The following is a 288,358-nucleotide window of genomic DNA, read 5'->3' as shown; positions in this document are numbered from 1 at the left end:
AAGAGTAGCTCCCACCATCTTCCTCCCAGCTAAATGGAAAGGAGTTTCCTACCCTTCCTTTTCTTGCTTTGTCTCTTTATTTCAGTATTTCCAGGCATCATATTGGCTGTGTACTGTGCAACCTAACCACCCTTCAGTTTTACAGAGGAGGAAACTGAAGAACAGGAAGATAAATCATTCATCTGAATATAGATGAAGATAGAGAGATAGACAGATAGATAGACAGACAGACAGACAGATAGATTCATATAGATGAATAGAACTGAGCTCCCTGACTTTTCTTGATCTCATTCTTTCAGCTGATAGCAGGGCCCCTGGTACAGGGTAGGCTTTTCACAGTTATTGAATGTTACATGAATCAATGTTCAGTGTCCTCTGCTATAGATTGCGGGTGACACTCTTTTCTGAAATAGATACAACCTATTATCTGCAGCTTCAAGTGTTGGAATATCACTTTGGGGTCCAGCGGTCTGTGTTTAGTTCCGCTCCTTCAGCCAGAGGACAGTTGATAAAGCACACACAATACATAAACACAATGATACAACCTCCAGCTATTTCATAAGCAAAGATAGGAAACACAAAACAGAAAGTCTGTTAGAGTCTCCCTCTACGAGAAGGCAGAGGAAGGAAAATTATCACACCATAGATCATTGCAGTAGGATTATAATTTATTATGTGCTTTTATAAACCTTGGCTTTTTGAGCCTTATGTCAACCTTATGGGAATGGCAGGGGAGATACCATCTCTGGCCTTTGAGACATTGAAAACTCTAAGAATTTAAGTGGATTTTCCCAGGTTACAAACCTAATAAGAAAACTAATACCCAGCTCTTCTTTTTCCTGGATAGAATTAGTCGTTCTTGGGCTATAAGGTATTTAACCCTTGATGCTGAATACAGCTTTTATTAAATGGGTGTGTTCTGTCTTCCCACCTAAGAACCTGAAAATCAAGGCTAACTCATTCATATTTGGTTCTCTATATCTAAGCACAGTTTCCTTCACAAGGTAGAACCTAAAAAGATATTTAATAACAATAATATTATTTTGATAGATAAAAGATAGCATTTTTAAGAAAAAGCAGCTACATTTAACAAATCTTCCAGAATATTGACTGACTCCCATTTGCATGACCCAAGCAAAATAAAATTTATTTCATTTATTTATTTATTTAAAGATTTTAATTATTTATTTGACAGACATATCACAAGTAGGCAGAGAGGCAGGCAGAGAGAGAGAAGGAAGCAGGCTCCCTGCTGAGCAGAAAGACCAATGTGGGGTTCGATTCCAGGACCCTGGGACCTGAGCCGAAGACAGAGGCTTTAACTCACTGAGCCACCCAGGCGCCCCAAGTTTATTTTTTAATACATGTCCCATCAACTTGGTCCCAGCAAAAATTTTTATGAGGAAATTTGTTCATTTTGAGAAAAACCATCATAAATCTTTCTGAATGTGCCTCCTTCCAGTGCCCCTAAAAGATCTGTGATTTGCCAAATGCTAAAAAAAAACTATTCTCTCCTGAACTCTAAGATTAGAAACATTGTTCTGTCCCTTGGTATATATATTTTTTTCCTTTATGTCCCTGTTGGAACAGGTTTCCCTGTTACAGTTCAAGGATTAGTTTTAGCCAAAAAGCTGCTTCTCGTGTTTAGAATGCAGGGCAATTTAAATAAGAATCTTCATCATTCATACAGGTAATATTTATGGAGTGTTCGTTGTGTGTCATGCTTTTTATGCATTATCTCATTTAACTTTTAAGCGATTTGACTCCTTGAAAATCTCATTAGCTCATGGGATTACCCCTCTTATCACATACGGAATATTATTATCCTTGTTATATAGTTAAAGTGACTGCATCTTAGAGTTGACACAGCTAGTAAGCAGCAGAGCTGAGATTTGATCCTAGGCTTCTCTTAATTTGGAATTTAACAACTATCCTATACAGTTTCTGTCCCTCTCAATGGCAGCAGATGGACTTCGTGGTAGTGGAAGACAGTCCAGTTTCTTTTTGCATACCTGATAGACCAAGCTGTTGACCGTGATAACGAAAAAAAAGCCCAACCCATCCCCACCCCTAATTGTTGATTACGTAAAGGCTTTTCACCTCAATATCCTCTGTAAGAGAATACAAAACTACAGTGGATTCCACCCTCCACCCATCCGCATGGCTACTATAAGAAACAAAGCAAAGCAAAGAACCAGCATCGGTGAGAACGCCGAGTAATTGGGTGCTCGAGCCTGATTGGTGGGAATGTAAATGGTACAGACGCTCTGGAAAACACTATGGTGGTTCCTCAAAAAGCTGTGAGTAGGATTACCTATGACCCAGCAATTCTACTTCTGAATACGTACCCAAAAGTATTGAAAGCAGCATCTCAAAGTAATATTTTTACACCCATGTTTACAGCCGCAGTATTCCCTATAACTAAAATGTGGAAGCAGCCCAAGTGTCTATTGACAGATGAACAAGGGATACATAAAATTGAAAATTAGTCAGCCTTAAAAAGGAAGGAAATTCTCTACAGTTAAGAGACTGTTTCTTTGGGATGCCTGCATGGGTCAGTTGGTTAAGCACCTGCCTTAAGCTCAGATCAGGATCTCAGGGTCCTGGGATCAAGTCCCACATCAGGTTCCCTGCTCAGTGGGGAACCTGTTTCTCCCTCTGCTTATGCTTGTTCTCTCTCTCTTTGACAAATAAATAAAATCTTAAAAAAAAAAAAAAAAAGAATCTGTTTCTTCTACTCCCAAAACCAATACTGCACTGTATGTTAACAAAAATTCAAATAAAAAATTTTTTGAAAAAAAGTCTTTGTTTCTTGGTTTCTCTCTCTCTTTCTTTCTTTCTTTGTTAGTTTTGTGTCTTAAATTCCACAAATGGGTAAAATCAGATGGTATTTGTCTTTCTCTGGCTGACTTTATTTCACTTAGCTCTATATTCTCTAGTTCCAACCATGTTGTTACAAATGGCAAGATTTCATTTTTTAGAGTGAATATTATTCCACTGTACATATACACTGGAATTCAAATGAAAAACTTAATTTAAAAAAAATAAAGAAAATGTGTTTTGGGTACCTGAATGCTAAGATTAAAGTTTTTTGTAGAAATATAATTTTTGTCCTCTACTGATGTACTTGATATTAAATCTGGATTCTTACAGCTTGGAAAAAAAAAAAAAGGAGGAAATTCTGACACAGGCTACAACATAGATGAACCTTGAGGACATTAGGTTAAAAGAAATAAACCAGGCACAAAAAGATAGAAACTATTTGATCCCACTTATACGAGATATCCAGAGTAGTCAAAATCCTAGAGACAGAAAGTAGAATGATGGTTGCCAGGGACTAGGGTGACAGGAAAACACAGTTATTATTTAATGGATATAGAGTTTCAGTTTTACAAAGTAAAAGCGTTCTGGAGATGGTTGGTGGTGATGGTTGCACAACACTGTAAATGTATTTAATGCCACTGAAACTTAGAAACACTTAGAAATTTTAGGTCATGCCTCGTTTGCCACAATAAAAAACACGTGAGAAAAAATTATATTAAAGTTGAGTAATTGTCAATTTATGGTCCATTTGAACAACAAGTTTAAACATGTTAGGTTAAAAAGGAGAGTCATTTTCATACCACAAAAAATAATCAAGGAGCACTTGAGTGGCTCAGTCTGTTAAGCCCTGCCTTTGGCTGAGTTCATGATCCCAGGGTCCTGGGATCGAGTCCCATGTTGGGCTCTCTGCTCAGCAGGGAGTCTGCTTCTCTATCTCCCCACTGTTTGTGCTCTCTCTCTCTCTCTCTCACTATCTCTCTCTCTCTTTCTCAAATAAATAAAATCTTAAAAAAAAAATCAGAACCACAAGAGAGTCATATTAAGAGAGGGGCAGCTTATTTCTTAGGTACGTGCATTGGACAATGTGGCTTGCGACTAAAGGGTCATCCAGATGTCCAGGACCTCTGAGAAAACAATCACTGTATTGTGAGGCAGGGGGAGGCCCCGCAGGCCGGATGGCTCATTCATCACCTTACGGAAGGCGCCCTCTCAAGAACATGTAAACTGAATGAAGAGCTCATTCAGAAGGTTACAGCAAACGTATGCCAGCCCTCTGAGTTCTCTGTCAGGGGTCATTTCACTTGGAATGATTCATCTTAATCTTATACGATTCTGGGAAGTGTAAGATATATCAGGCAGGAGGTCCCACATGTCTTAACTGCCGGCCTTTATGACAGAGAAGAAATCCTTCCTGGACAACCACCCTTGAAGGTAGAAAACAGCGGGGTGGAGTCCAGAGCTCTGCCTGGATTGTTTACTCAAAAAATCCCGAATAATCAACAGAGCAAAAACTGGATTTTGGAAGCTAAATTCAAAACTTGTTTTGGTGACCTTCAGAAAGGATACTTTAGCACAAACATTTATCATAAATGTTAACACGCTTTGCCCTTTGAAATGAAACTCTTTTACTTCAAATTGAACCCTGCTGGTTATTTTACCCACTTGTACTGCTGCATTTCTGGAACATATTCCCTGTCCTTTCTACAGACTTTGGTTTTGTTTTGTTTTGTTGAACATATTCCCAAAAAAAGACTTTTCTTTTTTCCAGTAGAAAAGGAATTTGGGGGGTCATGTGGTCCTAGAATTCTTTCTGTAGTTTGTTCTAAGTCATTCATACCCTCTCTCCTAGTCTGTCCCTCACCTCCAAACCCTTTGCCCACAGTAATGGGTGAACATGGCTAAGCTAGATGCAGCTCAATTCAAGGCAGAGAGCTGCAGATGAAAACCCAGGGACCAAGTTTATGATTTTCTTATCAATAGGCTCCCATCCTTCTTCTGCAATAAGCACTAAATCTTACAGGTAAATGAGGCATTTAATAAACACTATATCCCTGGAACAACTTTATAAGCCCATAGAAATGAAAATCCATAAAATACCTAGAAAGTGACTGCACAAAGCAGTTGGACAACAGATGAAGATTTTACTCTGAAGTTGCTTCTGCCATTCATTTATTCCCTCACACATTCATACAGTCACACACTCAGCAACTGTTTATTATATTTTTGTATTGTATTATATTTATTGTATTTACTACTCTTTATAGCCACAAGAAATAAGATGGTGAACAAGAATAGATATGGTCTCAACAATCACAGAACTTACATTCTAGTGGGAAGATACATGTAGAGAAATTGAGAGGAACCCACAATATCTTATAATAAATGCTATCATAATGGGAGAATTGTAGTGAGCTATTGGGACCACAGAGGAGGGGCAACTAGCACAAGTGTAAGTGTGTGTGTGTGTGTGTGTGTGTGTGTGTGTAGAGGCTGGTCACCAAGGATTCCTATGATTAAATCCCAGTTGATACTTCAAATATGAGTTTAAGGAGCCCCTGGGTGGCTCAGTCAGTTAAATGTCTGATTTTAGCTCAGGTCGTGATCTCAGAGTTCTGGGGTTGAGCCTCAAGTCAGGCTCCACACTCAGCAGGGTATCTGCCTCCAGCCCTCTCCCTCTCCCTCTGCCACTCCTCTTAATTATGCTCTCTCTTCCTCTCTCAAATAAATAAAATCTTTGAAAAATGAAATAAAATACAAGTTTAATTTAGATCAATAGAGGGGTAGGGTGGGAAGACAAGGGAGAACTTGTATGTACAAAGGCCCAAAGGCTAAAAAGAAGATTCCATTAATTCTGTAATATTTTGACTACTGTTCCCACATGTTACTTCTCTTCTCTGTGACAGGAGGGGTGTCATAGCCAAACACTGGGGCAAGACTGTATCTGGAGATGCAAGCTATTGCCCATAGAAATATTTTCTCTGTTTATAATGGTTAAGCTCTTTGAATATGTCATTTATTGCATTCCTCACTTAAAATGTGACCAGCTTACAGACAGCGAGCTTAGCTCAGTGCTTTTCCCAGAATCCATTTCATATGCAATGGAAGCTTAAGAAATGTTGGCACTAAACAAATAGATAAACAGCAGAGAGGGGTCAGTCACCAAGCTGGAACTCCCAGAATTTCCAAGGGAGCAGCGATGTTTATCCAAGGAGGGTTTTAAGCCAGCATGACTTGCTGAAGTCCCAACAGTAGGAGCTGAGCCACGAAGATCCCCATTATATAGTGTCTTGGCAATCCTAATAGCCACTGCCTCTCTGACTGTAGTTAGATGACTCCGTTGATAACAGAGGCCAAAATCAGGAGTTTCAAGTCCTGTGAAATGTTCATCAGCTTCAGGGAGAGAGAGAGAGAGAAGACCCGTTCCATAGACCCACATGTCAGCCACACCCAGAACTCAGGCCAGGCTGAGGGAAATCGTGTTGCATAGAGTGTGTGACCCACAGTATGAGCCAGGCGCTGTACCAGGTGCTGTGGTCATAAACGTGAAGAAGTAGCTTCTGCCGCTAAGGTACATCTGGCACATAGTAGTTGCTCGAGAAATATTTGCTCAGAAAATGGGTGAACGCAGTCCCATGTATTTCAACAGAACACTTACCACAAAATAAGTTACAGTTTCGTTTTTATAGTGGAACTTTCTCCGAGGCTGTGGAAAATTTTGTGTCCCACAGACTCTTTGTAGTCTCTACAAATTGCTTTTGAAGACAGTAAGAACCACAGCTGCAAGGGGGCCCTAGTCCCCCCTCATGGAGACTGCGGCGTACCTCTGCTCCGAGGTCACCCTTACCCTGGGCACAGCTGTTGGACCCAAAGAGCTACTCTGAGAGTCACAGCATGGGTAGTCCTAAGATCAACGGAGTCATCCTGAGAGAATGTTCTGCAAAGAACGCACATTTCTAAGCAAGCAGGACTCCCCTCCGCTCTTGGATTGCCCAATGCCAGTGCTCCTGGCCACCAAGACCACAGGGTCCTGATGGGAGGGATCAGTAACTTTATTTCCTGATGCAGAGAACAAATATATTTCCTTCCTCTGAAACCTGGAAAATCATGTTCGGTAGTGGCCTATTTATTCATAAACATCCTCAAAATGAGGATTCTGTCTGCTCAGGTAAGGATAGTCTTAAATCTCAGGGAGTCAAGTTCTTCCTTTTATCAACCCCAATAGTACTGGTCAGAAGCTCTGGTTTTGAGTTCCCTGAGTTGTATGAGCAAGACATTTTGCTTTGAGGGCACTTTCCTCAGGCCTTTTTGGCACAAATTGCAACGAGGTCTTAGCTATTTCTTCTTTGAAGTGGTGTCTTGGACTTTGGGATTAATGCAGATCATTGAGCGTGCTGAGAAAAATGAAGCAGGCAGTGTGACTCCTTGGGGAGGGTTGCCCTTTCCAGTGATGGGGGCAGGCAAACAAGGTTAGCCAAATGGCAATACTGCAACAGGCTCAAGGTGCAATTCTCATTACTGTCTATAGAACTCACACTGATATGGGGGAGGAAGGAACATAATAATGAGTGGTGCTATCCCACAACCAAGCTTCACGGACACAAAAACACTCTGCTCTTTCATTTGTTTCTTCCCTAATTCTCGTCTCCTCAAGCTGGCCGGGAATATTCTGTGCCCTGGTTTCTGTCATTGGGTCCTTTGCTCATCCATCAGTCACTCAGCAAGTATGTATTAAGTCCTTGTCGTGTATCAGGCACTGGGACTAAGTTCCAGTGTTTCTGTCTAGTCATGCAGTATTTGAGGGAGAGAGTGGCATCTACAAGGCATGGGGGCCAGGGAAGGAAGAACTCTGTTCCAGCAGTTCCTGGTCCTTCAGGACATATGGGAGTTTCTGAGCAAGTAAGTACAGGAAAAGCAGCAGGGGCTGGAGACAGAATTCCAGGGAAATAAAGATAGCTCGCAGCAGAGAATGCTTACCGATGTGCGTGTTGCTGATGAGTTTGCCATGTCCTAAGCCCTGTTCTATGTTCTTTGCCGGCATTTATCTTTTTTAACCCTTACAAAAACTACATGAGGTAGTTCCGCTGTGGCAACTGATCCACAGAGACAGAAGCAGGTTGGCCGAAATCACACAACTAGAAAGTGACGAGTCCACAGTCAGAATCCGAGCCCAAGCTATGAACCGGTAGGATAGTGTGCAGAGAGATGTGTGCACAGGTCCAGCAATGGCAAGAACAAGGCCTTCTGGGGGAAACGGGAGTCAATCAACGCAAAGCGACAGACTTGTCATGAGGGAGCATCGGAAGCGAATGAGAGTGAAGAGATAACGGCCAGATTGGAGAGGGTCTGCGTACCCTGCTGAGGTTTGCACTTAAGCCTCCAAGCACCTCGAGCCATGAGAGGGTCTATACACAAGCTCAGATCTACATTTCAGGAAGATGACGGACAGCAGAGGAGAGGATGGATATCAGAGGGGCCAGCGAGCAGACACCAGCGGAGACAGTAATGTCACTGAGCGCGTGAGAATGGGGAAGGGTCCGGGGAAGGGAATATGGACGGGGGAGGGGAAGGGAGAGCCACAGGAGCTATTCAATGATAGACTTTAGAGAAGTAGGAGGGAAGCTGACTGGAGTGGAATTTGATCAAGGAGGAAAGGAGAGAAGGATGATTTCTAGCTTCATTCTGGGGTAGAAGCAACACCATTAACCAGAACGGGGAATGCAAGAGAAGTACTTGGTTTGGGAGAGAGACAATTTGTTCAGTGGGGGAATATTATACTTAAGATGCCTGTCCCAGCTATCAATGCCATGTAACCAACCATCTTAAAACTTATTAGTTTATGTTTTTAATTTTTTAAAAGATTTTATTCATTTGAGAGAGAGACAGCGTGAGGGAGAGAGCATACACACAAGCGGGGGGTGGGGGGGAGCAGCGGAAGCAGAGGGAGAAGCAGATTCCCCGCTGAGCCTGGAGCCCAACAAGGGGCTTGATCCCAGGACCCCGGGATTGTGACCCAAGCCAAAGCAGATGCCCAACCGACTGAACCACCCAGCTGCCCCAAAACTTAATAGTTTAAAACAATAATTTATGACTGTTGCTCATGTTGATGAGTTAAGTGGGTTCAGCTGGGCAATTCTTGCTCTGAGTCTCTCAGATGATTCCTGTCAGATGTTGACTGGGTTGTAGTCTTTGCAAGGCTCATTTGGGCTGGTTGTCCAAAATGGCTCACTCGCCTGGATGGCAGATGATGCTGGTTTTTGGATAGGAGTTCGGCAGGGCTTTTCCACCTACGTGCAGCCTCTCTGGGAGACATGAGCTTCTCACAGCAGGATAGTTGGGTTACAAGAGATAGAGTCCAAGGGAAAAGCATTTCTAGAGGCTTAGGCAGAAACTGCAAGGCTTCTAATAACCTGGCCTTAGAAATCATTTAGTAGTTAGGAATGAGGTCACAGGGTTAGCTCGGATTCAAGGAGTGAGGGTTTCCTCAGACTTGAAGGGGCCCATCTTTGGAGACTCACACAGTGCCTTTGGGACATGCTATTAGAGAAGTTTAATAGGTATTTAAGTTATGAGTCTCTAGTTCAGAAAGAAATCCAGGCTGGGGAGCTAACTGAGAAGATAATCAGTATGTAGACAATGATGAAAAGCATGGATGCAGATGGGGTCTCCCAGGAGAATATGCAGAGCACCATGAAAATAACTCCAGGGGAAGAACCTTGAAATGCCAACACCTAAATGGTAAGCACCGGAACAATGAGCCCCTACTGGAAACTAAAAGCTACAGAAGCAGAGAAAACCATGAAGGAATATGCTTACACAAGCCAAACGCAACATGTCAAGAGTGTCAGATGCTGCAGAGAGGCAAAGTCAGGTATGACCTGAAAACTATTCTCACCAGCTTTGACAACAGGGTGTTCATGGGTGACTTTAGTAGGAATAGTTTCAGGGAACAGGAAAAAGCAAGGGAAAAAATTAAACAGACTGAAGTGAAATAGACAATGATTGGTGGCTGAGAGAGAGAGCAGTCAAGAAGCTATCAGGAGACATACAGTGGTAGGAGGGCCTATATTTTAGCATGGTTACAGCAAAGACTCTGGAGTCAGATTGCCTATTTGCAAGGATTTGCATATCTGTGTGATACCGAATTCTTTCCTAACTTAACCTCTCCAACCCTCACTTTTCTCCAAAGAAAGTGACACTTTGGCACTTGAAGGATGAGCTGGAATCAGCCAGGCAATGGGTTGGGAGAATAAAGGTTTTGGCTGTGGTAATAGCAAGGATGTCAGTTTGGAGCACACTTGGCTTGTATAAGAAAAAGACTGGAGTGGGACCAGCTGGCCAGAGAGGCGGGGGAGGGGGGGTTGATGTGGTCCATGGAGTAACATGAGACTAGGGGAGGAAGGAGACAGGAGTCTGATCTTTCTGGTCATTTCTACTTGGTTATTCTAAGTCCAATGGGAAGTCATTGGAAGGTTGTAAACAGAAGAATGACATTATTTGACACATTTTCAAAAGATCCTTCTGGGGCACCTGTGTGACACAGTCCGTTAAGTGTCTGCCTTCAGCTCAAGTCATGAGCCCTGGAATGGAGCCCTGCGTCAGATTGTTTGCTCAGCAGAGTCGTCTGCTTCTCCCTCTCCCTCCCTCTGCTTGAGCACAGTCTCTCTCTCAAATAAATAAATAAATCACTCTGGTTTTTGTTTTTTTTAAATTTTTTTATTTTTTATAAACATATATTTTTATCCCCAGGGGTACAGGTCTGTGAATCACCAGGTTTACACACTTCACAGCACTCACCAAAGCACATACCCTCCCCAATGTCCATAACCCCACCCCCCCTTCTCCCAACCCCCCCTCCCCCTAGCAACCCTCCATTTGTTTTGTGAGATTAAGAGTCACTTATGGTTTGTCTCCCTCCCAATCCCATCTTGTTTCATTGATTCTTCTCCTACCCACTTAAGCCCCCATGTTGCATCACCACTTCCTCATATCAGAGAGATCATACGTGGATGGAACTAGAGCGTATCATGCTTAGCGAAATAAGTAAATCACTTTGTTTTTAAAAATAAACATACACCTACCCAGGAATTCTACTCCTAGGTGTTCATCCAAAACAATGAAAACATGTACTCACAAAAAGACTCATGTACGAATATTCATAACCATTTTATTTGTAGCAACCCCAAACTGGAAAAAGTCCGCATATCCATCAATTAAAAAATTATAAACACACTGCAATATATTCATAAATTAACAATATTACTACTCAACAATAAAAGGAAGTGAATTACTGACACAGGCAACAACGTGCTATGTGATTCCATTCCTATGACAGTCTCTAACAGACAAAGTCCATCTATAATGGAAAACACTTAGAACAGTGAGTTCTTCTGAGGTAGGTGTGGGAGAAGATGACTGGGAAGGGGATTAGGGAACTTTCGGAAGGCATAGTTAATGTGCTGTACTAGATAAGAATTAGGGGGGCACCTGGGTGGCTCAGTGGGTTAAAGCCTCTGCCTTCGGCTCAGGTCATGATCCCAGGGTCCTGGGATCGAGCCCCACATCGGGCTCTCTGCTCAGCGGGAAGCCTGCTTCCTCCTCTCTCTCTCTCTGCCTGCCCCTCTGCCTACTTGTGATCTCCATCTGTTAAATAAATAAATAAATAAAATCTTAAAAAAAAAAAAAAAGATAAGAATTGGGGTTCAACAGTTGCCCAAACTCAGCAAATGTAAACTCAAGAGTTAAATCTTACATTAAAACAAACAAACAGGGGCACCTGGATGGCTCTGCCTTCGGTTCAGGTCATGATCTCGGGGTCCTGGGATCAAGCCCTGCATCGGGCTCTCTGCTCAGCGGGGAGCCTGCTTCCTCCTCTCTCTCTCTGCCTGCCTCTCTGCCTACTTGTGATCTCCATCTGTTAAATAAATAAATAAATAAATAAAATCTTAAAAAAAAAAAAAAAAGATAAGAATTGGGGTTCAACAGTTGCCCAAACTCAGCAAATGTAAACTCAAGAGTTAAATCTTACATTAAAACAAACAAACAGGGGCACCTGGATGGCTCTGCCTTCGGCTCAGGTCATGATCTCGGGGTCCTGGGATCAAGCCCTGCATCGGGCTCTCTGCTCAGCGGGGAGCCTGCTTCCTCTTCTCTCTCTGCCTGCCTCTGCTTGCTTGTGATCTCTGTCTGTCAAATAAATAAATAAAATCTTAAAAAAATAAAACAAACAAACAAAAATACCCACATAATTATTGAACTCCCATTAATTATAAGTATGCTGAAGGGCTTTTACAGGGAAGGGTAGTAATATCTGCCATTTACTTGAAATACACCCAAATGAAGTGGCTTCATGATGAACAGGGGAATAGATGGATGGCCAGAAATATAGTAAAGCAAGTATATGCATCACGGGCTGAACTGTGTCATCTCAAAATTCACATGTTGAAGTCCTGACCCCTGGTACCTTGGAATGGAATGTTATTTGGTGATAGGAGCTTGCAAAGGTAATTAAGGTAATATGAGGTCATATGGGTGGGTCCTATTCCAGTGAGCGGTATCCTCACAGAAGGAAGAGATGAGGATGCAGATAACACAGACCGAAGGTCAGCCATCTGAGGACACATGATAAAATGGCCAACTGCAAGCCAGGGACAGAGATTTCAGGAGAAAGCAATCCTGCCGACACCTTGATTTTGGGACTTCTGGCCTCCCAAATTGTTAGAAAATGAATTTTTGTTGCATAAGCCATCCAGTGTGTGATATTTTGTTCTGGTAGCCCTAACAAACTAATGTGTAGAAGTAAAATGTTAATGGCAGAAACTAGGTCGTAGGTATGAATATTCACTACCAAATTATTTCAACTCTGCTGCATAGTTCAACATTTGCATAGTAAAACATTGAAGAGGGGGAATCATGCTGATCTCTGTGTTCAACGGTTTAGGGTTTAGGGAACAACTGTGGAAGGTGATAGGAGGGGAGTACAGTGACCGAAGTGAAGAGCGGTGGGGGCTTGTTCTAGGATGATGGTGAGACTGGGTTTGGAGAGCAGTGGGCCGGTGGGAACAACGGGACAGTCTGAGAGATTGCATACAGAATACGAGTGAAATGACAAAATCAAAGATGACTGCTATGTCTTCTACAACTGGGTAGTCAGTCGTATCTACTAAGATGGAAAATATACGAGTCACTAGAACAAATCTCAAATCTTCTTTGGTCCTGTTACATTTGAAATGCCTATGGGACACCCAGCTGGCATGGTCAAGGAGTAAGTTAAATATAAAATGTAGAACTCAGACACTGGAAAGCATTTGAATGGCTTAGCACCAAGCCTGATAACCTAGTAAACATATGAATGCTTAGTATTACTGCTAATTGTTTTTGTAATTACAGGATGAGTGACTAGAGGTAAATCTATTAATGCTGAATATATATACTGGTATATTCTGGCTGGCAAAGGAGATAAGATAAAAAATATATAATTAGATCTGAGATGCTATGCAAAATGGCTAAGAGAAAGCATTTACACAAGCCCTTGCACCGAATGGCATAGAGCTGAGTGAACTCGAGCTGTCCCACTAGCTCATCCATCCCTCGGGCAACGTCACTTCCAAATCACCTCAGAGAAATGGAAACTTATTCTCCATTAAATAACTCATCCTAATGTCTAGTAACTACTACAGTCACTTGGTCCCCCCTCCCATTTGAATTTGTCTAAATATAGCGAGTGCTCAAATTATTGGCCCCACAATGCAGCTTCTTAAAATCTTAAGTATGGTATGATTTTGTTTCTGTTTACCTGTTAGGTCAGTCCCTGGATCGATTTGCAGTGTAATATCCTTGGATGCAAAAATGTAATACATTTTAGACATCTTTGTTAGAATTTTATATTCCTCCTCAGATACGGCACACAGATAGCGCCCCTAGATTAACCATGTAGGCAGGAAAATTGGGGGGGAAATGAAAACCTGTCATCCATGTCATTATTTCGGCATTAAGCCTTTCGGGAGTAGGAGAAGTGTCACTCAGAGACTCTCTGCAATTGCCTGAGCTGCACCAGTGTCACCAGCTGCCTGACACAATCCTGTCGAGCTGAGACTCTCCTCCCCCTGCCCCACATCTATGCATCTCCACCCTCCCCTCAGTGGAAACAAGACCAGTATTTGCTCCAGCTGAATGGAAAACAGTAGCATGCGCCATCTTGGTGTGGTTTCTTTTTTTTAAAAAAGAATAGCTACCAGCTGCCTTGAGTGCTTAACAACATGCTAGGCACCGTGCTTGGTGCCATTTCATTCACCCTTCATAGCAAAAGTCCTGCAAGGTGGTATCCATTGTCACCGCATTTTACAGATGAGGCAGCTTGTGTTCCAGGAGGGTAAGTAACCTGCTCAACTTGTACATGAGAGAATTGGAGATCACCGTGAAGTCAGACAGTCGACAGAGAAAAATCTCCTGACTGCTGGATGTTTCCTCAGCATCACTGCTGAACATGCCCTCAGGAGGCCAGGGGCTTAGCAGCGCCACAAAGCTCCCAGCTTTCTGTTCTGCCTCTGAGGGAACAGCTGAATGAGCAGCTCCTTTTCTCTGTGAATCTGAAGGCCTCCCCAGCAAGCCCTTCTACACAGGCCCTCAGACCCTCTCAACTCCTACCTCCTGCCTGTAGTGTTTTTCCAGGACAGAAGCCTTCCCGTCTCCCAGGAAAGACGAATCCATCTGGATAAGAGTTAGCTACTACAGACTGGGTGGGGAGGGAGAAAGAGCAGCTAGCTACAAAAGGGCACACAGAAAGACCAGCCAGGAAACTATTCAGGAGTAAGTAGTAGATTCTGAAGTCAAACTTCATCGACCAACCTGCTGAATGTCAACCGGCCTATTCCAAAAAGAGCTAAAGGGTAATGTTTGCTTGCCCCCAGTCTATTCTCTCCACTTTGGAACCCCACCCATCCAACAGACGGGACTTTACACGGCAGCAAAACTAAGCTCCCACCTTGCCTCTTGCCCCTCTTTCTGTGATTTCTATGCATTTATATAAAAAAGCTGGTTATCTGGAGAAATGACTTTGTTTCTGGACAAAAATCTATAGTCAGCATAAAGCAATGTTTCTTTAAGACTTTTGCTCCCATGCACTCTGCTGGGAGAGAGAAAGTAGCATCTGCTGGATCTGGAGAACGGTGATCACAGGTGGGCTGCTTTGCACATTGGCCTCATTCAGACTTTCTCTAAGGTGTCCCATGGGGGCGTAAGCTGTTTATTCCCTTAGAAGCTTCAGGAATGGGCTGGGCAAATAATGGTAAAGAGATTTGCCTGGGAATTGCTGGGGTAATTCTATTACTTAAGTCACAAAGTCAAGTTAATTCCAATGAAATATTCATGAGGTTTATTTACTGTCTATCTTCTACATTAGACTAGGGCTGGATTAAGAGGAAACCCAGCCAGCCAACTATCCCAAACACCAGTCTAAAAGGTGAGTCAAAACCACTTAATGCTAAAACCCGGCCAGGTTGTCATAAGAAGGAAGCAGTTTGCATTGACCTCATCACTTTTAGAGCACTAAATACGGAAGAAACAATAAATGTCTCCCAGCAAGAAGGAAAAATATCAAAGCAACAAGTTTAACTGCATTCTCAGGAGCTGGAAGGAATTAGCCCCAGGGCTTCTGCTTTGCTGGATGACACAGATTTGAGGACAGCTAAATTGCTCTAGACCGAAGAGAAGAGGCAGAACACTTCCACTAAAAACACCGGGATCCCTCTCTCACAGTTTAAGGGATGCCAAATTATTCCCCTGCCCGGGGTAGCCACCGATCTTGGTGTGGCTCTGGCTGGAGGGAGAGCTCCACGTAGATAGGGCTACAGCTGTCCTGTTCAAGACTGTTCTCTCAGCATCTAGCTCTGCGCCTGCCCAGTGGGCACCCTAAAGGCCTGCCATGGCTCTTCTCTAGGGGGCGCCATTCACAGAGCACGTGGCCACTGTATACAGCCTCCCAGGGGGGTGTACTACCCTTTGGGCTGTATACAGAAACCCTAAGATTTGTAGGTTGGCTTACTGAATGAGTAAATAACGTGCAGATGGAGAAGGATTAACTTTTTCTCACCAGCCTTTTCTCCCCACATCCACGTCATTGCCTTAATTTAGTCATATGCCTTCCCTAGTTGGCTTGAACAGGGCAGGAGGGCTCTTTCTGCCTCTAACTTCCTGTGCTAATTCATTTTCCTTATTTGGCATGAGTCAGCTCTCCACAACGAGACCAGACTTGTTAGAGAGTCACTTTTGTTCTTAAAAGCCTTCGATGGCTTCTCATTGCCTATAGAAAGGGCAAACTTTTTAGCGTGGCAGTAAGACCCTCCCTGAGTAGTCCCAAACTGACTTGTACGGAATCGTCTCTCACTACTCCCTCCTTTTTATGCTCTGTGCTCCAGCCATGCCCAGTGTCAAATTCACTACATGCTCTCTCACTTGGGGCCATTGCCCATTCTATACCCTCTCCTGAGGATACCCTTTTTGCCCTTTTTCAATATTGGCATGGGTTTTCCATATTAAATGTATATTTAAAAACAAATATTTTTGTCAAATTACATATTTTTGAAAGATTTTATTTATATCAAACACACACACACACACACATGTTTGGGAGGGAGAAGGAGAGAATCTCAAGCAGACTCCACACTGATCATGGAGCCCAACTGGGGGCTTGATCCCACAGCCCTGAGATCATAACCTGAGCCAAAACCAAGAGTCAAACATTCAACCAACTGAGTCACCCAGGGGGCTTCTGTTTAATTATATATTTTATAAATTTTTAATTTTAGAATAGTTTTAGATTTACAGGAAAGCTGCAAAGATAGTACAGAGAATTCCCATAGATCACACACCCAGTTTTTCCTATTGTTAACATCTCACAATAGCAATGATGCATTTGTTAGAACTAATCAATCAATATTGATACCTTATTAATAACTGAAGTCCATACTTTATTCAGTGTCTGAACCAAAGCTCATATTTTATTTTATTGTTTTTATTTTTTATTTTTTTTAAGATTTTATTTATTTATTTATTTGACAGACAGAGATCGCAAGTAGGCAGAGAGGTAGAGAGAGAAGGAAGCAGGCTCCCTGCTGAGCAGAGAGCCCGATGTGGGGCTCGAGCCCAGGACTCTGGGATCATGACCTGAGCTGAAGGCAGAGGCTTTATTTAACCCACTGAGCCACCCAGGTGCCCCACCAAAGCTCATATTTTATTTCTGCAGTTCTTATTTGATTTTTCTATTGCAGGATCCTATCTAGGACATCATATTACATTTAATTTTGATGTCTCCCGAGCCTTCTCTTGGTTATGGCAACCTTACAAATTTACCTTGTTTTTTGATGGCTCTATTTTGAGGACTACTGGTCAGTTATTTTGTAGGCTGCCCATTTACCAGAATTTTGCCTGGTGGGTTTTTTTTTTTTCCCTGATTACACTGGGGTTATAGGTTTTGGGGAAGAAGACCACAAAGTGCCATTCTCATCACATGATATCAAAGTTAAATGTTGTCAACATCGTTATTAATGTTAATGTTGATCACCTGGCTGGGTGGTGTTTGCCTGGTGTCTCTTTTATAAAGTTACTCCCCGTGCCCTTTTCCGTACTGTATTCTTCGGAAAGAAGTCATTATAAGCAGCTCATATTTAAGGGCTGGGAAGTTATGCTCACCTCCTTGAGGAGGGAACATCTACATAAATTATCAAATTAGGTTTCTAGAAACATTTTGTTCTCTTGAATGTCTATTTTTGCCCTCAAGTTTCTAATAACCATTGTGGCTTATCCTCAGTGGGTTGTTTTGACTTTGGGTAGTCACAGAATTAAGGTTAAAGGTAGATATATGGTTCGGTTTTTCTAATTTCCTTTTAAGGCCCAGCCTCTAAGCTAGAATTACTCGTTACATTTTAAATATATAATTTATAGTCTTTATTTAAACTTTACAAATTATAGAGAATGCCATCTATTCTCTAGAAAGAGGAGAAACAGAAAGTGAAAATTATTAATACACTAGACAACTATTGTTTTATACATATCTGCCTAGGAAGAAGTGGTAGAGGAATTCTGATCTGTTAAGGAAAAAAAAAAAAAATCAGGGGTGCCTGGGTGGCTCAGTCGTTAAGCGTCTGCCTTCGGCTCAGGTTATGATCCCAGGGTCCTGGGATTGAGTCCCACATGGAGCTCCCTGCTCCGCTGGAAGCCTGCTTCTCCCTCTCCCTCTGCTGCTCCCCTGGTTGTGTTCCCTCTCTAGCTGTGTCTCTCTCTACCAAATAAATAAATAAAATCTTTTAAAAAAATCATTTATTCTTAAGGAGCTTAAATGTTCTCTGCCTGTCTGAGGACAATTCAGCAGTTGCCTAGAATCTGTTCTTATGTTCTCCCATGTCCCACAGCAGTATATGTTATTTCTTGAGTGCCTTGATGTGGAGCAGAAAGAGATGGCCCTTCTGCATGTGTTCCAACCCTATATGTTCTTCGGGTAATATTCTTTCCCAAAAGAAAGAATCCACCTCTGCCTATTATCAGATTCAGACAGATTATCCTGTTCTGAATTGGCAAGTCTTTAGAGTAAACATCTCTCGGCAATGTGTGAGAGATCTCCAGATTGTGCTTGGAGAGCCCTTCTGTTTGAAAGACAGAAAAACCTGCCACCAAAATGAAATATTCTTGGTCTAGCTTTCAGGAAGAATCAGCTTGAGAAAAAGGCAGCAAAGTGCACCCAGCTGGCAACTAGCTCATCACTACCATGGATTCCAGTGAATTCCATGGAATTCTTGTTTTGCCTCAAGCCAGTTTATGTGTGGATAAAACCTAAACCTGGACCCTTTAAGATCGACGGTAAGGTTTTTATCTCTAAGTATTCCCAATAAATAAACAGTTAAGACATGGTTCAAATGGCCTGAATTTGATCCCTGGAATCCCCCTAAAAGTGCTTTCCCTGGAGCAGAATTTCCCTGAAGAAAAAAAAAAAAAGAACAAAAGAAATGAAATCAGACTTTATTTTGGAATATCTGCATTGGTAAGGGAAGGGAGCTATTAATCACAGAAATGTGCCTTGAGTTGAACTTCCCAAAGCAAAACTGCACAGTATTTAGTAAATGTAAAATGCATTTATTGAAATTCATAAGCAACCAGGCAAGCAAGCCATGGGCAATAGAATGTATGATTCAGGAGCTCCACATTAGTTATTTTATTTGGTTTTGAAGTGACCGACTATAGGAGGCATAGCACGTTCCCCCCAATCATCTCCCTCTATTCTGAACACATGACACTGGTCATATCTCAGTAGACACAACATGGAAGCCAAGGACATCAGAATTATATCTAACTGTTCACAGTTAGAGAGCTATACACATCTACACATGTTGCCATGAAGTGAGACCCACTGCATTTACCAAACAGAATACAAAGTAAGATCTAATTTTTGGTAGAATAGAGATCTCTAATACAAATGTCTATATATGTAAAAAAAAAAAAAAGTCTAAAAAGGTACATGCATTAACAGTACTGAATCATGAAAATACAAGTGATCTTTATTTTTCTCTTGTACTTTATTATACTTTCAGAATTTTTCTAATATCACTTCTTAGAAACTAAAAATAAAGGTATACATAAACATACTTTTTCTCTTTCCTGCCAGAATTTTCTTTCTTTTTCTCAGTTATATTGCTCTTAACACTCTTCAAATGCAAACTTACTTTCATACCCCTCACTATTTGCAACTAACTGGGAGGAATTTGGACCTTTTTGAAAAAATGTATTAACAGTATGGTAGCTGATGGTGACTTGGATCGATTGGAGGCTACATAGAAAAAAATTAAAATTCCATTTGGTTTTTTTTTTCTGCAAGTGTTTTTAAAGCTTTTCAGGGTTTATAAACAATCTGACTATACGTCAGATTTTTGTATTTACAGCATCTGTTATCATTGGTGGTCATAAACATAACTTGACTTTTTTCCAAGAAAAGAGAAGTATGCAGTTTCTCTGGTTAATTCGCATACCTAAAAGCCTCAAAATCTCCTGAAACAGATAAAGTCTATCAGAGTCCCTTTGGTAGGAATGAGGGGAAGCTTATGCATTAAACAGGACCAAGCTCTCATATTCAGATGAATTTCCAATAGTTTGTGCATTTTTTTTGAATTGTAAAATAGGAAGGCTTCTGGCAGCAAAACTAATCTGCATTGCCTTTGATAATGCATGAGCCAAGGGAAGGGTACTGGCAGCCACAAGAGAAGAATATACTCTTCAAATGCCCTTGGCCGCTTCTCTAGGCCAGGCCCTTCTCTGGGTAAGTCGCCCAGCCGTAGGAAGGGAGGGCAAACAGAGAGCAGTGGGGGAGGAAGGAGACAACCACATAACTAAACAAAGTCAATTGAGCCATGTTCCAGACACTCTGAAAAACTCACTGAATGTAGAAAACCATAATATAGGGATTGAAAACATAGCTCCTAGAACAGTGTTTATAAACTTTTAATGTACACCAGAATTACCCAAAAGATTGTTAAAACTCAGATTCTTGGGCCTCCCATCCAAAGATACGGATTCAGTCAGTCAGAGTATGACCAAGAATTTGCATTTTCACAAGTTCCCAGATATTGTTGATGCTGCTGGTCTACACATCACACTTGGAGAATAAATAGACTCTATTTGACCTTAAATACTGTCTCTACCTCTCACTGCGTTAAACTAAGTGGATGACCCAGTCCCTCCCTAGCTCAGTCAACGCTTCTGTGAAATGAAGTAATACTAGCTCCTGGCTTCCAAAGTGTTGTAGTGAGGATTACATGAGAGAAGCCATCTAAGGCTCTCAGAAAAACACCAACAAATGTCAGCTATTATTATTAATATTAACAGTATTTTGATATTGTATCGAATCTTCCTGATGTCTGTTGAGGAGACTGAGGCCCCAAGAGATTGAGTGACTATCTCATGGTCCCAAGGCTAGTGACCAGGGAAGCTGCATGTGGGTCTTGGGCATCTAGACTGTCTCAAGACACCAGATGGAGCATACCCTGGGACATCTTGCAGAGGCTGAACATTTTCAGCTTGTCTCAAACCCATGATCTTCCTGGAGGAAATAAATACCAAAACTAGCCTCCAAGGTTTGCAAGCATCTAACAAAACTGACTGACAACAACCATGTACTGCTTCTGCTTAATTGAAAGGGAACATACTGTCCTGGGTTATGAAAATGGGAAACTAAGGTCATGCTGAGTGAAGAAACTGTTACAGCCCTAATAACTGTGGGGTTCTTATTCCTCCTCTTTCTGGAGAAAACGGGGGTCTCTCAATGTGCGAAAGGAATCCATCAAAATCCTTGAGGAGAACACAGGCAGCAACCTCTTCGACCTCAGCCGCAGCAACATCTTCCTAGGAACAACGCCAAAGGCAAGGAAAGCAAGGGCAAAAATGAACTATTGGGATTTCATCAAGATCAAAAGCTTTTGCACAGCAAAGGAAACAGTTAACAAAATCAAAAGACAACTGACAGAATGGGAGAAGATATTTGTAAACGACATATCAGATAAAGGACTAGTGTCCAGAATCTATAAAGAACTTAGCAAACTCAACACCCAAAGAACAAATAATCCAATCAAGAAATGGGCAGAGGACATGAACAGACATTTCTGCAAAGAAGACATCCAGATGGCCAACAGACACATGAAAAAGTGCTCCATATCACTCGGCATCAGGGAAATACAAATTAAAACCACAATGAGATATCACCTCACACCAGTCAGAATGGCTAAAATCAACAAGTCAGGAAATGACAGATGCTGGCGAGGATATGGAGAAAGGGGAACCCTACTACACTGGTGGTGGGAATGCAAGCTGTGCAGCCACTCTGGAAAACAGCATGGAGGTTCCTCAAAATGTTGAAAATAGAACTGCCCTATGACCCAGTAATTGTACTATTGGGTATTTACCCTAAAGATACAAACGTAGTGATCCAAAGGGGCACGTGCACCCGAATGTTTATAGCAGCAATGTCCACAATAGCCAAACTATGGAAAGAACCTAGATGTCCATCAACAGATGAATGGATCAAGAAGATGTGGTATATATACACAATGGAATATTATGCAGCCATCAAAAGAAATGAAATCTTGCCATTTGCGACAACATGGATGGAACTAGAGAGTATCATGCTTAGCGAAATAAGTCAAGCAGAGAAAGACAACTATCATATGATCTCCCTGATATGAGGAAGTGGTGATGCAACATGGGGGCTTAAGTGGGTAGGAGAAGAATAAATGAAACAAGATGGGATTGGGAGGGAGACAAACCATAAGTGACTCTTAATCTCACAAAACAAACTGAAGGTTGCCGGGGGGAGGGGGTTTGGGAGAAGGGGGTGGGATTATGGACATTGGGGAGGGTATGTGCTTTGGTGAGTGCTGTGAAGTGTGTAAACCTGGTGATTCACAGACCTGTACCCCTGGGGATAAAAATATATGTTTATAAAAAATAAAAAATTAAAAATAAATAAATAAATAAATAAATAAATAAAAAAGAAAACGGGGGTCTGGTTGACAAGAAACACATCCTTCAACCCCAGGAATTTATCAGGGGGACAATTCACAGTCATAATCTAAGCTACCAGAGTACACTTGGTATAATAGAAAACTATCCCCAGACTATTACCTACCTTTGACCTGATAAAAAAGAAAGAATTCTTTAACTTTGGCTTCAATAAAATGCACAATTATGCATTTTTTAGAAGAACAGAACAAACATCTGCTCTCAGCCAGTAGAATGTTATGTGCTTTTCAATAAAGCTGCTGAGAAAAGCAATAAATCCCAGCCTTGTCCTATTAATGTGTCTTACCTAGAACTCAAGAAATGAGATGCTCTTCTCAAATCTCCAATCAGCTTTCTGCTTTGGGAAATTGGAACTCTAGGGAGAAATAGAAATCCTTGGAACATTATCTTCAAAGCAGAACTGAAAGGAATACTTTAGATTACAAGTAACTTCACAACATTCAGAAGGTTCCAGCAATCCTTACATGATATCTGAAAACTGCTTTGAATTTTTAATGAATTGATAACTTACTTCACAGAATTACGGTGAAGATTAATTTGATTAATGTGTGTAAAGAACATAATGCAGACTGTAGCACATAGTGAATCCTCTGTGTTTCCTACTACGATTATGAATTATGATGATTTGGGGCTGTGGTAAAGTCACAGGGTTTACAGGCTGGTTCAGATCTCTGTGACTTTCCTGATTCTGTGAAGTAAAGAAATTTGTTCCCTCAATGGGATTCAGTAGACAGAGTAACAGAGAGGAAGAGAACTATTTTAACAATAAAAGTTTTAGTAAACAAAGAAACAAGTCCTTTTACGAAGAGCTACATTTAGCTTTTGTTCATTTTTTAAAAATCAAATTGATTTATGTATTCTGTGAAGAAATACTCAGGACTTTTCAAAACCACAACTGATTGATTTTAACCTAAGGTCATCAGAATACACACACAGACCCATGGTAGGAAACACAATATGTCTTTCATTCTAACTTTCCCGTTACTACAATCGGGCTCTCAGAGACCTAATTAATCTCACAGGGTATTTGCCTACCATGTTTGTTTCACTAACTACAAATTTGTCACGTGTTCTGACACCCTATTAAATTCTGAATGGCCAAATTTTATTACAATTTTGGAATAGGACAGTTCCACCTACTCATAGTCCTAGGGCCCAAATGCCTGTGTTTTCATACAATGTTGGGAATATAACCTAGGCAATTATTCATGAAGACAATAAAACTACGATCCAGGGCAAGTCAAAAAGGATGCTGGTTTCAATCACTTTTGGGGCACCTGGGTGGCTCAGTGGGTTAAAGCCTCTGCCTTTGGCTCAGGTCATGATCCCAGGGTCCTGGGATCGAGCCCTGCACCGGGCTCTCTGCTCAGTGAGGAGCCTGCTTTCCCCTCTCTCTCTCTGCCTGCCTTTCTGCCTACTTGTGATCTCTGTCTGTCAAATAAATAAATAAAATCTTGGTTTCAATCACTTTTTCACCTCCTTTAGGAAGAGACTTTAGGATTCATTAAGCATGGTTTTAATTCCAGGTTTGTAAAAATTACATCAGCATGTGGCCAGGAAGGAATGGAAAACATAACATGGTTTTCACTGGTCAATCCTGTACCTTTCAGAGTCTGTACCCCTGCAGTCTTTCTTCTCTTGTCCAGTCCAGTTTCTACTCAATCCATGACCACCATAGGACTCTGGGCTCTATCTGCAACCCACTGACCCTGCCCTGTGAGCCAGGATAGCATCTGACCTGCCGAGCTCCTCCACTTCCTGCCACCCTTCAAATAGTAGTGGACAGTTAGTAGAATTCCCAACCTCTTCACGTTGTATGGTCTTGGGGAATTCCTAGCTCACCTCAGCTGCATCCTACTGACCCCAAACTAACATCTATAGTCAACGGCCCATGGAGCCCCTTGATTTCCTGCAAGAGGTGACTCTGAAATTGATGTATTAGAGAGGAGGAGGATTAAATGTTTTGTTCAGTTTTACTAACTTAGACGACAGACAATTTCATACAATAAAAAATGGGAGTCAAGAGGAAAATGGGGGGCAGGATCCAAAGTTCTCATGTAAACTGCAAAGCTTTGCAGAAGTTATTCCCTGTTCGATAAATTTGCTTTATGTTCTCCCGTGCACTTCCTCCACAGTATATTCATGTTTTAGACCAACATGTTCTATTAGTGGAGGATGTCTAGACACCTTTCCGGTTTCTCTCTGCCGCAAAGGCAAGCACCTTACTTTTTGAAGCTTGCTGACTGGCTACATCAGGTAGAAAGGGTTATTAAATTCATCTAGCTCTCAGTGCCACTTTCCCCAGAAAAGAAAACTTTGAGAAAATCAAAACAGCAGCAGGTTGTGCAGGCAAACACTCATTTAGCTGTCATTAGCCCTTGATGGGGAATCCTAATTCTTCCACGGCAAAAGAAGGCAACTTCAATTCCCATCTTCATCTTTTGAATTCTAACTAAGGAACAAAAAAAACCATTTTTTTCTTTTTTTTTTTCTTTTTAAAGTTTAGAAGGAGACTGTGATCTATTATTGATCACTTCAGTGCTTTACTTACAGAGTATAATAAAGAATTGCTCAAATAGCCAAATACAGAACCATCTCCATCTACAAACAGAATTATGTCCCACACAGGATCATTCAGGCACACCAGCTGCTAATTCTCAGCCAAATAAAGTGATTCACTACATTAAAAAACCACAAAATAACAGATTTTTCTTTCTCTAGAAGGCTTCCAGACCACTATCTCAAAGCTCTGCTAAAGAATTTTGCATTCACCAAAACGTATTCAACACTCAGCGGGCCCTAGCCTCTGAAAGATCAGTGGCTGGGCAGTAACGTGGTGCCACCTAGCTTCCCTCCTGAGGGATATTTGTCCATCCCTAGATGATCTCAAATGCCTGAGGAAATTACACTAGGTTTGACAATGGGCACGGATAGCACGGAGGCCTGGGTGTTATACACAAACAATGAATTATGGAACACTGCATCAAAAACTAAAGATGGACTATGTGATGATGAACATAACATAATAAAAATAAAAACAATGGTCTATGGCTTGATGAGACCAGAACAGACAAAGAGAAAAATGCTTCCTTTCATATTCATGCAAAGACAATTGAACACCAGAGTTAGAGCCTGGAGATCCTTGGCAATAGAAGCCCGCTAGCCCAGTCAGCCTTTCCCCTACCTCATCACCTGCGACTCTGTGGGAGGAGAAGGTGATCTGTAACACACACAGTGCTTCTGGTGGTGGCTCCGCACACCAGGCACGTCTCCTGACCACCTCAACACATGCCTTCAGTATCCCCACCTCTGTCACAAATGCTCTTCCCAGCCAAGGACTCCTCCCCCTAGGATCCTCCTCTCAGATCCTTCCAAATTCAAGTCTCACTTCCCACCACAGCCTTCCCTGACCATACCAAACTCCAATAGTTGTCTCATCTCTGAGTTACATTATGTTCTCGGTTCTTCATGGTGTCTTTCATTACTCTGCGTGCGCCTACCTGCCCGTCCCAGTCCTCAACCTGGGGTCTCTTAAATGTCCTTCAAGGTTCAACTCCTCTGTCAACAGCTCTTCTTGACCACACGCTCCCTCTAACAAACCCATACATTGCCTTCTATTAAAGAGCTCATTTTTTTCCATCACCCTAATTAGACTCTAAGCAGAGACTGTGTTTTAGCTATCTACTCTAATCTTCAGGAAATTGTTGTTGAGTAAATAAATGGTTGAAAGAATGAAGCATAGCCTTTAAATTACTTACTCTTACTTAGTGTTTCTCCAACTAGTCTATATTTCTTACGGAAGGACTCTATATTTTAATCCTTCCCTTGCCACAATCCTCAACACAATGACTGATCCCTGCTTAATCCCTTCTGACCCTATTAAATAAAACACAAACAAACAAAACAAAACCCTACATTTCCCTAGTGAATGCTCTCTAAAATAAGCAGTCTCCTTCTCCCTCCCATCCACACTCCCACTCTCATTCCTGACTGAAGACTTTGCTTCTAATTTCACTGAAAAATAGATATAACCCAGGTTCTGGCTGCTTCGTTGACCAGACACTGAGATCTTCCTTCCGCATATCAAAAAAGGCTTAATAAAATATATTTTTTTTAAGTTTTGTAAATAATTGGATGAAATGTCAAGAAAGTTGAGGTGAGATGGCATCCGAAGTGAGGCTGGGAGATGAGGGAGGCACCGAAGCATCCCACATATGCTGCGACGCATCTACCTATGGCTCTCATTGCTTCGAAGGGACTTGAGGGAGAGCCTACACTGGGTCCCAGGCACTGGAACCAGGTGGTGGTCTGCCCACACCCAAGACACACAATGTTCTCAATGATCATTTCAAACGATCATTTCAAACGATCACCCAGTGACTCCTGATTTCCACAAGGGAATCTCCATGATCGGAGTCTCCTCCCCACCTCCTTGAACTCCATCTTGCCTCTCTTCTGCTCATTCACCCTACTCCCGCCATACTGGCCTCCTTTGTCTTCTTCCCGTTGTTGCAATCCCTGCTGTAAGCAGCCACACTACTTCCCACCTAAGGTCCTCAACTTCCCATCCCCTTTTCTAGTATTCTCATCTTCATGGGGCATATCCCTCACCCTGTCCAGCTCAGTACAACATCCTCAAAAAGCCTTCCCTGATTACATTATAAAATGGACCCTCTCTCTTCATTCTCCATTCCCTCCCTGCAATTCATCTTGCTTCACAGCATTAGCATGGCCTAAAATTACACTCCAAATTTTTGTTATTTACTAGCTGTCTTCCCAACCCGAACTTTATGATGGAAAAATTTTTCTCTTTCTTATTTACATCAATAAGCCAATCCTAGTCTGAGTCTGAAGATAGGTGCTTTATTCACACTTAACTTTGTCCCAATGGTAGTGTCTTTGGAGGAAAGGGCATGAAGAGAGGTCTATTATTTGATGTGGCATAATGGCAATAACAAACAACCCATAAGCTTCGGGGACCTCACACAATACAGGTTTATTCCTTGCTCAGGACGTAGTCCTCGTGGGTGATCCTAGTCAGATGGCCCAACTGTAAACAGGCTTGCTCAATCTAGTAGCTCCACTATCCCCTAGGACCTGGGAGTCCTCCATTGAATCCTTTGCATCTGTCAGAAGATCAGAAACTAGGGAGACAACAGGATATCATCCAGGAGATTTTAGGGGTCAGGTTTCATCAGAACACAAGCTCACAATCAGAGCTTTGAGGGAGCCTGGGAAAGCATTTTAACCTACTCCAGAGGGAAGAGGAATTAGGGTGTGGTGAACCCATGGCATAGTAGGGTCTGTCATGATAGGTAACAGCAGGCCATGTACAAGCTGTTTTTCAAAGGATGAGAAACTTACCCTGGAATAGTATACCAGAGGAAAGGAATGGCAAATGCCAAGGCAGAGGAAAAAAAAAAAAAAGTAGCACATTTTAGGAACTTTAGACTGCAGATGTGGCTATATCTACTATGAATGTACAGTGTGAAACAAAAAAGGGGTAAGAATGGGGAAATAGGCAGACTCAAGACCACAAAGTACCCTGTATGCCATGACAAAGGGTTCAGACTTATTTGGAAGGTAACAGGGAGCTTCTGAAGGATATTAAGGGCAAAGGTTGGAGAATAATGTGATCAAGTGGGTGTTCTTCAAAGAGTCCCCCAATGGGATGATCTACATGGAAGATGAATTTGGGATAGAGGGAATGGAGATAAGATCATTAGATAGGAAGATATTAAAAAAGGATAACAAGAAGAAATGCTGAGGGATAGAAGTCAAGCTAAGTAGTTTCACGGTGCTTATTAAATTATTTTTTCTTCTGGAAAGTCTCATGAGCATACTTATTGTTTTTGATGAGCTAAAGACCTTAAAATTATTCCTGAAGTTTAGAAATCCATCTCACGGAGGTTAGTAAAGTCATATTTTAATTAAATCTCTAATTAGATTTGTAATGCCTATCATTTAAAATTAAAGGTCAGTCTAAATGGGTAAAGTTATTTCTCAGTCAATGGTAAGGATTATTTGGGGAAGGCAGGCAAGGAGTAGAGTTATGAGTATGAGTAAAGTCTCACTTACATTGATAGTGTGTATACAAGGAGGGAAAATTGATAAACATTTCCCCCTAATACCCAACGTGACAATATAATTCTAATCAAAAAACATATAGAAAAGTTAGATTCTTCATCATAACGCTGTTTTTATCTCCACCAGATAAATTAATATCAAATTAAATTAAATTTTTAGTGTTTCCAAAACCATGACTACCAACATGTTTACACTTTTCTCCTTATAATGATATGATTTTCTCCTTTCCATTCATAACAATTCTCTCCTTTTTTGTCATCTTTTTATTTGCAAAAACTTTTTACAACTTTACAGAGGCATAACTGACAAATAAAAATTATATCTGTAAGTGTACTGTGTAATGTGTATTCATTGTGAAGTGATTACCACAATAAGGTTAATAACACATTCATCACCTCACATTTTTATTTATTTTGATATGATGAAAACACTTAAGATCTACTCTCTTGCAAATATCAGGTATACATTACAATATTTATTATTTATTATTTATTTATTTATTTATTTTTAGAGAAAGAGTGTGGGGGAGGGCAGAAGGAGACAGGTAGAGAGAGAATCCCAAGCAGGCTCCACACCCAGCACAGGCTTCATGGGGGTCTCGATCTTCCGACCTGAGATCATGACCTGCGTAGCAACCAAGAGTTTTTTGCTTAACCCAGTGAGGCCCACATTACAATATTTTTTTTTATTTTTGAGAAACGGCTTATTTTCCATCAACCTTCTTCCCATTTTGTTTGCCTTTGTGGAAAAGCGGTTTAAGACCACTCAGTGGTTGGTCCTACCCATTCCGTGGCCTGTGCAGTGGCATCTGCAGACCAGTCTTCCGAGGTAGGGTGGACGCTCCTGTCTTCAGCAGGGAACTGCTGGCTAGGCACTGAGGGCACCTACTCAACCTCAGTATGAGTAGCAGTGAACTCGGGAGCTGGAACAGTCCATCCACCCTGAAATCCCTCTTTGGTCACAGAGTTCTCTGCAGCAAACTGCCCTTCTTTTTCAATCTCTTCAGGATCTCTTAGAAGTAGAGATCAGGCAGGACCTCCCAGGGGTGCTCACGAGAAATGGTGCTATACATGCACCGAACTTCCCAGGCCAGCATACATATTAGACTCACTAAGTGAGCTCCCTTGTGTAGCAAGGGATGGTGATGTCCACGTAGTGAAGAGGAGGGTCTGTGTTATACAGAGCAATGATAGGCAGGTTAACATAAGATTCCTCTCTAAGAGGCTGGTGGCCAGTCCTGGGATCAGTAGCCACCAGCAGTCTCGGCTCTCCAAAGACTGCCTAGATCCAGTTAGTGAAGCTTCCAGGAGTGAAGCCTCCAGCAATGGGAGCGGTTCCTGTAGCAGCAGCAAAATTCAGCACAGCTCGCTGGCCAGTATTCCTGGAGGACTGGACACTGACGTCAGCTGGGTTTTCAATGGCCACAATGGCACAAGCTGCCGGCAGAAGCTTCTCCCAGGTTCTCTTCAGATGTATGATGTAGATGCCATCACTTTCCCTTTTGTAGCTGTACCGTTCCATTTGGAAGTCAAGGTTGGTGCCACCCAAGTGAGTCCCTGCTGCAGGGAATTTGAGGACATTCTACTCCTTCATTTGCAGGACATCAAGGGCTCTGGACATTGTGAAAGTTTCCCTTTAAGTTATGATGGGAACGCAGACACCACCATATAGACCCTTTCCTGGGTAGCACAGATAATCCCACATTACAATATTTTTATCTATAGTCACCATGCTGTACTTTATACCCTCAGAATGTATTCCTCTTATAATTGAAAGTTTGTACCTTTTTTTTTTTTTTACATATTTAGGGTAATTTTATTTTATTTTTTAAAATTTTTTAAGTTTTTATTTAAATTCTAGTTAGTTAACATGTAGTGTAATATTAGTTTCAGGAGCAAAATTAAGTGATTCATCACTTACATACAACACCCAGTGCTCAACACAAGTGCCCTCCTTCATACCCATCACCCATTTAGCCCGTCCCCTTGCCCACCTCCCCTGCAGCCCTCAGTTTGTTCTCTGTGGCTAACAGTCTCTCTTATGGCTTGCCTCCCTCTCTTTTAACCCTGTCTTTACCTATGTTCATCTGTTTTGTGTCCCGAATTCTACATGAGTGAAATGATATAGTATTTGTCTTTCTCTGACTGACTGACTTTACTTAGTATAACACTCTGGCTCCACCCACTTAATTGCAAAAGGCAAGATTTCATTCCTTTTGGGGTGCCTGGGTGGCTCAGTGGGTTAAGCCTCTGCCTTCGGCTCAGGTCATGATCTCAGGGTCCTGGGATCGAGCCCCGCATCGGCTCTCTGCTCAGTGGGGAGTCTGCTTCCCTCTCCCCCTGCCTGCCTCTCTGCCTACTTGTGAGCTCTCTGTCAAATAAATAAACATAATCTTAAAAAAAAGATTTCATTCCTTTTGATGGCCAAGTAATATCTTGTTGCATATATATACCACCTCTTCTTTATCCATTTATCAGTTGATGGGCATTTCAGCTCTTTCTATAATTTGGCTATTGTTGATAATGCTGCTATAAACCTTAGGGTGCATATGCCCTTTCAAATCAGTATATACATATCCTTTGGGTAAATACCTAGTAGTGCAATTGCTGAGTCGTAGGAGAGTTCTATTTTTAACTTTTTGAGGAACATCCATACTGTTTTCCAGAGTGGCTGCACCAGTTTGCATTCCCACCAACAGCATCAGAGGGTTCCCCTTTCTCCACATCCTCACAAACATTTGTTGTTTCCCGTGTTGTTAATTTTAGCCATTCTGACAGGTGTGAGGCAATGTCTCATTGAAGTTTTGATTTGTATTTCTGATGATGAGTTATAGTAAGAATCTTTTCATGACTAACAGTAGCCATCTCTTGTCTTTTTTGGAAAAATGTCATTCATGTCTTCTCCCTATTTTTTAACTGGATGATTTGTTTATTTGGATGAAAGTTTGTACCCTTTGATCAATGTCTACCAGTTTCCCCATCCTCCAGTCCCTGGTAACCAGTATACTACTCTCTAGTTCCATGAGTTTGACTTTTTTACTCAGATAAGTGAGATCATACAATATTTTTCTTTCTCTGTCTGTTAACATAATGTCTTTGAGGTTCATCCATGTTGTCATAAATTAAAGAATTTCCTTCCTTTTTATGGTTGAATAATAGTCCATCGTGTATACATATACTACATTTTCTTATTCGTTCATGAACAGACACTTAGGTTGTAGGTTGTTTCTATATCTGGCTATTGTGAATAATATTGAAATGAACATGCCTCCATCAGAAAGGACGAATACCCAACTTTTGTAGCAACATGGACGGGACTGGAAGAAATTATGCTGAGTGAAATAAGTCAAGCAGAGAGAGTCAATTATCATATGGTTTCACTTATTTGTGGAGCATAACAAATAGCATGGAGGACATGGGAAGTTAGAGAGGAGAAGGGAGTTGGGGGAAATTGGAAGGGGAGGTGAACCATGAGAGACTATGGACTCTGAAAAACAATCTGAGGGTTTTGAAGTGGCGGGGGGGTGGGAGGTTGCGGGAACCAGGTGGTGGGTATTAGAGAGGGCACGGATTGCATGGAGCACTGGGTGTAGTGCAAAAATAATGAATACTGTTATGCTGAAAAGAAATAAATTTAATTAAAAAAAAATGAACATGGGAGTGCAGATATCTCTTTGAGACCCTGATTTCAATTTCTTTGGATATATACACCATACTAGGCTGGCTAGATTATATAGTAGTTCCACTTTGAATATTTTTAAGAATCTCCATATTGCTTTCCACAATGGCTGTGCCAATTTACATTCCCACCAACAGTGTAGAGGGGCTCCTTTTTCTCTACTCCCCCACTAACACTTGCTATCTCTTGTCTTTTGGTAATAATCATCCTAACAGGTGTGAGGCGGTAATTCATTGTGGTTCTAATTTCTATTCCTCTGATGATTAGTGATTTTGAGCATCTTTTCATATATGAGAAATCTATGGAAAAATCTCTATATTCTTTGCCCATCTTTTAATGAAATTGTTTGGATTGGGTTATTGAGAAAGATCTGTACACTAAAAACTATAAGACCAGAATGAGAGGAACCTGGGTGGCTCAGTTGGTTAAGCATCCAACTCTCAGTTTTGGCTCAGGTCAAGATCTCAGAGTCATGGGATGGAACCCCATGTCAGGCTCTACATTTAGTGGTGAATCTCCTTCTCTCCCCCTCCCTCTGCCCCTCTTCCCCTGTACCCTCTCTCTCTCTCAAATAAGTGAATGAATCTTTAAAAAAAAAAAAAAAAGCTATGAATGAGAGAAATTGAAGAAGATACAAAGAAATAGAATGACATCTCAGACTGGTGTACTGGAAGATTTAATATTGTTAAAATACCTGTACTACCGAAACTGACCTACAGATTTAATGTGATCCCTATCAAAATTCCAGTAGCATTTTTCACAAAAGCATGACAAAAATATTAAAATTTGCAAGAAATCACAAAGATTTCAAATAGCCAAAGCAATCTTTAGAAAGAAGAAGGCATTCATACATCCTCATTTCAAACTATATTATAAAAGATATAGTAATCAAAATAATGTGGTGGTGGCATAAAAAAGACTTACAGAAGGGTGCCTGGGTGGCTCAGTGAGTTAAGCATCTGCCTTCGGCTCAGGTCATGATCCCAGGGTCCTGGGGTCAAGGCCCACACTAGGGGAGGTCCCTGCTCCACAGGGAGCCTACTTCCTCTCCCTCTGCCTGACACTCCCCCTGCTTGTGGTGTACTTGCTCGCTCTCTCTCTGTCAAGTAAATAAATAAAATCTTTAAAATAAATAGACTCATAGATCAGAATAGACCACAGAAATAAACCCACACATATACAGTCAACCAATCCATGACAAGGGAACCAAGAATACACAATAGGGAAAGGATAGTCTTCTATAAATTGTGTTGGGAAATTGGATATTCACGTGCAAAAGAATACCGTTGCACCTTTATCGTACACCATACACAAAAAATCAACTTAAAATGGATTAAAGATTTAAACATAAGGCTTGAAACTGTAAACTTCTAGAAGAAAACATAGGGGGAAAGCTCCTTGACATGGATCTTGGCAATGATTGTTTTTGGACTTGACACTAAAACTCGGGCAACAAAAAGGAAAATAAACAAGTGGAACTACATCAAACTGTAAAGTTTCTGCACAGCAAAGAAAACAATCCACAAAGTGAAAAGGGAATTTATAGAATGGGAAAAATATTTGCAAACTATATATCTCATAAGGGGTTAATGTCCAAAGTAACTTTTATTTAGAATGATTAGATCTATAATCTAGATATTTTAAAGTTATATTTTAAGTTATAATCTAGATATTTTTAAGTTATAGTTCTACTCAGTAGAAGGTTCCAAAAAGGGCAAATTAAAACATCAGCAATACTTTTTAAAGCAACCTTTACAAATTTAAAATCATTTTGTGTGATAATACCTATTATATTGAAATGGTAGAATTATAGGTGAGTGACTTATTTTGCTCGATCAAATTCTCTGTGTAAGTACATTACTTGTATAATAAAAAAATGAATAAAGACAGACTCATTTTGACAAGTTAATTTGCTCACGAAATTATCAGGGATTCCTGAGTTCAAATCTCAGCACCACCACTTAAGTGACATTGAGTAAGTTGATATTGTTATTATTATCATCATCATTATTAATATTATTATTACCACTAGCATTATTAGATAGCATTCAGTGTGTATTATGTGCCAGTCATTCTGTTAGGCACTTTGTATACATTATCTTATGTTAACAAATCTTTCAGTATACACCTCTTCATCTATTAATATAAGTGATAATAACACTTTATAGGACAATTGTGAAGATTAGATGAAATTATATATGAAAACATGTATACTGTAAACCTTATGCATGTATTGATTTCAATCCCTACATGTTTTAATTATAATGAATATTCAGGTAATAAAACCAAATTCACTAATACTTTGGGGTTTTTTTTTAAACAATAATAAAATTGTCCTACTAAAGAACTTGGAGGAATTGGCTTCTTTTAATTAATTCTAACCAATTTCTGAGAAACGGACAATGCTAAGAACTGAAGCAAAAATCCAGTTATAGAATGAATAAGTCATGGGAATAAAAGGCATAGCGTAGAGAATATAGTCAATGGTATTATAACAGTGTTGTACGGTCACAGATGGAATTACCCTTGTGGTGAGCACAGCATAATATAGGTTGAATCACTACACTGTACATCTGGAACTAATGTAACATTAGGTGTTAACTATAACTGAAATTTTTTTTAAATAATGAACAAAATAAAAAAACAAAACAAAAAGACTCAGAAAGCCCTTATTTCCAGAAAAGTGCTAAGGAAAAGAGTGGGGGAAGGGGGCAATTTCTCAAAGTCCTTGAAATACAGACTAACGGGAATCATGTTTGAACTCTCCCCATTATCAGTCACTGTTGTTTCTGCTGGTTCACTTTTATGCTCTATACAGACTTATTAGAACAACTGTATTCAAAGTGAGACCAGTTTCTTTCCCTTCTCTTTGCTAGTTTAATTTAATTTACAAATATGCAAATTATTTTTCAGACTACAAGAGATGAAGGCAAGAAGAAAGGTTACTTATGTCCAGCAAAGGCTTTACCATGTGCTGCTAAAAGATTGGCTTAGCAGAATATTGGATAGTATTTCTGGTTCAAATTTTGGGCTATGTTCTGTATTGTATCCCCTCAAAATTAGAGCCTTTTGGTCATCAAATAACTCAAGCTGAAAACTAAGAACTATGCCTCAGTCTTCCTCTTCCTGATCTTCCATATCGAATCTGCCAGCAAACCCCATGTTTCTACCCAAAGGGCTCCCATATCCTCCCAACAACCTCCATTTCTACTGTGACCTCACTGCTAAATCCTCATCTTGTCTCACCTGAACTTTTACCACCACCTCTAACTCACCCTCACTCTTCTTCATTCCTGAGAGAATATTTGTATCCCTTTTGGAGCTTAATTTTTCTCTCATACTTCTTTTACTATATTCTGGGATAATGATTTCAATTCAACCTCCTTGAATTATTATTGTCCAATATGGTAGCCACTAGTCACAAGTGGCTACCGAGCACTTGCGATGTGGCTGGTCTGGACAGAGATGTGCTATAAGTATAAAATACACATCTACTTTTCAAACAATTGGAATGAAAAATTAAAGTTTTCTTACAGTAACCTGTAATTATTTCATCAATGCCTCAAGAATAATAAATATATGGGGTGCCTGGGTGGCTCAGTGGGTTAAAGCCTCTGCCTTCGGCTCAGGTCAAGATCCCAGGGTCTTGGGATTGAGCCTCCTGTCCGGCTCTCTGCTCAGCAGGGAGCCTGCTTCCTCCTCTCTCTCTGCCTGCCTCTCTGCCTACTTGTGATCTCTGTCTGTCAAGTGAATAAATACAATCTTAAAAAAAAAAAAGGAATAATAAATATGTAAATATCTCACTAATAATGGTTTATATTGATTACATGTGAAAATGATAATATTTTGTATATATTAGGTTAAATATATTGGTATATAACTATGTAAATTAATTTCACTTGTTTCTTTTTACTTTTGTAGCTACCAGACAAATTCAAATTATACATATAACTTGAGTTGTATTTCTTATTCTATCTTTTTTTAAAGTAAGCTCTGTGCTCAATGTAGGGCTTGACCTCACGACACCATGAGGGAGAGTTATACACCCGAGCAACTGAGCCAGCCAGGCACTCCTTGCGTGATATTTCTATTGAGCAGAACTGTTTTCCATTGCTAATTCTGTTGTCAGCTGTTCCATTCAACCTTTTTACTGAGGGGCATGAAATGCTTTGGAAATCAAGTTTTAAATTTCCTAAAGCTCTTTATGTTCTCTAATTGCTTCCTTTGCAACTATTTTATGGTTTAAAATCTTCTCAAATCTTTCTGGAGCCACATAGATTGAATTTTATTAAATTCCTATTTCCTGTACTAATCTGATTTCCTCAGGATTTAGTTCTCCATTTTTGTTTCCATTTTGGAGCCTCTCTTTCATCCTGTTCATTTCTCCTTCAATGGTTTTGATTCTTGGCTGCCCATAACTAAAAGGAGTATCTAGACCAAAATCAGTTATAGGTGACTGGTGTTTCTTCAGCCCAGCTGAATCCCTTTGAAATCAATAAGCATATTAATTGATATAATCCTAAATGTGAGGGATGTGCAAGAACATGTGGCCTGGCTAGCTTCTTTATGGCCCATGAAGAGCTTGCTTTTTTGGTACAGAGACTCTTTTTTTTTTTTTTTTTTAAAGAATTTATTTATTTTTTTGACAGAGATCACAAGTAGGCAGAGAGGCAGGCAGAGAGAGAGGAGGGGGGAAGCAGGCTCCCTGCTGAGCAGAGAGCCCGATGAGGGGCTTGATCCCAGGACCCTGGGATCATGATCTGAGCCGAAGGCAGAGGCTTTAACCCACTGAACCACCCAGGCGCCCCACAGAGACTCCTTTTGATAATGCTTGGGGCACTGCTCTAATTGTCTCTCTAGCCCCAATATTTATTTTGGAGTGCCTCAAAATATATCATCCATTCTATTTAAAAATTTCAGCCTCTCACAAGAGATAATTTTAGCATAAGAAGTGGAAACTTATTACAGAACTGTGTGGTAACATAGTCAATAGAAGAAAAAAAAAGAGAAAAGGAAAAGACAAAATATCATTATGGAAATAGCTTTCAGACTACTCGGGTAGTTAGAGCCAGCTGTCTTCATATCCACCCAAACCTTGCAAGGAGGCAGGATGAGGTAGGGATAAGGGGCATCAACTCTCCAACATCTGATGATCAGTGTCTAACCATTAAACTTATCCAAAATTGAACTGGGCTCTCTTGGAGTTCTCACTGCAAAAACTTTGCATTCAGTAAAGAGGAGAAGAAATTAAAGTTTTTAAAATGGTTTCAAACAGGGACGCCTGGGTGGCTCAGTTGGGTAAGCCGCTGCCTTTGGCACAGGTCATGACCCCAGGGTCCTGGGATCGAGTCCTGCATCCAGCTCCTTGTTCAGGGGGATCCTGCTTCTTCTCTCTCTGCTTCTGCCTGCCACTCTGCCTGCTTGTGCTCTCTCTAACAAATAAATAAATAAAAATTAAAATAAAAAAATTTTAAAGTTTCAAACCTATGATCTTTAAGGTCCAGTCTAGGGAATGTATCAAGAACATCCTGGGATGTAGCATAAATAACATTGAACTGGAAGTTTTGCCATAAAGTCCCACTGCCAGCAACTCAAGAAAGATTTTGCTGAAGAAGAAGAAAAGGGTAAAAAGCTGAGGGTTGAAGATGTATGTGTACATGAGTGTGTGTGTGTGTGTGTGTGTGTGCGCACACACACACACATATGTGTGCGCATGTACTCTAGAAACAAAGAAAAGGCACGAAAAAAAATTTCAGACAAGGTACAGTGAGCACAACTTCAGGGAGCATGCGGTGGTCCATAAATGATTGCTGAATGGATGAATTATTACCTATTTAAAATACCCCAAAGAGAATCTGTGCAAGCACCCCTTGGTTATTCTTTGATTCCCCTAAAATTCAGCATGTGATTTATCTCTTCCACAAAAAATGAAATGGTGTAGTGATTTTATCTTCTCTGCCCAGAAAATGTGGCGACCAAAACAGACTGTTTGTGTTTGGGGGGAAATAAAGGGTTGCTTATTCCAATTACTCTCATTCTCCGATAGGAAAGTGGGTTTCTGAAATACTTGGAAACTGTTCAAGGTTACAGAGCTGGCTGGTATCAGATCCTGGACTGAGCCCAAGGCTCCTGGTTTCTGTGCCCAGGACAACTTCTCCTTCGCTAGCTGACAACACGGCACTGTATTGCTTGTTTCATCAAACAACAAAGCAGGTCAGGTGACCAGAACCTGTTGGCATACTGTCTGATCTATCCTGCAGAACTTGGATTCAGGCTTACACTTAAATTCTACTGAAAGTCAAGGTTGGCTTAACAGTTGTTCATCCCATTTATACAGCAAACAGGGAGCTCTTACTGTATGCCATGTATTATGTTAGGTAGACACTATTGATCCAACAATGAACACAACAGTCATGGTCCTGCCTTCACAAGACTTACCTTTTGGTAGGAATTCCTACCAGGAAACAAAGACAAAAAATTATTAAATATTTTGATAAGGGATACGGAGGAAGCAAATAAGATACTTGTGGCAGAGAATAAAAAGAGAACTTACTTTATATAGGATGGCCAGAAGAGGTTGCTAAGAAGAGACTCATTTAGTTTGAGTCTGAAGCAGGCAAAAGAGTCAAGCATTGGAAGAGCTTCTTGGCAGAACGAGACGGAAAGTTTCTTGAGGCAACAAGGAGCTTAGCATGCCTGAGAAACTGAGAGAAGACCCGTGCTTCTGGATCACAATGAGGGAAGGAAAGAATGGGCTGAGATGAGGTCAGGGTGGAAAACTGGGCCAGGCCACTTGGGGCACAGAGGCCTTGGTTTGGAGCTTGGATTTTATATCAGGTACATAGGAAACCACTGAAGGATTTCAAGCATGGAATAACTACTCACTTTTTTTCAAGAGGAAAAAAACTCATTTAATTATAACTCTATAAAACAGGTGCTGTGGGTGCCTGGGCGGCTCAGATGGTTAAGCGTCTACCTTCTGCTCGGGTCATGATCTCAACGTCCTGGAATCAAAACCTGCATCAGGCTCCCTCTCCCACTCCCTCTGCTGTATTCCCTCTCTCGCTGTGTCTCTCTCTGTCAAATAAATAAATAAAATCTTAAAAAAAAAAAAAAAAGACAGGCGCTATTATGATTTATTACTGAAGCAACTACAAAACAGAAAGGGGAAATAAACTGCCAAAATTCACATCATAAGTGGCAGAGTCAGAATTCAAACCCAGGTCCTATCACTACAGAGTATGCACTCTTTTTGAAAAAAATAGATATACATTTATTTAAGAGGAAGGGAGAGAACACAAGCCCGGGAAGGGGCAAAGGGAGAGAGAAAAGCAGACTCCCCACTGAGTAGGGATACCAGGACCCTGGGATCTGAGCCGAAAGCAGACACTTAACCAACTGAGCTACCCAGGTGGCCCAGAGTATGTATTCTTAACCACTACACTTTTGCTTTTAGGCTGAGTAAGAATTTGGTGGGGTGGGAAACAGGACAAAAGAGGAGACAAGATATGACAAAGGAGTTCAGATATATTCAGGTAGTCGAATTGACAGGATTTGATGATGCCGTGGCAAGAGAAGAGAAGAATCACAGATGACTCTTAGATCTCAGGCATAAGCAATAAACCAGGCATCTGGTGGTGCCATTTACTGAAATAAAAAGACCAGTAGACAAGCAAAACAAGTTTTAGAGAGAAAAAGCAACAGCTTGATTTAGCTATCTTAAGTTGGACATGTCCACCAGACACTTGAATGAGTCTAGAACTCAGGGGGCTGGACATAAAAATTTACAGGTCATCTCCACAAAAGCCATGAAAATGAACAAGGCAAACTGGAGGGACATGATAAGAAAGAAAGAAACATTTCTGAGACTGATCTCTGAAGGGTGGTTGATGGAGATGGATCCATCAAAGGAATCTGAGATGCTTTGGATGGTGAACTGGGGGAGACGTGAAGTAGGATAACAGAAATCCAAGGTGGAAGAGGGTTTTATAGAAAGGGGAGCTGCCAGTGTGTCGGATGCTGCTGAGAAGTCCAACAACAGGGGTGATTCAGCTCGCCTATGCCTCCTGATTCCAGGCGCTCCCGGAAGCTCTCATCCCTTGAAGACCCTCCCACCCAATTCCCAGATGGATGAAAATCCGCATTCAAGTCTACATTCTTTTTTTTCTCTTTTTATTATATTCCAGGTCCCATGAGTGAAAAATCAAATTGAGCCATTTCTAGCCTCTAGAGGGAATAGGTTTGGGGTCATTTCTGGATACTGGAGATTGGACATAAAAGAGGAGAGAGAGAGAGAGATGAGGACAGGGTAGTGTGGGAAGAGAGGGGACTGTTAAAGTGGGGGAGAGAGAAAAGCAGAAATGATGGGAGACATCAAAGAGCAACTTTAGCTGCTTCACACTTATGCCTGGGGGCCTGCTCACTGCACTGAGTCACTTCTATTTCAAAATGGCATTCTGGCTGACATTTGATTTGATAAGTGAATATAAAATCTCACTTAGATCCCTTCAGGGTATAAGCAAATGCTCTCTTTATATATGATACACCGTAGATTAATGAAGTTCTTGACATACTCTCTTTACAGTCTTTATAACACCCTCCCTGAGGATGTATTAGGGACATAATTACAGAAAAATCTCTTAACGTGTAAACACTGCATGATGTTACTCTTTGAATAATGGGGATGTGGAGAATGCAAAAGACACACCGGGTGCCTTGCATCTTCAGACCCAAACTAGAGCAGCCTACAGCACTCAGGAGTGTGCATTTGCCAGAATAAGAGCTTCCTTCTTAGCCGGGTGCTGGATGGACTTGGATTCCCGTTGGCACACTCAAGCCTGAACCTGTTACTTGTCCACTGTATGCCCTCTTGATTCCTCTCTGATCTTTCACAGTTCCTGAGGGGAGAGCAAAACTGGAAAATTGAATGTTTCCAGTTAAATGGGTCCCAACCGCCTTCTGGTGGGGCGGGTAGAAGAAGGGAGAGTCAAAGTACCATTCACCGAAGTACTTAATTTTTTAAAAACCCTGCTTCCACATGTCTTTAGAGGAACCAAACAAAGGAAGTCAGCATCCTCTCCGTGAGTTGTGGTTAGAAAAACAATGATGTTATGTAACAGATGTTTCTTAACAATATAAAATTCTACTCAGATGAAGGAATGAATGAATGAACTAACAAATTAATGAATGAAAGGAGTAATGGTTCTTGATAGATTATTCCAGGCATACGTCCAATGGCTGTGATTCCTTCCAGACCCAGAACAGGGCATGAGATTGAGACAGATAGAATAAGAATGCAGGAAAAACTACAGCGGGTAAAAACAAAGAGACCTTGGTTCCTGTCACGGGGGTGACTGTGTTCTGGACATTCGTCCTTGTGGAGTCTTCTAGGTAATCACAGCCAACTATTCCTAAACCCCTTATCTGAGGATGAAATTTCCCTGACGGAGCAAAAACGAGGCAGCTGATGGCCTCTCAGAGGAGGTATTTTTGAAAAGCCAGCATTTCCCCTGCAGAGCAACCCCCTTCAGAAAAGGTTAGCATTCCTGGAGCGGCTCCAAACTGTCCAGGGACACTCTCTGCTCCTGGAGTCTAAATAAGAACAGTAAGGAGGAAAAAAGTCAATGGGTTTTCTTTAAAACAAAACAAACAAACAAAATCTACTTTCATTTGGAGCCTAAAGGATTGCGCAGAAGTGGCGGTAGAGGTCTCTGAGAACAAAAGGGGTTTCTGGGTCCATGGAGCCCCAGGAAGTCAGTGGTAGAGCCAGATTGTGATTTGGTTGTCAGGTGACTATGCCAAGCCGGAGTGTTTTCATTTTTCTTTTTCTTTTATGTTTTTTGTTTTTAAATTAACTAGTGGCATTTCCTATTAAAGCCATAGGTTGTTTCTTGATTGTCCAAACATCCAATTTGTGGGTGGGTCTGCCTCAAGAAAACAGTACCTTGACAAGATTCCCTCACCAGAAGTGAGACTAATTTGTCCTGTCCACAACGGTCTCCTTGTTCTTCTGTCACCTGTAGGAAAGGGAACCCTCTACTGTCTCTACCACGTCCATTTATGAAAATTGTCCGAAATTATCATCTGTCCCTAATACCTTAAAACAGAGCAGGGTAAAGAGAAGAGCAGAGGCGCTAAGGTTATGTGTTAGGGTTTTTCCTTTCAGATCTTATTTATTTCTCACACCAACTCATTTTTAGACCCAATTTACAGAAAGGAAACCAACTCAGAAATGTAAATCATGGCTCCCAGTTTCACAGGTTATAATAGCATTCTAATTACCCTAAATGAAACATCACCTTGCAAAGTTAAAAGTGACCGAGAAAGGGATACGATGTTAGGTCCAAAGCCCCTGGCAATCATTAGTTTTGATCAGCTCTGTTTTTCCAGATACCACCCACAGTGACGATAATAGCTGAGAATCTGCCAACAACCTGGTCAGCTTATAAAAACTGTCCATTTTTCTCCTAAAATTTTTTTTAAACTGAAGAAGCAACTCCCTGGCCCCCACAGCCTTTCCCCACTTGGTAAGTTCAAAATCCCATGGTTACCTTTTGTCTCATTCCAATATGCAAGGTCCTGTGCCCGGCCCCAGAGATCCTTGTCCAGAGAGATGTTATTTTAAAGGCTGAGTTTTGCGATTTCAGCAGTCTTGCCCTGGAACTGGGAACACTCTGTTCAACAGAAGTCCCTGGAGTTTCACCATCCAAACAAACATGGGGTTCAGAATCACCTCCCCCATCTCAGAGGAGCGTGTCCAGAGAACAGCGAAACACAGCCGTCCTCCTACTGTCTTTCTTCAACCCAAGACTTCCTCGCAACGTTTCTGCCATTCAGATCTCTGGTTCACTTAGAGAGAAATCTTATTGGGGCCCCACTTATTTTTAGCATCTTGTCCCTCCCGCTAGACAGCGGCAAACATGGGTTCAATGTGACACTGGGCAGCAGGGGTAGCCAGGGACCAGGAAGGCGTGGAAGGAAGTGAGGATGCAGGGGTGAGGTGAGAGGAGTGAAATATCAGGGAGTGAGTGTCTGAGATCATTGTGAAACACAAACCTCAAATCCACAAACCTAGGAACTGAGGTTCTCTCAGGTTACAAAGGCGTGCTGGAATCCTTACACAGAGGTCAAGACCTGTGGTTGATGGCGGAGCCACCCAGGTTTTAGAGCATGTACCTTCCATTAATTAACAAATAATAAATCCATAACAAGGTATTAAAATAGACTCAAGGACATCCAGAATTATTAAGTTCAATGACCAAGGGCAATTCCTGTGAACTGACACAAAATATCTTTTTATGATGTTAGAAAAGACCTGTATTTATACAAAAATAAATGGTTAATGGGATAAGTGTGGTATCTCTAATTTCGTGTGAGATGAAAGAGTCCAAGGAAGAGACAAATCAACTTGTCCCTACAGGAGTGACCAGGGTCACTAAGAAATATTAGGGCTTCTCGAAAGAAACAGCAAAGAGGACCCATTTTTAAATACTTTTTTTCCTCTCTTTGTAATTGATTATTTATATTTCTGACTGATGATTAGGTCCAGGAATTAAAACTGTGGAATAAACTTGGAAGAGTTGGGTTGGAGACACAAACTTGACCTTTTGAGGATAACCTTTTGAGGATGAGGGTATCGTTGATATTCAGAAGAGACAGGGGCTCTTAGGAACAGCAATGGTTAGAGTCACCTTGACACTCTGACCCTGTCCTGAGGAAGCTTCTCTGGGGTTTAAGGAAAAAACAAAACAAAACACAGGTGCCCAGTAGCTTTAAGAAGCCCAAAGCAGTTTGATACCTGTAGGAGAAGGATTCTCTCCAGACTTCTTGAAGGAAATGTCATCACTAGGGAGAGCTGGAAGATTACAGTGGCCACGGGTGGCAGCAAGAGCAGCTTCTCAGGCACAGGCGGTAGCCAGATTGCCAATTAAGGCCATAAGGTGAGAGGAGCTACAGTCAACGCTAGTTAGTCCTTAGGTGAAGCAAACGGTTTCATTTCCAAATCATCTGCCTTTGTATCTCCACAACCCCGATCCCATTTTTTAATAGACTTTATATATATTTTTAAGATTTTATTTATTTATTTGACAGAGAGATCACAGGTAGGCAGAGAGGCAGGCAGAGAGAGAGGAAGGGAAGCAGGCTCCCTGCTGAGCAGAGAGCCCGATGCGGGGCTCGATCCCAAGACCCTGGGATCAGGACCTGAGGCGAAGGCAGAGGCTTTAACCCACTGAGCCACCCAGGCACCCCAATAGACTTTATTTTTTAGAGAAGTTTTAGGTTTACAGAAAAATTAATCAGAGTGCACACAAAGTTCTCAAGTACCACGTCAATATCCCCCACTAACTACACACACACATAACCTACACACACACACACACAGGGTCCCCTTTTATTAGCTTCTTGCATGAATATATAAATTTATTACAGCTGAATGAGTATTGATACATTATTATCAACTAAAGTCCATCATTTGCATTAGGGTCCACTTGTGTGTTGTACAGATCCATAGTGTTCTCAAATGTGTAATGACATGTGTCCATCAGGACTGTACCATGCAAGAGAGTTTCAATGCCCTAAACTGTCCTATACTCCATCCACCCATTCCACCCTTCCTTCCTACAAATCCCTGGCAAACCCTGCTTTTTATTGCCTCCATAGTTTTGCTCTTTCCGGCTTGCCATATAGTTGAAATAAAAAAGTACGTAGCCTTTTCAGATAGACTTGTTTCACGTAGCAATATGCATGTAAGACCGCTCCGTGTCTTCTCATGACTTGACAGTTCATTTCTATTTAGTGCCAGATAATGTTCCATTGTGTGGATGTGCCGCACTTTATGTATCCATTCACCTACCGAAGGACGTGTTGTTTGCTTCCAGGTTTTCACAGTTATGACTAAAGCTGCTATTCACACTCATGTGCAGGTTTCTTAATGGACAAGTAATTTTCCCACTTATTTGAGTAAATACCAAGGAGCACAACTGCTGGATCATCTCATAAGAATACATCTAGCTTTGTAAGAAATAGTCGCATTGTCTTCCAAAGTGGCTGTACCCCTTGTATTCCCACCAGCAATAAATCAGAGTTCCTTTGGCTCCACATTCTCACCAGCATTTGTTATTATCAGTTTTTCAGATAATGGACAATTTAATACATGTGTAGTGGTATCTCATTATTTTAATTTGTAATTTCTTAATGACATATGCTTTCAAGTGTCTTTTCACATGCTTATTTGCCATCTGTATATTCTCTGGTGAGGTGTCTATTCATATCTGTTGTTTATTTTTAAACTGGATTGTTTGTTTTCTTATTGTTGAATTTTAAGGGTTTTTCATATATTTGGGGTACAAGTTCTTTGTCTGATATCAATTTTGCAAATATTTTCTCCCAGTCTGCGATTTTCTTCGTATTTTCTTCACAGCATCTATCACAAAACAGAAGGTTTTTCATTTTTAAGGTTTCATTTTTAAGGTTTTTCATTTTCATGCTTACCTAAAAACCCATTGCCAAACCCAGGGACTCCTAAACTTTCTCCTATGGGATCTTCTGGAAGTTTTATAGTTTTGTGTTTTACATTTAGGCATATGATCCATTTTGAGTTAAATTTTCTGAAAAGTATAAAATTATGTCTAGACTAATTTTTTTACACATACATGTCCAGTTATTTCAGCACAATTTGTTGAAAATGCTATCCAATCTTCATTGAAATGCCTTTGCTCTTTTGTCAAGATCATCTGACTCCATTTGTGTGGATCTATTTCTAGACTCTGTTTTCTGTTCTCTTGATGTATTTGCCTATTCTTTCACCAAAACCAATTTTTCATAATTACTGTAGCTGTATAGAAAGACTTGAAGTTCGACAGTGTCAATCTTCCAACTTTGTTCTTCAATGTGTTAGCCATTCTTGGTCCGTCACCTTCCCAGATGAACTTCACAACCAGTCCACCAAAGTTCACGAAATAAACTGCTGGGATTTGGGAACATGGGAAGGTTGTTTTGAATCTATAGATCAAGCTGGAAAGAACTGACATGTTGATGAGTGTGAGTCTCCTATCCATATACATGGAATATATATTTATTCAGATCTTTGATTTCCTTCAATTTTGTTGTATTTATACCTAAGTATCTCATTTTTTAGTGTTAATACAAATGGTGTTGTGTTTTTAATTTCAAATTCCAATGGTTTGTTTTTATCGTATAGGAAAGCAATCGACTTTTTGTATTTTTAAGATTTTATTTATTTATTCATTTGAAAGAGAATGCAGGGGGAGGGGCAGAGGGAGACAGAGAATCTCAAGCAGACCCATGCTCAGCATCGAGCCCAATGTGGGGCTCGATCTCAGGAGCCTCAGATCATGACCTGAGCCCAAATCAAGAGTTGGGTGCTCAACTGACTGAGCCACGCGGGTGCCCCAACTTTTTGTATTTTAACCTTGTATCCTCTAGTCTTGCTATAACCACTTGCTCGTTCCAAGAGTTTTTGTTTTTGCTTTATAAATTCTTTGGATGGGGCGCCTGGATGTCTCAGTGGGTTAAAGCCTCTGCCTTCGGCTCAGGTCATGATCCTAGGATCCTGGGATCAAGCCCTGCTTCAGGCTCTCTGCTCAACAAGGAGCCTGCTTCCCTTCCTCTCTCTCTGCCTGTTTCTCTGTCTACTTGTAATCTCTGTCAAATAAATAAATAAAATCTTTAAAAAAAATAAATTATTTGGATTTTCATTCAGATTTCTTAACACTTTTTGCTGTTAGTTTATGTAATATTTATTGAGCATCTTGACAAATATCTGTTTTTATAAGCCTATAAGATATTCTTTGAGGGACATCTTGCTGGCTCAGTTGGTTAAGCACTTGCCTTCAGCTCAGGTCATGATTTCGGGGTCCTGGAATCGAGCCCCACATCAAGCTCCCTGCTCAGCAGGGAGTCTGCTTCTCCCTGTCCCTCTGCCTTCCTCCTGTTCTCTCCCTCTGTCTCTCTCCAATAAATAAATAAAATCTTTTAAAAAATAAGTAAAAATTATTCTGTGAAAGTTTAAAGAATCTTGACCAAAAGACAATGCAAAAACACTGGTACTTGAATGTCAAATGTTACCATATGCCTGAAATTACATATTTCAGGGTAGCATGAGTTTTCAATGTTAAGTTACACCAAACTCTTTAGTCAAATTAAGCAGACCTGGCATTGGCAGTGTTGCCATAACTTTCTGATATTAGTAAAAACAAAATTGGCAATTTGGAATTAAATCATGACAAGGTTTTGATACACTTGTCTTAAGATATTACTGAAATACTTCAAAACAGTGATTTAAAATGTCCAGATTCGGGGTGCCTGGGTGGCTCAGTGGCTTAAAGCTTCTGCCTTCAGCTCAGGCCAAGATCCCAGAGTCCTGGGATCGAGCCCCTCATTGAGCTCTCTGCTCAGCAGGGGGCCTGCATTTCCCCTCTCTCTGTCTGCCTCTCTGCCTACTTGTGATCTCTGTCTGTCAAACAAATAAATAAAATCTTTTTAAAAAATAAATAAAAATAAATAAAATGTCCAGATTCTCAGATGATTGTTGTGTGGGTCTTGTTTAATTGTGTGTGTGTATGTGTGTGTGTGTCTATTTCAGTGAATGTCTGGTGACATTGCAATCCTCAAACACAGGGCTATCTTTATCATCTTGGCATAATCAGTGATTTGTACATTCAGCAATTGCATTGGAACAAATTCTATCAGTAAGCAATATTTTTAGTTAGTAAATAAGATTTCAAAAATCATGTAAGAGTGGATTTAAGCTTGCTGAATGTAATAACTGAACCTGAAGTCACTGTAGCTGTTGTAATTGCTTTTGTATGATGCTAGCATTGAATGTGCTGTACATATTCTAATTTTATTAAAATGTTGAATTGCAAAAAAAAAAAATCACGTCATCTGCAAATAAAGACAGTTTTATTTTTTTCTTTCCTAATCTGTGTGTATTTTATTTCCTTTTCTTGTCTCACTGCATGTCATGTTCATGTCATGTTCACTTCCTTCTCAACATCTTTTTAGTGGCCATATCCTTTTTCTTCTAATGGCCATATCCTTATTATTATTTATTAATTACCCACTGTGAACAATTTGACTTAATTCAATATGTTTTATTTAATGTGTTTCATTTAATTTAATGTGTTTATAAAATTACTCTTACACTTTAATTACTGAGTTCCAGGAATTGGGGTAAGCCAGCATCTCTGGGGTGAGTGATGCATCAAGGAAATTTCAAACCGAAATGCTCATATTCCTGTGGGATCTAATTGGTCTAAATAGTGGCGGGAGAGGCACATGTGTAAGAGAGGTCCAGTTCTATAAGAAACATTTTGTATTCTATCAATATAAGAAATTGCTCATTTATTTATTCTAAATGGGTAACTGATAATATTCACTTTCACTGATTTTGCAGATGAAAATTCCAAAACACAATGCCTCTGCTTTAAAAACAGTAGAAAAAAGCACTTTCACTTATATGATAAAATTTACCTAAGTTGTATTCTTATGAATGAAATGTCACATGTCCACAGGCGAGAGTCAAAAGCCAATATTTTCATAGTAGAGGAAGTGAGTGTTCTTAAGGTCAAGCAAGATGTGGTATAGGCAGTTGCTTTTTGCTTTAACCTAGGACTACCTCTGTGTGTGTGTGTGTGTGTGTGTGTGTGTATCTGTCTGTCTGTCTATCTGTATAGACATTTTATAATCTTCACTATGAGGCTCTTTCTCTACAAAGAGTATCTGACTGTCTGCATCCTTCAACACTATAAGTTAATGCCTATTTTTATACAACGGTAAAATGCACAAACTTTCTTTTCCTAAAATGTAAATATTAACGAAGTTACTTTACTGCTTAAGGTGATATGTAAGGCAAGACTTGTGATAAACAACATAGTTGAAAAAATACATGTAATTTTTTTTTTAAAGATTTTATTTATTCATCAGAGAGAGAGAGAGAGCGAGCACAGGCAGACAGAGAGGCAGGCAGAGGCAGAGGGAGAAGCAGGCTCCCTGCCGAGCAAGGAGCCCGATGTGGGACTCGATCCCAGGACGCTGGGATCATGACCTGAGCCGAAGGCAGCGGCTTAACCAACTGAGCCACCCAGGCGCCCCAAAAATACATGTAATTTTTAAGGAGAGTAGAGCTACTCTTGAAATAAGGAAAAGGGAAGTAAATTGTGGTTTTTTATTTTGTTTTTTTTGTTTGTTTTTGTTTTTTTTCTCAAGGGGACAGATCTGGAAAGTCCTACTACCATCTCACATAATCTACTTGCAAATTTCAAAACAAAAGACAGGAGGAAATTACAGGCTGTCAGTTTTATTTACAACCTTCTTACAACCAGAGCCTGCCCTTACAATGTTACATCTGAAACTAATCAGTGTGGGAAGATCTCAGAGGGCTGGCCAGCCAGCTGGCACTTTGCTGCCCCAGCTGCTGATGCCACAGTCACCAACAGATATGGTCAAGTAACCCATAGCATCTACCTTGAAAGAATTATTGTGCAGAAGATGTGCAACAATGAGGAGAGGCGGGGTGGGAGAAGGAGGACATTATGAAAAAATATTTTTACAATCCCCAATGCAATTGAAATTCCAGTCTTAATCAAAAACAGTAATAGGCTCTGCTAAATACCCACAAAAGCCTGCTAAAAATATGTGAAGTTCATCCAGAGTTCAAATCTCAGAATTATTTTTATTTCCCAGCTCAGGCCTATCAAAATTGCCTTGAAGCCTTTAGTTGTTTTAGTGAGAAGATTGTCTGTGCAAATGGACTAAAATGTTCTATCACAAAATGAAGGCAGAAGGCAGAAACTTGACAAATCTTTCCTTGCCATTTTACTAAAGGTTCAGAGCACTGAGTTTGAGGTCCAAATTGGCAATGAAGAAGTCGAACTCTCTCTCTTCGCAGATGACATGATTCTTTATATGGAAAACCCAAAAGACTCCACCCCCAAACTACTAGAACTCATACAGCAATTCAGCAACGTGGCAGGATACAAAGTCAATGTACAGAAATCAGTGGCTTTCTTATACACTAACAATGAAAATACAGAAAGGGAAATTAGAGAATCGATTCCATTTACTATAGCACCAAGAACCATAGGATACCTGGGAATAAACCTAACCAAAGAGGTAAAGGATCTGTACTCGAGGAACTACAGAACACTCATGAAAGAAATTGAAGAAGACACAAAAAGATGGAAGACCATTCTATGCTCTTGGATCGGAAGAATAAACATTGTTAAAATGTCTATACTGCCTAGAGCAATCTATACTTTTAATGCCATTCCGATCAAAATTCCACCGGTATTTTTCAAAGAGCTGGAGCAAATAATCCTAAAATTTGTATGGAATCAGAAGAGACCCCGAATCACTAAGGAAATGTTGAAAAACAAAAATAAAACAGGGGGCATCACGCTACCTGATTTCAAGCTTTACTACAAAGCTGTGATCCCCAAAACAGCATGGTACTGGCATAAAAACAGACACATAGACCAGTGGAACAGAGTAGAGAGCCCATATATGGACCCTCAATTCTATGGGCAAATAATCTTCGACAAAACGGGAAAAAATATACAGTGGAAAAAAGTCTCTTCAATAAATGGTGCTGGGAAAACTGGACAGCTATATGTAGAAGAATGAAACTCAACCATTCTCTTACACCATACACAAAGATAAACTCAAAATGGATAAAAGACCTCAATGTGAGACAGGAATCCATCAGAATCCTAGAGGAGAACATAGGCAGTAATCTCTTCGATATCAGCTACAGCAACTTCTTTCAAGATATGTCTCCAAAGGCAAAGGAAACAAAAGCGAAAATAAACTTTTGGGACTTCATCAAAATCAAAAGCTTCTGCACAGCAAAGGAAACAGTCAAGAAAACAAAGAGGCAACCCACGGAATGGGAGAAGATATTTGCAAATGACAGTACAGACAAAAGGTTGATATCCAGGATCTATAAAGAACTCCTCAAACTCAACACACACAAAACAGACAAGTATATCAAAAAATGGGCAGAAGATATGAACAGACACTTCTCCAATGAAGACATACAAATGGCTATCAGACACATGAAAAAATGTTCATCATCACTATCCCTCAGGGAGATTCAAATTAAAACCACATTGAGATATCACCTTACACCAGTTAGAATGACCAAAATTAGCAAGACAGGAAACAACATGTGTTGGAGGGGATATGGAGAAAGGGGAACCTTCTTCCACTGTTGGTGGGAATGCAAGTTGGTGCAGCCTCTTTGGAGAACAGTGTAGAGATTCCTCAAGAAATTAAAAATAGAACTTACCTATGACCCTGCAATTGCACTACTGGGTATTTACCCCAAAGATACAGATGTAGTGAAAAGAAGAGCCATCTGTACCCCAATGTTTATAGCAACAATGGCCATGGTCACCAAACTGTGGAAAGAACCAAGATGCCCTTCAACGGATGAATGGATAAGGAAGATGTGGTCCATATACACTATGGAGTATTATGCCTCCATCAGAAAGGACGAATACCCAACTTTTGTAGCAACATGGATGGGACTGGAAGAGATTATGCTGAGTGAAATAAGTCAAGCAGAGAGAGTCAATTATCATATGGTTTCACTTATTTGTGGAGCATAACAAATAGCATGGAGGACATGGGGAGTTAGAGAGGAGAAGGGATTTGGGGGAAGTTGGAAGGGGAGGTGAACCATGAGAGACTATGGACTCTGAAAAACAATCTGAGGGTTTTGAAGGGGCGGGTGGTGGGTGGTTGGGGTACCAGGTGGTTGGTATTATAGAGGGCACGGATTGCATGGAGCACTGGGTGTGGTGCAAAAATAATGAATACTGTTATGCTGAAAAAAAAAATAAAGACATGGAAGAATCTTGAATGTATATTGCTAAGTGACAGAAGCCAATATGAAAAGACTACATATTCTATGAGTCCAACCATATGACATTCTGGAAAAGGCAAAACTATGAAGAAAATAACAAAATCAGTGGTTGCCAGGGATTTGAAGATGGATTAGAAGGATGAATAGAAGGAGCACAGAGGGTTTTTAGGACAGTGAAAATACTCTGTATAATAATATAGTAATATATACATGTCATTATATATTTATCCAAACCCATAGAACAGTCAACACTAGAGTGAACCATAATATAAATGATAGACCAATGGGTGATTATGACGTGTCAATGTAGGTTCATCAACTGTAAGAAATGTACTACTCTGATGGTGTCAAGTACAGGTATACAGGAAATCCCTGTACTTTTCTCTCAGTTTCGCTGTGAACAAATGAAGTACTAGTTTTAATTCTCTCAGATAATACTTGCTAAATTTGACTAAACTGAAACTGAAAGGAATTGTCAAGCTCGAGGCTAGAATGCATTGTTGAATTATCCTTAAACATGCATGCCATTTCATTTTAATATAGTTAATGCCTAATGATATTGTTACTAGTTATAGCTATCATTTGTTTAGTGCTTATTATATGTCAGGCACTCGGCAGAATTATGATTCAGACACTACGAAAATCCTATGAATTACTGTTTTTACACATTAGACAATGAGGATCGGACATGTTGAGTAACCTGCCCAAGATCACCCAACTAATAAGTGGTGAAGCCAGTGACTACTGGACTCAAAAGCTTTTAACCACTGTCCCACCAGTCGTTTTTTGTTTTTTGTTTTTTGTTTTTTAAAGGTCTGGACTCACAGAAGGAAGAATAATGGTTTTCTCATATTTTAATTTGCGTACAATATGAAAACCATTCTGTCAATTATCGTCATTGTCAGAAACATTATCTTAATGTGCTGGGACAGTTTGTGCTAATTTGTGTCAAAAGGAATAAATAATGGCAGCTTTGCTCAATGAATATTTCCCGGTCACAAGTATTCAGAAAGAACCCTTAGCGATTAACACCCGAATAAATGTATAGGAGTCCTAAAGCTTCAGAAGATTTCGTAGACAAAGAGATTATGTCTGAAATTTAACCCACTGTCTCCGAATTAGAAAACATATAAGACTTCTTTTTTTTTAAGATTTTATTTATTTATTTGACAGAGATCACAAGTAGGCCGAGAGGCAGGCAGAGAGAGAGAGGGGGAAGCAGGCTCCCCGCTGAGCAGAGAGCCCACTGCAGGGCTCCATCCCAGGACCCCGAGATCCTGACCTGAGCCAAAGGCAGAGGCTTTAACCCACTGAGCCACCCAGGGGCACACTAAATTAGAATTTCAAATTCAATAATAAATACGAATGATAAAAAAAAAAATGAGAGTAATTATAAATAAAGAAAGCCCTCTCATTTGGACTCTGCCATGTAGTACTTACTTACTATAATCAGATGCCTCCAATCATCTCCGTCTTTAATTTTTAAGAACAATTTATGCTGCACTATAAATAAATTGACTGTAATGTTGGCTTGCTGAAGTGCGACTGGCTTAGTTACTCTTTTGGCACTTGTTTTCCTATTTCTCAGTCATTATCTTGCCGAGATGTTCTGGGAAAGGTGCAGAAGGTCAAGCATGGTCTCTGAGGATTGTAGTCCGCAGTGCCAAACACTGACTGTGGACCAATCAAGATAAAGACAGTCAAGAGTCAATTGAATTTTGTGTCAAAGAGGCCACTGGAAACTTTGACAAGAGGAATGTCACAGGAATAGTGGGGGCCTGATGGGAAAGTGTTGAGAATGGGGAAGGGCTGAGAAAGTAGATTCAGGGAGTACAGACTACTCATTTAATAATTTTGGCTGTCAGGACAAAGACTTGAGTGTGTTAAAACTCGGTGGAACAGAAGCCAGTGAAGAAAAAGAATCTATAAACAAGAAGTAAGAAAAGAAGAGCTGAAAGTTCCTGGTGGCCAATGTGATAGGAAGGACTGCAGCTCTTGGGGCTCAGATGAAAACCCATTGTAGTTGGGGAAGATTAAGGAATAACTTTCTACTCCAAGCAAAGGGAAGGAACACCTGATGGAGCTAGCACTACAACTGGGAAAGGGGTAGGAGCACTGGAAAAGTGACAATCCCAAGACCCAGGGACAGGGTACCCGCTGACAACCAAAGCTTAATCAGTGGAATGGAAAATTCCCCTCTCCTCCCACTCAAGGCTGGCAAACATCAAGTAAAAAGAACTGTGGAATATACTGGGAGAGTTGCGAGAGCATGGAGACGGGTTCCCTGTGAGTGCAATGCAAAGGGAAGACCTAAATCTAAGGAGGGAGCAAACATTATGAAAACCCACCGACAAAGCAGCCCCACCAGAAACACAAAGTATCACCAGAGGCATCTGAAGCCTGTGGAACAGAGACTAACTCCAGAACAGCAAGCCTCAAACCCAGCTTAATTCTGAAGTTAATTCAAATCCCCATGCCAAAGACCTAACAGAAGGAAAGATATGCCCCTTTCCAGGTATAAAATAGATTCTGCCTCAGAATCTCCTGTCTTACAGCTTTCAACAAAAATATAATGAAGCATAGGAAAGCCACACACTGCTAAGAGACAAAGCAATGCTGAAACCAAGAGCTCAGTGGTGAAGAGGTTAAAGTCTCTACTAGAAAAGATAGACAACCTGCAAGGTCAGATGGGTAATTTTCACTAGAGAGATAAAACCATAGGAAAGGAAACAGAGAATTGTGGGGCAAAGATAAACAAATCTGGAGAGTTTTTGTGGGAATGGGAGTAAGGACAAAGGAGAATGAGAAGTTAAATAACTGTGATGTTATTTACTGAAGCAGAAAACATACGAGGTATAGTTTTGGGGAGGACATTTCATGTTTTCAGATTTGGACAATTTGAATTTAAGGATTGGTGGAACATCCGAGTGTGTATATTCAATACTGATGGTAAATAGAAATGTAAGATTCTGGAGATACCTCTGGACAAAGATTAGCAGGATATGGATGGTTGCTTGACCCACTGGAATGGATAATATTCCTGAAAGACATTGTGGGCACTAAAGATGAAAGAGGGCCAAGACTGAATACATTGGGAGAACCAGCATCTAAGATATGGGCAGATGAAAAGGAGCCACCAAGGAGACAAAGAGAGAGCAGGAAGAACAGCAACAATGCACAATGCTTCCAAGAATGTAAGTGAGGTAAGTGTTCACTATGTTTGGCAACAAAGATGTCATTGGTAAGCAAGAGAGTCTGGTGAACTGAGAAATAGACAGTGGGTTGGATGAACAAAAGAAAATTTTCTCTTGTTAGAGAAAACACCTCTTTCAAGAAGCTTGCCTACAAAGGTAAGAAGAGAAGTAAAGCAGGAGCTAAATGGAGATAGCTGATCAAGAAAAAATTTCTTTGCTATGGTATCAGCTTGAACACATGGAAGTGCTGGTGTGAAGGATCCAGGTTGAAGACACAGGTGTGGTGGGAACTTAACTGTTGAGATGGCTTCAGTGAAGAGATCAGTGTCCCAGTGTCAACGGACTCTCTTTCATGCTTCTAGCATTTATATAGATGGCCCTTGCCTTCAAGGAATTTATGGCCTACAGAAGCATACAGAAGAGTAAACAACAAAAAATATTGCTAACTAGCAAGATAAGGGTTATAGCTTAATCCCAGGGAACTGTGAGAACATTTAGGGAGAATACCTAACTCAGTTTTGGGAGGTCAGAGATGATTTCCTAAAGTCAGAAAACGTAGAGAAGGAGGGAGCTGTTTCCTGATTTCTAAATGAATGCTATAATTTATGAAGTTCAAGAGGCTAGGAAAAGCACTGCTCATTCTAGGAAATTCCATGAGTTCCATGTGACTGAGCTGTAGTGAGCAAGATGTGTGTTGAGTTGTGAGTAGATGCTGGAGAAGGGACCAAATCATGAAGAAGTTTATACGTCATGCTAAGGTCTTTGGAATTCAGGCAGACAAGTGGATAGTGTTTTGCCTAAGAAATGCAATGACCTGGGTTAGGTTTAGAAAACTCTTTGTAGCTGCTTGAGGAGAACTGATTGGCAGAGAGCAAGAGACCTCTCAAGATGACTTAGAACAAACAGGAAGGTGATGAGGTGATGAGAGCTCTAAGTAAGGATGACATTGAAAAACTAGATAGATTACCAAGTCAGTTTGATAGTTGACTTAGACTTGAAGATCATGGATTCATAATGGCATTCATCCTTGTGATTGTGTGACACCATCCATGAACATTTTTCAGACTAAATATAGGACTATAGAAAGCCAAGATTTTGATGGCATGTTTGGGTTCATGCCATTTGAGCACAAAGGAGTACAATGGGTCAAGCAGAGATGAGGATGTTGTCAAGGGCGTTTGAAGTGAGGGACCTTGTTGTTTAAGCTGGATCAGAAAGAAATAGAAGGTAGAAGAAAGGGCTATTGGGAAAATATGGAGAGTTCCAGGAAAGGAAGGAAGTTTTAATAAAATCAAAGAACTTGTATAGACATAGTATCCAAGGAGAGATCTGGAAGGACATAAGATGGTGGTCAAAGAGGAGCTTCTTTGAATGTTGAGATTTTTTTTGCAGGTGATCGCAAGTTTCAAGACATGGCCACTGAGCTGAAGTGTAGTACAGGCTAGCTGAGCACTCACACCAAAGACTGGCTTGAAAATTAAAACAAAACAAATTTTTTTAACGTGAAATGTTTATTGAAATTGACCACTTGATCTGAAACATTAGCTCTGTACTTCTCCTCTTCTTAAAATGAAAACTATTCTTTGAAAAAATAGTGATGATGTAAGCAATTTAATAAGATGGCACAAGGGGTCACTTGCTGCTTCTTCCAGGAAGCTTTTTGTGGCGGAAAGTCTGTCTTCACCTAGAGAGACTCTTTGGAATCTTCTGGGTCTCTTGTTTCTAGAATAAGAGTGGAAGTCAAGTGAAAAGCAGAACTATGGCCCTCAGCTCGGAGTTTGCAGACTATTGCCTGGATGGCACCTGGAGCTCACTTCCCTCTCCTCCAGCTCCCCATTCAGCATCACTTGATTCACTTCTGCTCATTATTCAGGTCTTTTAAATGTCACTTCCTTGGGCTTTTATTGACATCCAAACTAATTGAGTTCCTCCTTTTATAAATGCTCATGGCACTTCCCATTCTGTTTCTTGTCGCTTATCCCAACTGTAATGAAAGAATGTGTAATTATTTGTCTTGTGTTTCTCTCCCCTCCTGGACCTAAGTCCCCTGGAGGCAGGGACTGTGACTATATAGTTTTCATGGGTATATGTAGTGTCACGATAAATGACTAGAACCAAAAATGGGATAATTATACCTCCCCCTTATGTCTGTGGGGAGAGTCTGAAGAGGAAATCACTGAAATGCATCCCGCTTGGAAGAAAAGCACACTAAAACCAACTGAATCTGATACCTGGCTGCCAGCTCTGACGTCATCTTTTTGCAGATGAAGCTGGACAGCGCTGCTAACAACCCACGTGATATAAATGCATCAAGGTGGGGTCTAATTTTAGCTACAGCAAATTACCATTCCTTTATGCTTTCAGGTTTTCATCTCTGCAAATGAGTTCTCTTGTTCTTAACATTTTTCAGAGTAAAGTAAGGCTGATTGCTTTTATGAAGAAAGAAAAACAGTCTTTAAGGCAAAGAGCATTTCTCCTTTAATCTCCACCCCAGCTCAGAGGTTCAAAGAGCCTTTACGGGGCTGCTTGATGCTATTCCTGAAAATAGGGATGGTCTTTTAGACTTTTTGTAGACACCGCAAATTCCAGCTCGCAGGGGAAACTCACCACAAGGAGAACAGAACAAAAATGTGGCTGCGGGTCTAGTCAGGGACATGATGTTCCACAATGATACAACTGGTTAATAAGAAGCTGACATCATATAAATAGAAATTTTTAACCCACTGAGCCACCCAGGTGCCCCTAAATAGAAATTTTTAAACCATATTTGTAAATATGCTTGTGTCCTAGAAACATGAGCTGTAGGCTCCCACCAGAAAATGCAGTTTATATAAGGTCCTAAAGATGAGAGTGTGTTTCATGCCAGTCAGGCCACTTCCTGCTTTAACAAGTGATATAGACAAGGTCAAAGTTGTCAGCTGAAACAGGGCTTCAGCGCAGATGAGGTGTTTCACAGAGTGAATCCTATTTCCTGGTGTTGGGGAAGACAACAGAGGGCCTGTAGATCACACAGATGAATTGTAGGGAGGGGATGTGTAGCTTTTTAAACATATTGAAAGAGTTAAAGTGTAATTTCATATTTTAAAAAATAGTAGTTTTATAATACTAACCGCAAATGTTAAAACTTGGTATACATTTTTTAGTTAACAAGGGTATGAAGAAAAAGTTTCAGAATCACTAAGGAGGCCTAAAACATTTATTTTTTGTCAAGGAAGGTATAGGGGCCGGTCGTAAAACTGGCCCCAAAGTAGGATAAGCAGAAGGAATGTGATTGGATTAGTTCTATTTTACCTCCCACCTCTTTCTCCCTATTTTAACTTCACTCTTTGCAATCAGACACACTATGTACAGTTCTGTTTCCATGTATTTCGTGGGCAGAATAATGACTTCCCCAAAGATGCCGAGTCCTAATGCCTGGGACCTGCTGACTGTGTTACTTTACAAGACAAAAGGGATTTTGTGTTAAGATTAAATAATTTGAGATGAGATTATCCTGGATTATCTGGGTGGACCCAATCTAAATCTCATGAGTCCTTAAAAAGTGCCACCAAGGCCAAAAGGTAGGTCAGAGATAGACATGAAGATTCAACTCATCATTGATGGTTCTGAAGATGGAAGAAGGAGACCAGGTGCCAGGGAAAGTGATGGTCTCTGGAAGCTGAGAATGGTCTTCCGTTTACAGCCAGCGACAAAACACAGACCTCAATCCTATAATGGCAAGGAGCTATATTCTGCCAACAACAGAGATGAGCCAGAGATGGATTCTCCTCTTACAGGCTCCAGAGAGGAATGAGACTGCCAACACTTTGATTGTAACCTGGTGAAACCGCACTGAACTTCTGAACTGCAGAACTTTAAATAATAGACTTGAGTTAATGTACACCACCAAGGTTCTGGTCGATTTTAGGGCAACAACAGAAAACTAATACAATGTCTTTGCTACCTTCCTCTGTAGTCGTGATACCTTTCCTCACCTACATTCTTTTAAATCCCACATTGTCGGTGAAGCAATCCCGACCTCATGGATCATTCCCTGCTCTGTTCTACTTTATTGGCACATATACTTCAGGGTGCTAGTTATTTGTTCATACCTATGTTCTAGCTCCATAGTGAGATTCTGAGAACCTTTAGGAACAAAAATGATGTGTTAGTAAGTAGGGTCCATCACAAGCAAAAAAAGGCCACAAATTCTCTCCCTGCTAGTATCTACACTGTTGCAATGTGACTTTGAAGACAGTCCCACTAAGAAATGGATTCTATTCCTCCACCCCTTGAATCTGGGTTGGCCCTATCACTTGCTTTGGTCAGTGTACATTAGCAAATGTAGCAGAAGCAGACACGTGACACTGAGATCACCATCAGGGGAACAAGCCTGGCCTAGCCAAGTCATCCAACCGCTAGCCCAGCCAACAGTTAACTACTCAAATGTCAGACAGGTGTGCTGACCATGGACTATCAGCTGACAGCAGACTCAAGAGTGGTTTCAGCAGACCAGAAGAAGAACTCAAATGACTCCATCCGCTTTTCTAACCCACAGAATCCTGAGCCAATCAGTGATTGTTGTTTTAAATCACAGTTTGGGGGGTAGTTTGCTAAACAGGAAAAGCTAATTTATTTGTAACTCAATGTTCTGCGTTGAGCTGTTGGTAAATATTTTTTTTTTAAAGATTTTATTTATTTGACAGAGAGAGATCACAAGTAGAGAGAGAGAGAGAGAGGAGGAAGCAGGCTCTCAGGCTAGCAGACAGCCCCATGCGGGACTCAATCCCAGGACTCCGAGATCATGACCTGAGCTGAAGGCAGAGGCTTAACCCACTGAGCCACCCAGGCAGCCCCTGTTGGTAAATAATTTTTGATGGTGCCCATGATGATGAGGATAATGATGGCCATGACAACAATGACAACAATGATGAAGATAATAAAGAAAGCCATATTTGCTTTTAGTACAACAAGAAGGTAAGTGGCATCATTTCCATATTCTCATACCAGGAAATCCCAGTGATTATAAATTGAGGAGTTTCAAAATTTTTGTTCAAGTAAATTGGAAAGCACCATTTCTAAAGATTTTAGATTATATACACTACAGTCTATTATTAGTCTTCAACAAATCCAAAATTGCTCAGTACTAAGCTTTTGTATTGGCAACTTTTAGTATTTCAGTCTTTCTCTTTCATTGTGTCAAAACATTAAAAGGAGCCAGATTGTCAGTCTGCTGTGCCAGGTCTAAACATACAAGTAGACTTTGGTTAAAATCTGTTTGGGACTCTGTCACATGAGAAACTAAACCAGGAATTTTCATCAAAGGTAGCTTTCACTTGGAACCCAACAGTAGCTCATCTCACATCCAAACAATCTCTATCTGCTCCAATCATAAAAAAAAAAAAAAAAAAAAAAAAAAAAAAGTCTTCAAGTGTCATGCTTACACAAGTTCTTAAGTGACATACATAGCCCATACGGCCTTGCTATTTAGCCCGAGTAATTTTAAGTATAATGTACTTGTTTCAGCCTAGATTCCATAAGAGTTTGAGAACGATGTGAGAACAAAGAGCAGACCAAGAGAGAACACCAGATACAGGGTAAAGTCACCAAAAATGTGGCATATTCACGTTCCAAGATGGGGTCACCCAACCTTGTTCTTCTATTCTATTGGCTGTCATGGGTAAAGTTTTTTGCCCAACACATTCCTTCTGACTATCACTGGAAAAGTGATAAGCCCAGGGCAACAAAGATTTTGTCACCTCCACGCAGAAGAAATATTATATAATCCTAGAAAGTCTATTTGAAAGGCATCTCAGAGTTGATCTGATAAAACTTCCCACATAATACAGACATCCTTTCCAGAGTTAGTCCTCCACACCCTACTTGAATTCCTCAAGTGTTAAGAAAATCACAATTTCCTAAGAAAGCCCATACTATTTCGAGCACCTATAATGGAGACCAAGTTTTTTCTCATATTAAACTGAAATCTATCTCCCACCCACTAAGCCAAATTTTACCTCTAGAACTGCACACCACACATGTTTTCTCCCTCCCCTGCAACTGTGTGCTGAGTCTCCAAGCCCAGGCTTTGGAGTCAGCCAGACTCAAGGTCAATTGTCAGCTCTTTCCTTTGCCAGTTGGGCAACCTTGAACAAGTCTACCTCTCAAAGAATCAGCATTTTCAACTCTAAAAAGGAGTTACAATGCCTGTTTCATGCCGCTATTGTGACAATCAGATAAGGTGACGCGTTCTCAAGTACATAGTCCAGTTATCAGTATGTTATCAGTAAACGGAAGCTGGCATTATTACTCTGCTTGACAACCTTTCAGATATGTAAAAAGAGCCTTATTTTTCCATAAGGTCTCCTCTTCCCAAGCTGAGCGTCTCCTCCTTCAGTCGTACTTCAGAATACGGCAGAAATTATTCTTTCCCAGATCTAGATCCTGCACTCGCTTACACCTGAAGTTTGCATTTCATGTCTCATTGAAATAGCACCTGCCTAATACTCCCTGATACAATTGGCAGTTCACCTATTGCCAGAAATGAGGGTGGATTTCCTTTAGTTGATAAACGCAGACAGAAAGCAGATCCATGGCTCATCTGGGTGACTCCACCATCATCTGCCTGCCCCTCCTGAGGGCACCCTGTTTCGATATCATAAGGTCTATACTTTTGGAGGCAAATGCCTTCTTGTCATCCATCTGGTCTCCAAGAGAAAACATATTGGCTGGTCTTGCTGCCTCTCTTTCTCTACCTCTTGGAGGTGGGCTGAATTACCTAGTGAATAGGCAATAATGTAACAATGGTGATCTGTTTGGCCTCCCCTCTCCACCCGGACCAGTGAGAGGTCATTGACCTGCTTATTTGAAGGACTACATGGGTCAGGAGGGAGTCCTGGCGCTCACATTAACTTGCATCCTCCCACGTAGCCTTTCTTATTATGGAGATGATGATGACCTTCACCCTTTGTACACTTCATGTTCTTCCTTATCACACGGTCAGCAAGTGAAGAGGGGTGCTATTTCCTGGCCACCTCCAGACCCCAGTATGTTCTGACCATGATCTGGAAACAATCCCAGTGCATCGGTCCTGCTGTCTGAGGAAGCCCCGGGAGGCTGCTCTGGCCTTCTGCCCTGCTCTGCCCACAGCAGGAGAAAACCACTGTGAGAGGGACAGAGACAGGAAGAGGCCTGGTAGACTGCAGTTTTTCACACACTCCATCTGCTCACTGTCAAGAAGCTAAGTAGTAAGGGTCACAGAAGATCCTATTTCAGCACAACAGACTTAAAATAGATGACTTCTAGACCCTGGAAATTGTTACTGATTTTAACCTGCAAGTCAGCTTTAAGTTCTGAAAAAGTGGTAAGATCCGCCAAGTAGGTAGAGAGCAGCACAGATGGCAAACTGTCCATCATGTGCATTGACAAGCACTGGATAGACTTCTCATAGTTTTTTTTTTTTTTTTTTTTTTTTTCAGACCAGATTTTCAACGCTCAGCTTCCTTTAGGGGTGGCCATGAGACCTACTTCTAGCCTTTTGAGAGAAGTCCTTTTGAGACCTTCATGAAGTTTCCTCTCTTATGAAAAAGAGAGACAAGCAAGGAAAGCCTTTTTCCCTCTCTTCTGTCCTATCCTGTGATCACCCCAGCCACTTTGGAACCATAAAGCAACAACAGTGAGGTCAACGGAGTAGGATGCAAAGAACTTTGAAGACATCAGGATACTATTGAACAAATTATAGAATCACCTACCAGCAGATTTTTCATTTGTGATGTAGAAATGTCATCATTGTATAAGCTAGTTTTAGCTAGGTAGTCTGTCACTTGAGGTAATGATCTCTCTCACCATCTCTCTTTTGAGAGAGAGAGAGAGCCTGCAAGCAGGGGAAGGGGCATAGAGAGAGAGAGAGAGAGAGAGAGAGAGAATCTCATACATGTTCCAAATCCAGCCCAGAGCCTGTCACAGGGCTCAATCTTACAACCCTGAGATCATGACCTGAACTGGGAACACGAGTCAGACACTTAACTGACTGAGCCACCCAGGTGCCTTGTAGTGAAGATATTCTAACTGTTACAGGCACAAGTGGTAAATAGTATCTGTCACTAGGTTCCTCTTTACAACATCTTTCTTTTGTTTACACTTTTTAAATATATGTCAGCATGTACTTTCTGGCTGTAATTATGTATAATTAAGTGCAAGAGGAAAATAAATTTTTAAATAGTGGATAAGTAAAGTAAAATGTTAAGAATGGTAATCTTGGAGCACTTGGGTGGCTCAGTTGGTTAAGTGTCTCCTTTCAGCTCAGGTCATGACCCCAGGGTCCTGGGATTGAGCCCTGCATCAGCCTCCCTCCCTCCCGCTGGCCCTCCCTCCCTGCTCATGCTCTCTCTCTCTCTCTCTGTCTCTCAAATAAATAAATAAATAAAATCTTCAAAAAAAAATTTTTTTAGAAAGAGTGATAATCTTTGAGAAGTGAAACTATGGTAATATACTTTCTCCTATGTTTCCATATCTTACAAATTTAAGGAAATTTATTTAAAAAATTTTAAAAACTTATTTTCAAGAAGCAAAACTTTCATAAGGGCAAGTTTTTTAATTCAACCACACTGACATTTCATAGAACTTTCATTTGGCTAAAAGAAGTATATCTGTTGGGGCACCTGGGTGGCCCAGCGGGTTAAAGCTTCTGCCTTTGGCTTGGATCATGATCCCAGAATCCTCGGTTGGAGCCCCACATTGGGCTCTCTGCTTGGTGGGGTGCCTGCTTGCCTCCCTCTATCTCTGCCTACTTGTGCTTACTGTCTGTCAAATAAATAAATAAACTCTTAAAAAAAAAAAAAGTGTATCTGTTACAGCATTACCATACAAATGATGCTACATAGTTTCCTACTACCTGAGAAGAGAAAAGATCAAAAGCTAAAGCACGTCCCGTCTAATAAAAATAGCAAGCAGCGGGAGGAGCAAGCTGGTGCAGGTGTAGGAAACCGAAATTTCATCCAGTCCCAGGAGTTCAGCTAGATAGCTATCAAACCATTCTGAACACGTACAAACTCAACAGGAGATTGAAGAGAAGAAGAGCAGCAATTCTAGGAATGCTGAAGTGACCACTTTCTGGAAGGTAGGACCTGCAGAGAAATGAATCTGAGACAATATATGGGATGATAGAGCCTGGGGGTGGGGGTGGGGCGGGGCAGGCAGGACCCTCTGTCAGCCACTTACTGGCGTGCGAGAGCAGCAGAGCACAAAATTTAGAAGTCTGTTCCACTGAGGGTCATTGCTCCAGAGGGGTGGAGTGCTCGCAGGGACAGTGTGGCCTGAGCTTCCTCGGGGTCACAGAAAGACTAGGAGTGTCTGAACATGGCAGAGCTCCCAGGCATCAGAGCAAGGAAGCCAGCTACAGAGACAGAGCGAGGAGTGAGCTTTCAGATTGGGGTTATCTTAACCCATTATCCGAGACACTGTCAGACCACTGTTCTCCGAGCAGGGACCCCACAAGTGGCAGATCCGGGGAAACTCACCTTTCTCCTCTAGGAGAAGCAGCATGGGAGCCCACGGCAGGAATCTGCTGGGTTTGGAGACTTCAAATGGGGCTGTGAGCCAGAGATAGAAATGCTCGGTCGCAGGCTGGGTAAGCACGGAGCGCAGCCAGAGACCAGGGAAACGGGAGGGATTAACTGCTTTCTCTGAGGGTGGATTGGAGAGTGTGGCTCCTCCAGGCCAGAGATTGGGAGGGCACCATTGTCATTTCTGACCTCCAGAGCTCTATGGAAAATGTTTGGGGAACAAAAGCTTCCAAGAGTGAGCCTGAACAGATAACTCAACCTGCACCCTGGCAAGGGCAGTGCAATTCTTCCTCTGGCAAAGATATTTGAGAATCACTACAACAGACCCCTCCCCAAGAAGATCCACAAGAGCATCCACCTAAGACCAAGTTCACTGATCAATGAGAACCGCAAAATGCCAGTGCTGGGGGAATGCAACACATAGAATTGATGGTTCTTTTCCCATGATTCTTTAGCCTTTCAAAGTTAAACTTTTAAAATTTTATTTCATTCTTATTCTATTCTGTTTTTTAAAATTTTCCTCTTTCCTATTTTAACTTTTTTTTCTTTAGAGATTTTATTTATTTATTTGACAGACAGAGATCACAAGTAGGCAGAGAAGCAGGCAGAGAGAGAGGAGGAAGCAGGCTCCCTGCTGAGCAGAGAGCCCGAAGCAGGGCTGGATCCCAGCACCCTGAGATCATGACCTGAGCTGAAGGCAGAGGCTTTAACCCACTGAGCCACCCAGGCGCCCCCTATTTTAACTTTTAAAAACTATTTTATCTTATAATACCTTTATAAAATCTTTTTAAATTTTCATTGTTATTGTCATATTCTAACCCTTCATTATACGTAACCTTATTTTTTGTATACATATAGGTTGTTCTTTCCTTAAAATTTCGGGATACAGTGTCTTCTAACAGATCAAAATACACCCTAAATCTAGCACATGGGTTTGTTCTAGTCTCCAGCCTAATCACATTCTTTCCTCTTTTTTTTTTTCTTTTTCTTTCTCTGTCAAATAAATAAATAAAATCTTGAAAAAAAAAATGAAAACACTTGACTTTACTTCATGGGCCTTACTCCATTTCATTCTGTATCACGTTGTAAAAAATTCTGGTTATGGGGTGCTGGGCAGTGGACCTAAGGAAGTGGTCAGTATGCAAGGGATGAATGACCTAAGGTAGACCATAGGCCTGTGCAGGAGGGTGTGGTGTTTTCACGGTCTGTCTCCTCATCTGGTTGTGGTCCTTGCCTCAGTGATCTCACTGGGCCTCGGGGAGCTGACACTGTTCCCCTCTGTGGCCACGGGCCTGCATGGACCCACCCTACCAGGAATGATGGGCCAGTGGATCCGGAGAACATGAAAGGGCCCCCTGCCACAGGAAGGCAAGACCTTTGATGGGAATGCTTGTTTGCCTGGTCCTTTGCAGGACAGGAAGAAATTGAGACAAATGGAAGGCTGTTTTCTCTGAGTCCACAAAGCAGATAACAAAAACAGATGGTCACAAATGCTAATTTTAATCAATCAATGTGATACAATACATTAATAAAAGAAAGAACAAGAACCAATGATACTCTCAATAGATGCTAAAAAAGCATTTGACAAAGTACAGCATCCTTTCTTGATCAAAACTCTTCACAGTGTAGGCACAGAGGGTATATATTTCAATATCATCAAAGCCATCTATGAAAAACCCACAGCAAATATCATTCTCAATGGAGAAAAACTGAGAGCTTTTCCCCTAAGGTTGGGAACATGACAGGGATGTCCACTATCACCACTGCTATTCAACATAGTACTAGAAGTCCTAGCCTTGGCATTCAGACAACAAAAAGAAATAAAAGGCATCCAAATCAGCAAAGAAGAATTCAAACTCTCACTCTTTGCAGATGATATGATACTTTTTGTGGAAGACCCAAAAGACTACACTCTAAAACTGCTAGAACTCATACAGGAATTCAGTAAAGTGTCAGGATATTAAATTGGTGCACAGAAATCAGTTGCATTTCTATACATCAAGAGCAAGACAGAAGAAAGAGAAATTAAGGAGTCACCGCCATTTACAATTGCACCAAAACTGTACAATGCCTAGGAATCAACCTAGCCAAAGAGGCAAAGAATCTGTAGTTAGAAAACTGTAAAGTTCTCATATGAAATAACTTGAGGAATACACAAAGAAATAGAAAAACTTTCCAGGCTCATAGATTGGAAGAACAAATATTGTGAAAATGTCTATGCTACCTAAAGCAATCTACACATTTAATGCAATCCCTATCAAAATAACATCAACATTTTTCAAAGAAATGGAACAAATAATCCTAAAATCTATATGGAACCAGAAAAGACCCCAAATAGCCAGAGGAATATTGAAAAAGAAAACCAAAGTTGGCAGCATCACAGTTCCAGATTTCAAGCTCTATTACAAAGCTGAAATTATCAAGACAGTATGGTACTGGCACAAAAATAGACACATATATCAATGGAACAGAAGAGAGAGCCCAGAAATGGACCCTGAACTCTAGGGTCAACTAATCTTCAACAAAGCAGGAAAGAATGTCCAATGGAAAAAAGTCAGTCTCTTCAACAAATGATGTTGGGAAAATTGGACAGCTGCATGCAGAAAAATGAAACTGGACCATTTCCTCACACCACACACAAAAATAGATTCAAAATGGATGAAAGACTTCAGTGTGAGACAGGAATCCATCAAAATCCTTGAGGAGAACACAGGCAGCAACCTCTTCGACCTTAGTCGCAGCAACTTCTTCTTAGAAAAAGCACCAGAGGCAAGGGAAGCAAGGGCAAAAGGAACTATTGGGACTTCATCAAGATCAAAAGCTTTTGCACAGCAAAGGAAACAGTCAATAAAACCAAAAGACACCCGACAGAATGGGAGTAATATCTTCTCCCATAAAATGACATATCAGGTAATGGGCTAGTATCCAAAATCTATAAAGAACTTATCAAACTCAACACCCAAAGAATAAATAATCCAATCAAGGAATGGGCAGAGGACATGAACAGACATTTCTGCAAAGAAGGCATCCAGATGACCAACAGACACATGAAAAAGTGCTGCACATCACTCAGCTTCAGGGAAATACAAAAAAGCACAATGAAATACCGCCTCACACCAGTCAGGCTATGTGTGACTAAAATTAGCAAGTTTAATTTGTTATGGCTAAATTTGAATGGCTAAAATTAACAAGTCAGGAAATGGCAGATGTTGGCGAGGATGCAGAGAAAGGGGAACCCTCCTACCCTGTTAGTGGGAATGCAAGCTGGTGCAGCCACTCTGGAAAACAGTATGGAGGTTCCTCAAAAAGTTGAAAATAGAGCTACCCTACGACCCAGCAATCGCGCTACTGGGTATTTACCCTAAAGATACAAATGTAGTGATCCAAAGGGGCACGTGCTCCCAGATGTTTATAGCAGCAATGTCCACAATAGCCAAACTATGGAAAGATCCTAGATGTCCATCAACAGATGAATGGATAAAGAAGAAGTGTGTGTGTGTGTGTGTGTGTGTGTATGTGTGATAGAATACTATGCAGCCATCAAAGAACCCGAATTCTTGCCATTTGCAATGATGTGGATGGAACTAGAGGGTATTATGCTAAGCAAAATAAGTCAATCAGAGAAAGACAATTATCATATGATCTCTTATATGAGGAATTTGAGAGGCAGGGTGGAGGGTTGTGGGGTATAGGGAGGGAAAAAATGAAACATGATGGACCAGGGAGGGAGACAAACCATAAGAGACTCTTAATCTCGGGAAAGAAACTGAGGCTTGTTGGGGGGTGGAAAGGAAGAATAAGGTGGCTGGGTGATGGACACTGGGACAGGTATATGCTATGCTGAATGCTCTGAATTGTGTAAGACTGATCATTCACAGACCTGTACCCTTGAAACAAATACTACATTTTATGTTAATTAAAATTTAAAAAAAAAAGGCAAGGATTGGACGTTCTCCAGGTGTACCATTCAGTGAACCGACAAGTTAGGAAAAGACCTTCCCACGGTTATTTCTCCAGAAATCCAACAAAATGGCACAGTCATTGATTAGCAATGCCTAAGGATTTTAGAAATCAAAAATACACAGCTTTTCTATGCAAGTCCCTGCAAAATCACTGTATGTATAATTACTGATATTTGTTCAGAATATGAACAGAACTTGCATAACAGGAGTATAAATCTCCCCCAGATGACAGGACCGACAGTTTGTGATTTATACACATGGCTCATAGTCCCATATTACTACTCTGGGATATCTTTTGGCAAGAAAGGAGTTAAGAAATGTGATTTATTCTTCGGTCAATTTCAGTAAAAGAAAAATACACAAGCAAGGGGGAATAACCAGATCTTTTTTCCTTTTAAAATTACTGTCCTTAACTAGAAAAATATATGAATTATCTAGTATATTTCAGGTAACCACTTAGTAAAAGATAGAAGACAGGATTTGCTCAAAAAAAAAGAAAATCAAAGGAATGAAAAAGAAACCAGTTTTGAAGACAACACACATTATGTCAGAGATGATACAAGGGAACACAGGGTGAAAATAACATAGCACAGGAATTCTGTGGAGGCAGAGCTTATGGCTGGGATGTGGGGGCAGTGGTCAGGGCAATGTGCAGGGCTTTAATGAGAAGCTAGAACCTCAGTGAACCTTCTTGGAAGGAAGGAAGGGGATTGGGTAAGTGATGAGATTCAAGGACACTCCAGGAAGGACTTTGAATGAACAAGTGTCAGACACAGAACATGGCAAAGACCACCCAGGCTATAGCAAAGGATGCAAATAAGAGAAAAAGAAGATTGGGAAAATTGGGAATAGTCACACCATGGAGGGAATCCACACCTGATTAAAAACTTCTGATTTTATCCTATAGCACAGTGGTGACTTCCCATGCTATGGAGTCAAACAAAAGACTCACACCCCCCTTTTTCTATCTAATTGTTACTTTATCTTAGGCACATTAATGACTTTTCTTTCTTTACTTTTTCACTTCCTTCTTCCTTTTCATCTTTCTTTTTTCCGAGTTTGGCTTTACTTTTTTCAAATTTCATCGTGAAAATCTGCAAAAGGACACACAAGCTAAGGCAACTGTATAATCCACCCCACGTATGCATCCAACCTTCCCACTCCCTCCTCAACGTGCTCCTTACCTGCAGCATCAGGTCTCATAGGATTCAGTCCCCGGGAGCACCTGATTAAGGAACTCCTGCCGGTGGGAGGAGCTAGGAGAGGCTACTTGAGGAGGACCTATGTGAAAGTGGTACCCACCTCAGACTTGAGATACATGGGTCCCAACCTGGATCTCATGCTTTAAAGGGCCTGTTCCCAACCTCCTCAGGTCACTTTCCTTTCCACAGGGAAAGGAGTCCCGAGGAAAGGCCCCCATCTGAGCTTGTGCTTCTTCATAAGTCCTGGTATGGTGCCTGGAGCCCAGAAATTTCCTGCCTACCTGTCTCAAGGCCACCTCCAGGACATGCTCTCCCCCTCTGTGGGCACCACGAAATCCTAGAGGTGGGTAGGGGGTAGCTTGAGGGGTAGATGCAGGCAGAGCTTTGAACCGTGGGCTGAGGCTGCTCACATATGCATGAGACCCCCTAAAGGTATGAGAAGGGAGAGTAGAGGGAGAAAGAAAGGGTCCCCCCACCCCTACCTTGTTCCTACAGACCAAGAATTCCCATCTGGAACTCCATTCTTGCCCCACAACCCACAAACTTTAAAGGCAGGCCTCTGGGGGAGCCTGGGTGGCTCAGTGATCCCAGGGTTCTGGGATTGAGCCCTGCATTGAGCCCTGAATTAGGCTCTCTGCTCAGCGGGGAGCCTGCTTCTTCCTCTCTCTCTGTCTGCCTTTCTTCCTACTTGTGATCGCTGTCAAATAAATAAATAAAATCTTTAAAAAAAAAAAAAAGCAGGCCTCTGAAAGGAAGCACCATCTATAATTTTTCTCAGTGTTCTTGAATTTAAATGTATGCCACGATGTCTTTGTCAAGTCAGCTCCTAGGACTACGAAAGAACCAGATAAGCATTGTCTGAGGCCTGGGGGAATGGAATAAAGTTTACACATGGAACAATGAATTTGACCTATATGATTGTCATCAGAAGGCCAGAGCAGACCTACATTCTCTTGGTGAGCAAATTTTTCAAGGGGTCTGGTCAGAGAGTTAAAGCCCTGTGGTGTTTAAAACAAAAACCATCTGTGGATGCCTTTGTACAATAGAATTATTTTTTATGAAAAAACACTTCATTGTAGAAGGAGAGAAGTGCTAGTGATAATCTCGGTGACATCCTAGAATTTAGCCATTCAGGTCCAAGGGGCCTGGGGTGGACAGCAGGTGCTATGTGTCTGAAGAGGCATACACCTAAAGGAAAAATAAAGTAGAAAAAGCAAAGTAGGGCAGCCCACAACAGCAATTAGTATGTTTTATTCTTGAGTGGATAATATGTGGTTTCATTTAAATAAGAACACAATCTCCATTAACTTAATTTGTAAAAGCAATAACTCCAACACTCCAGCTATTGCCCTAGTAAGGCATTTTTAGACACATCATTGCTACTTGGAAATTAAAAGTGAATCAGGCCTGCAGAGTTAATTACCAGTAAATGTGACCTAAAGTAGGTCTCCCAAATGGCAATGAGCCAGCCTAAGATGGTTCCCAGTGTTAACCAGAAACATTCAAGATACCAGGTACCTGAAAAGCTAAGTTTATATGTGTGGCAAATGCTCTGGGGATTGGCAGGAGAAATCATCGACATCATCCACAGTGAGAAACGGAAATAAAGGCCCGATTAAAAGAAGATCTCTTTGGTAGAGATTAGGAAAGTGTCCCCCCCCCAATCCTGCTCACCCAAAGGAAAATCTTCAGCTCTGTTGTTTTTGTAACCTATTCCCCAATTCAGTTATGCTTACAGAAAGGAAATAATACCTATTTCTTTTTAATGCTGGCATACAACACTATTTAATTATATAAGATAGAAATAACTTGAGAAACTAAAAATAAAATTAAATAAAGGAGGAACAAGGAAGTGACTCTCATCACTGGTGCTTTGGTGGTGTCCTCTGTTACAGTGTTCTCAAGGAGGTAGGCAAGAAAACCAGAGACAGAAGAAAAAAACTCAGAGAAATAGTTGTTTGAACTTTAATTAAACATTTGAATCATAGTTAAATATTTGAATCAAGGAAAATGGGAATAGATGAAACCTTAGTGAGAGAGAAATGATACATGCACAAAGGGGAGATATTAGTAAAATGACTGCTGACCTATTATTGGTAGTGAAGATATTTGTTTTGTTTTACTACAAACATGTCTAAGTTTCCTGCAACTCCCATAATTATTCAAATGCACACAGGTTCCCACTGTCCTAACTTAACGATGTTCAAGAGTGCGACAAAGTAAGCTGTTTTTGTTCTGAACCTCACAGTTAATTGAGGTTCAGCCCCAGCTCTGATGTAGTTAGCAGTCATAATGCTAATAGATGGTTATCTTAAATTACTTTTTTCCCATTTTAATTTTATAAAGTGATCTCACATGATTTTGTGTTTCATCCATTTCTAAATAAATTTAGTAAACCGAAGACAAGCCTCAAATCATACATTTCAAAACAGATTCCCATTTGAACTGTTTGCTGTATAGAACTGAGTTTGTTACACCTGCTTCAACAGACACAGTATTAATGTCAAGTGTCAAGGTAATATATATAAGAACTACTTAAAAAACAATGTTGCATTCTAATGTGTGGCTTGTCTAAACCCTAAGAGAACACAGACTGCCTCGCAGAGCCAAAACCACCATTATTGATCCCTCCTGACTGTGGTTCCATTTGCAAGATAAAGTCCCAACTGGGTCATAAATTGGGTCAAGATAAGAACCGTAAGCCAGGGTATCTCCGCGTCTCTTTTCAAATAATTGAAGGTCACTTCTTCTGGTGTCTGGAAGAAGTAAAATGTCCTTGTCTAATGGGTATTGCTTTAATATATACCACATGCCCAGTAAGTTCTAGCATTTAGGAGCATGCAATAGCAGCTAAGATTAGCTATGCAGTCATGGTATCATTAGTGTTTAATTATATCATGTGCATTGAGATATTTTAAATGTTAAAGAGAAAACAGAAGGACTTATTCTCCTTAGCAACCATTATAGTACAGAGTGTTCAAAGCTGCAATCACACTCATAAGGCAAGTAAACTGATTACAAAATGAAGGTAGCATCAAGTGTGCATGCTATAAAAACATGAAACTGGTACCTAAAACAGATAACCTCCTTATTTGTTTTCAAAATTCCATGGCTGGCTCAGACCATCAATCAACACAAGGGGAAATTTTCACTTTAACGCCTAATGCCAATGTTCACTCTTGGAAGTGCAAAAACAGGTGTAAAGTAATAGATCTGTTTTCTCTTTTCTCACTGGCCAAGATTCTATCTCATTCGGCAACGATTTGACTTTATAAAAACCCTTTTAAGAATAAAGGGCTTGAAGTCTTCATGGCAGCTCCTACTGGTATGCACGTCTGTGGCTTCATTCTCCGGGTTCATACAAAGGCCAAATCATAAGAGAAGCATCATCAAAGATAAGTTACTTTTTAAATACTTCTTATATCTTATTTCCTTCATCAATATTACTTCCTTTGGCTTATGCACACTCGAGGCGCTTCGTCTACATTATAAGACGATGAAAGTGGGAACGGTAATACGTTATCAAAGCTCTTTTCAAAAACAGTGCTGAAATAAATTAACCTGTTCTTTTAAAATGTCAGGGTAGCAAGTTCTTGAAGTTTCCGGTGTTTCGACTTTAGGGTTTCTCTAAAACACAGAAACAAAGGCTAAAAACCAGGTGGCTGTTCAAAGTGACTTCGGGGACCCCATTTAGGGAGAGACCTCGGTTCCCAGGTATTCCACTGGGGTCAAAGGCGAAATCTTCGCACCGATTTATCTGGCTTGGCCTGCAGGAGTCTTCGTTCAGACAGGGGGTACTTTACAAGGGCAGGAGGCAATGCCGACCAAGGACGCTGGAAGCCGGCATCCCTGTTTCCCACGGGCCCTGGCCGGGTCACCAGTGCTGGCCGGCGGCGCGGGTGCCCAGCTGCGCCTGGGACACCGCGGGCACGGCCGTGGCGGCAGCGGCGGCGGCCGCCGCGTCGCCGACGCCCGGCAGGACGGAGCGCACGGAGCGCCGGAACTCCTCGTTCCTCCACGTGTAGAGCAGCGGGTTGAGCGCGGACAGCGCGCAGCACAGGAGCCAGCTGGCCGCCTGCACGCCCCAGGGCACGGGCAGCGAGAAGCCGCTGGCCAGGCTCACCCACACCAGCGGCTGCGTGGCCAGCAGGAAGACGCAGCAGAGCAGCAGCACCGACAGGCCGCTGAGACGCCGCTGCGCCCGCCGCGGGTGCAACGAGGGGGGCAGGGGCTGGGCCTGCGCGGGGTGCGCCGCACCCCCGGGGCCCGGCGCGTGCGGGGCGCCCGGGAAGGCGGCGGCGGCGGCGGCGCAGCCGGGCAGCTGGTGCAGCAGGTGGAAGTTGAGGACGCTGACCCGCTTGACGCTGACGCGCACGCGGCGCACGATGCCCAGGTAGCAGTGCAGCAGCAGCGCCGTCTGCGCCAGCAGCGCCGCGGCGGCCAGCAGGGCCGGGTAGTGGACGCGCGGGGGCGCGGCGCCAGGTCGCGGCGCCCAGGGCGGGAGCAGCAGCACGAGGCCCAGGGCGAGAGCCCAGGAGAGCGCCAGCATACCGGCCGTGTGGCGCCGCTGGTACAGCGCCTGGTAAGTGGCAGGCGCCCGGGTGATGAGCAGGTAGCGGTTCAGGGCCACTAGGCAGTGGGACAAGAGGGACACGGTGAGCCCCAGGCCTAGCAGCCCGCCCCGCAGCAGGCGGTAGCTGCCGCCGGCGCCGTCCCAGTCCGCGGGGGGCTCCGCCGAGCCGGTGGGCAGGAGCCCGAGCACCGCCTCCTGCGGCATCCAGAGGGCGCAGACGCTGAGGTCCGCTGCGCAGCCGTTCACAATAAAGGCGTTGCTGGTGGTCTGCAGCTTTCGGAAGGACGACACGAGATAGATGACCATCCCGTTGGCCAGCGTGCCCCCGATGGCCAGGCCCGAGTACAGAAGGGACACGGGGATGCGCCGGCCCGCCCACGACTCCTCTTCCTCGCAGAGCAGCAGCAGCGATCCCCCGGTGGTGGAGGAGGTGGACGTGGAGGAGGAGTTGGTCATTCTGGCCAACTCTTCACACCTTGCGAGCTAGCATCAGCTTCTCACAGCGTGGCCCATCCTGACACCCGCCTGCGGGGAGGGCAGAGACGTCTCTTCAGCCTCTGCCACCGACACAAAAGGCTGAAGCAGAATAATGGGCTGGGGGAGGGGGAGAGAGGGAGTTCGAGGAGGACGGGGGTGGCAGATGACAGGTGCCTGCCTCGGAAATGTCTCCAGTGCCAGGGGAAAGGCCTCTTTGCATTCGGCAGGCACCAGGGAAGCCCAAGCCCGGGACAGAGCAATACCAAGAGTCTCCTCTTCTCCCCACAAACACTCATGCATGCACACACACACACACATACACACACACATGCACATGCACACGCGCACACAGTTGGGAATATTGCCAGATAGAGCCCCTAGTTTCCAGGACAAAGCAGAGATATCCCAGCAGCGGAAAATGCCAGGGGAGAGGGGTTGAGGGGCATACCTTACTTTGGGGCTGATCCTTAGCTGGCAGTGGCAGAGGCAGGGATGCCGGGAAATACCTCCTCACAGCAGCATCTGTGGTCCCCAAATCAACAGGAGAAACTCAGCTGGGATCAGTGCCAGGAGCCAGGGCTGGCTTCTCCCAAGCAGCATCCACACACATGGTCCTAGGCAGAAATCAGCAGCTGCAGGGAGACTTCTCAGCTGGCAGCAGGGCTGGGGAAAGTCAAGTGGCAGGCTGCAAGCCCAGAAGGGCAGGCAGGCAGGGAGCAGAAGCAGAGATGCTTGGCTGCAGAAGCAGAAGCTGAGCTCAAGAAGCAAGAGTGGTGCCTGATGTGGTGAACCCACACGAAGCTCTCTCGTGCTCAGTTATACATCACCCAGGGAAAAGGCAGCCTTTCCACGCTTGGCATGAATTATTCAATAGCTTCTATCTTGTGAAAGGAAAAAAATATCTTGTTCAGAAAGTCCTGTAATTAACAAGTTTCTCTGTCTTGTCTTTTCTCTCTTTCTCTCAATCACCTGATTTTTCACCCTGCTTCATTTTTCTTTCCTTTTTTTCCCCCCTCTCACCCGTGTTCAAATAAAATTTAATATGCTCCTAATATATTTCATCCTAGCCTCATGCATTCTGTGGGCAAGAATTTTCCAAGGGATGAATATACTCCCAGTACCCAGGACTGATCTCTTCCATCTCACACTTGCTGGGAGAATTACTTTGTATTCTAAATGAAATTCATGTTTTCTGTGGTAAGGTGGGACAATTATCCACAGAAAATCCCCCAAATCTCCATTTAAGTCATCATTTTGATTTTATTCTCATCATCAAACTCCTTTCCAGAGTTTGGCTTGTGTTCAGGAATGAAAGGGTTAGAGGGTAAAGATGAAATGGTCAAGTTAAAAGTAGGTGTTGGAGATAGAAAGAAACCTGAATAATGCACAGTGTCAATGACAAAGATGGCTCTTTGTTTGAGAACTTTTTATTCTGTGATCTTAGGTGGAGATTTGCAGTCAAATGTTGGAAATTAATTTGACACAGGTTCTTATTTAATCATTCTGCATGGGAAATTTTCCATAAAAGCCATCCTTCCCTCCTACCCCCCCCCCAATAAATTAATTTTCACTGTGAAAATCATTTATCTGAAAACTGAACTCAGTATGGAATATGGTAACCTGACCTAATGGAAAAAATGCTTGGTGAGGGGGCACCTGGGTGGCTCAGTGAGTTAAAGCCTCTGCCTTCAGTTGGGGTCATGGTCCCAGAGTCCTGGGATCAAGCCCCACATCAGGCTCTCTGCTCAGTGGGGAGCCTGCTTTCCCCCCTCTCTCTCTCTGCTTCCCTCTCTGTCTACTTGTGATCTCTGTCAAATAAATAAATAATCTTTTTTTTTTTTTAAGTATCTATGTTGAAAAAAAAAAAATGCTCCGTCAGGTTTCAGGACACCGAGTTCTAAGTTGAGCATCTATCAACTGGACTTGTGATGGGTCGTTTATGTCATCTTGTCAAAAAAGAAGCTTTCACTCAGTGACTTCCAAGGCCTTTCTTTTCAAACTTTCTGTGAATCCCCACACATAAATGTAACATTCTTCTAGAAACATGTGTACTCTGCCTAACGTGTGCTGTAGTCCTCTGTCCTACAGTCTGAACCCTTTCCCCGCTGTCCATAGGGCAACATTTCAGGAATGGAGTGCAAGACGTTCTCCCTCAGCTTTCCCCTCTCCCTTTCAAAGAATGGTGTTAAGTAATGACCGCTAACAACTCTAATGGGGTTTGTGCTAAGCCTGACTTGATGGGTTTAGCCCTTATAGGCAGTAATTAAGTGGAATGAATTGAGTTAGGGGATTAAAGAGAAGAACCAGATATTTGCTCTTCCGAGGACTGAGAGGTTCAGATGTCAAGTTCATTGATGTTGAAGAGAATTTGCCATTGTCCTCTGCCTGTGGTCATTTGTCTTTATTGAGCCTCTGAGTACATTAAGCACAGCACGCATGCAAGAGAGTCCTCTAATTATTTAGAGTTAAACTTTGTTGTTGAGATAAAAATTTCCTCTTGGGCCTCCTGGGTGGCTCAATCGGTTAAGCACCTGCCTTCGGCTCAGGTCATGATCCCAGAGTCCTGGGATGGAGTCCAACATCCCTGCTCAGCAAAGCCTGCTTCTTCCTCTCCTGCTCACCCTGCTTGTGGTCTCTCTCTGTCAAATAAATAAGTAAAATATTTTTTAAAAATTTTTTAAAATTTTTTTTCATTGTAACAAAATTCATTAATTTATGCACCACACCCAGTACTCCATGCAATATGTGCCCTCCATAATGCCCACCACCAGGCTCCCCCAACCTCCCACCCCCGCCCCTTCAAAACCCTCAGGTTGTTTTTCAGAGTCCACAGTCTCTCTTGGTTCATCTCCCCTCCAATTTCCCTCAACTCCCATCTCCTCTCCATCTCTCTATGTCCTCCGTGTTATTTCTTATGCTCCACAAATAAGTGAAACCGTATGATAATTGACTCTCTCTGCTTGACTTATTTCACTCCGCATCATCTCTTCCAGTCCTGTCCATGTTGATACAAAAGCTGGGTATTCATCCTTTCCGATGGAAGCATAATACTCCATAGTGTATATGGACCACATCTTCCTTATCCATTCGTCCGTTGAAGGGCATCTTGGTTCTTTCCACAGTTTGGCGATCTTGGCCATTGCTGCTATAAACATTGGGGTAGAGCCCAGATATGGACAGTCAACTCTATGGTCAAATAATTGACAAAGCAGGAAAAATTATACAGTGGAAAAAAGATACTGTCTTCAATAAATTTTTAAAATAGGGGTGCCTGAGTGGTTCAGTGGGTTAAGTCCTCTGCCTTCAGCTCAGGTCATGATCCCAGGGTCCTGGGATCGAGAGTCGGGCTCTCTGCTCTGCTCGGAGCCTGCTTTCCACCCCCCACCCCCTACCCCCATGCCTGCCTCTCTGCCTACTTGTGATCTCTGTCAGATAAATAAATAAAATCTTTAAAAAAATTTTTTTAAATGAGTAAATAAAAATTTCCTCTCACACCAAGGCAGTATTTGAATTCCAGGTTCCCGGGCCCAGCTGCTGCCTTATGAGATGCCTCTGGGAATGAGCAAAATCCTCTGCTGAGAGGCTTTCACACCTTTCATTCACTCAGGTTTCTGTAAAGACCATGACTTCTGCAGCCCTGGCGCACCAGGGGGCAAGTTTTTATCTGTATTTAGTGTGGGTTTTGTTTGACGCCATTGAACTTACATAAATTAGGGTGAGCGTGGAGGGTTTCTTGCTCATTCCCAGCGCCAGGACTATGCCTGGCATGTAGAAGGTAGTGCATAAATAATTACTTAATCAGGGAATGGGTGGCTATATAAATGATTTCAGGCTATTTCCCATGGTGAAACATTTGGTAAGTGATTTTCATGACCACCTCGTTCCTCCTACCCTCAGCAGGAACTTGTCCCCTCAGCCACCCTTCTGAGATATGTCCAGTCTCTCTACCCTGACCCATTCCTTCCCCTTGGTTTCAAAATGCCAGTTTTACCACAACCGAATGAAAAATTCCGCTGTGCTCCCTCTTCTTCTCAGGCCGCCTGCACAAGCTCACTCCGGCTCCTGGCAGAGGGGCTGGGTTTCTCCTACCCAGTCCCCACCCCACGCTTGCATCCGATCTCACCCCTGAGACAGCCGCCACCTGGCTTAACATCTACCCATATGCAAAGTTGCCTACCCAGTGTGGCTACTTAGGTGTTCTGTGACCATCTCAAAACCCCAATGTCCAGACCGGATCCGCTCCTCTGCTTTCCAAACCAATCTCTCCTTCTCCTATATTCCAGTCCAGGGGACCAGCATCACCATTATCCTGATGCCTAACTTAGAATCCCAGCTGGCATTTTTGATTCCACCCTGTATCGATCAATCACCAAGTGTCCTCATTCTAACACAGTAGTTTTTTTTTAATCTGTTCACTGAACTCTATTCATTGTGTTATTATTATCTGCTATCAGACAACGAGCACCTCTTTTCTAAATTATCCCAACAAGCACCTAATTGATATCTACTTACCATCTTACCTCCTTCCAACCAAAGCGATCTTTCTAAGACTGAAAGACATCACTTCACAGGTGTTACATTTTATTTTTATGTTTCCCCACCCTCCACTCTAATGTACATTCCTTGAAAATAGGAGCTTTGCATTGATTACTCACATTATTGGAAGCTCCCAGAACAATGCCAGACACATAATAAACCCTTAATCAATATTTGTTGGAGGAAATAATGAGCAAATGTCACTATTATGCTTCAGTTCTTTCAACTAAGACCGTATTGTGCTCAGGAGAATTGTAAGCGTCATCATTGCTAACGTTACTGAGCACATACTGCAGGTACCCAGCATTGTTCTGAGGATTTTTTTTTTCAAGATTTTACTTATTTATTTGACAAACAGAGATCACAAGCAGGCAGAGAGGCAGGCAGAGAGAGAGGAAGGGAAGCAGGCTCCCTGCTGAGCAGAGAGCTCGATGTGGGGCTCGATCCCAGGACGCTGGGATCACAACTCAGGCCGAAGGCAGAGGCTTTAACCCACTGAGCCACTCAGGTGCCGCGTTCTGAGGATTTTTTGTCTATTGTTTCATTTGGCCCTCATGTCCAACCTACAAGGTAGTTAGGCTTACCTCCAAACTTACAAGCCAGGGCGGGAGTCCAGATATAAGTCCACAGGCTATATGTCTAAGTATTCTTAAATCATAAATCAAGCCATCCAACTGTTAAACAATATTCTGTTCTCCTAACTTGACAAATATATTTTCATAACAACCGGAAAGCTGGGCTCAAATTTAGAATTCTCAGATTCATAGATTGTTCTGTGCTCCTGGAATGGGACTACTTGGCAAACTTGCCTCCGTCCCACAGTCTATCCCCTTCTCTCCCTACCCTTGGCTCTGTCATTATATACCAGAGGGACCTGTGTGATATAGGTAGGACACTCCAGCCTGTCCATCCGAGTCCCAACCACATCCCTCTCACATAGCTATCCCTTGGCACCATCTCAGACCTATGATGGAAGGCAGAAACAGCCATCAGAAGGACAAAGCCAGAGCAGAGATCCACGCAGGTCAGGAAAGTGTGTTCTTGGCCACTGGGCAGGGAATTCTGGGGTCCTTGTGGATGAACACGGGCTAGAAAGGGCATGTGAGCTCTGGGTGAACTTGTCCCCCGGGATCCATTGGGTAGATGAGAAAACTGAGTCACAAAAATGATTTGGGAAATGATTTTTTTTTTTTAACTGTTAAGTTAAACAACTTGCCCAAGATCACATAGCTGGAAAGTAGCATAACTGGGATTCAAACCCATTCACCGCATTGCACTGCCTCCCTTGGTTAAATTGAAATTCCGTAACATGGATTAGCTCCAGTATATAAAGCTGATATAACAGGGAGACCCCAAATCATGGAGGTTCAAAAAATGAATAACTGATTCGTCTCTTACAGTGCAGGTAGAAGGCAGATCTATTACACCAGGTAATAGAGAAACCCAGGGATCCCCTCAGTGCTCCCCCAACCCTTAGAACAGGAGTATCCAAAGTGTGATCCCTGACCAGCAGCATCAACATCTCTTGGAAACGTGTTAGAAATGATTCAGACTCACTGAATCAGAATTTCTGGTGGTGGTGCCCGGCGATCTGTTTTAACAAGCCCTCCGAGGGCCTCTGATGCTTGTTAAAGTTGGAGAACCACTGCCTTCGGGAGCTATCCTTGTCTGCGTGGATGACATCATGTCACCACTGCCCCATCACATGCTAGCTGGCAGAGATGAGGAAAGAAGAAAGAGGGGCAGCCAGCCTCCGGAACTGAAAAGTTCACCTAGCACTTCAGCCTACACCCCAAATAGTGAAACCCTCAGTCCCCTGGCTGCTGCTTGCGGCAGGAGGAGCTGGGGCCATGCTAGCTGAGTGATCGCATGTCCCACCAGAACCCCGGAAGGGCAGGAAAAAGAGGAGAGCAGACAGTAGGCCTTAGAGGGAAGCCGGTAACCAGGTTCACCCCGGTTTAAACCTGCAAGTTTAAAATAATGTTGTTGTCATTTGGGCCATTTAAGCATGATGCCTCGAGCATGCCAGCTTTGGAAGATTCTTTGAAAATGCTTAATAGCGGAAAAAAAGAACTCCTGGCTTTGAAATATAAGATATAAAAATATAAAAAAGAAAAGTTTGAAACAAAAATTAATAAGCTATTAAAGAGTCAACTGCAATAGCTAAACCATGGAGAGATCCCAAATGTTTATCAGCTGATAAATGGATAAAGACGATGTGGTAAATATATATAAATATAATAAATATTATATTTACCACATTTTCTTTGTCCACGTGTATATGACATTATAATATATATCTCTTCTTTATCCACATATATATGGCATTACGTAAATATATATTTGTAATAATAATATGACATTCGCCATTTGCGAGGACATGGATGGAGCTAGACAGTATTATGCTGAGCAAAATAAGGTAGTTGGAGAAAGACCATGCCATATGATTCCACTCATGTGGAATTTAAGAAACAAAATAGATGAACATATGGGAAGGAGGGGAAGGAAGGAGGGAAACAAACCACAAGAGACTCTTTTTTTTTTTTTTAAAGATTTTTTTATTGTTTATAAAAGAGTAAGAGCAAGAGAGTGGGGGCAGACAACCAGACCCTTCGAGGAGTCCGACACAGGCCCGATCTCGCAACCCTGAGATCATGACCTGAGTCAAAACCAAGAGACCCTTAACCAACTGCACCGCACAGGTGCTCCCATAAAGAGACTCTGGGAGATAGGAAACAAATGAAAATTTGATGGGGGGGGATGTGCTGTATAGTTGATGGGGACAAAGATGGGCACTTGCTATGATGAGCACTGGGTGTTGTATGTAAGTGATGAATCACTGAATTCTACTCCTAAAACCAATATTACACTGTATATTAACTAACTAAAATTTAAATAAAAATTTAAAAAATAGTCAACTGCAAATCAGTTAAGGTGGGATTGGGCTACATTTTCATATGTTCGATATGACGTGTGATCCGGGCCTCCGCCCTGCTAAGGTCTGCACAGGTCTTAAAATAGCCCTGCATACATCCCCCATAACCTCTGCCATTCTCACCTCTCCAGACCTTCTCTCCCTCCCCGGCCTTGTGGACCTGCCTTCCTTGAGTGTGCCTCAGTCTCTCCTCTTGCTCCCCGCTAGCCATGTCCATTCATTCAGGGCTGACCACTCCCCGGGCTGCCTCTTTGTAATCTGCCCCCACCTTTGCCTAGCTAAGTCCTACTCATCTTCCAAGCCTGAGCTCAGACTTTACCTCCTGCAAGGAGTCCTTCTTGTCCCTCTTGACGGTTGTCCAGCTTTTGTGCCCCCAAACCCAGGCATGTATTGCTGCCACAGCCAGGCTCCCCAGGGACTGGTTATTCCCTCTCCAAATGATAAACTAGTCAAGGGCAACACTTTCTTTTTGGTCAGAGTGCCTGACACACTATAAATACTGAAACATTTGTTGACTGAATAGGTCCCTTGGGAACCTTTGATATGTGGGCTCAAGATTTCAATTTCAATTACTTTCTCAAGAGAGACAACCAGGAGTCGGAGTCATGCAGCAAAGCATTGTTATTACTGATCTTTTAAAAATACTTTAAAAGCTTCATGTAACCGCATCCTCATGCTTTATGCCACTAAATTATTTTTAAATAGAGCTTTTGTTGATAACAACCCCCGCTCGTACAACCCCGCCCCCACCACCCCTGAGAGGATTCAGTGTGTATTTTTCCTAGTACTCAATTTCAAAACCCACCAAAACATGCTCTAGCAACTGTCTCACATAGTTTAGAAAAACCAAAGGGTGAGTGGCAACAGTGAAAAATTGGTCATTTCCTGTGCCTTTCCCAGCTGCTGTTAGCCAAGCCACAGAGCACCCTCACTAAGCATGACTCTGACACCGTCCAAAATCCCATTTCAAACCCCAGCTGTTATTTCCTCAGATCTTGGTCTCTTGGTACACACACAACTGAGAATCACGTCGGTATAAGCTTCTTTAGACGGTAAAAGAGGTTTTGCAAAGGAACGACAGCTTTAGGTTGCTTTACGTCCTGATTAAGGAGCCATTCAGCTGCGTGAGAGCATTTACCATTAGGAGAAAACTCAATGGTCGAGTTTGTAGAAATTACGCATTTATAAAATCAAGGAGCTGAAAATGATCTGGGATACCTGAGGCCTCACAACGATGGTTCCTCACTTTTCTTCCACTGTTCCTTCGGACTTGAGAGAGAGAGCACCTCACCTCGCCTCAGAAACAGCGGTTCACTCCAGGGGTAGCCTTCCCTATCAGAGAGTACCATAGAGTATGGTTCTCAGTTGCGGGCCATTTGGAAAGGTCTGGAAGCACTTTTGGTTGTCACATGTGGGGGCAGCGGGTGTCCCTCCATCTAGGGACGCTGCTAAACATTTCGCAATACACAGGACAGAATCCTACAACAAAGAATTATCCAGCTCAAAATGTCAGCGATGCGCAGACTGAGGAGCCCTGCCAGAGAGGTTAAGAGCTCGGGGTAAAAGCCAGAGCCTGGTTGTAGTTGCAGGCAAGTTATTCCACCTTTACAGATCTCAATTTTCTCATTTGTAAAATACAAATAATGTCACCTACCTGGAGCGGGGGGGGGGGGTATCTTTTAATGATTAAATTTATGCAAAGAGCTTCATGAAGTGGCCCGTGTGTAAGTGTGTCACACACACTCAAGACAGTGGTGATTCCCAAGGTGGGGGGTAGGTAAATGGAGGGTGTAAAGGGACACACTCTCCTAAAGAACAAATCTGGAGGGAGTGTGGGGTGCCATATGAAACCTAGATTTAGATAAGCCAATTTTCCAGTGCTGAGTCACTGCCACAGCAAGTCCCTCGAAGCATTTTAAGAAAACTGTGATCCTCCCCAAATTTGCGTGCAAACGTGTGTGTGTGTTTGTGCATTTTTCTGGAGAAGATTAAGTAATTACTTCAGCTTCTCAAAGGAGTCTATAAACTGAAAGGGTTAAGAATCATTGATGTCATTCACTGTCCTCACTTTATAGAAAACCAAACCTAAAAACAGTAAACGACTTACCCCAAATCAGACATATGTAGTGACCGATCTATGTCGTAAATCAGGCTGTCCCATGAGACTCGACAGGTGTCCCCACTGAAGTGGGCTAGGAGATTGAGGCAGTTTATAAACACACAAGACAACATAATAAACATGAACACAACTCCTCCTTCTAGCTCTATCAATTTATAAAGCCCTAAATTTGTCTTCTCAAAGTGAGTTGAACTGTGATCTTCAAATCTCCTATACCAAAGTCACCTGGGTCTGGATCAGAGCTACTCTCTGAGCCCAGTAATCTGATTTTAACGAGCACCCCAGGCGATTCTTTTCTACACTAGTATTTGAGAATCGCCGAAGCAGAGGCTTTGGAGACTGATCATGTTAGTTTTTGAATGTTGATTTGTAAAGTTGCCAAAGCATTTCTTTTATGAACTTCATTTTCAGCTTTTCCAGGAAAACCAATTTAAACTAAAATTGCTTTGGCTTGGTCTCTGTCCAGAAGTGGCTTTTTTTCCAGTAAGAGTTTAATATAATTTATTTTTTAAAATGTGCTTAAAAAATATTTCTGCCTAGTAGAGATAGGGACTGGATGGAGACCAACCAGTTTCTGTTTTCAAGCATTTAGGAATTATTTTAGATAATTGAAGTGAGGAGATCAAATTACTTTCAAAGAGTGCTCTGTGTGTGTGTTTTCTCTTATATCACTGATGGGAAAAAGATCATACACTCTTCCGTATTTGGCGACAATCATTATCATCCTTAATTGGAGTTAAACAGGACTGAGAAGACAACAAATGAAATATGTTGAGAAAAATCTGAGAAGCTATTCGTGTGATTTTAAAGTTTAAATTAGATTGATCAGGAAACAAGACAACAGGAGCTCCTATCCTGTTTCTACCTCATTGAGACAACCACGGGTAGTTAGAAAAACTAATATATTCTATATTCCTCATCTCAGAAATAAGGAGCCTGCTCAGGAAGCAAATTGGCACTGTTAGTTTCCAATAGCCTTTTCTCAGCATATTTCTTTATTTTATAATCCTTGAAAAACACCCCTGGATGCTAGACACAGCTTCCCGAGCCTCTGTGAAAACAGCTGCCAAATATGTGTTTGAAGCCTCTCATCATGGAATTTAAGAGTTAAGGACATCGCCACGTTTTGGGACTGTATATCCACATATCCACTTAGATGTCCTTCCAACACCATAGATAAAACCCAAACTCTCTTTGCTCGCCTTTTGTTGGGGTTAGGCGGACACTGTCTGCTCTAAGCACCCTATGAGCACTGCCTCATTTCTTCCTAACCAACCCCTCAACCCTCACATCTGGTGGGGAAACTAAATGTGTGCACGGATCCAATCTGCAAAGAGGCTGCTCCAAAAGTCCAGCTTTCTTTGAGTCAGGTACAGCAATACTCTCTGCCATCTTTTGGTTGTACTTGCTGGACCACCTTGTTCTCCAGTGCTATCGTGTAATATCTTTGTCTGGCTATACAAGTGTAGTGCACATTTGTTTTGTACAGTGCCCAGAAAACTCCTTATCCATACTTTTTTGGGGGGATTAGGACACTTACACTATCCTTTACCTGATTTCAAATAGAGTTGCCCTTTTCATCTGTGAGCCCAATTCCCTCAAACCTCTAAGTCTAGAGGTGAATGTGAGCCCCATCCCCTGGGTATGAACTTGGAACCGAAAGTCCACCAATGTCTCTCCAGGTGACTAAAGACTAAAGCCGAAACTGTGGCCTGTGGCAGCTGTCAGTAGTCATACTATCTGCCAGGTAGAGAAAGAGATAAGGGATTCCTGCTGGTTTCAAGCTCCTGGTTCCAGCTGTCCCTGAAGTCCGGACTCTTCCTAGTCCTTGGGTTCTATAAGCCCCTTGTGTCCTAAGATAATTTGGGTATCTCTCACAACCAAAAAAGACCAACCAATACATGATCATATAATTTCCTCAACTGGATTGTGAACTCCTTGCAGACATGATGAAGGCATGGAGAAGATGCCTTCTCGTACTTGTCCTACTTCTTTTTATTCCCGCACAGTTCCTAGCACAATCCCTTGAACAAGATGTTTGTTAACTGATAGATAAGAGAATACTGTTTAGTCTATCATATCTCAACCTAAGTGTCAGTTGTGAAAGCCATCCTAAAGAATTAAAATATTATTTATTTACTTATTTACTTATTTATTTAGAACTCCAGCAGGGAGGGGCAGAGGGAGAGAGAGAATCTTAAGCAGGCTCCGTGCTGAGCATGGAGCCCAACATGGGGATCTCTGGATCTCATGACCCTGAGACCATGACCTAAGCCAAAATCAAGAGTCAGACACTTAACCGGATGGAGTCATCCAGGCACCCTTAAAATCTTATTTTAAAAAGACAATGGCAAATGATTGGAAAGCTTGGCTTTCTTCTCCCAGTTTCTTTTTTTTTTTTTTTTTTTTTTTTTTTTTTTTTTTTTTTTTTTTTTTAAAGATTTTATTTATTTATTTGACAGAGATCACGAGTAGGCAGAGAGGCAGAGAGGAGGAAGCAGGCTCCTGCTGAGCAGACAGCCCGATGCGGGACTCGATCCCAGGACCCCGAGATCATGACCTGAGCCGAAGGCAGCAGCCTAACCCACTGAGCCACCCAGGCGCCCTCTTCTCCCAGTTTCTTAACCCTGCTGTTTACCAGGGATTACTGGAGAAGTTTTTTTTTAAAAGGAAGGAAGGATGGAAGGGCGAGAGGGAGGAACAGAGGGAAGAAAGAGCTTAGAAAAACAGTTTCAAGCTTAATGCTCCACTTTCTGGTTCAGCCAGTCTAGGGTAGGGCCTTGGTGCCATTATTCTAAAAACACTCACTCCCCGGGTGATTCTAATCCAGTCAGGATTAAAAATCGTAGTTTCATATGAAACTCACTCTACAATTGTTTCTGTGTTAAATTTACATACAGCCTTTAAATGCAGCCAGTTGAGGAAATGGACAGTCTGAAAAGTTATATTCCTATGGTGTTGAAAAGTTATTCATCTCTTCTTAGTCATCTGAGAAGTCATCTGAGAAGCAGTAAGGGTTTTGTCCTACAAACCATCTCTTTTCCTCTTGGTATCACCTGAAAGTTTAGAAACAGAGCATGCTGGGGTGGAGAGCTGGTGAGAGTCACGCTACCAGATGCCTCCACTGGTCTGTTTCTTCTCATTCTTTGCCAGATGAACACATCCGGGTTTTTAATTAGAAAAAGGGATACCAATATTTACTCCTACACCTCCTGCTGCCTTCAAACCCATCTCAACAGGCGCTCCTCTGACCACACCTTCTCTTCGCGTTTTATCCACACCCTGGCCCCTCCCTCGAGAACACCAGCATTTCCCAGGCAAAGGGCATCCTCAAAATGGATGGCCATTGTTCAAGTGTCTGTGTTCCTCAAAAGACTAGGAGCTTGAGCACAGAGGTTTTAGTTCTATCTGTAGTCCCCAGTAGCTGCTCACTAAATTTGGTCGGATGAATGAATGAATAAAATAGCAATCTGCAGTCAACTTTCCAGTCTCTGGGGGTCAGTATGAATTACCTTCTCTGATTCCTTTCTCACTGCCTCAATTCTCTGTAGGCCATCAAAGACACCAGAGGCAGCAGCCCATTGAACTTTCCCAAATCCTTTTTGAAAAAGCCTCTTCAAAGGGCTGCTCCTAGCAGGAAGCTATCTCAAACCAGGCTTCACTCAGATTTCTACATCTAACGGCTAAGAATCTACCCAAGAAAATGAAATCTCTGGAGCATGTATTTCTGAAGCCCTCAGAGAAAATAGGAAAAGGTAGAAGTCAAGTGAAATCAAAGGGTCTCATCTGTACCTATTATGAGTCGGGTACCTGGGATAGAGTGACAAAAAAACACGTTAATTAATGATGCCACAGCCTAGTGAGGAGGAAAAATTACACTTCACCAAACACAGCAAGGCTTCCTGAAGAAGGTGGAAAGTAAACTGACCACTTAAACAACTGACAATATGTGGTGACTAAAATATGGAAGCAGAAGCCTTAACAGGTAATTCGCAAGAGGGGACAAAGGCCTGTTTTTGTCCAGTCCATCATTTGGAACACTGGACATATTTGTGTAGAAATAAGAAAACATGTAACATTCCAGATACTGAGACAGAGTCATTCCTTGAGTGCAGAACATGCTTTTGGAAAAAAGATTGGGACATACGATATGTTAACACAATTCAGGTTAGCCCATTTGAGGGATTTAAATCTTTTATTCTTATAAACCTCTGATTTCTTTTTACAAGAATCATATTACATGGGGCGCCTGGGTGGCTCAGTGGGTTAAAGCCTCTGCCTTCGGCTCAGGTCATGATCTCAGGGTCCTGGGATCGAGCAGAGCAGAGAGCCTGCTTCCTCCTCTTTCTCTCTGCCTGCCTCTCTGCCTACTTGTGATTTCTCTCTCTGTAAAATAAATAAATAAAATCTTTTTTTTTAAATCACATTACATCTTAAAATAAAAGTAATATATTGAGTAAAAACCACAATACGTGCTTTCCATAAAATATGTTATGAAGTAGAATTCCAGTTAAAATACAGTCAGGTACATTAATGCATCGTGTTTAAGCCCATTGAAACCCAAAGAACAATACAACTTTGAAAAGAATTGCCCAGGGTTTATTATTAAGACAATGTTAAAATTCATCTAAAGAATCCCTTAACAACCTCAACCTGATTATTGGATCTTGCTCATTGTGTGGGCACAGAAAGGGCTGCTTTTTTTCTGGAGCAGACCGCAATAGCGCAGGGGCCGGTTTCTGTGGAAATCTCAAATCTGAACTTTCTGCCTTTTGGCCAACTAATCCTTTCAATGTTACATTAAAACAATTTTTTTTTAAACAATTTTAAGAATTGCATTTTCTTACATCAGGTCCCAGGGTATGAATTCTTAGACTTTTTAGATTCTGCCTGCTAGCTGAGAACAAGCAAGAGATTATTATTTTATATATGTCTCGAAGCTCCTTGCCCCAAAACATGTTCTATTTTCAAAGCCATAGCATGTTTTAACCAAACTTTTTCTGGGTTTGACAATGTGTATACCAGCCTGAAGCTTTAACATGCTGACAGCTGCCTTGCTTGAGATGTTTCTGGTTATTTTATTTTGATGTGCCCTTTCACATCCATCAGACTGGCTACATGTCAGGAACTTGGGTTTGCCATTAAGGCCATGTTGAAATCTGGGCTGGACGGCTTGTTGGCTGTATGACCTTGGGCAGGCAAGTCTTTCACTTCTCCACGTCTGCTTCCTCCACCTAAAAACTCTCAGTAATGTCTAGCAAGATAACTTATGGATTAACATAGATTTATAGCATCTAGCGCACTGTCTGGCTTATAATAACACTCAAAAAACGTATTGTTAACATTCCCCCAAGGTGGAGGGGGGGGTGCTGGGTGGCTCAGTCATTAAGTGTCTGCCTTGCTCTCAGGTCATGATCCCAGGGTCTTGGGGTGGAGCCCCGCATCGGGTTCCCTGCTCAGCAGGGAGTCTCCTTTCTCCCTCGATTTCTCGTCCTCTGCCTTCTCATGCTCTCTTTCTCTGTCTCTCAAATAAGAAAAGTCTGCAGATAGTAGCTTGGAAATATAACTGGGATCATTTGAGCTGACGAAATGTCCGGCTCATAGGTCTTTTCTCGAGAATATTCTTGGGAATTTTGACTTGCACATTGCCTGTCCAGAGTAGCTCAACCTGGGGATCAGGCGAAGTGGGAAGCATGTGGGCATTTGTAACATTCTCTGCACAAGCAGCCCTGTTGCTTTGTTGAAAATGTTATAAACTTCTTTATTTGGTGCTTTTGTTTTTTTAATTTTTGGAAAATCCAGGTCTTTTTAAAATTTATTCTTCATTTATTTTAGATTATTCCAGCTCATCCTTTTAAATTTTTAGTGCCTAAGTGCTTTATTTTTTTCAATGTCTCATTCTTTAGATTTGCTGTTTACCTCATTTAAAACAGCTTAGCAATTTGTATCAATATTTTATCATTTTAATTTCTATTTTTATAGCTTTAAGTATACCTTTTTTAAAGCCTCACTGTTGTATTTATTTATATTGAGGTCACTATTTTTTAGCTTTAATTTTTTTCAATTACTTTTTTACTTCAATATTTTTGAAGTCATGATTTGTTAAAGCTATATTAACTTTGGGGTGCCTGGGTGGCTCAGTGGGTTAAAGCCTCTGCCTTCAGCTCAGGTCATGATCCCAGGGTTTTGGGACCGAGCCCCATATCGGGCTCTCTGCTCAGCGGGGAGCCTGTTTCCTCCTCTCTTTCTGCCTGCCTCTCTGCCTACTTGTGATCTCTGTCTGTCAAATGAATAAATAAAATCTTAAAAAAAGAAAAGCTGTATTAACCTATTTTTAAAATTTCTTTCACCTATTAAATAATAGGTAAATATTAGGAGCAAAATTTCGAGACTAGTTTATTTCTTAAAGATGATTCAGGACGTTTTTCCTACTCTAGTTTTCCCTGAAAGGAAACCACTTTTGATTTTATCTGTTTAGAAAAAAACAGAGGAGCACTTGGGAGACTCAGCTGATTAAGCGATCTATCCTTGGCTTCTGCTCTGCCTGGCAAGGCACTCAAGATTCTCTCCTTTTCCCTCTGTCCCTCCCTCTGGCTCTGTCCCTAAGGAAAAAAAAAAAAAAAAACCAAAAACCAGAAAACAGAACTCTGTCCCATCTGGAGCACTGAAGACCCAAAGGACAGCATTCCTTTCTACTAGACCGCAACTCCTTCCCTCCACAAAGTAGTCTTCAGAAACAGGGACTATGGATCAACTTCATAAAGTAAAACTGTACATTCATTTAAATGGGCTTTGATTACTACAAAATTTGCTAAAACACAGTGTACAATAATGTGTTTATTTCTCAGTCAAGTAAGCCTCAGTCTTTGGCTCACTTCATGATCCTAGAGTCCTAGGATTGAGCCCCACATCAGGCTCCCTGCTCCGCAGGAAGCCTGCTTCAACCTCTGCCTGCTCTGCCTGCAACTCTCCCTGCTTTTGCATGCTCTCCCTGAAAAATAAATGAATAAAATCTTTTTTTTAAAAAGAATGTGTTTAGGGGCGCCTGGGTGGCTTGGTGGGTTAAGCCGCTGCCTTCGGCTCAGGTCATGATCTCAGGGTCCTGGGATCGAGCCCCGCATCGGGCTCTCCGCTCAGCGGGGAGCCTGCTTCCTCCTCTCTCTCTCTGCCTGCCTCTCTGCCTACTTGTGATCTCTCTGTCAAATAAATAAATAAAATCTTTAAAAAAAAAAAAAAAAGAATGTGTTTACATAGTGGGCACGAGACTGGTGTCCTTAGAAAGGCCCGTTTTCAAGGTTGGCCTTGGCTTCCATCTGGAAGCAGCTTCCTGCCCTGACATCTCCTAATGACGTGGCGGTGCGCTGTGCCCAGACTGTGCAGATGCTGAAGTTTATGCAGAATGCCTGCTTTCCTTCAGGAAGTCTGGAATTTTGGTTCGGGCTAATCAGAGGGCACTCATCTGACCAGGCCCCAATAATAAGCACCCCATTGGTGCTTAGTCTCTAATGAGCTTCCAGGGTGGACAACACTTCACTTGTGTTGTCACCACTGGTCGCTGAAGAATTAAGCACATCCCATGTAATTCCACTGGGAGAGGACCCTTGGAAGCTTGCACCTGGCGTCCTCCGGACCTTACTCTGTGCACGTCTTCCCTCTGCTGATTTTGCTGTTTTCTTTCACTGTAATAAATCTTAGCTGTGAATGCAGACATATGCTGAGTCATATGAATCCTAAAAAATCATAGAAACAGGCGGGGGTGGGGGTGGTAGGAGGGTGTGACCTTGGGGACCCTGACAAACAGGCCTTCTCCTAGCTCCAGAATGGCTGATAATTAGTTCCTGGCTTAGTCACTGACGTTCAGCTCTCTTCCAGACCAGATGGATGAACTTTTCCTCTTTCGGATTACCAAAAATCCAACCACCTGTCACTTCATTAGGAATCCTTAATTAGGGACAATTTTCCCAACGGATTTGACTTTAAAATAGATCAAACTATTGTAAAATCTCAGTCAGCTTGGTGGAGTGTCAGGGTCTCTCACTTCTCATCACGACTGGATAGTCATCTCGGAGCCAGTGTCCCTCACTCAGCTTCTGGTGGAGTGTCTGAGAAGGTGAACCCCGAGGCTGATGCTCTGTGTTGCCTGGACCCAAGACACTCTTGAGCCCGCGGTCTCCGCTCTGTTTTAGGGTTTCTGCAGAGCTGTCATTGATGCGGCCCCTGGCCATGGCTCCACGGTCATTGAAGACATGTGATCTAAGTGATAAAGTAAGGTACTAACTCGGCCTTAAGCAGCTGGAAAATCTCAGGCTGGCTATTGTACTTGTGAAGGAAATTAATGTAAAGAATGGTCAAGGGAGAGAAGTGAATATTGTATATCTTTCTCAAATCAGGAAAGACTAGGTCTATCCAAAACCCCATCGGTCATAGTCAGGAGATGCCATGTTATTTACAACCCAAGCTACGTTAGAAGCTAACTATCTTTCTAGAATTGAAAACACTGCCTGAAACCTGCTTCTTGGGTATCTCTCTCTGAATGTGCAGTGCGGTGTGAAAAGTCTCTCTGCCAGCAAGAAACCTGGATTTTTACACTTTTTAAAGATTTTATTTATTTATTTGACAGGCAGAGATCACAAGTAGGCAGAGAGGCAGGCAGAGAGAGAGGAGGAAGCAGGCTCCCTGCTGAGCAGAGAGCCCGATGTGGGGCTCCATCCCAGGACCTGGGATCATGACCTGGGCCGAAGGCAGATGCTTTAACTCACCGAGCCACCCATGCACCCGAAACCTGGATTTTTAAAAAAAAAAGAAGGGCAAAATCTCATTTCTTCCCAAGTCTTACTTTATTTTTCTAAGACAAGAACAGATTGGCTCCTTTAATCTCAAATCTCTAGGACCCCCATATCTTCCAGGTTTTACTTCTAAATACAAAAAGGCAGAGTTTACACTTCCTGCCTTCATCTCCATCAGCTCTCAGTAAAGGCCAGACGTACACTAGATAAATGATAGATAGATACTTCTATAGACTATCATTATACTATTCTGATCCCTGATTTCAATTTGTCTTTTCAACGTTCTATTCTATGTACCTGACAATCATTTTTGGAGATCTGGGTGTCGAGATTGACAATCTCACTTGGAGATCATCTCTTTTTCGAAACATTTTTAAACCACTTTATTGGGGCACGATTGACAACCAAAAAGCTGTGCAGATTTAATGTATACAACTTGATGGGTTTGGAGGTAAGTACCTGAAAGTCCATGAAACCACTACCACGATCTAGGCCATAAACTTATCCATCACCTCCAAAAGTTTCCTCCCATCTTCTTATAATAATTGTCATTATTACTATTTTGTGGCAAAGGGAGGTAAGCTAAGATCTACCCTCCTAGAAATTAGTCGAAGAAAAGAAGGTCTTAGTTATATAAGATGAGTAAGCCTTAGAGATCTACTGTCCAGGAGAGAACTTACAGTTAATAATCACATACTGTACTATTCTTAACATTTTGAGTAAAATAAATTCCCATAAGAAGTCCTAGAGGCGAATGAAGGTGAGCATTTAGTGTAAATTTGTCCAGCCTAGGACGTGAGGACCAATATCCTATGACATTTGAGTGTGCTATTCAACTCAGCTTCAAGCCCCAGCATCAGTTGCCTCAAAAACTGGGTGTCCGAAGCCCCTCTTGCTCCTCCGTAGTACACCTGGTCCATTCTTTGTAGCCAGCTGAAATCCTTTTGGGAGAGATCCATAATATAAATAAACAAAATACATTTGATAGATCATTACCCCCGAATCCCAAGTTTAATGTCAAGGTAAACATTTGCAGCTGGGGTCATTTTCACAGTTACTACCCTGAACTCATTTTTCAATTGCAGACCAACCTCTTCGGTCCACTTGATTTGAACCAAAGAAGAAACAGCGAGTGGTGACGTGAATCATCTCTGTTTCAGTCATCTGCTGGCTAAAGCGAGGTCTGGTGAGTGAAAAGGTCAGTTAACTTACGTTTGTCCATTTAAAACCGGTTCCAAAGAACTGTAGGCTGCCTTAAAAGCAGTCTTTCACTAGAAGTTTCTACTTGTCCTCACCAGAAAAGTTTAAAATTCCCGAGGAAAGCTGTTTTTCTTTCTTGATAGGATTATCATAATTCAATCCATAGAGAAGGAACTGGGTGGGAATATATTAACATTTCAATCCAGCTCAAAATAACTTAATACAATTATTTTCTACTTTCTATGCCCTGGGTGCCACTACTGTGAGACCTATGGGTAAATAAGGGAGTTTTATCTTATGCTATAAATTCGATCTTGCCATAGCTGGAAATTTCCCTAATTAACCTTCAGACGAGACAGGCAGGGACGGAATTCTCGCTCTGCTGTGTGTTACAGAGAGGACTGCATGGCTTTTGCCGGCACGGTTAACTTTACCTTCCAAGGGTTCTTTGGGAAAGAGCACAGACTCCGTCTACAACATGAAACACCAGAGTACCATTCAGCTGACAGAGAAACCATTGGTTCAAGCAGAAACTTTGCATATTGACGGTTTCAGAAATATCACAAAGGGAAGCATACGAGTGCCAACAATTTTGAAAATACATTTCCGTGGCTTATCGTTGGTAAACTCATGTTCCTGCTGTTAGCTGCACCTCAGCTGAATATATACATGGGTTAACCCCCCTGGGTGTGTCTGGAGGTTTATAAATCAATTAACATCGACAACAAAACCATGTGAACTCCATGACGGCTAGGTGAAGAAATCTGTTGGAATTAATGGATTAGTTTTACTATTTTTTTTAAATAAGATCTAAATCTGAAGAAAAAGATTCTCTGCCCTTCCACACAGGTTCATGAATTCCTAAGAACTCTTCTTCCCTCAGATGTGGTCCTATGACAACCTCCGTACCCCAACTGTCTCATGCAATGTTGTGAGAACTGCTAATTGGCAGCTTTTCAACTCAAGAAGTGAAACTACCTTCCCACTCACACCCTTTCCTATGTGCGCTGAAAAAAAATTTTGAAAGACAAAAGAGAAGGGCAAAACCTCAGAAACATCACAACCCAGAGAGATCCAGTTTAATGCATAAAATATCTTGAATTAATAGTGCAGTTTCTTATTCTCAAGCTGGCTCTTCAGGACATACATTCAAGTGGTGAGGTTTGTTCCATCTGATTTATTTCCATAATTTCTCCTTTAAGAAAAAAGGCCATTCTTCTCAAAAGGCACTGATGACCAGTGGATCACCCAATAGTCATAAATGACCAAGCAGGACCGAAACTCGGATCACAATCAGTGTTTTATTAACAGAAAAGAAAATGAGAGAGAGAAAGACAGCAAGATCCTGACGTTATCCGACTTTTGCGAAAGGCAAAGTCAAAGATTTCTTTGTGCTCATTGTCATACACTTCAAAAAATGGCCACAACCTGGAAAGTCAATGAAAGATAAACTAAAAATCCGGAATGGAGAGCCTGAGACACTTGAAAGGCACCAACCAGATTGGATCAAACATAAAATTACAAAGAGACTTCAGTACATTGATAACTCAAATTTCAAATTCTAAAAGTCAGGGAAAACATAAATTGCATAAAACGTTTATTATTTATTAGCAGTGCATTCTTCTACACTTTAAAATAGAACAAAATCTCTTTTGGAAGGTAAACTTCATAACAAAATACATGTCAACAATTTTTGTTTTGGGAGTAGAATTACTTTGCTATATACTTTCTATATTATATACATACACTTCTTGGTTTGTCTCAGTATCTACATGTGTACCGATCATTTTAAGACCTACACATGTAGATACCTATGACTAATATACACACATAATCATGGGAAATTTATAGTAGTCAATTTTACAATCATTTTAATAGCTGCACACAAATTAGTGTTCACAGAACTCAAACTGTCAACATGGTTCCCTTTTCCCCATTTCTCGAATGTCATCTGAATTACTTTCCACGGATAATTTTTTTTAAATACTACCATCTTCCTATATAATTTTTAACAACTCATAATAAAATATTTTACAATTCTGGCTTAAGAAAAGCTTTATGATTTCATTCCACTTATTTTAATTTTTGACTCCTAAAACATACAATTCATTTTTTTTTCCCATCAGCTTTAGTGCAATTATTTGGTACTGCAGTTACTGAAGTTTAAGTCACGAACCTGAGCCAAACAGTCATTCAAATGCCTTTTTAAAATGGAAAGCATGGACATGATGTTTTGCTGAAGCATGTGTAATGGCCTCCAGGTACCCCATTCCCCCCACAAATAAACAGATTATAAATAACTCAGTGGTGGCAAGGAGAGCACTTCATGTGGATCCATTTAACTGTGTGAGGTGTCTTCTGAGGCAGCATGGGAAAAAATTAGCATCGAAGGCTTCCCAGCTGCCCAGAGAAATGAAGCCTCTGGGCTTCTGAGGCCAAAACACAAGATTATACTCAATAAATGGGCCCTGAACACCTCTAAGGAGTCCCTTCATTCTCATGTCAGGCTTCTGATACGCTAGCTTGTGTGGTAGGTGTTCGTCATCTGTTTCAAACATATCTCCTTTGATACAGAGAACTACTTCGCAGCATCTTTTTTTTTTTTTTTTCCCAGTTTTCTCTCTTCATTGATTTAAAACAGGTGCCAGACCATGTGTGCTTACAGACAACAACCTCGTACCAAGCATGGAATGTCCTAACTGGGGTCAGGGCTCTTGTGAGAGGAGAGAAATAAAGGCATTTGGAATGTTGAGTCATTTCACACAGAGACAAGCTGTGTTTTCAGGAGAAACATTCAGGGAGTTCTGATCTCCAACTGGATGTTAAATTTTTTTAAAGCCCCCCAAGGATGAGAAATGAAATGGCTCGGCAACAAAAACAAAGGGAAAAGAAGTAGTCTAAATAAGTCCTATCAACCAATCAACCTCCTCTCTCCAGAGATCAGCTTGGATAAACTCATCATATTTGACTGACTCCCCAAAAGGATGAACTGATATGCCCTGTTCAGAATGGGAACATAAAAATCACTTTCTAAAAACTTTCTCCCTTACTCTTTCTTCATAAAGAGGAATTATTGTATTCGTGGTAGACAAAACCATACTAAACAAATTCAAAATACAAATTTTTGGTAGCAAACAGCAAGAAAAATCTAAGTCAAAATATAGTCTAGTTTTTCCATAATTTTATATATGTATAAATTTATCAAAATAGTCTCTTAAAGTTCACAATACATACATAATGTAACACTGTACATGTAATTGTAATAACAGATGTATTACCGAAATACATTAAAAATAACCTTTCAAGATACCAAATTCAACGTTACAACTGTCTGAGTGTTGACAGCTCTATAAACCTAGTTTCAGTGCATTTAGTGTAGTCATTAGCCAGAGTTTTTCTGGTTTCAAGTCTCTTGAAGGTCTTATGTTAGCGCTCTCCTTCATTTAAGGCGGGAAGGCAGAAAGACTCCTCCGACAAGCAGCTGCTCTCTCTCTCTCTCTCTGCATTGCTTGTCCAGATGAAGACCTGGTGTCTAAGAGCGGAGCGCTTTCACCGGAGTGGCGGGGGCTTAGTAATGAACATATTCAGATTGAAGGGACTGTGTGGGGGAGAGACAGAAACCCAGGTTAAAGTCCATCACATGCGAAACTGGTAATACACCTGCAGCTTCCTCCTTCAACAAAGAGACAGTTTGCATCTATTATATAAAAGATCAATGAAATATACTAGCAGAAAACAGAAAAGGATGAAAAAAAACCCCACAAAGCATTTGCTAAGAATAAGAAACTCAATTATGTGATGTGATTGCAAGAAAACCGTATTTTAAAAGGCTTACGATTTGTTCGTAGCAGTTAAAAACTGAGTGTTATATGCAAATTGATGGGTGGCATCAAACTCACTTCTCAGCTTTTATGCAATAATACTAAGTTTGACTCAAAGATATTAAACAACACCTGTAACTGAATTGAGGTTTATTAGAATAAACTGTAAGATTATATATACTTTATTGCATTTAATCCATATCAAATAGTGCTTCTAAGCAGTAGAATTAGCCGTAGCTTAAGTAAGTTCCTTAAGAATGCTTGAATTTAATAGATAGCTTACAAATCCTTTCCATTTAGGAGGACACAGAGCACTACTAGCTTTGAAATCTAAGCTTAAGACCCAAAAGCATTTGTGTAGAAGAATCTTGCAGTCATACTCAATAGTGGGCAGCTTTCGAGAAAAATAAATAACGCAAATCTCTCCCTCACATCATATTAGATAATCACATAGAACGAACACGATGGGGATATGTAATCAAGAATGTACTGATAAGGGGTGTTGGGGTGGCTCAGTGCGTTAAGCCTCCACCTTCTGCTCAGGCCATGATCTTAGGGTCCTGGGATCGAGCCCCACATTGGGCTTCCTGCTCAGCTGAAAGCCTGCTTCCCTCTCTCCCCCTACCCCTCTCCAGTACGCACGTGTGCTCTCTCTCTCTCTCAAATAAATAAATGAAATCTTTTTTTTTAAGAATGCACTGATAATAGATATTAACGAGGAAAAGATAAAGATAGCTCGAAAAAATTTGCCAGATACTTATTTTTGAGCAGCAAACAGCAGTTAAAGAGAGGGAACACAAACATAAAAAAAAAGGGGGGGGGGCACAAATCAGTCTGAACATGAACAAATTCTCTTGCACAATTCTTCTTATCTAGCACCTCACAACAACAAAGTTTACTTGATTTGCTGCCAAATGTCCTTTTCTCCTCCCTCAATAATCCTTTTTCAAAGTTATCTGCAGCCTGGTATTCACAGGTCTTCTCAATTCTGAGACTAGTGCATTTTGTTGACAGTAGGCATATCAGTAAAAAGAATCTGTTGGGCAAATCATCTACAAAAGGATTCATACTCTCTTTGTTCACTCTCATTGCTTCACAATCCTTGTGCATTTTATACCCTGTGGGCAGCCATTTACAGCGTCAAAAAGCGATCAGCCTGCCCTCAGACAGGCAAGAGCCCACACCATCACACAAACATAGAGTGAAAAGTGAAAAGTCAGAGGTGTCAACATTCAGTAATGGGCAGAGGGTTACGGTAACACTGTACATAAGCAAAGCAGGAGGCAAAGAGTGGGAAGGAAGGCTGGGGAGGGGAGTGGTTTCTGAGGCTGCAAGTTTCCAGGTAGAGGGGTAATGTGAAGACGGAGAACGGAAATGTTAGGAAGAATGTAAAAGGTTGACAGGTTGATTTTCTCACTACAGAATGGTTTACGCCAAGGATTCAGAACAGGGGAGACGATCAAGAAGTAGGGCACTATTGGGGCACCTGGGTGGTTCAGTGGGTTCACCCTCTGCCTCGGCTCAGGTCACAATCTCAGCGTCCTGGGATTGAGACCCGCATCAGGCTCTCTGCTCCATGCGGAGCATCTCTCTCTGCCTGCCTCTCTGCCCACTTGTGATCCCTCTCTGTCAAATAAATAAAATCTTAAAAAAAAAAAAAAAAAAAAGAAGAACAAGTAGGGCATTATCCTTTAAGTAGAATTGAACTCATGGAGAGCCCAAGAGGTAAGCCAGAAAGTCCAGTAAAACCAGTCTAATAGGGGCGCCTGGGTGGCTCAGTGGGTTAAAGCCTCTGCTTTCGGCTCAGGTCATGATCCCAGAGTCCTGGGATCGAGCCCCACGTCCGGCTCTCTGCTCGGTGGGGAGCCTGCTTCCCTTCCTCTCTCTGCCTGCTTGTGATCTCTGTCTGCCAAATAAATAAATAAAATCTTAAAAAAAAAAAACCAAAACAGTCTAATGCCTTGAAGCTCTCGTACATGTAACGTGTAGGCCCAACAGTTGCCCTCCTAACAATCAGAGCTTCAAAATGGACTCTGACTTTTCTGGCTGCTTTTTCCTAGTTTCTTCTGAAGTCTGTCAAGTAGGCAGGGAGGGCAGAGCCGTAGGATCTCCCCAGCGGCAAGACTGCAAAGTGTGCATGCTGTACGCGGACCAATGCTTCCGTAGGAATAGTTAAATGTGGCTTTTGTTCCAATTAGAAAAGTTATTCATGCTACCACTGACAGCAATTACGTAGCTCCTCAGATTGCCATAAATTTAGAACAGAGTTGTTTTTGCAAGCATCCCTAAAGTTCCATCAGTTCTCAATAGACAGAGATCTAGCAAATGAACAGACACCAGGCAAGTGGTCTTTGTTAAACTTTCTTCCAGGTAAGGTATTTTTAATATGTATCAATATATAGGGCGTAAATATGGGTGGGTACCTATCTTTCTTTCTTTTATGGAATCGTGATGCCCCTGGAAAACAAACATTCCAGAATAATTTTAGGGCTATCTATCAATCATATGAAGTAAATATTCGCATTTGCCTCCGGGCAGAAGCCTCTCCTTACACACAGCAGAGATCGTAAACTCGGCTGCTGTTTAATGCAACCTGCAGATACTGTCCCCCACAATCCCTGATGCCTTCCCTCGCCTCCCACCCCGTGTGCTCACTTCATGTTGCCTCATCGGCTCTGGATCCTCCTTAAACAAATAAAGACATAGTTTGGCTGAAGAACGGACCTTCTGTCGTGCTGGTTAATTCATTCAACAAATCATTATTAAACAGCAACAGTATACCTTTGGCCCTGGGGGATAAAAATAAGAGACCCAGATTCTTCCATAGTTTCTTTATATGGTGGAAACAAAGTTAAAGGAAATAATACATCGGGCTTAACAAATTATTCTGACATCAGCACTTCGGAACAAGTACCTTCCTTTCATTTTCAGTCTAAAACAAAAATCTTAATGGAAGTGGAGTTAGGGAAGAAAGAGAACTGTTAAAGTCTAGGAGATGTGTTCACTCGAAAAAACCGTAACTAGTATTTCACGGCCTTTTCACTGTGGAAGCAATCATGTGGGATGACAGTGGAATTTAGATTCCACACGCTTCCACGATGGGCTGTGTCGAGGGCCTCTGGCTCGTCTGTTAGCTGTATCCTAAAGTTACCAATAAATATCCCAGAAAACACAATAACCAGTTATTAGCACTGCTAATTTTTATAGCAAAGATGCCAATGTATTTTGTACTCCATAAACATTTGAAAAAACTATTGATTTTATTATTCAGGAAATAGATTAAAGTACCACTGTCTGGAATTCTTAAAAAACTAGATCTATGACTGAAGAGGTCCATTACTCTGTGATAGACACTTACTAAGTACTTCCTACATACCAGGTACAGTTCTAAACATTTTATATGTATTACATTTATATATGTAAAATGAGTCATTTTACAGATGAGGAGATTGAGGCACAGAGCGGTGAAAGGCTTTGCCCTAGGTCACACAAGGAGGAGGTGGTGGAGCTCTGCAGGCTGACTTAAAGCCCAAACCCTTGGACACCAGAGTCCAACACCTCAAGACACTTCTAGCTTTTGCCCTGTGATCACTGCATAGTCAACTGGACATCGTCTGTCACCCTAACACAGACAAATAATAACCGGAAGCAGGTTATGAGCCTGGCTGAGAAAAGAAATATTAAATTACAAAAAGAGAAAGCAGTATGTATGATACTATTAAGGAGATACAGACATTTTAAAATGAAAAATCCTTTTAGGACCGAATCCAAAGTAATTTTTAGGAATATGCTAAAAAGAAATTTTCTTTACAAAAATACCTAAGCTTAAGTACTCCGATTAAAGTTATAATTCTGCTTGGCCAATGTTTATCATAAAATTAATACTGAAATTTTTACAAAAATTCAGGAATGACAATGGATATGGTTATGAAGAAGGGGCACCTGAGGTGTAAATATTACTTTACAAGGTAGTGCTTATTGATAAACATATAATTTCTCAAACAGGATACTCAAGTTCCTGAGCTAGTAAGTTTGACCTAAGCTAAGACCAGATCAAGTCTGTCATGAATATATGGTGTTTTTTATAGTGTGAATACCATAAAACTAATAATACAGCAATATTCAGCCTTCAAAATAAGGATAAAATTACCTTACACTTGCAGCCCCCAAAATTTTTATGTCAAAATATAAGCTTCCATCAAGAAGTCTTGTTCCCTGAAAGCAGTTAGATTTGACATAAAACAAAGTGTTAGGTAAGGAGATCAAGACAATTTGTTCTGTTCTGGAAATTTGCTACTAATCTGTTTTGGCAGATGTAGGTAGTGACTTTAAAAATTTAGCTATTCTGGAGGTGTTTCTTTTTTAAACAGCCCAGTTACCTAATCATGGTAGAAAAATGTCTAATAATTACAGATATAAATACTGTAAGATGGTTAATAAATACAATAATGCGATGACTATAAAAAACAGCAAGCTGTAAAGAATAATGAAATATTTAGGTCTCTGCTACCAAATGAAATGACGTATTTATGTTCAAATAACTTAGAACAAAAGCCCTATGACCTGGAATGTGAGTTTCCTGCTGGGTCAGTATCCTAACTCACAACCACCATGGGCTCTTGCCACACTGACCTTTTGTCTTCTGCATTTCCCCATCTTGCCAAGTCCCTTAAGGAAGAGAAAGTAGTCTACTTTGCTACCCTTGGTTTCAGTTCTAACTCAGAGGCAAAGAGCACCTGAGTAGTTTGTTTTCATGGCATAGATAATTGAAAGAAAAAGAAATACATTTGACAATATGGTATCTTATTTTATATAGAACTCCAGGATTGAATTTTAATGAACAAATGGGGAAAAAAATAAACACTGAGGAATAATAAGGTTATCTATAAATGCTTCTATACTCTGGGGTCCTTTATGGCTTTGCAAGAAAGAGTTTCTGGTTTTTGTACTGCTTGTAAGTTACCAACATACAAAATGTGCTCACAGATACCCATTTCCACAAATGTGTTTTCAGAAACTGGGAGTTTTGGACCTTGCTAACATAATAATACTTCTCCAATAACACTAGTAGAGAAACATAGCTGGATAAGGCTTTATTGGCATTATATTAACACAAAGAGGCTAAGGGTTTTTTTGTAAAATCAGCCTTTTTCTATAGTGTTTCTATAGCATTTTTCTATAGTGTTCTCGAAGCATTTCGGGGACCCCAAGATTTAACAAGCCAAATTTGGTTAAATAAAATGCTATATAAAATATTCTTTCACCTTCCTACCTAACTTTTAATAGATTCTTTTTTTCTGAGTGAACTTCATCTGTGCTTTTCAACAATCACAAAAAGCTCAATTGTTAGATGACAGATTGTTGTTGACACTCTATTTGACTCAGCCAACCATTCGTGAGTGTTTCCAGTTCGTTTGAACTCCAAAATTATACTGATGCAAGCTCGATTAAAATGTATTGTCTCTTATTTTAGTAAAGCCACATTTCTAGAAGAAAAGAAAAAAAAAACCTCTCAAATAACTGTATATTAAAGCTAAAACTGAAAATCTGTTTTCTGTTTTGTTAGTGCTTCCTGTGCTTCGGGCGATAATGGGCTCCTAAGCACCTTCGCTCTTTGCTTTGCATTCACGGTCCTAGATATATTATCCAATTTTTAGTTCAATAAATATTTATGAGACACTCACTATACTTTGGAACCTGAGACAACAAAGATGCCCTCTAAGAAGCTTGAAAGCCAGCAGAGAGAAGAGAGAACCACATACAGTTTAACTAGAATATGAGAGCAGCGGTGGAGGGGATATGAACGAAGCCCCACGAGACCCACGTGGAGGGGTGGAGGGGATATGAACAAAGCCCCCCTCAACGAGAGTCGAGAAAGATGGGTCACAAATGCTACATCAAAAAGGTAACTGTAGGGGCACCTATGTGGCTCGGTCATTAACGTCTGCCTTCGGTTCAGGTCGTGATCCTGGGGTCCTGGGATTGAGCTCTGCATTGGGCTCCCTGCTCAGCAAGCCTGCTTCTCCCTCTCCCACATGCCCTGCTTGTGTTCCCTTTCTCTCTATGTCTCTCTGTGTCAAATAAATAAATAAAAATCTTAAAAAAAAAAAAAAAAAACAACTGTGGAACCAGCCCAGAAATTCTAAAACCACACAGAGATGAGGAAAAGCAGAGTACCCAGCATGCCTGGTGGGATTTGCTGGAGAGAGATGGTGGGGGGTGGGGCACAAGGTCTGTCTGGGAAGGGCCCTAGTGGCAGGCCACGGGTTCCAGACAGGACCCCACAGGCACAGCAGAGACAATGAACAATTTGGAACACAGGAACGGTTTAATCAGTGTGTCTTACAAATCTAACACCGGCAGCAGTATAGAGAAAAGATGGAAGTTGAGTGACACTTAAGGCAGGAAGAAAATTTAAAGGGCTATTCTGATAGTTCGTGAAGACCTCAATTAGGGCAACAGTGATGAGAATGGAAGAGCGAAAACCAGACATCTCAGAGGGATGGCGGATAGGACTGAGTGGCTCTATGTGCAGAGGGAAAGGCAGGAGTAGTGTCAAAGAGGATACCAGATTTCTAGCTTGGGTGACAGTTACTAAGGAAGGGAATGAAAGGGGGAGCAGGCAATTGAAGGAGCATGTATTCTGTCCCGGGTAATGCCCATAAGAAGTTAGACACGTAGATCCAATGCCCAGGAGATACGTAGGCCAAGGTCAGAGTCTTGGGAAAAATCATGAAGGGGCAGGCAGAGGAAGACAGATAATAGTTTAAAGGAGAGGGAGGGAAAGAAATGGGAAAATAGCATTCTAAAACTCAAAGGAGACAAAAAATAATAGACAAAAAGGGTGGTTGACATTGTCAAATGCTGCAGAGAGACCAAGAGGGAGATCATCTGATGTGGCCTTAAAGAAGTCAAGGGCAGCCTGTGGGAGAGACCTTTACCAGAATGGGGGGTTTCCGCTCTTGCCCCAAGTTTGGCCATAAAGAGACGTGGTGGGCTTCTGGTGGGCTTCAGTCGGTTAAGCATCTATCTTTGGCTCAGGTCATGATCCCAGGGTCCTGGGATAGAGCCCCAGGGGGGGGGCTCTCTGCTCAGTGGGAAGTCTGCTTCTCCCTCTCCCTCTGCCCCTGTCCCTGCTTGTGCTCTGTAGCTCTCTCTCCATCAAATAAATAAATGAAATCTTATCTGGAAAAAAAAGGAGACATTGCGAGAGGTGACAGGACTGAGGGAAGTGACTGGCGAGGCCACTCTGACCAATTCGGATATACCTGTTTGTAGTGAAGAATAAGAGACTGAAGACATAAAGGAGGAAGGAAGTGGATGAGGCAACTCCCTAGAATGGTTTGGGAAGAACAATACAGGGGACTAGAATTACCATGGGTAAATCGTAATGATTCCTATAATCCAAAGGGAAGAAAAAAAAAAAAAAAAAGACAAGTCAGATGCAGGCACACTTTGAGGTAAAGAGAACAGTAAAGGGAAATCACTCCTGATAAATTCTAGGTTCTCAGTGGGACTCAAGGCAAAGTCAACCAGCCCCGGGAGGCTGGAGTGGCAGTGTTGACAACGAATGTTGAGAAGTTTTGGAACAGCCGGTGTGAGGAAGAGCAAGGGAGCCAAAATGGGATAACTAATGTACTCCTGAGCACTGAAGGGCGAGGCACTAGAACTTCATTTGAAATGGAGTCAGTTGGCAGCCAGGTGATGGTATTTTCACCAATTGTGCTTAGAAAGAAAGACTCAGAACAGACAGGAAATGGTCGGATTGATCTTATTTTGGAGGCCAGCAATCAAGTGGCTACAGAAGGAAGTCCCAAGTATAACAGAATGTTGGAAAGAGAAAGCAGAAAGGACTCTGTGGGTCACAGAAGGCAGGGAACAGAGAGGGCTGGGGAGGCAGGCAGGGGTCATAGAGAGGTCATGGGGAAGGGTTAGTAGTGAGCTAACTGTCTGAGAAGAGCCTCCCAGGATTCAAGGTATCAGAAGCAATGCGCTGAGTGACGAAAAGGTCAATGAAATGGACTTCCAAGTGAATAAAAATAAAGATCACCCGAGTTAAGAAAGTTTCAAATAGAGTAGCTGTGAGACTTTAGTCACGTCACTGACTCTCTGAGTCCTGATATCCTTATCTTTAAATTGTGGACTAAATCAATAAGATAATGTATATAGGAAGCGGATACCCAATGACTGGCACAGCGGAGTGACTCACTGAGTCACCGAAGAAGAGGTCTGTCACGATCACGAAGACGTTCTGGAGAAACTTAGCAGTAGCCTGGTAGCTGCAAAGTAAAGCCAGAGTCCTCAAGGCATGAAGGTAAGTAGATGGCAGTGATGGGGACAAAAGGAGCAGGAGATCACTGGGTGGAGTTTTCAAAGGAGAGGAGAGTCTAAAGTCAGTATTTAAAACGTCAGAAGCCAGCATTTACCCCTCACCGTAAAGATTTGGGAGTCACCAGAGGGAAAGCAATTTGAACTTAAGGGGTGAATAAAGGGAATTAGGCTGGAATAAGGCAACCTTCTTTTGCTCACTTTCAAATAGACACGTTTTAATTTTCTCTTAGTTTACTGCTTGCGACGGTCTTAATGTTTGTCTTCCCGACCCCCTCCAAATTCCCGTGTTGAAACCCTAACCTGCATTAGGATGGTATTAGGAGGGAGACTTTGGGAGACCATGAGGCCTAAGAGGGGGGACTCCGTGAATGGGATGAGTTTTCCTATAACTGAGGCCCAGAGAGCTCTCTCACCCTCACAAAGCCAAGTGAGGATAATGTGTGTGGGAGAGGCACAGTCGGTTAAGCGGCTGACCCCTCAGTTTCGGCTCAGATCATGAGATCAAGCCCCGAGTCAGGCTCTGCACTCAGCGCTTCAGATTCTCTCTTCCTCTCCCTCCCGCCTAAATAAATAAAATTAAAAAAAAAAAAATTTTATTGGGAACGAATGTTCAAAAAAAAAACCGCAGGGTGCAAAAATATGGTCAGCTTTTTTACGGCCCACAAAAAAATCAAGTCACGGCGGTAGGTCACTGGCTACGGAGGAGTGGTGGCCTTGTGTTCCATTCCTGAGGATTTACAGGCCCCAGGCCCCAGGACTGAAACTGGGGCTGGAATCAGGCTCTCCCACCTGGGAAGGGGGCTGGAGAAGAGGCAACCAATTGCCCTGGGGCCAGGGTTTATGCAGAGCTGCATCCCTGCTTCAAGAAGCCTGCTGAGCTCAGCAAGGGACAGAGCCTGGGTCCTGAGCTCTGTTTCTAGACTCGAAGACGCGGGCTTGGGGGGAGAGGGGGCGGGTCAAGGGGAACCAAGAAGAAAGCCAGTGGGTGAGGAAGGGAAATCACAGAGAGAGGGGAGAGAAGCAAAAACTCCTATCCAGTGTAAACCTGCAAATGAATTCTAAAATTCTAAATTCTAAATGCATGACACAAGGAACATGAACACCAAGAGAACTAGCAGAGCCTCCAGCCAGGAGAGGAAAGCTCACATATTGCTAAAATGCAAATAAGGAAACCATCTCATGATGGCCTGGCATCTGAGATCCTCAAGGTGAAAACATGAAGCATACCCATAAAAAGGATGAGAAGTTACAAAATAAAATTAGGCAGGCCCAAAGAAAAACAGACGGCTGTCCTAAAGAATGGATAGAAATGCTGGAAATAAAAGACAGAGCCGTTGAAACCAAAAGGTCAGTAGGTTGGGGATACCTTCCAGAATGGACACAGTTAAAGGAGAATTAATGGTTTGGGAAAGCGCAGGAGGAATCCAATCAGAACACAACCAGAGCAACTGAATTTAAAAATGTAAAGCAGAAGGTAAGAAATGCTGAGGACAGACTGAACATAAGTCTAGGGGGTGTCACAAAAGGAGAAGTAGGGGAAAGGCAGACAATGTCCAAGAAGAAAATGCCTCAGGACTTTCCATTACTGAACAAGCCAGTGGCCCTGAGATTGAAAGCAGACACTGAGGCTCCAAAATAGAAACTATACTGAGTCTGTATCTAGGTATATTATGGTGAAACTGTAGAACTTCAGGGGGAAAGAGACAAATCTCAGAAAAATTGGTTTTGTTCTTCAACCAAAGAAGCTTTTTAAGCAAAGGACATTAGGAAACTGGTATTTTAAGCAGATTCTGGCAGTTCTACAAAGCCAGATAGAAGGGACCAGAAAAATGAGGGCAGACGATCAGTTAGGCCAGAAGATGCCCTCATGGAGCTTTCCACCTAGTGGGAGGCAATGGTTTATATGTCTTTCACGTTCCTCCATTAAAAAAAATACTGTACTTATGGTAAACATATATATAGTAGATAATTTTTTTAATTGGACAAGTCTTTATACATATATAAAAATCTCTCTGCTCCTGGCCAAATTAACAATTAAAGCAAGATTAGAATGACTCTTTTCTATTGACTTAGCAGTGTTTTTGGTATCGCCTAAGAAAAGTGTCAAATTAAATTGAACAACGAAGGCACTAATTCTAATGTATTTGATATTAAAGTTCTGTATTTGAAAGAGTCCTCTCAAATGGAGAGTCAAACACTGGCTTTGTACAGCAAATTAATGTAAACCACGGTTTAACCCTGGAAACTGAAAAGATCCTTAGCTGTATCTGCAAACACGGTATGTACCTAACAGTTTATATGCAGAGTTAAAGGCACCATCTGAACCATGCTGACCTCAAACAATTTGATGCTTTGTCAAGTAACAATCTCAGTCTCCTTGGAACAAAAGAATATCAATGCCGAATAAAGGACAAAGATGCAGTTCAAAGACGGAGCTCATGTTCTCGGTATTAGTAACATCCTTTCGCTGAAAATTCCATCACATTTAAGGTAATGCCACAACACAGAGAAGAGGGGAAAAACACAGCAACTTAAATGTTTATACAGCTTAGAAAGCTGGTACTGATCCTTAGTATTAAATGTAATATTTAATCTTTAAGATTTGTGATTCAAGATCATATTTAAAATCACAACTGGGGGGGCGCCTGGGTGGCAGTGGGTTAAAGCCTCTGCCTTCGGCTCAGGTCACGATCTCAGGGTCCTCAGCAGGGAGCCTGCTTCCCCTCCCCGCCAACTTGCCTGCCTCTCTCCCTACTTGTGATCTCTCTCTGTCCAATAAACAAAAAAACTTCAAAAAAAAAATTAAAATCACAACTGGATGACAGTTTGTAGAGTGGGGAACAGGCAGAGAGGAAAGACATGAAGGTTAAATCCAGAAAAGCTATTAACATCCCATTGGAAAGTAGAAGAATTTTATTGGGAACGAATGTTCAAACAATCAATAAGTAGCTCCTCACCGTCACACAAACATTAGTCCAAAGTAAAAATGAAGCAAGCTCTCATGCACATGCCAATCACTCAGATTTCCTCCAAACTGGGCGTTTTACTGGGCTGGATCTAGTATTTTGATCTTATTCCAAGTCCTACTCTAAGAATCACTAATTCCTTATATAAGTAAATATATGTGTTTATATTTATATTTATATATATTTTCTGACTCATGCCAGAACACAGAAGAACTTAACCTACTCACAGGCTACCAGCGCTGGTCTGGCCCTGGTGAAATCTGAGACAGAGAACACAGAGAACAAACTACTCCCTACCAGAGTAGACGTAGGTGAGGGACAGACAAAATGGGAGAAGGGGAGTGGGAGATGCAGGCTTCCAGTTATAGAACGAGTAAGTCACAGGGATGAAAAGTACAGCATAGGAGTATAATTGATGGCATTATCATAGCATCGTATGATGACAGATGGGAGCTACACTCGTAGTGAGCACGGCAGAATGCAGAGAGATGTCGAATCACTGTTGCACACCTGAATGTAATGTAACCCTGTGTGCCCATGTGTCCACGTCAATAAAAAAGAAGCGCGATAACCAACAAATAAATGTAAAGGGACAAAAGTAATATTGGAGGCAAAAATTCAAGTTGCCTTATGATTTCCAAAAAATAAATAAGTTTGTGATGGGGAACTCATCCACAGAGAGCAGATTAACCGGCGGAGTACAAACACGGCTGCTCCCTCTCACTCAGGGAACGGCATTCATGACAGTTTCAGCATAAGGAGAACGCCAGGGTCAAACAGTAAGTACGCACACAATAGTTCACTTCAATTGTCCTTTCAAATGCAAACCAAAGGAACTGTTTTTAATTCCTTCCCGTGTCTAGCAGTATGTTAGAAACCATACCCTATAGAAGAACTTTATGAAACTTTGTATACTGACACTCAAAGAAAGTCTAAAAGTTGGAGACAAGCCTCATATATCTGGACAACAGGTTAACTGACACAGAGGCTCAGGTATGTTATAAAAAGAGCACCTGCTGATGAAGTCCTAAATATGCATCACGGGCAGGACCTAGAGAAAGGTTAGTTAAAAAGGAAAACGTCGGGTGGGGCCGGTTTGCAGAGGAAGGCTTCAGAGAGTAGGTAGAAGGTAGCTTATCTCTTTAAGAATGAGAAACTGGTGAAGAGGGCGTGGGGGGGGGGGTTGGTTTCAAGAAAGGGTTTTCCAAAGGCCAAGAGGTGGGCAATAATGAGAACCTAGTGGGGAAAGAGGCCAAGGGATCCCACTCAGGGACAAGCAGGTAAATAAGGTACAGAGATATGAGAAGGGGACCTGAGGGAAAAAGGCCTGGAAGCTCAGCAAAGGAATTCAGGATTACTGTTCCAGCACTGGGAGTCCTGGTCACTTTAAAAAAAAAAAAAAAAAAAAAAAAGATTTATTTATTTATTTATTTATTTATTTATTTGTTTATTTATTTGACAGGCAGAGATCACAAGTAGGCAGAGAGGCAGGCAGAGAGAGAGAGGAGGAAAGAGGCTCCCTGCTGAGCAGAGATCAGGATGCGGGGCCTGAGCTGAAGGCAGAGGACCTGAGCTGAAGGCAGAGGCTTTAACCCACGGAGCCATCCAGGCACCCCTCCTGGTCACTTTTGAACAGGTGAGTATAACGATGAGATCAGTTCTTTCTTACCTGACAGTGTTTTAAAGTGGGCTTGGAGAACTATAGATTAGGGGCCGAATCCAGCCCACCCCCTATTTTTGTGAATCAAACTTCACTAAGACACAACCACACCATCTGTTTAGGTATCGAGTTGAAGAGTTGGGACACAAAGCCCAAAACACTATCGGGCCCTTGACACAAAGAGCCTGGGCCCCTACTTACAGTACGAATTAATGGAGAGACTGAGTTAGGAAGATCAGCCATGAGGCTAACCCAAAAACAACAAAGATGAGAAAGCAGCAGAATAGAGGAAAGTGGGGGAAATTCTGAGAGACAGTGAATGGCCTCATCGACATCACCTGCAACATTGCCGTGAGAACGTCTCTGGAAACGTCCGAAGACCAGTATGTACGAGTGAGTAGCAAAGCTTCGTAGAAGCTACTGCTGAGGAACAGTAGTAAAATCACAAAAAGTTTTAATAGGTGATGCCCAGAGCAGCTTTCAGAAGAACCTTATCACAGAACAGCTTATTTATACTTATATACCCTACCCATCAATACAACAAAAGCTTATTCCAAAAGGCCACTCCATACAGCAAAGCTTAATGTGACCCTGTGACACCAAAGTGATTAAAAGTTCTTCATAACCAACCTGACTCTACATATACAAACATCTGTATGTATATATATTTTATAGCAAAGCACATTATTTTACAACTCCTCAAAAAGCTCGCTGTATAAAAAAAGATCTAGAAAAAACATCTATAAAAAAGATGTTTACGAAGGACCACAATTTTCCTCTGGGTAGTTAAGTTCTCATTTACAAAGATAAATACATCATTTAAAAATTAATTATAAAATGTGGTAGATCTGTTGGTCATATACGATTATTTAATAGCATCAATACTATTGTGTATAGTAAATAAAACATGCAATAATTATTGACCAAGCACAGCATTTACCCAAGGACACCTGCTAAGCAGGGACGGAGGATAGCAGACAGGGCTCAAACCAGTCTCCCTGCCTTGAGGGTTTCCACCAAGAGCTGTCCTGCACACAACTGCCAGAATTGTCTTCATCAGATCAGATCTGATCAAGTCACTCTGCTGACAAGATTACGACACCTCATGCTTTACTTCCCGGTTTGGCTTCAGCTTAACTTTCCGGCCTCATCTACAGGTGATCTCCCCTGACTTTTTACATTGGAACACTCACTGCTCTTAAAACAATAATAGCTAGCAAGAATTGAGCACCATCTGTAAGCAACTGGGTAAACTACTGCATATGATTTACCTCCTCAGCTAATAATCAACCACCCTATTACAAAGATCTTGTGATCACTACCCTATACCCTTCAAGGCCCCACTGTCACACAAACTCCTTTCCAAGCACACAGCCTTATGTTGTGTAAATTTCACAAAAATTACTTGTCTTCTTTGTCTTACATAGGTCCCACCAAATTGTATAAACTTCAGGGCGCACAAAACCTAGATATGCCCCTGTTTATTTTCATTCCCATTATTCACTTTACTGAGGCTCAGCAAGGTTAAATAACCTGCCAAAATATTCACTATAAGACATGGCAAGAGAGAAAATTTGAACCCATGTCTACCTGTCTTCAGAAGCTTAGAGTCTAACTATAGTACAAGGCTGCAGTTCTGGTCTTATAGACTGCAATGTTGCCTGCAGTGACCATTTCTCCTCTTCCTATTTTCATCACTAGATTTCCAGCAGGCTCCTATTCATCCTCCAAAACCCAACTAAAGTGTGACCCTTTCTCCACATCTTTACTTAACCTCTCCTGAAACAATGAGATATCCTTTAGCTAACCCTGTCTTTTAAACACCTGCCACAGTATATGTGTGACATAATGTAATCAAAAAGAATGTGCTTTTTGGAGTCAAACTGACCTAGGTGCAAATTATGCCTCTGCATATTCATGGTACAGTCAGGCCTAGGACAAAATATTTTACCTCTCAAACCCTTAAGTTCTTAATCTTTAAAATGGAGGCAATAATTCTTAACACATTGACTCATGTAAACACCCAACCACTCATTCAAGAAATACTTAACGAGTGCCTACTGTATGCTAGGTACAGAGCATACAACTATGGCATAGAGAACAGAGGCACAGTCCCTGCCCGCACAGAGCTTACAGTCTTAGTGGGGGATACAGAGAAATGAACAGATGGTTAAAATGCAGAGCGAGGAGAGTATTGATTTAGACCAAGGTAGGGTATAGAAGAGCTTATGGAGAAGGGATCATGACCTAACCCAGACTCCAGGGGTCAGGTAAGGACAGCGGAGATGAATAGCAATTCAGCAGTAAGTCTCTTAAAAATAAAACAGAGCAAATATTCAAGACAGATACTGCAAGTAATTTTAATTTAATAAAATACTTCCACCCCACCCACACCATAGTCACACGTCCCTCATTCCTTAAGCATTTGAAAACTCCTCTGAATGTCAGGGAGGGAAAACTGATTTTTTTTTTTTTTTTAACAGTGAGTAGGTTAATAAATATGAAACCTTGTGCATTGCCCTGGGCAGTACAAACCTTGAGGCTCACAGAAGAGGCCAAATAAATAAAAATAAAATCAGATGGTTTCTCAGCTTTCTGTCACCACCAGAAGAATTCCTTAACATTTGCTCTTGTTTTCTGTGTTAAAGCATTTAATGACAGAACAAGGAAATCATTTTTACATTTTTCTGGGGGCTGAACTGCCGCATAAAGTGAGAGAGCAATTGCAGCTTTCAAGAGATGCTAATTGCAGCTTTTAAAATATTAGACTCCCTCTAAACACACGTCACCCTCATCCCCTAGGAGTTTCTGGGTCTTTCTTAAAGGTGCTGGGAGGATATTGCCATACAGACTTCCTTTCCTACCCAAGGATTTGAAAACATTTCTGTTGAGTGATTTATTCCTTGCTCTTCAGGGGCCACATGCCCCACAGCTTAGGAAGCCCTGGAGAGAAGGACCACCTTCTTTAGGCAAGAAACCCACAGTGAGAAAAGCTGTATTGGACCGATAAAGGGAAACAATTCACCACCTCCTGCTTTATTCCACATAACATGGGAATTTCCATCTGAATTTAGACTTTCTACCAGCAAGCTAGCAGGGTAGGACTTGGGAGCCTTCCCTCCCACAGAGGTTTTTTAGGCAAAGATAAAGGAGCAAAAAGTCAGCTCTAAGAGACCTGCTACTTCTTACTTCCCGGGAGGGTAAGAAGGAGGAAAATGTTGTCATGCTGGCAATTCTATTTATAAATGCTTCTCTTTACAATAAGATGACAAATTTAAGAGGCAGAAGAGGGGAACAGCAGCAGCTGCCCACACAGACTATTACTTTAAATTTAATTATTGGAAAATCATTCTGTTCAGGCCAGGAGAGGGATGGGGAGGAGGAGGAGAGGTGAAGACAAATAATAAAATATGGAATGACACCAAAAACTAAATTATACAAATATGGGAGGTGGGGAGATGAACATTCACCCAGAGATGTATCCCCATACTTCAAACAGCCAAGAGAAAAACTGAGATCCAAGAAAAAGTAGAACGTTATTCGTTGTCAAGCTCCTGATGCTTTCAGTATTCAGCTGCAAATGTAGATTTCCCTAACTCTTTAGCCACGAAATCAGCAAGATATGTATGTAATTACCTACATATCCGTATGTGTAACACTGTTTCTGAAAATGAACAGATCTGTACTCTGGTCTAAAAATGAGGCTGACCCACAATCAGCATACAAAAATGCTGACAATTCAACTCCAGCTGGGAAGCACATGATTTGTAAACCTTGTTGTGAAAAGGGAAATACCTATAATTTTCCATCGAACCCCCGAATTACTAAGATTAAACTTTACTGATATACCTATACCCATCATAGAGTGGGATCAGAGGCAAATTAAGGGGTAGAGTGGGCTGGCAGTTGCTTGGGGCCCTGATCTACACAGGAATCTAAAATAATGTTGAAAAATATCATGGGAAATAAAATCTTATGGGGAAAATTATACAGTTGACTCTTGAACAATGCATGGGTTGGGGTGCTGGCTCCAACCCGGTCAAAAATCTGCACCCTCGGGACGCCTGGGTGGCTCAGTTGGTTAAGCAGCTGCCTTCGGCTCAGGTCATGATTCCAGCTTCCTGGGATCGAGTCCCACATCGGGCTCCTTGCTCAGCAGGGAGCCTGCTTCTCCCTCTGCCTCTGCCTGCCATTCTGTGTGCCTGTGCTCGCTCTCTCCACCCCCCTCTCTCTGAAAAATAAATAAAATCTTAAAAAAAAAAAATCTGCACCCTCAAAACTTTTGATTCCCCTAAAACTTAATTAGCAATAGCCTACTGTTGACAAGCCTTAGCAAGAACATTAACAATTAATATATGTATTATATACTGTATTCTTACAATAAAGTAAACTAGAGAAAAGGAAATGTTATTTGGAAAATCATAAGAAAGAGAAAACATACTGTACCACATTTATTGAAAGAAATCCGTGAATAAGTTAACCCTTGCAGTACAAGCCTGTGTTGCTCAAGGGTCAATTGTACGTGCCAGGATGGACTGCGTGTGCCCAGAAGAGGGGAAAAAAACCTCTGAAGAGAGGCTGAGGTAGGGATGTGAGTTGTAATGTGTCCAACCAACACACACATGCACTGCGTCCTCGAGTTAGGAAAGGTGGTCCCTAAACCACCATCTAAGAAAAGTGGGTCTCGTTTAACTATTCCCATGGGGCTCTGTTCCCCAAGAAAGGCACACTGCCTTCCCCCCGCTCTCCTGCAGAAATCAGCCTCTTCCTGGACAATGGCTGAGGACATGTTTGAAGAACAGTGGGCATGAAGGAGTCTGGGTCCCAGCCCTCCCAGGACTCTGGAGCTGCCTTTCGCCCGGACTGGAATCATTCCGATTCACATTTCTTTGATCTCTGAGATTGATCTCTCTTTCCCATTCTGTCCTTATTCTCTCAACTCAAAGCTCACATTCTCATAGATCTCCATTCCCTTTGAGGCAATCAAAATATGTGACTGAAGTGATTCACAGCATGGGGTGAAGCAACAGATTTGACCCAAACAGGGATTTCTGGTTAAAAGGGGGGGGGGGGGGGGGCGGGGCTTGGTAACCTATATCCTGAGCTCATGGGGAGAATGTGTTTGGCGATCTTTCATCCTGTCTCTGGAAGAGTGATGGCTAATTCTAAACATCTTCCTGATACTCTGCCTTCCCCTCCCCTACATCCCAGATACCGACTTTTGATCCTTCCTTATCAACACCTTCCATTTGCCATTTTGTTAATTCTGCAGGGTCAGTCCCCTGCAGGAGGTGACTTATTCAGGGACCTAATGGTTAGTTCTGAGAAAGGTCCTATTCGCTCAGCACCTTCCACATTTAAATACTCCGAAATTCATTCATTAACATGATGGGGAAAAGCGATGATTCCTACCACCACCACAACCAAAGCTAAGACCTTCTATCGAATGAACCAGCTCCTGGCTTGGCACCAGCGACCCTGAGTGAATCGCAAACTTCACCGAAAAGTAACCTGAGTCAACAGTGTCCACGACGAAGGGAATGAAAGCTGTTTCCCTTGGAAGAGAGATCACCTAAAAAGGAGTGGGAGGAGGAGGACCAAAAGAAAGGAAGGAAGAAACCCCAGTTGAAACTTGGCATTTACTTGAAGAGGAGCCAGCAGAATGGACGTGCATAGACAGTTTCACAGCACAGAGGGAAGGCATCGCTCAGAAGGCTTCCTTGGCGCTGTTAAATTTCTTGGGTGGCAGCCTTGGCTGGGAAGGCAAGGCACAAAAGTTGCGCTCAGGGTTCTGAGGACCGAGAGGTGGTGTCTGCGAACTTACGGGGATCGAACGGCTCAGGAATCTCGCTGAGGAAGAAGAGAGGCCGGTGTAGGAGGGCCGGAGGAGAGTGGGGTGCTCCTCCGTCTTGACGCTGTGGGGGCTCGGCTGGCTGCTCAGGGTGCTCCCGCTGCTGTTGTTGCTTCTGCTGTACTGGTTGTTGTTGAGCTCAGGGTAATTTCTGGCAGGCGGCTGGGAGCTGCCGTTCAAGAGGTTGGTGAGTGGACTGGCTACGAAACCCGCCTTAGAGGACGAGGAGGCCTTTTTGTTCTCTGGCTCCTGTGTTGCGGCATTCAAGTTGCCTAGAGAACTGGCTAGCCGGGAGTTTATGGAAAAGCTGAATGGAAAACACAGGTTGGGGAGGGGGGACATAGACAGCGATGTAGACTCATGTGGAGTTCATGTTTCTAAAACACATAATTAGGACATGAGGGGAATGGGATGCAGACAGTTCTGATCAATGCACATGGTGACAAAATGGCTTCCTCATGGCTCTTGGTGATGGTATCGTATGGGGCCGTGAGTTACACAGGTTAACTTCCTGTCTAAGCAGTTAATTAAGACCCAAGAAGCTGGCGTAACCACTCTGACTGGATATGTTGAGATAGAACATCTGGGGGTTCTATGCGTCCTGAGGTAGAGAGTAAATGAAGAGGGCCATATAACAGGAGAGCAAAACGTAGACTTCAGTGTAAGATTTAACTTACACGTACTCATTCTAATGTCTCTGCCCATGGCAGGAGAAATGACAATACCACATAGCATTAGTCTGTGCCACGGAACTCCAATCTCCTGATCGCGTTAGGCAAGCTGGAGCTTCACTACAGAAAGGGAAACCACACGGTTCTCCCTCCACAGCCTTGTCCCGCCATGTGAGACAGAACAGAAGCCCCGGAGGGTCACAGAGCCGTCTGTGATTCCTCCTCTTCTCCATGATCCCCTCCTCTGACAAACTTTAGCCAAACCCGTTGTGTGCTATGGCCTCCCTCTACTTCCCGCCAGTATCTGAGAAGCAGAGAAAAATTACCTTCTTACACTGGCACCCGAGGACAAAGAACCTCTGTTTATCCTCTTGGCTGTCGCTGAAGGGGACAAAGCCACTTTCGAGGTCTTCAAAGTAGTTGCAGATCCTTGTGGGGACGAAGTCAATCTTTGTGGAGAAAAAAAAGGGCAAAATGTCACACAAAAGCTGTGTCATCTTAATATTTAGCAATCACCTAGGACAGGGTAAACTAGTAACATTAAAGAGATCGCAGCAGGTCACGATAACAGTGACGGGAGCAGCAGTCAAGGCTGACGGAGCACTTGCTCTGCGTCAGGCTCTCTTCTGAGAACCTTATAGATGGTAATCGGCTCATCCTCACAACAGCCCTGTGAGGTAGCTGAGACAGCAATTCTCACTCTGCAAGTGAGCAAACAGAGCCACAAAGGAAAAGCTCCTCATCCAAAGTCACTCAGTGAGCAAGGGACAGAGCTGGGATTCCAATCCAGGGTCCAAAGTCCTGTCCATCACCAGGATCTTGCCCTGTTGGTCATCCCTTCTTTGATGGTGGTGTTCGTTCTTTGCACGTCCTTAGATTCTACTCCTTTATATTTTAAATCTGTCTTCTTCTTTCCGCTCTGCAGCTGCCCTAGCTGAGGCCATCACTACTCTTTCTCGTGGCTACTAGCAACATCTTGTAATCTTCTTGGCTACTAGCAACATCTTGTAATCTTCTTCCTTAAAATTCAAATTCTGAAGAGCCTCCGGTAGAATCTAAAATATTTAATTATGTCGCTCTGCTGTTTAAACCATTTAATCTTTCCTCGGTGCCCAGAAAGCCTGAGTTCCTTGGCTGTACTTATGAAATCCTCCTATCTGGCCTTAGCCTTTATGAACAGGTCCCTTCTTTCCACGCTTTCCCACTAGACATCTCTCCTCCAGCGACACAAACTGTTCTGAGTTCGCTGAGTGGACAGCACTCACACCTGTGTCCAGCCTGCATATGCTGTTTTTGCTGCCAGAGCATCTCCTCCTTCCCTTACTCCCCCTCCATCTCCATCTGCCTCGTTCCATTGCTTATACTTTGCTGGTCAAAACAGCTGGTACCCTATAGAGCAAGCACTGAATTCCCAGGCAGGGTAAGCATCCTGTTTCATCATATATTCTCAAGGTAAATCATAGCCCTCATGCCATATTTCATTGGTATTTCTTTTCTTTGCTATCAGCTCCACTGAGGGCAAAGGACTGTCTCTCATTTCTATTCCCAGTGCCAGTCTCAGTCCAGTGCTAGACTCAGAGAGGATGTTCATTAATGTTTGAGGGAAAAGAGACTCAAACCTGGACAGCCAGGGTCCAGTCACGGTTTTAATACCAAACCTGTTTAAACGCACCTGGACCTTGCTTTCCTATCTGTTCTAGAAAAGCTTACTTACTTGTAGACTCTTTCCTTCATCATCCTCTCCCCCAAACAACATTTTAAGTACATGTTTTGTCTCTAAAACATGAAAGGGAAAAGTGGTACAAGGAAACAGCTCAAGTTTCTGGAGAAGTTTGAGCCCTCTCAGAAATGCCCACACAAAACCACCCTAAGACCTTGGGCTGCATAAGAGTCAGAGGTGAGAGGTGAATCAGCTTTCCACCCCTATCTTATCAACAGTCTTGGCAAACATGTCCAAGCCCTCATCAAGGCATGTACAGCACTCTGGTACCACTGGTGCCTTGAAACCACCCCAGGACTGTTTGGGGGGCATTTTTTCCAGAGACAAACACTAATGTTTCCCCTTCAGATGGAGGACGGGGAAGGAAATAAGACTAGAAAATAAAGAACAAACACATGTAAAATGAGGGGGGAAGAGGGCTAACAGAAGTGTTAAAATCTCAAGGCAAACTTGGTCACTGGATTGAAAGGCACTTTGCCACGCAAGCGTAGCTTCTTAGAGACCCCAGAACGTGCTGGAAGTACAGACTGCACTGATGTCACTACCAGTGGCCACACCTACGGATACCTCAGGAAAACCAAAATCCCCTTCTCAGTGAGCATTAAAAATAAGGTGTAGCATAAAAATCCAGAACAGAAAGGAAGGGACTTAAAAAGTGAAAAGCTGTACACAATTTATTTTCACCAGTTTTGGGGGTGGGAAATGTATCTAAAGGTGAGCACTTATTTACAAGATACTAGAAATTCACCTCAGTAACAGTACCTGATAGGCTGGGACACTGCTCTTGGGTGCCCTTTCATATCATCCAACCTACGGAAATCAAAGACAAATGCTCATGCATCACTGGGTTCACACATTGAATCAAAGACCAAAAGGCAGAGCATGTGGAGTCAGACCAGTAAAAATACTAAATTTGTAAAAGGGGGAAACCTCCCAAATGGATATCAGTACTCATCCCGTTTCTAAAACAAATCCCAGAACCAGCAGGAAACCCATTTCAGTCATTTTGATTCATCTTGAATTTAATTTACAGCAAATTGCTTTAAATCAGAAGGTAGTTAAAAAAAAAAAAAAAAAGTTCAATGATGATGAAAAAAAGTTCAACCATGATGCTGTTAGGAAAAACTCAATTCCAAAAAAATTTCAGAGAATTAGAAAAATCATATTGGAATCGCCTTCTAAAATTTGTGTAGTGGAGATTCTCTTACTTCTTTTGCCTACTTATGTGTCAAGTTATATGCCAATTTATCCCTCCCTGCCCCTTATGATTTCTTCAGAATAAAATCTACATCTGTTTGATATTAATTAAGCAATATAAAGCCATTTCTTAAGAGTTTCAAGGGAAAACAGGGCAAATAAAGAGATTAGTGGTCTTGAAAAACCTTCCACAGACGTCGATGGTACCCACAGCAAGCAGAGCACACACTGCACAGTACTGGGTATGACTAGCAGTTCCATTCCAACTCCGTCCCACAGGGGAGGGATCGAACCTCTCTAAGCTCAAGCAACCAATCCAAATGTGGGTGATGATACGTACCTTCTGTATTAACTCAGTTAATCCTCATATTGAAACTAACCAAGGCTCCTGACCGTAGTAGCTGCTCAGTGAATGATAAGTCTCTTTAGTTTTCTGTGGCAGCTGGCGGTTACTACTAAGCATCAGCCTTGCTATCCCATCTTCTCCTGTTGCTATAGAAAACGGTCACCTTGAATTTGGGCCGCATAAACCTTCTTTCCTCAGGTCAGGGAACCAGTACTCAAAGTTCAGACCTAATTCGACTTGGGTTCTAATCCTCCCAGATAACACATGAAAACTAAACTCTCTGTGAAGCTGTTTGACACGTTATCATGCTGGCAAAACACCCCTCTTGCTGTGCCTGTGTCTCACTTAAAATGTAGCCATTTCCCATTATAATCATTTGTGAACTTGTCACCACCCTGTATGTTACAGTAAGGAACCTAGAAGATATTCACAGATTTCTGCACCTACATTGATCCTGAAGACTTTCTTTTTTAACTGATCTGAACCAGGAGCACGTTCCAGATAGTGTGATCCCAAGTCAGGTTCCATCAATCGGTTCTGATTCGTAATTTTAGACTTCAAACTCAGGATGGTTATAACTTTACAGACACATGTAAGAACTGGTTATTCAATTCTCAGATACAGAACATTAAGCTAAGGAGCAAGGATATACCAAAGCTTGGCATTTAGTACTTTTCTGCCCTCTCTAGATTCAAAACGAAAGTCTCAGCACACCTGTAAGACAGGACACCCACTCGTGGGGGAAGAGTAGAATTCCAAATGGAATTTTGAGCACAGTCCCAGGGACACCCGAGGGCACCGCAGTTTAAGGTGGGATTCCAGAGGCTGAGAGTTTGCAGGAGCTGCTGTCTGTAAGCTTCTAAAGCTTAGCTGCTCCCAACAGTGACCGGATAATAAACTACCCAAAACAGTAATAAACCAGAAAACAAGAGGTAAACATGGCTCTTGCAGAATGATATTCAAAAGAGAAGAGTAAATGCTCTATCCACAAATGGAGGCACAATACAAACTTAAAAGTTTAAAATGGATCCTACCTAAATGCACAGGATGGTGAGGAGCGTGGCTGCCTCTGACTTTTTAAGGCACGTAGTTTGTCTCCCTGGGTTATACTGTTTTTCATTTCCACATCCTCATCCTCTTCTAAATTACTCTGGAAAAAAAATGCATGTTCCATAGAAAAGTTATTATGAAAAATTTTGCTTTACATAGATTTCTTAATAGACTATAAACCATGTATTTCATATAGATTATCTTAAATAGTTTTAACACACTATGAATTCAGCATTATGTCTGTGTGTGCGCACACACACACACACATATGCACACACATACTAAAGAATGTTCAACTATTCATCAATTAAATATACTGGTTAAACTTCAAATCAAAGCATGGGTATGAATGTGGTAGAATTTAAAAGGAGCTCTTTCTTACAACGGACCACAGCCAAAGAGACTCTCATGGAAACAAAATCATGCTTTGGAATATAGCTCAGATACAGGCTGACTCAATAGATACATTACAAATGTTCCCAGAGACAACTAGGATCAGTCACTGCAAATGTTATAACTTATTTACAAAAATGGAAGATAAAACAATTTAGGATATCTAGACAACAACTTACTAGGCTCGATTAACACCAGTAAAAGCACTCAAGACCTTTCCAGAAGGAGTTAAAGCTTACTAGATTGGGAAAGTGTTTCCTGCTGAAATAAGTCTTATAGGTTGAAAAATAGAAGTACCATACAAGGTCTCTTCACATGCTAGCTCACATTTCATTCTTACAACTCAGGGCAGGGAGGACACTGTTGCCCATAAAGATGAAAAAAAGGAGGTGCTCATAGAAGAATATTGCCCAAGCTCCCTAAAGCTCTTCATAACAGCTATGATTTTAAAATCAGACTTCTTGACCCCAAATACAATAGTACACTAACACTGCACCAGTAAAGATTTTATTTTGTCCACTTTCTCTCCTGAATAATTCACATGCTTTGAATTTGCTAATTCCTTGCAGCCATAAAAGTCTTCTCCCGTCTTTAAAGCTAAAACTTTTAATTGATAAAAGATATACAGAAATATACTTCCCTGTCATATTCTAGTCATTTCTGATAGCCATTCCTGACTCAAAACACTTCTTTGCTCCCCGCCACATAGGTTGGGTTGCATGGCTACATCTGGGGTCTCTAGGCATGTCCTGGGTAAAAAGACCACACCTTACTACTTTAAGTTGGAGCTTGAAAAAGCAAAACAGACATACAAAGCACACACCTGGAACGAAAGAAGAAATAATGAAGAAGAAAGCTTCCTAGAGGAGGAAATCCTTTAATTGAGTATTGAAGAATGAGTATGGAGTGAAGCAGGCCAAGGTCACAGGAAGGATCATGCTGGCAAAGAACACCTGTTCAACTGTCACAGGCTCATGGAAGCTTAAAGTCAGACAAGATTGTCTTAAAGTCATAAGTTGCCCATCTGCAAAGTCTTCAGGAATTGGTTATACTATCTCAGACCTTACAACCCCAGTGGGGAGAAATCCATTACACCCAAAGAAGTCGGCAGGAATAGAAATAAGGCAGGCCTGAAAGCTAGGCTTGCTAGCAGGATGGCACACCTGAGGAGGTGGGCTTAGCTTCACCCAGCCATTAACATGGGTGTTATTACCAGTTACTTGTAACTGACGGAAGGATCGGCACACAGTAGGAGTCTTTAGAATATGGAACTGGGTTCTTGAATGACCTGACAGGATCCTCACCCTTATTGCTCAGGTTCATTGTCCAATGGGCACCTTTGTGGGAAAGCCAGGAAAGCTCCTTTGTCCTTCCAACCAGGAGGATCTTTGTATTCCTAACTCTGAAATGCCTTCAAAATTCTTTTTTTTTTTTTTTAAAGATTTTATTTAATATTTATTAGACCGAGAGAGACCTAGTGAGAGAGGGAACACAAGCAGGAGGAGTGGGAGAGAGAGAAGCAGGCTTCCCGCTGAGCAGGTTACCCCATGCAGGGCTCGATCCCAGAACCCTGGGATCATGATGGGAGACCAAGGCAGACGCTTAGTGACTGAGCCACCCAGGCACCAGTACCTTCAGATTCTAAGGAAAAGTGAGCTTCAACCTAAAATTCCCAAATTCAACCCAATAGACAAAAAGGTAGAACAAATACACAGAAATTGACCTCCCACACAATCTCTCTGAGAAAACTATTAAAGGATGTATGTCAGGGAAAAGTTAAGAAGACAGGAGGAAATCCAGGAAAATTAGGACTCTAACTGCAGAGTATGAAAAGAAGGGCTCAGTTTGGAACTGTAGAGTAAGGCTAGAGAACAACCAATCCAGGCTGGAAAGAAGAAGCCTCTTGGGGAAAAGAATGAACTTGGTAAAGTTTTTTTTGCTGTGTCAAGATTTTGTAAAAATTAAAAATTTCTTGGCATAACTAGGGGGAGAAGGGAGTAGCCTTATTTTTTCCCCAAGGAAAAAAAATACACAGAAAACTCTGCAAATAAAAAGGCAATTAACTCACATCTGAACTCATATAACACTGTGTCAACTGTATGTAAATGAAAAATAAATAAATAAATATAAAACACCACAAAAATAGGTAATTAACTCTGGGAAAAACAAAGAGAGGTTCAACAAAGGAAACAGAGTAGACTACCAACCTCAAGAGTGAACAATTCTTACACAGTAATAATGACATATTATTGGTTTTAACCCAAAATTATGATGTAGCTGTACTGGGAAGCACAGGGGAGTGAGAGTAACATCTCAGGGGAGGGGGAAGCTAAAATCCCATCCACCACAACCAGGAGGCAATCAAAAAATGTCCAAAATCAATAAACTGTTTTAAATAGCATTATAAGCAAGACACTGATGTGCAGAAATAGGGTAGTGAAAATGCCGGTATCATTTGCTTAGAGGTTCCCCCTTCTGTGGGTGGGTTTGGGAGTTGGTCTAGGAGAATAGAAAGGTGGGATAGGGGATGGATATTTTTTATTAGAATTCAGTAATTTTTGACACTTCTAAAAGTGTGATCACATATTACTTGGAAAAAATAAATACTAATTTAACAAGATATAGAATTAAACAAAAAAAATAGTATGTTTTACATTATGGTTATGTTACAAGTTACAAGTATTTTCTCTCCCACTTCATTATGCATTTGAAAGGTAAAATCTTTTAAATATAATACATTTCCAATGTAGAAAACACTGCAACAGAGAGCCACACCCCTAACTAGCCAGATTTAATATATTGTCTACTTTAGCTCCTTCTCTCTTTTTTTTTAAGATTTATTTGACAGGCAGAGATCATAAGTAGGCAGAGAGGCAGGCAGAGAGAGAGCGGGAAGCAGACTCCCCGCTGAGCAGAGAGCCTGATGCAGGGCTCGATCCCAGGACCCTGAGATCATGACCTGAGCCGAAGGCAGAGGCTTAACCCACTGAGCCACCCAGGCACCCCTTAAGCTCCTTCTCTTAAGGAGTTTACTTAAATACCCTAGCTCTCAAAGAAAAAGAAAACATTACTTATTAAGTCCCAGCTCCTCTCAACCTCTGGAGAAGGAAACCATGTATTTTCTAAAGGGGAAAAAAAAATTAAAAAAAAAAATATATATATATATACACAAACACACAAGTATCATAGGGAAAAAATACATGTTTATTTTATATATAAAATAATATATAAATATATATATTTATTTTTTCCCTATGATACTTGTTATGTAATGACAAAATACAGATAAGAGTGTAAAAAATATTAAAACCACCAACATATTTACCATCAAAAAGCAAAGCCCATTAGCATTCTGGCATATAGTCTTCCAGATTTTCCCCATGTTATACATACCATCCCCCAACATATTTCTTCCTGACAAAGAGGCTGAGTTACATATATGCTGCCCTATAACTTACTTTTTCACCTGAAAGATATATTGTTGGAAGTATTTCAGTATAAATTAAAAAAACCAAAACCCCCCAAACCTCTCTATTATTATTCTTTGTGGCTCCATAAAATTCCATTGTCTAGATACCACCAAATTTCATTTATTTTCCTTTGGTTCAGGCTGTTCTCTGTCTTTTATCACTATAAACAGTTCCAACAAACATCTTCCTCTATACATATGGCTTTTAAAAACTGTACTATGATATTATGGCTTTTACACACTGTCTTAAGATGGATTCATAGAAGTGGAACCTCTAAACGCATTGTACGGTCTTCCGCCATGCTTCTTCAAACGATTCTCCATTTCAATCTCCAACTGGCAATCTTTAGTTTTTATTCCCCAAATCCCTGCTAATATTGCCTACATTCTTTAATCTCACACAACCTGAGAGGCAGAAACAGGATCTTGTCATTTAGATTTGTGTTTCTTTAATTTCTTGGAAAGTAGAAATAAAAGAAAGTGTTTACCAGCCATGAGGATTCCCATTTTGTTTTATTTGTGTATGTGGCATTTTCACACTGATTTTTAAGCATTCTTTACATTAAAAAAAAAAATACAATACCCTAATTTGAATATGTAGCAAACATTTTCTTCTATATGGTGACTGCAAGGAGAATGAACGGGAGAAGGATAATTCTTTGTGTGTGTGGGGGGGGGGGACACAGTTTAGTGGCTCCTGCAGAGGTCTGGTGACAGGTGACAGACTGGATTAGGTGTGAGAGATCGCTTAAATCAGGACCTGGGGATGGAAGGGGGAGGGGAAAAGATCCAGACATACAATACTGGTCTAAAGAAATCTACTAAAATATATGTCATCTTTTTTTATTATGTTATGTTTGTCACCAGAAAAAGACAATTATCATATGGTTTCCCTTATTTGTGGAACGTAAGCATAGCATGGAGGACATTAGGAGGAAGAAGGGAATAATGAAGGGGGGGAATCACGTAATTTTTTTTAATCTCAGTGTATCATCCTTTATTTCTGTGGCTTTTGTATGAAGCTTCAGGCATTTTTAGGACTAAGAGGCACAGGATATATAAGCCATAAAATTCTCAGTAGGGGATTAACAGCCTTCAAAATCTTGACAAAAAGTTTTACAATGTTATTCAAAATACATTTAAATTAAATGACAGAATTAAGAAACGAGAGAGCTGGAAGAAAAATGACACTGGCCTTCTGGAATCCTGAGTATGACATAGACATGAATAGAACTAAGCTCTGTATTTATCAGGGCACCTAGAACACAAACACCTGTGAAGGGAAAAAATATTAGGAAACACAGTTCCTTTTCTCATGAGGGCATGAATCAATCCCAAGAAACGGTAGACCTGCGACCGGCCATTTGAAGGCTTCTCAACAGATGCTGGGAGGTCTCATTCTTTCTACCAAATTTATTCCTTAAAATAACTGATAAGTAGTCACAACTGGTGAATGCAGGGAACCTAGCCTAGGCTTCCTTTGTGCTCCAGCCCCTCTCCCCCCAGAGTCTCCGTGCATATCCTCTCTGGCCCTGAGCTGCTTGAATCCCCTAAAATCTGTTGAAAAGAAACAAGTCACATGGTTGCTGGTGGTACAAACTCAGAAAGCCTAGTCCAGGGAAGACCCTCATATTTTTGCTCCCCAAAGAGGTAGGTCTGTTGTCAGACTCATCACTGCCCTCCGGAGGGTCTAAGTACCAGCTCTTTCATTCAGATACCAGCCTGCCCTACATAAAGGCAGGAAAATGAGAGCAAACTAAAATACATAAAGAAAGAACATTTCAAAAGATATGCTTATTTACAGATGATGGTCTAGCTAAAGAACAAATTATAGTTGCAAACTAGAAAGATTTATTTTATGCCATCAGTTGTTCTCTAAATATAGACAAGATGAAAAAGAAAATAAAATGTATGCATAGGTTTCAGTAGGATAAGTAATGACTGACCAACGCATTAATCCGATGGTGACAGAGTAAGTCACTGGGGAGGCAGTGGTGTGTGCCATTAAGAAAAAAATCTATTAGACAAAATATAGCACACTAGGGAAAAAAGACGGAAGAGTTATAATAGAAAAATGACATAAAAAGAGAGTTTGAAATAGAAATGAGTAAAAATAGAAGTGAAAGGATTGGAAGAGAAAGATGATAATGGATTTTTAGTAGGTTTAAGTGATTTGGCTGGGAAAGGTGGCTGGGTCATCTCCAAAATTCTTTCAGCTCTCAGATGCTGAAACTGTGAGATGTGAAAGCTGAGGAAAGGCAAAGATATCATCTCATAACAAGCTGCTTCTGATCATGTAAAGTTTGGATTGATCAGAGCCCCCAAGTCTGTCTTCTCTCCTTCCTCGGCTGCCACTGTTGAGACCTTTATCCCCTGGGACCACTCCCCCTTCACCAACTTCCTGGTCTCCCACCCCAGACCACACAGACCCCAGCAGCCCTTTCCTTCACAGCCAGGGAAGTCTGCCCAAACTCTGGCTCTCTGTTGTACTGTCACTCTCCTGTCCTAGAACCTCTTCCGAATCCCAGTGGCATTCAGAATGGAACTGGAATGCCATAGGGGTCCCAAGAGTGGAAAGAACGGTGCTTGAAAGAAGAGTCTTAGAGAGTTAATTTTTTACTTCATGGATTTTCTCTTTCTAAGATACACTCTATACACGGGCATTAGGTATAAAAGAGCAAAGGATTTTATAAATCACAGTATCTCCGTGACATGATTAAAAAGCTATATTCTTGGAGCACCTAGCTGGTTCAGTCGGTGGAGTGCAAGACTCTTGATCTCGGGGTTGTGGGTTTGAATTCCATGCTGGGTGTAGAGATTGCTTAAAAACAAGGTCTTTAAACATTAGTTAATTAAATAATTAACTAAAACATGATATTTTTATTTACCTGTCAATTTACATGATCTTGGTGGAAGGGGCAGCACTTGTACCTAATTAATATCTCTAAGTCAAGAGCATCTGATTGATTGGTGTGCTACTATTGGATTATCACCCCAGAGAAGGAAAAGTTAATAATCACAATTCCAGGAGAAATCTACTGCCACAGACTGGCTAAAGTTCTGTCCAAACTGACTGATGTAATACACTAAAGCTACACTTAGGACCGCATAGAGAGGCAGCAGGGTACAGAGAGGGGCCTCAGGTGGGTGGCTGAGAGGAGACACTGAAGCCAGAGCACCGACGTCTAACTGAGAGCTCTACTGTGTACTCTGGGATCTTGGAGAGACAGTTTGACTTTCTCTACCTCAGTCATGCCTTCTGTTAAAGGAGGCCTAGTAACAATGCCTATTTCCTATAGCTGCTATAAGAATTAAGAGTTAACCCATGTAGGGGATGCCTGGATGGCTCAGTCAGGTTAAGCGTCTGTCTTCAGCTCAGGTCATCATCTCAGGGTCCTGGGATGGAGCGCCATGTCAGGCTCCCTGGTTATCAGGAAGTCTGCGTCTCCCTTTCCCTCTGCTCCTCCTAATCCCCTTCTCCCAGCTCATCCTCTCTCTCTCTCTCAAATGAATGAATAAAATCTTAAAAGAAGAAAAAAAGAATCCGTGTGAAGTGCCTAGAACAGTGCCTGGCACATAGTAGGTACTATTTAGGTGGTTGTTACATTCTAAGCTCCTCACTTAACTCCTTAAGTACTGATCCCTTAAATAAAGTGTTTTAAATTCCATCTTCTTAAAAACATTTTTTAATAACCCCGATGCATGATGGGCCCTCGGGCCCTGGCATGTCTAAGTGAGCACTTATTGCTGGTACTATGTTGTATTTGCGCACAGACTACCTTTGGCTAGCTTGGATTATTATCAATTTCATGTCTGTTTTCTTGTTTGTTTTTGATGAAACCATAAGCCTTCTTCATTCTTTCAAGCACCATTCACGAAGGCCCTGTGGGCAGACAGAAGCCTCAATCTTCACAAAATGAGTATCACCAGGCCAGGGAGGAGATGTAAGGACCGTGGAGGAAAAATACAGAGCAAGGCAGGAGCACCGAGCAGGGAGCCTAACCTAGAGCCTAACCCATCCCCATAGGATGGGTTGGGTGTATTTCATAGTGCCTAGCCCAGCACTGAAGACCAGATTCAATCAAGATAAAGCCTCTATTTTAAAAAGATTTTTCATAACTCTAAGCAGGCAAAGAGAATTCATTACAGCTGCAGCCTCGCCCATTCCCGTGGCCTGAATCCTTCCGGTTGATCCTTTTTGTCTATTTGCCCACCTCTTGGGCACTGAAAAACTACATAGTCAAACCTTCTCAATCAGGTAATTACAGAGCTTCCTAACAACCAATCCCAGGAAAATCCCTATAGGCCTGGGAAACAGAAAAATAATTTAGTATCTCATTTTCAATTTGACATTACTTATAAAAAGAGGGGGTAGGAAGCAACCTCTAGAAGAATAGCACCTTTTTCTGCACTTTATGTACAAACTAATAAACCCAGAATTCCTATGGGCTTCTATCCTGAACATTGGTCTGGAACTTGAAAACATTAAAATCCTTGCAGTATTCTCAACTTCTTTTCCCATTTGGAATTCACAAGAATGACAAAGATGTTACTCCCTCTATTACATTCACTTTTGAGTAAACTAATTCCCCATATTCATGTACTGTTCTGGAGCCAGCACCAGATAAGAATGGCGAGAAAAGGGCTTAAAAGTGTTATTTATGCAATGCATCTCGCCTATTTATATGTATATGTCACTGTCTGAAATCTTAACCACACCATTGTTCTGTGGTATTTCTAAATTCCTGTATTTCTGTGCTCTAATTTCAAAAATCATACCACTTCTGAATGGCTAGAGCTAAAGTAATTAATCTAGGGTTGCAAGGAATAAGAAAGGGGAAGAGAAACAGCCCAATATCTGAACACATGCTCATATTTAAAACTGACTTACTTTAAATTTCATATTTCATTCTTCAGTGATAAATAAATGTTAGTCTTAAATTCAACAAATTGAGATCTAAAAAAGCATGAGAACAAAATGTTCTAACTATAAGATGTTAGTTTAATGTGATTATGATATAGAAAACATTATATTCCTATAAGATAAATATGTTTCCCAGATGGATGGATAGATTGTATGTGTATTTTTCAGAGGTCATAATTCAAAGCACTGTTTACTTGAACAAACCTAAGAAGGAAATGCTGACCAGAGCAAGGAAAGCATTCTTGCTTAGCTATACTTTCACATTAAAATGTCAGTTCAGATCCTTTTGTTTGCTTTGAATAGGCCAGACTACAACACAGAGACAAGAAAAAGTCAACAAGGGCTCTGAACATCAACATGACCTTGGCTAAGATTTACATTTTGTCAGGACAGATGATTCAACACAAGTAAACTTAGCCACTTCTTCAGTGGCTGTCCTGGATTAGAGACCACAGGGTTGAAAAATTGGTTCTTCCGGCAGTCTCCATCCTGTGTCCTTGAAGGAAGCCTACTCAACCTATTGCCAAGCACTCTGGTTATCTTTCTCGGTGAAAGAAACCTGTTTGGCATGTCACTTGTTGACCTAAAGCAGCTAAGAGGCATCCTTCCATTTTGGGTTCCCTGAGGGCCAAACTTGAACCACAGTTTTTGCTCAAGAATATTGTCCAGGCCCAACAGGTCACCGTCTAATAGAAGGCAAATCCACACTTGCTGCCTGAATATTTTTTTAAGATTTATTTACTTGAATTGGGGGGGGATGCAGAGGGAGAGGAAGAGAATCTCAAGCAGACTCCATACTGAGCAGGGAGCCTGACATGGGGCTTGATCCCATGACCCCTCGATCATGACCTGAGTTGAAACCAAGAGTTGGACACTTAATCAACTGAGCTACCCAGATGCCCCACTGTTTAAATATTTTCAACAGCTCTTTTTGCTCCCTCAGGGATATAAAAATACAACTATAAACCAAGTGCTTAGTTTCATCCTGTGGTAGAAAGAGCTAAACCAGGAGGGAGATTCACAGTCTCAAGGTGGTCTCACGACTAAAGAACTCCATGACCTTAAGCAAGTCATGGGATTCGGTGGGACCCCCGGCTTCGGATCCACACACAAGGGGAAGTAGGACAAATGATTTCCATGTTGCTTCCAGCTCCAAAAATGCCCATGATCCTACCTGTTATAAGTCACTTACATTTTTAGGTAGCACGGTATAACAGAAAAAACACAGACTCCGAATCAGACAGATGTGGATTGGAAGCAACCAAAGTTAGAACTTCTGACATTCAGTTTCCTTGCTATAGAGATCATATTGCCTCGGTAATATTGCTGATTTTACCTATTACCAGCTAGTTGTAAAGATTAAATGGGACCACAGATGTCAGCTGTTTAAAATGGTTTGTTTATAATAGAGCCACACACACACACAAAAAAAATTTGCTCCTAATGATATTTGCAACTCTGGATTTTAGAAATCAATATGAATTGGAGACTTTCAAAAAATCACTTGTGGCATAGGCTGTGTCTTCAATTGCCACATTAATTCTTTCTTCTTTATATCCACTTCCATCTTCAAATAGAAAATTTGTTATCCTGTCTCCTTTTTGTACATAGTCTCCAAACCAGAATGGCCTCCTTTATAATTGTGCTCCTTAAGTTATAGCTTTTTTATTTCTAAGGATAATTGCTTTCTTTGCTCTGGATTCTTGTTTTACAGGTAGATGACTCTACACCTAAAAATATTGGTACTCTGAGCATTTCAGGAAAGCGGTATTGCTATGTGATATATGTTCAGCTGGGAAACAAAGAAATACAGAACTTTAGTCCTAAGGAGGCACGAAAATCTTCCTGAGGAAAACTCACCTCTCCAAATCTGTCCACGTTTTGTATTTTAGATAAGTTTCCACCTATAGACATATCATCCAAGCTAGAAAGAATTTTATTAATATTTCCTTCATTGGATGGTCTATTTTTCAGCTTGGATCGGAAAATGTCTCCTTGGACCCATAACGATGCCTGTTTTCTGGAAAAAGGAGAGAAAACAAAATAATCTGTAAAATAAATTACTATCATCTCATTAGGGTAATATCTTAGAAATAAAAAGATTAGCAGATAAACCTTTACAAGTCAGACTAGAAAGTTTATGAAATCTGAGATTTTTTAAAAAAAAAAAAAAAAAAAAAAAAAAGTCATTTTCTGAAAGTCAGAATTAAGTTATATGAATTAAATTAAATAAATAAAAGTGCTATATGAAACAAATACTTATCTTCCAATATATGTCTGTACCATACATGAGTTGTCTATTGAGGTTTTTAGATGCTTACAACAAAGAAAAAAGACTGTGAGCCCATTTGCCTTTTACACATGAATCTGAAATCTGTAAGATACTCCTCAAATGGCAATTTGATATGTCTATAAAAACAGCCGAGTGAACTGGACTCAAAGATGGAAGGTGAAGAAACTGGAATCAAACAGAGAGTACCTGAAAGATTACAAAATCCTTAATTGTGTGTGGCAGCATGAAAAAACACAATTTTTGAAACCCACTTTTTTTTTTTTTAAGATTTTATTTATTTATTTGACAGAGAGAGAGATCACAAGTAGGCAGAGAGGCAGACAGAGAGAGAGGGAAGCAGGCTCCCTGCTGAGGCTCGATCCCAGGACCCTGAGATCATGACCTGAGTCAAAGGCAGAGGTTTAACCCACTGAGCCACCCAGGTGCCCCTAGAAACCCACTCTTACCACCCAAAAGCAAGGTAGAGAGCATCAATTAGATTATCCTTGAAGAATCAGAAAATGTACATCATCGGTAAGTTTTCTTATATAAAATAAGGTACAATTATAACTGTTTTCAAGGTTATAGGAAAAGAACTTAATATACGTAAACAAAAATGATAGTCTGGGTTTAAAATTTTTATTGTTAGAGTCACCCTCCTCCATTTCTTTTAAGATAAACTGCCCTTTAGATAGTTTTCATTCTATTCTACATCATACTTGACAAAAGAGAATTAAGCTAAACTTATGACTCATCATAAGGAATATCAACATCCAGGGAAATAATAGCATTATCAAGGAGATGCTACCAATTAGAACATAGATTTATTTTCTGAGGCAATAGAAAGACTAAGGAGTATTTTCTCTCAAAGTTTCCAAATAACATTCAGGCTAAAATACGAGGAGAAAAACCATGACAAAATATCCTCCCTGAACTGTACTCTCACTGGACCCTCAAGAAAGGAATCCACCGTTCCTTTTTAAAAGAGTTTACTCACAAATCAGAATTTTTGTTTATGATTAAATACTGCTGAAAGTCTTTAAGAAAAGTTTAAGTTTTAAGTTATACAGCAAAATTTTACATGTGCAATGCCTCCAACCAAGCATATCCACGCAGGTATCACCCTAGAGCTACATCCTTGTATTCAAGATACAAAAATGCTTAATGCAGTGTTATTTGTAAAAAAAAGAAAAAACTGGAAATAAAGAATGGACAAACAAGCTTATTAAGAGTTCATCCACCCTGTGAAATATTATACAGCCAGTAAAAAGCCCTGGGCTGGACCTCCACGTAGTAATAAAGAACAGAAGAGCAGATATGAAATAAAGCATTCATGAAAGAAAAATTTAAGTGACAGAATGGAAGTTATGATGTCATTTTTTGTATTAAAAAAGTATAATTTAACCAAAAGTTTAGTTATCTAGAACATACAGCAACATATTGACCAGTTAGTCCCAAGAATAAAAGGAAACTTTTACTTTCTACTGCATGTCTACGCTGTTTGGACTTTTTTAAAACAATGTGACTCATGTGCTTTTGTAAGAAAAATAAGTGATAAATAAACAGATAGATAGATGGATCAAAGCAGAACAAAGCTAGTGTTAGTATGGAAAGGAACCTTTAATGTTGCTATCATAAAAGACAGCAGACAGCACATCACTACATTGTTTTAGCAGTAGTATTTATACATACATTTATAAAGGAGTCAGTTTACTAAGTGTCCAAAGATTAACAGTGTGGGATAGGACTGGATGGTTGGGAAGCTTTCTTTTTTAAAAAATATAATATCCTATAAAGAAGATGTGGTCCATATATACAATGGAGTATTATGCCTCCATCAGAAAGGATGAATACCCAACTTTTGTAGCAACATGGAGGGGACTGGAGGAGATTATGCTGAGTGAAATAAGTCAAGCAGAGAGAGTCAATTATCATATGGTTTCGCTTATTTGTGGAGCATAAGGAATAACACGGAAGACATTGGGAGATGCAAAGAAGTGAGTTGGGGGAAATCGGAGCGGGGAGACAAACCATGAGAGACTGTGGACTCTGAAAAACAAACTGAGGCTTTTGGAGAGGAGGGGGTGGGGGGTTGGGTGACCTTGGTGGTGGATGTTAAGGAGGGCATGTATTGCATGGAGCAGCATAAACAGTGAATGCTGGAACACTGAAAAGAAATAAAATAAAATAAATATAATATCCTACTCCACTTTCAAATAAGAGGTGTTTTTTTTCTTTTAATTTTTGTTCACTTTTCAGTCTTTTCCAGACCAAGCAAAAGGAAAAGGGAACAATTTAAGTCTTATTTCTGAGACAGACAGTATAGAAGCTTTAGATATATAATATGCTGTCCACATATAAGACTAATGTAACATCCCTAGCATTGTTCTAAAATTGGAATTCATTTAAATTATCTTAAGAAATTTCTAGCATGGGGGCACCTGGGTGGCTCAGTTGTTACGTGTCTGCTTTCAGCTCAAGGTCATGCTCTCAGGGTCCTGGGACTGAGCCCTGTGTCGGGCTCCCTGTTCAGCTGGAAGCCTGCTTCTCCCTCTCCCTCTGCTGCTCCTCCTGCTGTGTTCCCTCTCTCACTGTCTCTCTCTCTCTCTGTCAAATAAATAAATAAAATATTTTTAAATAAATGAATAAATAAATTTCCAGCATGTTTTAAAATGGATTAAATTTTAAAACAAAAGCCAATGAAATTTTAAAGATATGAATAAAATAAAAACTCCAGAAATCTACACATACCAGTTCACGAAGGAGTGTGGTGGTATCTGCCTTCTATTATGGCAGAAGGTACTTTTTTGGAAGCAAACCACTGAGGAATATTTTCTCAGCTTAAGATATAGAAATTGATGGGGTTACCCCAATCACTGAGTCACTCAATTTTTCTGTACCAACTGTAAAAATCCATATTCAAAAACCATTTTAAGTTTTTGCTTCCTTTGTGAAAAACTTCATAACACCATGGTATAGCCTCCCTGCTACCTTGCATTTTCAGAAATCCTTGCTTTAATTTTTTTGTTTCCTCCAGATTTTTTCCACTTAATGTTACATCTAGTATAACTCTTTATCTGTTGGTTGATTCTTACATCCTTCCAAAATAGAAGTAAACATACAGCATAATACTTGACACACTATGAACAATTCAAAAGATAACTTAAATTCATAAATGAGTATGTTGAGCCTCTGGTCAAAAGATTCAGTAATAAAGAACTAGTGTTTCACAAGGAGAGAACACTCAGCTCTGCCACAGACAGTGAGAAATTCAGATGAATGAAACATACAGAAAAGATAGGGATATACAGATAAATGACAGAAATCCCGGCCCTCAAAAGTTCCAGTTACATATAAAGAAAGCAAACAACTGAAATCCAGTATTAACACCTATGACCAAGATTTGCCCTTAGCTTAGTCTTAAAGAAGCAGAGACAAGGTCTTAGTCTTAAAGAAGCAGAGACAAGGTCCCTGAGAATTCAAAAGTTGCTAGAAAGATTAGCAGAACTTAGCCACCAAAGAATTTTCCCAAAGCAAAGAAACAACACGGACTTGAAGAAATAGTGATATCAAAGTACACAGTATGTTTGGGAAAACGGGCCATTTGATTTGGCTGAAACAGAGATTATGACAGAAGCAAGCAGCAACATGTCCATGTGGGACCCTGCCCAGCAAAATGAAGCATGTAGATCTGGAAATTGGAAAAATTCCAATTCCAAAATGAAGATTCTGATGCTGCTGCCAACCTAAAGATGGAAATTACAAAGTGACACCTTTCGCTTGCTTGGTTTCAAAGACTCCATCTGTCCCATCACAGGAAAGACTTGATTTGAACCTGAATATTAAAGATGAATTAGGTGTCAAAGCTGATTTGTGTGTTGCTAAGTGATGCTCTATGCAGTGCTCCTTATGAAAAAGCAGCACTTCACGCAAATCCCTTTTTTATTGACAAGGGAACTGCGCTGGCTTTTATTGTGGTGTCGGTTACTCCTTAAAAGCCTCATCTCAAACACAAGAAGGAGAACATGTATTTTTAAGTATTTAGCATTTAAAAATCAAATCCTACAAAGTTAACACACCAGCACAAAATAAATCCACAGGTAACATCGTGGATTTTCTAAAACAGCATGAGATTAACAACCCTTTACCAAAGAGCATGGGCTTTGAAATAACAGGAAGAGATCTGTCTTGATTTAAACAGAGCCTTTGGAGAGAGATAGCCAGTGTTGGGGGTCAAGAGTTTTTGTCCGAGTCCTGGCCCTGGGTTAGTCAGGCCTGAGACCTGAGAAAATAATTAGCTTGGCTTCATTATAAGTGAAGTCACAGCCTTCTTTTTAAAAATCTCAAGGGGCGCCTGGGTGGCTCAGTCGGTTAAGCATCTTACTCTTGATTTTGGCTGAGGTCATGATCTTAGGGTCACAAGATGGAGCCCCATGATGGACTCTGCTCAGTGGTGGGGGCGGGGGTACGGGGGCAGTGAGGGGCAGCTTGAGATTCTCTCTCCCTCTGCCCCTCCCCTGCTCAGTTGCACTGTCACAGCTATTTCTGGATTTGCATTCAGAACACAATGATAGTCAGGTGCAGCTTCTTCTGTTTGTAGCTGATTTCTCCTTCACATTCTGGAGTCCAAACTAAGCCTATCTCCCCACCACCTTAACTCTTCGTTTTCATTTTCATCACTTCTTCCATCCTAGATGCATACCCAACCTCAGTGTCCATGCAAAGCCACCATTCAGCAATTCTATATAGAAACCCAGCCCACACTGTAGGTTGAGGTAGACCTACTCTAGCCGTGACTAGGGTACCAGTCTGCCCTGCATGCCTCCTACTCCACTGCCCCATGGCTATTATGGAAACCAAGATGGTTCCCGGTTTAAAGAACTGGACTAATGAAATGGTCTAACCTGGGGTCAAGGGAAGATAGACCAGAAAGCAGTACCACAGGTTCAGGAAGTGGAAAGGAGACAGATATTCAAGGAGTTCTACTCCTACTTTAGTACAAATGGAAGATTTACTAGGAAGCTGTTTAGACAGAATTTGAGGGTAGAAGGGAAGGTTCCTGATTCTGAAACACACGTGAAAAATGTAGCTGGAAGAGAAGAAATGAGTCAAGAGTTCCCAAAGCTAGTTCTAGTTTAGGTACAGACCTCTACAGTCAGAAGCTGGTTCGGTGGTATTACGGCAAAATACAAACTTTTCAACTAAACCGGATGCATTATTGCTTACAAGACATTCTTTTCCCACCTCTAACCCTTTTCACACAAGAAATGAAACAAAAACCACTCAATCGCCTGTCTTTAGTAATTGACATGAGTATTTCAGGGCAAATTTCTGATGTCACATTGCCCACAAATCTTATATATACCATATCCTTAATACTGGACCCACACTGATTTAATTTTTTTTTTAATTAAGATTTTATTTACTTATTTGACAGAGAGAGAGATCGCAAGTAGGGGGAGAGGCAGGCAGAGAGAGAGTGGAAAGCAGGCTCCCCGCTGAGCAGAGAGCCTGATGCAGGGCTGAATCCCAGGATCCCAGATCATGACCTGAGCCGAAGGCAGAGGCTTAACCCACTGAGACACCCAGGCGCCCCAAAGGTTTAATTTTTGCTTAGCCAACATATCCAATACAATTGGCAGTCAATAAATGAATAAATGAAGAGCAATTTAGAAGTTTATAAATGAGTGTTACTGCAAAAATGTGACTGTCAAACAGTGCAAACTCGAACCTATGCAATGTGCTTTTTATTCTTTTTTTTTTTTTAAGATTTTACTTATTTATTAGGGAGAGAGAGAGATAGAGATAGCAAGAGAGCATGAGTGGGGAGGGAATTAGCTGGCTCCCAGCTGGGCAGCGTGGGATCATGATCTGAGCTGAAGGTAGACGCTTAACAACTCAGCCACCCAGGCACCCCTGTGCTTGTTATTCTTATAAGTAAACCATGATATTGTCTATGGTTATTTTAAATTCCAGTTTATAATAGTTCAAGTTTCAATTTCTGTATTTTAGGAAAGATAAATTCTTAAAACTTTAAAATAGATTATACAAAATGTTAATACATATTCCTAAGACCACTACATGTATCTAAAAAAATGACCAAAAGAAACAGTAGGAATCAATTATAATTAAGAACTCAAGCCATTATTTTTAGACATTTTCAAGAATACTTCCATTTTTTTTCTTGAGCAGGTTTTCTCCATTTTACTTTTGGTAATTTCCTAAAATAAAAAGCAATGGTTTAACTACTAATTTCCAGAATTGCTCTTTCCAATTGTGAAACTTACCACATGTTCTAAGCACCAAAATGAACGTAGCATAAGTGATATTTACAGAGGAAGAATGACCCATGGACCCTTGTTATACAATGTGGTTGGAGGACCAGCCACATCATATCACCTGGGAGCTTATTAGAAATGCAGAATCTCAAGTCCCACCCTAGATCTGGTGAACCCAAACTGCATTTAATAGGATTCCCAAGTGATTCTTACACACTTTAATATTTAAGAAGCACTAAGACAACTTACAGCTAAATTAAAGTGTTGACAAACATCCAACTGACAGGACGTTGATGAGACTATCTTTGATAATAAAGCAGAAAGGGAGAATTTTTTATTTATAAATTTAGGAATGAAAAGAGAATCCAACCACAAAACTGTCACTCCCTTAAAGATGACTTTATTCAAAATGGAAGTTCTACTTTACAAAGACAAAACTCCCTGCAGGGTTCAGATTTAGCCTTTACGTGAGTCCTCTGTGTCAGGAAGAAACTTCAAAGTAAAAATAACTTCTACACTCATGGATTGGAAGAAGTAATATTGAAATGTTGATGCCACCCAAAGCAATCTACAGACTCCATGCAATCCCTATCAAGATTCCAATGACATCTTTCACAGAAATAAACAATCCTAAAATTTGTATAGAACCCACAAAAGGTCCCAAATAGCCAAAACAATTCTGAGAAAGAACAACAAATCTGGAGGCATCATACTTCCTGTATGATCAGGAAACTATATCACAAACTATATTACAAATCTAAAATGATCAAAACAGTATGGTAAGGGCATTAAAAACAGACATATATCAATGAAACAGAATAGAGAGCCCAGAAATAAACCCACATATATAAGATAAAATAATTTATAACAAGGGAGCCAAGAATATACAATGGGGAAAGTACAGTCTCTTCAATAAATGGTGCGGGGAAGAGGCACCTAGATGGCTCAGTGGGTTAAGCCTCTGCCTTCAGCTCAGGTCCTGATCTCAGGGTCCTGGGATTGAGCTCCGCATCAGGCTCTCTGCTCAGTGGAGAGCCTGTTTTCCCCTCTCTCTCTCTGCCTGCCTCTCTGCCTACTTGTGATCTCGGTCTGTCAAATAAATAAATAAAATCTTAAAAAAAAATTTTTTTTTAATGGTGCGGGGAACACTGGGTAGCCATATGCAAAAGAATAAAATTGGACCACTGTCTTATACCATACACAAAAGTCAACTCAAAATGAATTGAAGAACTGAACATCAGACCTACAACCATAAAACAGAAGAAAACACAGGCAATAAGCTCCTTGATATCAGCCTTGGCATTGAGTTTTTGGCTCTGACATCAAAAGCAAAGGCAAGAAATACAAAAATAAACAAGTGAGAATATATCAAACTAAAAAGCTTCTGCACAGCAAAGTAAGCTTCCAACAAAATGAAAAGGCAGCCTACCAAATGGGAAAAAATATTTGCAAATCATGTCTGAAAGGGTTTTATATCCATAATATACAAAGAACTCACACAACTCAATAGCAAAAAAAATTCCAATTAAAAAATGAGCAGAGGATTGGAATAGACATTTTCCCAAAGACATACAGATGGCCAACAAGTACATGAAAAGCCTCACCATCACTAATTATCAGAGAAATATAAATCTAAACCACAATGAGATATCACTTCACACCTGCCAGAGTAGCTATTATCAAAACAAGCAAATAAATAAACAAATAAGAAATAGCAAGTGTTGGAGAGATTGTGGAGAAAAGGAAACCTCTGTGCACTCTTGGTGGGAATGTAAATTGGTGCAGCCATTATGAAAAATAGTATGGAAGCTCCTCAAAGAATTTTAAATAGGATTACCATATGATCCAGCAATTCCACTTCTGCATGGCATGAAAACACTGATCTGAAAAGATATATACACTGCTATGTTCATTGCTGCATTATTTTCAACAACAAAGACACACTAGCAACCTGGGTGTCCATTAATAGATGAATGAATAAAGAAAGTGTGAATACACACACACACACACAAAATCAGATATATAAATCACACAAATATACATAATATATACATAAATACATGTATACATACAAAAATATACAAAATATACATAATACATACATAAAGAATATTATCCAGCCACAAAAAAGAAGGAAATCTTGCCATTAGCAGTAACATGGATGGACCTTGAGGGCATTGTGCTAAGTGAAATAAGTCAGAAAGAGAAAGACAAACACCGTGTGATCTCACGTATAAACGAATTCTAAAGGGAAAAAAAAAGAAAACGAATACATAGATAAAGAGAACAGATTGGTGGTTGCCAGAAATGGGGGATGGGAAGTGGGCAAAATGGCTGAAGAAAGTCAAAAGGTATAAACTTAGTGATGGACGTTAACTAGACTTAAGGTGGTGATTATTTCACAATATTTACAAATATCAAATATTACATACCTGAAACTAATATAATGTTATGTCAATTATATCTTAATGAAAAATTTTAAATTAAAAATAAATACATAAATAAAAAGAAAACAGTATCATTATATCACACATCATTGCAAATATCCATGCACTGAAGTCCCCGTGGGAACCCAGTACCGGCCCTTGAAGGCTTCCTTTCTTATGAATGAAATCATTAACAGATCATGATCCAGATGTCATCATACACCAAAACTGAACATTCAATAAATAGAATCAAACAAGTCATAAAAGCAGCTTGATCCCACCTCTGTATTTCCACAGGCTGTCCCTGAAAAGGATAGGTTTCGACTTCACTCAATAAGAGAGATGTGTTTGTGCCTCTTTTTAAAAATTTTGAGGATGCTTGGTAGAACACATATTTTGGGGTCAGAATGGAATTTTTAGCTTAAGAACAACAGTTTGAAGTAAAAGAAAAAAATCACTTGATGGTTTGTAAACAATTTTATTTATATCCTAGGAAAAAAATCAAATATAAGATTTCAGACTATAACAAAGAAAATGTCTCGATCTGCCAATACATAAATTCATCAACTCACAAGGATGCTAATAACACCCCTCGTGCTGCTGGTGAGATAAGGGGAAATTTTCTTCAAGACGCAGAAATCAAACACCTGGCCATATTTTAGTCTTCAAGGACTAACAGGATGTTCTACCCTAAAGTCACAGATTTAGAATTAACATTACCCAAAAGGCAATGATTGGATTTCTCACCCCTGAAAGAATACAATCCTTCTAACCTAATAGAGTCATTTTTGACAGATGAAAGCCTGTCAGATAACTTTTTAATCCTTTTACTTCTCTCCTAATGAATGTGTTACTTATTCATGCTTTTGCGTCATCGATGGTGTCACTCTCTTCATCTTTCATACCATTAGTCAGGCTTCAAAGCCCTTCGTCTCTCCTACCATTAGTCAGGCTTCCAAGCCTGAGACTGACTTCCTTGAGATGCTCTGGTCCCCACCTGTCTCTAATTCCTCAGTCGAACTTCTGGCCCCTTCAACAAGAGCTGACCTCTTTAGATGATGATAGTCTCTTTTCAATCTCCCTCCACCTGATTCATCTTACACATTGCTGTAGTTCAGTATTCCTTAAATAACATGTGCATCTGAGGACTCTCCTACTCTGAACAGCCTAAAGTAGAAATATGATGAATAAGAGAATTTCAGAATGCCCATGTTCACAGAGGATCTGTGTATCTCACTATACCTATTTCCTTACTGGTACACTATGCAGATATAGAAGTTTCCTATCTACACAAAGCTGCTGTAACAAATTACCACACACCTCATGGCTCAGAAGAAGACATATTTACTCCCACGTAGTTCTGGAGGTCAGAAGGTCAATATCACTTTCACTGAGCTAGAGTCAAGGAAGGTATTGACAGGATTGATCCTTTCTGGAGGCTCTACAGGAAGAAATCTGTTTCCTTGGTTTTTCAGCTGCCAGTGGCTGCCTTTATTCCTTGGTTTATGGCCCCTTCCTCCATGTTCAAAGTATGTCAGTTAGATCTCTGTTTCTATCATCGCATTTCTTCTAACTCCTCCTATGTCCTCCTATGATTAGAATGAACTTGCTAGATTAATCCAGGACAATCATTCCACTTTAAGATCCCTAACTTGATCACATTTGCAAGACTCTCATTTATAATATATTGAGTAGGGTTTATTCCCGGAATGCAAAGTTTATTTAATATGTTTTTTTAAATTAAGGCAATCCACCAAATTAACAGGCTAACAAAGAAAAAGATATGATCAATCAATGCAGAAAAAGCATGACAAAATTCCATACTCATTCATGATAAAACTCTCTGGAAAGGAGAGGGGAACTTCCTCTACTTGGTAAAGTACATCTATAGCAAACGTCTAATTAACATTCAATATAATGGTGAATGCTTCCCCCCAAGCCCAAGATTAGGAACAAGTGAAGAATGTCTGCTCTCACCACTCTTATTCATCATAGTGCTAAAAGTTCAGACTATGCACCAAGGGAAGGGAAGAAAAGAAAAGAAAAGAAAAGAAAAGAAAAGAAAAGAAAAGAAAAGAAAAAAGAGGAAAAGAAAAGACCAGACCAGACAAGATATGCAGATAGGAAAGGAAATAAATCTGTCCCTATTTGTAGATGACATGATTGCCTTTGTAGAAATCCCCAGGAATTCATGTGTGTGCGTGCATGCACACACACACACACACACACAAACACACACACACACACATTTCAGGATATAAAATAAACATAGATAGAAAATCAACTGTATTTATACATACTGGTGATAAACACATGGACTCTGAAATGTAAAATATATTACTATCTATAATCATGCAAATAAAGCAAATTACTTAGGTGTAGATCTAACAAAACAGGACTTGTAAAAGTTGAAAGCTACACATACTGATGAAAGAAATCAAAGGAGATCTAGATAAATGAAGAGACATACTGTGTTTAGGGACTGGAAGACTTAATAGTACTAAATATGTCAATTCTCCCAATAAAGAGGTTTTAACACATTCCTATCAAAATCACAGCATGACTTTTTGTAGACATGGACAAGATTATTCTAAAATTTACACAGAAAAGAAAAGGATCTGGCATTCCTAAGATAATTTTGTTAAAGAAAGAGAAAGTAGGGGAACCACTCTTCCAACGTTAAGGCTCACTCACTATATAGGTACAGTATCCAGACAGTGTGCTATTAGAAGGACAAATGGAACAGACAGAATAAAGAACAAAGCAATAGAGCGATACATAGGCCAATCTAATTTTTGACAAAGATGTCAAAGCAATTCAATGGAGAAAACTATTTTAACAAATAGTGCCAGAGCACCTCCATACGCAAAAAGAAACAAATGTACCGTAAGTCTCGTGCCTCATACAAAAATTAACTCAAAATGAATCACTAGGGGTGCCTGGGTGGCTCCGTGGTTAAGTGTCTGCCTTTGGCTCAGGTCATGATCCTGAGGGCTTGGGATCAAGCACCAGGTCAGGCTCCCTGCTCAGTGGAGAGTCTGCTTCTCCCTTTCTCTCTCCCTCTGCCCCTCTGCCCCTGTGCACTCTGCCCCTGCTCATGCTTGCTCGCAACTCTCAAATAAATAAATAAATAAATCTTTAAAAAAAAAAAGGAAGAATCACCAACTTAACTAAAAACACATAACTACAAACCTTTTAGAAAAAACATGAGAAATTATGGGGATCTAGAGCTAAGCAGAGAGACCTTAGATTTGATACTAAAAGCATGATCTAAAAAAGGGAAAAAATGATAAATGGGACTTCATCAAAATTTAAAATTTTCCTCTGTGAAAGAATTTATTAAGAGAATGAAAGACAAATTATAGACTGAGAGAAATTATTTTCAAAATATTTATCAGACAAAAAGTTAGTACCTTTAATGTATAAAGACCTTCTCAAGGGACATCTGGATGGCTCTGTCAGTAAGCCTCTGCCTTCAGCTCAGGTCATGATCTCAGGGTCCTGGGATGGAGCCTGACATTGGGCTTCCTGCTCTGCAGGGAGTCTGCACCTCCCTCTCCCTCTGCTCCTCCCCACCACTCGTGCGCTCGCTCTCTCTCTCTCTCTCTCTCCTGCTCTGCTCTCTGTTTTGCAAGTAAATAAATAAAATCTTTTTTAAAAAAAAGAACTCTCAAAACTCAATAATAAGAAAACAAACAACTCAATAAAGAATGGACAAAAGATTTGAACAGACACTTCGCCAAAAAGATACATGGATGGCAAATGAGTACATGAGAAGTTGCTTATTGTTATTTACTAAGGAAATGTAAATTAAAACTATAATGATATATCACTACATATCTATCAGAGTGGCTAAAACAAAAACAGCAACACCACCAAATGCTGGAAAACATAAAGAAAAACTCAATCATTCATACATTGCTAGTGAGAACGTAGAATGAAACAGCCACTCTCAAAAACAGTTTGACAGCTTCTTATAAAACTAAACATGTCCCGTACAACTCACCAACTGCAGTCTTGGGCACTTATCCCAGAGAAATGAAAACTTATGTTCACGTAAAAACCTATATACAAACATTTATAGCATCTTTACTCATAATAGCCAAAAACCATAAACAGCCCAGCGATCCTTCATGGTTAACAAACAGTACTACATTCATTCCCTGGAATACTACTCAGCCATAAAAAGGAACAAGTGAGGGGCACTGGATGGCTCAATAGCTTGAGCACCCAATTCCTGATTTCAGTTCAGGTTATGATTTCAGGGTCATGGGATCGAGCCCTGTGCCAGGCTCTGTGCTCAGTGGGGAGTGTGTTTGGGATTCCCTCTCTCCCCCTCCCTCTCCCTCTGCCCTCCTCCCACTCATGGGTGTGCACTCTCTCTCTCTCTCAACTAAGCAAATAAATAAATCCTTAAAAAAAAAAAAAAAAAAGAGAGCAAGTTACTGATACATGCAACATTCCTAATGAACCTCCAGGGAATTACAGTGAATGGAAAATGCCAACCCTAAAAGGTTGCATGCCCTATGATCCCATATTTGTAACATTCTCAAAATGAAAAATACACAAATGGAGACTGCATCAGCAGTTGTCAGAAGGTAACAAGGGGATAAGGGCAAGAAAAACATGAGTGTGGCTGTACAATGGCAATGTGAAGAACTCTTAGTGGTGTCAGGTCTCTGTGTCTTCACTCTATCAACGTCAATATCTTGATTGTGATGTTATACTGTAATTTTGCAAGATGTTCACATTTGGGGAAAGTGAGTAAATACATAGGAACCCTCTCTATTACTTCTTATAAATGTACGTTAATCTATAATTACTGCAAAATAAAAACTTGAATTAACAGTGTATGTGTTTTTATGTGCTTGTGCGTGTATGTGTGTGTGTGTATATATATATATATAGCTTAGGAGAAGGGTTGAGGTTATGTTTAGAATGGTTAGAGAAAGGCATGCAAAATGTGAAATAAACTTTCCAGACAGGATAGTTAAAAAAGAGTCAGGGGTACCTCAGTAGGTTAGGCCTCTGACTCTTGGTTTCAGCTCAAGTCATGATCTCAGGTCCTAGGATCAAGCCCTGAGATGGGTCCCACACTCAGCCCAGAGTCTGCTTGATATTCTCTCTCTTCCCTCTCCCGTCCCCCTCCCCCACAATACTTGTTCCCCCACAATACTTGTTACCTCTCTCAAATAAATAGATAAATAAAATCTTTTTTAAAAAAATAAGGAAGGAAGTGAATAGAAGTGTGTAGTCACCAAGGCACCTCAGGCTTTCAGTGACCCAGCAGTGGCCCCAATGGGCCACAGCACCACCCTGCAATGTAGCAAAGATTACATAGGTATCCCACACTCCCCTCCTAGACACCTAAGCAAGTGGTCCCAGTGGGGATCTCTGTGCTGCCCCTTGGCCACCAGATCCCCAGGAACTGTTTAATAGAAAGTCTTCTGATGGCCGATAGCCCATGGCCTCAACCGATGACCCACCTGACTCTGAAAGACTTTCAGAACCAAACCCCTCATAGTGCAGGCCCTGGTTTACCCCTGTTGGTCACAAAACCAACCTTTCCAGGTCATCCAGCATCAACTAGACCCTTATCTCCAAATAACACTTCTATCTCCTAAGTTCCCAGCCCATCCCTCAAATCCAGTAATACCATCTTATATTACTCTTTTCAGAAAATAAACAATGCATCTTATGAAGTCTGCATGACCCTGATACTGACACTTAAAAAGTATTACAAGAAAATCGCACATCATTACCTTTCATGACATGAATACAAAAATCCCTAAGAAAACATTAGCATATCAAATCCACCGTAGGAAGACATAAAAGCCCATCATGGCCATTATGACTTCACATGAGAAAAACAATGTAGTTCACATTTAGCAGTATAAAGGAGAAAAAAATTATACGATTATCTTGATAGATGTAGAAAAAACTGACAAGGGGCGCCTGGATGGCTTAGTGGGTTAAGCCGCTGCCTTCGGCTCAGGTCATGATCTCAGGGTCCTGGGATCGAGTCCCGCATCAGGCTCTCTGCTCAGCAGGGAGCCTGCTTCCCTCTCTCTCTCTCTGCCTGCCTCTCCATCTACTTGTGATTTCTCTCTGTCAAATAAATAAATAAAATCTTTAAAAAAAAAAAAAAAAAAGAAAAAACTGACAAAATTCAATACCCACTGTTAATAGAAACTCTCAATAAACTAGAACTGGGAGGAAATTTCCTCTTTCAGATAAAAGTCATCTGTGAAAGCCCCACAACTAACAGCACATTGAGTGGTGAAAGAATGAACGCTGTCTGTCTAATATCGAGAGCAAGACAAGGATGTCCATTTTCACCACCCCCAACTAACACTGTACTGGAAATCTTAGCAATAAGGAAAACTACTAGAACTAATAAGTGAAATTAGTAAGGTTGAAAGATACATGGTTAATTTTCAAAAATCAAGCTCAGCAAAATTTTAAATTCTGTTCATTAAAAGACATATAGCACAATGTATTTGACAAAAAGACTTGTATCTAAAATATATATACAAATATCAAATCATTATGTTGTATGACTGAAATTAATATAATGTTATATGTCGGTTACATTTCAATTAAAAAAAACTCACTGGGGTGCTTGGGTGGCTTAGTCAGTTAAAGTGTCTGCCTTTGGCTCAAGTCATGATCTCAGGATCCTGGCATGGAGCCCCATATTGGGCTCCCTGCTCTGCAGGGAATCTGCTTCTCCCTCTCCCTCTGCCCCTACCTCCATTCATGCTCCTTACCTCTCTCTCTTAAATTAGTAAATCTGTTTTTAAAAAAAATCTCAATGAAAAGCAAAAATACCTGTTGTAAAGCTGTGACATACAACTTTAACTGTTCTTCCTAATATTATATAGTTTGTAGAAAAACAATATATTTTCCATCAACTCTGTATATAGTACTGTGAAAAATAATTGTTTTATAGTAACTTCAACAAATATTTTTTAAAATAAAATAATACCTTGGAAATTCTGCAAAAACATTTGGGAAAGAAACAAAATCTATTTTGAAAATAAAAATAAAATAAAATAATGACATAAAATATGTAAAGAACCACTTTTTTTCAACAGAAACAAAAAAATTTTAAATAGGCAAAGACTTGGCCAAACATCTCACAAAAGATACATATATGTGTGAAAAAATATTCAACATCATTAGCCATCAGGAAAATACAAATTGAGACTATTTCATACCAAGCAGAATGGCTTCCACTCCTGCCCAAAAAACAAGTTTACAAAACAGGATGTTGGCAACAATGTGGAACAGTTAGAACTCATACTCCGATAAGTAATATATAAAATGATTTAACCTCCTTGGAAAATCATTCCTCATGAAGTTAAACTATATTTAACCCTATGATCCAGTGACCTTCATTCCTAGGTATTTAAATAAAGGAAATGAAGACATATGTCTGCAAAAAGACTTACAGAAGAACTGTCACAGCAGTTTCATTCCTAACAACCAAACCGAATCACCTAAATACCCATCAACAGTTGTATGGGTCAATACATCGTGATACATTCACAAGGTGGAATGCTAAGTAATAAAAAGAAACAAACTACTGACATACTGAACATGAATGTATCTGAAAAAACAATCTTCTGAGAAGAAAACAAAGGGCAAGAGCAAATAAAACAAATCTATGGCATTAGAAACCAGAAAGTGATTTAAAGGGAGCCCCAGTGTGCTGTGTGTGGGAACGTAAATTGGTGCAGCTACTATGGAAAACAGTATGGAGGTTCCTCAAAAAATTTAATATAGAACTACCACAGGATCCAACACTTGCACTTCTGTGCATTCATTCCAAGAAAATGAAAACACTAACTCAAAACCGTATTTGCACCCCCCGCCACGTTCGTTACAGCATTATCTACAACAGCCAAATGGAAACAATCTAAGCTTCATCCAGTGATGGATGAACGGATAGAGAAAATGCATTTATATATAACGAAATATTATTCAGCCATAAAAACAAAGGAAATCTTGCCATTTGTGACAACATGGATAGAACTTGAGGGCATTACACTAAATGAAATAAGTTACACAGGGAAAACAAATACTCTATGATTTTATTTACATGTGGCATCTAAAAAACAAAAAAACAAAAACAAAAACAAAAAACAGGCTCACAGACACAGATAACAGACTCGTGACTGCCAGAGGTAGGGGGTGGGAGAAATGGGTGGGAAGAGTCAAAAGCTACAAAGTTCCAGTTATAAGATGAATAAGTTCTGAGAATATAATAGGCAACAGGATGACTACAGTTAATAATATTGTATTTGCATATTTTAAAGTTCTAAGAGAGTAGATCATAAAAATTCTCACAAGAAATTCTATTCAAGAGACACTATGGAGTGAAATAGCAAACCCCAAGAGAAGCAGAATATATCTGCATTACATAGAATGGACAGTGTGCATTAGCCAGAAATATTAAGACTCCTACACAACGACAAGAAAAAGACAGCCGCTACCAATATGAGGTAAGAGATCTGAAAATGTGTTTCATAAAAGAGAATACATGGGGGCGCCTGGGTGGCTCAGATGGTTAAGCGTCTGCCTTTAGCTGAGGTCAAAATCCCAGGTTCTGGGATCAAGTCCCACATCGGGCTCCTTGCTCAGTGGAGAACCTGCTTCTCCCTCTCCCTCTGACACTCCCCCTGATTCATGCTCTCTCTCTCTCTCTCTCTCTCTCCCTCCCACCCTCCCTCCCTCTCCCTGTCTCAAATGAATAAATAAAATCTTTTAAAAAAAGAGAGGGCAAACACAAGTGGCCAACAAATACATGAACAGTTCAACCACATTAGTTAACAGAGAACAGCAAATTAAAACTACAAAGCGAATTGCCACTACAAGCAGAGTATAATGACTTAAACTTAAAAAGACTGCCATATCAAGTCTTAGTAATCACGTGAAGAAAGTGGAACTCCCACCTGCTATTGATAGGAATCCACAGTGGCGATCTGCTTTGGAAAAGTCTTTAGTGATACCCACTATAACTGAATGAACGGCTCACAGGTATTCATCTAAAAGACAGATGGACCAAAGATAGGAAAGAGCCCCAAACTGGACACAACTTAAATATCCATCAAAAGAAGAACTAAAATATTACATATTCAAACAATGGAATTTTATCCAGCAACGAAAATGAACACATTAGTTTTACATGTAACAATAAATTAATGTTGACTAGAAACCGCCAGACAGACATACTGATTCTATTTGTGCAAGGTTACAACAAGGCAAAACTCGTCTCCGGTGTTAGAAGCGTAATGGCTAGATGAGCCAAAGAACTGGGGGAGTGGATGGAAGGCGCACAAAGAGGAGCTTCTGGATGCTGCTAATTGTTCCATTTCCTGATCTGAAGCGTGGTTACATGGGTGTGTTCACTTGGCAGAAATTGGGCGAGCCCACCTCTCAAACCACCCCCTCCCAGCTCACTATATTCTCCCCACACCAGCCTTGTTTCTGGGCTTCAGAAATGCTGCACATGTTCCCGTCTCAGGACCTCTGCGTGTCTGCTACCCAGGACACAACTCAGACTGCCAGCTCTGGCTCCTTCTCACCCTCAACGTTCTGGCTCTCTTTCAAGAAACCTTGACCAAAGGGCTCTCCCATCCTCTGTAATCACCCCTCTCCCCCACCACTAGTCTCCATTGTTCATAGCACTGTCAGAAATTATCCTGTATATAAACTTACATGCTTGTTTATGGTCTGCTCCTTCCATTAGAAATATTACACCGGGGAGCAAAGGACCTCGTCTGGCAAGTTCCCTGCTACAACCCCAGGCCCAAGAGTACAGCCTGACAGAGAGTGTGCATGGAACAAGTGTCAGAAGAATGAACATCACGTATGCACTAAGCAATGTCTTCTGCTATGGGGACATCAAGACATAGGCTTGGGAAGACAAAAATGAGAGGAAAAGAGAAGTATACACAGTCCAGTTAGCACAATAGTTCCTCTGGTACCACTCAGAGCACAAAGCAGATTAGACCCTCACCTTGTTGGAGGTGATCTGATAAAGCCCGGGAAAGCCTGGGAATTAAGCAGGCATTTTCCCCACACTGGCTCTGTAAGAACTACTGCAACGCACGGAAGCTCCAGTGCCTCAGACAGAGAACCTGCCTTCAGGAAGGTTCTGATCTAAGCATTAATGATTTATTTTAGGCCTGATTTTAATTTAATAACTGTAATTAATGACTGATTTTAATGTTTCAGTTATGCAAGGAAGTCATTCCTGTAACTCAGGTCTTACAGAACAATACTTAGAAAACTGTAATATGCACTCACACCAAAGGAAATACCTTGAGTTTTCTAACTTAAGTACTAGAAATGGGAAAAAAAAGAAAAAAAAACTAATTTCTTCTGTTGGTATTTTCAGATGTGGCAGAGAGAAGGCATGGTGGGGAGTGCACAGGCACACAGCAGGAGGGTTGTGGTATCCCACACCCCTGGGGGAAAACAAGGTACAATTCTCAGCTACATCTCCTCACCCTGGGAGCCATACCTGGAGCAAGATGAGTATTCAGTAGGTAACTAATGAAGGAACAATCTTCCCAACAATGGTTTTAACAGTGGAACAACTTAAAAGAACCAGGCTTAGTAGTGTCTCAGTTTCTGTTTCCTAATCCTAAAGCCATTTATTTAACTTCGGCGAGCAAGCAGTACAACAAGTGGCTGGTAGGTACACGGCACCGGGCTCCATGCTCTAGGCGCACAGAAAGCAAAATAGCAGAAACCCTGACTGAGAAGCTGATAAAGAATAAATCTCTAAAATACTGGAAGTACTTTATTTGTATCTCATAGGCTAACCCTAGGAACCTCTATCTTCTTAATGATCCTGCTTCTTGGTATTTTTTGTGTATTCACTACACTTCCATTTCATTCTTCGAGGTAAAGATATAAATTCACATTTCCAGCACTGTTTTCTTATCTACACCCCCCACACACACACACAACTAATGTAATCCCTCAGCAGGATTCCTCAAATCCTGTTAATCATTTCAGATGCTTATGGCTCACTTCTAGCATCCTCCTGTCAAAGTCACAAATCATTTGTTTCTCACCAACAGAAAATGACTTAAACAAGAAAAGAATTAATTATATAGAAAAGAATGTTATTCAAGATATAGCCATACAGCATAAAGAGGGAAAAAAAATGAAATTTCTGTATAAGAAATAATTGGTAACATTTTAGAGCTGGACCTAAATCAGCTAATGCTAACTTCATCTCCTCCCTTTATTAGTGGATAAATCAGTCGTAATTTCTAAAATTTTACAGGGAAACCAGAAAGGATCGTTCCCTTACGAGTTAAATCTCTCCACTTTAGGAGATGGGGTTTGACAAAGAGTTCATGAGGGTGAATGAATGAACGGATAGATGGATTTGTAAGTATTCTTCCAAATAACGGTCTTAAAGCCATTTAGTGGCAGGGCCAGGACTAAAACTCAGTTCTCTTTTTCTCTTCCTTGGTAACTCATAACCTGCAGCTACTCTAGTAGTTTAGTTCGTTGTCAGGAAAGCAGCAATGTCACCGGCATCACTGATGGACCTTAGTTGTGTTTTTTTTTCATTCTGCTTTTAGACACGCAAACAAAAGAAAAGAATGAAAAGTGTCAAGTAGGATGACATAAGAAAATTGCACCGTAGCCAGATCACACATAGAAAATGACAGAAAAAAGGTAGGCAGAGATGGCTCTGTGATTTTCTTCTCTCACCTGATCTGAGAGATAAAAAAGGTACAAAGTTAGAATGCATTAGCTGTCAAATCAACAATATTCCATTAGAGGCACAGACATCTCACACAGTGCAGTCATTTTATAAGCACAGGCTTGACCTAGTCCACAACCAGGACGACACAAGGTAGAAATGATCAGAACAAGGACATAATATGATAATGGAGGCCATATACTTACTCTTCAAGGAAGTGCTGCTGGGGTCCTATAATGGAGCCTGGCCGGCAAATTCTGATCCAAGCAATTATTTCAGCATGTGTAAACCTGTAATGTTTCATGACATAACAGGCTATCAACGTCCCTGTTCTTCCAAGACCAGCTGCAAAAAAAAAAAAAAAAAAAAAAAGGAAACAGATCAAGAAAGACAAAATATAGCAAAGGCACTCATAAAAACACCAAAATCAAACCCTGCCCCAAAACTGCAATGATTTTGTCTAACACAAGTGTTTTAAACCCAAACAATAATTCAATGCTTTTTTTACATGATGTGGAGTTAAGAGATAATTCTAACACAAAAAATCTTCTAAAAATAGATCATACAATTCAAATAAGACTATATAAGAACATATCAGAGCAAGGGTCTTGAAAAAACGATCAAGTTCGACCCCTGGGGGCCTTTGGGAATGCCTGTCATTGTGGATGTTCTTAAGACAATGCGGGCCCCATAACAAGCATTTGCAGAATATCACTTGTCAGGTGTCTCCACCCTCCCCATCCCAAACCCCAGCCCAAGCTGAGATGAATCTACAGTTCACAGTTTGTATGATCTGAGTCAGCCATGTAACTGATCGTATTATCATGACCCATGTTAGAGCTTGTTTAAATGGTTAGTTTCTTTTTAACTCATCATAGAATAAGGAATCACAGGATCAAAGTTGGAAGATGCCACAGATGTCATCAAGCCTCACCGACTCCCTAGTCCACAGCTATTTCAATACTACCTCTAGCAGATGGTCGTCTGACTTCCCTGTCACTCCATCAGAGCCCAGGATTTCATGATTGCCTCAGTCGGTAGATATGGATGGAGCACTTGAGACCTGCCAGGAAACATGCTAGGAGCTAGAGGGCACAGTGACAAATAAAAGAGAGAGGGTCACTGCCCTCGGGAGAGCGCACAGACCGCTGAGGAAGAACAAAGAGAACAGAAGTGCTCAAATCTTACTTCCCCGGGGTTCCTGCATTTTCTAAGAACTTTGGTGTTAGCTTATGTTCTTTACGTTGAATGTACTCTCTGTTACATAAGATTATGTAATACGGCTAGAAATGACTTTCCAAAAATGACTTTCAATGAAATACTGGTTATTGTGAACTCTGATTTATTTCTTCAAAGTATTTTTACCAATTGATGTATGTCCTTCCCTCTCTCCAAAGAAATAAAAGTGATAGGACCTGATTTGCATTTTAGCCGAACTTAAAAAAAAAAAAAAATACACACTGGCTTCCTCCTTTTGCAAAAATACTCAAAAACTTTATCAAGCCACAGGTTCTTGATAGTGGTGGTTGTTCCTATACCAGAACAATGAAGGCCCAAAGACAGCAACCAACTGACTCATAGAACAAGGGAGTACAGAATCCAGGACTAACATGCCCCCACAGTCCTGATTCTCCTCCCAGAATTCCTTCCACTCTTGTCTCACATCCTGTCATTCATTTTACAGGTACTGACTGAGACCCACTGTGTATAAGGTATCATAAAAGATCTGGAAACAGAACTATGAAGATAAGCAGGATGCCTGCCCTCAGGCATTTACAAACAGCTCATTTACAAACATTTTCTAAATCTTTCCATACCTGGCTTCTTGGAGTTAAATTCAGTACTGTAAGTTCTACAGTACACAGTTATTTTTCCACTACGTAAAATCTGTTTGTATCATATATACCTTTCCTCTTTTTTTTTTTTTTTAGTTTTTATTTATTTATTTGTCAGAGAGAGGGGGAGTGCAAGTACAAGCAGGGGAGCAGCAGGCAGGGGGAGAAGCAGGCTCCCCCTTGAGCAAGGAGCCTGATGCAGGCCTCAATCCCAGGACTCTGGGATCATGATCTGAGCCAAAAGCAAACACTTAACCAACTGAGCCACCCAAGCGTCTCTGCACTTTTTCTTATAGAAGAATAAAGTAGCTCTGGGTTGCCTGGGTGGCTCTGACAGTTGAGCATCTGGCTTTTGGCTTCAGCTCCGGTCACCATCTCATGGGTCATGAGATTGAGCCCCACGTCGGGCTCTGCGCTCAAGGGGGAGTCTGCTTGAAGATTATCTCCTTCTGCCCCTCTGCTCATTCATACTTGCTCTCTCTCTCTCTCTCTCTCTCAAATAAATAAATTTTTGAAGAAGAAAAGAAAAAGAGAGTAGCTCTTTCTTTATTTTTAAACATTAACTTCAGCCGTTCAAATTCTTATTCAAGATGCCCAGGATAGGGTTCTGCTCCAAGGACACGGATATAAGCAAGTACTGGATATAGTTTTTTACTACAATGAGTATCCCACCAGTTGCAGAATATTAAGCAAGAAAAAATAACAAAGAAAAGAAGTTTGAACTGAAACTGGGCTCTCAGAGAAAGGAGGGAGGTATTGGGGGAGCTGCTGGTGTCTTCAAAGAAGGTGTCATTGCTGACATGGGCTTTAGCAGACTAAAGAATAGGAAGGTCACAGAATATTTTCAGCAAAGGGTGTGATAAATGAAAGCCTGGCTGAAGAACGTGTCAGTGTGTGTCAGAGGGCAGAATAAGATCGGATGTGTGGAGAAGACCAGGAAAAAGAGCACCTTTGAGTCAAATGGAAGAGCCCAGGTTTAGGTGAATAGGTCCCTAGTCATAGGCCAAAGGACCACTGAGTTATCATTAGGAGTCTCCAACGCCAGGTCCACTGTGCTCTGAGCACTGATTAAGTCCCATCTCCTGGGTATGTGCATTATTACTCCTTAGATATACACAGATGATGCTTTCATGAACAAAATTCAACTATTTTAAAAGTATTACAGAATTCCTGATATGATCAATAGCTAATAAACATACAACTGCTATCATGTAAAAAACAAGTATTTTTTCCTTTAACCAATGGAAAGGGCAAAATAAAGTTGCATATCTTTGGGGGCAAGAAAGTGCTGTGATAAAAGCAGCACATGGACAATGCTGGAAAATACAGAGCAGGGAGCCGGGAAGCAGCTGGAGGCTGGGGCAGGAGGGTGCACAGAGGGGCCAGAGGGGGCAAAGATGGGGCTGGACTGACCATGGCGGTAAAAAGGAGGGGCTGAGTTAGAAAGACATGTGGACTGGGTCACAGAGAAAATCAAAGATAACTGCTATATCTGGCCTGGAAAAGTGATCCAAGGTCACTTTCATCCATGAAAACATTTAGTTAGAAAAGGAAATGAAAAGTAGACAGCTTTGTTTTTAATATGCTTAAGAACCTTTCTCCCCAGAGGAGGAGCCCTTTTGTCCGTTTTGCTGGTCAAATAATAAAGAGCATCTTCTCTGGTTCTCCAGTAGTTGGAAATACACAGGTGTCTCAGCAAATCTAAGTTACCATCAAGTTGCCTAATGGTGTGATATGCACCATTAATTAGTTCAGTTCCACCTAAGTAAGAAAAAATTAAACTATGACATGTTACCAATTTTCAGATGCATTCTAGTTCCATCAATTTAAAAGTGTGAAAAAGCGGTCTCTAAATCAGTGTTTCTCAATCTTTTTTTCTTGATTGCCTCCTCCAAGAGCCTCTTTAAGACATTTTTCCTGATGGTCTCCCATGAAATGTTACTGCCATAGTAAACTGCGTATCTCTATGTACTGTATGTAAATCTGTGTTTTACAAAGAAAAAGAATGGTTCCTCCTCACAACCCACCTCTGGGGGGGGGGGGGGTATTCTCCATCTTTGAGGCAACAATACCAGGTTGAAAGTACACATTAAAATCCAAATGAGCAGCACCTGGCAGGCTCAGTTGGAGGAACATGCGACTGTTTGATGTCGGGATTGTGAGATCCGAGCCCCACATTAGGCACAGAGACTACTTAAAAATAAAATCTTTATTTTAAAAATGCAAATGAAAATATAAGCTCATGTTTACAGATGCTTGACATTCCCTTCCCATTTAGCCTTTTTAAAAATTATATTTTTAATGTTTTATTAGATGGGGGTGTGCATGTGTGTGCATGTGTGTAGCCTGTTACCATTTGAAGTACCTTTGGTCCCAGACCAAATGTCAACATTCTTTAAAAAAGAGTAATTTGTGGTCTCAGTGGGGATCTTGCTTTAATATTAGAGTGAAGAGTAATTTAATCTGCCTTTCTGCTTCTGTCCAGAGCAGATACTCTCTGCATCTGCCAAATTCTCAAGTCTCAGACATTTGACAAGACTACAGGTAACTGTGTGGATAAAATACAGCAAGACAGCCTGCTGTAGGAACCTGCATAGAAACCAACGTGCAGGGACTTTCTAGTGTCCCTCCTTGGAGCCACCAAGGTGGGTGTCTGTCTGGAGAGGAAATGGTCTTTCTGGAGGCAGCCATACCTTCTCCTGCTCCCCGCCCTGTGCAAAGAAGGGGTTGTCCCATTCCCTCAGTTAGGCTCCCAGTCACACACACTCACAACCAAAAAAGGTGGTGCAGAAAATTTTCAAATTTCTCTGAAACTGAGGTTGCTTCCCCCTTTTAAAAAGAGTCTATAATTTAGATCTATAAAAAGAATGTACTTAGCACTCAATAGTTCGGAGCTCTTACCACAATTCAACAGAATAGGAACATTTCACCAAGTTTCTATAAAAACTTTAACAAATTTCTTAAAGCATTCATAATTAAAGGCTCCCTGACACAGCAAGACAAGACATTGAAAAGTACTCTATTTATACCAAGTTAAATGTTGATTCCCTTATAGTTCCCGGCATTTTCTGCAATCCTACAGAATATCAACAATCACATACCAGAACATCACAGTGTTCCCATTTTTTAAAATTAGTATTTGTGCTAGAAATTTTCAAAAAATTAATAGCCATCCCTTTTATCAACCAGAAAGTGAACTATAGATACCAATTCTTCAGTAAGATTTCACACGTTCCCCGCAAATCAATTTCTAGTCCGTCTCTCTATCTAGCACTCTATGTAGAGGCACAACATCTTCATTCCCTTTCCAGCACCTACAGAAGTTCATGTGACATAGGCTAAGATTCTCTCTCCCTCCTCCTTGTACTTCAGTTAAAATGCTCAGTGATGCTTCAATTCCCAGAAAATTAAACTGACTTAATTAGGGCAGATGTCAAAATAATTAACAGGCCTCTAGTAGATAAGTATGCTATTAAAAGCAATACAGCTGTAATTAAACTGAAGGTGTAATTTTTATAAAGGAGTCCTACATGTGTGTACAAGTGGAAGCAAATGAAATAACGTTATGCAAAAGATGTCACCACATGTGAATGTGACCTTCCCATAGAAGAGCTCACCTCAATACTAACAGTTCTGATTTTAAATAAAAATCATATGATCTCCCTGATATGAGGAAGTGGTGATGCAACATGGGGGCTTAAGTGGGTAAAAGAAGAATCAATGAAACAAGATGGAATTGGGAGGGAGACAAACCATAAGTGACTCTTAATCTCACGAAACAAACTGAGGGTTGCTGGGGGGAGGGGGTTTGGGAGAAGGGGGTGGGATTATGGACATTGGGGAGGGTATATGCTTTGGTGAGTGCTGTGAAGTGTGTAAACCTGGTGATTCACAGACCTGTACCCCTGGGGATAAAAATATATGTTTATAAAAAATAAAAAATTAAAAAAAAAAAAAATATATATATATATATATAAACCTCTGCAGTATAAAATACACACACATACAACTCATATGCCCATACTATATTTTTTTAAATGTTAACATTCACAAATCTAAGATATAAAACAGAGAATACCTATAATAAGAATTTTGAACATCATAGAGTTTCATTCTTATAATTTCAGTTAGGTGAAAAATGCTGTCAAGAGAGATACGGATACCCAAAAGAAAATGAAAACATTCATTCAAAAAGATACATGCAGGGGCGCCTGGGTGGCTCAGTGGGTTAAAGCCTCTGCCTTCAGCTCAGGTCATGATCCTAGGGTCCTGGGATCGAGCCCCGCGTTGGGCTCTCTGCTCAGCGGGGAACCTGCTTCCTCCTCTCTCTCTGCCTGCCTCTCTGCCTACTTGTGATCTCTGTCTGTCAAATAAATAAATAAAATCTTTAAAAAAAAAAAATTTACATGCACCCCTGTTTATTGCAGCAATATTTACAAGAGCCAGACATGGAAGCAACCTAAGTGTCCATTGACAGATAAATGAGCAAGGAAGTATATATGTATATACATAGATAGATAGATAGATATGTATATATGTATGTATGTGTATGTGTATGTGTATAGATATAGATATAGATGTATAGATAACATAATATTATTCAGCCATAAAAAAGAAAGAGACTTTGCCATTTGTGGCAACATGGATGGACCTAGAGGTTATTATGCTAAGTGAAATATGTTGGAAAGATAAATAACATACAATTTCACTTATATGTGGAATCGAAAAAAAAAGAAAGAAAAAGCAGAAACAGACCCATAAATACAGAGAACAAACTGGTGGTTGCCAGAGTGGAGGGGAATGAAGGGAGGGACAAAACGGGTGAAGGGGAGTGGGAGGTACAGCCCTCCAGTTATGGAATGAATAAATCACAGGAATAAAAGGCACAGCAGAGAGAATAGAGTCAATGGTATTATAATAGCATTTTATGGTGACAGATGGGAGCTGTGCTTGTGGTGAACAAAGAATAATGTATAAACTTGTCTGATCGCTGTGTTGTATACTTGAAACTCATATAACATTGTGAATCAACTATACTCAGTTAAAAAGAGAAAGATACTGGGGTGCCTGGGTGGCTCAGTGGGTTAAGCCTCTGCCTTCGGCTCAGGTCATGATCTCAGGGTCCTGGAATGGAGCCCCGCATCGGGCTCTCTTCTTAGCAAGGAGCCTGCTTCCCTTCCTCTCTCTCTGCCTGCCTTTCTGGCTACTTGTGATCTCTATCTGTCAAATAAACAAACAAAATCTTTAAAAAAAGAGAGAGAGAGAGAGATACTGAGTTGTAATGACAGTCTTGCATTTCTTCTTCCCCGAATTTGTCGATCCAACATGTGGCACGCAGATAAGCTCTGACTTGGTAATCATAAAATCAATTGACTGGGAAATAAGGTCAAATTAATTGGAGGAAAAATACGAACTTTTGTGACACAAAAACAAACTTTGAAAAAGAGCACACGAACATCTCCTACGGAACTTTGGTAGCTGTTACGGTCCCACTAGCTCTCAAGGTCCACCGTTATTTGAAATGTGCGAAATGCAGGCTTTTTCTCCGGCCTGGGCCATCTTTAACAAAACGAGCTGGAAAGGCAAAGTCAGAGTGTAGATGGACCCCAGCGAGGACGGGCCAGCTCACGACCACCCCACCTCGACCTGATTAGAACTGAAAACCCTCTCCGATGAGCAAATAAGACACCTTCCTAGCCCGACCCCCCACGTGGACCCCATCGGAGAGATAGGATGCCCTGCGCGTCAGGGCCCCATCCTGCCAAGAAACGGGAAGAGAAGGGGTGGCCGCGGCTCCGCGGGTGTGGACAGAGCCTTCATCCGACTCCGGGCCATGTGCAGCTCGGCGCCATCTCCCCGGGTCTCAGGCGAAACGCGGCTTCCCGGTGCCGCTCACATGTCAGCCAAGTACCGCCGCCTACTCAAATCTTAAACATAGAAACAAAGGCCTACAAAATGGTATTTTAATTTCTGTCAGAACCAAAGCCATGCTTGTCTGAATAAGTCAGTTACAGCAGCACTAGGCACTTGAAAAGAACAGTACAATCCCCAACACCTACTAGACAATTAGCATAAACTCCACAGAAACCCGTCTTCGGACTCAAAATCGTGAGAGCAGCGCCACCCCGTGGCAGGACTAGATGCTGCGTGTGAGGAACTATCCATCCCCAAGTGGCCAGATAGGGCTCTGGTCACTCCAAAGACCCCAGTAGAAGACCTTGCACGTTGCTGGAAAATCTAAAATGTAATTTGATCCTCCTCAGAGTCTAACAATCAGGCTTAGAGAAAATGTTATTTCACATTTTCTGAGTAGCCAACACGAGGTTGCCAGATAAAATGCAGAATGTATATTCCGTGACATACTGGAAACATACTAAAAAAGTATTGGTGCATTTACCAAAAATTCAAATTTAACGAGGCATCCTGTATTTTTATTTGCTGAGTCTGGCAACCTTAGGGCTCCCATCATCTGAAAGACCCCTGCCCCAGAAAGCACCCACCCCTAAGAGAGCAGATTCGTTTATATAACCTAGTCTTTACATAACCAAGTTCACTCAAAGAAACAGTTAACACATGTGCAGCGAGCAAGCTCGTCAGCAAGACGCTGCCATCCATCCGCTAGCAATGGCAGGGAAGACACTCTGGTCCCTTATGCAAAAGACCGGTAAGGTAAGCACGGAGTAGAGGACAAAATGGGGGGTCCAGACAGCTGGGTTGTAAAAGGAGAACATTAAATATCACAAGGGTGGAGGAGAGTAGAAAGGAGGTCGGCAGTTCTGGGGGGGGGGAGGGGTACCCACTAACAACCCTTGCCTCTTGACACCCGTTCAAGGCATTCCTGCCGGCCCGCGGACGGGCGTGTGGTGGTTGCCCGGCGTCCGCGAGCAGCCGCTGGATAAGGCAAGGCTAGGACAAGCCAGACCTCCACCGATTATTCACATCCAAGCAAACCTTGCCCCAGAAAGGGGTTATTTAAATGGGTTGGTGTTCCAGTTTTCTCAAACAAAAAGCCTTGTGTTGTTTTCCCAAAGACACTGACTGGTTTGGTTTCGCACGACTGGCTGCTGACGGCCCCCTGGCGTTCCGGGGAGGCCGCTGGGGCCGCACGCACCTTTGCAGTGAACCGCGATCGCCCCGTCCGTGTTCTCGCAGATGTTCAGGAACCTCCGCACGATGTTGTCGCTGGGCGTGCTGCCGTCTATGAAGAAGAGGTCGTAGTGCTCGAAGCCCGCGTCCGTGAAGCGCTTCGCCTCATAAATCTTTTTGTTCAGCCTCACGACTGCCGTCACGTTATGCTTTTTGAAATAAGGAAAGTAGGCTTCAGGGGCGTGAAGAGGATAGCCTGAAGGGAAAACGGAGCTGTGAGCAAAAGGCATGCGTTCCGCCTGACACACCCGGGAACACCACAAACGCTTCACGATCAAGTGTATGAATCTCACCAGGGCTCAGGAGGAACGGGCCTTTCCTGAGAGTAAGAGGTGGAAGCACAGTCCTAAAGCCATAGTCTGAAGAGCTGTAAACACACACACACACACACACACACACACACACACACTCACCCCACAGAAGGGTTTGAAAAAAAAACCTCTGAGTATTGGAAATCGCTCATGAAAATCTGAAACCTCGACCCAGAGGATTCAAGTCCTGGGGACATACACTCCTCCCAAGCCAAAACAAAGACATTCCGGGGACACTCAAAGGTCAGAGGTGCCCAGGAGGCTGCTGGTATGATTCTTTGTGCCTTTTCTTCCACTTGACAAATACTTGTCAACTACAGTCAAAGACTTTTGCCAGGTAATTCGTTTAGATGTACAGTACAATCCCCCACAAAAGAGATGAACAATTGCTGAGCACCTACCATGTATAAGTCACCATTGTATATCTTTTCCTATAATTCTCAGAACAGCCTGTTAAAGTAAGAATGGTAAACCCCATTTAACAGATGGAGAAACTAAACAAATTGAGTAATTTTTTTGTAGACATTCTCACTTGGGGCGGGATGGGGGGGCACGGGAGGTCAGCCCCTAAACCACCTTCTGCTTCCAGCGGATCCATCATTGTGTGAGTATTCCCCGGAGCTACAGAGTCCGCTGGGTTACAGACCTGTGACCTAGACTTGGCCAGTCAACTGAGGTGACTGCCGGGGTGGGGTGGGGGTAGGGGGTTGCTCTGGCTACAGCAAACCTGGCCAACAGCCCCAGGGATTCACAGGGGACTAATTTCTCAGCACCCCGATGGCCGTATCTGTAACGTATGCAGGGTTCACTGACTCAGGGCATACTGCGTGAGACAGTCTCATTCAGTACCCATTCATGATGGTGGCCCCCGAGTGTATAGGCGGCAGGAGCCCAGAAAGTTAACCAGCAATTTCCGCACTGTGCCCTTGGCCGTATTTCCTACTGCCTCAGACTCTGCATATGCTGGTTATTTCCTATTTTCTCTCATCAGCAAGCCAACCCTCCCATGCTGGAGCCGGGGTCTGCAGAGGACCTTTGTGGCTGGCTCGCATTATCAGTTCAACACACAGGAGGCCCAAAGCACGAATGGAGTGACCAGAGGTCAGAAGAAGGAGAAGGGGCTTCTGAGTGGGGGCCAGCAAGGCCTCAGCCACAGGTGACAGGAGCACCCAGAGCTTCTGGCTCAGCATGGCACTCCCAGTACCAATCTGCCCCACAGCTACCTGGTCTCCGCTCCTTAGTCCCCAGATGCACAGACTAGTTGGGTAGTTGGGTGGCATTCCCTTCAGGGCTCCCAATACCAGTCGGGCTCCCCTTCCAAGCCCCCTGATTCTGGTGACCTCACTTTCTACCTTTCTAAAGGCAGGAGGAGCTCTTTCCTCCATAATATTCTGGATTCTTCAGTGTTGCCCTTTTCCTTTTTAGCCTCCTCTGTAACAAACCCCTTGTATTAAATTCCCTCTGTTTGAAATGGTGTGGTTTCTATTTCCTTGCCTGGACCCTGCTGAGACATTATCTCCCTTGGATCCTGTTCCTTTTCTGGGCCTCATTCTCTAGTCTTCCCCTGTGGGCTGTGAGATCCCCAGCATCATTCCAATCAATGCCATTTTGGTTTATTTTACCAGAGTTGGTTCTGCTTCCTGCAACCAGGAGCCCTAACTGGTATACTTGGCCAAGGTCACACAATGGATGGAGACAGAATTGGAAGGCAGATCAAACTACTCCATGGCCCAGATACACAATTCTCATGGGCCATGCTGCTTCTAGGCAAATAGGTAATACAGAGCTTATTTTCAATCTTCTGTGTAGAAACAATAACTTACACACACACATTTAGAGAAAATGGATGCAGTTTTCTACTTGGAAAAAACAAGTCTGTTCTCCTACTTAACTCAAATTATTTTCCAGCTGAAGATTTACAGCCTACAGGAGAAAAGAGCTGTGGTTGGTGATGTAGGAAACAAAGGCAAAAAGGAAATGTAGATAAAATTCAGTTTCCTTATAACCTGCAGCCCACTGACAAATACTTGAGACAGGCCAAGTAAGACATTCCTCCAGGAACTCCCAACTGTCTTAAAGCTTTGCCAGAGGAGAAAACAACCTGAGGTAGACAATAGCTAGGCCTCCAGCATCCTATAAGTCTTTAACATACGAAAATCCTCTTGGAAACTTCCTTTCTCTTTACCTCCCCTAATTCCAAAATATCTGACCAATTGCTCCTCACCATCCCGGGGCAGATCTTTCTGCCCACAGGTCCTGTCCCCAGGTTATAGTAAAAATACCTCTTTGAACTGGAAACATTTCAAGAATTCCTTCTTTGCTGGTGGCTTATGGACCCCACTTCAAACCACATCAGCTGGCATAAGGAAATGAGCTTTTCTATCGTGTAAGAATGGGAAGGAGAGGGCTCATAAACACACAGAAGTCTTCCCCTGGTGTGGCTGATGAGCACTTCTGACCCTAGGTTCCTAGCATACCTGGCACCTCTGGGATGGCACCTGTCACCAGATGTGCTAATGGTTGGTTTGGTGTCTGTCCCCTCTCTTCCTCCACTAAGAGGAGGAGGAAGAAGTTTCTTCTTGTAGATTAATCTCTCTCAGGAATAAATATACCTAAACCAACCATTAAGAGAAACTATGTATTTATCTGGATTAAAAAAACTGGACAGTTATTCAAATATAGCAATAGGACACTGGAATAATAACAATAATGATAATAATCATAACTAACATTTACTAAGCATTACTATATGCCCAGCACTAAATGAAGTGCCTCATATGGATCATCTCATTAAACCTTGCAATTACCCAGTTATTGTTGCCCAGAAAAGTAAACTAGCCCAGGTACACACAGCTAGTAAGAGATAGAGGCAGCATTTGAGTCCTGGCATTCAGATTCCGGGTCCTGCGCTGGGGCCCATTTCAAGGAAGATCCAACCTGACTCTGTTAGGTCTCCAAACAGTGGAACGTTATATGAACATTAGGGGCTACGCTTCCTACAGTTGGTGAGCAGGTTTATTTAAAATCCTCAAAACTGTTCCAAGTGATTATAACTAATGACGATGACAATATCCTATGACCTCTGGATAACTGTTTGCAGGCATTATCAATGCATTTGGGACTGGTTTTAGGAGCGTGCAGAGCAAGACAGAGCATTCATCAGCCCTTTCCTCCAGTTGGCCACTAGATGGCGCCCTGGCATCAGTAAAGCACCGGCAGAGCCCAAGAGCCGACCAAACAAGGAATTTCAGAGCGGGGTGATTTAAAATTCCTCTCTTCCTTGCCCTTCATTTAAAGTTAGAACCCTGAAGAACAGCAGTCAAATGACTTGTCCACCCAGTCACTGTTAAACGTATAATTCTGCGGAGCCTCGGTGGCTCAATCCGTTAAGCATCTGCCCTCGGCTCAGGTCCTGAGATGGAATTCCCAGGATGGGCTCCCAGCTTAAGGGAGAGTAGGCTTCTGCCACCACCCTTTTGCCCCTCCCCTCCAAAACACCCATCTCCCCACAGCTCTTTCTCTCTCTCTCAAATAAATTAAAAAAAAAAAAAAAATTTTTAAGCTAAAACTTCAAAGTGGGCAGGTAAATGTAGGAAGCAATAAAATGTTTAGACTCATTAATGAGAACAATGTAATTAGAATATCTGTTAGTAAGCACCTATTATGTGCCTGACACTGTGCAAGACACTTCATCTAGTATCTCTGATCGTCACTAGATGCCTGGCTTGTGCATCCTATTTCCCCTGTTTGACATACAAGGGGAAAATGATGCTCAGTGAAGTTGCAGAGCTCTGGGAAGTTCATGCAACCAGTAAGGGGCACAGTCAGGTTCCACTGCCCAAGCCCTACACACCTGCTTCTCTAACTATATGACCAAGCTGAACGGGCTTCAGATTGTTGCCAGTCCCTGCCTCAGGCTGTCTTTCTGTGTGTGTGTGTGTGTGTGTGTGTGTGTGTGTGTGTGTGTGTGTGTTTCTTTTTTTCTTTTTAGAGAGGAGAAGGATGTTGCTACCTGAGAGTTTGGGGTATAGTTGGGAAAACTGGAGATCCAAAATGTGTTTCATTCTACTGCTTTATTATTCATGTATCAATTCAAATTTATTAAACCAAAAAAAGTTAGAGCCCTTCTCTTCCCCACCACCAAAACAAGTGGACAAAGATGACTGTAACAAACTCTTATTCTTTGTTGACACAACACACACTTAAGACTCTTACAACACATTCTGCCCCGATTCTAGGATTTTAAGGCTTCTTTGGCTACATCCTAGCAACAGTTATTTGAGTGTTAATTTCTGTAAAATCTACCTTTTCTATTAACAAACCCTAACATGACTTTCAGCCTCCTCAAGAAACACAGTTTCTCAATTAAAAAAAAAAGAAAGAAAGAAATAACAACAAAAACAGAACAAAACAAAACAAAAAACAAGCATCGAGAATTCACTGTAATTGGATCAAGTCTATTAATTCCATCACAAAATTATTTCAGACCTTTTTTCCCTCAACGTAAGAGGGCACAATAGATGCATAGGTGGAAAAAAAAGATGCCCATAGAGCAGCATCTTAGGTGTTTATTTCTAGATTATATAACTACAGGTGACTTTTTCTCCATATTGCTTAAATTTTCTATAGTGAACATATACTTCCTCTGCAGTAAGATGAAAAAGAACACCCAATTTGGAATCAAAGAAACCTGTGTTTGAACCCACATGCTGCCACTTTCTGGTTGTGTAAATCTGGGAAAGCGAGGTAACTCCTCTGATTCTCTACCTTCTCTTCCAAAAAATAACTCCTACCTCCCCTCGAGGGTGGTTCTGATTCTTAGAGAGATGATACATGTGCAAAAGTCTTATCAGTCCCATTCCTGACATATAAGCAAATGTAGCTATAATTATTTCCCAACATTATAATATGCAACCAAAAGGAATTTTTAAAGATTTTTGACAATTAAAAGGCACAATCTTCCAGTTATAAAAAAAAAAAAAAAGACACATGGATGTAATATACAGCCAAAGGAATATAGTTACTAATAATGTAACAACTGTGCATTTTGACAGATGATAACTAGACTGAATGTGGGGACAATGTCCTAATGGAGAAAAATATCCGATCACTATATTGTACACCGAAAACTAATACAATACTGTAGGTCAGCTGCTCTTCCAAAAAAAAAAAAAAAAAAAAAGAACTGTAAACAGTGTAGATCTCATTCAAAAAGTAACAGCATTATGGCACATTACTGAATAATATACAAAGCAGTCATAGAAAAGTATAATGAAAATCAACATTTACTACCATGGAAAGAAGTCTGTGATATGTTAAGTGAAAAAAGCTGATATAAGATAGTAATCATTGGGCGCCTGGGTGGCTCTGCGGGTTAAGTGGCTAACTCTTGATTTTGGCTCAGGTCATGATCTCAGGATCTTAAGATCGAGCCCCGCATGGGGCTGCGTGTACAGCAGGGAGCCTGCCTGAGATTCTCTCTCTCCCTCTTCATCTGCCCCTCCCCTCGTTCACATACACACACACTCTCTCTCTCTCTCTAAAACAAAATTTTTCTTAAAAAAGTAATCACAATGCTATGCTTATAAAGAAAGAAAGGTTTATTTTTTTAAGTGTGTATGTGTGTGTGTGTATTCACTGGAAGAGGAAAAATATGTGTGCACGCAAATACAGAGAAGCAGGTGAAAAGAAAATTAAAACCCCCATAATCCCACCACCAACTCTTAGCCCTAGAAAACTTGGGTAGAATTATAGGTCACCCTTATGTGGTTTTTATTAATTTATCTGCATTTTATTTTTTTAATATAAGCGTGTATTAGCTCCCTAAAAAGGTTTTAAATGATTCTATAAGTTACACTTCTCACCTTCTCTTGAAGAAAATGTCATAAATCACAGGAATCCTAAATGGCAAAATTCTTTCAACTTCATGAAACAAACGCCCACCAACAAAGCCACGACTGAAACTAAACACCTTCTAAGATTTTCTGGGTCTGAGTCAGATCATTTTGCACAGAAGGCCAAAGGTAAATCAAATCAATTCTGTCTTTAAAGACCAAGTGCCAGAAAGCAGTTTCCTTAGGCACTTAACATGTTACTCATGACAACCCAATGTGACAGAGGTTAATCAATGTCTGGAATAAAATAAATTCATTAGCAGACTCATGAATGAGAAGATGTAATTCTGGCTTCAGTACACAGGCCTTCTACTTGGTAGCTTAACTCTCTAGACTTGCACCACCCATCACAGGGAATCCATGATTCAGAGTTCCCTGGAAGATACATCATAGGCATGAAATAAGCAGCATATCTGTGGGAGCTCAAATAAATCAGTAAATCTGGATGCATGATTCACAGTATACAATGGAACTAGATTTTAGAATTAATCCTTAGGAAGATAATGGTGATAAAAGGAGAATAAATCTAAAGTTGGGGTTTCAGATTATGTTCCCTAAAAGACTAATGTCTCAAGTCTATGACCAGATAAAGAGCAACAAAAAAAAAAAAAAAAAAAAAAAAAAAAAAAAAAAAAAAAAAAAAGAGGGGGGGGGAGCTATTATGTTCACAGGTGAAATTTTTAAATTTTATGTACTCTTCCCATAAATTGTTCTTAAACCTTTGTTGCCTATCATTACTTGTCTTCTAGGAATATTTGGTAGATTGAAAAAAAATAGAAAATATTAATGGGAAAACTCACATAGCTGATTTTATTTCACTGTTTTGCTTTTTTTTGTCTTCCTGAGTATGTATGCCCCTGGCTATACATATAGCAGTGAGTAATTTAATTACTGGGAGCTAGAAAGTTGTTCTCATTGTCATAATGGAAATAAACAGATCATTGTACTGGCAATGTTTAGGAGCTCAGCTCTGGGATGAAGAACCAGTTCCCCTTATTACTCTGGGCAAACTTCCTACTCATAAGCCTCAGTTTCTCCCTCTGCAAAATGGAGATACATGTACCTGTATCTCATAGAGGTGTGTATTAAATGAAACAATGTGTGGCTCAGATAGCAACTAGCGCATAGCAACCGCTCAATAAATGACGCCTATTATCATCACCCTTGTTATTGTTCTACATGATGTTCCCCAAAGAATACCTTAATGTAGCACTCTACCACCAAATAAATCTCAGAACCACTGAGAGAATTCAACAATCTATTTACTACTTTGACCAGCTTGCTTCTCAGATTGTTCTTTGATAACTGGGTCAGGTAAAGTGCCTATTTATGGCAATTTAAAAATTTTCTAGTTTTATTTATTTATTTATTTTTAGGTGTGTGTGTGTTTGTTTGTTTGTTTGTTTTTGTTTAATTTTACTCATGAGAGACAGAGAGAGGGAGAGGCAGAGGCAGAGGCAGAAGCAGGGAGCCCGGTGCGGGACATGATCCCAGAATCCTGGGATCATGACCTGAGCTGAAGGCAGACACTTAACCAACTGAGCCACCCAGGTGCCCCCCAAATTTTCTAGTTCTAAAACAGGATTATAAATCCACCTACTAAACTGTAATATTTAACACACTAATTACTACAGCTCAATTTTTTTAATAAATAAATATTCTTTGGGGAATAGTATCAAAAGAAAGGATTATCTGAGGAAATTAAGAAATTGAAGATGAACTGAAATAAATTTTTGGATGGCAAAGTAAAGAACAAACCTACCATTTTCAATTTTGCTTTTTGGATGTGGTCCACTAAATGCTAAAAATTTTCCTGGAACAATCCAGTTGAAGTCACCATTTTCAACTCGCTGGTAGAAATTTGTGAGAAAAGAAAAGAAAAATATTTTATAATTCTTACACAATTTAGGAAACCCTTACAAATAAAACTGTTTTTCATTCTATTAGTACTATTGGACATTCATGAAGGCAATGTTAAACAACTTAAAATAAAAACATGCATCTGATTCTCAAAGTGATATTTCAATCCTCTTTAGAAAAAGCTTTATTACCTAGACTGTTTGAAAAGTTTATAAAACCTTAAAGTGGAGGTACTTTGCTTAAAATAATTTTGTCTCCCGGCTATCCTGCAATGAAATGAAATAAAAACAAATATTGCTTATCCTCACAATAAATAAAGGGAGAGAAGATAAAAGGAAGTATCAGCACTTTCCATGAACATGGTAAACATATTTTAAAGAGTGAAAAAAAATTATAAATATCAGGGTCATAATGAACACACTTCCTTTTTTCTGTTTTTTTTAAGGTCGCTACAGTTGTCAATGCTGATATTTCAACTGGGAAACGGAAGGAGGCAGGAGTGAAGAACAGAGGATCATCAGACCCTCAAGGTATACCACAAACGAGTCCACCACGGTCTCCGGCAGGGGCTACAAACTCAATCAGCTACACAGGCCAGGTGAGAGACATAAGTAAAGGCCGGTGGGTCCTCAGCTCCGGCTAAAGAGTCGCCCTGCAGAAAAGGCTAACTGAAGGTGGCTGACCTGCTGAATGGGTTTTTATGTGAATCTCTCTATACCTCATGTTGACTATTTTAAGTTAAGTTTTTAAATAAAATGAAACCAAATGAGACACACCTGTGGGCCAACTTCGATCACCGGTTGTCAACCTCTGGTCTACATTCTCTATAGGATCCTCAGAAAAGGCTTGGAGACCAGGGAAGGGGCCCAGAATCCTCCCACTGCTCCATGATCTCCTCCATTTCCTTCTCTTCCTGATGTGCCTCTAAACCCATAGAACACTGGAGCAGGGCTGAAGACACCCAAGGTTTGCAGGGAAGTGGGGAACATCTGTGCAATGCATTGTAAAACCTATGCATCACTTCTTCACATGAGCCTTCTTTAGCGCACCCACAACCCTCATCCCCATCCTACCACCAGGCCAGCTTCTAGTCTCCCATCTCCACCCTCCAGGCTCTCTAGCACTGCACAGATACCTCCACAGGCTGGGAAAGCAGTTCTCTTTACTGGGCCAAGACTATCCATTAGAAAAGCTTTCTCCTCCACCGCCACATGGCAAACACTTCAACGGCAAGAATAGGTACCAAATACAGTCCTCATTCTACTGTAAGAACTTCTGAGTATTTGTTAGATTAACTGGAGTAACACCATGACGGACACTGAAGCCTCTACTTTAATTACTTATGCTACTACTACCATTTCCAATTTTCATGAAAATCAAAACTTAGCTGTACAGTTTCTATGTTTAAAATGAGATGTTTCTTTTCAGTCATAAGAAGTTATAAATGAAACTTTAGTGACACTTTATAAATGTCTGAATTGCATTAATCTTAACTATAATAAATGTAATATCTGCATAATACCAGAAATAAAATCTCAGAGCTACTGAGTGTTATGATTCCATATACCAAATTGTATCTCGGGCAAAACTATCTATTCATAACAATTTGAATAAAGAATCTAATATATAACTCTCTATGGTAATTAAACTTTTTCTTATTTAAAGAAAGCAGTCTCTAATGACCCAATATCCCTCCTTAAGTAATTAATATACTTAAAACACTATTTAAAAATTCCAAAATAAAGGTATGTTCTAATCACCAAAAGGCTAAAGGCAATTCTTTATGAACAGTAAAAGAAAACTGGTTTCTATGTTCACTGTTTCTGTATCCTTGACCACAAAGTAAGCCTAGACAAATATATTGTGCTACATCCATTTATTTGGATTATAGAAGTTTGGTTAAACAGTAACCTTTTATAATCAATCATATGGAGAAAGACAGTGGACTTACTAAGATACATCACTCACAAAACCAAAAGGTTTTGTAGGCAAATCTGCCTACCCAAAAAGGTAAACACTAGATAATATTGGACTACATTCAGTAGCTTGGATAAGGTTGATGGGGTAAACAATGAGATTTGGGTCTTAGATCCAAATCTGAAAAAAAACAAGAAAGTCACAGATTTCAACTGACTAATATAAGCTTACTTCGGTAAGCTTCCCAAATTAATATCTGTGCCTTCTCTCACAGTGAATTATACAAATGTCAATATTTATCAATAATAAAATATTTAAGAGGACACAAATTGGTTTTCTAATTAAATACACACACACACTCTTCAAAGAAATCTAGGTCAGACAGGAACTGAAAGTACTTTCCAACCCTACCATATTTTACAAACATCTCAGCAAGGATGAGGCAAGAAGATGGTTTTATCTCTTACATTCCAAAGCCTCCTGCCTACCAAGGACTATGTAGGAAAACTGCACCTGTTCTTACTATAAGAAAATAAAATAAAAATAAAAGTTTGGATTCCTGAAACATATATATAAGTGTCAATATTCACTTTACTATGGATTCTTCAGCCTACAAAAGAGCAGTCTACAACCAGATTTCTTTGAAATATCTAACTCTGCTGCTGCATTTAAAATAAAATTTTGGGGGGAAAAATCAAGTTTTCTTGCAAAGTAAATAAGTATTAAAACTGAAAAAATAGGGGCGCCTGGGTGGCTCAGTGGGTTGGGCCGCTGCCTTCGGCTCAGGTCATGATCTCAGGGTCCTGGGATCGAGCCCCGCATCGGGCTCTCTGCTCAGCGGGGAGCCTGCTTCCCTCTCTCTCTCTCTCTGCCTGCCTCTCTGCCTACTTGTGATCTCTGTCTGTCAAATAAATAAATAAAATCTTAAAAAAAAAAAACTGGAAAAATAAAAAAGCAAACATAATTTGACTTGAAAACATAAATTTTGGGGGGAGGGGGTTTGGGAGAAGGGGGTGGGATTATGGACATTGGGGAGGGTATGTGCTTTTGGTGAGTGCTGTGAAGTGTGCAAACCTGGTGATTCACAAACCTGTACCCCTGGGGATAAAAATATATGTTTATAAAAAATAAAAAATTAATGAAAAAAAAAAGAAAACATAAATTTTTATAACATTTAAGAAATATATCTATGCTGGTAAGGCATGTCTCTGTTGTTACGGTCACAAATATATTTTTCAGTCCCAATACTGAAAATCACCTGGCATTTTACCATTGTAATAAACAGACAATAAAAGAGGAAAGACAGACCTTGAGGTCAACAATTACAGGATTGATTCCCTTGATCAACAGATATGCTTTCTAGGGCAACATGGACAAACAGTATTTAAGCACAATTCAACATTCCTTAAAACATTTGCTGAGCCTTTATTATGTCTCAAAGACTATAACTTGGTGTCACACACAAAATAATAAAAAGTATTTTCTCTGTGCTCTTAAGGAGCCTGAAAGCAAGTGGAAGTGACAAAGAACAGTAATTGTAACAGATGCAAACACATAGATAGCTCTGACTGTGTGCCAGGCTCTACTCTGTTATAGGCAACTCATTTCATGCACCAGCCCTATGAGGTGGGTGCTGTTAGCTCTATCTTGTACCCATTGCTATGGACGGAATGTTTGAGTCCCCTCAAAACTCATATGTCAAAACCTAATCCCAGTATGATAATATTTGGAAGTGGGGCCTTTGGGGGGGCAATCAGATCATAAGGATGGCATCTTCAGGAATGGGATAGGCGTCCTTATAGAAGAGAACCCAGAGAGTGCCTTTGCCTGTCTACCATGAGAAGACACACAGAGAATGAAGCCACAGAAGGCGGCCACCAGATGCTGCATCTGCTGGTGCCCTGACCTTGGATTTGCCAGCCTCCAGAACTGTGAGAAATAACTGTTGTTTAATCCACCCGGTCTATGGTACTTTTGTTACAGAAGCCAAGACTAAGATACCAATTTAAAAAAAAAAAAGTTGCATTACACTTTGAAAAGAGCTATAATAGAAGCATATAAGAGGTGTAATGATGGTACAAAACTATTTGAAAAATCAAAAAGGCAGAACTACAAAGTCTCCCTTTATTTGTTAAAAAGTACCTTCCTTATATTTCCCTAGCTTCTGAAACAATAAAATAGTGTTGGTATAGTTGTATTACATAAATGCAAATATACTGCAGTAATTGGCATTTTATGTTCTCAAAGCAAAGTAAATATTTGAGTTATTTGGTTTAAATTAAAATGCCATGCCATCTGGCTTTAGATAATTAAACTCTAGATTATTAATTTAGATTCGCTTTGAGAGAGACAGTGTGGTGGAGGGAAAGAGGAGGGCCCTATGTGGATGACTGTTTCACCTCTGCTCACTCCAGCTGGGGTGGGGAGACATGTGTGGGAGAAACCCCTTAGGAGACTGCCCAGCAGCCCAGGCCAGTGATGCCTCTGCTGATGCAGACGCTGGCAGCAGGAACCCAGGGCACGTTTACAGGTGCCACTGCTCAAGTTATGGCAATTTGAGTGCCTGTGGCATATACGATTGTTGAAACTTGGAAGCAGGTGCCCTCACTCGCAGCGAGCATGTTCAACAACAAACCAGAGCCCTAGGGAAGGGCAGCATTTCAGGTGGGCGAAGGAAGAGAAAGTGCTTGCAAAGGAAACTTGAGAAAGATGGCCTGAGATGCAAGGAAGAGAAAAGTGGGGGATGGAACCTTAGAAGTTAGGGAAGGAAAGGGGGTGTCCAGAATTAGAGAGTGGCCACAGAACAAATCAAGTAGGAAGGAAATCAAACACGACCATCTGGTTTGCTGACTCTTCTATGGGCAAGGAAGTTTCATGAGACTCACAAAGGTAAAAACTAGACCATCACCAACTGACTGACTAATAACAGAGTCAAGGCTGCTCTCTTAAGAAGCTTGGACAGAAACCAAACAGCAATTAAAGAGGAAGGAAAAACCATGGGAAATTCTTAGGACAAGGTAGACCTCAAAACATTTTATAGAGTTAACCAACATGATCTTTGAACCAGGAATGGGCATAGTGGATCAGTAGGTGTGGCAATACTGGGTCCCTCTACATTAGTAGCTGCAGTGTCCAGGAAGGCGTTCTGCTCCCTTGAACTTGGAGCCTTTGAGTGGTATAATCAGTACTGCAGGATAGCTTCAGGAGATGCTTCTAACAGCTCATACTTCCAAGGTGCCTCCAGGTGGTGAGGACGTGCTCACCTACCTGCATTCTGGAGCTTGCTTAACTCCAGTCCTGTGGCAGGAATTCACGAGAAATAACAAGGGTGGAAACTGCCATGTTTCTAGTTCAGTAACCCATGAAGAAGAGGGCAGACCAAGCAAGCAACACCCATATTACACTCTAGTTTGGTAGACAAACTTTAATCCAAAGCAAAGCCTTGAAACATACCTCGGGTGTTCAACAGCAGTAACTCCTACTGGTGACCTGAGGTGGTGCATAGAGCAATGGGAGACCTAAGCTTCCTGCATGAGGTATATACAGAAGGCTGACCTGAGGAGTCTATACCACCCAGTTTGACAATTTACTTATTAACTGCAGTGAAAGATGACATAGTCAACCCGGGGACAGTCTCTGCTCATATATTAACCTAAACTGATGTTACAGAGATAGCCTAGTTGAAGACTATAATACCTAGCAATCTCTGTGGCACATAACAGGTTTAAAAAAAAACAAAACAAAAAAACTCACTCTTGGGTGCCTGGGTACCTCAGTTCATTAAGCACCTGCCTTCAGCTCAGGTCATGATCTCATGGTCCTGGGATCGAGCCCCACATTGGACTCCCTGCTCAGCGGGGAATCTGCTTCTCCCCACGACTGCCCCTCCGCCCCCACTCGTACTCTCTTTCTCTCTCAAATAAATAAATAAAATCTTTAAAAACAAAAACAAAAACAAAAACTCACTCCTGAAGCCTAGATTGCTCACTCCAGCTGGGGTGGGGAGAAAGAAAAGAAAGAAAGAAACATCATTTGAAGATGTTGTCTGCCATAGTCAGTACCTTCTTCCCCAGGAGTGGTACTACAAAATCAGAATGCATTCTTCATTAATAAGTCATGGTCACTTTCCACTGAAAAGGAGTTACCTCTAACAGATTATATCAAAGATCCTGGAAGGTGCTATACTTCTGTTTTCAGTATTCATTTAATCATTTATTTATTCTTTCATTCTACAAACATTTAATGAGCGCCCGCTATAAGAATACTACACTACTGAATACTTATTAATACGAAGATGAATAAAACATAGTTCCTGACCTCAAGGAGCCAGAGGGCAGGGAAGACACAGATGTGTAAACAGCATCAAGCAACACTGTACGAGAAGAGCTCCCAAAGAGCTGGGAATGACTTAGACACGTCTACGTAAATATGGTGGGCAGGAAAGGAGGGATGGTGGGCACGAGGGGGAACCAGAGCGTGAAATGCTGCAGTCTGGGAAACTACGTGGCGTTGGGTCTGGGAAGGGAAGGGAAAAGGGCAAGAGTGGAGGGGAAGGAAAATCCCATGTCAAGAGGGCCTTTGGGACCATATTAAGGAGTTTGCATTTCTTCCACAATTTCAGTTAGTGTGGAGCCCTGAGAGGACCCAATGCAGGAGACTGATATAATCAGACTCAATTTCTAAGACACTGACAGTAATATGGAAGAGACCCAAGAGTCAAGACCCACTCCCAGACATCCAGAATTGACCAACACTTTCTCATAAACAGTTCCCACATGGGCTTGTTGTGATGTGGCTAAGATTATGTGAAGTCACCTTCTAGAATAGCAATGCTCTTTTCCCAGAAGAACACCCAGTAGGTGGATAGCCAATAATAATGACTTATTAATTACTAGACTATTTCAGGAGCAAAATTTCCCACATTCAGTCTGCCATGGACAAAAGAGAAATTCTGTGTAGATAACTCATCTGATAAGCATGAAGATGGGGCTTGTGACAAAGGTCAGACATGATAACTTCTGCAAAAATATATGGATTCTAAGAGAGCAGATGATAAGAACAAAGGCTCTAATCCCACACATGAAGAGATGATACTGCAGGGACTCTCTTGAAGGAAAAAGAAAAGAAAGAAAGAAAGTATTAGACCTAGCAAATATACTGAGAAAACAGGAGGTACTTAATAAACATCTGTTCAATAAACAAACTGAAAAGTTATCAATTGAGGCCATAAAGAGTGCAATACAGCTTCCTGACCCTCACATAACAAAGGTTGATCTGCACATCATTATTTCTGTTGGACAAAGCTTTCCACCCAGTGAAACACGATGGATTTGCCTGGACAGGGACCAGGGCAGCCAGAGGCCCCAGGCCAGTCATCGACAGCTGTGAGCTATAATCACAGGGTGCTGAGCAAATATTATCCTTTTCCACGTGTGCCTTGATGAGAGAAACAAGAGAAGGCCCCGTACTGTGTCTCCACACTCAAGCAGGCAGTAACCCGTCGGTCCGGCACCCGGCCTGCGGTAACCAGGGGCAACTCTAACCACACCCATCAAGTAACCACTGGTAAAGTGGCCCCGGGTTGGCAGCTTGTGAAAGCAAAGTGTCAAGTCAATAATTCTGGAAACTATCCTCACACTGACAATGCTACTTCACAGAAAGCACTTTTTTTTTTCTTTTCTCAAAAAAGGAATGATTCACAAGGGGGGAAAAAAGATAGTGGAAGATATAAAATAAGTCCAAGCATGACGTAACTTCTTCATTTTTGAAGCAGGCATTACGTAAACTTGAAACTCCATCTAATCCTCAAAAGAGTATTTAAGGCAACTTCTTGCAATTACATGGGCCAAATTCTGGATGGGATAATAAATGAGGAGGCATCTCCACATGCTGCCCCTAAAGCTTGTTTCTTTGCCCCTCTCTGCTCCTCCCCTCTCCCGGGGACAGGATGCTGCTCTGGGAGTCTGTGTGTGGCCAACATAGAGACATCATCAAAGACGGCAGACTTCCGGTCAATAGTAGAAAGCCCCTTAGAGACATCCAAATAAAAAACAAAAGACACAACTTCAAGCTCTCTTTGAGGAATAATGACTTAAAATAATGCCCAAGAGCAGCACCATTCATTTTCGGCAAGTTAAGGATAGTTCCCCCAAAAAGAGTTTAAAAAAGGCTGACAGAAGGCGGACTCTGTGTATGGATGCTACTGCAGGGCCTCACAAGCAGAATATTATCCTACACGAGCAATTGCCATATAGAGGTATGTGAGGGTACAGCTCCTCACATACCCACAGAAACATAATTTCAATATTCAAGCTCTTTCATCTTCACTGCTGTTCCCATGGGCCAAAGGTCTATTTCCACTTTTCAAGTAAACCCATGAATGGCCATGTTTCACAGGAGTGACTGCTCTCTCAGTTCTTTGAAAATACCTTGAGATAGGGGGCAACTGGGTGACTCAGTTGGTTAAGCAACTGCCTTCAGCTCAGGTCATGATCCTAGAGTCCCAGGATCGAGTCCCTCATGGGGATCCCTGCTCCATGGGAAGCCTGCTTCTCCCTCTGACCCTCCCTTCACCATGCTCTCTCTTTCCCTCTCTCATTCTCTCTCTCAAATAAATAAACAAAATCTTTAAAAAAAAAAAAAAAAAAAGAAAAGAAAATACCTGGAGAAACCTGTTAGAAAAGTATGATTGTTTGGACACTGATTCTTAGGGCAAGTTTTGGGGCTATCTTCTTGCAGTTACTTTATGGGACCTTTGCAGCATAGCTGCAGCATAGCTGTCAGATTTACATTTATTTGATCAGCCCCAAGGTGAAGAATGCACAGTTCCACAGTGTGGTAAATGAGAGACCACATTTTGGAAGATACTTTTGTTCATCGATAATTAATGGGCCATTCTGCAAGTCCCATGAAAATAGAGCAAGAGTCTGAGATATCTTAACCAAACCCCTCTAAATATGACAGGGCTTTAACTCTTATGTGAATAATTAGATCACCTAAAGCAAGGCCATATAACCTGTTCTGTTTATACCAGGCTTCATGTCATTCTGAGGGACTCCAATAGTTCATGGTCAAGACCGTCCCCACAGAATCTGCCTCTAGGTACATGTAGCTACTGAGCACTTGAAATGTGACTAGTCCAGGGGCACCTGGTGGCTCTGCTGGTTAAGCTTCTAACTAATGATCTCAGCTCAGTCTTGATTTCAGGGTCATGAGTTCAAGCCCCACACTGGGCTCTATACTGGGTGTGGAGCCTACTTAAAAAAAAAAAAAAAAAAAGTGACTAGTCCAAACTGAGATGTGCCATAGAGCAAACTACATGCTGAGATTTAAAGGCTTAGTTCAAAAATAAAAATGTAAAATACTTCATTAATAATTTTTATACTGATTACATGTTGAAATGATATTTTGGGAATATTGGATTAAATAAAATATATTAAAATTAATTTTATCATTTCTTTTTACTTTTTCTAAATGTGGCTACTAGAATGTTTAAAGTATCTATAATTCTCATTATATTTCTATTGGACAGCACTGCTCTAGACCCAGGAATCACAGGAGGAAAATGGATATAACCCTTTGCAGAATGGCTGGAGATTTACCTGTAGACTTCATAAAGTGAGTATTTCTTATGTTCTGCTGATCTTGTCATTAACAATGTTTGGCATTCTTATCATAAAACTGCCCTTCAGTCTCACACTGAGATGCAGTCTCATTAATATAGGCTTCTTCTTGAGCCAAATTATATATTAAATGCAGTTCCGTCAAGAAGTGTCTTGGAAAAACTTCATCCTGAACGTTCCCCACTAATCCAAGACTTACAGTCTCCTAATTTGCTGTCAATGATAAAATTTTACTTTGAAAACCACAATGTCTCCATTGGAATACGGACTTTGTTGGAAAACACAAAATATGTGTCTCTAGCTATCCCACAAGTTCACCCATTGTCCAAACTCACTAAGACAAGTGAGAAGAGCGAGCAAAATTATGACAAGTATCAGGCCCACAGACTGTCGGGAACAGAGTTCCTTTATTTATTCATTAAGTAGCATTTATGACATGCTCACTCCCCAAAAAGCATACTTCTCTTTGTAATTTTCTTTTCCTGGGCTTTATGATAGAATGGATATATCATTCTCAGAAAGGAAGTAATTTGACAGAAAACTTTTCAAATGTTCACCACTTACGTCCTGCCTCCCATTATTACCTGGGTTGTTGTTGTTGTTGTTACTACGTTGTTTGTTTACTCAGGCAAGGGTGTGACCACATTCTTAACAGACTTTTTTTTTTTTTTTTTAGTTGGCCAGTTGGTTGGTTTGCAAGAATTAAACTCTACTGTCTCAGGTTTTTCAACAGCTTTTCCAACTACCTCTCAACATCCACATTAAGGTTTAAAAAAAGATGAAGGAATAAGTAAAATGCCAACTAATTTTTTCTTTTTATTGTGGTATTGTTCCTTCCTCCTCCTCTTGAGTGTCCACCCCACTATCTCCTTTAATGGAAATGGACTTCGCATTTTGCCATATCATTTTCTCCATGCTCATATACATGGAGCATGAAACATCTAATTTGGAAGTCCACTTTAAGAAAAGAATACAAAATTATGAATACAAAATTAGGTATAGGACCTTAAAAAATGCCCACACAAGTGTGGGGGGGTCCTCTAAAATTTCAGTTTTATTAGCGTCACAGGAAATCAGCTCTGATAATATAATACAGATACACATATATGGGTTAAATGGGATCTCATTACTGTTAATTAAAGGAGGGGATTATATTATGAGCACTTATCTGTATCTTTTCTTCTAAACAATGTATTATAGAAATCGTTCCAAGACAAGTCGTACAGCTCAAATTCACTTTTTCATATCAGCACATAACATTCCATGGTGTGTATGAACTATAAATCATTCAATCTTCCCTTATGAGTGCACAGTCTCTGTTTCTAGCTGGGGGTGGGGGTGGGGTTTGATGGGGGGATTCTTTTGCTGCTACTAAAAATGCCATGACAACCATGCTTTTATGGTTAAAATAATTTCAAGATTTTTAATAAATTGTACTACATTAATTTGAGGAGAAATAGCACTTTTATGATATTAAACCTTTCTATCCAAGTATTCAGTATGTATTTTTCCACGTAGTCATGTCCTATCCACAAGGAATTTGCAATCCAGCAAGAAAAATAAAAACAAGATACAGGAAACATGGAAAGTACAAATTGTAACCCATGAAACTGAAGGGAGAAAATACTCAAGAGAGTAATGCTCTGTCTGTAGATGTGACCCACACAAAACAGAGGAGAGGAAATGCTAGAGGGGATGGGCATGTGGCAGAAAGGAAACTCAGCCAGGACACGGGGACCCTCGGGGAGCAGTGAGCACGCAGCTCTGTGGGGCTGGCATGCAAACGGCGCCCGGTAAGCAAACAGGAGACAAGGCTCTGGAGGTGGGCTGGAGCCCATCCATGCTAAGAATGCCAGCACAGGGGAGTTCATCCCCATTTCTGCAGAGCAATGCAGTCTGGGGCCAAGAATGATGAGAGTTCTGCTCTAAGATCACTCAAGTCACGCGGGTGAAAGACAGACCAACAGGAGAAGAAGGACCCGTGCTCGTTAGAGAGTGCTTCTCATAGTCCACAAGAGAGGGCACCACACCTGAGCCAGAGGGAAGGAAGGGAGAACAGAGAGCACAGGGAAGATGAAACACACACCAGGAATTCAAATACTGGTTCGATTCGGGAGGGAAAGAGGAGCATTCCTGTTCTTGAGCCTGGATGAACTGCAGGATAGGTGGTACCATTAATACAGATGAATGAAGCAGAAGACCATAGTGGAGTGAAAGATGGTCAGTTTCTTCTCAGACTGGTTAAGTTTAACTTGTAAACAGGATATCCAAACAGAGATCCTGAACTAGAGCGCAAAGGGGGAAGAGCTGCCCTCTCTCACTAAGAGTGGTGATACATTTCACAAGTCGTCTGGAGAACCCCAACAGGTGAGTTCACCTCCATAGAATGTTGGGCCTACTTGAATTCTACAGGCTTCTCATCTTCCAGAAAAGCTGTTTCTTCAACATCTCCTTATACAGCAACCTAGCTGGGACAGCCCTTGCCTAAACTCTACATCACTGAACAGGCAAGACAATACTCAAAACCACGATGATGCAATGGGAAAAAAAATTCAGCCAATTCATAGAACTAGGTAAATTCAGCCATATTTAAAAATTAAATTTATGCAGTCAAAAAATATTACAATATAACAAAAATACTACAAGTAAAGTTTTGTTTTAAACAGAATCTGAATTTTTAAAATAACAGTAACTCAGTTTCTCTATCAAACTATATTTTGAAATTATTTTTTCTTATAAATTAAATGTGCAAAGTAATTGTTAACGGAAGTTTAGTGAAAGGACATTATAGATAATAGTCCTTTTCCCAAACTAAACATTTTCCCAAACTAAAATTCTGGTATTCCTGGTTCAAAGGCAATAACCAAAGTTGAAAGGACAAAACTGACAGCTATAGAAAACTCCCAGAATGCTTTTACTGTAGAAGCCACGCAATTGGCAATACCTGAGTGTTGGGGCCGGGGAGGGAACAGGGCGGGGGAGTGGAGCACAGGAGATTTTAATTAAATGAAATTATAGCTTGTAAAAAATTAAAATGTACAAACCTCATAATGTTCATATTCATCCACATCAAATGTCTCAAAGTCAAAAAATCCATGTTGTAATCCCTACAAGTAGAATTTGAATTAGTTTTTCCACACCAAATTGGTAAGTCCTCTAGTCATTCCTAGAATTCCTGCTCACAAATAATTCTTAATAATCTGAAGTTTGAAAAGCTTGAAACCTTTCGTTTAAAATGCATATCTAGAAATCACCTTCTAACATTGGTAAGTGTGCATTGAGACTTTCTCACAAGTGGGACTTAACACTTAGAAAAGCATGAAAATTTGTCCTGCAAAATATATCTAGAGTCCTTATTTACATTAGTTTTGTATATAGTAAATTAATTATGTATATAAAATGGAACATATTAGCAAACCTAGAGTTAAAACCTATTGGGAACCAGGCAATTAATTCATATCAAACAATGATAGGATATATAACAGTAACTTTTCAGATAGGAGAAGAAAAATCAATTATTCTTGGGAGGTTTTGTTTTCCTTTGATCATTAATGAGATACTTAGCAAAAAGGGCATTTTTACTTCATAGGCCCTTCTTTGTTCCTAAAACTTCTCGAGAGCATTTGTTTTATGGTCATAGTTACTGACAGAATAAAAGTGTACTTGTCTGCTCTTACAATTTAGAGGAAGAGCTGGTACTTTTTAACAACACAAAGAACACATTCATTACTCTTTTTTATAACTAATGATTTAGAACTTTTAAAAACTATCTAGCTTGCTCAGATACAATATTTTGAAGAGGACAGTCTTTTATTTTATAAATCATGAAGCTGTACAGAGTGTAATAGAATACAAAACCACTGTTACTTTTAAAAGTTACATATTCGAACCATTAAAAATTGAAGAAACTATGAAGCCAAGCTCCAGGACATCTGTCTTCAAAAATATGTTCGAGACCAGCATTTCCTAAGTGCAGAACACAGGGTGCCTGGGTGGCTCAGTGGGTTAAGCCCCTGCCTTCAGCTCAGGTCATGATCCCAGAGTCCTGGGATCAAGCCCCTCATCAGGCTGTCTGCTCAGCAGGGAGCCTGCTTCCCCCTCTCTCTCTGCCTACCTCTCTGCCTACTTGTGATCTCTGTCTGTCAAATAAATAAATAAAATCTTTTTTTTTTAAATGCAGAACACAAATCACCTGCAAAAGAAGCACCTCAGTAATTTAGATTTAAAATATAGAGTCCTAAACCCCATATCCCAGAACTATTAAATGTGATTCTCTGGGGGTAGGATCAACATGTTAATATGCCTTCTAGGTGATTCTTATAAATGATAAATCCTGACACTGCTGAGTTAGTCAACCCCTACTATTATAAGCAAAGCAAGTTATTTCAATTATCTCACCTTTAAATATAGCAACTTAGTAGATCCATCTGTACCATTCCCGGGAAAGAAGTGAGAAAAACAGAGCCAGGACTATAACTGTCCTTCCTTATTTCTTCATCGGAAGTGTGTGTTTGCTTATGTTTCTGTGTGTAGTTCACACCCAGGTAAAACCATGCTTATGATGATGCCAATGCAACAAAATCAGAAAGATATGCTTCCAAACAAGGCAAAAATGCAGCCATACTCTGTCTACACTCTTAGGAATATGGTCCTCACTGCCACGCAACTGCCCACAACACAGGGCTTTATGTAAGTGTGGAGGGGGATAATGTGTCTCAGTTGCTTAAGGAAATGTTTAATATCTGTCAGATCTTCTAAAATCTCATCTACGTTTGAGTAAAAAAAAAGCCCCAGCTCTTGATGAAACAAGAAATTTACAGAAGACCTTATCCATGAACAAAGTCACACCTTTCCTCTCTAACAGGAAGGATGTCATAAATTTCTATACCCAGTTACCAAGTTACCATAATAGGCGGGGATATTCCAATGTGAACTCTTTCTGAACTTCATACATCTATTAAAAAAAAACAGCCTGTACCAGGTGGCAGAATAGGCAAAATAATAACAACAACAATAACAATAAATAAATTACATTCCCCCCCACCTCCGGCTAACTTTTTTAATCCTATAGTTGTGGATTACATATTGAATTATCTCTCCATACATGTTCTTAACTTGTGCTACTAGAAGTCTAGGATGGAGACACTACTTATGGCGGGGGGGCTACAGTATGCTGACAGTCTTTAAATGGAAAGAAAAATACTTGAAACTATCTTAAACTTTCAGAGTTTAAATTCATTTTTAAATGAAATAAGTCAAAAACAAACATACATAACAGCAGCATACCGATCATACGAATTTTCTCAATTTAAAATGTAACAAAATCAGTCTTACATCAGAAAAGAAACTAGAACAAGAATCATTCTCCTGGTGTATCTACAGTCCATAATGACCCTTGCCCACGGGCTATGCAACATGTACATTCCTGAGTGATACATCATGGCTATATGTTCAAGATGGAATGAGGTACTTTGAAACTTCATTAGAATTTCACACTATAGGGGCACCTGGGTGGCTCAGTGGGTTAAGTGTCTGCCTTCGGCTCAGGTCATGATCCTAGGGTCCTAGGATGGAGGTCTGCATGGGCTCCCTGCTCAGTAGGGAGTCTGCTTCTCACTCTGACCCTCTCCCTGTTCATGCTCTCTCTCTCTCTCTCAAATAAATCAATAAAATCTTTAAAAATATTTTTTAAAAGAACTTCACAGGATAGCATGCATGACTTCTCAGTAAATCAATGCTTCTAGAACATGTTCTAAAAGTTCTCAAAAATATTTTGGATTCACTTCTCCATTATACATATGAATAACTAATCTATGCCTCCAAACTGCAAAGTGCATCAAATCACCCAGAGTGTCAAACACAGACTGCCCGGCCTCACTCCCATAATTTATGGTTCCGTCAGTCTCCGAGGACGGCTGAGAATTTGCATCTCTAGCGAGCCCCACATTTTGACAAACCGTTGATTTATAAGATGCCCTGATAGGATGTTAGAAAGCTCCAAATTGACAAAGAAATGTGAGTTAGAATTAGCCCTGCTAATAGTTCCCTGTAGCCCTAAGAATGGCTTAACCTCCCTGGGGTTGTTTCCTCATCTATAATAATGAGATAATAATATCTGGCCTACTTACTACTGTAACAATATCCAGGTAGGAAACCAACATGGAAATGTTCCCCTCCACACTACCAGAGGTGTGCAGTGGCTTCCTATCTCTCCCACACCAAGTGCTGGCTTCATAAGGAAGCTGACCCAGTGACAAAGCAATGTCACAGGTACAGAGACAGACACAAGTCATACAATTGCCCGGGAAGAGAAATAATTTAAATAAGGAAGGGAAACCCCCTCTAATTCAATCAGGAGTTACAGAGTTACCCCAGACACCCTTCAATTTGCCCGATGGTCTGTATTTTACACATCAATCATTCCATCAAGAAGTGGAAAGCCTTTTGCTAACTGCCTGTCTTCTCTCCAGTGACAAGCAAGGATACTGACATTATTCCTTTTTCATATTTTGAAACATCTGCACCAACTATAGCAAGGAGAATTATTATTACCTTTCTGATTCCCTGCAAACAGTCGAGGATGGTGAGATTATAAGTGCAATTTCCAAAGGAAGCATCCCTATAAACACACACAAAAAAGAAATGACACTAAAAATGTACATTCAGAATATTCAAATAATAACAAAAGTCAACTGAAGACTGCTTGTTTGGTTTCACAGCTTTCATTAATTTAATTAATGGTAAATTAATGTAACACATCAGATCCTACTAGTTAACTACCCCTACAGCTTAACTGAAGCATTTCTGAAATTGCTTTAATCCAATAGGCAGAATTAAGAAAACCAGATCTAAGAGCCTGAGCTCTGTAGTCAGGTTGCCTTTGTTCAAATTCCAACTCTGCCTCATACTGCCTGGGACTGTGAGCAAGTTAATTTTACCTCTGTGAGTTTCCCATCTCTGAAATGATGTTACTGATAGTCACTACCATTCATAGGATTGTTGTCAGATGCATTTACTAAATATAAAGTCCTAGCATACAGGAAGCCCCTAATAAATGTTATGACTCTCCTTGATATTACTAACAGTGAACTGGACTGTTTCACTAAGGAAAAGATTCAGAGTCACTAAAGGTATTCATACAGAGGAACAACCACCCATCAGAAATATAGTAAATACGAGCATAAATATGTGAGGACAACGCAGGCAGGTCAGCAGAAGCTAGCTGTTATTTTCATGGATTAAATGCCACCCCTCCATCAACTCCCCACCTCCCCCCCAACAAAACACTATGGAAAATGCAGTCATGCTTCCAAACAATCTCCCCTCAGGATCCATGGGAGCTTCTAATGCACCATGAAGTATTGTATCAAAAGGATTAGGAATCTATTGCACCGAAAATTGAGTACTTCATACTTTATTTAAGTTTTTAGAGCAACGTAGCAGACTTGCTTTAGGCAACATAAAACTGAAGTATCAAGTTCAGGTCAGTTAAGCAAGAACTGGCACTGGAGCTTTAACACTAGCGGTGTTCCAAGGTGTCCAAGGCAAGAAACTTGACCTCAAGGCTCTGTGTCTCTGCCCAGCCCCCACTGCTGACCCAGAGGAACAGAGCTATCAGGGAGGGATCGGCCAATGACAAAGTCAAATGTACCACACAAAGTCAGTTCAAGGGCAGCAGTGGGGAAGGTGCCAGGTGATGATGTCCACGGGGAGAAAATGACCCTGAAGGGCTTTAACATAATTAGCATAAAATATAACATAAATAATTAACATAAAACTGAGTTTTATATCACAACCATCCTAGGGAACTTGACCCTATGACTGCTTCAACATCCTGAAAACCTCATATAAAAACAGTAAGTTAGCAAAGCGACTTAACAGAAATGCTTAAGTCCTGAAACTTCGTTAACCTAAAGAAATAGAAAGTGTTATTCTTGATAAGTAAATCTGATTTCGAGACTTCTTTTTTTAATGCCATCTGAACTCATGGGTCAGTGAAAATCAAAACAGCCTCTTTTCCAAATACCTTTCAAAGACATAAACCACATATTAAGAAGCAAATTTTAATGGACAAAAACAGAAAAAGGCAGAGCTGGACATCCAAGATAAAATGGTTTATATTAATAATCACATATTCCTTTGTAGGCACTTGTCTCTTTGGGACAGGGTTCAGAATCTTTTGTGTGTCATGAACCCCTTAGCAATCTGATAAAGCCTGTAAACCCCTTTTCTCAGAATAGTGTTTTTAAAGACATAAAATAAAATATAAATGAATACCAGAAAACTAATACAGTCAAATTTATCAAAATATAAAAAACTTACAATACCATAATATTTACTTAATAATTTACTTATTTTATTAATATATAATAAGATCTAGTAGATCTACTAATGACTCTAATTTTAAAGAATGAATGAACATAAATAAGATATGTAAAATATATAAGATGTAGGCAAAAACTGTAATGGGATATAAGAATATCTGTAATTTCCATTGTGATAGTCATTCATATTGCTAATACTACTATAGTTTATTTCTAATATTTATAATTGAATGTAATCTTATCAGTTATAAGATTAATGAAAACAAAGACACTTTTCTGGCCATACAAATTCAGCAACTCTCTAAACTTTCTCCACAGACCTTAGATTAGAAATCACTGCTTTGAGAAAGACAACTATCATATGATCTCCCTGATATGAGGAAGTGGTGATGCAACATGGGGGCTTAAGTGGGTAGGAGAAGAATCAATGAAACAAGATGGGATTGGGAGGGAGACAAACCATATGTGACTCTTAATCTCACAGAACAAACTGAGAGTTGCTGGGGGTAGGGGGGTTGGGAAAAGGGGGGGGTGGGTTATGGACATTGGGGAGGGTATGTGCTTGGGTGAGTGCTGTGAAGTGTGTAAACCTGGCGATTCACAGACCTGTACCCCTGGGGATAAAAATATGTGTTTATAAAAAATAAAAAATTAAAAAAAAAAAAAAAAAGAAATGACTGCTTTATGGGATGTGTGGATGGCTCAGTGGGTTAACCTTCAGCTCAGGTCATAATCTCAGGGTCCTGGGATCAAGCCCCGCATGTGGCTCTCTGCTTGGTGGGGAGCCTGCTTTCCCACTGCCCCCCCCCTCTGCCTGCTTCTTTGCCTACTTGTGATCTCTGTCAAATAAATGAACAAAATCTTAATAAATAAATAAATAAATAATAAAAATAAAAATGTTTTAGTAAAGAATAGGAAAAAAAAACACTTCTCTTTATTTAAAAGAGTAAAACAATTTTAGGAATTGGAGGTACTCCTTATTCTCTGAAATATATTTTCCTATGCCTAGAGTCACCTAAATAAATTCACATGTATCAATCATCAGAAAAAGAAACGATTATAAATAAATCACCCAGTCTTTCTGTCTGCAAAGTTTAGTGAGACAATCATGACATCTCCTGTCCTAACCCAGCACAGTTTTTCCCAGGGCCTGAAAAGAGAGCTCTAGTGACCTGATGATCAAATCTGCAGACCAGAGAGAGGAGGGCCAGTTAAACATGCCATGGCACAGAATCAGGACACAAAGCAGTCACAGCTGGCTGGAAAGGCAGGGAGAAATTTACGGCTTGACATATAATAAGTGCTGCAATAAAATGAGGTCACATTCTCAGGAAAGGGGAAAGGAGATGAAACACCAAAGGAGATTATACCCATTACTCAAGGTAATTAATCCTCATGAAGGGCACAGGAAGACAATAGGTTCCCAAAACCTGCCCCCATAACAAGCAAGAGAAAAGGCTAATTAGTAGAACCCACCTCCTACTTAGTCAAAGGAGAGTAACCATAAAAGTGAAGGGATACGAAAACAGGTTACATGTCCTCTGGTGGAAAGAAAAAAAAAAGAAAGAGAGAGAGAGAAAGAGAAGGTAAGGTGAGTCTGAGTGGCTCAGTAGTTAAGCGGCTACCTTCGGCTCAGGTCATGCTCCCAGGGTCCTGGGATCAGGCCCCGCATGGGACTCCCTGCTCAATGGGGACCATGCTTCTCCCTCTCCCTCTGCCTGCTGCTCCCCCTGCTTGTGCTCTGTGTCAAATAAATAAATAAAATCTTTAAAAAGGAGAGAGAGAGAAGGTAGAAGTGGCAGATTGGACAAAAATATCTATCAAAACCACACTAAAGAGAGAATTTTGAAAGGCCTTTAAAAAATGGAATCCAACACATTCAGAAGAGAGTGGAGAGTAGCAATAAAATCCCAAAAGCTGGAAATCAGAGAAATGAATGGTGATAAATTACAAAACCAAGAAAACTGAATGTTAAGGTACCAGTGAAAAAGAGAATCAACCCAACGAATACCAGAAATTTCCCCAAAGGCTCAGGAATTGGCAGCACTGGGTCCTTTGGGGAGTGAGAATGAAGGAAATGATGGAAATAAGATTAAAGTCCATTTCAGAAGAAGAGAAGTTTTATTCTATAAAAGAAACATTATCTCCCATCTGATAAATGAGTTCTTCCCTGCTAATTTCTCTCAATCCCCTAATATAGTCAAGACCATCTGAAAATAGAATGGTTGGCCCTGGAAGACAGCAGGATTCCTGCCCCCATGCAGTGTTCAAGTTTGAATCAGAGGACTGCTTCAGGATTATTTTTCGCCTACTTTGTTGTATGAAATGGAGATCCAGGTTAGGAAAACATCATTAACCAAAGAAGTCCCTTCAACTCTGAAACTGTATTGTTATTCAACACAACTGATGATCACTTTCTTCTCCAGATCTCTCCCCTGGGTCCTTCCCAACAGAATTTAAACACTTTCACGTCTCCACCATCTTCAAAAGAAGAAAAACCATCCCAGAGTTTCTGGACTTGATATCTCCCCACAATCACCACCCTCCCTTTGGCCTCCCCTTTAAAACGAGACTTCTCTGAAGGATGTCTTCTCTCCTGGCCTCCATTTTCCCTCCTCTTTCATCCATGCCATGAACATTTTGCACTAAAGTCACCAATTATCTCCACATTGCAAAGCTGGGGATGGCAGGGGAGCTTTGTTTTTAATTGAGATAAAATTCATAATTCAGCCTTTTTAAAGTGCACAATTCTGTGATTTCTTTCTATTCACCATGATGTGGCTTTTGATATATTCACAATTCATATCACCACTAATTCCAAAACAGTTGTGTTCCCCGAAAAAGAAACTCTGTGTCCATTTACAGTAACTGCTCCCTCTCCCTCCCAACCCCTGGCAGTCAGTAATCTACATTCTATCTCTCTAGATCTGCTTCTTCCAAGCCCAGGGGACATTTCCCAAGCATTATTTGACTGAACTTGTCGGCAACAAGTATCTCGCCCCTTTGAATACTCTCTTCACTGGCTTCCTGGATTTTTTTTTCTACCTCTCCAGACATGGCTCCTACCCAGTCTCCTCGGCAAAGACATCCTTCACCTTCCATCCTTATAAGTTAGAGCTTCTCAAGGTTCAATCCCAGACTCAAGTTCTTGCCACTCCATGTTCTCTCCCTAGCCCAGAATTAGATGGAGTGCATCAGCATCACCTGAGCGGTTCCCAAAACACAGATTACTGGGCCCCACCCAAGGTCCCGATCCAACAGATCCAGGGCAGGACTGGAGAATCTGCATTCCTAACAGGTTTCCAGGGGCTATTGATGCTGCTGGTGGGAAGGAGCACATTTGGAAAACTGTCCAACACAATTTCATCCATATAAATTGCCATCAGTCTGCCAATGACCCTCAAATTGCTCTCTCTAGCACAAACTCCTTAAAACTGAAAAAACAGGATAGTCAACCACGTACGTGACCTTCCCATTTGGGTGTCTTAAGGCACCTCACTGTGTGAGAAGACTCTCTTGCAGCTGCCCGACCTCAAAGCAACAACAATAACCGGTTCTCCAGCACGGTCTGTCCCCTAAAAGATTCAGCTTCCACAATTGCTCAAGTTAAAGCCCAGATGTCTCTCCAGCTCTCATTCTCCTTATCCTGTCTGCCATCATGCTTTGTTGCTTCTCCCTTTTAACTGCCTCTTGCCTGCACAGACTTCTCCTCAATTTCCCCACCACCTCTCAGGTGAACTCCTGCAACAGCCTTCCCACACCCATGCCTCACCTTCCTGATCAGGCTTCTCACAGCAGCCAGAGGATATTTTTTTAAAGGTAAATCTGATCCAGTCACTTTTCACTGACTTCATTGCGTTCATGGGAAAGTTCAAATCGTCAACAAATACAAGGCCTGGTGGGTATCTGACCCTGCCTGCCTAAGCCTCCTCATATCATGCTCCCACACAATTTGCCCATCACAAGACCTTGCTTAACCTCTCAGATAGAGCCCTCTGCACTCACCACAGGACCTTTGCTCCTGCTGGTCACATGTCCTCCCTCTTGCTTTTGACTAGGTTAGTCTTCAGAGCCCAGCTCACACACAGATCAAAGTCTCTGAGGACAAATCTCAATACCACCCTAGCTGGAGCAGGTCCCCAGCTTTTTTTTTAATGGACTTAACTATAGTTGATATTATATTGTGGCATTCTTATTTGACTCTGCTGCTCTCTCTGTAATAGTCTCAAAGAAGGCAGGATCTAGACATTTTTTTACTCACTCCTCTCTCCCTAGTACCTGACATACTGCCTGGCACAAAATAGATACCGACTAGGCACTTCAATGAAGTAAAGGAGCTTATCAAGTGGTATTAATCATACCTTTATTCTAACCCAGACACTTTGGAGAGACTATACAGAGCTTTTAGAACTTAAATCAAGATACTGATGTGGATAGAAAGTTTTAAAGTTCCACAGTTTTTATTGCAATTATAATTTCCAACTCTTAACTCCTGGTTTGCTTTTTTACTCATTTATCCATGTATTTATTCATTCACTTATCTATACTTACTGAGCCAAATATTTATGGAGTTGAATAAGAGGGCACGTTGTATTGTTACCTCCTCCATAAAGGACCACTGAAGTCCACAGACGTCAAGTGCAGGAGAAGGTATGGGCTCACCACGCTGCCTGGAACAACCACAGGTCTTCCCTATATCTGTCAGGATAGTCTGGCCAAGCATTGCATTAACTCTCTTAAGCAGGTAAACGTAAGGCTGCTCTTCATTCAGGGATAAGTTAATACCCCAAACACCCGGGGTTTCTAATCATTCTTCTCTGCTAAAGAATAAATCATATGTCTCTAGGCCCAATATGGAAGACTAATATTACCGCCAACAGCTGTCTACACACATCCAGATACAAATTTAACCCAGCCTCATGCTTGACCATCTAAACTTCATCTATCCCAACAACTCTCTTTTTAAATGTGACATCCAGCATAATAGTCAACTGAACCACAAAGCAACTATGAAATGATTATAAAAATCCAGTAACTCTGACCTTGGGAGTGGTAGGCAGTCAATAAATACTTGTTGAATGAAAAACTAAATGAATGAGTATGAAGCAGTTGGGACTTTTTTTATTTTTACATTTTTGCATCTATTTTGCAGAGAAGCTATAGAAGAAAAATTAAATTTAAGAAAACAAGAACCACCATGCACAATTAGATACAAAGAGAAAGGGCTTAATCCACTCTTGTCATAGAACTGTCTCCTATGGGTTCCCATAAGTGATTATTGAATATTCAGGAATTTTGAGAGCCCATATCAGTACTGGTGGATGTATTTACACCATAGAAATCAAGAAACACCTTCTACTTACAGAGCCAGTTTACCGACATACCACTGCTTGTACCTAAGCATTCAGACATCACTCAGAAAGAAGCAACCTTGTAAATGTTAACAATGAAGAGATGAAACTGCAGATGAGAGAATATATTCACACAAAGCAATGAGAAAGCATTTCTAGTAATGAGGTTGTTCGAAATGAAGAAAGAATGAAGAACAGAGGTACAGGATTTAAAATACAGAGACTAATCCAAAGAGTAAAAAGAGCTGACAGTAGGGGCACCTGGGTGGCTCAGTGGGTTAAAGTCTCTGCCTTTGGCTCAGGTCATGATCTCAGGGTCCTGGGACTGAGTCCCCGCTCTCTGCTCAGTGGGGAGCCTGCTTTCCCCCCTCCCCCTCTGCCTGCCTCTCTGCCTTCTTGTGATCTCTCTCTGTGTCAAATAAATACATCAAATCATTAAAAAAAAAGACCTCACAGTAAATGGATGAAGAAATATTGGGGACACTATGATCTACATATGTTTTGATCCTAAAATTCTCTGCCAGTTCTCTGGATAACAAATGGTTAGGAGGTATGCAAATATCTGCAGAGCAGTGGGTTGGAAAGGATCTCAAAGGTCATGAAAGCACCCTTCCAAGCACTGATCTGAATCCCATCTACACAACTGACAGAGGATCATGAGCTTCTTAAGAACTGAAAGTGTGTCCTTTATGTTCTGCATGCCCAGAGTCCAGAATGGTGTTGGAGATATTAAGATGCTGTAGATGTTTGATGAATGAATAAACAATCATTACCAGGAGATCATTAAACTTCTATTCGAACAACTCTAGTGGTTGGGAGCTACTGACCTTTCAAAACAAAAATCATACAAAACAATATTTAGCCATAAACTATGTATAGTAGCAAAAACACAATCAAACTGAGGGTTTTGGAAGGGGGGGATGGGGGATGTGTGAGCCTGGTGGTGACTATTAAGGAGGGCATGTATTATATGGAGCACTGGGTGTGGTACATAAACAATGAATCTTAAAACACTGAAAAAATAAAATAAATCAATTTTTTAAAAAGTTTAAAGTGAAAAAAAAAATCACAGTCAAGAGCTTAATGTCCAACGGAAATATGATGCCATCCACAAAAGAGAGCCAAATATGTAATTTTAATTTCTTTCAAAACCATATTATAAAAAGTAAAAAGAAACAAGTAAAATTAATAAGTAAGGTATTTTCTTATTCTAGTATATCTGAAAAATTATCATTTCAGCAAATAATCAACATAATTACAAAGAAGATATTTTACCTTTTTTTTTTTTACTACATCTTTAAAACATTTGGACTAAACAAATTTCAAATGCTCAAAAGCACACATAGCTAGCAGTTAGCAGCTAGCTAGTAGCTACTGTACTGGGTAGTTCGGCTCTAGACTATACTGAATGGATACTTGGTAAGTAGACAATGCCCCAAAATACGACACATAATTATCCAAATCATACTTGACTTCCAATCACTGAACAAATCCCTGACACATGTGAACCAGGTCCGGGGAAAAGAAAGAGCTGATTGCTTATTATATCTAAGCCTACAAGATAAAAAAGGTATTTGCTGAGCATTCATGGGAAGAACAAAGCAATCTACCACCAATCAAAGAGCAAAATCAAATGGCTTCATAGGGAAGCGCCAAAAGGTGAGCATGACCACTACTTAACAAAAACCAGAACACAGAATCTCCCACTTTTTAGATTGAAAATAAGGCTACACACTAATCACTCTGTTCATCCAAAGAAATAGATATGTAAAAATTCATCTCTAAATCATGGCTCCAAAGGTCACATAAAGTCAGCAGAATAGACTCTGTCCAGAACTAGCAATAATAGGCACCAAAAAAAAAAAAAAGACCATGCACTGTGCTCAGAGCTTTTTATCAAGATGTGAGTGACACCATGTAACCACACTAATTTTGCTTTACAGATAAATATAGTGGTAAATTGGGGGCGCCTGGATGGCTCAGTCAGTTGAGGGGCTGTCTCTTGACTTTGGCTTAGGTCATGATTTCAGGGTTCTGGGACAGAGCCCTGCATCAGGCTCCATACTAAACAAGGAATCTGCCTGAGGATTCTCTCTTTTTCTCCCTCCGCCCCTTCCCTTGCTCATGCACGCACATGTGCTTTCTCTCTCAAATAAATAAATAAATAAATCTTTTAAAAGTTAATAAATAGTAGCAAATTGCCTTTAGATTAGGTACTGAAAAGACATTCAACAAAATAATGACATTCATTAACGTAAATGTAATTCATTACTGTAATTGTAGTAAACTAATATGAATATATTAAATTAATGTACTTTTCTAAACCACCTTTATCAACTAAGACTGGCTATCAGAAATGTACTATATAAAGAGTACAAAAGCTTGGCACTGACTCTTCTATAGAAACGTCGTAACACAGATCTGGGACCATCAAAATAGGAATAACAAAGAACATCATCTGAACCAACTTTCACAACTCAAACCACTGAAGTACCTGCTGTGTTCCAAAAAAAATAGAATAGGCATAACTCACTTCCTTACGTGTATTTAGTGAGTCATAGAGACCCTGACAAATGGCATTTATTTACTACTTTAACAAGAAAAATCTAATAAAGAGTCTGCTTTTCATAGTGGTCCAAGTTACTCAACACATCCCGGCTGTTGAGAACAGCCTGACCAGTTTGGAATGGATAAGCCATTGACTCCCATCTATTTTCAAAATTCAGGAATCAAGCATATATATCCTCACTATCAAAACTAATGTGGATCTTTCTCATCACACTAAGCATTAAAAGCAAAGGTTTATTAAAGATCCAAGGGGGCAGAAATAAACCCCAAAGATCAAACTGTAAAGCAGAAGGATAGCCATCATAAGGATACACTGGAAAGCATAAAATAAATTTTGTTTCTACATTGTTGATACTCCAAAGAAAAACATGGTAAGGAAAACTGTTCTTTTGAAATACAAAGTTAATTGCTAAATAAACTTTAACAAAAATCACAATATCATATTTAAGCTAACAAATATCTAGTTCAACATTTTCTGTGAAGACATACATTTTATAATTAGATCTAACATCTATCAGCACATGTTTATTTTGCTTTAGAAGAAAGAAGGCAGCCTAATGCCAAGTTCTAAGTGGTTGACCCCTTTGAGGCTTTGTTAAGAGACCTACAAGTTCTGGCATGCCCAGATGGTCCAGAGTAATTGCTTCAGAGACTTCCCACTAAGACTCAGCCACATTAAGACACAGCTCAGCAACAGGGATATCACTAGGGGTCATCCCCAAAACACAACAAACCTCTCCCTTAATACAAACAGTATTGATTCATTTCAATGTCAATTGAAAGGACTGCTGGTGGGAGTTTTGTGGTCCCTCTGGTAAGGAAGGTTTTCTGGCCTCACACCTGTTCTTCTAAGAGAAAAGCTGCAGGTTCCTGTTCATAGTAGATAAAATGCCATTATTTGATAAGCCATCTATTTCCAAGATTCTCAGGAAATAGAACAAAAACAGCTCCATTAAATGGTAGCATATTATTCTAATCCCAAGCGATCTATTTTGTTCCACACAGGTGTGGATCCGGAAATGTGTCCTAGAGTGTTTCAGAATACTGGTGCTGCCGGATATTAACAGAAATTGGGGTGAGGGAGTGGAAAGGGGTTCAGGATGAAGTACTCTGGAAAAGTCCGCGTTAAACGAAGTTAAACAGGTTCCTTTATTACTCAGAACCATTTAAAATCTTTAAAATGAGAATGTGTTTTCTAAATCCCCAAGAGTTCTAAACTTTTTCTTTGAATCTTTTTATTTTTATTTTTATTTTGCCATGGTAGATCGTATAGAGCAGTAGTTCCAACCTTACCAGCATACTGGAATTTTGTGGAAGTTTTTGAAAATCCCAATACCCAAACCCAATACCTTAGAGCAATTATGTCAACATTCCTGGGAACAGAACCCAGGCACCAGCGTTTTTTAAAGCCTCTCAGACTTTTAAAAACCAAATATGAGAACCAACATAACTTTGGGAAATACTACCTCTAAGTTCTAGCCTCCTCTCTAACCTAAAATAAAACAGTCACACAAAAATGCATTCCTGCACCTATCCAGGAGGAGACCTGCAAAAAACCAACACCAAAAAAGAAAAACTAAATAGACAGCTGGAGAGAGAACATTCAATGTCCAACCAGCTTGATTCCAGTGGGTGTCAACACAGCACCCTACCTTAACCTCACCTCTACACCTACTCATTGTTTCTCAAATCCTGCTTTCTATATTTGTCATCAAAACTGGGAGCCTGGATGCTATTTATTATCTATACAGTTAAATTCTCCATTTTATATTATATGTCATAAAAAAGTTGATTTCAGGACATCTATGAGCCATTATCAAATACCAAAAAAACTCACCATGTTGCCCTATTTGACCCATAAACAAAGAAGTAAGTTTTATAAAATGAATTTAAAAGCACAAAAGAAATCAAAAGAAGAGTTATGCAATTTTCCGTGTTTTACAAAGCTGAGCATTTTCACCAACACTGTTTTATGAACATCAGAGAAGGTGGATTTGAAAACCATGGCCATTGACTGCCAAGAAGACAATATGAGAATTCCACTAAGAGTTGGTAGTCTCATGAGGCCTTAGACAAGCAAAATTAAGATGAATTCATGGAACAACTGATCAATAGTATAGACTATAAATTTGGTAACACAGTGAAAGGAAAAGTACCTAAAAAGATTCACACTAGGCTTGCCAATTCAAACTCTGCTGACTCTGACCCCAGAACTGAACAGCCTCTTGTTCCCTTGAGACCAATTGCCAAGCCAACACTAAAGATGGATGGACTCAAGGAACTGAAGTAGGTGAAAAAATACCCTTTTCCTCTAGTTTTCAGGTAAAGTCACTCTTTCTTTTTTTTTTTATAAAGATTTTACCTATTTATTTGAGAGCGAGAGAGAGCATGAGCAGAGGGAGAGGCAGATGGACAGAGAGAGGCAGACTTCCCGCTGAGCAGGGAGCCTGATGCAGGACTCCATCTCAGGACCCTGAGATCATGACCTGAGCCAAAGACAGACACTTAACCAACTGAGCCACCCAGCTGCCCCTAGCCAAAGTCACTCTAGACAAACTCACTGGTCATCCTCAACACAAGCAAAGGTACATTATTGGACACAACTTCTTCGCAATTAAATGAAACTTAATTCCATTAACTTAATGAAACTAAGACTGACTTGCAAAGAGCAACGTCACAACAAACACTCCTTGAGTGTCACACCAAGTCAGAAATTCAACTATCTCTAAAGTCTGCTATAATTAATGCAGTCAAGAACAAGCAGTAAATTGAGGAATTGGGTGGAGGTGGTCAAAAGGTACAAACTTTCAGTCATAAAATAAATACTGAAGATGTCATCTACAACATGATGACTACAGTTAACACGGCTGTCTGGTAGATTTGAAAGCTGCAAAGAGAATAGATCCTAAAAGTTCTTATCTAAAAGAAATATTTTATAACTATATGAAGTGATGAGTGTTAACTAAATTTATCATATAAACATTTCACAATATATGTATGTCAAGTAAGTCATTATGCTGTGCACATTAAGCTTATAAAATGCTGATGCCAATTACATCTCAATGTAAAAATTTTACTTATTTATTTATTTAGAGAAAGAGAGAGTGAGAAGGATCAGAGGGAGAAGCAAACTCCCCACTGAGCAGGGAGCCTCATGTGGGACTCGAACCCACGACTCTGGGATCATGACCTGAACAGAAGGCAGATGCTTAATTGACTGAATCACTTGGTGCCCCAAGATATTTGCTTTTTTTTTTTTTTTAAGATTTTATTTATTTATTTAACAGAGCAAGAGATAGCACAAGCAGGCAGAGCAGCAGAGGAAGAAGGAGAAGTAGGCTTCCCACTGAGAAGGGAGCCTGATGCGGGCCTCGATCCCAGGACCCTGGGATCATGACGTGAGCCAAAGGCAGTTGCTTAACCGACTAAGCCACCCAGGCGCCCCAAGATATTTGTTCTAATCATGTATGTGTAAAATGTGAAGGAGCCTGCACAAAATGCAATGCACAAAATATAATAGGGAATTACAGATGAAAGACCTGCCAACCCTCTCTAGAAAAATGAGGAAAGCCTTTACAGAAGAGACTGTTTAGATAAATTTTTGTTAAATGAATAAATCTCAAAGAACAACATTATTCAAACTCATATCCAAACTCATTCAAACTTAAAACCCTTTTACTAGAAAGACACTAAGAATCTAGAGAACAAATGGAAACAGGCATTTCGGTCTAAGAAGGCATATAAAAACGCAAACCACACTTTGAGAAGTCCTCAAACTGGTCTTCATTTTTAAAAATTTTTCCTTTTTTTTTTTTTAAAGATTTTTATTTATCTGACAGAGAGAGAGGGAACACAAACAGGGGGAGTGGGAGAGGGAGAAAAAGACTCCCTGCAGAGCAGGGAGCCCAATGGGGGGCTCAATCCCAAGACCCTGGGATCATGGCCTGAGCTGAAGGAAGACACTTAATGACTGAGCCACCCAGGCACCCCTTAAAATTTTTCAACAATAAAACGACTACACTTAAATGAAGTCCCTTTAAGCCTTCTTATTTTTTAAGTAAAAGTATTACTGCAACAGCATATTAAAAAGAAATCTAGACGATGAAGATAGAAGTATAACAACAAATGGTATAAAAAAACTTCATGGATCACAGAATCCAAATTACAAATAAAGGCCAACGCAATGATGGCTGACCCAAACTATAAGACGATTCTTGTTAACATTAGATTAGCCTTAGTTAGTCTGGACTGCAGACTAAAATCAACTCACATCTTACCTCAGCATTAGGAAAAAAGTAAGCCTCTTTAGTCAAATTCCAGAAAACCAGTACTATTCCTTCAACTATATTTTTTACTAAATTATAAATACACCACTTTGTGGTATTTTCTGCTTCAAATGTATGGTTTATATATACATTTAAATTAAGAGTCGGGTTTAGAAATATAGGTTAATATAAACACAACTCTTGATTTCTTAGGTTATCAGAAAGATAAAACTTAGAGTTACATTCAAGTTACAGTCAAACTTTTAGCAGGAAACAGGTGCCTAAACCAGAAACAAATGCCTCATCTTTTCATTAAGCATTCTTTTTTCATATAATGAGTACCTTTACGCAAACAGATTACTAAAATCCCTTTACATCTAACCACACACTATAGTTTTCTCCATAGTAGTGTCTCAGTTTCTTTCTTCTAAAATACATTTCAGACCACGTGAATTGAAAAGCTACAACAGAAATGACAGGAAACCACCTAAATGTCTACCCGTCAAGTGGTTACATGCGTTCTTGTATATTTTGTATATCACACAGAAATAATACAGAATGGAAAAGGAAGCTCTCCGTGAATTGATATGAAAGATATCCAAGGCGAGTTAATTGAAAAAAAAAAAAAAAAAACCCAAGGTATAGTGTATGCAATGGGCTACATTTTGTGTTAAAAATGAAAAATAAGAATATATATGTTAGCCATAAAAAAGAATGACATCTTGCCATCTGTAACTACATGGATGAATATGGAGGGTATCACGCTAAGTGAAGTCAATCAGTCAGAGAAAGACAAATATCACATGTTTTCACTGATACGTAAATTTTAGGAACAATACAAAGAAAGAAAGAGAGAGACAAAAAATTAGGCTTAACTATAGAGAACAAACTAATGGTCACCAGAGGGGAGGGGAGGCAGGGGGATGGGTGAAATAGATAAAAAGAATTAAGAGTACACTTATGGTGATGAGCACTGAGTAATGTATAGTAATGTTCTACATATCACTATCCTATATATTATTATTTTATATATTATTCTATATATATTATCATTCTATATATTACATATATTCTATATATTATATAGCTAAATCACTATATTGTATGTCTGAAACTAATGTAACATTGTACACTAATTATAATGGAATTTTTAAAAATGTACATATATCTTTATTTGCTTATATGTGCATAAAGAAATTCTGGAAGGATATGGAAGAAACAAATACCAGAAGTTATCCAGAAAAAATTAGAGAGTAAGATCAAGGGTGGGAGAGAGACTTCTCACTGTAAATTTTTTAAATTTCTGAGCCATGTTGATATAAATATATTTTCAAATATTTAAATAAAAATAATTTGGAAGAATAAGCTACAATTATTATAATTGTATAACAGAATTGCTTAATTCTGTTAGGTAATAATAATTTTCTTCCTATCTTTTCTTCCATTCTGATTTTAATTAGTCAAAAATTCTAGTTCTCAGGAAACAAATTAATTACCTGGCACATAGAAGCTAAACATATAATTATGCTTAAAAGAAGAATTTATTCTTTCCTCCTCTTCCAATATCTTCACCTAAATTGACAATTAAGGATAGCAAGGGTCATCTAGCTCATGAAACAGAAATACATCTCCCTTGACTTCTGAATGGAAAATATCACCAGCATAAAAATTAATATACATTTTCCACTTAAAATTTTTAAACAGTTACATTGTCCAGTGGACCTACTGACTGGCATTACAATTTTCCAAATATTACAGCATTATAATTTCCAGGCGTGTGTTATTTTTCAAACTAATAACCGAAAAATTGCAAACATATTTCCGATTTAGCAAACAAATTGAATAGGCCCTCACTGTCCCAGGGAAAAGGGCCTCAGTGATCCCCAGGCAGACATGGCCCCTATATCACCACAGACACTGTGCTCCTCCCACAGAGAACTTCTGAGGTCAACTCAGAAACCTCACAATGCCAGGGTTTTCCATAGTGCATACCTGTGCCTAATCTGACCCCTCCATTCTCAACACCCTTATCTATCTTTAAAAGCTCAGCTGAGGGGCACCTAGATGGCTCAGTCAGCTGAGTGTCTGCCTTTGGCTCAGGTCATGATCCCCGGGTCCTAGGATAGAGCCCTGAGTTGGGCTCCCAACTCGGGGCTCAGCTGGAGGCCTGCTTCTCCCTCTCCCTCTGCCCCTCACCCCACTCTTTCTTTCTCTCTCTCAAATAAATAAAATCTTAAAAAAAAAAAAAAAAAAAAAAAGGTACCCAGAGACCTTTCTTGCCTTCCATTCACCACGTGAGGACACAAGTCTGACCCAGTGAAGAGGGCTTTCTCCAGAACATGGACCACCCTGATCCCCTCTCCACAACTAAGAAATACATTTCTGTTGTTTATAAGCCACCGGTCTATGCTCCTTTGTTACAGAAGTCCAAACTGACCAAAATAATTACCCTTTTCTAAAAATTAGAATTGTATTTTACAAAAGGCTTTCAAATTATAGAAGCCATTAGAAGTGGAAGTAAAAAACAAGCTTTGTCTCCATGTTAAAATGCTCCTAATACATATCTGTCACTTTTTATGTGCCCTTCAATAGCTAATTAGTTCATACCCTAGAACTGGAAGATATTTTCCACTCACTACTTTTCTCTGACTTCACTGAGACTATCAAACATTGATCAAGCAAATTAAGCACATTAGGCAGTATCTCCCCCATTCCTCCTCCCAACCTCGACACCACCCTGTGCCTAATTAACACTCCCTCCTATGGCCTGAGAAACAGAAATGAGAATCCCTTGGATCTGAAGGGATTTAGCCTTGATTTATTCATTCAAATATTTGCTAAAATCACTTTCAAGTGTCAGGCACCAGGACCTGCCCTCTGTGAGTTCACAGGAGAGTAAGGAAGACTGACAAAGAGGTCTCTCAAACTTCACTCTTCCTTTCTTTCATTATTGTTGGCAATTATGAGATTAGCAGCAATGAGAAATACATACATTCGTTAAGTGTCTGCCTCTGGCTCAGATCATGGTCTCAGGAACCTGGGATCAAACGCCATGTCAGGCTCCCTGCTCAGCAGGGAGTCTGCTTCTCTCTCTCTCTCTCTCTCTCTCCCTCCTCTTCTGCCCCTCCCATTGCTTGTGCTATCTTGCTCACCCTCTCTCTCAAATAAACAAAATCTTTAAAAAAAAAAAAAAAAAAAAAAGAATTACAAATGCTTGTAGATTTGGATACAAAAATAAGCAATATTACAAAATATATATACAATACATCATTTCACATGTATCTATCAATATTCACAATTCTAACAGAAACAACCATTGTGGGAGTTTGGCTGTATGTTCCCTTTCATTTTTTAAACAAGTTCAAGTTTACCTAAAATTTTTAAATGACCTTTTCAGCTGATACTTAAATAGTAGTTTCTAACACTGTAATAAGAAACAGCCTTCCTCAAGATATAAGCTAGATTCATGGGCTAAAAAGGTCATTTTGGGTCCCCATTGAACATATGCCCCTGGGAAGTTACTTTGAGGGTCTTATTCTCTATCCCCAGACCCCAGTCAGGGCTCACTCGTGCCCTGAAGCGAAAGAATAAATGGATGAATCAATGATGTAGAGTACTGAAATCTAACAAATCAAGTCTTCACATGGTTATTAGCTCATAAATCAGCCACTCTGTGCTGAAAGGTCAAGATGCAGAAGGAATTCAAGGAGAAAATTAATTCCTAAAAGGAAAATGCTATTTTATTCCTACTAGAGAGGGGGGAAAGAACTCCGCAAAAATAAAATAATAAGAACTACCAACTCATTTTATTCTGTATAACATCGTGGTCACAGTCTTAAGACAGTTAAAAACATGGTATTCCAACCCGACAGTGGCTGCTGTCTAACCAAGCGCTATTAGCCCAAGTCTCCCAAGAGTTATACCTGAACGGAAGGTAGGGGGAGTTTGAGCCAGATAGGAGTGCTCTGTAGGCTTCTTCTGGTGTCTTCTTTAAATAGATTACCTAAGACAGATAAATAGCAACATTTAGAACACCACCAAAGAATGACACAAAACTAATTTAATTACCCACCAAATTTGCATTTCCCTTTTTCCACTTTGACAACTGTCCGTCATGGTGATAATGCTAACCTTTAAAGGACAGCAACCAAGCCACCAAAATTTCCTTTTCAGCTTGAAGCTGAGCTGCCACCTTGGGCTTAGAAACGGGTAAGAGCTTCGAGACGGTGCATAGACCCATAAAGAGGCCATCCAGGAGTGTTTACAAGGCACAGTGAACGGATACAATGGCAGAGTTTTCCCTTTTGGGAACAGAACAATTCTACTTTCATTATTATACTGTGCACTCCCAGTACAATAAAATAAAGTACAGTAAAATCAAATCACAACACAACAACGCATATGAATGTGGGTAGGAGACCCTCAGGGGCGCCAGAGTGGCTCAGTCGGTCAAGACCCTGACTCTTGGTTTCAGCTGGGGTCGTGGTCTTGGGGTTGTGGGATCAAGCCCCCCACACTGGGTTCCATGCTCAGTGTGGAGTCTGCTTGGGTTTCTGCTCTCTCTCTCTCTCAACTAAATAAATAAAAATATTCAAAAAGAATTTTTTTTAAAAAGAGCACTAGAAAACACACTGGCTTGACTGTTGATACCGAGGATACTTAAATCCCTCTGGCCCAGCATGATAAACTCATCTCAAAGAAACAAAAAGGAGCTCTTCAAACCAGTAAACAACTTAATCAACATCTTGACTATATAATATGTGCTAGGCACTGTATGGTACTGGTACCTCTCTTGATTTTACATTATGGGGCAAAGACAATAGTTAACAAAACAAACACATTCTGAGATAGGTGCTAAAAAGGAAATAAACAGCGTTCTGGAAAGAGAATAGGAAGGGGTTGCTTGAGGGAAGGCACAGAGAAGGCTCAGAGACTTGTAGGGTAAGATCTGCAGGGCACACGCCATGGAAAAGCAGGGGAAAGGAGGCAGCACTTGCTAGCCAGTGGGAATAACAAGGGCACCATCCTTGCCGAGGGAAAGAGCTTAGTGATCGGACAGAGAGATCCTCAGTGTGGCTGGGACATGGGAAGGAGAACCAAGTGGTGGCCAAATTGTGCAGAGCAGTACAAACCGTAGGCAGACTCCAATTATATTCTAAGTATAATTTAATATCTTAACTTTGAGCTGAGGACATTGGTCCTTTTCCTCTATAGTTTGAATCAAATTTTATCCCCAAAGATCCTCTCTACCTATAATTAATGGCATTATTTCAAAACCCTGTGCATTTCAGCAAGAGTGCCAGGGTCTCAGTTCTTAAAAAGCAGGGACTTCGGGGCGCCTGGGTGGCTCAGTGGTTTAAGCCTCTGCCTTCAGCTCAGGTCATGATCTCAGGGTCCTGGGATCGAGCCCCACATCGGGCTCTCTGCTCAGCGGGGAGCCTGCTTCCCCCTCTCTCTCTGCCTGCCTTCTGCCTACTTGTGATCTCTCTCTGTCTATCAAATAAATAAATAAACAAATAAAAATCTTTAAAAAAAAAAAAAAAAACAGGGCCTTCCTCTTTACTTGCAAATCTCCTTTGAGTTTTAAGCTAGCCCACTAGCAATATATTACATGCATTTTTAACTATTAATATTTTCAGGACTAGAAAACATCTTAATTCTGTCTTCTAAAGAAAGAAAACTAAAATAAATATATAAAATAGACTTAAAGCCTTTGAAAGAAAGCTCTGTACTACTTGACAAGCAAGCCCGACGGTCTGATAGAGACACACCAACCAAAGCCAACTGAACGTGAAACAAGAACAGCCCAGAAAATGAAACCACTGTAAAGAATGATCTAGGCGTGAGTCACTCATTCTACAAGAGAATCACAGCTCTAGTTGCAGCTCCAATAATTAGAAAAATCCACTTAAATCAACCCTGGCTTTAAAGCCCACTTTCAGTAACCAATATGAAAACAGGATTTTGCTGTGCCTTAATGGGAGGTTATACCCTATAAATAGAGACGGTAATAATGCGGTGATTTCTCAAGCCTAAAGATGCAGCACTACTGGAAAGCTGACTACCTCTGCTAAAAGGGAAAGCTGCTGGAAAACGCTTCTGTGTTTGCATGACATAATTAAAGCTCAGACAGCAACCTTTGAAAAGCAAAAATACATTTCCTTCCTCAGCAGCAATTACATTAATTCCCTTTAATTTCAGGGCAGCCATTCTGCAAGAGAGGCAAAAGACCACATGAAATACTTCTTTAACCTGGATACCCCCACAGGGTTTAGCTACTCATCTTACCTGCATGACTTAGCACACATGACCCATGTTCTCACACTGTAAGATGAGAGTCTGTTTTTATTTTTATCCCAGTGCTAAATTATTAATAAGTGCAAAGTGAAACCCAGCAGAGGCCATCTAAATTCCCGGAAGGGTCCAGGGGCAGGTAAATACAATGACCTTTTACAACCTGATGATCGATGAAACGTAATAAATGAGTGCCTTACTGTATGCATGCTAGGATCATTAAAGTACCAAATTTACTTCTAAAAAAGAACATGTCACGAATATTTTTTTGTTAAAGATTCTTAATGCCACATCTTCTGAGATATGTCTCCTATTAAAAGAGAAAGTGAGACAGAGAGACAAACTAGGCCCGACTAAAACTGGGAATAATAAAAACATTTATTAAGCCTTGCTGCTGAGGAATCTAAAGCCCAGAAAGGCAAGGTACTTTCCAAACTCACACTGCTGCTCTTTGACAGAGTTAGAATTCAAAGATCCAACTCCAAAGTCGGTAATCTGCTAAAAAATATAAACACACACAACAGCAGCACAAATGAGGGGCAAAAATTCCTATTCTTTCCAAATTCCTAAAACACCATTACACTTGACTTTTTTTTGTTTTTTTTAAGATTTTATTTATTTGAGAGTGAGAAAGAATAAGAGAACGCATGGGAGGGAAGAAGGTCAGAGAGAGAAGCAGACTCCTCGCACAGCTGGGAGCCAGATAGGGGACTCAATCCTGAGACTCTGGGATCATGACCACTTGACTTCTAAAACTAGGTGACTTCAAACTGGTAACGGTAGTTGTATCTGAAGAACAGGACAAGGAAAGGGACTGGAGGAAGAAAGGAATACTTTCTACTTGACATTTTCTACTATCTCCACGTCTTACATTTTGTACAGACATAGATTAATTTGTTTTTCAAATGTAGAGTAACTAAATCAGTTAAATAGTAAATGTCTACTCTTTTTCAAAATGAAACCAGGGGCATCTGGGTGGCTCAGTTGGTTAAGCCTGAGCTTAAATTGGTTAACCTGAGCCTTAGGCTCAGGTCATAATCTCAGGATCCTGGGACAGGGTCCTGGGATAGAGCCTGTATCTGCCCCCTGCTCAGCAGAGAGCCTGCTTCTCCCTCTCCCTCCTCCCCTCTCCCTGCTCATGCTCTCTGGCTTGCACAAGTGTGCTCTCTTTCTCTCTCTCTGAAATGAATAAATTAAAAAATCTTTTAAAAAAATAAAAATATAATAAAAATAAGACCAAATTTAATATCAAAAATTGATTGTCAGATATTCTAATATCTCTAAAAAATATTTTCTGAATAAAATGAATTTCAAAGCATCTTCTAAATCTTTTAATTTTCCTTTCCTGCCTCCCAGAGGAAAAACATACATTGTCTACTCTCTCCTCACTAGATATTAGCATAGATAAACACAAACTGAAAGAATCTTCCCAAACTTTTGATAGGTAAAACTAACAAAAGACTTCTGCATAGTGCTTGATGTATGTACCACGCTAAGTTACCCCTGGAGGAGTGAGGACATGCCTTTTATCAAAGTATACCACTCTTGACAGGAATTCCTAGAAACCTCTCAATAGAATAGCACTGGACAGACACGTTCTTATTTTTAACTTACTAGAAGCTAACCAGTTAAAGTGATTGTGTTGGAGTGCCTAGATGGCTCGGATTCGGCTCAGGTCATGATGATCCCAGGATCCTGGGATGGAGCCCTCCATTAGGCTCCCTGCTCAGCAAGGACCCTGCTTCTCCCTCTGCCTCTCCCACTCCCCCTGCTTGTGTTCCCTCTCTCGCTGTGACTCTCTCTCTCCATCAAATAAATAAAGTCTTTAAATATATATATATAAATAAGTAAAATAAAGTGATTGAGTTTTTGCTTAATTAACTTTAATGCCAGATACCAAGGACCCAAATAATTCTCTCAATTTCTTTACTAAAAGATTCTTTAAAAGCCAGTATTTAAAAATAAATAAATAAATAAATAAATAACCAACCAATGGCTGTGAGGTTTTTATTTAACAATATCACTTAAGTTATGGTACTGTAAGATATAATTTATATGATTTACCAATAAGGCAATGTTTTCTACACTTCAACAAATCATACATCAACTTTTCTAACTTCTGACACCATACATAGGACCATGTATTATTATTTCTCCTTAAACAGACACGATCTTTTAAATCAATTTATTCTGAAGTGTTTTATGTCATTGCTGTTAACAGAAAACCAGTATCATCTGCCATGTAGATTCTAGACATAAATGACTATTAAAATACATAATTTACAATATTTAAAAGTTTGTGCACACCACACATTGAGAAACAATGCTTCAAAATATCATGTTTGGGCTAATTTTATAGAAGAATAGCAGGCCAACCTGGGAAATTAAATAAAATCCTCTTTAAATTAATCCAAAAATATTTCTAAATCACTTCTTTTTATTAAATCCTATGGTCATTAAATCTTTAAAGCCTGTCCAGAAATAATATACATAAATTTCAGAAGCATTTTAAAATTTACAATGGTATTTCTCCATTCAGATCATTTAATCCCTCTGATACATAAAAAGTGATTCTTCAAACAACAAATGACTTAATATAGAAGGGCTAAACCAGACTTTTAGTCACAAATTGGCTGATGGTCTTTCTCTGGGGACATTTGCCTCAGTTCTAACTGTCTTTAGCTGTGTTTTTAGGTGCTATTATTTCTCAAAAAAAGACTTACTATAAAAGGCAACACAGACACACATCCCATATACAGTTAAAGATGAAACCTGTGCCTCTATTTTAATTATATTTACATTCTGTGACCTGTAAAGCGGAAATACTCTTGAGGATTTGATTTGGTCATCTGAGAGAGTATTCTTTAATTTTGGCATTTGATTTCCTGTTACTGGTTTACTACATTGCTTATTTATAAAAGAGGAAACAAATGCTGAGAACAGCCTTTCCCCTTCAGGTACTGCCACCAGAACACTGACATGATTGCTGTGAGATTAGCAGACTGACCATTTCTGAGTCAATTAAATTTCTTCAAAATAGAGAAGTTACCAGAAAATAGATGTTAAAAACAGTCTAGAAGCCCTAAAATTTACTAAATATGAAAAACTTAAACAAAAGAGAAATTTTCCTTAAAATTTTCATACAGGTAGTTCTAGCATACGCAGAGTATTAAATGGGGACATTACAAAGATGTCCCTCTGTAGAATATGTGCTTTGGATTCTATTCCACTAATTAACAGTCGTGCACAGGCCTCTCTCCCAAGCCCCATATAACTTATCGTACTTGCAAGACAGCAACTGAGGACAGGGATGGGCAGAAGTAATAAGAGAATGTTTCCCTGGTGAAGCTAATCAGTGTAGAGCCCCCACTTAGTTTGAAAGCACTGCTCCCTCACTGGCTTCTCCCACCATCCCCGTGTCTGTCATCTGGAGTTCCTCCCGGTCCACCAAACTCAATCTCAAAAGTCACCTGTGACCCTGGCCTCTCTATTCCATTGTGTCCATCCTCATCCAATCAATATCCAGACTGATTCTTTGTCTAAAGCCTCTACCGCCTGAGTGGCTGAAACAGAAGATTTGGGGACAGAAAGAAAAATATACAAGTATCTTCTCAATTTTATAAAACCACCACTTAAGTTCCCTCCAATGACCTGAGAGAGAGAGGCTCAAACACGTTAAGGGCCCTAAATCTTTAACTGCATTTAGTTTACCGGTGAATCTGCATTTGACCTTTCTGTCATGACTATACCATCACCTTATTTCAAACCCTTCTTACCACACTCTAGGTCTAACAAGGTTTCTTTCTGCCTCCCCTCCCGCTTCCTCCAGCAACTCTGGAACAGGACTCTGAGAGTCTCAATCCTGCCCAAAAACCCCAGCCAGACTGCCCACCCTTCACCAAGACAAGGTGCCAACTGATGCCTCACCATTCCAGAAGCATACCTCACACCTTCATCTGAGGTCTCTTCTGGGATACTCCAAACCATCTACGCTATTAAAATCCTTCCTATTTCATCAAACTTAACTTGAATACCACCTCTGCCATGCATTTTTTTCTTACGCTCAGAAACCCTTCCCCAATTCCTTAGATTCAACTATAAGAATGATAATGACCATGATAACGACGGTGATAATAAAAAGTTACAGGGTGCATACTATGTGCCAGGTACTATTCTAAGCACTTGACATTATTTGGCTTAATAATCCTCTCACAATCACCCTGAAGTTGGTTCCATTATTAACCCATTTCCATTTATACATGAAATGCTGAGAATGGGTTGCTCAAGGTCGCACAGCTAGGGTGTGGTGGAGTCAGGCAGTCTGGCTCCCCACAGCCCTCCTAACCACTTCCTGATGGGCTCCTGACAGCTCTGTCGTAATTATTTCCCTTTAAACCCAAGTATAAAGCTCCTTAAGTGCAATAGACATGTTTTTATTATTTTTATACTTTTATAAGCCTTACGATGCCTCCTATCAGATAGATGCTCTGGGAATATATGTTTAGCTTTAAACATGTAAGGTTCTACAATGCAGCCACCCTGGAGAGTTAATTTAGCTTAAATAATAATCAAGTGAATGAGACTTTCTAAATGTGTCCCTACAATTTTAGTGATAATGCCCAAGGGAGCTAGTGAAATTAACTTTCAGAGCCCAGTTATTTGAGAGCATCAGACAAGATGTGTAATCAATTCTTCAGTGATGTACTAAAAGAAAAGGTAAGACAGATACTGATTCTACAAGTAAGAGCTCTAGCTCAGATGACGTGCATTAGCTTATACGAAGTATTTCAAGGGTCCAAGCACACTGCCTAACCCAGACATTCACTGTCCCAGTTCTCCTGTGTCTGTTTGGAATCTACCCACTACTACTCCCAATACCTGGTAAACGGCAGGAAGCAGGAGGTGGAAGAGAACATGCAAGTCACCAAGGATCAATGTGTCTGTACTTAACTTAATGCTTACAGTTTTGCAGGGGAACCTGCATACACACCAGGACATGGGGACAGTCCACAACCTCGTTAAGGAACTCAAAACTGCTGACAACAAGGGCTCTAAAGATGACTGGGGAACGGTCGGCAAAGGACCCTGACTCGACTCAAGCCTTCTTTGCAACATGGTCGCGTTTAGATGGCTACCTCTTCCCTTCCTTGGGACCACAGCTCTAAGCCACTTTGCTAGGGCAGGCTTCTTCCGCAACCTGATGAGATCAGGCCCCTCCCTCCATTCTCAAAGTGCACTGCCTTCCTCCCTCAAATTTTTACCCAAGTTAGTCTTCCAGAGTGATTTCAGTCTATCTCCCTGGCTAGACTATAAGTCAAGCAGGATGTTTGCCTCTTCTCTGTGCTCAGGACTCAACACTGCCTGGCACGTGGCCCATACTCAAAAAATGTCTGATGGATGCACAAACAAACAGCGGAGAGAAAGGGTGTGTTTTATGTGAGAACAAATGTGACATGGCCGCAGGACATGGATCACTTAGCTAGATAGAGCATAGGTGATCAAGTGCAGTGGTCAGGCACCCCAAGTCCACAGCCAAGCTGCCTGGATTCAAATCCAGGCTCTTTCACGGAGCCATATTACATGAATTCTCTGTGCTTCTACTTCCTTACCTGTAACATAGGGATAAGCACTGTAACTGCCTCATGAGACTGTGGGGAAGATTTAATGGACTGATATGATATGTAAAGTGCTCAGATTTGTATTAAGCACACAGCTCTTCCATAGCAAGGGACCACAGAAAGGAGATAAACTTTGGTCCCAAAATATTTCTTTTCTCCTTTTGACCCGTGAATGCACGGGAATCTGGATCCACGACTGTTACTTCTGACCCCGGAGTCCTAAGGCCTGTCTATGTGTACAAACATCGAAACATGAGGCTGTAAATGTCCCCCATGATGGCTAGATACTAAGACTGTAACATACAGACCATCATTTAACTCTGTCCTCTCATTTTAAAGTACCCATGTTGACCCTATTCTCGGTCCTGCCTCTTCAAATGGCCATATGCATCTCCTGGTGCCTTAGAACCAACAATCATAAGATAAATGCTGTGAGGCATCTGGATGGCTCAGTTGGTTAAGCGACTGCCTTCGGCTCAGGTCATGATCCCAGAATCCTGGGATCATGTCCTGCATCAGGCTCCCCGCTCAGTGGAGAGTCTGCTTCTCCTTCTGAACTTTTCCCCTCTCATGCTCTCTCTCACTGTCTCTCTGTCAATAAATAAATAAAATCTTTAAAAAAAAAAAAAAAAGATACATGCTGTGGACTCTGTTTTATCAAACCCATTGTCAAAATACCAGAAGATCCTTGAGGTGGCCCACATCTTTCCCCAACAAAGTACATGTAGCCAGAAGAGAACTGATGCTGTACTCATTTTTCCTTATGTGAACTTCTCACGAACAAAAGAATAAGAACAGTAGGCAAGGTTTGTTTTTAGGAGAGGAAAGCAATTACCAGTAACTAGCAAAGAATGAGCCACCAAAGTCCATCGAATGAACATCTACAAAAACACACCATGAGGTGAGAAACTCTGCAAAGAGTTGAAACATAAAACTTTTAAACAATGAATTTTGGAAAAAAAAATAAAATTTAAAAAAAAAAAAAGAAAAAGGTTAAAAAAAAACACCTTTTAAAGTCTCTTCCTTGGCTCCCAACACTTTGATTCTCAGACTTCTTTCTTTTTATTTTATTTATTTATTTGACAGTCAGAGATCACAAGTAGGCAGAGAGGCAGACAGAGAGAGTGGGGGAAGCAGGCTCCCCGCTGAGCAGAGAGCCCGGCTTGATCACAGGACCCTGGGATCATGAACTAAGCCGAAGGCAGAGGCTTAACCCACTGAGCCACCCAGGCGCCCCACATGATTCTCAGACTTCTTAAGTGTCAGGGCACTTAATTTATAAGCCACTTTTTCCTGAAGATAGCATTAAGTTTAACCGTCATATGCAAGCACAAACAAAATGTCTAATTTTACTCTTTTTAGCAACATTTCTCTTCTTAATCATTTCCTTTCATTATAATCAGTGACTAAGAAAACAATATCAACATTAAGCTTTAAAACTTAAAAAAAAAAAAGAAAGAAAGAAAAGAAAGCCAAACATCCCACAAATGCACATTGATTCTACTTTTGTTCTTATTGTTTATAGAAATAAAAATATTCAGTGTTAAACAATCACTTACAAATTAGATAGTTAAGTCCGATTGCAAACCAGAAAAGCAACTGAATATTTAAAACAGCCTTTATTTTATTCAGTCTATTTAAAATCTGTTGTACTGAATAGCCTAATTAAAACAAGAATGAATGCACCTTGTCTTTAACACATTATAAAGCAAGGTGAGTCGTTCTCCCTGTTCTTCCAGTTTTAAGTCTATTATAAATCACAGATTATGAGGCCTGCAAAGACAATGCATTTGCTAAACAAATACGGAGGCCACACTAAGTCTAGAAGTCAGGCAGAATCTGATGCCAGGCCTCCATCCCCATCACTTATTTCTGCCCTAAAAATACTTAATACTCATCTGCATCCATAAGAGAAGGTCTAGGGATGACCATACTCTTTGGCTGACATGATGTTAGTTCTGAAATAGTCTCAACTTCATCTCTTTACATTTTAATTTGAATTCGAGATTTGATACACAGTGGACTTTATTTATTTGAGAACTCATTTTTAGAACAGAAATACTATCTCTGCCTCTTGTGGGCGTGAAGAGAGTGAAACCAGTGGCAGCTCCTTTGATGGGAAATTTAGGAAGATCGTAAACAACATTAGCCCTCTGTGTCTTCCTAATTTGACAGGAAGTGGAATGTTAGCAGCCTGCAAAGATATTCGCCCAGAACTGACATCTACAGTCTGGATGAACACACATCCCTTGCTAGCCGATCTCAGTAACACTTCAGGCTTCTCCTGTCTGGAGACGGCTCATGTTCCAACACAGACATCGCCGAGCTGCTTGGACTTCATTGAACTAGCTCAGCTCCTTATTAAAGCAAACCAAGGAAATGCTAAACCAATGTTCTTAGCACGCAGAAGTCTAAAGAGCCCCTTTTAAAGGGGAAAAGGAAAAAATATTTGGTCCCAAGAAAACCTGAGTCCCTAGTCTCACACAAGCTGAGTATAATGCTGTTATGGTACGACACACAGGTAAACATAACCCTGTGACACCGTCAGAAGCCAGTCTCTATAGGAAATAGAAAAACAGACTCACTCCAGAGCATTAATTGAATAACACCCTCAAATGGAATGGTTCCATGTCAAAAATTCCTCATGCTGAGTTTCACGGATTATTTCTGGATATAGCATGAATTTTATTTCATAAAACCTCTCAAATTAAGAAAGAAAAGCAAAAACAGTGATATGTTCCTTAAAGCAAGGACTGAATTTGATCAGGCTTAGAAGGAAAAGACCATGACTTCCTTTATGATGAACATGTAGATAACAGATCTACAACAGACCAAGCATCAATGTTTAAATTCTCTTAACACCTATAACCAATTATAGAATGTCTTCAACTTGTAGCTAAATCATATTCCAAAAGTGTATTTGTAAAGGTTAAATTTAGATCTCTGGAAATAGTTTCCCAAAGATAAAATCTTATGGTTGTCCATCTCTTAGGCTAGTCCAAAAATGATCATGGAGTCCATGATAATCATTAAAAATAAATAAATCATCTAAAATAAACTGTGGTGGAAAACGTGATTTCAAAGACTAAAAACTAAAACTAAATAATTAAATTAAAGAGGCATGTTTGCGTTTTAAATTTTCTTCCCTCAATGCTAATACTTGAGGAAAGCCTGGATTAGAAAAATAAAACACAAGGAAACCAACGCACATGTTTTGAATGACTTGAAAGTGAACTTTGAATTATTTCAAATGCTTGACTGGTATTTTAATGTATCTAATTTCACTTCAAAATGCAGAGTTTTCCTCAGTATTTGGCATTATGATTAGGACTGATTCCAAATCTGAGGCAACAGGAGTCGTGGCAAATACAAGAGGAGAAAGATTTTCTTGCTGTAACCAAAGGGAGATAATTGGGAAAGAAAGTGGATGAGAAAGGTCAGAAACTTTCAGGACAAACACAGGGGGAAGACGCCAAACTCACCAGGAACGGAACCCAACCAGGGAGGGAAAGCAATATGACCAAAGTATGGCTTGCTTCCTCTGAACTTTCAGCAAATTATAGCAGCTTAGGCAGAGGTAGGAGGTAGACCAGACAACTATATGTATTCATTTTAGTAACTAGAGCAAGCACCTGAGGGACAAAAAAAGAAGCCTTTTTGAATATAGGCATCTTATCCTTTTCCACATTGAAGAAGTTTTGTCGAAGAGATGTTATCCAAACTTCTAAGACAGAATCCACATAGCATGTGAACTAAATCTCAGATCTAGAATCTCCTAGTAACTTGTAAGCTACTGTTCTTTGAATTGACTCAAGAATAGAAAACCAACAATGAACACAAACAAGGAACTGGTTGTTCTCTTCCAGTATTTACAAAGATTTGTTGCTTGGAGAAAGCAGGAGAAACAAGAGCTTTGCCCATCAGTCAGGTGTTTGCAGAAAGGATTCCAGGGCCATTTTTCTGAGTCTTAGTCCAAACTGTTCAAATATATGCCACAGGACAGAACTGTCCTTCAAGAACACAATGGAATTAATCATTCTGAAATGTGTATAGATCTTTTAAAGAAGTAACCATGTTCCCTGAAAGTTTATTAATTCCACACACAGTACAACTGAAACAACTGAAGGCGATTCCACCTTAAATAAAAGTAACTTAAATCCAACCAACAGATCTATTGCATGCATAGCCAATATATGTAACATATAGGATGTCTATCCACCTTCCCTGCAGCTACTGGAAATTTCCCTCCCCTTCCAGCTCACTGCTGTAGCTAAACCTCACTGCTTTCAGAAAGCCCCCTCCTTCACTCTGCTCGGGGATTTCATAAGCTGTCTGTTGATCAGCAGCAAGACTGGAGGACAGATTTACTCGTAGTAAGGAAAATAAGGAAGGAGAGAGGAAAAGAAGTAGATGAGCAGAGAATTTGCCACAGTTTTATACACAGGTGGTTCATTTCTTCATTCAGGAAAGAATTACTGGTACCAGACACCAAGAACAAGTCAGATATATTCCTAACCTCAGGAGTAGCCCTTTTACATTACTTCCTATCTTCTTTTTTTTTTTTTTAAACTTTATATCTTCTAATAGAAGCCAGGGATCCCCAACTTCGAATATGCCTCAGAAAAAACCTTCAAAGCTGTTTTAAGATATCCTGATTTCTCTCCCCAGAGATTCTGATTCACCAGATATGAGAAGTCTGGCCTGCGGGTATTTCTGACACAAAATCATGGTTTAGAACTGCTGTTATAATAAGTCTTAGAGAAGTGAGGCTAAATACCTGAATTCTATCACAGAACTACAAATACATACTATTTCATTAGCTTTAAGTGATAGTTGATAAGGAGGCCAATATTCTCTGTGAAATTCCAAGGGTACAAAAAGGCTTTGCCTATGCCCTTGACAACCCATGTGACAAATCTACTTCTTCATTCATGGGTCTTCTAGTAGGGTCTGAGTTATATTTTAGGGACACAGAAATGAAGACAGTAGGGAAGGCAGACATGTAAATAATCAGACCATTACGGCATGGTAGCATAAGAGAAATCTGAAACCCAGAGCCAACTGTACTATGGAGAGCTTTAAGCAGAGTACTGAAAGATGAGTTTTAGAAGTCCTTTTCAGGAGCGCCTGGGTGGCTCAGACGGTTAAACATCTGCCTTCAGCTCAGGTTATGATCTCAGGGTCTTGGGATCGAGTCCCGAATCAGGCTTCTTGCTCAGCTTCTTGCTCTCCCTCTGCCTGCTGCTCCCCTGTTTATGCACTCTCTCTCTGTGTCAAATAAATAAATATTAAAAAAAAAAAAAAAAAAACAACCTTTTTCAGTGCAGAACAGATCATTTCAACTCTCCAACAGCTTCCCTCGTGGAGAATAAAATCCAAACTCTTCCCCTCATACAACAGCCCTGCCAGAGACCTCAACCCCTTTTCCCCTGTGTTCCGGCCACCTCAGCTTTCTCTTGCACCCTCAGTCATACCAAGTTCATTCCCACCTCGAAAGGCTTTCTACATCCTATTCCCTCTGCCTAAAATGTTCTTCCTCTTCATCAGATTAACAGTCATCACCTCAGGGAGGGTTTCTCTCAACTCCCAATCCGAAGCAGCCAGCCAGTCGCTATGCTATTACCACAGAGTTGCTGTCCCACGGCAGAATATAAGCTCAATGAAGGCTACAGGAGCCCTCTACTTCCCTCTTTCGACTAAGCTAACAGGTAAATCACAAAAATCCAAGTTTTACGCGTGAGCAAGTCAGAGTCAATTTCTGTGACATGTAACCATAAAACTCAAATTATGACAATACTGCTTTTCTACATTAAGGAGCCAATGAGGAAAGGAGGAGCAGGGAGAGGAAGGTAACAAAGCAACAGGAGAGAAGTGATCAGAAACAGAGGGAGCAGAAAGGGGTGGAAGTAGCAGGGAAAAATCAAAGATGAAGGGGAGCCACATGGAGAGAACTAGGAGTGGTAAGTGAGTAACAGCCATAAATGGAAGCCAGGGCAAAGTGTAAGAGAAGTGAAACTGGTTATTTCACACAGTGGTGCTAACTGGGACTCTCAGCGCCTCGCCTCCGTAAGCTGGGGGCTGCTAACGAATGGGGAAGAAGGATGGAAATGCCAAAAGGAAGGGAGTTCTGGTCCCTCCCTGTTCTGTCTCTTGGGTCAAATTCCTTAATTTCTCTGGGTTTCCTAGTGCAGTCAGGAGGAGTTGTGGGGAAGGGTAGGAGTGGGCAGCCAGGGCAACGGGAGGATCTCTCTCTAAGATCTGTCTGCTTCTGGAACTTAGGGAAGAATCACTGTTCTGTACATAGTTCCACTGGAGCAATTCTTCAGAGGAGAAACTATTGTTGGAATTGCTAGAGTAGATACAGTAAAAGCCAGAAGCCCATCCTGCAGTCTTGGTATTTAACTTCAGATCTAGGTCAACCAATATTCCTTTAAAAAAGCAAAATAGAGTTTATAGAAAGAGTCCAGTGGCCCACACTCTGGGTAAATCCCAAAATCCTTTATTGTATTAGAAGGATCTTAATCAACAACTTAAATCTGACTTCCTCTTCCATGAATTCAGAAGGAAAATATTGTCATCAGTGAGTACACATGTATAAAATGTAGTATCTAATATATTTTTTTAACTCTTTGCTAATAATGGCATAGCCCGATGCCAGGATGTCCTAAAAATGGATGTGGTTGTTTTTTAATTCATACTTTTGCTTGGAAACAAGCAAAGAAAATGATTTTAGAAACTGTTTTAAAATGTTAATCCCATTTTGTCACTCTTTCCATTAGTTCACAGATGTGTTTCCAGGAAAAGAATAAAAATGTAAAATGTGGCTCCGGGTAAAAGATGTAGTTTGCTGCCAAAACTACTACTCACTTGCAGACACTGAGAATTTTCTCAACTTTTCAGACATTTCTGAAGGGAACAGAAATATCTTATCACAACCAACAAGCGGGATCTTAAGTGTCCCCAATTCCAAGGCAGACAATACCTCACAATGCTATTAAAGGAGTTACAGCATATCCATCAATTCTTTGTACAGGATGGGTCCATTCCCATAACTTCTAACAAGCAGTTGATTTCAAATTAAAGCAGCCAAGACCCTGGTGTGCGAAGTCAAGGGGATACAAACACAAGGAAGAGTCACCTGTTCCTTCAAGGAGCTCACTCTAGTGGGAGAGAATTGGCAAAGCAAGTGATTGCAAGGAGTTTATTCTAGTAGCTGATACTAGACATAATCAACTGTAAGATGAGGTAAGAAAAGCTAGCATTGCGGGGTGCCTGGGTGGCTCAGTGTGTTAAAGCTTCTGCCTTTGGCTCAGGTCATGATCCCGGGGTTCTGGGATAGAGCCCTGCACCAGGTTCTCTGCTCAGCGGAAAGCCTGCTTCCTCCTCTCTCTCTGCCTGCTTCTCTGCCTACTTGTGATCTCTGTCTGTCAAATAAATAAATAAAATCTTAAAAAAAAAAAAGAAAGAAAGAAAGAAAGAAAGAAAGAAAGAAAAGAAAAGCTAGCATTGCTTAACCGTCTGGGTCAAATACTAAGAAATGACAAAATAAGCAGTTGGGGAGTAGGGAAGGAGTAGGCAAACAAATTATGGGGAAAAAAAATCAGGAAAGATTGCTCTGAGAAGGGAATTACGGTTTTCTCTTATTACTTAGAAATTTCTCAAAGCAAGCCCCACTAAATGACTGACATACCACCTCTCAACACAAGTGTCACATCTGATTCATCCCACGGTGCGTTATGTTCACATGGAAAGGCTTGTCTGTCTACTCATTACTTTTAAACTATGGACCATAAATGTTACTCCCCTATTCAGTCATGCTCTGAGGTACTGTAGCAACTCCTCAACTTTTGCTCTGAGGTAACACTTTCCTAGTCCCACTACTCACTTTGATTAACTGAATTTGCTAACTACATCCCCAGTTCTCGGTCCTCATCATAAAAGCTTAGTTTTCCATAATGAAAACTTAGGGGCTCTACAAGCATTTGTCATGAGGGTTGAGGGGGGTAAGCACAGGGGACACAAGGCTGGGGCAGAGGAGCAATAAAGAGGAGAACTAAGACAGACACACAGGGCAGAGTGGCACTAACATGGGAACCTAGTAGCTGACATGGGCTTGGCTAAGCTTCTTCATGCAGTCACCACGTTTTGGGCACTAAAGGTCTTAGGAATAACTCAACACACAGTAACCTCACCAGGAGCTCCAGTTAGCTTCTCTTTTATTTAAAATTTCAGGAAATACATATGGAGAAGGCTTTTTATTTCAATTCACTGTCCACAATGGGGACAAAGGCTATTTTACTCACTACATCAAACAGAAGAGATTTCTTGAAATGAAACTTACATAGATTAAAATTATGCATTCAAAAACTCTTACAAACCTAAGGTTTAAGATTAGATGTCATGAAGTGCATAAGGCATCACGTACCATCGGCATGAATACAGAAACTACACTGGACAAGGCAGTCCCATAACAGACTCAGAGACCGGGGCTCAGCACTGGCTCCCCAGGGTCCCCAGCACTGACCTGTGCACAGGCTTCTCTCATTCAAGGCTGTCACAAGTGAATAAATGCACTTTTTGGCTGCCAGGAAGAAGGGGATGTGTAGGAGTTTGAGGGAAACATAGTGATTCAAATGAAAGTAAGATAAGACAAATTGCAGTTACTTGAGGTCTTAAAACAAGACTCAGCTTTTCCCAGCCATCAAGTTATCAACTGAATCAATGTCATGTGGAAGCCAGCTGGACATCTTGATATTTAGACAAAGGAGCTTTATGAGGAGTTCAGAGCACTTTCCATTTTCCTTTAGCTGTTCATGTTTAATCGCAGGCTAACCCAGACAGGCCAAACAGTCACCTGAATATTTGGTGCCAAAACTGATACCTTAAACAGCATGCACATACATTTCAGATCGAAGCACAGATTCTGCAATGGCTGTATTTTACAAACAGAAGGTAACTACCCATTTTTGAGTAGCAAAATCAATTTAATAGGGTAAAGATTTTTTTTTTTTTTTCATAAAATAGGGCAGAACATAAAATCAGTTTACCTTACCCATTGTAAAGGAAGAATTGTTTCATGTACATTTTGTTTCGGTTATACATGTGAATCATATGTACTAAAGGGCAGTGTGAAATATGGTTCTTACTGAGGTGTTTATAGTGAAAGAAGCTTGGAAAGCGCTGTCCTGAGATCCGGCCTGAACTGCTTCATGCTGGTCCTTGGTTCTCCTGTTTTCCTATCACTCCTGATACTTAGACCTAGTCTAAGTTACCCATGGAGATCCCCAAAGCAAGCATCAGCAGAACTGCCACTGCATTTGCCACTCCATTAAGGTGTTTGTGGAGTGTTAGCCCCATTAGCCAGAATTAAAGCTCAGATGCTACCAGGAAAAGAAACTGCATGACTGAGTGAAACACTGCTTTGTAACTGGAAAGCTCTGCCCTTCCACACTACATACGATTTTGATTCTTCTGCAGAAAATTATGGTGTAGCTGTAGCATTATTCCAAGACTAACGCTGCTCAGTTACATGCTGTGAATGGATAAAGCTCCAAATAGGAACTTGGGGATTTGGGTTCTAGTCTCTCACTAACTGGATTTGACCTTGGGCAAGGTACCTGATCTCTCTGGGCTAAGATTGTCCAACTGAAACATGAGGAAGCAGGACTGGAGCAGAGTTTTCCTAGTGAATTTCTTACAGTGGTACCTTCAGGGTTCTGCAAAAGTGAGTCTACTTTTCTAAATTACCATATATCTATTTTTAGACAACAGACACAATAAACAACAACAGAGAAAACAAAAAACACAATCCAATGGATCCAATATAAATTTTTACCATGGTGGAAATCACCATGGTAGTTGTTCAGCAGCCAAATAACTTCATTTTGCATAGAACTTGGACATATTACCTCCAGAGGTTTATATTCTGCATATATTCTAGTATATATATATAAAAAATTCTGTATATATGCTCATAAATATCTCACTGAGCAGGAAGTTTATAGTGCTTCACTGGGGATACATCTAAATGCGAGTCTGTTCTGTCCAGATATTTGTATAACTCTGAGCAGAGATGGCTCCAACTTGCATAATTGCCAGGTGAGTCCCAGGCAAACATACATAGGGCGTGTTAATTGCAGACTAACCCAGATGGGCCAATCACCTGCACTCACATCAGGCATTACAAATACATTTCAAGTGGCCAAAATTAAGATTCTCATCTATAATACTGATATCAAATGGTTATACATATTAACAAAGCCCATTTCAGTTCTAAAATTGCAGAGTTATATAAAATATTTTGTCTTACTCAGTAACCTTAAAAATATAAATTAGTACATCAAGACACTAGGATTCTTGCTATTATTTTTACAATTAGTCCTGACTTCATAATTTATTCTTATGTACTACAGATTTTAAGTTACTCCCTATTAAACTTTCAGGAATAGTGGAAGATTAACTTTTATTTATCTATGTTATTCATATTTATTTATTAAGCATTCAGCCATTCAAGCCACAAATATTTACTGAGCACTTAGGATATGTCCTGCAGTGTTCTAGATGCTGGGGCTATTGTGAGGAACTAAAACACAGCTCCATCCCTTAAAGGGAAAGATAAACGGGTAAATGCACAATTCTAAGCAGTGAGAAAGTACATCCCCTAATTCAGTATGTAAGGAGGGACATAAGCTTTATAGACATAAGCTTTCTCACATAGAAAGTATATGCCTCTTCAAGGGTACTAAGGATTGAGAATCGGTGGGTACACTGCTGCAAGCATAGTGAATCAGCACTTAAATCTATGTACTAAATACAATGTGCTCACGGGCATGCGCACGTGTGTGTGTGTGTGTGTGTGTGTGTGTGCGCGCGCGTGTATGGACGTATGTGCATATAAATGTGTGAGCTTATTTACAGCTCAGAGGAAGTTCATTACCAGGATGCCAAAAGGAGAACAGAAGAAAAATAAAATACTGAAAAGATTTCTTCAGTTAAACTTGAGAAACACACCTTTCACCAATCAAATGCAAACAGCTGATTTTCCTGGCCCACAGCTAAATGTCACATGCAAGGTGGGCAGAAGGGTTGAATGAAAGATAATATTGCTCCTCCTAAATGCTGAAAACTAACAGAGTTTCCAAATTCAAAGAGTTTAAAATTGAAAATGCTGTATGATCTTCGGGAGCCTCACCTGTTTTTAAAACCACCAAAAATATAAGCCCAGGGCGATAAAAGCCCGTCTGGCCCATTTACAGGCAACATTACAAAAGCATTCTTGCCTATCAAGCTCTGAAAGGAAGGAACTGCAAAACAGGAAGTTGCCCTGCCCCAGCCTTGAGCCACACCTCCCTTCCTCTCCACAATTTCCATAAGCAGAAGAAGCAAACGCTATCTGTTAGATGTACTGAGAAGCCACAGAAGTGGACAGAACACTACCAGCTGACATCTGCTTTATTACTATTTCAGTAAATACTTAAGGTAAATGCCTTTATTATTTTGAATCAACATTCTTCTTGATGATTTCACCTGTTTTTAGATAACACATGCTTAACCTATAGCTTTTTGATGACAAGTTAAAGCAGTTCTGAAATTGCAATTTACAGATGAATTATACGTTAGAGATTAAGAAGACTAACATGTTTGTCCCAAATGATAAAAACAAAAACAAATTCAGAGTTAGTTGGCCTAGATTACCATTTTTCAATGGTATAAGCACATCTACATGAACCACTTTTAAATAATACTATTCCGAATATAATTTTCTGTGTATTCAGTAGACCACTAGGTGTTTAATAATCGAGATCCATTATCAGCAGTTCCTTTGTACTCAGATGTATGTACCTATTAACAGCATTTTTGAAAAGTAACAGAACTTAAACAGAAGGTTTATGGACTTCCTAATTTCTTGATGGGTGCGATTTCTAGAGGTCTACATCTATTGCTACAAATTAGATTCAGGGAAATGACTTCTTTTATATATATATGATATATATATATACACATATATAATATATATACATACATACATATACATATTTGAGAGAGAGCAAGTGTGGGGCAGGGAGGGGCAGAGGGAGAGAGAAAGAGAGAATCTCAAGCAGACTCCCCACTGAGCACAGAGCCCAACTCAGAGCTTGATTGATATCATGACCTGAGCCAAAATCAGCAGTCAGACACTTAATTGACTGAGCCACCCAGGAGTCCCGAAACAAATGATTTTCTTAGAGGAAAGAAGAGACTGATATTTTTCAACTTTTTAAAAAGTATTTTATTTATTTATTTAACAGAGAGACACACAGCAAGAGAGGGAACACAAGCAAGAAGAGTGGGAGAGAGAGAAGCAGGCTTCCCGCTGAGCAGGGAGCCTGATGTGGGGTTCAATGCCAGGACCCTGGGATCATGACCTGAGCCGGAGGCGGACACTTAATGACTGAGCCACATAGGTGCCCCTATTTTTCGCCTTTTTTTTTTTTAAGATTTTATTTATTTATTTGACAGAGAGAGATCACAAGTAGGCAGAGAGGCAGCAGAGAGAGAGAGAGGAGGAAGCTGACTCCCCTCCGAGCAGAGAATCCAATGTGAGCCTCCATCCCAGAAACCCGGGATCATGACCTGAGCCGAAGGCAGAGGCTTTAACCCACTGAGCCACCTAGGTGCCCTATTTTTCAACTTTTAGTGATCCAAATACAGAAAACAGATTTGCAAAACACCAACTAGTCAAAAGTTAATAAAGCTACAGATAAATGCAAGAATAATAAATCTCATTAATAATCAAAAAATTATTAGTAAAACAATGAGGTATCATTTTCTCTAATTATATTTCTAGATTTTTAATGTCTACAGCCAATATGCAAAGGTATATGATACAGGAGATTTACTTCACATATGGTCAAATCTAGTACAAACTGGCATAAATATGGTAATATGCTCCAAGAACCTAAAAAATGCTTAGGGGTACCTGGGTGGCTCAACGGGTTAAATGTTTGCCTCTTGATTTTGGCTCAGGTCATGATCTAAGGGTCATGGGATGGAGCCCAGCATTGGACTCCACGCTGAGCAGGGAGTCTGCGTGAGATTCTCTCTCTCCCTCTGCTCCTCCCCTTCACATGCACACATGCTCTCTCTCCCTCTCAAATAAATAAATAAATCTTTTTATAAAATGCTTACATTTTAAAAAATCTATTAATTCCACTTCTGGTGACCTAAAGACAAAAATCCACAACAAGAAATACCCATAATGCCAAATGATATTTGTCACATAGTAACAAAATGTTGCAGAGGCGTCTAAAATGTTAAACAAACAATGGTATGCCCTCTAAATGGAGTATTATTTCATCATCTAAGTAGTAAAAAGGCAAAACATATGGAAGCCAAGTGAAAAAAGGCTGACAAAACTACATTGCAGTTATATGTCAGTGACTATTCGGGTTTAGAATAATGTCTTTGCAGGAGGATTTTCCTACTTTTCTTCCATAAGGGGTTATGCCACTTTTTAAATTAAAAACAAAACAAAACAAAACGTTTTTAGATGGTATCGGGAGAGAGACAAACAACAAGAGACTCTTAATCTCACAAAACAAACTGAGGGTTGCCGGGGGGGGGGGGGGGGGGGAGGGTGGCTGGGTTATGGACATTGGGGAGAGTATGTACTATGATGAATGCTGTGAAGTGTGTAAACCTGACGATTTACAGACCTGTACTCCTGGGGCTAATAATATATTATATGGTAATAAAAGAAAAAATAAGCAATTTTTTAAAAAGGTTTAAAGGTTTAAAAAAGTTTTTTTTTTTAAAAACTTTTTAATTAAATTCACTAAGTTATCCCCTTTTCAAACTAGATATTTAAAATATATTTAATCATTTCCCAACCCCTCCTGCCCCAAGAGAACATCTTCCCCTCCATGCTGTTCTCCCCCACCCCCCTCAATATTCCTTCACCAACTTGGCCTACTGGGGTTGATCATCATTGGCCCCTCCCTCTTTGACCCTGGTCCCCAAACACCCTCCCCAGAAGGCATAGAATTATTCAGCTTAGCATCCTCGACTCCCAGAACAAGGCCTCATGTATAAGGGCTGGAAAAACACTTGTTGATTTCTATTTATCCAATTTGGCATCCACTGCACATTTTTCTCAATTATTTATTACTTATCTGTCCCCATTTTAAGCCAGGCATTCATTCTTTTTTCTATTTTTCATCTTTTTTATTCCCCAGAGCCCACCACAGTGCTGGGTTGCTAGGTCAAGCTCATCTGAGCTAAATAAATATTTACTGAACTAAAGAATGCCTGAATACACATCTCAAAAATGAGAAATCTGCTTGGTTCGTACAGTTTCTTCCTTTAAAAAGCAAATAGCATCCTACAAAAAAAAAATAAAATAAAATAATCTCTTTCCTATACCTTCCAGTGATTTATCCTAAGCAATAAACAGATAAACAACCATCTGAGTGTCACTGAGCCAAGGAAGGGCTTAAGTGTAAAACAGGGGAGAAAGGAGGAACAGGCTTCAGCTCCTCAGAGGAAGTAAGACAATAGTTCAGAAATCTTTCTGGGAGACCACACTTTTCTGCCAGCCGCCAGCTATTCCTAAATGCTTAAAATGCCATACCCTGCCCCAGGACACCTGCATGAGCATGACCTCCAGCAGTCCTCACCACAACTATGTTAGGTGGGGTGTTATTATCTCTATTTTAAAGATGAAAAAAAAAAAAAAAAAAACAGGAATTTCAATGAGTTAAATAACCTGCTCAAGACATAAAACTACCAAGCAGCTTCAAGGCCAAACCTGTGGCTCTCTGCTCAAGTCGCTGCTCTCAACCACTACACCAGATGGAGAATGGCTTCTCTGCAATTAGTAGTAGACTTAGAGGTAGAATATAACTACTAAGGCGTTAAGTGTAGTCTCCAGAATAAATAGCAGACATAGACATGATTATAAAGTCTACAGAACTTAGCCTTGTCATCTCTAATTCAGACATGACATCTGGCTCAGCCCAGTTCCAGTTAATCCATAATTAGACCCCTTATTTAGCAATGTGAGGACTTAACAAGTGGGTTAAGGAAAATACATTGTGGTTACCACCTCTGCTTAAGCATCCCCCACATATCTTGGAGGAAAAAAAAAATCTTAATTCTTTAACTCCGAACTTCATTTTCTAAGCTAAACCATCACATTTGTTGTAACTTCTCACACATATTATTTTTCCAATCCTCTGGTCATCATGGGCCTGATCCAAATTGTCCTTGACCTCTTTATCATACTTCTGTGAACTGAAAACAAGATGGTAACTAGCAAGGATTTGGTCTTTAAGCATGTAGCAAGAACCTAAACAATTCATGCTTGCCCTCTTCAAACTCAGGTCAGAGTACGGTGGGTGCCACTATGGTCCAAGCATCCTGACCCCCAACTCCAACTCCACCCTGAGTACTGTCTTGGAAGGCAAACATCTTCCTGACAAAGTCGATCTCTTCTTAAAACCTGTGCCCTTCATCTCAAGAAGGATGATGTCACAGCTCAGGAATAAAGAGATACTTCATGGGGAGGGACTTCCCTGAAATGGTATCAGTTCAGCCTCACTGTAATCTCCAGGGGCCACATCATTCCAGCAACCCTGGCATTAGAATCACCCACAGAGAAGGGTTTGTGGATTTCCTACTGAACATGGTGTTCTATATTTTATCTCCGGTTTAATACTCATGACAGTGCTATGAGATAAAATGTAAAAAGGCTCTCCCTCACGTCAAGATAAGAAAATAGAAACGCAAAAGCTTGTGTGACATACTTAAAGTCTAACAGAGAAAACACAGCAAAGCCGTGAGTCTGTACGGGCGTGTTTGGCACAAGATGTCACACTCACAAGCAAGATAGGATAGCTGCAGAACAATACATATGCACCCAAAGCTACCAAGCTGTATGCTGAAAGAGGTTAAAACTCATCACAAGGAAAAAAATGTTTTTGTCGCCATGCATGGTGACAAATGTTAACTGGACTTATTAGCATGGTGATCATCTTTCAATATACACAAATATTAAATCATTTCATTGTACACCTGAAAGTAATATAATGTCATGTCTATTATACTTCAATTAAAAAAATAATTAAAGGGATTCCTGGGTGGCTTCAGCTCAGGTCATGATCCTAGGGTCCTGGGATGAAGTCCCACATCGGGATCCCTGCTCAGTGGGGAGCCTGCTTCTCCCTCTGCCTGCCCCTCCCTTTACTTATGCACACTCTCTCCCTCTCTCTGACAAATAAATTAAGTCCTTAAAAAATATATTTAAAAAGTAAATAAATAGAAAGAAAGAAAGGGCAAGACAGTAAATTTTAAATTGTATGTATTTTACCATAATTTTAAAAATTGGAAAAAAAAGTTCATTCAGAAAAAAGGCAAGGTAATGATGTGACTTGATGCAGCAGGTACTGCCCTATTTATCCAATTTGGCACCCTTGGACTCTGATCTCTGCTTTGATTTTACATCTTTAAAGATCAGAGTGGACTCAGTCAAGATCACAGCATTCTGGTAATGACGAAGATACCACTTTACACTTCATGTCCGATATGATCATTCTCTGTTTCCCTCTGAACTTACCTCAAGGGAGTTAACTTCCTTCCTTCTTCCATATTTTGTCATCGCATTGTTCATTCATTGTGTAGACACAGAGCACCTACTATGTGCAGGGCACAGTTCTAAGCTGATGCCCAGTGCTGAAATACTGAAATAGATCCCAACCAGTTGGTAAATAGCTGCGATCTGCAGCATCCCACGCCCCTCCACACCGGCCACCTCATCTCTTCCCTGGGACTCCCCCCATGCTGGACTTCCCCATGACTCAGCATAACAGGAAGGCTCCATGGTGGCCAGCTTCCAATTCAAGTGGCGAACTGCTGGGCCTAACCCCTTGTTAACTGTTTTATCCCCTCCCAGACACAGCAATGAACAGAACAGACAAAGTTCCTACCCTCTAGTCTCAGAAAGCGATAATAAACAAGCAAATACATAAATGACTCAGATAATTTCATAGAGCAGAGTGCTATAAAGAAAACAAAACAATAAGGGACTAGAGGGTGACGGGGGTGGGGAGGGCAGAGTAACACTTGAAAAGACGTCTCTCTGAGGAAGCGACATGACAAGGAATCAGGAAGGCAAAGGTTTTAGGTAAAAATGCTTCAGACAGAAAGAACAGAAAGGCCTTCTGGTGGGAATAAGCTTGAGATTTTCATGGTTAGAAGGCCAGCGTGATGGGGGCATCCTGAGCAAGGAGAACAAAGGCGTAGGCAGGGCCAGATCAGGGAGGATCTTACTGGCATTGGTAAGGAGGTTGAATTTAATGCCAAGAACAGTGAGCAAGCACTAGACAGATTTGAAACAGGGCCGTGAATGATCTAATTTATATTTTTTAAAGATTCTTCTGACAATTGTGTGGCAACTGTGATTAAACAAAACCAAGAGTGTAAAAAGGAAACAGTGTATGATGCTCTGGTGGTCATCCAGGTGAACAGCGACAGTGACTAGAGCTAGGGGACAACAGAGATGGAAAGCAGTATTCTGACTCAATATATGTTTTAGAGGCACAGCTGTTCAAACTTACTGATGAGTATATGTGGGAAGAGGAAACAGGAGGAATAAAAATAACTACTATTCCTTGTTTCAGCAAGCCACTGATGGTAGTCCAATTACTAAGTAGGCAGGGACTGTGGCAATAAATAGGTTCATAGAAAAAAGGAATAAAAATTCTGTTTTGCCACAATAAGTGTGAGATACCAGGGCACCTGAGTGGCTCAGTGGGTTAAGGCTTCTGCCTTCAGCTCAGGTCATGATCCCAGGACCCTGGGATGGAGCCCCACCTTGGGCTCTCTGCTCAGCAGGGAGCCTGTTTCCCTTCCTCTCTCTCTGCCTGCCTCTCTGCCTACTTGTGATCTCTCTCTCTCCGTCAAATAAATAAAATCTTTAAAAAAATAAACAAGTGTGAGATATCTTTTAAACATATAATGTGGAGATACAAACACGCAGTTGGATATTTGACCTTAATAATAGGAAGATCCCCAGAAGATTTCAGCTTATCCAAATAGCAACATTTAATACATCTGTAACTTCATTGAGATATATGTATAAGGCACATTACTGACTCTCTTCCTACAAAACTTGTGCCAGCCATTACATGCATACACACAACACGAAGACACCAAATTCTCTTTAATGAAAGAAGATAATTCTTGGTTTTCACTTTTTTAAGCGTTGTGTCAAAAAGCTTTCTGGGGAATGCATTTCCAAAACTGGAAAAGAAAATCAATTAGGAAACGAACGGCACAAGAATAATTACTTTACATGGCTTCTCTAGACTGTAATGAGCATGGGAACCCTAGCTCGTGCTGCCCTCAGCACTTCTTCAACCCTGCTGAGACTATCCTTCCTTCATCTGGTTGCATTAACGTGGTGGAAACGTCTGCGGTAGATGTATCGTATCCCAAGCTCAATGCATCTGTTGTAACTGAACTTCCTTTCAAAACTCTAGAGGTACCATTGGTGAAATTAAGGATGACCCCAGAAACAGGAAGGCTGGGCATTAAAAAGAAGAGAGGGAGGAGGAGAGGGTGGGAACGAGAGGAAGGAGAGGAGAGAGCAGCGGATGACCTCTTCTTGATGGCAATCCCTTATGACAGAGGACTCCCAGAGAACATTTACACGCATCACAAGACCCCTCAGGAAAGACATGTTTGCTCACGTGGCTGGAATCCAGAGGTTATTACAAGCGCTCCGTATACTAAACATGGTGCCAATTCTCAGTTTCGTAAGAGTAGTAATTATCAACACAAAGTGAAAAATAAGTCTGCCTGCTTAATTCAGCCTACCAGCACACTTCACTGAAGCTTCAGGCCAACAGCCAGCTTTTTGTGCACGCTTTTAAAATAAAAGCAATAGTTTGGCTACCACTGCAAATAATCCTCGTATCCTCAGAATTGGAAGGAAACCTAGAGGTCATTATAGCCAACCCTATCATTTTACAGATAAGGAAACTAAATCAAGTGAAGAGAGATAAAGTGGCTTAGCCATCATCCCAGAGACGCTTCAGGATGAAAAAATGTTTTTAGTCACGATTCTTGATATTATACCATGCTGCCTACAGAGTGAGAAGGAAAAGTACTGCAAGGGATGATATCAGGCTTTACTGGAGCTATTATCAGGGGCAGAGCTGGACATCTCAGCCCTGGAAACAAGGCCCCAGGCTGCAGTCAGGCTGTCTGCTGGTCACTATTCTCAGCCTGCACCCTAAAATAACTGAGAGTCTTTCCAATGCCACCTCTGGTCTTTTTCCCCCATGGCTTCTGGTTTGATGTGGCAGAATCTGATGGATAGTAGCTGGTACCTCCTTTCGTCAAGATCTTCTGAAGGAGGCCCTTGAAAGGATCCCACAGCATGTGCTTCTAGACCCTCCCCAAGGATGATCAGAAAGGACGCCTCAGTCTCCTGCCTTAGACCAACATCCTCCTAAGTGGGTATCACATATGTCCCTAAAAAGCTAGTATAGGTTCCAGAGGAGTGTTAGCCCTGATGGTTTCTGCCTTCCAAGTTTTGTCCAATCCCAGTATATATAGAAAATTCTAGAAATAATCACACCAAAACTTTCCAGCACATTCACATGGAACTCAGGTTTACATTATAGCGATTACAGAGAATAAAAATTCTAATCAAAATTATTTTGGGAAAGTCCTATCCAGTTCTTAGGGAAGTTGTAATACATGGAGGCTTCATAAATAGTTTGCCTACTGCAAACACATGTACAGATTAATAAATAGATTGATAAAAATAATACTAATAACCCATCCCCATGCAATCTATGATTTCCTCTTTGGCAAGAGGCACACGTCAACAGTCTTTAAAAACCTTCCACTATACTGGGGCACTTCAAATGGTTCAGTAATCCAACTCTTGATTTCAGCTCAGGTCATGATCAGGGTTGTGAGACTGAGCCCCACATGAAGCCTGCAAGCCTGTTTAACTTTCTCTCTCTCCCTGTTCCACTGCCCCTCCCACCCCTCTCTCTTGGGGGGAAAAGAAAAAAAAAAAAGACCTTCCACTATAGGGGTGCCCAAGTGGCTCTGTCCCTTACATGTCCAACTCTTGATCTCAGCTCAGGTCTTGATCTTAGGGTTGAAAGTTCAAGCTCCACGCTGGGCATGAAGCCTACTTAAAAAATAAACAAAATGAAATAAATAAAAATAAAAATCTACTATATATTCTTTTACCTAGAAATATTCTTTCTGGATATTCTTTTTTTAGAAACACCTATACAACTGCAGGATCCAAGCTACCTATGGCAGTTCTAAAATTCTCTCATTAGCTACTAGGAAATAAAATCTGGGAGTTTAACATCCCATGGATAGTAGTCCCCATCCATTTCCAGCATGCTAATAATTTTCACCATCTCCCAATTCCACTGAGAAAGTGGCCTGGATTTTATGTGACAGTGTTAGCATTCCTTTGGCCCGAATATAGAAAATAATCGTGAAAAAGTACTTACGGCATAAGCACCTATCAAAAATGCTGCATTTGCTCTTTTCCGTTGATCAAAACAGGTGTAGTGCACTATTTTCTTTCTTGATAAACTGTATGACTAAAAAGAGGGAATAAAAAGAGTGTAACTATAGAGACAATGTTAAAATATACAGAAGATAAACATCTCAACTTCCAAGATGTGTCACAATCAGTGAAATGTAACAACTTTCAACTTTTGTTTCTATGCCATTTGTACATGAGGGTGGAAGGTTACTGGCCATAGACTTTTTGCAGCCAAATCCTGATGCAAATTTGACAACAGAACAGATATTTCTCTCCAAGAAGGGAGACATGCAATGGGAAATAATTAAATTACTGGTGTCTTTATTAGTGGGAATATTTTTGAAAACTTAATCTTTTATGTAAAATCTAATCATCTTTTCTCTTTTTTGAATTTTTATTATTGAAGTACAGTTGACATACAATGTTTTATTAGTTTCAGGTGTACAACATACTGATTCTATAATGTTCATCATGATAAGTGTAGTTATCATGTGCCATTATAAAACATTAATACATTATTGATTATTTTCCTATGCTCCACTTTTCATCTTCTTAACTTACTTAGTTTATAAGTTTGCACTTCTTTACCCATTTTATCTACTTCATCCACCCCACACACCCCCTCCTCCTCTCTGGCAACCACCAGTCCATTATCTGTATTTATAATCTGTTTGTGGGGGGTCTTTGTTGTTACTGTTGTTTGTTTTGTTTTTTAGATTCAACATATAAGTGAAATCATATGATATATGTTTTTCTTGGCCTTATTTTACTTAGCACAATACCCTCTAGGTCCTTCCATGTTGACACAAATGGCAAGTTCTTTTTTAAGGCTGAGTAATTATTCATCCTTTTTCTTTCCCTAAATACCATACCCACTCCCAGAAAAGTTATCTGAACTTTTCATATTTTAGTTTATTTTTAAATGTGTCAATCATCCTATTTTCCTAAGAGCACTAATAGTAATATTAACAAAGCATCAATACTCATATTTTCTTTCTAGAATGCTCTAGAAAATAAATGGTTAATAGGAAAAGACAATGCATCAAAAGGGTGATATCAGCAAACATCTTAATACAATACATGGATTCAAGCAAACAGTTATTAAGCACCTGCTCTATTATAGCATGCAATATGCTGCATGCTCAAGTACTCAACTAAATCCAAAAATCAGCAGCTTGGTTATGCTATATACATGCTAAACATGAAAAGTAAAAAGCTGTTAAAGTGAAATCAAAATAGTCATCAAACTCAAACATAAAACAATGAGAACCTGATGCAACTCAATGAAATCTGCTCAATTTCCTCATATGTCAAAACAGTTACAGCAGTTTTCAAAATGCAGATACATAGGTACCTTTTAATATTCGTCTGTAAATTCAAACTGACTGTAAAAGCAGCTTTTTATACCTTACACATTGACCACAACCCACAGAGTACCTGCTTTTACAGCCCCTTCAAAAATGTGAGAGAGCTCGACTACCTCCCCTTCTTCATTCACCTTCATTCCACCTGCGAAACTCTTCCAGTTCTGACGTCTATTCTACATGAAGCTGCAATGTTCCAGCTTTAATGAAACCACAGAAGACTCAGCTATATGTATCCCAGCGATGAGCCTGGAAACCCTCACCATTCCTTTAGGCATTTCTTTCCTAATCAAGAATCACTTATTCTGAAAATGGCATTGCTCTTTTAAAGTGAACTTCGAAAAGGAAGGTTTTGCCTCAAAGTGGGTCTCATGACTGAAGTCCTCATTTTCAGACAGGCTTATGAAAATACCCCTACGAAATAAAGCTTTAAAAATACATTTTATTCAATTCAGTTCAGTCAATGCACTTAAGTTATCTAAAGACTTCAAGGTCACTATCAATAGTGCTGAAACATATCTCCTTGCTTCCACAATTTGTTGTTTGTTTTCTTTCTAAGATTTATTTATTTATTTATTTATAAGAGAGAGAGAGAGACAGCACACAAGCAGGGGTGGGGGACAGAGTGAAGGAGCAGAGGGAGAGAGAAAGGAAGAGACGCAGACCTACCCCTGAGCATGGAGCCCCATATGGGGCTTAGTCTCACAACCCTGAGATCATGACCTGAGCCAAAATCAAGAGTCAATGTTTAGGGGAACCTGGGTGGCTCTGATGGTGAGCATCTGACTCCTGGTTCTGGCTCAGGTCATGATCTCAGGATTCTAAGACTGAGCCCATGTAGGGCTCCCTGCTCAGTGGAAACTGCAGCTGCCTGCGGACTGCTTGAGATCTCTCCCCTCCGTCTCCCTCTGTCCCTTCCCCCGCTCATTTGCTCTCTCTCCCTCTCTCTCTCTCAAATAAATAAATCTTTAAAAAGGAAAAAAAAGGGTCGGATGTTTAACCAACTGAGCCACCCAGGCACCCGCTTCCTCTGTTTGAAACCATTGTCCACTGGACATTTCCTTTTGTTATTTTATTATTTGTTGTCTTGCTTTTGCCATTTATTGTTCTCCATCAGTAAGTTAGGCTTGATTTACCAAAAGGAGAGTCAAGGCCGGTAAAACCTAAGCAGATTTTGTGGTGTCTGATCCCAAACCTAAAGACTGCCTTCTACAGGCTGGGCATCCACAAACATGAGCCAGGCTTAGCATAAGGACTCAGCTCTTTTGGTCCCCAGCCTGTCACTAATTACATTTCCTGGTTCCCTGAAACACCTGTGGGGAAGAAAATACCCACAACTGATCTGGACGTTTGGATTGTCTGTTTTGATGCCCTTTTCCAGGAAGAATTTAGATTTCACAACAGACTATTGCTATTCTTTAATAATGTGAAACTAACTTTATTTTACAAATCTATTCACCAAAAGGGACAAACTCATAAGGCTGTGCTTTTGTCACCAATAGTCTTTTTGGATGATTTCAAACATTTTGCATTTGCTTGGTTTTTGTTCTTTTACTCTTCTTTTAAAGTGTATGGGATATACCTTAGTATATGTTTCAGAGACCATCCTATAATGAAGCTAGACGGTGAAATTCTAAAGGAAACTTTCTTTTCACTAAAACCTACAAATTTTTTAAAGTAAATATAATACAAATTCAACTTTATAAGAATTTTTCAACTTTATAAGCTTTCAGAAAATACATCAGATAATGAATATTCTTGCAAAATACACCTTCAAATTTTAACTATTTTAAAATATCTCCTATTGGAAGCTGCCTATAGGATGGAAACAGATTTTTTTTTAACATCCATCACAATACATAATTACAGAATTTTTTTCTTGTGATGAGAACCTTTAAAATTTGCTCTTTTGGCAACTTTCAAATATATAATATGGTATTATTAACTAGGATCATCATGGTGTACATTACAACAACTAACTTTTTAACTACAACTTTCTAACTTTCAGGAAAATTTTTTAAGCTCCTAGCATCTACCATGCATAGATATTTTGGGAATTCTCTTGTTTTTCTCAGTGAAGTCTCCTAAGCATTACAGTCAAAAAATGATCCGCCTAGTGAAGGTTGGCCAGTGAGTCCCAGGTCAGAACACAAAGTTTCAGTTCTCACTCAAGGAGTCAAAACTAATTCACAATAAATGATAACAGAGAAAACTCTTGTGTCTTACTGGCCTTGTCCTAATTTCCTTCCTGACCATGGCCAGGCCTTCCTCTCATAGGTCACCCTGCCCCAGTCTTACACCAGCAATGTTATCATAACATAGCAGATATTCTGGTCCTGGAATAAAAAATTTCAAGGATGGGGCGTCTGGCTGGCTCAGTCAATAAAGCATACAACTCTTGATTCGGGGTCATGAATCCAAACTCCACACTGGGTGTAGAGATTACTTAAAAATTAAAAAAAAAAAAAAAAAGTTTTAAAAAATGACCTACTACATATTAAAGTATTCCAGAAGAAACAGTACAATCTATTGGAGACACCAATGACTCAAGTCCCTTTAGAGAAACATCCCTGAAGAAAGAACTTCAAGATCTTTCCTGGAGGAACTTACCATTGGAAGAGAAAGGTACAGACTAGAGACAAAAGGACTCTGATTTATGAATGAGCCCAGTAGATATTTTCTCAGATTCTGCGCTAATACCAAGAAAAAACTTCATGCCTCCAAACTGAACTGCGTCTTCCTTACTTTGGTGCAACTCCTCTGTGGTTCAGTATGCTGACCAGGCCCTTCAAGGAGAGCACTTGCAGAGGCACCTGGGTGGCTCAGTCAATTAAGCATCTGCCTTCCACTCAAGTCATGATCCCAGGGTCTTGAGATCAAGTCCTGAGATTGAGTCCTGCATCAGTTTCCTGCAAGCAGGGGGCCTGCTTCTTCCCCTCCCGCTCCTCCTACTTGTTCTCTCTCTCTCTCTCTCTCTCTCTCTCTCTCCCCTATCTCAAAGAAATAAATAAAACCTTTAAAAAAAGAAAAAAGAAAAGAAAAGAAAAAGGAGAGCACTTGCAAAGTTAGACCACCACCTCTAGCTTCAGTGAGCTACCTGCTCTATTACAGACACTTTTTGCTTTACATGAGAAGTTCAGACATTACAAAAACACTGTACAATAACAAAGTTAGGACCTGATAAAACAAACGAGCGTAGTCTTAAATATAAAGAGGAGAATATCACAGAAGGAATACTAAGACTTCTGGACTATTTGCTTGCTCTGAAGCAAGCCTGCACACGACCAATTACAAATGATAACCTGCAGCCCCCACTCACATATATACAGCCTTCTGAACCCTCTTAACCTAAGTGGATGTAGCCAGCTCTCTCTAATAAGGACAGCTAACATTTATTGCTACATTCTATCATTCTCTAAAGCATAGAAACACTACCAAAGGGGTCCAATTTGACCAGAACAGTGTGACTCCCAAACCAGAGGTCCTGGGCAGGCTTAAATAATGAGAATTCTGTGTCTCTGTTTTACCAAGAGAACAAAAGCTAAGAGCCAGAGAGGGCCTGGCTTATCACACTAGTCCAACATCTCCTATGTCAGGTCCCAGAGAGTGGGGTTCTCTCAGCGAGTATGGTAGATGGAAGAAATCCACAACTCTCTTGCTGAGCTTGTTTGTGTAAATCCCAATTATAAGGCCAAAACAAGTTTCACGATTCAAAATTTAAATAATTCTCGGGCCAACAGGGCCGCCAACAGGGCTGGCTCAGTCAGAGGAACATGTGATTCTTAATCTCGGGGCTGTGGGTTCAAGCCCCCTGCTGGGTGTAGAAATTACTTAAAAACAGAAATCTTAAGAAAAAAGAAATAAACGTGCATTTAAAAAAAAAATTGGGGGGACCTGGGTGGCTCAGTGGGTTAAAGCCTCTGCCTTCAGCTCAGGTCATGATCCCAGGGTTCTGGGATCAAGCCCCACATTGGGCTCTCTGCTCAGCAGGGAGTCTGCTTCTCCCTCTCTCTCTGCCTGCCTCTCTGCCTACTTGTGATCTCTATCAAATAAATAAAATCTTAAAAAAAAAAAAAAAGAATTGGTTGAATTAATCAATTATTACTAAAACTTTTCAGAAATAAAAAACAAATATCAGGCACCTGGGTAGCTGAGTCATTAAGCGTCTGCCTTTGGCTCAGATCATGATCCCAGGGTCCTGGGATTGAGGCCCACACTGGGCTCCCTGCTCAGCGGGACGCCTGCTTCTCTCTCTCCCATTCTCCCTGCTTGTGTTCCCTCTCTCACTGTCTCTCTCTCCTTCTGTCAAATAAATAAATAAAATCTTTAAAAATATATCAATCTAAATTATATTTTATTGTTATACTTCATTTTGTTAACAGGCTGCTTCTAGGGTAACCTAGGGAGCTTATTAAAACACAGATTGCTGGGCCAAGAATGTTATTTCTAACAAGTTCCTTAGTAATGCTTACATTGCTGATCTAGGGACAGCACACTGATAATCTGCTATGCTACATGAAATTGTGACTGGTCAACCCCTGGAAATGTTTTACACAACTACTAAAACACTGTCCATTTGGTCGAGTAGCCCCAAAAGACATATTTAAATTATCTTAGGAACTCCAAATAATTCCATATGCCTTTTAAAAACATGTTATTAAAAACACATTTCCCCAGATTCCTCAGAAAACTGTATCACAATTTGTAAATTCTTGCATTCCAGATGATAACAATTTACGAAAAGATCCTTTAATGATTCAATAACTGAGCTGCCTTAAATGGCATTATTCCAGAAGTTCCAAGTTCAAATGCCCTCAGAGACCAAGAATTTGAAGTGGGTAAGTTGGTAAACTAGAAAAGCATGCCCTATCCCAAGCAGACTTAGCTCCATCCTCCTACTCCCATGTAGGAATCTGGGCCCATAATCACGTACTTTAATATTTAAGAGAAGCCCAAAATCCAGAATTAAATGGAAATTTTCATAAATTACAGATGTTAACCATGAATTCAAAAATTTTAAACAGCATTCATGCCCAAGAAAACACTACTAAACTGAATGTAGCTCATAGGCAACCAGTTTGCCAGATCTGTGTACCAAGATACTGTGGCTTAAGAAAGTTCTATTGGCTTTATCGGCATGAATTGAGCAGCTGTTACGTGTCAAAGACGGTGCTGAACAATGGGGTAACAAGGGAGCAGAACCTTAGTCTCTAGCCTCATAAGCTTTCCCAGTCTAATGAATATTTGATGCTAACCAAGGGGGAAATATTGACCAAGGCTTATTACAAACAAAAGAGAACAACTATCTAGGGATGCAGTCATCACAGAGCAAAGACCAACGGAATGATCTTAATTACAGGGACAGCAATTATTTCCTTTAGCAAGGTTAAAAAAATAGATAAGAGATACAATATAGTATTGAATATCTATTGAATAGTATATCTAGAATATAGTATTGAATATCAATTAAATATACGATCAAACCTCCAGAAATTTCCAGAGCTGAACTGCTTACCTGAGAGTCAGAGTTTTACCACTTGCTATGAAAATCATGACAGGCATGCAATCTAGCATATAAATGTTTAACGGTACTTGTAAACCAAAGTACTCCGACGGCTACGAGAGAATAATAAAAATTAAGATAAGGGTATTGACCCCAGTCAGACGTTTTCTATCTCATAAAAGAACGCTGTGTGAAAGGTTGCATTCTGGAGACCTCACTCCTGCAGAAAAACAAGCCACGGCAATTCAAAGAGAGAAAATGCTGACATGCTACAGGAATCACAGAGAGCCCAGGCTATACTCGGATGGCGGTGCCATATACAAATCATGCACTTGTTCAGCGTAGGGCAGGAGACCACAAACTACTCAACCATTCAAAAACGAGAGGTGGCGCCAGGTGGTGTAATTAAGCTCAAAACCAAAATGAGCTCGTGCACATGCGTGCACACACACACACACACACACACACAAAGAGTTAATGCATAATTTCGAAACACAGATTTTTAAGCAGCCTTTTGGTAAAGTTGTCTGCCATGCTTAGAAGTAAAATCTTCAAGTCATTTGGTTGGAACACCATGTTTAATTAAACCATGTGAATGAGCCTGATAGAGCTAAGGAAGACATTAGCGCAGCCTGGACAATATGTTCTTTAATTAATAATAATAATTTAAAAAAAAAAACAGAGCCCATGCACTTCCCTAAACAAGCAAGCTTGGCCAGTGATGGTGCTCAGATTATAGCTCTGGGGCCGTGGTGACCAACGCATCATTCTCTTACAGGTGACTAGGCTAGCCCAGTAATGGCCGCAGCAATCAGCGTCTCCAAAGCAATCAGTTGTCATCTCATTGCAAAAGCGAGAAAATGAACAGGTCCTCCTGTCAACAGCCATGACCTCTACATGTTTTACCTCCAACTTTCCCAGGAAAGGGATATTCTTGAAAATTTTCTTTGGCTGTACAAAACAAAATATGGTTTAGGTTTTTATTTTGAGCTAAAACAGAATAGGTTGAGTAGTTTCTTTAAAAAGAAAAAGATGTCTATGTATGGTCCATTTTATTTCAAACCCAATATGTTTCATCAGTGAAATGGCACATTTGATCAGAGCAGAAGTGAACACGTCAGAGAAAAGTTGCTCATCAGGATTATTTGACCATGATGATAATCTGGTTGATGAAATTTGGGGATTCTCCATTAATGGGGATCTTCTTGCCTCGAGACTTCTAAATGGGAATCAGGAAGGACTCCGTGTCTTGCTAACTTTACGTACGCTCACTCCCATGTGAATTAACACTGCTTTAGAACGCGATACCTCTTTAAACTACATCAACTATCTCCAAAATGCAACTTGCTTTTCTTCCCCCCAAAGCCTATGAACCTGAAACAGAAGATAACCTCATGAAGAAATCTCAACACATTTTTGTAGTTATAATAAGAGGGTGGTCTGATCATTATATCAAAAGAGTTCTTGTGTATAATCACCTGATACCATAGCAGGTGCCTGGTTAGTGGATAGGATTACTGCACTGATTCACTCAGCAACAAGGACAGTCCCTGAGCCCCCACCATCTGCCAGGCACTTTCAATGCTTTAATACAATCGTCCATTTCACCAGCCCCCCCCCTCTTTCTTTTACCCTGAAAGGGCTATGTGGGAGGTTTTGTACATTTAAAATTACACTTCTATCAATATTCTTTTAAACCTTTTAAAAGCAGTCCTCAAGATTACTATAATTGTCCTGCTGAATCGTAAAAGCAGTATTAAAAAGAAATTACTGTCCTAGAAAATGTCCCCTTTTTTCAGTGATGCTTTTAGGTTTATTTTTTTATTTTGTTTTGTTTTGTTTTCCCACAGACTGAGGTTTTTGTTTTCTCAGAGGGAAAGTGAAATCAATGGTTAAAACTGTATTGACCACTGGGGCACCTCGGTGGCTCGGTCAGCTAAACGTTGGCCTTCAGCTCAGGTCATGATCCCAGGGTGCGGATGGAGCCCCATATCTGGCTCCCTGCTTAGCAGGGAGCCTGCTTCTCCCTCTGCCTGGCACTTCCCCTGCTTGTGCTCTCTCTGTCAAATAAATAAATAAAATCTTTTTAAAAAAAGAAAAACCCCGGGGCGCCTGAATGGCTCAGTGGGTTAAAGCCTCTGCCTTCAGCTCAGGTCATGATCCCAGGGTCCTGGGATCGAGCCCCACATCGGGCTCTCTGCTCAGCAGGGAGCCTGCTTCCTCCTCTCTCTCTCTCTGCCTGCCTCTCTGCCTACTTGTGATCTCTCTGTCAAATAAATAAATAAAATCTTTAAAAAAAAAAAAAAAGAAAGAAAAGAAAAGAAAAAAAGAAAAAACCCGTAGTGACCATTTTAGGAAAAGCTAGTTCAACCATATGTTTATAAAACTTTCCTATTATTGTATCAGTCATTGAAAGATTTTCTTACATGACTAAGTATGAAGAAGGTATTGTTTTTTAAAATATCACTACGTTGCTAGAAACCATCTTCCCTTTTAGAAGCCTGTATATTCTAGCCCTGTGTTGTTACCATTGTCTGTGGCAAGAATCCCTTTAAGAACTGGTTTAAAAGTTATGAGTCTTCTCAGAGGAAAATGTAAATACACATAAAATTTTATATATAATTTCAGGGGTTTATGGATCTCTTAAAATACCAAATTACTAAGTTCTGGTCTAGCCTCTCAATCACTAATGGCATTTTACATTAAACAACATATACAGTTTTACCAATTTTTCTCACTTCAATAAATCTTCCTTCTTTGGACTGCTTTCCTCATCACAGAAACTACTGACCAGAAATTGCGAACTACAACCTATCACTGCACAACACTTAGTGCTGATACTTTTTTAAATACAGTTTAAAATTTTTTTAAATAGGTTTTTTTGTTGATGGTAGTAATTTCTGCTTTTGGTTTTTGTTTTGTGGTTTTTGGTTTTGGCGGGTTTTTTTTTTTTTTGAGATTTTATTTATTTATTCAAAGGAGAGAACAAGAGACAGAGCACAAGCTGAGGGGGAGGGGCAGAGGAAGAGGGAGAAGCAGCCTCCTTCCTGAGCAGGGAGGCTGAGCAGGGAGGGAGCCCAACATGGGGCTCCCTCCCAGGATCATGACCTGAGCCTAACGCAGACCCTTAACCAACTGAGTCACCCAAGCACCCCTACTTTTGGTTTTTTAATCTAAGTAGATGTTTGATGGATAATGTTCCATTCTAATCAACATAATTAAAATGAAAGTCACTGGGAATAGAATGCATATTGACGCACATGAAAAATAGCAATAAATCACTACCTCAAATCATCAACCTGAAAAAATTACCTTTTGAGAATATAAAAATTAAAAATTTAGAATGCACTGCAAAATATTACCTATCTACATAAGGTATCAAATAAAGGAGAAAAAAAAAACCATAAAAAGCTTTATTGGAAGAAATAAAAATTACCGAAGTAGAAAACAAGACATGCCTAAAAGAGCTAGGAAACCACACCACAGAATTATTCTAAGTTGTAATCAGTTAAAATAGTGCCAAATTATTCAGAGAAGTAGAGTTTGATGACCAAGTAAACACTGTCATATCTGGTGTTTAAAATGTCACCAATCAGGGTGCCTGGGTGGCTCAGTCAGTTAAGCGTGTGACTTCAGCTCAAATCATGGTCTTGGGATCCTGGGATGGAGCCCTACACCTGGCTCCCTGCTAAGGAGGGAGTCTGCTTCTCCCTCTGCCCCTCCCCCAGACTCGTGTGCACGCTCTCTCTCAAATAAATAAAACCTTAAAAAAAAAAAAAAAAAAAAAAAAAAGGTCACCAGAGCGGTTTCAGCAGGGTAAGTAAAGCAAAAGTGAGGCAGAAAAGGATTAAGAAATCAGTGCATAGGGGCACCGGGGTGGCTCAGTGGGTTAAAGCCTCTGCCTTCGGCTCTGGTCATGATCCCAAGGTCCTGCGATAGAGCCCCACATCGGGCTGTCTGCTCAGCAGGGAGCCTGCTTCCTCCTCTCTCTCTCTGCCTGCCTCTCAGCCTACTTGTGATCTCTATCTGTCAAATAAACAAATAAAATCTTTTAAAAAAAATAATTTAAAAAAAAAAAGAAAAAAGAAATCAGTGCATAGTGAGGATGTCAACAGTATTCTGAAACCTCCAAAGGCAAGAGGCTAAAAGAGGACCTGTCAAGTCGAGTGGGATCATGAAGTTCATGCTAAGATCAACAGAAGTTTCAGTGTGTCTGGGGACCCTATGCCAGGCATTGGGGACACAGAATTATATGTCATATCCGCACCTCCTAGGAGCATCTAGTCTAGTGAGAGAGAGCAATGCCAACAGGTAATTATCATTCTTCAGTAATAGAGATCTGCACAGAGAATTCTGGGAAAACAGGAGGAACCTCCCACCTTCTCCCATAGGATGAGGAGATCCTAGAAGGCGTAAAAAACAAGGAGTGACCAAACCAGAGAAAAGGTATTCAAGTCAGACTGGACGTCACAAGGCATCATGTGGAGCAACCACTGTGGCTCAGGGTAAAGTGCGTGGCTGGTTGTCAAGAGAGTACTGTGATCTCCAGGAAATCAGTGAGTTAGCGCATGAAATCATCCACTGGGGAAGACAGCAAGGGTGGCAGCTGTCAAGGCAAGCAAGACGAAAGACATGGAAGGAATGTGCCCAAGACGGGTGAACATGGGCTGCAGACGAGAAACACCAACAGGGAGCCTGAGGGCCTGGAGACTACATGAAGGTGAGGCAGACAGAATGCAGGAGGTACGGAAGGAGAAGGGTCCATTCAAAGCAGCAAAGTCTGGAGTCTGGGTTCCTGGAAGAAAAGCAGCTGGAGTGGCAGTCACAGTCCCCGGAGCAAACAAGGCAGAGGAGTCTCGAGACCCCTGTCGGATAAGGTGAAGTCAGCTGGGGCAGTGTTGTGAGCACACCTGGAAAGATTATAAACCACAGCGGCTCCGCTAGCAAAGAAGGTGGAGAGGAGCAGGAGTAAGTCAAGAGCCTTGAAATCGAGCCCCTACTTGACTTTGCAGCCTTGAGCAAGTCACCTGCTTCTCCCGGGCCTCCCCTTCTGCACTGATATAATTAGCTGGCTGGACTAAATGGTCATTTCAACTCCTAAAATTATTTCAGATAGCTTTTGAATGTGGAAATAATAATAGGGGGCTGAGAAGGCATTCATAACCTGGGTTGAGAAACTCTTACTATTATTTCTTACCCAAGGTCATAAATGTTCCATTAGTAACTTTCTTCAGCATAAGACATTACAATTTGCAAAGACCTTTTATATATTTTCTAATATAATCCTAACCACCCCTCTGTGGGAGCTCGATAATCCTGGAGTTATAGCTAAAGAAACTGAGATTCCATAAGACTGAAGCAACTGTAGCTTTGGATTGGTAAAGTCAGTCTTTTTCTCCTAATATAGAGATTCTACTTGGATGCTTCGAAACAACCCATGACTTACTAACTTTTGGGTTTTGAACATTCATTCCTTCGGCAAGTAACAGGGTGCCCACTAGCTGTATCAAAGCTAAAAATGTCCTTCTAGGAATCCATCAGATTACCTGATTGCTGAAATGAACCAAGGGATTGCTAAACTCTATTAAGCTTTCATATAATGTTGAAAGAAAGCTTTGTAAATGAAAACAAATTGAAACAGATCCATGTATACACTTACCTCTAGGGTTTGGTACTGAATATGATAGAAAAATAGCCTTACTCAAGCCAACTTCTCTTACGTAACACCAAGTCAGAGCAAAAATTTATTTTCAAAATGATTCTCTTCTCTTCAATCTTCTAAATAATAGGTCGCAAATTGTTAATACCCAGTTCATACCAACTACATACTAAGAGGGCTAATCAAGAAAGCAAAAAAAATTCCTAGGTCCTCAAAAGGAAGAAATAAGCTTTAATTATTTATGAACTACCCTTTCCTTGTTAATTCATCTACTAAAAATTCACTTTATGTTTTTATATTAAATCCTTCTTAGGATATTATTTGCTTCCTTGGTGATTATAAAAGTTTCACCTTTAATTTCTAAACTATAGGCAGTAGCTTCTTTTCTGAAGAATGTAGATCAGTTAAAGGAATTTACATACATCTTTTCAAATCAGATAATCTTTATAAATTAATTCTTTAAACACTTGATTCCAACAGATCTTATGTTATAAAATGATTGACTAAAAAAAAAATATCTTTGGTATTCATTCATGACCATTTAGCATTTTCAGATCAATGACAAAAATCTGTGAATGCACAATATATTTTACAGAACATTCTCTACTACAGCTGTCTTATACCTAAATTCAATAAAAATCAATCAAATCAAAAGACGATCACCAAGCAGCTAATATATACAAGGCACTATACTGTGTCACATCAGTTACATTTTAACCAGCAAAAAGAATAAATGACCTGAGCATTGTAATTTACCAGTCATCTTTAACAGCATGCTAGGTGGTATTTGACCTTCCAAACCAAAACATTACATTTAAGATCCTCATTTAGAAAACTGGAAGAAAAAAAGAAATGTTCCTTTCTATGTGATGAAATAACTTTACCAAAACCAGGAGTATACATATTGCTTTTCCTCATATATGTTTGGAGTTTAAGAGGAAAAAAAAAAAACAGGTAAAATCAAAAATAAAGATGAATACCGCATGTATAACCCAAATTCTGTCATAACAGGTAAAGTCCCTATTGTATCACTACTAGTTCATCAATCTCAGCTGTTAATTCTACAAAGATGACCTTCAAGAAATATGTCAAAATTTCAATATTGATAGCAGCAATGTCTACGATAGCCAAACTATGGAAAGAACCTAGATGTCCATCAACAGATGAATGGATCAAGAAGATGTGGTATATATACACAATGGAATACTACACAGCCATCAAAAGAAATGAAATCTTGCCATTTGCGACGACGTGGATGGAACTAGAGGGTATCATGCTTAGCGAAATAAGTCAATTGGAGAAAGACAATTATCATATGATCTCCCTGATATGAGGAAGTGGAGACGCAACACAGGTGGTTAAGGGGGTAGGAGAAGAATGAATGAAACAAGATGGAATTGGGAGGGAGACAAACCATAAGTGACTCTTAATCTCACAAAACAAACTGAGGGTTGCTGGGGGGAGGGGGGTTGGGAGAAGAAGGGTGGGGTTATGGACATTGGGGAGGGTATGTGCTATGGTGAGTGCTGTGAAGTGTGTAAACCTGGCGATTCACAGACCTCTTCCCCTGGGGATAAAAATACATTATATGTTTATAAAAAATCTTTAAAAATAAATAAAAATAAAAGGTAAAAAGAAAAATTTTTTCAATATTGATCAGACAGGAAAGGCTCCAGAGCTTCTGCCATGCAGGGATGAGTCCTTTTATCACCTGGTTTCAGAAAAATCATCCTAGGAAGGAATGTGATAGACTCATTAAACAACAACCTGAAAGGATTTGTGCTTTCTTTCTTAGATCACTATTCCAATGACTTCATTCCAGCTCACATTTCAATTCATCCTGAAAAATGAAAGAGGTTAACGTGTCCTTTACGGAATACTCAGATGGATCAGTTTCAACTTCTGGGCGAACTCCTTGTAAAAATATCCAGAGATCAAGATTACCTAACTAAATGGTGTATGCACAGCAATCCCAGTGGTCAAAGTCCCAATGTTTAATACCAAAACATAAACATCACCGTAATACTCACTTTCAGTTTCTTGTTTAGTTTACAGCAGTATCTGTACACCATTGCCAAGTTCAGAGGTCCAAAATCTGCATAAAAACTGAGATTTAAAATAAAAAAGTAGTATTTAGTAGAAATATAATTTTCAGTAACATCAATACTCATTTTCATTTTCATTAAAATTGCAAATTTCAGCTATCATCAAGAATAAGGTTCAATATATAACTGATTCGCAGAGCCCAAATAACTCGTGGTTTCACCCTACAGAGGATCACAAATCACTATAATCAGTCTCCAGTCTCTTAACAGGGAACTGTTTGGACAATTCTGAGTTCTACCTCCTCCTATTTCCCTGCCAGGACACTCAGGACAAGGACTGAAAAGCAGGCAACAAAAGAAGCAACAAGAACATAACACATATGTTCACTTCCTCCTTGTACTTAGCACCTACTCAGTCACTAACTATTCTCCTCAAACACTGCTCTCAGTTCTCAAGGATCTTCAATCTAGCGGTCTTCTTTCAGTTTCCTTCTCCTTGAACTTTGCATCATGTGACACACAGACCCTTCTCCCTCTCCCCACCTAGGACATCTACAGGCTATAGTCAGCAGTCCATGGTTCTCTCGTACCTACTATCATGAATTTCACAGATAACCCTATGGAATAGAGATCGATTGCTTCCACACTTGAGACCCAGCATCAGCCTTTTCATCTTCAACTACCTCCGAACCTCACATTTACAGGTCCTTCCATCACCTCAAACTCAGAACAGCTAAAACTCAACCCACCCTTCCTTCAAATCAGCCCACCAGACTCAAAACATTTGCTTCTGACAGTTACTCAGGCAGGAAAAACTTGCAGTCACAAAAGGGCAACAAATAAATATCAATTTAATTCTCATATACCAGAAAAGCCACTACTTTTAAGTCATCCCTTGCTTGTCCATTTCCTATGTTAGCAACGAAAGGGCAGAGCCTCTTCATCTCACATCCTTAATGTTTAAATTCTGCCTCTCCCCTGCCCAACCACTCTGTATTACACTCTGAAGATTTATCTTCATAATATCTCACTTCTCGTATTTCTTCCCACCGGTCAAAAATGTTTAATGGCTCCTTGCTCTCTTCGGAATAATTCCTTGGCCCAACAATCAAAGCCCTACACCTCATGCCCCTAGCTTCCAGGATGACCTTATTTCCTAAAGGACCCCATATAGGATCTATATTCCAACACCCATGTCCATCCCTTATTCCCAAATACTCCATGGCATATTCTTTTTTTTTTTTTTAATGTAAAAGATTTTATTTATTTATTTAACAGACAGAGATCACAAGTAAGCAGAGAGGCAGGCAGAGAGAGAGGAAGAAGCAGGCTCCCCGCTGAGCAGAAAGCCCGATGCGGGGCTCGATCCCAGGACCCCAGGATCATGACCTGAGCAGAAGGCAGCGGCTTTAACCCACTGAGCCACCCAGGTGCCCTTCCATAGCGTATTCTTAATCCAAGCCTCAACTCACACTGGTCTCCTTGGCTGGCATGCCCTCCTTTTCCTCTTTCTGCTCCTCTCTAACTTCCTCAAAATCCAGTTCAAATCCTACCTTTCCGGTCACCCTTAGAAAAAACTACCCTTCTCTCAAAGTTCCCAAAACTTACCATCTGAGACACTATTACATAATGTTCAATTAGCTTTTTTTTTTTTTTTTTTTAAGTGTAGATCCTACCTGCCCAACTACAGAGTAAGGCTCTCTCTCTAGGGCTGTATCTTATCCATAAAGATTGAGAAGAATATCTTGCTCATAATAAAGACCTTCAATAAATGAGCCCTCATTATGACTATTTTGCTCACTAATGCTCAGGTTCAATTTCACTAGACCATAAATTTACTAAATATCAACAAGTTTCCCAAAAAATCCACCCTCCAAAGACTTTCATTTTGAGGGAGTCATTTACATTTTTTCTGCTACTTAAATTAGAGTGCCATAGATATGTACTACACTACATCAAATCTGCCAGGAGCCACTTGTCTTACATAGCAATACTAAACTTGTATTTTTATTTTTTAAGATTTTATTTATTTTGGGGCGCCTGGGTGGCTCAGTGGGTTAAAGCCTCTGCCTTCGGCTCAGGTCATGGTCCCAGGGTCCTGGGATCGAGCCCCGCATCGGGCTCTCTGCTCAGCAGGGAACCTGCTTCCTCCTCTCTCTCTGCCTGCCTTTCTCTGCCTTGCTTGTGATCTCTGTCTGTCAAATAAATAAATAAAATCTTTAAAAAAAAAAAAAGATTTTATTTATTTTATTTTGAGAGAGTGGGTGAGAAAGCATGAGCAGGGGGGAAGAACAGAGGAAAGAGAGAGAGAGAGAGAGAGAGAGAAGCAGACTCCCTGTTGAGCAAGAAGCCTAAGGAATCTGGGCTTGATCCCAGGACCTTGAGATCATGACCTGAGCCAAGGCAGACACTTGGGATCATGACCTGACACAAGGCAGGCACAACTGACTGAGCCACCGAGATGCCCCTAAACTTGTATATTTTATCTACATTAATCAAGTTGGTAATATTTTGGAACTTATATTCTAGGTAACACCAAAATTAGCTGTCCCTATATACAAGCTTCATGAGAATTAAAAACACGGAGTTGCCAAAAAAGGAAACTTGCAATAATCTAATGTAAAAAGTTATTGATATATTTCTAAAGTTCCCAGTGTACTGCTGTGTTGTAAGTATAAAGGAAATACCTATGAATCAAAAAGGAACTGTGTTTTATTATATCTAATTACTGACCCATCTTGGATGGTCAACAAAAATCCACTCAAATGAATCAAAATGAAAATCTAAAAATAAGCACCTCCCAGCATGATGAAAACAGCCCTGTTTCTATTACAAAGATTTCTTTGTCCTTGAGTTATTGGAAGCAACACTCTTGGCTAATATATCTTGTTTTTTCCTACTCAAACATGAATGCTTAAAGATAAGGTGAATCTAGAATTTTTAGTTATGGTTCTATCAGCTTTTCAGATTCACTTTGAATAAATTTCAGGAAAGCACAAAAAATTTGAAGCATCTAATTCCAGTTTCGTACTAACCATTAGAAGCCAACTTCATTTTCAACTACAGTTTCAAACTGTATAGTTTCTAACTGCAGAGTCCACTTAGCCACCTCTACTTTTGGAAGCAACATGGTTAACAAACACACCTGTTTTTCACCAAACATCAGATAACTAAACTAGTATACTCCAATAAGACAGGAAAAAGAACATCAAATACAAACCATGTCCTTAAGTTGATCTGTACTCTCCAACATGGTAGCCAATAGCCACCTGTGGCTATTTAAATTTAAATTAATTAAAGTTATATACCCTATTTCTATCACAGCATTATTTACAACAGCTAAGATATGGGACCAACCCAAGTGTACACACACAGATGAATGAATAAAGAAGAAGTGGTGTGTATGTACACACACACACACACACACACACACACACCAGAATATTACTCAGCCATAAGAAAGGATGAGATCACGCCATATGTGATGACATGGATGGACCTAGAGGGTATAATGATAAGTGGAGTAAGTCAGATTGAGAAAGACAAATACCATATGACTGTACTCATGTGTGGAATCTAAAACAACAAATGAATAAACAAACACAAAGCAGAACCAGAGAGCAAACAAAATGGGTGAAGAGGGGTGGGAGATACAGGCTTCCAGTTATGGAATGAAGAAGTCATGGGGATATAAGCTACAACACAGGGAATATAGTCAACAGTACTGTAAAAGTGCTGTATGGTGACTGACAGTAGCAAATTTGTGGTGACTGTAGCATAATGTATAGAGATATTGAATCACTATGTCGTACACCTAAAACTAATGGAATGTCAACTATAGTCAAATAAAAAAATTTTAATTAACTAATATTAAAGTTAAATAAATTAAAAATTCAGTTCTCCCATCATATTAAGCCGCCCATTTCAAGCATTCAAAAGCTACATGTAGCAATGGCTACTGATTTGGAAAATGAAAATAACGACAATGTTCTGCAATGACAGAAAACACCAATCAAGATGAAAAGATAAGAGGAGAACAAAAATAAGTATAAAACACTGGAAAAATTGCCAAGTAACCTGAGTGAGGTAAGGATAAAATCTTTGAAGAAATTGAGGTCCTTCCCCTTCAGAGGTTCACATAGCTCCCAACAGTAAAATTAGGCTCTGGGAATTCCTCTCCCCTTTTGTTCAAGGAGGTCATATTTCCAAAAAGACAATTAGAGACCTAAAGCAGGGGAGGAGAGAAATAGAAGGGATCCTGACCCCACTCTCCTCTACTGTCCCTCAAAGAAACAAGCTGCGGGAAGAGCATGAGACAGCTACACAGAAGAAGCTATACCTGCATCTTGACCACGACACCAGGTAAAGGGTAGATGAAAAGCAACCTGAACCCAGAGTTTCCCACATCACAAGATCTTAAAGCTAAGTGGGCCAGCTTTCATATTTCACAAAAAGGGGAGTGAGCCTCAAGTCATACTAAGAAATGCAGTCAAAACCTTTGTACAGCCAAAAGCAATTTAAAAACAGGTCAGAATTGTTGAGGCGCCTGGGTGGCTCAGTGGGTTAGGGCCTCTGCCTTCGGCTCGGGTCATGATCCCAGGGTCCTGGGATGGAGCCCCCCATCAGGCATTTTGCTTGGCAGGGAGCCTGCTTCCTCCCCTCTCTCTTTGCATGCCTCTCAGCATAACTGTGATCTCTGTCTGTCAAATAAATAAATAAAACCTTAGGAAAAAAAAAATCAGAATTGTTGCAGGCAAATACAAAGCTAACAAACTCTATCTTAAGGCCATTTTATATATTCCTTCCTCACAAGTGTTGGCATTTCTAAGAATATATATGTATTTATAATAATATAGTTTTGTGTTTTTATATTATTTTCTGACTGGCTAAATACATTTTGAAAATGTCAAGATCATTGCGGGGAAAATGGTCATGGCTGCTCACACTTTGATACAATAAAGCACCATGAATAAAGAACACACCTTCCAAAAATAAGCTTCTTTTTTTTTCTTTACTTCTTTATTTAAATTCCAGTTTGTTAACAGAGAGTATTAGGTTTGAGGTGTACAATATAGTGATTCAACATTTCCATACAATACCTGTGGCTCATCACAAGTGCTCTCCTTAATCCCTATCACCTATTTCACCCATCCTCCTGCCCATCTCCTCTCTGGTAACCAGCAATTTGTTCTCTATGGTTCCATAGTATGTTCTCTATAGTTAAGGGTCTGTTTTCTTGGATTCTCTCTCTCTCTCTCTCTCTTTTTCTCTTTGCTCACTTGCTTTGTTTCTTAAATTCCACATATGAATGAAATCATATGGTATTTGTCTTTCTCTGACTTATTTGGCTACAGTCTCTAGCTCTACCCATGTCATTGCAAGTGGCAAGTTTCCATTCTTTTTTATGGCTGAGTAATATTCCTGTGTTTGTGTGTGTGTGTGTGTGTGTGTGTGTGTGTGTGCGTACACACACATACCACATCTTCTTTATCCATTCATCAACAGACACTTGGCTATTTCCATATCTTGGCTATTGTAGGTAATGTTGCTATAAGCACTGGGGTGCACATATCCCTATGAATTAGTATTTTGTATTTTTTGAGTAAATACCTAGCAACAACGTGCTTCTTTATAAGAATCCTCCTTACCCGAGGTGGGGGAAAATGGAAACACATTTACTAGAGAGAAATATTAAAATACAAAAACCAACTGATATCAATTGAGATAAATCAAATGTGTTAGAGAGTGTAAAATATGTACTTGGGCAACTTGTAAGCAAAGCAGGAGAATGAAGGAGTTGGGCTCAGGGTAGAAGAGAAGAAATGGAAGTTATCAACCCGGGGAAAGTGAATGAGGAGGAAAAATGAGCCCTGCAGAGATCTAAGAAAGAAAAATCTAAGGACAGAGGGGACTCCTAAGCCTGAAGTCAATGACACTAAATAGTCTTCTCCATTCTGGCAATTCCCAGGAAGAGCCCTCCAGAGCCACAGTCAAGCAATGGCTACCACTTTTTCTTGGACAGGGGAGGGAGGGGTAATCTGGTCTCATTTGGGCTCATTTGGGCAGGGAAAACCGCGGATATATTATTTGATTATTTCAGATACCTTCAGCTTCCCCTCCAAAGCAATGAAGGAACAAACCAACAAATTAATCTCTTATCTATTTGTAAATTTTCCCTTGTAGGTTGGCAAATTATGGGCCAAGAACCAGAATGAAACTCATGAATTATTCAGTAAAAATCAGTCAATCTGTCTTTTATTTGTCAAGTATAAATAGCTAAAATCAAATTCTTTCCTGTTTCAAAAGGAAAGAAGTTCAAAGAATTGTGGAGTCTTGCAAGTAGGGAAGGGAGAATCATCTCCTTCTGGGAAGAAAAAAGAAATGGGAGCCCAAGATCAGAGCAATCATTTACCAGGGTCATCCACTGCCCACAGGGTCACCCAATACCCACAGGGTCACCTAACATCCATAGTGCTGGTCCTACAGATGTGAAGTAAAATATAAATTGGGCCTAGAAGACCTTTGGTTATACCCAAAATGTCTAACTCTTCTCATAGAATTATGAAGTGTATGACATATCATTATTTTGTGTTTGGTTTTACAAACAAACTCTAATTTAAGTGGGTACATTCTCAGAAAAACTGTTCCTTAAAGCACTATCGTATCTTATTCTATGTATCAAAAGATTCATCTAAAAATTTTCAACTCCTCAGCAAAAAGATAAACCATGATCCAAGCAGCACTCATTCATTCCACAAAGTTTATGACCACCTACTCTGGGTCAGGCACTGTAAATTAGTATATTCATCAGAGTGCTGACAATGCAAAAAAAAAAATTTAATTTTATTTATTTGGGAGAGGGGCAAGAGGGGAGGGAGAGGGAGAGATCATCTTGAGCAGACACTCCACACTGAATGTGGAGCCCGACATGGGGCTCAATCTCACAACCCTAAGATCATGATCTGAGCCAAAACCAAGAGTCAGATGCTCATCCAGGTGCCCCCAAGTGCCCCCACAAAAAAATTGTTTAACTTCTTTATAAATAGGATGGAAAAATTCCATAAGATTATTGTAAGGCATACCAACTCTTCAATTTTTTACCAGCACTGCTGACAGTTTTTGTCTATTCATTCACTCACTCACTCAAATATTTACTGAAAGCCTGAAGACTGCTATTCCCTACTTCAAAGGAGCTCACCAACTAATGAAAAGACAAATAAACATTATCACAGTGTGATAAATGCTGAGTAGCATAAGTACAGTGAGATTATATGAGATTATATACAGTAAGTACCTCCAAAGTACAGTGAGATTTTATATATGTGTGAATATGTATAAAATTTTGGTGGCATTAATCAGTGCAACCCGTAGGCTCTACACACCACCTATTATTTCCTCTATAACTGGAATATTATCCACACCCCTCCAGTGGGATGATGAAGTTCTTAATATGGCTGAAACTCATAATAATCAAATTTCAAAAAGGCTTCAACTACTCAGCAAACACTAATCTAAGATCAAAGTACACTGCGAAGCCCTTATAACTCAAGGCTTACATTCAAGCCCTTATAGCATAACAAACCACACACTGACATTGACTTCCAGGGAAGAGAGATGGCACATCAGAGAAACTCCCTAGCTCCATGTCAGTCATATAGAGTCTGACAGAAAACTAAAGACCACTGGGAAGCAAGGAGTTCAAATCCCAACTTGATCACTCAGTGTCTCTGGGCTGGTGCCTTATGGGATTCCACATCCTCATCTCAGATGAAGCTGCTGAATTAAGGCTTCTAAAGTTCTTTCCAAATCTTTTATCATATCATATCATATCATATCATATCATATCATATACCAGCTTTCTAGCTATTATATACATTATAGGCTATTAGATATAATATATACTCTGTGTGTGTTTGTGTGTGTGTGTGTGTGTGTGTGTGTATGCATATATACTAGAGTCGAAAGAATCTAAGATTCTAGGGCATCTGGGTGGCTCAGTTGGTTAAGCATCTGCCTTCTGTTCAGGTCATAATCCCAGAGTCCTGGGATCAAGTCCCCTGTCAGGCTGCTATCAGGGAGTCTGCTTTTCCCTCTCCTTTCCCTCTCCCTCTGTCCCTCCCTTCCCCTCTGCTCATGTTCTTTCTCACTTGCACTCTCTCTCCAAAAATAAATAAATAAAATCTTTAAAAAAGAAAAAAGAGTCTATGACTCTATAGTTACACATATTGGTCAAACCCACTCAACAGTTCACATGTTTCCCAAGGGCTACAGGCCCTAATGGATGCATTCCACCCTCCCTGTATGTTGAGTCTGGGTACATTTCCTTCAGAATATCTTCTCAAAGAAGGGGAAGAACCTCAGTTTCCTCCCTGAAATTCACTGGGCTTTCTGCACAGCTGGGAAACAAACCCACAGACCACAAAGTGGCTTCATAAGGTAGCAAGTTTGATCTCATTACCATTTATTTGCCTGCATAAAGTTTGACATTTGTTGAGATCGTAAAGGAAGGGGAAAATGCCAGTATCAACTCTGACTCCTGTGTCAACTCTGACTCCTGGTCTTTGGTACATTATTCTGGGTTTTTAGGAAAGTCCACAACACCGGAAATATGATAAAGTTTTCTCTGCTTAGTACCTTCCCTCCCTGGGGCAAGGAACAAGGCCTTGCTGCTGCTGTAAAATAGGTTAGTGTTGCCACTTTGCCCTAAAGCCAAACAACAGACTAGATGGTATCAAGGAAGCTTCCAGCATCAGAGTCTCCCGTTCTGTGACTTCCCTCTTTGGAGAAAGTCAATTAATGAAAACCCCCCTCTGAGGCTCACAGTAATAAAAACAATAGGAGATTTCTTCAGGAATGCACTGGCAAAATTAAAATTCACTCCCACAGAAACATTCTCAAGCAGTATAAGTTAACTCTATTCAATGGCAGATACTGAGGGAGAGAGGACTACGCAAACAGCATACGCACAGCTTTGATAGAAGACAGAATGATGACTGATGCCCTGTACCCTCCTCATATTTCATAAAGCAACGAAGGCCTTGAAAAGGAAAATAATTGGGTGCCTCGACACCTCAGTCGGTTAAGTGTCTGCCTCGGCTCAGGTCATGATTCCAGGGTCCTGGGATCGAGGCCCACGTCGGGCTCTCCACTCTTTAAGACCAAATGTGCAAGGAGTCTGCTTCTCTCTCTGCCCCTCCTCCTATTCATTCTCTCAATCTCTCTCTCTCTCCCAAATAATAAATAAATAAAATCTTTTTTTTTTTAAGGAAAGGAAAACAATTACTCTAAAACCCAGTGAAGATCATATTACCCCTCTAAACACTTGGAATTAAAAGCAAAACCTTCATACTTGCCTGTGAGGCCCAGGCTGGTGCAGCCCCTACCTCTCTCTCTCTCTCTTCGGGGCTTCATCTTCCTGGTTTTAATACTAGTAAGCTCCAGCCAAGCTATTTCTTCTAGTCCCTGCCTCAGGCCGTTAGCACATTCACCCTCCCAGGCCTAATTAACTTCTACCTACCCTTTAGGTGTCAGCTCTACTCACACTTCCTCAGAGACTTCTTCCCTGATCCCACACCCACCTCGGGCCTCACCCCACTTCACATATCCCCCTACGCTCCCACCCCACCCCCACAGGCCAGGCTCCATTGTTATGTGCTTCTTAGCTCTCTCCTTCAGAGTACTTACCAATAATCCTATGTCTGAATATTGGACCAATATCCTCCCTACGGCCCACTGGACCATAGAAGCTCCAGGAACCTGGAGCTGGGTTTGAATGTGCTCACTGTCATGTTACATCCCTAGCACCTGACACAGAGATGACTGAGTAAGGAATGAACGACTGAGATGTGGTTGGTTCATCTGCAAAAACCCTGCCTGTTTCCATTTAATCCTTCTAAGCCATACACCAGATTAATGTGGGGAGAGATATCAGGTATTACATTTTGTTTATCGATGGTCACATAATAAAACTAACTGGACAAAATTAACAAAAATGACCTAAGACATAAAGGCAGTAAAGGGGAAGGAGAACAGAAGGATGGCCCACCTCTCTGCTGCCGGGAAAGGTCTAGAGTCCAGCCCCATCACCCCGCTTCAGCCTGTATCTTTACCACCGGCTAGCTCCCCAGGTGGCCTGCTCCAGAAGTAACCCCCAGTCTGAAAAGATTCATCCTGACTATACATCGCCCCAATTCCTTTTGTTCTAGCAGCCCCTTCAGTTCTGAGAGTTTTGCCATATTAAAATCATCCTAAGCCTTTATTTTCGGGGTTTTCTAGAGTGGCAGCCAATCTGCTTGGGGCTTGTGAAACAGGTGCAAAGTCGGTTAGGGGCTATCAGAACAGGAAAGGCACTCTTTTACAAGCCCATCCTTCACAGCTTCCTAGAAGAGGCCTTTTTAAAACCTTTTTATCTCATATTTAGGGGGGAAAAAAGTCTTTAACATTTCAGATTAATCCAGCTGCAGAGAATCAATAACTGACTACCAAGACTAATGTAAATGCTGTATCAATACCATGCCCTCTTAAAAGAAAGAGAAATGTATACAGTAAGAAATCAGTTATTTGGGGCACCTGGGTGGCTCAGTCAGTGAGGAAGCTGACTCTTGATTTCAGCTCAGGTCATGATCTCCGGGTTGTGAGATCGAGCCCCATGTCCAACTCTGCACCAAGCATGGAGCCTGCTTGAGATTCTCTCTCTCCCTTTCCCTCTGCCCCTCCCCCCTTCTCCCCCTCTCACTGGCAGGCAGGCAGGCAAAGAAAGAAAGAAAGGGAGGGAGGGAGAAAGGGGTGGATACGGAGGGAGGAGGAACGAAGGAACGAACGAGAGAGGGAGGGAGGGAGAAAAAAAATGAATGATAAATAAATCAGTTATTCAAGGATCCCCAATTCAGAAATCCCAATCTGGAATAAAAATGAGAATTTTAAGTGAGCCAATAAACAAAGTCATACTGTTTCTTCTAAAGCCTGCCACAAAATCCATGCCTTTTTTTTTTTTTTAAGATTTTATTTATTTATTTATTTATTTGAGAGATGGGGAGAGAGCACCGAGAAAGAGGGAGAAGACGATTTCCTGCTGAGCAGAGAGCCCAATGTGGGGCTAGATCCCAGAACCGTAGGATCATGACCTGGGCCAAAGGTAGATGCTTAACCAACTGAGCCACACAGGTGCCCCAAAATCCACGCCCTTTAGCCATGTTTATAAGAAAGTTCCATTCTCACACAGGGTCTATTTAGTCTTACTTTGTACCAAAGGCCAATAAAATATGATGTCTGGTTTCTACGTCCATAGTATATTAGACTCATAAGACCATAGAGAGGAGGAAGTGATTAGGGGTGGCTACACTGATAGTAATGTCAATAGCTAACCCAATAGTAAGCAGCACCTAAAATGTACTGTACTCCTAGTAGTTAGCTACCAATAAAAACTGACTGAATAAATTTAAAACCACTAAAAGATAACAAGATGTTTAGCAAACAGGCACCATCTGCTACATAAACCGAGAGCCCTTCATTCCTTAGAAGCAGCTAAAACCATCCCTGAATTACAGTGAAACTGTACAACCAATGAACTTATAGTAATAGAGTCTGAGTATTACAGAAAAACAAAAGGTAAATCATAAGCAGTAAACTCTTCAAGAAGGCGGAAATACAGATTCACCTTAGAAAAGTTCCACAAATTATAAAACTGTTTTCATATTCCAAGATGTGATTTCCCAATTGACTCGTAAGAGCTGCCTCCCTGGAATGCCACATTCCCAAACACAACCAGATAAATGCATTACTAGAACATACCCACCAAGGAGAACAAATGTGAAATAAACCATCTTTCCTGGTTCTCCAAAACAAAATTAAATTTTATAACCAAAGAACAAGTCCAAACCAGCAAATTCTTCATCAATAGGATGTGAACAGCTTTAAGACCAAAATATTAAAGTGTATAGATTAATACATGAAACATTTTATTCAGGGGCTCTTAGTTGGTTGAGCCTCTGCCTTTGGCTCAGGTCATGATCCTGGGGTCCTGTCATGGAGCCCTACATCATCAGGGAGTCTGTTTCTCTCTTTCTCTCTCTCCCTCTGCCCTTCCCACTGCTCATTCTCTCTCTCTCTCTCTCTCTCTCAAATAAATAAAATCTTTTAAAAAAAACATTTTATTCAAAAACTATAATTCACACACACTATTTCTTATAAAGGAACTCACTGTCAATTACAAAGAACTGTGATCATTCACCAGATGTTTCCAAGTTGTCAGAACCAGAAATAAACAGTACATACTTTCAATAGATAAGGTGATATTTTGATGGTTCTCATTCAACATCTGATTCTTTGTGGTCCTGGAAGTACTTAGAGGATTAACAAAATTCAAGTTTTTTGTTGGTTTTTTTTTTAAGATTTTATTTATTTATTTGACAGAGAGAGACCACAAGTAGGCAGAGACAGGCAGAGAGAGAGGAAAGGAAGCAGGCTCCCTGCTGAGCAGAGAACCCGATACAGGACTCGATCCCAGGACCCTGTGATCATGACCTGAGCCGAAAGCAAAGGCTTTAACTCACTGAGTCACCCAGATCCCCCAAAATTCAAGGTTTTTTTTTTCTTAGGTAAATTCAAAGTAAAGCTCAAAAAAAGTTTTTTTGTTTTTAAAGAAACAATGAATTTGACACGTAGCTTAGAAAGCCCAGTTCAAATCAGGGAGTCAGAAAGGAACTTTAGATCACTGTCCCATCCACCTTCTCAGTTTTTAAACAAGTAAATATCTAAAACTCCTGAGCAAGCATTGTCTGTTTTCTCCTTAAAGATCACAAAAGACAAAGATTCCTCCTTTTACTTTCATTGTAAACCCCCCTTTTACTTCCTTTCCCTATTCCCAAAACAAAACCAAGCACTAAAAAGGCAAACCTTTCTCCAATTTACATAATTGCCTACTATAATATATCTCTTCGTCCCAGTCATCCAGACCAGAAATCTTAAACATACATATTCAATTCCTCACCACCCCCCTCCCTGACCTGGTCAATCCCAAATACAGTCAATCCATCCCTTCTAGCTTCTTCCCCCTGTTCTCCCTCTGGCCTTTCTGTTCCCACTGCTACAACCGTAATTCAGTCCTCCCACAGCCTAACCAGACCCCACTTCCCAGCCTAAACCAGAGCTCTCTGCCACTGATAAACCCGCACAACAGAGGTCCAAATGGTTTTCTACCATGTAGTCTCCAACTATGTGTCCAACCTCACCGGGGACCTCTATGCATTCAAACATTTTGCCTCACCTAAGAGAATCTTGCTAACTCCAAACACTGGAATCTCTACTTTCTTTCCTTCCTCTTCTGCTCATTCATTCATTCAGCTAAAATTTCTTGAGCACCAGCTGTGCGTCAGGCACCGTGCTGGGTTGTAGGGATATATATAATGGTAAACAAAAACAGGTAGTACATGTCCTCACAGAGATGGTAAAATACACTCTTTGCTCTTCTGTGCCCTTCGAAAGCCAGTTCAAACCCCTCTAGGAAGTTATCACCCTGGGTGGTAATAATCTCCATGTCTCTTGGATTCCTAAAAAATACCTTTGCAGCTTTTGCCATATTTTGCCCTTCACTATGTTTGTATTCACTGCCTTATGTATTTGTGTACCCCCAAAGCTTTAGCCCAGAACTCCACACTGAAAGCTAGCTCACCTAAATGGTGGTTCCTTCTCCAGCAATTTCCAACCATTTCTAAGTTTTAAGTTTCTTTTTTTTCACTTCCTATGAAAATGCGTCAAGGGTCTTTTTTCTTTTCCTTTTCTTTTAGGCACAAAGGTGTATTAAAGCTGTGGGTAAGTAAAAGTCATTTGCTTCGGGCTTTGGAATGTGTTTATGAACTTACAAATGAGAACATCTGATGCCTTAGGAATCTACTTCAAACAAAATAATGAAGCCGCCCCATGGTGATTTGGCATAGAAAGAACTTGGACGGCAGACAGCTCCCCATTGGACACTCCGACAGCCATTTGGATCCCTCTGTCAGGCCGCCTGATCAAGACCGCACTGAGTTTTAACTGAGTCTGTAGCACCTTAGTTAAATTTTGTGTTTTTGTCAGGCTCATCTCAAGCAAACTGAAAGAACTGAATCATAATTTGTCCTTATGAAGATTAGAGATAGACTACCCACTATGAAGGTCTAATAAGTCAAAACAGCAAGTATGTTTTTAATGATTTATTTATTTATTCTAGAGAGAACACACACTCAGGGGAGAGGGGCAGAAGGAGAGAAAAACTCAAGCAGACTCCACACTGAGTGGGAGGCCTGACTCGGGACTCAACCCCATGACCCTGAAATCACGACCTGAGCTGAAACCAAGAGTTGGCCGCCCAACAGATTGCACCATCAGTGCACAGCAAGTATTCAATTAAATCAATACCTAGAAAGTAAAATTTGATTCTAGTATGCCACTGAATTGAGAACTGGCTGGTTCATGTATACACAGAAATGTGCATTTCCTCATCACATATACTATGTGGTACTCTTGGTGGTTATATATACACATACACATACATACACACCTAAAACTTACATGTTCAAAATAGAGGAGAAGAAAAGTAGCACTGAACACTGCTGGGTTATTTTTGCAAAATTAGGATGGAAGAAAGGAGAAAGGGAGAAGAAAGGGGTAAACACGTCATCTTTTAAAGCTAGAGTTTTCTTTCTGAGTTTTTAGGAGAATTCTATGTAGAAACGATTATATCTTACAACAGTTAAGAACCAACAACATTTCACTAGACAGCCTGCAAAAGAAGTTTTCAGAAGCTGGGCTTCTTTTGTTTTCATCCATCTTATTAATATGGAATGATAATTAATTCAATTTATTTATTAATTTATTTAGTCCACTGAAAGGGGGGGGGGGAAGCAAAATTACACCCACAAAAGTGGAAGTGGAAAAATCATTTTCATTACCAGCACATATTCCTAGATACGGCCTAGACATAAAGGCGGTGCTCACACTGTCAGCAGCTCACTTCTAACCAAAGCCATCGCCGCTCAAGTTAGAAGGGCCAGGCCTGCCAGGGAGGGGCGAAGCCCTTCTGCACCCTTCCCACCAGCCTCCAGCTCAAGACAACTGGGAGCTTGCTAGAAGCCTAAGATCATGAACTCCAGGGCCAAATACCCACAGCCTAAATCTCAGCTCAACAACTTAACTATAGCTCAGTGACCTCTGAGCCTCAGCTTCCTCATCTCTAAAATGGTCATAATAATGGCACCTAGGGTTCTTCTGAAGCCTGAGTGAATGCATACAGAGCACAAGAACACTACCTGGCACGGGACTATAAATGTAAGCTATTGTTATGATTTGCTTTTTATTCCAAAATTCAACTATATCTCCTCTTCTTTCACTATCATAGCAACTGATAATGAGAGCTGGGGCACCAAATGATGGCCCTAAGATGCTATAAGATCATATATTTGAGCATGTCCATAAAAAGCATTAGCCTTTCCATTAAATTAACCTACTTGCCATATTATTTGAAATATCTTGGATTTATTTATTTTAGAGAGAGAGAGAGCACGAGCAGGAGGGGCAGAGGCAGAGGGAGAAAGAGAAATTCCACCCACCTCCTCTCTCAGCACAGAATTGAAAAGGGGCTTGATCTCATGACCCTGAGATCACAACACAAGCCAAAACCAAGAGACAGTCACCCAAAGGACTGTGCCACCCAGGCACCCCTGCCACATACTAAATTGAAAACAAAAATCAAAAATAAAAAGAGTTCCTTCTCACTCCATTCCCACAAATATTTCCAGGCAAGGGAAGTTTTTCTGTATTTCTCTCAAAGATGTCCTAATCCACATTCTGACTCATACCTCTTCTATAGACTATAAAAGAAATCATTCTTCTATACATTATTTACCCAAGAATCCCTGGCTGCATTAATATCAGGGTGCCTTAATAGAGTTTAAATGAAAACTGAACATTTTAAATTATTTAAATCTTCAATTGAGCTAATTAGTCCTCATTAGAGGCTGCTCATTCTTCCATACTAAAACAGTGGGCGAAATGCTTCAAGTCACTTCAGAAACTGCTTAATATTCAGTCCCCAGAGTATGTCCATGAAAAGTTCTCTCCTGCATTCTCAATACCTTTCCTTTGCAAACATAGTGAGAGGAAAGATAAAAGTGGACAAGGCTGGAAATGCAGACCCTCTACACGATCCTTCACAGCAAACTCGCTTTCCATGTGTTAACATCCAACCCTGTTCCCATCATCATAGTCAGGAGGGGCATACAAAGGTTACAACAATTAACATATTTCATCTCGCTAACTTTTGAGCCAAAAATATGTGAGCCAAGTTATAAAAAGTAAGCCTCTATTTGGATTACAGGGCCCCATTCCAAAACCCAAAGAATTAGCCTTTCTGGAGAGCTGCGTGTTATTTGTAGCTTAATCAAATACAGATAAATCTTTGAAAGGCTCCCTTTTTATTGGGCTATTTTTGTCCCACGGGTGTGTTAGCCTATACTCTAATTTTAATCCTGATCTGTGAAATCGTAACCCAAGGATAAATGTATGGCTTTCTTACCAACCATATTTTACTAAAACTGCTCAGGCCTTTATATTAAGGTGATAAATTCTGTATTAAAATCACACAGAAAAGTCAGACTTTCATTTCTAATAAATCACCTCACCTCATGGTGCTACTCTGTTAAATCTTCTCTACCGGCTTCTCAGAAGGTTGCCATTACAATCATGGAGTGCTATCATTCCTCTTAGAACTAACTAACCACCTGTGCAAAACACAGCTGCGTCCAGGGGACCGACAGCCTAATATTTAGAGTCTACTTCCTGATTCAAAAATAATAGTTGCATTTCCAAGGTGATAATTTAGCCAGAGAGGTGGCATTTCATTTATATGTTCAGTGAGTAAGTACACAGTTATGAGGCTGTATAAGGCCTGTGTAATAATGTATGTAAACACACTCCTTTCCCTGGAGAGGTGTACAGTATGATTTGACCGTCAAGACTTTTCTCCCCACAGGACATCCTCCACAGAGAGAACACAGGTTACTATACATGCTTCCAGGGGCTTTGTAGAAGCCCTACCCTTCCCAAAGCAGCAGTGCTGCCAAGATGAATTCCCAGGCCTCTGCCCCTCTTTCTTTTCTTCTCTCTCTCCACCGTTTGTCCACCTCTTTCTCTATTTCCTCTTCCCTTGCTCCTCTCTTCCTAGCCTTGCCTGTGAAATACGGACTTTGACATCTCCTCTGTCTTCCCCCAAATCACACCATTCTCGCAGTTTTATCAACTCTTTGGGGAAAACTCCCCAAATTTAAGAACGTCAAGTCTATGTAATAACCCTTAAATTCCTTAAATTCAACATGATCAAAATGGAATGCCTGATGTCCCTATTAATCCCAATTCTTCCACACTACTTCTTGCTCAGTGAATGGCCCCGGCAGGCTCCCTGGGACCGAGGTAGTCTTAAGGACTTCTTTGCCTCCTCTTTTGCCTCAGCAACCCCCAACTCACCCACCTAATCTGTTGCCAGTCACATGGATTCAGAGCTCTTCTTTCTACCACCACTGCCACCAATCCTACTCTAGGCCTTTATTTCTTCCCCTTGAACATTCTAGAATTTTTCTAAGTGGGCTTCTACTTCCACTAACCCATCTTAGATGATACTATAATATTAACTTTTTGAGAGAAGATATACGTATTTCAGAACCAGAGGGTCTGGTTTTCAATTCCAGTTCTGCTACGTCTTCATTCTGTGACCTTGGGTAAGTTACCTAAACTCTCTGTACCCTAACTCTCATCATCTCTGCACACTAAGGATGATAACAGCGCCGGCATCATGGAATTGTTGTGAAAACAAAAAGTTGTGGGACACCTAGAACAGCACCTAGCATACATTTAAACACTCAGTAAATGTTTGCTATTATTTGCCATTAGCTCCATTCTGGTCATACCATGGACTTCCCCAAAACCATGCAGGAGTCCAAAGGCTTCCAATGAAACGGCAGATCCCCACCCCGCCATTCAGTCTACACCCTGCTAACTTTTCAACTTCGTAATGCACACCCCCATGGGACCTGAATACATACCAGGTAAACTGGGGGACTTACTAGTCCCTGAACCCACTCTGGAGCCTCCTTTCTCATCCTTGCTTTCTTGTTTCTGGGATCTCTCCTGATAAAACTCTGTCCATCCTTCAAGCCAACTGTAAGTCCTCCAGGAAGCCCTTTTCTAAACACTTCAACCAAATGTGATTCCACCTGCCTGGGAACTCCTCTTAGCACAGGGCCTATGTTAACCTGAAGACAGTTCTCTATCTGTACTGCTCACTGCACTACTGTCATTCTCCCTATAGGCTTGTGGCTCCTCAAAGGTCCTATGTGCATTCATCATCGCCATACTCTCCAGCACCTAGCCATGAGTAATATGTTGGGGGTGGGGTCACAAAAAAGATGGAATCACGGCTAATCAGAACCATGGCCACCGCTGTGGCAAGGCAGCTGGGCAAGTCCAAACCAAGAGAAATGTATGCTCTGCCCATACTGGAGTCCTCATCATAGTTTCAGAAGACATCGAAACTTATAATAGAAATGGGATGGTCTCTCCAGCGAGTCTTTCTTTATAAGACACCAGAAATACAGTAGAATAAATGTAGGAGGAATGGGATTTGTCACCCTATCCTAAAATACACAAAAACAGTTCCTCACATATGCTCAATACCACAATCAAAAAACCATCCAGCAACTGTGTTTAGTGGTTAAAGGCCAATTCCTGCTAGATCTACCACTTAGCCATCCCTAAAGAGGTAACTCAGACCTCAACAACAGAAGCTTGTTCCGTGATATATTAACTGCCTCCGGCATGTCAGTCACTACAGAATGGAACACCGTGACACATCCACAGTCCCTAGCCTCAGACGCACAAGAGGTCCACAAACCCTAACCTCATGAAAACAAAGCCACAACAATGCACATTGCCAACAACAGAGTGCACACTCAATAAACAGCAGTGATGTCATCCAGGTACCCCGGGTCAGGGAGCAGGCCCGGCAGTCCTCCATTCTGTCTAGGGGCAGAGCTGTAATCTGACACCACGGATTTAGACCTCATTGCAGCCGCAACTCTGGGCATTCATAAGCAGCAGCAAAGGGCTCTTTCATTCCCACTTCAGCCTTCAGCCATTCAAGAAGCATCCTGCCTCCAGCACCACTAGGAGAAATTCCCCAAGACCCCAGTTTCAAGAATCCCTATGGTGAAGGGACAGTTAAAGATGGTTTGCCCTCAAATAAAAGATAATGCTCCTAAAAGTGGAGAATACTTTCACTCCTCAAATGCCTGGGTGGTACCTATAAATCCTTAGGCAGATCAGCCAAAATCCCTTTTAAGGTGACAAGTCCGAGGAAGCTCACTATGGTTCATTAAACTCTGTTCAGGTAATTGCATGTTTGGTTAAACAACAAAAGTCAAATTAAAATGTTTAAGTTAAAATATATTGGACTACTCTGCAACACCAGCTCTTTTAAGGAGAACACACTCAAGTCAGTTCAGCCTTCCTATTCTTTATTATCTGTTGCTTTTATTGAGTGGAGGTTTATCTCTCTTTAATTAAATTTTTACTGCCCTTAAAAGTACTAAGATAATCCTTTCCCTGTAAATTAATTGCTTTTCACAGAAAACAGTTCCCTATTCTTATTTTACACTCTCAAATCCTAATCCCACAGAGGCAAAGTAACCGAAGAAAGTAAATCAGCACTCCCATACCACTTCCTCAAAGATAAAGAAAGTAATACTCTGAAGCTTGGGGGCACCCAAAGAAAATCACCCAATAATTTCTCACACAGGTAAAACCTTACTCATAGATAAGACGTGGGTACAGCTACCTCCAGCCAAACATGTCCCACTTTCCAAAAACGAGCTGCAGAAACAAAAACATCCTGCGAGACAACAGAAGCCTTGTGAACTGGAAAGCTGAAGTGCTCCTAATACACACACTTCCCTGTACTCTGTGGGTGCCCCATAAATACTCCCTGGCTGATTCACAGGCCAATTACAGTGGCTAGCAAGGACAGAGAGTCTCCCTGGTCCTACTCTGGGGAGTGTTAGGTAACAGAAAGTTGCAATTTGTGGTGGTGGCAAGAAGAGCTAATACAAAGGTTTAAAAGGAGTGGGGTGGTGACAGGTTCACATTACGTTAACTTTGCCTGCACCTCTCCCCAAGCACCTGAGTCTTTAAAAAATGGTATTGTGACTTACACCACTTGGGGGGGGGGGGGGGGGCGTGACTAAAACTGCCATAAAGGTGCATAGGGTTCCCTCACCAAAGAGCCAACAGGCTAAAAGATTGAGAAAAAAAAAAAAAAATAGAAACTTACTTTTCATAGACCAGCTCCTCATCGATGGAGAAATAGTGGGTATTTACAGTGCTTTTTGGTCTATTCCTTAAAGTAGCAAAATATAATCGATCTGAAAGACAAGTTTAAAAGACGGGAGAAAACATATGAGAAGTAGGGCAGCTGAACGTGGAGAGTGGTGATAATACACGAAAGATCAAAATAATAACTGCTACCCATTATTTAAAGACCCCAGTAACACGTGGAATTCTTGCAGAAACCTGATCTCTCCCAGAAACCCAGAGACCCAAGAGCACAACAGAGAGGTGAGAAGGGGACCCAAATGAGACACTCAGCTAGGGGCTGGGGGTGGGGGCAGAGTTCCCACATCTCCCCAGTTTCAGGCCAGCAGGAGCGGACAGAAGCTGGGGGTACCCGTAGAACTGGAGATGCAAGTTTGGCTCAGACATCTCCAGACCTCAGCAGCTGCGGAAGGGGAAGAGAGGCGAGCCTGCAGCTCCGAAGACTTCAAGAAGAGGAAGGGAGGAAGAGACAGGGAGGTGTGACTGGGGGGGGGGGGGGGGGGGTGTCCCGAAAACCGAGGGATCAAGAGCAGGATAAAGGAGACGGAAAAAATCAACCGGAGCAGGATCCCCACGGGCTGCTGTGTGCAGAAGCCGGACCGAAACCGGCGCTGTCCCATTACCGGGCGGGAAGGCCATCCGAGGGAGCTGCAGAGGGAACCAGGGACGCAAGAAAGACAGAGAAGCCGGAAGCAGGGGGTCCTCGGGGAGAAGGTAGTACAGAGAGGGGACGAGAGCGCGCGCAGCGGCTGCAGGACACCAGGGGCCCGGGGAAAGCCGGAGACAGCGGTTGGGACGTAGGGGTAGAAGTGAAGAGTTGGGGGCGAGGGAGGGTTGGAGGATGCGGGGCGGCTGCTGCTCACCTTTCATGAACTCGCAAGCCCCGATTAGTTCCCCTGACTCCGCTGCCATCTTAAGCGAGATACGCACGGGGGAGGACTAGGTCGTGGCCAGCTGAGGTCACCCGCCCCCGGGGGCTTCCCCACTGCCCAGGAGCCGGGAAGCTTGCAGTCCCGAACACCGAGCCCGCCCGAGAGAGGCAGCAGGCGCCGAAGGCGGAGGCGGCTGGGGGGTCAGCGCGTGGGGCGCCCCGGGGACATTCCGTGGGGAACCCGAGCCCGCTCCGCGCGGGGCGCACACGCCCCAGGCTGTGGCCGCTCCGATTCGGACCCGGCTCCTGCCGCTGCTCCGCCGCCGCGGCGCCAGGGAAACGCAGACCAGGTCTCACAGCCGGGCAAAGTCTTCCCCCCGCTCCCAAAGTGATCATGGAGGAGGAGACGTCTGGCCCCGATCGCGCCCGTGGCTACTCGTGCGACAGCGGGCAGGACTCTGGTGCCCGCCGGCTGGCAGCAGCTGCTCCGGCTCCTCCTTCGCCACCTCCTTTCAGCAGCAACTCTTCCTCCTCCTCCTCCCCCTAGGTCCGCCCTCAGACCTTCCTCCCCGCCCTCCCTCAGCCCCCTCCACTTTCACGGCTCTGCGGCCATCCCTTAAAGGGACAGCCCCGCTCCTTTCTCGGTGCGGGCCCCGCGCCCCAGTTACCAGGCGCCCCGCGGGTCACTAGGAGCCGGTTGCTAAGGCTTTGTTGCCGTCCTCCAATTGCTGTACAGGAAACGGGGCTCTGGGCCCAGGGGAGCCGGGCGGGGCCTCCAGACCAGAAACTTATGAATGAAACGGTGGAGTAGGGAGTAGATGTCGGGAAGGGCGCTCTTTCGGCTTCACTGGCAAGGATGCGCCGGCGCCCCCTTTTCTGCACCCACTAAGCCTTCTTAAATTTTTCGTCTCCGTCTCTCTCTCGCCCTCACCCACGTTCTCCTAAACTCTTGAGCGCGCGAGCGCGCACACACACACACACACACACACACTCTCTTAATACCTCAGATCTCCGGCCCAGCCTCCTATTAGCAAATCTTTCAAGCACTCCGCATTCCCTCCACCACTGACGGATCTTCATCTTTATTTAAAAAATGATAAAGTTTTAAAAGAAGCGCTACCTCCCCGCTCCAAAGAACATGTACCGATTTCCTCTACACACACTGACTTTTGTATCATTTGTGCTTTGTTCTCACGGGGGGAAACGTTCCCATCCGATTCCCCCCACGTCCTCTCAGTGGGGCCACCACTGCGGGCGCAAAATGCCTAACATCTACATTGCTTCGGCTCAGGAGGGGGGCGAGGGAGCGAGACCGGCGGAACAGGCGACACCGGAGAGGGCCACTAGAACACGGGGGGAAATTAACACAAAAGAATCTCTTTAGGTAGTCTTCGCTGAAGCGCTGCAGGGAGTGGGTCGTCTCAAAAAAGCCCTTGTCTTGTTTCTGGGAAGCTCCTCACACTGAACAACTTTATTGCCGGGTGCCCTGCGGACGCGCCTAATTAGAGGACAGTCCCTTGGATATGAAAATGGCGCTACGGCTCCATCATCAGAAGAGCATGCGCCCTGAGTGGTTTCTCCAGAACCGGAGAGGGATTTGCGCCCGCCTTCGGGAGAAAGGGGGCGCACCAGAGAAGAGCCGCCCCGCCAGCTTGCAAGGAGCGCTTTGAGGCGAGCGTGGAGAACTCAACTCCTTGGTCTTAACCCCTTTAGTCAGCTTTGCTAACTCTTCCAAAAAGCGACACTGTAACAGAAAGCAAATAGAAGGTGCTTTTTGGAAGCCTGATTGGTTTGATTTTTTTTTTCATTGCTAGAATAAGAAAAATATATGGATGTATTTCATAGGTATTCAGAAAAAATAGAACATCTCAATTCTAATCAAACATGTCCTTGTAAGAGAGTAAAAAGAAAAACCTAACATCCAGTTCTTTAGACCACAAAAATGTAAAGCTGGAAGAATCATTAAAGAGCACCTCTGATACCGTATACCCAAACAGCACCGTCTATACTCTAATCTTCACTTGAAAAAAAAAAAAATCTCAAGAGTTTTTGAAACTATAAAAGTCCTGAAAGATGAATTGTAATGAGTGTTCTGTGTTGAGATGTGTTCCATGTCTTACAGGCCACTGGCAATGGCTATGGAGTTCTAAAAGAGGAAAACATCTCTCAAATATGTTGTCCTCGCTCATACAATTACTTGAATTTTTCCTGATATTACCCCAGTCTTACAATCTGGTGTTAACAACCATGTTGGCCAAATCAAATTATTGTATTGAAAATATCTAACAGTTTTTTTCATGTGAAAGATGGCAAAGGAAAGCAAATGAATGTCTCAGTAAACTTAACTCTTTTGTTCAGAAGTCTGAATTCAGCGGTGGTAATCTGTTTCCAAATTTGCTTATTTAACATTTGTGTAGAATCTAAATTCACTTGCAAAATTTCCGAAAAACCTCTCATCCCAGTACTGTTTTAGAAAAATTGAGTGAAAAAAAGAAGTTCAATTCTCATACAACACATAAACTTCTAATTTCATTATATAGTCTAGTGAAATGAACTCTAAATCTGCATTTTCAGAGAAAGCAACGTTAACTGAACTTCCTCTTGTTATTTTCTAAAATGAATTTACAAAAACCTTTCATATAATTCTCTGGCTCAGAAATCTTGGTCATGAAAAGTGAATTACGACCAGAATAAATAGAAGTTCTTAAAATTAAGAACTCAAAATGAAAAACTTTCTTTTTCTTTATCACATTTACAATATGGATATTATAATGAAATTCTTAAGGACTTTCTAATATTTTAATGTTGCACAAAAGACAAATAAGTGATTATCAGTATAATCAAATCTCTCTAAACCAAAATCTGCACAATATAAAAGATATGGAATATTCTACAAGAAAAACTGTAAACAAGTTAGTGCACGCACAGCACACATCCACGCCAAGGTTCTAGTGACATCATAAAACACTTTATTCCCTCAATTATCCTGAGGTCAGTGTTCCTATGGGCTGCAGTTTCATAATAAAGGCATGATTTCAGTCAATGGAGGAAGATAATGGAAGAAACTTTTTCCAATCATCCAACTTAATAAAAGTATTAGGAAATGACTTTAATTTTAAACAACAATAAAGAAAGTCATTTCACACATAAAGAAAATACTGAGAAAATTAAGATGTCACTCAAAGAAGAAAAGGAAGGTAATGTTATACAGAGAATTCTAGCAGGTCAGTACAAAAGTGTCTCAACAACAGTAACTCTACAAACATCACTTGAATCCTGTCTCTCACACACTGAGAGACAGTGTACGGACCAGTGTGTGTACCTGCAGAACTGGAAAACTCACTCTAGGAGGTAGCTTCAAAATATGTCACCAAAATATGGCTGGTGGGGCCATACTGAACACCCGTAGTCATTCATGCACATAACACCTCTTCAAAAATGCAAAGGCAGCTTCTCTGGGCCACGGCTTCCTCATAGTCTTCCCTAGATTAAAATCCCCATTTTTTTCAACCTTTTCTAAAATTGCAGGGCTTCAAGTCCAGTGACTTTCTTTTCCAATTTGTCTATATCCCTTATAAATTGTGTTCCAGAACTGAATGCAGGCCAGTGATGACTTAGTGTGACTAGTTCTAAGATCAGAAAAAAGCACTGATAGAAGATTCAGATGAGAACAAATGTGATGAAAAATGTAAAAGAACCAAATTTTATCATTTAACTGCAAAAAAAAGGACACTCTTCTCTCTTGTTGGAGAACGACAAGGAAAAAGTTGCTTAGGCTAATCAAAGACCTGATAACTGTGACATTTATTATACTATTCAAAGCATCATTTCTTATTAGAATATATAATGGGAATGTGCTTTTAGTTGCTTTTTCAGTCATAAGTAAAAAAATATTTAGAATATGTACTTTGAATTCTTTCTAAAAATTAATTTTCTTTTTTTTTTTTTTTTTTAAAGATTTTATTTATTTATTTGACAGAGAGAAATTACAAGTACATTGAGAGGCAGGCAGAGAGAGAGAGAAGGAAGCAGGCTCCCTGCTGAGCAGAGAGCCCGATGCGGGACTCGATCCCAGGACCCTGAGATCATGACCTGAGCCGAAGGCAGCGGCTTAACCCACTGAGCCACCCAGGCGCCCCTAAAAATTAATTTTCAATTTAACTGTGAAACAAGGAAACCTATCTTTCTGAGTAATTTAAAATTCAAAGTAATTTGAATTGTTTAAATATTTTGATTCCTTGCTAGGTGCCAAAATAATTTAAAGTAATCTTTAGCTTTATACATATATATAGTTACAATCACAAACTATTATTACAGAACAATCAGAATACCAAAAATATGTAGATAAAGTGACCATGAAATAGTTGCCCACAGATGCTAAAATCGTGGACTGACCCAGCCATATTCTGCATCACATTGATCACCAATGCATGTTTAAGAACTCCAAACCAGAATCAAAGATGGTAAGAACCTGGAAGGACCTGGCAGATCAGCTAGTTCCAGTTTTCAAACAGACACCCTGGCAGAGCCTAAGGTAGCAGAGGCCCTACCTGGGGATTGGAGGGGAGAGTGCTGGGTAGCATGGAGAGCTACTACAAAATATTCCACTCATAAAAAATGATGGGGCAATTAGAGGAAAGAAAAGAGAAGAAGAATTAATTACCCCCATGGCCCAGGGTAATTAATTTTCTGAAGTCACATAGCTGACTCGTGGTAGAAATAAGACCAGTATTCATTATTTGCGCTAATACCAATAATCTTTTCTCAATTCTCTCCTAACTTAGCTCATCTTACATTGTTTAGCTCATGGGTTCTTAAACTTTTGAGATGATAAAATGTCAAGCAATAATAATGTATATGCCAAATATCTTTCCTTCAAGATTTTAGAGAAAATATTGAAATAATTTAAGCTCAGAATGGAAAAATAAGAGATGTTGCATTATCTCTTGTTGTCATATGGCTTCTCTAAAAATCTGAATTGTCTATTTTTAATAGCATGACCATTATTCTATAGAACATAGTTTGAGAAATTTAGTGAACATTAACAATAAAAATTCAATTCAATAATCATCTTATCCTTGACTGATGCAGCTGGTAAAGAATGACATAATTTTTAGAAGGTGAAAGAAAGTTCCATAGCTAGGTTGATAAACTTAACGGTGCTCAACTTACTGGTCAATTTACCACATTTTTCAAATAGACTAACACTCAATACAGTTTTAAAACTTACAGAATGTGGGGTGCCTAGATGGCACAGTTGATTATGTATCTGACTCTTGGTTTGGGCTAAGGTCCCGACCTCAGGATCATAAGATCAAACCCACATCAGGCTTTATGCTCAGCAGAGAGTCTACTTGGAGTTTCTTTCTCCCTCTCCCGTTTCCCCATCACACTCTCTCATAAATAAATAAAACTTTTTAAACAAAACTTGCAGAATTTATCCATCTACACTTGTCATTCTTACTCTTTTTTTGGAGAGGAAATTAAAAAATGAACATTTTTTCTCCAAAAATATATAAAATAATATTCTGTGTGCCATTCCTCACCCCCATCACCACCAAAATAATATTCTGTGTGCCACTACTCACTCCTCATTACCATCACTTTAGTGACATATTGTGGTTTCAAGTTTCCAATGTTCCCTCACATGCCCATTTAATTTATGTCCCTACTATAGTCTGTATACGTTTCTATCAGAAAAATAATAACAATTAAGTTTTATTGAAAACCAGGCACACAATTTATAGCTCAGCTCTCACATCAGTTCCCTATGAGATAAGTTCTATTATTATTGCCATTTTATAGATGAGGAAACTGCCACAAAATGGATGCTCTAAAAATATATAGAGCATGACTGGATAAATGAGTAATTAAAATGTTGGGAAATGAACTTACCTGAATCACTTCAATATGTAAAGCAGTCATTTGCAGCTGGAGTCATGGGAAAAATACTGGATTTATAATCAGAAGCCAGGCTTCAGGTATTGCTCTATCACCAACTGTGTATATAATCTTAGACTCTTTCCTCTGACATTAAATAGATATTATAATAATTTCTAATTCACAGGAATAATAGTAGAATTAAATAAGAGTACCATGATGTGCTGCCATTGTCTAAATATTTGTTATTAATGTTAAAGCTTATATTAAATATAAAATTATTTCCAAAATCGGATATTCACAAGACTCAAACTATTATATTTCTTTGGATCTAGGTATTTTTGCTTAAGTTACCCCTTGCCAATAACATAAGCAAAATAGACACTCACAGAGAGTTTCTTTTTATCAACTGACGACATCCCCACAAGGCACAAGTTAACATTGTCTTTCATTTCGGACTGCTTGTAGCCATGGTACTATCCCTAGAGTGCAACGGGGGCCCATGACTCCATTCAGGCTTCCTCAGTGGATTCCTAAATTCCCCCACTCTGGCTCACATTCTTATAATCGTTCTGTTCCAGAAGCCTGGGGCACAAGTGTTGTTCCCTGCAGTTCCCATGGGGACCCTTGATGCCCTTTTGGAACTCTAGGTTTCTGGTGCCCACCTCTGTGTAGCAACTCCAGGAGAAAGTAGTCTTTTCCATAAACTACAGTATTTTGTGATTTTTCCAATCACAAAATACTGTATAATCACTGAACTGATGGTTATTCTTGCTGTTGTCATTAACACCTATACTTGCATTGATTTCCATGGAGGAAAAATATACTTTATGTCTTCCAAGGCCTTCCAAGCCTTCCTACATTAGGATCTATGTCATTCTTCAGAGTATATCTGAAGTATAATTTGTCTTTATGATTTTGGGATAAACATGATATGAATAATTTGACATGCACATAAACAAAAATAATTTCTGCTTATCCTAAAATATGTCAACGTATATTTTAGATTAAATATCTCTCTTCATAATTATGTTTTATTTCTCATAACATCAAATATACATTTTCATATTTATGCATCCATTAATTTAGCAAATACTGTGTACCATGTTAGTTAGTTAGTTAGCATTGTGCCAAGTGCTAGGATTAAAATCAAGAACATATGGGGCATCTGGGTGGCTCAGTGGGTTAAGCCTCTGCCTTCAGCTCAGGTCATGGTCTCAGGGTCCTGGGATCGAGCCCCACAGACCCCACATCGGGCTCTTTGCTCAGCAGGGAGCTTACTTTTCCCTCTCTCCCTGCTTGTCTCTCTGCCTACTTGTGATCTCTCTCTCTGTCAAATAAATAAATGAAGTCTTTTTTAAAAAATTTTAAAAATAAAAAATAAAATAAAATCAAGAACACAGCCCAAACAAAAACACCAGAGAATCCTAGACTTGAAGGTTGAATAGGAGCTAACCAGGTGGAGAAAGCCATCCTATAGAGGGAGGAAGGCGGCAGGAAAATGGGAAGGAGAAAGACACAAAGTCAAAGCCCCAGACTGAGGGAACGAGGTGTGCATAGCCCGGGATGCAATAGAGAAAAGGCTGGCTCAAAGTTCCATTTGGCTCCAGCATAGAGAATGAAGTGGGAGGAAAGGGAAAAGAATCTTGGTACAAAAGGTTAAAAATTTGAACTTTATCCAGAGGGTAATGGGGCCCCAAAATGAAATATATTAAGTAGGCAAAGCCTAGTCAGGTAGGGATTTTCAAATTGCCAGAAATAGTCTGAGAAGTATTTAAACTAATTGTAAACAGATTGGAGCTTACTCCATTAATCCTCAAAGAACCAGAATTATAACAAGAATACAGACTTTGGCTCACTTAATAGGATCTTCCATTCTTTTTTTTTTTTTTTTTTTTTTTTTTTTTGCTTTCACTATTAAAAAGACAAAGTAGAACTCACCTGTGTTTTTTGTTGTTGTTTTTTAAAGATTTTATTTATTTATTTGACAGACAGAGATTACAAGATCACAAGTAGGCAGAGAGGCAGACAGAGAGAGAGGAGGAGGCAGGCTCCCCGCTGAGCAGAGAGCCCGATGCGGGACTCCATCCCTGGACCCTGGGATCATGACCTGAGCCGAAGGCAGATGGTTGAATCCACTGAGCCACCCAGGCGCCCCAAACTCACCTGTTTTTTTACAGAACATAATTAGGTGCATAAAGGGAAGAGCTGTCTGAGATTCCTGAAATTTAATTTGCATATATTGGAGGTAAATGTGGATAAGACACTATATATTTCTTCTATACTGAGAGTATTTTTAGTACAAAGACCCTAAGCAAATGTAAAAAATAGGATATACAAGAATTACACTTGATTAAAATATTTTAATTAACTGACAAAGTAAATTAGGATTTGTAAGCATTTGATTTCTTAAAAACTTTTTTAAAAACTTTTAGAAATAATAAATTAACACAAATGATTTAATTACTTGATTTTTTTTAAACATTCTAGATTTTTTTCTAAGATTTTTTTATTATTTATTTATTTGACAGATAGAGATCACAAGTAGGCAGAGAGACAGGCAGAGAGAGAGAGAGAGGAGGAAGCAGGCTCCCTGCTGAGCAGAGAGCCCAATGTGGGGCTCAATCCCAGAACCCTGAGATCATGACCTGAGCTGAAGGCAGAGGTTTTAACCCACTGAGCCACCCAGGCGCCCCTAATTACTTGATTTCTTATATGACATGTTGACTGTCCCTAACTACTTTGACTATAAAATAATCTACTTCAAATTCTAGGTTGAATAACTTTCTAAAGTGCTCCAAAAGGAAAATCTCTTAAAAGCACTGAGTATTACTGTCTAATTAATAATTTCCTCGATTTTACATGATTAGAAACCACGTAGAACGAATATACCTGATCTGAAATCAGATCTTTGCTCTCATCCCTGTAGCAGGCAAAGCTCCTAGTGTGCTAATGCCTTTCAAATGCAGAAAAAAAAAAAAAAAAAAAAAAAAAAAAAAAAATGCAGAAAACATACCCTTTTAAAAGAATTTAGGTTTTGGTGGTTCTCTCCTTTTTCTATCCACAACACTTCTCACACCAAATATGTGGTTGCTTTCCAAACCAAGCAATTGTCCAAATCTCCGCAGACACCAGCTTCATTTCTGCTACTGTCTACCTAGAGTCGGCACAGACGGCACAGATGAAGGGCTCAGTTCCGAGAGACAGCTCTGCTTCAGATTCCAGTCCACCTGTACTGACCAACTGGTTATAAATTGGGGGTGCCCACAACCCCCTCCTCACATTCAGTAATTTCCTAGAAAAGCTGACAGTCCTCAGGAAAACATTTTACTTCCTATCACCAGTTGATTACAAAGCATAGAAATCAGGAACCACCAAACCATACATAAGGCCAAGAATGGGGGAGGGGCTCAGACCTTCCCTCCTCTTTCTGGGGGTGTCACCCTGCCAGCACCTCCATGTGTTCACCAACTCAGCAGCTTTCTGATTTCCATTTTTATCATTGGCCATTAGTGACTAAAGTCAGTCTCCAGACTTTCTCCTTTCCCCCTGAGGTGTAGGATGAGGCTGAAAGTTCCAACTCTCTAATCATGTGGTCTGTTCCTCTGGTAACCAGCCCCATCCTGAGGCAACCTAGGAGCCCCCCAGGAATCACCTCGTAGCATAAACTCAGGTGTGACTTGTTATGAATAAGCAAAGATGCTCCTGCCACTCCTATCCTTCAGGAAATTCCGAAGTCTTAGAAGCTCTGTGTCAGAAATGGGAAGCACACTGGGGCTCCTGGGTGCTTCAATCCGTTAAGAGACAGACTCTTGATCTTGATTTCCCCTCAGGTCATGATCTCAGGATTGTGAGATGGGAGGCCTGCCTCCTGCTCTGCACTCAGCATGGGGTCTGCTTGGGGTTCTTTCTCTCCCACTCCCACTGACCCTCCCCCAACTCATGCAAGCTTTCCCTCTAAATAAATGAGTAAATAAATAAATAAATAAATAAATATTTTTTAAAAAGAAATGGGAAGAAGACAAAATATATATTTCTTATTTTCACAGGTGGAAAAGGAAAGCTTCAGGATTATTTGGAATAGGAAGCTTTCTCAATCTTTCCATTTTATAATTGCCCAAAACTATTTGTTAAGAAGGGGCTTTTAACTGCAAATATGTGAACTGTAAATTGAAAATCAATATTTACAGCATAGCATGGGTCCACTGAGGCCTTATTAATTTTTAGAATATGTCTGACTGCGCAGTGTAGTGTATGTTCAGTTTCCACAAGATTCAGATTCTGGAGAAGGTATCAAGCACGAGCCATCTGTTTGGGAGGAGCCGAGAATGCCATCTAAAGAGTGGAGGAATGGGGCAGGAAAGGGAAGGCAACCCCAGTACCCTGTGTGTCTTCAGACCCAGTCACCATTCATAGTAGGCAACTGGAGCTGATCCCCCTGGATGCACTGAGTCATGGTGTACAACCACTTGCCTCCCAGTTCACCCAAAGAGCAAAGGAGCTCTGATATTTATCTCCCACCTCCTACCAGCTATTGGTTGAGGACTCCTCCTGGGGAGGTTAATTCTCTCACAGCCAGGGGAGGTGTTGAGTACATAATGTCAAAAATAACAGAAAAAGAAAATTAGAAGTGACAAGTGTCTTTGCATTAGAGGTGATTTCACTGCCGCCTTCACAGTATATTCAGAACTGGAACAGTTCTTCACTACCAAACCATATCCAAGCCATCATCATCTAGAACTGCAGCAATCTCCTGACCAGCTTCCTTCATTCTGCCCGTGTTAACTACAGCCTAGTCCTAACAGAGCAGCGGAAGGATCAAAAGGCTAAGTCAGGTGGGCCGGGCAGGCTCAGTCAGTTAAGCGCCTGACTCTTGATTTTGGCTCAGGTCATGTTCTCAGGGTCGTAAGACCAAGCCCCACGTGGGGCTCCATGCTCTGCGTGGAGCCTGTTTAATTAAGAGTCTCTCTCCCTCTCCTTCTGTCCACCCAGACCCGTGCACATGCCCTTTCTCAATACATACATACATACATACATACATACATACATACATACATACTATAAAATGCTAAGTCAAATCTTACCACTTCTTGGCTCAAAACCCTCTAATACTGTCCCAAATCATTCAGAGTAAAAGCCAAAAGTCTTAAAATGGCATGAAAAAAGCCCTAAGGGACAGGACCCAGCCTCTCATTACCCCTCCAACTCTACCTTCTATCATTTTGCCCCTTATTCCTGTTCACTGCCACACTGGTCCTTGCAGTTTCTTGAACATTCCAGACAGATTCCCACTTCAGGGCTCTTGCCTTTCCTGTTCCCTCTGGCAGGGAGGGACTCACCCTCATCTCCCTTTAGTCTTAGCTCATATGTCATTTTCTCAGAGAATCTTTTCACGACCACTTTTAAAATCTGAACCTCTCATCCCCCACCAGTGCTCCCTGTCTCCCTTCCCTTACTGATTTGTCTCCATAGCACTTACCATTTTCTGACATACTGGTTATTTTACTTATTTTGTTCCATGTCCGCCCCCCCCCTCTCTAGAGTACAAATTTCAAATGGCAAGAACTTCTGCCAATTTGGCTCCATTGTGTCCTCAAAGTCTAAAACAGAATCTGGCACATGGTGGTACCCCAACAAATGTTTTAGTTAATTCACTAAATATAATTAATTAAATCAACTGATTCGTTTAACTGATGAACTAACAACAATCGGGGAGGACAGAAGTAAGACTAAGCAGTTTGAGAAGTGACTAGAAGGTGAGTAGGAGAGAGATCATGAAAACAACACTTTCAAGAATCCTGGGTCATAAGGAAAATAAGAGATAAGGCAGGCACTGTGAGAGTGTTGAAGGACAAAGGGAATGCTTTGTTTTGTTTTGTTTTATTGTTTTAAGGCTGGTGTCTTTGAGCACGCCGACAGATTAGACGGAAAGAGGAGAGTGGAGTCGCAAAGGCCAAGGCCAGATGGAGAGCCCGACTGATCTGAAGAGATGGAAGAGGACAAGATTAAGAATGAGAAAGATTAGCCTTGATCACGTGAAGATCACTGCATTCTCTAAGACAGGGAACAGCAAATTCTTTACAAAGCCAGATAATAAGTATTTTAGGCTTTTTAGGTCAGAAGATCTCTGTTGCGACTACTCAACACCCTTTTGAATTGCAAAAAGAGCCATAGACAATACATAAACAAATGGGCATAAATGTCTCCCAATATAATTTTATATACAAAAACGTATGGCAGGGGCGCCTGGGTGGCTCAGTGGGTTGGGCCTCTGCCTTCGGCTCAGGTCATGATCTCAGGGTCCTGGGATCAAGCCCCGCATTGGGCTCTCCGTTCAGTGGGAAGCCTGCTTCCCCCTTTCTCTCTGCCTGCCTCTACCTGCTCGTGATCTCTGATCTCTCTCTGTCAAATAAATAAATAAAATCTTAAAAAAAAAGAATGTATGGCAAGCTCTCAGACTGTAGGTTGCCAACCCCAACTCTACGATTAGCAAGGAGGTGGTATGAATGAGAGTAAATGTACTTAAGTTCATGAATTGGATTGGCAAGGGGTGGAAATGGTATACTTGCCTCTCATTACCTCTATTTTCTTTATGAATTAGAAGTTGGGATCACCTAAGGGGGAAACGGGACAAGGTAGGGCTTTTGTGGAGAGTGATGAATATTTGAAATATTTGAAATACAGAAAGGGGGGCACCTGGGTGGCTCAGTCAGTTAAGCATCTGCCTTTGGCTCAGGTCATGATCCCAGGGTTCTGGGATGGAATTCCACATCAGGCTTCCCTGATGAGAGGGAGAGCCTGCTTCTCAGTCTGCCTGCCACTCCCCCTGCTTATGCTTTCTGTGTGTGTGTGTGTGTCTGACAAATAACTAAATAAAATCTTTAAAGAAAAGAAATACAGAAAGGGGTAGGGGGAAATATTGCCAAATAGAGACTAGAAAACAACCCACACCATTGTGCTTTATCAGGACATTTTATTGGGAACATAAGTCAACTATCTAAAAGAGAAAGACTTCATGAAGCTAGCCTTACGTTGGCTTCCTCTCTCTCCCCTTCTTCTTCCAATAGCACCCTAATCTGCTTTTGAAACATTCACCCCTCAACCACTACCAAATATGTGGTTGTGGCAGCGTTAACCTCAGCCGCCCCCCTCCGCTCTAGACACGGGTTCTGGCTGGCTTAGCCATTCGGCATATCCTATCCCCCATAATGGTCACAACGACTAAGGAACATGGTCTTGGCCTATGTGAACCAGTCTCACGCCATTTTGGACAAATCTGCCATGACAATCATTCCATCACCTGAAGCCTTCTTGAGCACAGGACCCTACCACATTCTTTCTTCTTGTTTAACCACACCCTTAAGTATACCCTGCAGGCATAACATCCTTGATCTGCTCTGGAGATAGGAATATGAGTCAAACATTTCCTTCCAAGTGGTCTCCTAGCACGTAGGACCCAGGCTCTAGGATTTAAAAGCAGGAGCTTACTGAGTGCAGGGGTGAAGAGCTGCTCATCTTGCAGATCCCCAAGACATGCTTCTGTCCCTAAATCCTCTTAATAAACCATTTATCAAGCTGGACTTGCCCGCCCCTTTCTTCCTCCTTAAGGCTCCTTAGGTCTTTTGCAGAACAGGCCAAACAGCAAGAATGAATCCCAAATTCTGTGCCAGAGCAATTTCCAAAAAGCTGAATCGTGAATGATGTGGGGAGAAAAGTTAACATCTAGAACTGTAGCCATCTTTTTGCCACCAAGTAGAATTCAAGAATAAAGGCAGCCCTTGAAAGGCAGAGCAGAGAGAGGAATAGAAACAGGACTTGGTGACATCGCTAGGTCAACTACGAAGGAAGAAACTACACATGATATATTTTTATTTTTGAGGCACTAAATTCTCCTTTTGAGTCCATTTGAGTTTTAGTGTCTGTGACTAGTACATAAGAGTCTGAAAATGACACAGACCTTACTGTTTTTAAACATGTGATCTGGGATTATTAGCATAATTATATCAGAGGGTAAGTACTAGAAATCTGCATTTTATTTATTTATTTTTAAAGATTTTATTTATTTATTTGTCAGAGAGAGAGACAGCAAGCACAGGCAGACAGAGTGGCAGGCAGAGTCAGAGGGAGAAGCAGGCTCCCCGCAGAGCAAGGAGCCCGATGTGGGACTCAATCCCAGGACGCTGGGATCATGACCTGAGCCGAAAGCAGCTGCTTAACCAACTGAGCCACCCAGGCATCCCTAGAAATCTGCATTTTAAAACAAGCATTCCAGGTGATGCTTTGGCGCATGGCCTTAAAAGACAAGAAAAAGTTGAAAAGATAAAAGGTGAGCACTCTAAGCATCTCCAGAGGCTTGGGGCTCAATACTGCGACGGCAAGATCACCACCTGAACTGAAACCAAGAGTTGGGTCCTTCCAAGTGAGCAACCCAGGCACCCAGGCTGTTTTACTTTTAAGGTCAACAGGAGCCAGAGGAATGTCTCTGATAAAGTGTTATTTGACCAAAGACCTAAAAGAGAAAAGAGGAGTGCGCTATGCAAATATATAGGGAATAATTTTTCCAGGTAGAGAAAACATCCAGTGCGGACCAGTGAGCCCTGAGCATTCTGGGAGCAGTCACGGACAATCAGGATGGATGGAGCTGAGTGAACGAAGGGGAGAAGCGTAGGGAGTGAGAGCAGAAGGGCAGTAAGGAGGATGGGTGCAGCAGATCTTAGAGAATCTACAGGCCTTGGGAAGCTCTTCGGAGCTTCATGGTATCTGTGCCTATAGAACCAAATCCACATTTCCTTATCAGGAACTTGAGGCCCTTGGCCCTCTCTCCACCAACACCTTGCAAGCTCATCTTCCGCTACGTCTGATTTTATACCGTCCTCTTCCATGCCAGGACGATGTCTCTTCCTGGATACCTCATGCCCTTCAGAGCTCAGTGCCTTCCATGATGCCCTTTCTACCAGCTCCACCTGCCAAAATCCTCTTGGCCAACGGCCAGCTCAAATGCTACTGGGACATAGAAGCCAAGGACTTAGGTAGACTTCATTATTCCCTCTCCTGAGCTCCCATAGAAACTTATCTGTACTTTTCTTTGGGGATGCTTATCATACTAAAATCTGCAATAAAGGCATCTCAACGGATGACTACTATTCCCACTAGGTGCTGGACTGTTTATTCTCCTTTAAATTTCCCCAAATTTAAGGGGTGCCTTGCATGTATTAAATCCTCGACAAATTTGTTACAGAAAAAGGTGAAGCATGTCTGGGGTATGCTGAGGGTGGCTGGAGCAATGGGTGCATGAAAGGAAGTTCAGGGATATGAAACTAGAAAAATAATAGAGACTTTCTAACACCAGGCCGAGGCATTTAAACTGTGGCAGCACAAACCTGTGCTTCCTGATCGCTCGACCTTCCATTTGCAGTAAAGAAGGCTACTAGTGTTTCTTATAGATCTAAGTCTGCGTCAGGGTTAAAAATAAAGCATTCAGATTTTTAGTAGAAAACAAAAGAAAAAAATGCTGTCATACATGTCACCCTCATTCCTCTGAAGCCCAGACACCATTGAGGCAAAGATGGGCATGCTGACCTTGAAGTCAGACCTGTGACTGAGTCCAGACTGTCACAAACCGTGTGATCTGACCTAGCTTCCAAACCTCTCTATGTGTCTGTTTTATCATCTGTAAAATGGGGATGGAACTAATACCCACATATTGTGCGGTGAGGATGAATGACATAATGTGATGTAAAGTACGTAGCCTTCACACAGGGCCAGATAGTTGAGTGTTCAATAAGTATTAGCAGTTACTATACATTACAGTGAAGCACCAGCTTATCACCCTACCAACCCTACAACCTCCTTTAGCAGATGAATCAGGTGAAAATTTGGCAGGTATAACAGCTGAGTCAAAAGCAGATAAGAGTCAAGAAGTATGAGAAAACACTCAAGAGTCTACATATCTTATTTTCCTATAGTTTTATGGTATGAGTAAAGATCACAAAGCCCAAGTATTATGAACCATCTTTCTAAAGACATCTAAAATTTTGCATAGAAATTATAACTCAATGACCAGTAGTAACTAAGCCTCTTTTTTAAAGATTGTATTGTTTATTTGTATACTTATTTATTTGAAAAGAGAAAGAGAGAGAGCCCAAGCAGGGGAAGCAGCAGGCAGAGGGAGAAGCAGATTCCCCAAGAAGCAGGGAACCGGACGGGGCGCTCAACCCCAGGACCCTGGGATCATGACCTGAACCAAAAGCAGATGCTTAACTGACTGAGCCACCCGGGTGCCCCATAATTAAGCCTCTTAATTAAGAGTCTTAATTAAGTTTCTATTTGTCTTTTAATGAGACCAGGACAGGGTAGGAAATTCTATCTGAAATAAGCCTGAGATCGATAACACTAGGAAAACGTTTTAAGTGTCTGCCCTTAAAAATGAAATTCGCAAATACTGTTTTCTCTATTCGGAAAGTGCCACCCGTCTTCCTAGGGCAATTTGCCAGTTTCAGAATCATTGTGAAATGCAGAAGCAGAACCCGGCAGAGAAAAATGAGAAACAAAATGATATCTAATCAGTCTTCTGGAAGAAAGCTCCACTCCTTTCCCACGACTCTTACTCTTTCACTTCTTATTCCATTGTCTCCACGGGCCACAACTCTTCAGCTAAAGCCCGAGCCTAAGAAGGAAGCCCAGTGGAGGAGAGGAGTGAATCATACACATCTTGTAGCCGACTGGCATTCACATCCCAGTCTAGCTGCTTTCCAACAAGCTCCTTGCCTTCACCCAACCTATTACTTAAGAAAGCTTCACTTCCCTGTAGAAGGAGGGTAAATAAGTAACAGAATCAGTAAGACTTCACCCGTCCTGCAGATGAAGTGAGAGAGCACATGTAAGGCAGATCGGTACCGACCTTGGTACACTGCCGTCAATAAATGGTAGCCGCCCTGTGTTACTGCTCAGTTGAATATATGTAACCTCTCTCTAACTTGTAATGGACAAAAGAATAAATAAAACAAAAGAAACAAAAAATGCCAGGCAGCCATTCCCCAGGAATTCAAAGGAGGTTAATGCCATAGTGTCTATGAGATCTTTTTTTTTTTTTTACATTTTTTATTAACATATAATATATTATTTGTTTCAGGGGTATGGGTCTGTGATTCATCAGTGTCTGTGAGATCTATCGAATTATACGGGACAAAGGTAATAACCAGTCTTAATGACAAGCAAGGAAAAAGGCACCTCCCCACAAAAACGCTTCACCTGCCAACCTCCCCGTTACGTAACAGTTCATACTACAGAGATAATAAGAAAAAAAAAATCAACATTCTTGATATTTAACCCACTACTGGCCCTGCATGCAGGGGTGTTTTCACGGTCAGCCCACCAGAGAGAAATTCCAGGGAAGTGACTTTTTGTAAAAAGACACCCACACCCACACATACTTCTAGGACCTCAAAATAAAACAGCCCACGTTTCATTTATACATTCATTTATAGTCATATATAAGTGGATATCCACGTATATATTTCTCAGAGCAAGTCATTTCAGAAGTCTACTGGGGCCCAAACCACCCTCCCTCCACACTGACCTGCAATTTGCGGGGCCCATACTTCCTCTTCTTCATAAGGATATCCGCTTGGGCTATAAGGACTCCACATATTCCGAGTTATCTTTTCATTCTTCTGGGTGGCACAAGCCTGTTGTACTCAGGCGAGAAGACAGAGGAATTCTGCCCTATCACATGGGCAGACAGTGTTCGATTACGTTCTATCAGTTAGATTATAGGGTCGAGGAACTAGATCGAATTACAGTGTAGGAGTCTTCCCGCACTGTTATGCAAGTAAAGGTATGGATGACTGCTGCTTTGCCTTCAGAAAACACCAACTGACAAAAACAAACAAACAAAAAATGTGACCTGATCCTAAATTTTTAGCAAAAATTGCCCGGAAGCTCTTAACAAAGCAGAAGAGTAAAGTAATGAAAAGTAAAACCAAAGTGTAAGATAATGAATGCTGATGGCCTCAGAGCCTGTTGGCTCGATTCTGCTATTTATATAGTATTGTGGTTTATTCTGTGTCAACACAATTGTAGCTGAATTCGATAAGACTAACAGTCTTGGTTGATTCTCTTTAATTGGGTCAGATTAATGTGCCAGCTGTACCCCCATGTGGGAGAACCATTAATCATAAACCAAGTGTTGATGTTTTAGGTAAGGTTAAAGTCTCTTTTCCAAATTGGTTGAGTTATACACTGTCATGTCAACCTTTTTTTCCCCTCTGGCTTGCAGGAGATGCCTATGAAGGAGAGTGGGCTGAGCCAGCTCAGTCTGTCACGAAAGCGATTTCTAATGGGCTAAGGAACAGCTGAAGGGGGGCTTGGCCTCTAAGATAGAGATGCTAACTGTTTGTGGTAGTAAAGAGTGAAGAGCCAGACTTCTTGGGTTCAATTCCCTACTCTGCCACTTGTTAGCAAAACGATCTTAGGACAATTTCTTAACCCCACTAAACCTGTCTCCATTTGTAAAACAGAGCTAGTAATAATACCCACTCTGTAGAGTTTTAGATGATAATCCATTTAAAGTGTTTACCATAATGCCTGGCATATAGTACGGGCTCAGTAAATGTCAGCCATTCATAATAATAACGAATATCAGGCTAAACAAAGTCTTCCTAATAGTTTCTCTCCCAAAAACATTCTGATTGGGGCGCCTGGGTGGCTCAGTGGGTTAAGCCTCTGCCTTCAGCTCAGGTCATGGTCTCAGGGTCCTGGGATCAAGCCCCTCATCAGGCTCCCTGCTCAGCAGGGAGTCTGCTTCCCCCACCCCCCTCTCTGCCTACTTGTGATCTCTGTCAAATAAATAAATAAAATCTTTAAAAAAAATAATAACATTCCGATTAACACCCACCAGCCACGAATTCTCAATCTTAGTACTATTGACAGTTTGGACTTGATAATTCTTTGTCATGGGTGACTGTTTGATATGCATTGTGGGATGTTTAGCAACATTCCTGACTTCTAACCACCACGTAGCACTACCCTAATTGTGACATCCAAAAGTGTCTCCACACATTGCCAAATGTCTCTGGGGAGGGGGTGAGAGGCAAATTCACCCCAGTCTGAGGATCACCCTGTGAGATCAATTAATAGCTGCCATTTAGAACAGCCCAACTTGGTCATATTGCTCTTACCTGAATCAGCTATGTCCACCATGGAACTAAATAGGAAATAAATCACACACATAAAAAAGCTGTCTTAAAAAAAAAGAGGGGGGTGTCTGGGTGGCTCAGTGGGTTAAAGCCTCTGCCTTCAGCTCAGGGCATGATCTCAGGGTCCTGGGATTGAGCCTCGCATCGGGCTCTCTGCTCAGCGGGGAGCCTATTTCCCCCCTCTCTCTCTGCCTGCCCCTCTGCCTACTTGAGATC

The 288,358-nt window shown here is 40.8% G+C and overlaps 2 protein-coding genes and 1 pseudogene across 6 annotated transcripts; all 3 read right to left on the bottom strand.

The window, feature by feature from the left end:
- Positions 1 to 29,219: 29,219 nt before the first annotated feature.
- Positions 29,220 to 30,084, bottom strand: LOC131809614 (small ribosomal subunit protein uS2-like; annotated as a pseudogene).
- A 41,078-nt stretch (positions 30,085 to 71,162) lies between these two features.
- GPR88 (G protein-coupled receptor 88) lies at positions 71,163 to 75,867 on the bottom strand. The gene is made up of 2 exons (XM_059137630.1): positions 75,429 to 75,867; positions 71,163 to 75,028 (listed from the first exon to the last, which is right to left on the bottom strand). Exon 2 carries the CDS (start codon positions 74,957 to 74,959, stop codon positions 73,805 to 73,807), a length of 1,155 nt encoding a protein of 384 aa, XP_058993613.1. The 5' UTR covers positions 74,960 to 75,028; positions 75,429 to 75,867; the 3' UTR covers positions 71,163 to 73,804.
- Positions 75,868 to 95,838: 19,971 nt separating this feature from the next.
- CDC14A (cell division cycle 14A) lies at positions 95,839 to 286,609 on the bottom strand. 5 transcript variants are annotated; one of them, XR_009345545.1, is made up of 16 exons: positions 286,525 to 286,609; positions 268,155 to 268,245; positions 247,787 to 247,862; positions 233,193 to 233,285; positions 204,682 to 204,761; positions 186,803 to 186,869; positions 183,295 to 183,357; positions 170,614 to 170,701; positions 162,612 to 162,842; positions 153,872 to 154,010; positions 132,816 to 132,975; positions 122,154 to 122,269; positions 120,339 to 120,386; positions 118,183 to 118,305; positions 116,978 to 117,492; positions 95,839 to 98,154 (listed from the first exon to the last, which is right to left on the bottom strand). XR_009345545.1 is itself a non-coding variant. In XM_059138137.1 (16 exons), the coding sequence occupies exons 1-16, from the start codon at positions 286,592 to 286,594 to the stop codon at positions 98,125 to 98,127; spliced, it is 1,809 nt and encodes a 602-aa protein (XP_058994120.1). In that variant the 5' UTR covers positions 286,595 to 286,609; the 3' UTR covers positions 95,839 to 98,124. The 5 variants fall into 5 exon arrangements, 3 of the variants coding, with proteins under 3 accessions (XP_058994120.1, XP_058994122.1, XP_058994121.1); XR_009345546.1 differs by lacking the exon at positions 286,525 to 286,609 and adding an exon at positions 269,059 to 269,670; XM_059138137.1 differs by having other exon boundaries at positions 117,159 to 117,492.
- Between the last annotated feature and the right edge of the window lie 1,749 nt (positions 286,610 to 288,358).

Source organism: Mustela lutreola, chromosome 10, assembly GCF_030435805.1.
Source record: "Mustela lutreola isolate mMusLut2 chromosome 10, mMusLut2.pri, whole genome shotgun sequence".
In the NCBI taxonomy this organism is placed as follows: domain Eukaryota; kingdom Metazoa; phylum Chordata; class Mammalia; order Carnivora; family Mustelidae; genus Mustela; species Mustela lutreola.
This window is presented reverse-complemented; position numbering and strand designations above follow the sequence as displayed.

Excerpts from the sequence above, each read along its gene's own strand:
- GPR88 (XM_059137630.1), bottom strand. The coding sequence starts at position 74,959 with ATGACCAACTCCTCCTCCACGTCCACCTCCTCCACCACCGGGGGATCG.
- CDC14A (XM_059138137.1), bottom strand. The coding sequence starts at position 286,594 with ATGTGGAGTCCTTATAGCCCAAGCGGATATCCTTATGAAGAAGAGGAA. Across the intron at positions 117,493-118,182 it reads TCGGGTGCCAGTGTAAGAAG|CTTTTCCATAAACTCCCGGC; the intron begins GTAATTTTTCTC and ends TTTTCCATTCAG. Across the intron at positions 98,155-117,158 it reads TCCTGAGCCGTTCGATCCCC|TCCCTTCAATCTGAATATGT; the intron begins GTAAGTTCGCAG and ends TCCCCCACACAG.